The 288358-nt window shown below is 39.2% G+C and overlaps 3 protein-coding genes across 4 annotated transcripts; all 3 read right to left on the reverse strand.

Annotated features, from left to right (window-relative positions):
* Positions 1-7112: 7112 nt before the first annotated feature.
* On the reverse strand, positions 7113-119628 carry TPH2 (tryptophan hydroxylase 2). Of its 2 annotated transcripts, none has more exons than XM_087449173.1 (11): positions 119400-119628; positions 116792-116963; positions 114151-114334; positions 113940-114040; positions 109177-109244; positions 84092-84288; positions 79951-80086; positions 55345-55471; positions 18587-18682; positions 8153-8286; positions 7113-8026 (listed from the first exon to the last, which is right to left on the reverse strand). In XM_087449173.1, exons 1-11 carry the CDS (start codon positions 119501-119503, stop codon positions 7852-7854), a joined length of 1494 nt encoding a protein of 497 aa, XP_087305299.1. In that variant the 5' UTR covers positions 119504-119628; the 3' UTR covers positions 7113-7851. The 2 variants fall into 2 exon arrangements, with proteins under 2 accessions (XP_087305299.1, XP_014649610.1); XM_014794124.2 differs by having other exon boundaries at positions 116792-116940; positions 119395-119628.
* A 14944-nt stretch (positions 119629-134572) lies between these two features.
* TBC1D15 (TBC1 domain family member 15) lies at positions 134573-210577 on the reverse strand. The gene is made up of 17 exons (XM_004417868.3): positions 210502-210577; positions 189445-189543; positions 188941-189015; positions 177905-178043; positions 172309-172519; positions 164711-164813; positions 162088-162285; positions 160956-161084; positions 160337-160440; positions 159216-159310; positions 152309-152425; positions 146085-146185; positions 142233-142332; positions 141745-141842; positions 139599-139715; positions 138411-138497; positions 134573-137476 (listed from the first exon to the last, which is right to left on the reverse strand). The coding sequence occupies exons 1-17, from the start codon at positions 210529-210531 to the stop codon at positions 137255-137257; spliced, it is 2025 nt and encodes a 674-aa protein (XP_004417925.2). The 5' UTR covers positions 210532-210577; the 3' UTR covers positions 134573-137254.
* A 38455-nt stretch (positions 210578-249032) lies between these two features.
* RAB21 (RAB21, member RAS oncogene family) lies at positions 249033-276483 on the reverse strand. Its single transcript, XM_004417866.3, has 7 exons — positions 276161-276483; positions 265251-265310; positions 264372-264479; positions 261593-261656; positions 253794-253848; positions 253194-253282; positions 249033-250632 (listed from the first exon to the last, which is right to left on the reverse strand). Exons 1-7 carry the CDS (start codon positions 276302-276304, stop codon positions 250490-250492), a joined length of 663 nt encoding a protein of 220 aa, XP_004417923.1. The 5' UTR covers positions 276305-276483; the 3' UTR covers positions 249033-250489.
* Between the last annotated feature and the right edge of the window lie 11875 nt (positions 276484-288358).

Consider the following 288358-nt stretch of genomic DNA (forward strand, 5'->3'; position numbering starts at 1 on the left):
CTGGGCAAACAAAATGCATTCATATTCTGGACTTCATTTGTTCCCTCTGACCAGGACTTTATTTTCATCAGAGACAACCTTAAGCAATTGCTTGCTGAAACGGAGCCTTGGAAATGCAGTACCTCTGACATAGAGGGGATTGCTTAGGCCTGCCTTTTAGTAGATGGACTGGTGACTAGAACACACCTATCATACTGCCCTCTATTTCAGTTTTTCTAAGATGGAATGTCTCAGAGCCAGCTTGCCACAATTCAATGAACTATGAATAATAGTTGGATTTGCTTAGTGTCTTTTTTCCAAAAAGTTCCAATGCTTATATTGTTTCATTAATTGGAACAAGTTTTTATCTTTTTATTCCCATTTCATAGATATAAATTTTGATGTTCAGAGAGAAATGCAAAACATCTCTGAATTGGTATTAGTATCTATTGCCCTTGAATTCCCAGGTAGTGATTTAAGGCCATCATACAAATGACCACAAGCCTATAGATTCACATCTGAATGTGATTCAGTCAGTTCTACTAAAATCTGGTCAAATAAAAGTATGAAAAGTCACAGAAATAAAAACAATGACCCATAACCCTGGTATAGTACTTCTTCTGGCATAGTACTGGGCCATTAAGGTACAATTACTTTATCATCTAAAAGTGTGGGAAAAGCTGGAGATGTTTAAAGGGCTGAAAGTTTAAAAACAAGAAGAGGAGATTAACATTCATTCAGTAATTTTTATACTTAGACACACACACACATATATATATATATATATATATATATATATGGTATTTAATTTCCATGGTAATTCTCTAAATGAGGTATTCTCATTCCCATTTACAGAAAATGAAACTGATCTGTAGAGATCACCCAGCTAGTAAACAGAAAAATGAGAATTTGTACCTCTATTTACCTGATTCGAAAGCCCATGTTCTTACTATACTCCGGGAGAGAATTTTTCTTTACAGGTGACCAATCCTAATGAAAACCAGATCCTCTTAAGAGTTATAGAAAAAAAACAAAATTGAGACTGAAAAAGTCTTATCTAATTGTCACCAACTCAAGAAACTCAAGGGTGGGTTTGGAAGCAATTAACTGTTTTTCCAAGTTGTTTTTTCCTTTTGTATGTTAAGGAGATGTAACCACCAACCATCCTGAAACTGACCAAGCCTCATCACAACAGCTACGCCCACGACCTTTGCCTTATTTTTCATGCAAAGATCTCTCCAGGAGGAGCTTAGGCCTCATTATGTGGAAGCATGTTCTCCAACTGAGCCTGTGCAAACGAATAGCTGCCTCTTCCTTTTGAATATTCATTCCCCATCTGAAATAAAAGTTCCTGCTTCCCTTTGTTTGAGGATGCCATGACTGCTTCCCTTTGTTTGAGGACGCCATGACTTTGGAAACAATTCCTCATGGCCTCCTATTTGCTGCAAATACACTTTACTTTGTGAGACAACTTCCACTGGCGTAGAGTCTTATTTAACTTGCCAGGAGGCGAACCCACTTGGTTCGGTAACAATACCACTACCTTCTAATCTCATAAGAAAGCAGCATACCTCAATGGTTCCAAAAAAAAACCAGGGTTTAACCTTAATTGGCCCACTCGAGGGCATGGCCCACCCCTGCACCAATCTTTGTGGGCAGGGGATATAATATCTCATGGACCAAGCCTGGTCATAAGCCCACCCCTGGAACTGGGAGGTGGAGTCAGCCTCACCCAAGGTATGGACTAAATGTAGAAGGGTGTCCACAGAAGAAAAAGGAGAATGCTGTTACCGGACAGAGAGGGCATGGATGCTGGGCAAACAACTGCTGGCCAGTGTAAGCAGGGTGACAACCACCCTCAAAGGCATACTTCCAACACAGAAAAATCCCACCCTCCATGCTAGGTAGGCATCATGGGGATTTTTCCCTTTGATCCTGGGTAGAAGCTCAAGAGGCAGACTTAGTCTGGCAATTAGATGTCAGCTGATCACCAATTCAAATTGCTGGAGTGGGCCGTGCTGATGATCTGAACTTGCGGTGATCATTGGGCTGAGTGAATCAAATTATGCTTTCCAATGCCACTTCAAATCATGATTGCTATATCTGCACTCATTTTCAGCAGGAAGTATTACCCTGCAATTTATTTTCTTTGGTATTGACTATACGTGGGCAAGGGAGGGATTTAGGCTTCTTTTAAGTTCTGCTCAACAGAAAAGACCAAAAAGTTTTAGAGGTTTGTGAGGAGGCTAATTAGGATCCATTCTAACTTAATGGTTAGGCTTTCACACTGAAATGGATAGGGGAACATGTTCTGCCCTTGTAAGGTAGAAATTTTTCTTCCAAGTAACTATCTGATTTGGGAACCTCATTCTTTCATAATGCCATGTGCTGTGATCAATCAGATATAATGATCAAAAGGAAGTTTGCCTCAGTCAATCCCAATAAACAAATAACTGCTGTAGTGGCAAACTTAATGTGTTCTTCACTTCAAATTCACTTGCCAATAATTGGCCTCATTAACGTCTGTGAAGTTAGCTGTTCACTAAAATTGGGCAAGCTGTACATTAGATGTGTTTAGTGATTTGCAAACCTTTGGGAATAATAGACTTACTGAATCAGCATCTTGCTAGGTCCATGGAAATTAACAAGCTAAAAAGTAGGAGTGTGCAAGGATCTGGAGGGAGTGAAGGAGGGGCCAGGAAACTCCTACCACCTTCCTATAATTAATACTATCTTTCTCTACCTGTAAAATGAGGGGTAGCTTTGCATCTTTTTTAAAGATTTGATTTTGACAGAAAATGAACTTGATTTCTTCATGCCATCTAGCTTTCAAATTACCCTCCCCACATCTGTCAGATGTTTTTGTTGTTCAATTATTAAAACTGTATCCAGACTGGATTATGAGAATGCTGTCTGCAGGCACCATACCACAGATGCCCTTGGGTTGAACATCAGGCTCGCTACCATCTTCCCAAAGAAGGAAATATACTCCCAGCTGCTGCACCAGACCATTCTTCTTGGAGAGAAGAAGAAATCACAGCAAGTGAACCTTTCTGGGGTATCTGAAATATACATTTGGGGAGATAGGAGGCAGCGAGAAGAGTAGAAATAGACTGAACTAATTCACTTACATTTATATGGCCTATTCCTACAGAAACAGCCAGAGTGGTCAGTGAACACAACTGTTTAGTTTGCCTGGGGGTGAGGGAGCTTTTTCGTCCTGAATAACCCTATATGTTAGCACCACCAATATTCAGCAATAATGCCCCATTCTCTGCTTCATTTTTGCTTACAGAGTCAATATCTGTGAGTCACAAGGAAAAAAAATTGCATTTGCCTCTCAGTCTGGCTTTTTGTCCTTAAAAGCTGGCCTGGAAAGTTTAACATGATGCTGTTTTCTCAAAGGAAACTTTAGGTATTTGCGAAAGATGCAGGATATCATTGGATGTCTGCTTCTCCAGCCAAATGATAACCAATCCAGGTACTGGTCCTTCCAGTTTCCCCCAGTATTTCATCTGACAGTTCTGACCCACCCACTTAACTTTGTAACTTATTTAGTTACAACTATTTTTAATAATGTCCACCATGACCTAGCAAGATACTGACTTTGCAGATCCCCAATACTGCAGTGGGTCCTAATTGGTTTTACTGCTTCCGCTCTTGTCCCCACCCGCACCCTCCAACCCCACTACAATTCATGTCCCCAGAGCAGCTTGAGTAACCTCTTAAGAATATAGATCAGATCTTGCGTGTCTTGTTCACAGCCCTCTAGTGACTTTCCACTGCATTTAGAGTAGTCCTGGCCCCCTCTGGACCCCTGTTATTATCTCTTTCTCCCCTGCTGCCCTCTTATCCTTCCTCTCCAGCCCACTGACAATCTCTCTTCCTCAAACACATCAACCTCATGTCTGCCGTAGAGCCTTTGATCTTACTGTCCCCTCTTCCAGGAACACTCTCCATGGCCCTCTTCATACCTGGCTTCTTCTCATCCCAGGGTTCTTCATCAAATGCCACCTGCTCAGAAAGGCCCTCCTGCCACTCTACTCTCTCCCCCATTGCTCTTTATCACATCACCTTGATTATTTTCTTCATAAAATTTCCCATGATCTCAATCTAATATAATCTGTTTTTTTGCCTGCATCTCACTACTAGAATGTAAGTTGGAAGTGGGCATAAACTTCCTCTGTCTTAATCACCACTGTATCCTTAGTGTCTAGGACAGAGTCTGACATAGTCCTAGATATGGTCTAAACCACTGAATGAATGCTTTGAGACCCCAAGTCACATTATAAAGAATCAACATTTCATGTTCCAGAACTGGTTTATTTTAAACACATGCAAATCTAATATTAGAAGAAGCAGTATCCACTATTAATTCCCTTGACTCTTCCCAGAATATGGCAATCTGCATAAGAATCATTTCCCAGAATAAGCAAATGTGTTCGGAAAAAATTTAGACGCATTGGAAAACTCTGGACTGCTTTCTTTTTCATTGTAAGTACCACAAGGTTCATGAGAATAAGCATCAGTGCTTGATTCTTTAGAAGTTGAAAATTAGATCAAATGAATTGGAGGACAACTACGTCTTGTGGTAATGTTTTCCTCCTCGAATGAAGAAAGTGAGATGATGTGAGCCATGACTTCATTTGAAAATGAAACTCTGTGTTTCTATTTGCCGCCACATGAAAGCACACTGTGTTCATTTCAGATCTTTCTCTTCGTAAATGTTGCAATACTTTACATTCATTAGGCTCAGGCCCATTTACCACGTGCAAGCAAGACAAGCACAGATACCTCATCCCCACAAAGCATCACTTCTAAATTACACAGTAAATACATGAAACTAAGCCAGAAACCCAAGTTTCACAACACTTACCACTAAAGTAAAAAAAAAAAATTAAACCACCTTGGGTCAAAGTTCCCTACTCTTAAAAGATGCAACTTACGAACAATCTATTATGCTTTTATTATGCCAAATAAACTGATCATTCAAGAATACGTGGGATGCTTGATCCTAACTTATAACAGACAAAAATGCTTCAAGAAGAAAAGCGGACTAAGATTCTGACTGTCTTTTGCAAACTGTGATGCATGAGAAACCTGGTCTTGCTAGGAACTTTGGGTTGATTTCTGATGAGCTGACTAAAGAGGTCAGCAGCAAAGCCAAAATAAAGTAGCAGTTCACAGTGAGATGACAGCGAGCGAGCGTCTTTAAAGTTTCAATTGCCCTCAGATCTATTTAATTTAGCTTTATGTCCTCAGGCATAATTGAGATAGTGGTTACAGTGAGCAGATATCAGATATGACAAGAAGCTGGCTGTGATTATTTTGTTGTACTATTTCCAGTTGGGGACTTTTTCTGCCAACACTTTTCCTATGATGGCTGTTAAATGTTGCAGAATTTTGCCCATCGTTAGTTGTAATGTAGTTTGCATGTTAAATGCTCACAAGGAATGAAAACCATGATTCCATTGTTTCACACTGTGAACACCATGGTTACTGCTATTCCAAACGGAGGACAAATGTAAAAAGAATCAAGTAATTCCTCCTCCTTGTATGATACCTATATAAGCTCTGTGGGAAAGCCTATTTACTTTGCAACTCTTCTCTTCTTAAAACAACATAGATTTTTCACATGTAAGAAAACTGAAGTTGCCACGGTAAGCCAACCAGACGACAGCTCAAATGTCATGTTTGTTGAGAGAATTTTAATTTTACAATTAAATACAATTCTTCCTTCAGTACGTTTAACTAAGAGGCTCCCCTTTCATGGGATGAGAAGGGAAAAGCTTGATAGCTATGTATGGGTTTTTTTTAATGGTATCTAAAGCGACACCAACTTATGGAAACAACACAGAAGGCAGACGTGATGAGTTTCTTAGCCAATTTTTGCCTCTGAGAAAATTCAGCAACTAGTTCCAGAAATTTCTGGATTACTGTCCCTAGTCTCTTGTTATTGTTTATTGGCAATTTCTGGATTTATTGTTCTGGGTTATTAATTTGAATTAGTATTTATAAGTAAATAATTACCCAGGATCATCTAGATCTACAAAAGCAAGATATAAGAAACTATGTATTTATGGATCTATAAAACTATTGAAATATCCAACAACTTGGTCATTCTAGATCCTTTTAATTTGGTTCAGGTTGCTCATCATTTCTCTACCATCAATAACTTTTCAAGGCACTATATCTTTCACCTAGAATAGCATTTAAATTGCATATCTCTCACATTCCATCCCCCAAAGTTCTTCTCAAAAATTCAGTTGTCCTGGGAACCCTGCAGAAATGAAAGACTCTCAATAGTTAAGATAACCAATATTCAAACCTCTGATTTTTCATTTTAATTTTACCTCTCTCTGATGTATATTTTAACTCTTTCTCATATTCTTCCTAATATATTTAGTCCAAACATTTCTGACTCATAATAGGCCCATATAAGAGTATGAATTAGATTGAAATTGTATGTAATTTCCTATTAAAAGAATATCCTTGGAAATTGCTCAAGTAAATATTTAGAATTCTAACTTAAGATCATTTCATCATCTTTTTCTGTTCCTTCTCTCCTTCCCTTGCCCTGTCTCCTCTACCCAGTATTTTGCACTATCAAAGCAGAATTGGAAGAATGGTGGTTGTGTTTGCTGAGGGACTCAGAGAAGATGAAATCCATTCACTCATTCAACAGTTTTTTATTTATTCACTTAATCACCTGCTTGTAGCTCTTATAGCAAAGATGACCAGAGATTTGCGGCGTATCACTATTGTTTGCCCAAATTTGCCCAAACTTTGGGCAAGTGGACAGACTTTCAGAGATCTGGCTTGGTTTGGAACTATGAGAGGAAACATCTGTACCGTTGGCAACCCTTGATCCCAACCAAGTCCTAGCGAGTGATGAACACCAGTCTTGATAAACGTCAGTTTCCCTTCTCTGACTGCACATAAATACATGCATACACCAAGCTGAACTTCTTAGCAATCCAAAAGCAAGATGCAATGGGCTATAAATGTTGGTGTACCACTAACTGTGCTGCTTTGGGCAAACAACTTAACCTCTCTGAGAATCAATTTCCACATCTTTGAAATCAAAGTCCTGTGATTTTATTGTCTCAAGAGAAACGGGTTAAACACCTGTGCATGATAATTAACTTTATTCCAGCATAAAATTCATTGTCCCAAGATTGTTCCCCAGTATTTAGTCTTTCCTAATGTTCTTTCTGGAAGTATTTTCTCCCCAAATACTCTGGGAAGCATGCTATAACTCAGTTTCTATAAGGTCAATGCGACCTATATATTCCATTTGTAAAAAGTTTTCTTTTCTTACATTGCATAAATACTCAACCTAAAAATCATTCCACCTAGTGTGTTACCTCAACAATTTTTCAAACAGAATACTGAATCTTTTGTTAATATGATGGGAAGTTTCATACAATTCTGGGTTTATCTCAAATAATGCTGTGAAAACAGTGATGCCACAGAAAACAGAAACAGCTTCACTGCTATTTTCACTTTATCTACTGAACACAGAGGAAAAGTTCAGGTCTGAGAAAGAAAAGGTCGTAAGCTAGAATCATAAGAGAGCTATTTGTTACAAATATTAAATAGATGCAGTGTAGTTAGGGGCACTAAGCAGGAAGGTCAAATCTATTTAAGACACTTAAACACATGCCAGTCTTTCATACAATGAGTGGTTATCTGTCGCAGGGTTCTTTACGGTGTTCCACACATTAACACAGTAAGTTACAAATAGGGGAGATACACAGAATTGCATGCTTACTAGCCAAGCCATGACACAGAAAGTTATTGGTCATTGGACAAGGACATTGACTGCTAAGCCCCAAAACATCCCACTGGCAACAGCACTGGTCCCAGGCATCAAATCCCCAGATACTGGTTCATTTTGTTCAAGGCATCGCACACTGTGTTCAGATCGCTGCGGAGGTCCTGCACCACGTTTTCAATACTTCTGGTGTCTTTCAGAATCTCAATACTCTGTGTGTAGGGATTGAAGTACACTGAGAAGGGACGGGTAATTGACTTCGCAAAGTCCCTGCAAAATAAACAGAAATAGGATATGCAATCAACCCTCATTGGTACAAGAGATAGATAGAAGGAAGGAACAGAGCCAGAAAAATAAAAAGTTATTTTTCTCTAGATGGGAGAAAAACAACTTTACCTCATCTTTTCTTTGGCTTCTTCAAAACTTTCAGAAACAAAATAGGCTTCCTGGAAGGTGGTGATGAGGCACTCCTGTAAGCAGGTTGTCTTGGGGTCGAAGGCTTTCACACATGCCTTGTCAGAAAGAGCGTGCTGCAAAACACCACAGAAACCAGTCAAGTCCCTGAGGAAACGTCCACAGTGCACGACGCATGTTTCTACAACACGGCTCAGTCATTGTACAGAATTGCTCGGTCACTAGTCTGCCACGAAAGACGGACTCTCCCATATGCAGCGTAAATGGAGTGTTCGGGGTTTTTTAAGTCTGTTAGGCACCGAGAGAAAAAATGATATTATGGTATTATTTTATTTATCATCAGCCAAATTCATACTGAAGGACAGTTCAGAGCTGTATCTCAACAAAAACAGAATGTTAAATCTGTGCTGTGAACAGAAGCAGGAAGGGCACAAACATGGTCCTAAACTTATTGCTGTACGCAGTGTACTGGAATGTCACCTAAACGGCAGAAATAATAGCTACCTGTGTGCAGAGGTAACTGGGACTCTGCCTGAACTATTTGTGGACGCCTTAAGAGACATTTTGAGGCCAGGTACTGTGCATCTACAGTCTGGAGTGGCCTGTATATTTGAGGGTACCTGCAAAGCACTCATTTCCACCAAGTCAGCAGAGCAACACATAGCAGATCAATATGGCCAGGTGGGAAAAAAGAGGTGATGTTAATAGTTAGAGGACGCCCAGAGCAGGCATTAGGAAAACAGGAAAGCCGGTATAGCTACTCTCGGAGCCATTGTCAGCTCCGTTCAGCTCACTACAGAACTAAGAACAGCAAGGAACAATGAACCATTGTATTCTCAAGATAAATTCAGTGATGCTAAAGGTTAGTGGTCATTGCCTGCCACGTGCCACCTGCCTATTTATAGGCCCTAGATTGATGATTCTCAAATGTAATATGCATAAGAATTACTGGGAGCTTGTGAAAAATGCAAATACCCAGTCCTTGATTTTATTTGGTGGTCTGGATGAATCCCAGAAATCTGCATTTTAAAGGCATCCAAGGCAATTCAGACACAAGTGGCTGTGAACTATATTTTGAGAAACATTCCTCTAGATTCTGTCTCTTTCTTGATTTAAAGCATAAAGAAGGGGTACCAGAAACTGTCTTGAACTAAGAAAACTTGGGCTCTGGTCCAAGTGTTGGGGCTGTCTAACTGGTCACCTTGGCAAATTGTGTCACCTCTTGCACCTCCGTTTCCTCAGCTGTAAATGAGAGGTTTGGGCTGGGTGATTTCTGAAGATACTCTCTATTCCAGCCTCTGGATTATATCCATCCAAGGCACTTTTCTCCCTCTCAATCTCTAACTGCTAAGGTTTCCTGGAGAAAGACTGAAAAACTTTTCCTGTTCAATATTCTTGGTGCATTCTCCCAACAATTTCAAAATGTACGGGATGATTTGTACCTTCCATGAAGAAGACTGTGGCTCCTTAAGTTTGAAAATACAATTGCAAACCAAATGACTGGCATGCCAGAGAAAGGGCACATGGCCTCACCCTGCGTGTGATTTGCTTCCCAGCAAAAGTCCGTTGTCCAGATCGATGCATATATGAATCAGGGAACACACAGAGCCTCTCAGAGTGAACTCATTTTTTTGGCCCACAGAACAACTTCATTATAAGCAGAAGGTCACTACACATGCAAATGCATTTGTCCTAGATTTAATGTAGTGCAGTGAACGTCAGGGGATTTTGGTTCCACACGACTGATAATTCCACCCAACAAAATGTCCTACAAAAATCAGTTGCATTTCTATACACTAACAGTGAAGTAGCAGAAAGAGAAATTAAGAATACAATCCCATTTACAATTGCAACAAAAAGAAAATACTTAGGAATAAACTTAACCAAAGAGGTGAAGTGTCTGTACACCGAAAACTATAAAACATTGCTGAAAGAAATTGAAGAAGACACAAAGAAATGGAAAGATATTCCATGCTCTTGGATTGGAAGAATTAACACAGTTAAGATGTCCATACTTCCTAAAGCAATCTATAGATTCAATGCAATCCCTATCAAAGTTCCAACAACATTTTTCACAGAAATAGAACAAAGAATCCTAAAATTTATATGGAACAACAAAAGACCCCGAATAGCTAAAGGAATCCTGAGAAAAAAGAACAAAGCTGGAGGTATCACACTCCCTGATTTCAAAATATACTACAAAGCTATAGTAACCAAAACAGCATGGTACTGGCACAAAAACAGACACACAGATCAATGGAATAGAATCGAAAGCCCAGAAATAAACCCACGCATCTATGGACAGCTAATATTCGACAAAGGAGCCAAGAACATACAATGTAGAAAAGAAAGTCTCTTCAACAAATGGTGTTGGGGAAACTGGACAGCCACATGCAAAAAAATGAAAGTAGACCATTACCTCACACCATACACAAAAATTAACTCAAAATGGATTAAAGATTTGAATGTAAGTCCTGAAACTATGAAACTTCTAGTAGAAAACATAGGCAGTACGCTCTTCAACATTGGTCTTAGCAACATATTTTCAACCACCATGTCTGACTAGGCAAGAGAAACAATAGAAAAAATAAACAAATGGGACTACATCAAACTAAAAAGCTTCTGCACAGCAAAGGAAACCATCAACAAAACGAAAAGACAACCTAACAATTGGGAGAAGATATTTGCAAACCATACATCAGACAAGGGGTTAATCTCCAAAATATATAAAGAACTCATGCATCTCAACAACAAAAAAACTAATAACCCAATTAAAAAATGGGCAAAAGACCTGAACAGACATTTCTCCAAAGATATACAGATGGCCAACAGGCACATGAAAAGATGTTCAAAATCATTAACTATCAGGGAAATGCAAATCAAAACTACAATGAGATATCACCTCACGCCCCTCAGAATGGCTATAATTAACAAGACAGGAAACAACAAGTGTTGGAGAGGATGTGGAGAGAAGGGAACTCTCATACACTGCCGGTGGGAGTGCAAACTGGTGCAGCCACTATGGAAAACAGTATGGAGATTCCTCAAAAAATCAAGGATAGAACTACCATATGATCCAGCTATTCCACTGCTGGGTATTTATCCAAAGAACTTGAAAACACCAATGCATAAAGATACATGCACCCCTGTGTTCATTGCAGCGATATTCACAATAGCCAAGATTTGGAAGCAACCTAAGTGCCCATCAAGGGACGAATGGATAAAGAAGATGTGGTCTATATACACAATGGAATACTACTCAGCCATAAGAAACGATGAAATCCAGCCATTTGTGACAACATGGATGGACATTGAGGGTATTATGCAAAGCGAAATAAGTCAGAGGGAGAAGGTCAAATACCCTATGATCTCACTCGTTAAGTAGTAGACAATAACAACAACAAACAAACACATAGAGACAGAGATTGGATTGGTGGTTACCAGAGGGGAAGGGGGGAGGGTGGATGGCGAAAGGGATAATTAGGCACATGTGTGTGGTGATGGGTTGTAATTAGTATTTGGTGAACATGAGAACATGATGTAATCTATGCAGAAATAGAAGTATAATGATGTACACCTGAAATTTATACAATGTTATAAACCAATGTTACTGCAATAAACAAAAAATTTAAAAAAAAAAGGAAACAAAGTGTCCTTTTATGAGAGATGTTGCTCCTTTGCAAAGAAAAGGTCTCCTATTGGCTTGCCGGGGTTTTCAGCATTAGAAGTTGCTTTCCCGTACTCTGAGTGCATCTCATTTAGTATGTTGCTCTAATTTTCCATTCATCCATGAGTACAGATGAAAGGAAGGACAGGGACTGATTCAGTGTCCTTGATCTTTCTCCTCTCTCATCCTTGCACTCAGGCGGGCAGGGTGGTAGAGAACAGGCTAGAAGAACATTTAAGCCACGGTTCCCCTGGGGCATCCCTGCTGAGCCAAAGACTTCTCTGGGTCAAGGACAAGCATAAGAAACGGGTGAAACTCATCTGCTTGGGTCTGCAGTGCTCTGAGAGGACAACAGCACCTTAGCAATCGCTATGTGAAGAGGATGCCTCCAGAATGTGTGTATGCAATAACAGAGACCGAAATCAGAGTAGTTTTAGAAAAATTCATCAGGTGATGATTCCACTGAATACTCAGATGAGCTCATTTCGTCATTTTAACTGGTAAAGGGGATGAGAGTAGATCAAAAGGAAGCCAGAAGGGCAGGGTGTTCTGCCTCAGACTTCAAGAAAAGTCAGTGGATTCACGGCATATAATTTGAGGCAAAGACCATTAGGCAATATATATCACACTTGCATAATGTAATAATCAAACTGGAAGCTGATTGTTCTAAGCTCTCAACAATGCATTCTATCCTCAGGAGCCTGCTGTGGTCCAATATGCTGTTACTTGCTGGGAACCCTTCTGTCCACGGGGTATGGGACCAGTGCTGCTCCTTGGCTGTTATGAATATGGGGATGATAATGGTACCCAAGGATTAGCCTGGAGAAGGACAAGAGCCTGGAGTTGGGGGAGCAGCCTGTGAGTGAAGCCAACAAATGAGGCTGTGCTCACACCTATGAATGGTCTCATTGACCTGATGGGGAGCTCTCCTGTGTGATGACTGTCAGGAACATCCAGGCAGCACAGGAGGTCCCCTGTTTCTGAATACTTGAGTGTGGCTCCAGGGCTATAAAACAGCATCCATGTCTCCATGGAGTCCACTGCCCAGTGGAGTGAAGTCCCACTGAGTTCGCTTCTCAGCTCCTACCCAGGTCTCTCTCTAAGCCACCTGGTTCAGGTGAGCAGCTATGGTGCCTCTCCTCTACATCCAGAGTGGATTCTCAGTCAACATTGAGCCAAACTGCTTGACGTGCCCAGGGAACTCTGTGGTGAGTCCTTCCTGAAGTGTAACAGTCTGATACCCTGATGTCTGCTAGAATTAATCCGACTTCCTGCAGAGAGAGGCTCTGCACTGTGGAGAGAAGCTGGCTGACAGTCTTTTACTCTCCAGCTGTTTTAGCAGTGCGGGAATGCTTGAGGCTCACCTCTCATCCAAACGCTCTCTACAGGACTATTTGGATTAAGCCATAGTGCTAACGACAAGGGCACAGGACCGGGAGCCAGGGGACCTGGTTTTAACACAGCTGTCTCAGAGACTGGAGTGAAAGTTCCCCAGGTTGGGATGCAGTGTCATCTTTGATAAACTGAAAAGACTGACGCAAGTGAACTCTATAGCTCTTCTTGCAATACAAGGTTAACAGGCCTGCAAGTGCACAGCACTCACACCACTCCTACCCCAGCCAGCATAAATTGACCAAAGCAGCCTTTCCCAGAGGGCCCAGTACGACCTCCCACCCTTCCCAACCAACAGAGGTGGCCATTGCCAATTAATTGGCTTTAGTGCACAAATTAAGACTTACTTGCCATTCTGGACTTTTAAATAAAAAAAATCTCTTTCAACATCAAGAACTTCCCAGAACCCAATTGTTACCTAAAGTTCCTACATGAACTTTGGGCACTGTATTCCACTTCTGTAAGCCTATTCCAGTATTCCTCTGGAAAATGGGAATACTAATAGTATGTATAACCCAGTGGTGTGGTAAGAATTACATGAGGTCATGCATGCAAGTGCCGGGCACACGGGCAGTGCTCAGCATATTTAGTTATCACTGGTAACTCAGTCTCAAGATGGTGCTTGGCAGACATGTGCATTCACCACACCAGCCACCGTTGGTGCAGCTCCTCTCCCCCGCGGGTCTGGAGCCCACAGAGGAAGAAACATGGCCCTAGCCATGAGGCCTCCAGGGCCTGGATCACAACAGGGCCTGCCCTGAGTTCATCAGTTTAAAATCTTCCTTCCTCCCGGCTACCTGCCTTTGCAATGACACAGAGTTATTCTCTCAACTACTGTAGATGCAAACCCTGTGACTGTCACCCTCTATATTAGGATTGGTTAAAGTTGGGAAAAAACTCAAGTGAGAAGTCAGGTTTGTGGATAGTTTTGGCCCTGGATTCTGAATAAGAATTTGCAAACGCTCCTACACCCACGCTATAATCATCTTTTCTCATTTTTCCCCGTCAGAACAACAAATATATATATTTGTGTGTGTATATAAGGATGGATATATACATAATATTTTTTGAATTTTCCTCAAATGTTCCTCCTGCTAACCAAGCACAATGTGGCATCAACATCCCTATTGCCAAATTGGGTGATGATGGCATCACATCTTTTTTAATCAGTGATGTTGAAAGTTTCATCAGTTTGCATAAGCTGCAGGGTCAAGGGAACAAATCCCTCTTCCAGCCGTCTCTTCCTAAAGGCCAGAGAACCTTTTCCAGCTCCCAGTGCTCCTGCGTGTGCTTTGTCATTATAACGATACTAGTTTCAGTGAAGGGACCAGAGGCGAGGGAGGCGCGAGCCCTCTGAGCAGGGTGAAGGCATGGGAACTCAGCAGCGTGAGTCCTCACTCCAGCCACACAGCTGACGTAGCAGATGACCACAGAGAAGCCCAGGTCCTCCAGCCTTTCCTCTACAGCCTGGCAGGAATTCGGATCACCTCCCAGAATTGTTGCAAGTGATGGTAAATACAAATGATTGTAATAAATATACAGCTGTTCTGTGAATTCTGATTAATAGCTATAAGAAAGCAGTATGATAAATTCACTGTGCAAGGATATCCTAAAACTAAAGCCAAAAAATAATAATAATTTTTTTAAAACCATCAGCTTTGTCAAAACCTGAAAAGTAGAATAGATGTATTTATATGTAATATTCCAGCAACTACTATGAGGTAGGTGCTAAGGTCATTTACAAAAACATCTAAACTCTGCCCTAAGGAAATAAAGGAGCAGACCCTGACCCACGAAAAAGAAGGAGAAATTGCTTTTTGCTTTTGAGATAGATTAACTTTTTGAGGTAAGATTCAGCCAATTCATCAATTAGCAATCATTTCCTTACCACCTAATGTGAACTAACTGCAGTGTGGCTTCTCCAGGCAAATTGCATTCAACCAAGACCCGTATCAATCACTTTCCTAGAACTTCCCTCTTACAGACGCCAAGTCCACTGAAATCTTAGACCTTCAATTTGGGGTTTGTTGAATAAAATGAATGAGTGAATGGGCAAATAATAAATTTAAAAATGAGATACTTCTATGATTATGTCTACTCTGGGATAGAGAGTGTGAAAGGAAACACACGCCAGGCTGTGGGTGAACAGCAATTATCCTATTTTTAACCTTTTTGGTTTTTTTTGTGAGGAAGATCAGCCCTGAGCTAACATCCATGCCAATCCTCCTCTTTTTGCTGAGGAAGACCAGCCCTGAGCTAACATCTATTGCCAATCCTCCTCCTTTTTTTTTCCCTTTTTCTCCCCAAAGCCCCAGTAGATAGTTGTATGTCATAGTTGCACATCCTTCTAGTTGCTGTATGTGGGACGCAGCCTCAGCATGGCCAGAGAAGCGGTGTGTCGGTGTGCGCCCGGGATCCGAACCCGGGCCACCAGTAGCGGAGCGCGTGCACTTAACTGCTAAGCCAAAGGGCTGGCCCGTCAACCTTTTTTAAAGTCAGTTTTCCAGACGATTTAGCTCATTTTTAACTGCTCTCCACAGTGATGAAGGTATGGAAAAGCCCTACCAGACACACTTTTGGAATTCCTGAAAGTACATCACAGGACAGATAATTAGAACAAACGAAAGCAATCACTGCTGAGGTAAAAAAGAAAAAAATAGTCCTAATAGTTATCAGATTTATATTAGCTTTTGCAAGCTTTTCCACATTTATCTTGTTTCTGTTTTCTAAGATAAAAATAAGCATTGTCAAAAGAACAAGAGGGAAAAATGAAAGTTATCCCCCAAACTATAGATACACCACTTGGAAGTACTTGGCCAGCTGTCAAGAGCAGCATCTACCCCCAGGAAAATTTACCCTCCCAAAGCAGAAATTTTAAAAATGTGTTCTTTTCAACCAGAAAAGGAGAATTATGGATATTCATGTAAAAGTTATAAAGACTACATCAAAATCTCCAGCAACTTAGCTAGGACCCATGTTTGAGCCGCAGTTGATACAGCAAAAATATTTTATTACAAAAAAAATAATATTTTATCACAAAAGATAACTGCATTCAAAATTGTCAGCATGTTTACACAGGAATTCTTATAATGCTATTAATAAATTTGTCCCCACCTGGGTCCAAGACTGTCACTCATTCATTCAGATAACAGCTAGACAGGAGCGCTCAGAGCAGGGGCGGGGGTGAGGGAGGAGGCGCTCCGGGGAGCACCCCACATTGTGTGTTCTCGGTGAACAGTCAGAAGGTGTTTCCTGGAGGAAGAACTTCTGAGTTGTAAACACGGTCTAAAGTAGCAATCATAGGGAGGTCGGAGTGTTGGAAGTTGAGAATGGAAGGACGCTAACGACCGGAGGTGACGGACCAGAACAAGAAGGGCAGACAGCGCCCTGCAGTGTACATATTTCTGGCTGATTTCCATTTCCAGACAATTCTGTCCGCACCAATAGAAACAAAAGCAACAGATTCACCCCCGTGCTGCCTACACATGCCTCATTAACCAGACCAGAGGACCTGTGGAGAGTGGGGGCAATGAGAAGGATTTGTTTCTCTTGTTTCTGGTGTAATTTATAAACCTTCGAGGAGAATGTCAATAGAGATAGCCCGAGACCTGCCTCGTTTTCTGACTACCTCTTTTTTCAGGGAAATCAAGAGGCACTCTATGGAAGGTGTGGGTCTTACCAGGACGTGACCTCACGCTATTGCTGTGGGCTTTGGCCACTGCCCTGAGATGAACCTCAAATGGATTTTTCTGTTGAGAATTTAGTAAAAAACAATTTACCACATGACATCAGGCTTTTGTCCCACGAAATATCGCCATCTATCCCAGCCGCACCAAGCCCCAGGCGGTGCCTAAACGGGCCCGCTTGACTGGAGCACACGCTGCTGTCCGCCAACCACCTGTGCGTCTCATCCTCTCCTCATGCACCTGTCGGGTCCTCGAGAACCAGCCACGGCGGCAGGGTCCTCATCAGGAAGCCTTCCCAGGCATGGCCTCATCGGCGCCACGCACATTTGTCACGCCATTTGTGTTATCTCTTGCACTAGAAGGTAAGCTCCTTGATAACAGGGAGCCCAGGCAGTGCAGCCTAGTGGTTAAGGGCTCAGATCCTGGAGCCTAGATTGCCTGGATTTGGGCCCAGCTCCAACGACTGTTAGCTACGTGACCTTGGGCAAGTTCCTTAATGTCTCTATGCCTCAGTTTCCTCACCTGTGATAATAATACTGCTTATCTCATTGGGTTGTTATGAGAATTACGTGGTTTAATAGGTCTAAAGCACTTAAAATTAACCAAAGTTGAGGTAGTTGCTATTTTCTTCATATTCTTTTTCTTCATTATTATTATTTGTCTTTGTATCCCTGGTGCCTGGCCCAGGACCTGGCACATCATAGGTACTCAACCAAACGTCTGGGGAATGAATGAATGAATGAATGAAGTCATAAAGGGAGCAAACTCAATAAAACTACAGTTACATTGCATATTTCAAGCATACAAACAACCAGAAAGTTCTAATAATCACATATTTTACAATTACATTATGTAAGGACAATCGAGACTCAAAGTAAAAACCCTTGGTTAGTCCATGATCTTGATCTTAGTCCAACTAATCAAAGCAAGATTAAATTATTTCAGTACCATTTCCAGATTATATGTCACATTGCATTCTAAATTTATCAAAACTTGCTATCCTCTAGTGGTATAAATAGCAATTCTTAAGTGACCAGAATATTTAAATTATCAAAATGCCCTGGGCCCCAATATTTCTGGATAAATTATCATTTTACTGTATTTTAAGGCAAAAAAAAAATAGCATTTCTTAGGCATCACTACTCATATTAGATACTTCTCTGACCATATGTTTATTTAGGTTTTTTTTCAGATTGTATATGTCCACAAATGTTTTAATACACATTAATTTCGAAGAAGCTAAAATAATCTCAAATTCCCCCTTGGGAAGTAAATATTGGGGAGCCGTGGGGGTGATGGAAATGAGAGTAGACTAGCCACCCTTATAAAGGAATTTCAACCAACAGGATCACGGCTAGCTCACTGCCCACTTTTCAGCAGTCAGTTTAGGCCAGTCCTTTGTTACCCAACATGCGAGCACACATTTGTCACTCCTGTTGATCTGTGCACATGGCTGCTCATCTATCTGAGTCACACCACAGACACAGAAAGGCATGACCCATTTTCAGAAGTGCACAAAGGCAGGTCAGCACCCACATCGGAGGTGCCGAGGCCTCTGTATTAAATGTGTATGTGGCATCTGCAAGTAGAAACGCTCCGACAAACCAGTCACCATTTCCCATGACCTTGAGTCACATGCTCGAGCAGGTGTTTCCACTCGGAGCTTCATACCTGTAGCTCTCCGATGGAGGAGAGCAGTCCCGCGCCGTACGCCCGCAGCTGTCCTTCCTGCTTGCAAAGGCCAAACTCGATTGTGAAGAAATAGCACTGAAACAAAATGGAAACACATCCAGTGAACTGGTTAACAAGTTCTTCTATAGAATAAAATGGCACCCAAAGTAAAACAGGGCACTGTGCATAATTTCTTCAATACTGTCAATTTAAATATGTCTGAATCAAGAATATTTATTGAAATCTATTCTCTTGCTTAATAATCTCTCCCTGGGTTAAAGGTATATGAAAAGGGGATTAATTACCAAGAGTTTATGCTTTCTGGATTCAGAAACCCTATGAGTCAAATCATATTCCCTGTAATAATTTTAAAAATAAAAAACACAGGTTTAGAAATGAATGAATATGTCACAGTGATAACACCATAAGAATATGCTACTGTATTGACCAAGTTGTGTCTTAGTGACATAAATAAGTTCATGCAAATGTGGAAAAATAACTGGGAATTCAGTAATTCCAAACTGATTTTTGCAGTTTGTTTATACATTCAACAAACCTTTGTTGAGTACCTACTGGGTGCCAATGCTTGGTAAAGAAACAGAGACAAAGAAAACCAGCGTGTGCTACAAAACGACCATTGTTTAGTGAAATCTTAAATGTCTATCAATGTATGCACACACACATGCATATATGTACATGCATGTATGCACTCTGTGTATGTGTGTATCTATAGTTACATACATGTACATAATTACACACAGTAAACACCATCTCGTCAGCCCGAGTTCACCAGCATCAACTACTACAGCTCTCCCAAGATGTTAAACCTACAGTTGTTTCTGTTGAGTTTTGGAAATCAACCTAGACAGACAGACACCTCTGTACACCCAAAACCTCATGAGGCTCTTGAGAGAGGCTGAAATCACACCATGTTTGCTCTGTGAGAAAAGTGGGAAGCTGACAATGAGCAATAAAAATTGCATCAGATTAACACCGTCCTGCATTAGTGATGGTAGAGCACTGACGGTGCTGAGAAAGAGGAGAACTGAGACACTCCTGAAAAGGAGTGGAAAATAATCATTATTTCTGGCCCATAGCAGTTTGCTCTATTTTGGTTTGGAGGTTAAGATGTCCCTGGGTTCAGAGGGTTTTGTGTTTTGTTGTGTGTGTGAGGAAGATTAGCCCCGAGCTAACATCTGTTGCCAATCCTCCTGTTTTTGCTGAGGAAGGTTGGCCCTGGGCTAACATCCATGCCCATCTGCCACTACTTTGTATGTGGGATGCTGCCTCAGCATGGCCTGATGAGCAGTGTGTAGGTCCACGCCCGGGATGCGTACCTGCAAACCCTGGGCTGCCACAGCGGAGAGCGTGAACTTAACCCGCTACACCACCGGGCCGGCCCCAGGTTTTGTGTTTTTAAATGAGAGGCTGATCTCTGAGGCCGAGTGGGCCAACACTCTGCAGCACCAGCAGGACCCAAAGGACTGGTCCTTCCAGGTCATGGAGCTGAACCTCCAGAGGCAAAATTTTCTTTCCTGATTCCCTCCCAAAGAGGCTAAAACGACAGCCTTCCCTGCCTCTGTCACATCCACAGCACCTACCAACACGCCTCCTTTCTCTCCTCTGACCTTCCTTTCTTTCCCATCACAACACGTTTTTGACATGGTCTTTAATTTCTTTATGTATGACATGTACTGTCTGCCACCTGTCTCCCCGCCCTAGACTATAAACTCCAGGGGGCAGCTGTCTGTCTGTTCATCTAGAACAGGGTTCCCCACCCTCAGCACTGACGACGTCTCGGGTCGGGTAATTCTTTGTCGGGGGCTGTCCTGTACACTGCGGGACACTTAGCAGCATCCTTGGCCTCTACCCACTAGATGCCAGCAGCATCCCCACCCCAGTTGTGACAACCAAAAATGTCTCCAGAGACGGAAAATGTTCCCAGGGGAGCAGCACCTCTCCTGGGTGAGAACCATTGGGATAGAATGGTGTCGAGACATAACAGGAGCTCAGCAAACATTTGGTGAGTAGACAAACAAATCGTGAATGGAAGAATTCTCTCTAAATTAGGTTGTTATGTGACAGCACGACCTGGAGGAAAGAAACACACGAGGAGGCCTGAGTTCTAGTCTCGGCCCTGCTTCTAACGCACGGTGTAGCCATGACCTCTGTGGTGTGGAGTCTCCTAGCCCGTAGCATCCATGCACGCCTCACGTAATCCACACACACTCCTTGAGCACCTGTCATAAGCAGACTCTGCGCAGCTGCTGAGGATACATGAACAGGAGACAAGGGCCCTGGCACCCGAAACAGATGCGCTGCTGGGATGAGACGGGCAACTATTCCAACAACAACAGAAGTCAATGTACAGGATAACTTCAGGTGAGATATGCTACACAAATAATAAAACCATGTAACGTGTCAGATAGTAAGCAAAGGACGTGGTTATTTTAGATACAATGGTCAAGGAAGGCTCTCTGAGAGAGTAATATTTAAGCTGTGTAAGAAATGAAAAAGCCAGTTGTGCAAAGATCTAGAGGAAAGATTGTTCCCAGCAGAGGAAATAGCAAATGCAAAGGCCCTGAGGCAGGAATAGATTTATATTTCCAAGGGCAATGGGAAATCACTGGAGGGTTTCAGGCAGGAGAGACACATGTTCTGATTTCATTTTCAAAAGATCACACTGGTGCTGGGGGACAATTGTAGGGGGGGCAAGAGGGAATGCAGAGGGACAGTTAGAAGGCAGCCAAGAGACAGGGGTGGGGAATGACTCAGAATATGACTTGGGCTATGGGTAGCAGGGGATTGGAGAAGTCAGTATCACAGAGGCTGATGAGAAGAACCAAAATAAGAGATGTGACTATGTGTTAAAAAGTTAAAATGCAGCCCTCAAGTCTGTCCTCCAAACAATTTTGCACGGTCCTGGGCACAGTGAAGAGAAGTGACTATACAGTCGTAGAATGAGAGGCCTGGAAGTTCAGCCTCCTGTTTTACCTAAAGGAAAACTCAAGTTTAGAGATGAAGTGATTTACCCAGGACCAGTCTAGATGGGGACATTTAAGAGGTCTTAAGCTCAGTATTTTTAAGAGCTGGATATCTGTCACATTTTAAAGTTTCTAAGTAAAAGATTAATAGATGCATGATTTCCCCTTACAACCAAAAAATGGGGAAATAAAAGTCTAAAACAGGGTGCTGGCGCAGTGGCGTAGTGGTTAAGTTTGCGTGCTCTGCTTCAGCAGCCCAGGTTTCGCAGGTTCGGATCCTGAGGGCAGACCTACACACCACTCATCAAGCCATGTTGTGGCAGCATCCCATATAAAGTAGAGGAAGATGGGCATCGATATTAGCCCAGGGCCAATCTTCCTCTTTTTGTTGAGGAAGATTGGCAACAGAGGTTAGCTCAGGGCTGACTTTCCACAAAAAAAAAAAAAAAAAAAAAGTCTAAAACAGAGGGAAACTAGAATCTCATGGCATCTTCTTAAGTGTCCTTGGCTGATTTCCCTAATTTATTTTGTGTTTACAGCATATGACGTGCAATCCTTGGAGCCTTAACACAGAATACAGAAGAGTTTGTGAAGAAATGCGCTGTCATGTTTGAAAGTCTCCAAAATACACGTGTGGAAGCAGCGATAGGAGCGTTGAGGTCAGCCTATGAAGATCAGTTTAATTTTCCTTGTCTCCGTCAGTGCATACATAACGCATGGTCATGGTCATGGTCTAAATCAAAACAGCTGAGAGAGCCCCTGGGCAATCCGGTGTGCCCCATGCGGTCCTTGCACAGACTGGGCACCCTGTCCTAGGTTAAGGCAGAAACTAAAAGGTCTGCATCAGTTTGACTAAAGATTCAAAGCTAAATCTATCAGTGTGCCCTTGGTCCACGTGCTTCTAGAATCAGGGCGACCTCAGAGGAAAGAGCCCCTGTGCGGCCTCCTTCTCCTCACCCAGAATGCTCTCTGGCCACACACCTCATCTGGGAGTCTTTCCAGAAACCCCGACCTTACATGGCTCCATCTGCTCATTCCCTGTCTGCCTTTCCCTCCAGCTCCCTGCTGGCCTCAACCCAGGAGGGGGCCTAGATGCTGCTCCTACAGCCCACTCTCCCCAGAGAGTCAGACCTTCCCCCCTGAGGCCACGTTCCGCGTGCAGCCCCTCGTGTGGCTAACAGATAAAGAGAAACAGTAAAATGCACGCCAACCTCGGGTGTCGGCAAAATGTGAATTTCAGACTTGCTCAGGATAGTTTTTCTCTTTTTGTTTTTAATACTGATGGAGATCTCAAAATGCAGAGTGCCTGGTCATGACCACTAATGGGGATGGAGAGCAACTGCACAGTTCTTCTGTCTGGTTTTAAATGCAAAGCCTGCTCAGAGTTGGACTGGATGACACCTTGAAGACCCTTCAGAATTCAAGGATAACTAATTGCTTCTTGAAATTGTAAGAAAGTACAGTTTGTTTTCCTCATAGCGCTCTCCAGATGCGGATCTATAATATATTCCCTACAGATTTACCAAATAAATAGCCTACCTATTATCAAAAAAGCAAAAACAAAACCCTAAACCTCATAAGAACACCTGTAAAAGATATTGCAGATTCTTGGCCACTAACATCTTTTAAACAGAAAGGAGTAATAATACTAAGACTAGCACCTCCCAAATTGAAGGGTACCTCTCATCAGAGCTGACGTTTATGAATTCCAAATTTTACATACTGCTAATTATATGAAATTATTTATAAATATTTTATTTGAATATAATTACATATAATCTTCAACTGAAAATCAAAACAGGAATGATAGATCGGACCCCGTCCACAGAAGAAAAGCAGAGTCATTTACATACATATAATCATTAAGCAGAAGAAAGTCTGAGCGACGACCTGAAATCCACGCTGCAGAGGCTGCTGCGGAGCGCCAGCTGGACGATGTGCGGCGAGGGCGCGCGCTCAGGGAAGAGGGATAGGTCGCCCAATGCTGCCACCTTCAGATCACTGCTGGTACTACACCACTCTCGCCACGGTGCTCGCCTGACCAGAAGGGTGTCAGTAAAGGCTTGAGGGGACGAAGTCGGGGCCCACGTGATGATTTACAACAGCACGTGACGCAGCATCCTTCTTATGTCTGGCGTTAGGTTCCTGAAGCTCTTGCTACCTACTCCAATTAAATAGCTATACGACTTGTTCAAAGAGCTCTTGATGGAAAAGGAATTCACTACTCCAGTTTCCGCCTTAAAGGGTCATTTTGCCTTCCATTTCCCCTATTCCCTGTATCCCTTGAAATAATTATATAATCGCTTCCTGAGAGTCATTCCATATTCTTAAATTGGATTAAAACGGGACACACAAACCTCTAGGAGTAAGCTCAGGAATCTTATTTCCTTTCCTTTCTCCAGGACGGTGGCTCACACGTCGTTCAGTCAGTGCCTGAGTCAGTGGGTGATACATTTTCTCTACCACCCTCACTAACAATGTGAGCTCTGCATACCAGTAGGATATATTTTAAAATAATTGCATTCATCATTCGTATCTCGAATTCCATTATCCACATATCCAAGACAGACAGGAAACAAGAAGTTAGCAAAGAGAATGTGAAAAAGCTCTAACTAAGATATGCTAAACATAACCAGAAGTTATGTGCTAAGTTCGATTTACTTGACATATAAAAGAGCCCTTCAGGGGCCGGCCGGGTGGCTTAGCGGTTAAGTGTGTGCCTTCCACTTCTGGTGGCCTGGGTTCAGATCCCCGGCACGCACCGATGCACCGCTTGTCAGGCCATGCTGTGGTGGCGTCCCATATAAAGAGGAGGAAGATGGGCAGGGAAGTTAGCTCAGGGCCAGTCTTCCTCAGCAAAAAGAGGAGGATTGGCATGGATGTTAGCTCAGGGCTGATCTTTCTCACAAAAAAAAAGAAAAGAGTCCTTCAGCCTCACTCAGATCCTATTATCCTTATCTTGTACACAGTTCAAATGAAGTTTACGTATGTAGCTTCCAAACCCATAACTAACATAAGAGGAGAACAAAAAAAATATGCAAAAAGAAGGCCCAACAACTCAAAAAGCACAGAAATATAATATTTGGTATTATACCCTAAATACTTCCATACTTAAAGTTATCACCAAACAGCAGAATTCAACAATGACACTAAAACATCAAGAAAACAGGGAAACTTAGCCAGAAGACGTCCAGTTTAACAAGTGTTCATACATAGGCTATTTTACTAAAAGCTTTTTACCTTACTACTAACTTGAGATAAGACAGAGCACTTATTATTTCCATTTTATAGATAGGAAAACTGAGACTCAACGTTCAAGTGATTTGCCCCGATTCCACAACTTGTGGTTGGCAGAGCTGGGAATGAAGTTCCAACTTCCTAACTTCAAAGCCAGCCTTCCTTCCTCATCACAAGTGCACTTAGAGAGGCAGGGCCACTATCAGCCGGTCACACGAGCACAGCAGTTCCTGCTGCTGAAGTACTGAAATACTTCCAGACTGGGGATAGTAAATAGCTAGAACCCCACAGTCCCCAGTGCCCCGGCCACCCGTGCTGCCCCCCCACCCCCACCCTCCATCATCTAGCAAATGAAGGCCCAGTGCCTGCAACCTGGGGACTCCAGCAGCCTGCCCCACGCAAGTGTGACAAACATCTGTCCTGTTCAGAGCCCGACTTATGACAAAGGGATAAATTCCAGAAAGGAAGAATGCTCCTGGAAGACATTCTAGCATCAGGGGTCTGCGCGTCTGATGAGTGCAGATAAAAGCACATCGGTGGGCTCCGTGTCGCCGGCCTCACTGTCCCAACATTTTCTCTAACATCTCTCCATCTCAGCTCGAACAGCTAGCGTGTCAGAATATAAACTTGAAAAATTGTTGAAAAGGTGGAGAGCACTCAAGTCCCTCCCAGCACCCTCTACTGCCTCTCCCCAGCTACGACATCAGAATGTCAGTTTACAAGCAGCAGTATCTTCTCACCTTTCACCAAAATTCCCTTAATTTTGAATAAATTGCAAATGATAATAGGATTGGAACAAGAAAGAGGCTTGATGGCTAGGCAGGAAGCTGAGGGATAGAAATATTAAGGCAACATAAATCAACGTTGCGAAACAAAAGTGACAGCAGAGGCCGCATGCTCAGCCCTGCGGGCCTCAGTGCCCCTGAAACGCCCCCAGTCAGTCACTCAGACGTCAGAGGAAACTGCCCACTGGACGTCAATTTCTGCTGTTTCTTTGACCATTTAAACTGCAAGTACTCCCAGGAGCACACAGAAGGCCAGATCAGCCTTGGGTGCAATGGCTACCCCACGCTTTGCCTGCAGAGCAGGGGCTCCTGACGAGGAATGCCCTCGGGGAGCAGTTTCAAGAGATCAGAGAGGAGGAGTTCGCACACTGCGTTATCTTGCCCTGGGCTAGGCCTCCGTAAGACAGGAGTTTGAGAAATGCTAGAAACGGGAGCTGGAAGACTCTGGTCTTCTGCCGTCCTGGAGTGACAGCCACTCTGTGGCCACGGGCCCCTCGCAATCTTGAAGCCCCTGCTCTTGTGCTCACAGACTTGGGGGCCAGTCACAGTATAGACTCCAAGGCCACTGTCCAAATGCCTTGTGGATTGCAGCCACACATATATATCTACACTGTATTTTACCACGAACCTCTAAATGAAAACCACTGTGGCTCTGGCAGGTCACAACCTAATCCAAATACATTTTTAAAATTTATATTTATGAAATTCTTCTGTGCTAAGCTCTAGTGGAGATTACAAAAGTAGCTAAAGATACAGTCTCTGTGCTCAAGAAAGGTGTAGTATGGATGGGAGACCAGACTAATACAAAAGCAATAATAAAACCCTGCTGTTTTTAACCCCACCACAACCTCTCTCTGTCTGCACACTGCAGTGTGTTGATCTGTCTCAGAACAGGGAGACTCTCACGCTTGTGTCGGACTATGAGGATAAACAGGATCTTGCAAGGGCTTCGGAAAGTGGGGAAGTTACCGGAAAGAGTTACGTCGACGGGTTGGGGGAGGGTGAGTTATGGAAACCCCAAATGCACGTCATAGGAAGACACAGGGAAGTCAAACTGTGGGATGTTCCAGATCACAGGCTCCACTTGAACGAGCAGAGCGGCCTTATTTGCCAGTGGTTCTCCTCACACCAAGACAGACGAAAACAAGTAGAGAAAAAGAGGAGGGTTGGAATGTGAGTCACGTCCTGTCGGCTAGAAAATGATGACCCTGAATTGTGGAAGCAGCATAGATTGTCTTAGGTTAAGACAGCCATGGAATGAATTAAGAACTAAAAACCCAAGCTCTGAGGAAACATTATGGCAAAGCTTGTGGAAAATTGATCATCAAATGCAACAGGAACATCCGCAGAAAAAAAAACGCAACAGCAGAAAACAACCTGTATTGAAGACTACATTGACAGAGGTGATTTCCAGCAGCACTGTTTTAGTCTGGATTTTTCTGTGTGTCTTGACTACCATTTCCTAAAGAACAAATGGATGCATTTGTTTAAGTGCTCTCTGGCCATTTCCATTTTATTGCCTGTTCTTCGGCTTATCTGAAAGTATTTTCAACTTGAAAGAAGGCCACTTGACTTGTTATCATTTAACATTTACTAGTTTCCACAACAGGCTTTGATGGGGTTTTTTTTTTTTTTTTAATTAAAAAAAGAATAAGAGAAAGGAAACATCCTTCCTCCTCCTCCTCCTCCTCCTCGAAGACCCTCCGTCCCCGGGACTCAATGTTGGGTCACAAGGGCCCAATTACAAACCCTCGCTGTCCCCGCTGCCCTAGAGTACAGGTCCGTACTTCCTCACATGACAGAAAAGATGCTCCATGACCTACCCCCTGCCTCCTCCAGCCTCATCTCTCAACCCTCTTTCTCCCTATTGCCCACTCTTCGGGGACCGTTTGCAATCGTGCAGACTGAACGTGCTCTCTTCAGCTTCCCACACGGCCTTTCCTCTGCCTGGAATGCTCTGTCATCACCCCGCCCCGTTGCCTAATTCCTGCCTGTCTGCCAGGTTAGGCAGCTCTCTTCTCCCTCCCTATGTAGCACTATCCGTCCACACAGAAATTGCTAGTCTTCTTGCCTGTCCCCTCCGCCACACTCTGAGCTCCCTCAGGGAGGGTCTGACTTGTTTGTTTGTTGTTTGATGTCTGGTGTCCAGCACCGAGCCTGACACGCAGCAGGTGCTCGGCGAATACTGAAGGAAGGGAGGAGATGGTCCAGCAAGAAGAGTTTCCCAGTGGGCCAAGCCAACAGGGTCAGTGCCAATCTTCCAGATCGCTAACTACTACCCTCAGCAAATTTTTCAATATTTGAAAAGATGAAAACCCCTCTACTGTAGCCATCAAATCAGTTTTCACTTATAGCTTCAGAAACAGATCTGTCCCTTGACCTCTCTCTCTATGTCCCCTTCAACAACAGCCAATAGCCCTCCAAACCAGGGAGGAAGGGAGGTGACAGCCTCCCCGCAGGCCTTCAGGAGCGAGGATGAAGGGTGATTGGCAGGCATCTCCTGTGGAAGCTCAGCAGTCTTGTGGTTGAGTGGCTTCTAGTTTCCTTCATCACAAGCAGCAACTCTGAAAACCCACTGATTCCGGCATCTAGATCCTCATCCAAACACATCAGGAGGAGAGTTTTCCAGTTTGCCATTTCTGAAGGTTGTAGCCAACTGGAGACTAGCCAGGGAAAATGCTAACTGTGCTTGGTCGGGGTGTGGAGGAGTTTGACTGTAATGGATCTGGACCCTGCAGTGCCTCACAGCCCAGACTGCTCAGAATAGCAGCTATGAGGAATTTCTATCAGCATCACTGCCCAGACCTTCACTTAGCAGATGATGACACACAAGATCAGACAGATGCTATTTTCTCCTGGAGATGCATTTGTGAGATGCCATCCATCCAATCTTGTTTTCCACAAAATTCTGTGGTTCTTTAAAAAGGATATTATGAATACAAATAGGCTTCTTTTTAATGCTTCCTGGGCTTGCAGGTAGTTTGAGTTTCACAGACAAAAAGCTGGTTTTATATTCAGCAGTGTTACTCCTTGGACCTTCGCCGTAGTGCATGGGCCTCAATGCAACATCTCCATAACAAAGTGAATCACAGGGTCTGGCTCTTCTTTTAAAGCAATTCCATCTTTTTCCAAAGGTCTCTTTGGTGAATTTATTATATAACTAGCTACCTTGAAATAGCTAAACTTCACTCCGAGGAGAGACACACACACACACACTATCATTTTCATACCAGGTGCATGGATCAGCATCCCATTTAGATATGTGCTTAATCTACTTTACACAGAAGACCTACTTAAGCAAATGCTATAGGTTTGGAAATGCCCAAGAACTGACTTTTATAACCTAAGCAATTCTGAGCTCCTTGAAGGAGAGGAAAACTGATGAGAACATTCTCAGTCATTCATCCTTGGGCATGCCCTAAAATGTTCTGCATCAAATCACACGTTCTCCCCTGATGTGGTGACTTTAAATGTCAGCTGTCAAATGCTAGTATGAAAAATGAGGTTTTTACTGACTCCCAAGTAAGCTGTGGGTAGTCACCACTGCCTTTGGAGGGTCCTTTCATTTATCCCTGCATCACTAAAAGCAACACCTTCCTAGATATTAGAGCTAAAGAGTTTACACTTTCTCACCTATTTCTTTCCAGGCAAGACCTAGAATCCTGGAAGATGATTATATGTCTGAAAACTGAAGAGAAGTTTAGCAGGGAGAGCCATTCCCACCGCTCCATTGCACTGAGCAGACTTCTATTTTAAGTTTTGGTTAATGAAGTCATGTTTGTTTTCTAGTCACTAATCATCACCACTACCATCATCATCTCTCACACTAAGAGTCAACACTAGCTGTCCATACGTGTAAATGGGCCTGAAAAGATTTCCCTGTGAATTGGGGTCCCCGTCACAATGAGGGTCTATAGGTGATTGAACCTCTGGATAGCATTTCAGCTCAGTCAGCGCCCCAGTCTCTGATGACAGTCACTGCCAGTTCCTGGCACCGACACTCGAGCAGAGTACTATGCGCTTCTCACCATGCTCACAGCAGCCGGGAGGCAGGCGCTGGGAAGGTAGTTTAGTATGGTAGTTTGAGAGCACTGACTTTGGAGTGAGAGACCAAGGATCAAGGGCAGGCTCTGACATGTACTTGACCTTAGGAAAGTTATTTAGCCTTTCTGAGTCTTAGGGTCCTTGTCCAAAAAATGTAGAAAATGCAGTAGTCCCCCCTTATCTGTGGGGGATACATTCCAAGACCCCCAGTGGATGCCTGAAACTGCAGGTAGTACCGAATCTTCTCTATACTGTTTTTTCCTATCCACACATACCTATGATAAAGTTTAATTTATAAATTAAGCACAGTAAGAGATTAACAACCAATAATAAAATACAACAATTATAAAATATGCTATAATAAAAGTTACTGTAGATCTTAGCAATCTCAGCATACGATTTTTTTTTCTTTCCTTATTAAAGTGGAGAATTTTCACCTTTTCACTTCAAGAAAGCACTTTACAGCTTCTCTTTGGCATATCTGAATTGCCAGCATCACTACTCCTGTGATTTGGGGACATTATTAAGTAAAACAAGGGTGACTTGAACACAAGCACTGTAATACTGCAACAGTTGATCTGATAACCAAGACAGCTACTAACGGACAGGTAGTGTAGATCTGCTAGACAAAGGGAGGATTCAGGTCCCAGTGGGACAAAGCAGGACGATGTGAGATTTCATCATGCCACTCAGAATGGCGAACAATTTAAAACTTATGAATTACTTCTGGAATTTTCCGTTGAATATTTTCAGATTGTGGTTGACCAAAGGTAACTGAAGCTGCAGAAAATGAAACCGTGGATATGGGAGGACTACTGTAAAATGAATAGCTAACATTTATTGAATTCTCGCTATGTGCCAGTGCTAAATCCCCTATTTTACAGATGAGGAAACTGAGACTTAGGCAGAATAACTTGGGCAAGGTTAGGGGTGATAGACCTGGGTTGGAATCAGTGGCGCCTGACCCACAGTGCCCATGTTGTTTGTCCTACACCACACTGTTGGTCCTCGGTTCTCAGTAATTGAACACTGCAGGCCCCTAGAATTAATGTTTCCGCCACATTCTTGCTAGTTGAGTGCGGTGTGTGCCAGGAAAGATAGGGGTCTGTCCAGCTTGCCTGCAGGCATCCGCTTACAGATTGTGGTCAGGTAGGTGCCCTTGGATTAGCCACATAACACAGCGCAGGCCTTCAGGGGCCAGCGAGGAGCACACACTAGATAGCAGGCCTCAAAGGAAGCCATGGCTTCTGAGTCCTGTCAGTGGGAAACAGCACTGCAATTTGTCCAGCTCAGGAGAGCTGAGATCACAATACATGAGGCTAGGCTGGAATTAAAATACATAATGTTTATGTTAAAAAGTCATATTACAAAGTACAAAACTAAATATTACACAGTGTTGCTTTAAACTACAGAAACCCACTTACATTTGCCATAGATGCATTATTTGATGGCATAAAACAGATTTGGTAAAGGATAGTGAGAATTCATGAGACAGTGAAGAATGGTATGACCTGAAATATTTCTGGTGTCTCATGGCAAGCTTTTGCCAAACTTACTCTCTGGCTATGGCTACCAAGAGAACTGGTGTGCTTGCTGCTGCCTAGAACACCAAGGCCTCTGTTCTCTCTCCCTTCCCCTACTCGGTGGAGTCCCCTAATCAGTAAAGGGGGATGGGCAGGTGACTGAAGATGAAATTTCCCCTCCCGACTCAGGGTCGTGCACCCCATCCAGTAAGGACAGCAGTTCAGCTCTGGCCGGTCGTCTCCTTGGGTTGAGGCAGTCTGACCGCCAGAGAAGCCAGTCTCTTTAAGGAAAGCTGGGAATCTGGATGTTCTGTGATAGCCTCTGATGTGTAGATGTACATGTTTTTCCCACAGATGTTAGCCAGAACAAAGGAGACTCATTTGTCATCCCTTTAAAGGACAGCGTGCTTTAAGAGCCTGAATCCCGCTTCCGTAACAACTTGCTTCCAGGGCGTGGAGTGCAGGTCTCTGCTGCCTCACCTGGTCGCACCTTCCCTGACATCCTAAACTGCTGAGAAGTGACTTGGTGCACCCTACCAGGACTCAGAAAATCTAATAGCTCAGTCCCTGACATTATTTTACTCTGTGGTCTTGGGCAAGTCATTTCACTTATCTGAGCCTCCCTTTATTCATCTATAAAATGGGGATTCTTTTTCTCACCAAATTTTTATTGAGCACCCTATGGATAGATACGAGGGACTGTGTTAGGGGATAATAACATGAGTCCTGCCTATCTTGAAGTGCCACAGTGAGACTCGAATGATTAAGCACATGTCAAATGCTAACCAGTGTAAGAGCTGAAACTTAGGTGAGGTTTCCCTTCTCTGTGATGATTTAGACCATAGTTATCTTCACAGCTGACTCCTCCCATCTCAGGGCTCTGATTCCACAGAGAATCCCCTTCTGGGTAGACAATTGTGGGCTTAATTACAGGTCAACACTTCCTGAAACCCCATCTAAGGAGCTTTCCAATAGGAAGACAGCCCACTGAGATGCAGTTTCCTCAAGTATTAACATCTCTTCTATCAGTAAGCATATGTAACAGCAAATTAAAAAATTCCAATTTGACTGCTGAGAAAGCCTCTCCCAGGAAATCACCCTTGATCATCGTTTCCTCTCCCTGGACCTGACCAAGAGCCCTTCTTCCCCATCTTTGCATTTATCAAATTATACTTAAATCCCTGTTCATATATCTGTATCCCTCACTGGAGTGTAAGCCCTCAAGCAGCAGGACCATGTCCACCTGTTTCACAGTGGAAGTCCCAATGCCTGACACAGAGTTGACGTTCAGTGAACATTTATCAAATGAATAAATGGACGAGCCATAACCGGCTCTGTCAGAGCTGTAGAAAGTTCTTCAGTAGGAATCCAGCTGGGGTGCGCCTGTGTTAGAACACTTTCGTAAAGAAGCAGAATCCAATGCCTGTTTTCTCACTCATTATAGCCCTGACTTTTATCTCAGAAGAACTAAGTCTTCTTAGTTAGATTTGAGGGAGGAAAAGATGAATAGCCCAAAAAAAGGTTTTGTGAGAGCTAAACATTTAAATGTTTCTAAAGTATGCCATGTAGCCGTATCTCCCCTTGTTTTGTTAGAGAGAACTTTGAAACCTTGCTAGTCAGACACCAACATAGGAGCTCTGTGTACAACACGGAGACAGATCCAAAACGTAGCAAAACTAGAACAAGCATCTTTTGGAGCTCTTCCAATAGCTTCTTTGCACACTTTTATGTCAGTGCAGCCGCCTTATAGACAAACTGCAAACACCTGGCTTGAGTTCTCAAAAACTTGAACTCATAAGGAGGAGCAGCCAAGATCTGAAACCCCAAATTTATTGCTTTCTCTAGCTGTTAAGGGAGCGCTGCATGTGTCAATGAACAGCATCACTCCTCTGCTGGAAAGTTTAGTCGGGGATTCACACTTCGCGTGCTCTCACCGGCACAAACAACATTGATTCATTTGTTTCTGGAGCTGTTTCCTGTGACTGGCTTTCTCCCTGTTCACTGAGGGGAGGTGTGCTAGTAACTCAGGGGAGGCCTCCTCTGTCTCCAGGGAGAAGCTTCATATCTCTTAGGGGAGGCCTTCCCTTTATTGTGTAGGTTAAAACACCTTACATTGCAAAGTAGCATGCTGTCTCCATCTAAAAAATGCACAGTCTGCATTTCAGAAGGGAAAACCTGAGTTGTGGAAAGTTAGAGAGTGACCCAAGGTCACACAGAAGAGCAGGCAGTCTCTCCAGGGGCCTCTCCTGCCTCGAGTCTTGCTGCCCAGCTGGGTATCTAAGAGCACAGTCATGTCCAACACCCAGTACCCCAGCAGGTGCTTGTCGAACACTCAGCACCGTGCAAAGCAGCTGTAAACGCACCATCTCCTTGGTCCTCAACAGCTCGACAAGACTAGACAGTGTCATTATTCTCCTTTTAAAGATGAAGACACTAGGGCACAGAGAGGTTAATTAAGCTATCTAAGGTTACCCAGCCAGTAAGTGATAGAGCACAGATGTCAACCCGGGTAATCAGACCCTAAAGCCTGCTCTCTGACTTACCCACAACACCATGCTCCCTCGAGAGCAGGTCCCTAGGGTGCACAGGCTCCAGGAAAACCAGTGTCATACATATAGGGTTCTCTCTATTTGATCCCAGCTTTCCCTTTTACTCCCTACCAGTATGATCATCTGGATCAAGTGTGATGGGGAAGGATGTCTATGATCTTATTCAAAAAGAGAACAATGGTGGGGGGTGAATATTGATTAGATACAAGTAGCACTCACTAATGGGAACAAGACTAATGCAAAATTTGAAGATTAAAGATTAAAACATGTATGGGAACCAATTTTTTAATTAAAAAGTGATATCTACTAACTTTTTTATCAAAAAAAAGGAAAAGCAGGGGCCAGCCTGGCGGCATAGCAGTTAAATTCACGCATTCCACTTCAGTGGCCCGGGGTTCGCCAGTTCATATTCTGGGCGCAGACCTACTCACCGCTCATCAAACCATGCTGAGGCGGCGTCCCATATAGAAGAGCTACAACTCTGCAACTATGACACACAACTATGTACCGGGGCTTTGGCGAGAAAAACGAAAGAGGAAGATTGGCAACAGATGTTAGCGCAGGGCCACTCTTCCTAAAAAAAATTTTAAAATTTTAAAAATTTAAAAAAAAAGGAAAAGCAAACAAAACTCATTAGCTACATATGATGTTCACTAAAACACTTTACAAATTACCTGAGTGAAAGGTCATAAACCCCATATTTCTAGAGTACTTCCAATTTTTTCTTTTTTCTGTAGATGTAAAAGATGAAGTCTCTCCTGAGAGCACAAGTATCTGATACATGGATGAACATCTTGCTGCTCCTTTCTCCAAAGCCAGGACTCCTTTTCACTAAGTTCTTATTGATGTGGCAAAATGACTTTTCAGAAAAACTAAAAGGCTATATTCCAAAATGTTAACAGTGGTTATTGCTGCTGTTATGTTACAAATGATCTTTATATTCTTTTCCTTACTTATCCATTTTTTAAAATTTTCTACAATGAATATGTGTCACTTTTGTAATAAGGAAGAGAAACAAAGTTTTTCTAAAGACGTTTCAGTCTTTAGTCAGGCTAAAAGTCTTTAGAAGGCTAAGTCAGCCTGCATCAGCCTTCCCTTCATTGCTGAGGGAACGATTTTTTATGGACACTACAAAAAACAGACTTGCAGACCTTGAAAAGAACGATGAGGCCCCCCAGGCGATTTCCTCCTCCCGAACCTCCCAGCATTTCTTACTCACACCTACTCTGGATTTAAGCCCTCAAATGAGAGCATTTCCATTTTCTGGGAAATCTTTTCCCAGTATGAAATCCACCAATCCACCCAATATTCTAGAAATGCCCATCCTTACAGTGACAAGCATATAAAACTCCAAGCAAATTACAATATTTCTAAGAAGGGAGCAAAGAGATTTTTAATCACTGTGTGTTCACTCTCATGTCATGTTTCTTACTGTGCTTCCATTCATTGTGGTGGCTTATAACATACAGTAATACATTTTACATCCACTAAATGTGTTCTGGGTGCTTATATCTCAGTTCAGAAAAATAGCTTTGAAAATCTTTTTGACTTCTTTATTTGAAAACTACATTTGTGGAGTGGGCTAATTAAATTCCTATAGTTTGATATAACATTACCTCTGTTATTCTAGCTCATAAAAAAATCCCAACCATCTTCTCTCTGCTTTTGCTAGATATGGAATTACACCAGAGATATTTGTAATACAAGTCTAAAATCTTGAAAGCCTACTTTATTGTAGTTAAACCAGAAAACTCCTTCTTTTGTAAATCTTTATGGAAATGAAAATGAAATCTTCTGTACTTGGTGAATGCATTCTCGCTTACTTTGAGGAGAAAAAGCGAGAGGGCTCAATGTCAGGGCCTTTAAATCACAGGAAGAAGTTAGCTCTGGATGAACACACACAAACAGAGGGAGAAGTTAGGGTCTTGGAATGACCTTAAAATTGTTTTATCAACAATATAGCTCCTTGGTGCAGTTGGGATTTCTTGGGTAATGATGAGATCGAGTACTACCAGACCTGGGTATGAAGTGGATAATGGCATGGCATATGTCACACAAGTATTCCATCTCATTTACTCCTCATTCAGCATTGGTGAAAGGAGACTATCTCCACTTTAAAGAAGACATTTGAGGCACAAAGAGGTAATATAATTTGTCCCTGAGTACAAGGTTAGGAAGAAACAAAGCTGGCACTCATACCATCAAAAAGACAAGAGATTACAAATGTTGGTGAGGATGTGGAGAAAAGGGAACCCTTGTACACTGTTGGTAGGAATATAAACTGGTGTAGCCGCTATGTAAAACAGTATGGAAGTTCCTCAAAAAATTAAAAATAGAATTACCATATGATCCAGCAATCCCACTTCTGGGTATATACTAAAGGAAATGACAACAGAATCTCAAAGAGATATCTGCACTCCCATGTTTATTGCAGCATTATTCAAAATAGGCATGATATGGAAACAACCTAAGTCTATCAATGGCTAAATGGATAAAGATGCAGTACATATATTCAATGGAACATTATTCAGCCATGAGAAAGAAGGATATACTGCCATTTGTGAGAACACAGATGGAGCTGGAGGGCACTATGCTAAGTGAAATAAGTCAGACAGAGAAAGACAAATACTATATGAGATCACTTATATGTGGAATCTAAAAAAGCCAAACTCATAGAAATAGAGACTAAAATGGTGATTACCAGGGGCTTGGGTAGGGGGTGGTGGAATGAGGAGATATTGGTCAAAGGGTATAAACCTTCAGTTACAAGATGAATAAGTTCTGGGGTCTAATGTACAGCATGGTGATTATAGTTAATAATACTGTATTATATACTTGAAAGTTGCTGAGAGTAGTTTTTAAATGTTCTTACTACAAAAAAAGGTAATTCTGTGATATGACACAGGTGTTAGCTAACTAATAGTTTTGCAATATATGAGTGTATCAAATCAACACGTTGTATACCTTAAACTTCCACAATATTATATGTCAATTATATCTCAATACAGCTGGGGCGAAAACAAAGCTGGCACTCAAACCCCACTGGAATGACTTCAGGTTCAGCATCTTTCCACCACATCATACCATGCCACGTACTGCTCATCCGACATCCCCAGTAGCAGCTTCATCAGGGTGAGAGACCCCCCTCTGGTGACTTGTGGTGCTACCACGTGGACACCACAAAGCGGACACGGAGTTCACCCAGCGCATGAACAGAGAGCAAACAAGTACCGGAGCAGCTCCATTTCCATGAGTTTCCAAACATCTACAATAGGTCGCTGGTTCCATTTTGCTTTGTTTTCTCATCTGCAGTTATACATGGCTCTCTGAAGCTCGTAGGATACAGGCATAAACGACAATGAAAAGTTTGAGTTGCAAAAATGTACAACTATTCCGGATTGCAAATGAATTTGTTTCTAAAGGTAGTGGGCAATGTAGAGCTCACTTTTTAATTCCAAATAATGGCAGTGTCTTCATCGTAACGTAAACAGATGGCAAACACCTCCTAATGGCCTCGCTGAACATCATATGTGAGACACACACAAACAGATAGAGCAAAAGAGCCTCAGCTCCAATAGCAAAGTTCTCAGAAGAGAGCTGGAGTCACAAGGAGGTGTGGCCTGGGAGCACCAGGTGGAAGAAGGCTAAAGGAAGGCAGTGGTGAGAACAATGAGAAAGGACAGAAGTTACACTCCATGGAGCTAGTTAAAGAAATGTGGTGATCCTTGCAAGGTGATACTACTTTTCTATATGCACAGAAGACATAAAAGTGAAAGTAATGAGTTGGAATAGATATTATTAATTAAGTACTCTTAGAAACAACACACAAACTGATCAACCACTCAAACACCTCAATTAAAAATCTGTGCATCTCAACAACAAAAAAACTAACAACCCAATTAAAAAATGGGCAAAAGACCTGAACAGACATTTCTCCAAAGAAGATATACAGATGGCCAACAGACACATGAAAAGATGTTCAAAATCATTAACTATCCGGGAAATGCAAATCAAAACTACAATGAGATATCACCTCATGCCCGTCAGAATGGCTATAATTAACAAGACAGGAAACAACATGTGTTGGAGAGGATGTGGAGAGAAGGGAACTCTCATACACTGCCGGTGGGAGTGCAAACTGGTGCAGCCACTATGGAAAACAGTATGGAGATTCCTCAAAAAATCAAGGATAGAACTACCATATGATCCAGCTATTCCACTGTTGGGTATTTATCCAAAGAACTTGAAAACACCAATGCATAAAGATACATGCACCCCTGTGTTCATTGCAGCGATATTCACAATAGCCAAGATTTGGAAGCAACCTAAGTGCCCATCAAGGGACCAATGGATAAAGAAGATGTGGACGAATGGATAAAGAAGATGTGGTATATATACACGATTGAATACTACTCAGCCATAAGAAACGATGAAATCCAGCCATTTGTGACAACATGGATGGACATTGAGGGTATTATGCAAAATGAAATAAGTCACAGGGAGAAGGTCAAATACCGTATGATTTCCTTCATTAAGTAGTAGATAATAACAACAATAAACAAACACATAGAGACAGAGATTGGATTCGTCGTTACCAGAGGGGAAGGGGGGAGGGAGGAGGGCGAAAGGGATAATTCGGCACATGTGTGTGGTGATGGGTTGTAATTAGTATTTGGGTGGTGAACATGATGTAATCTATGCAGAAATAGAAGTATAATGATGTACACCTGAAATTTATACAATGTTATAAACCAGTGTTACTGCAATAAACAAACAAACAAACAAAAAAGAAATGAATTGAAGAATGAAGATTTATCTTCAGGAAAAAATATCAAGAGTTAGATAGAAATGGTTTATAATACACACTTCAAAACATAGAAGAGAAAAGAGCCCTCCCATCTAACGTATTTACTTGTAAATACTTAGTTTTTCACTAAAAATAATTAAATGGAGTTTAATGTCAAAAAAAAAAAAAAATCTGTAAAAGTGCATTCGTTCCAGGCTTTTGCCAGCTTTGTATCAAATGATCCAGTTGAACTAGTTCAAAGACTCTACATGGAATAAATAAGCCTGGGGCTTATTTCAAGCTTTCTGTAGAGATACTAAAATGGTCTTTTTTAATGTCATCTATCTTCAGAAAGAATTAGAGCTGGGCATAAGTCCTTTAAAAGCGTCTGAAAGTTCCCCAACCCCAGCCAGGTAGGTAGACATGAGCAGCCGGGAAACAAGCTAATGTCCTCAGCAGGCAGGAAAATATCAATTGGCCATTCATAAATTAAGTTTACCTTTACAATTACAGTTCTAATGTGAATTACAGTTGATGATTAGTTTAAGCCTGACTGTACATTTCCTTACCACTCTCAGTGTGAGGAAGTAGTGGCTATACCTAGAAATTCAAACATACTTGATTCATGGCCATCAAAAGCCCCAATCAATGCAAACTCTTTTACTTGGAGCAAGTAAATTATTTGTTTTGATAAAGTACAAACAGAACCCTATATTATTAATTTCCTGACAATTCTTTTCTGCAAAAAAATAAATTTAGCTGGTGCTCAGGTCTCTACTCACAATGAATTCCACTGTTTCAAAAAACTTTGTAGACTTGTATCTCCTAAACTGTGCTCCTTGGAATATTAATAGCTTGGGGTGCTAATACACATTCCACAGAAAGAGAATTCTGCAACCATATAGTGTATTTTCTTAATTCTCAAGTTCACTTTTTTCCCATTTTACTTTTTTTATTTATTTTGTGTGTGTGTGAGGAAGATCAGCCTTGAGCTAACATCTGCCAATCCTCCTCTTTTTGCTGAGGAAGACTGGCCCTGGGCTAACACCCATGCCCATCTTCCTCCACTTTATACGGGACGCCGCCACAGCATGGCCTGACAAGCGGCGCGTCGGTGTGCGCCCGGGATCTGAACCAGTGAACCCCGGGCCGCCGCAGCGGAGAGCGCGCACTTAACCACTTACGCCACTGGGCCAGCCCCACTTTTTTCCCATTTTAACATTTCCAAAATGGAGCTTCATCTTACAAACAATGTCAAAAAATTTTGCTAGCTGAATCTTTTTCCTCTAAACAAAAAACCCCGCTATGAGACTAAAGGTATGTTGTACAAGCAGTATATCTTAAAACGGAGGGAAAATGGTAAATTTGGAAAAATAAGTTTTATCACTTGTGGAGATTCACTCTGCACATTATCTTATTAAAGGCTCTGAAAAGTCCTACACTTTAAAAACAAAGCTGTTTACTTTATTTAACCCAATGTTTCCCAAATACCTTTGTCCGTGGAGCTCTCGTTATACGGAACTCATAGTAACATTTCATGAGACTAACATTTTGGGAACATGCTCTGGGAAAGACTGCTTGTTCCTTCATTACCCATGGCTGAGACTCTTCTCTCAACAGCATTATGAAGACCCAGCGACAGAATCCCTCCAACCAGACAGTGAAGGTAAACAGGTTTCAAGGTCCACAGAACTGAATGGATGACCTAAAACTCTCTGTAGAGGGAAAATTCCAAGTAGGCCAGAGGTGGATTCCTTCTGCTTGGGAAACATCTGCGGTGTATTCATACTGATTGCTTTCTCCTACAAATGATGCACAGCTTTGTCTGTTTCAAATGCCTTTATGATGTGAGAAATGAATAGACAGAATTGAAGCCATCTGCATCGTACGACGGGATGCACCGTTTGGTGAAAGGCGCCCCTTTACATTTCCCAACATTTGGGGGAAGAGAAATCAATGTTTTTCTAGGACTACTTCCTAAATTTACCTGATCAGCAAGCTTATGTTTGTACATTCCTGTAAAATTGAGTAATACAAGTCATATGGCAAAATAGCAGGCGACAGGAGAGTGTGAGAGCAGACACACCAAACAGACCCAGTGACATGGCAATCAGAGATGCAAGAGCACATTTTCAGGCCCAGAATAAGTCCTAAATAAACTCGTCTCACATCACACAATATTTATCTGAAGATATCCTATTAATCCAGTTTTTAGAAAAAGTATTAAAAATGTGGAAATAAAGCTAAAAGATTACCGTCTGTCTTTTGAAAGACATACTTGAGCGTCATGTAACAGGTCCAGCTGTCTGACAGGTCACCTGCTCCTCTTGGACCAGCAACATCTGCACCAGCAGTGTATGAGGATTCTCTTTTCTCCACATCCTCTCCAATACTTATTTCGGGTCTTATTAGTAATAGCCATTCTGATGGGCGCGAAGTGATATCTCATGGTAGTTTCGATTTGCATTTGCTAATAATTAGTGATGTTGAACATATTTTCATGTGCCTGTTGGCCATCTGTGTATCTTCTTTGGAAAAATGTGTGTTCAGATCATCTGCCCATTTATTAAATGGGTTGTTTGCTTTTTTGTTGTTGAGTTGTATGAGTTCTTTATATATTTTGGATATTAATGCCTTATCAGATATATGGCTTGCAAATATCTTCTCCCAATTGTTAGGTTGTCTTTTCGTCTTGCTGATGGTTTCCTTTGCTGTGCAGAAGCTTTTTAGGTTGATGTAGTCCCTTTTTTTTAATTTTTTTCTAATATTTCTCTTACCCAGTCAGACACTGTGCTTGAAAATATGCTGCTAAAACCAATGTCAAAGAGTGTACTGTCTATGTTTTCTTCTAGAACTTTCATGGTTTCAGGTCTTACACTCAAGTTTTTAATCCATTTTGAGTTAATTTTTGTGTGTGGTGTAAGATAATGGCCTACTTTCATTCTTTTGCATGTGGCTGTCCAGTTTTCCCAACACCATTTATTGAAGAGACTTTCCTTTCTCCATTGTATGTTCTTGGCTCCTTTATCAAAAATTAGCTGTCCATAGATGTGTCGGTTTATTTCTGGGCTCTCGATTCTGTTCCGTTGATCTGTGCATCTGTTTTTGTGCCAGTACCATGCTGTTTTGATTACTATAGCTTTGTAGTATATTTTGAAATCGGGGAGTGTGACACCTCCAGCTTTGTGCTTTTGTCTCAGGATTGCTTTGGATATCCTGAGCCTTTTGTTGTTCCATATAAATTTTAGGATTCTTTGTTCTATTTCTGTGAAAGGTGTTGTTGGGACTTGGACAGAGATTGCATTGAAGCTGTAGATTGTTTTAGGCAGTACAGACATTTTAACTGTGTTTATTCTTCCAGTCCCTGAGCACAGACTATCTTTCCATTTCTCTGTGTCTTCTTTGATTTCTTTCAACAGTGCTTTATATTTTTCAATGTATAGGTCTTTCACTTCTTTGGTTAAGTTTATTCCTAAATATTTTATCCTTTTTGCTATGATCGTAAGTAGGATTCTATTCTTAATTTCTCTTTCTGCTATTTTGTTGTTAGTGTATAGAGAGGCAACTGGTTTTTGTATGTTGATTTTGTGCCTTGCAAATTTACTGTGTTTATTATTTCTAATAGGTTTTTGGTGGGTTCTTTAGGGTTTTCTATATATAAAATCATGTCATTCACAAATAGTAACAGCTTTACTTCTTCCTTTCCGATTTTGATACCTTTTATTGTTTTTTCTTGTCTGATTGCTCTGGCTAGGACTTCCAATACTATATTCCATAAGAGCAGCAAAAATGGGCATGCTTGTCTTGTTCCCATTCTTATAAGCATAGCTTTGAGTTTTTCACCATTGAGTATGATGTTAGCAGTGGGTTTGTTATATATCACCTTTACTATTTTGAGGTGCTTTCCTTATATACCCATTTTATTGAGGTTTTTTATCATAAATGGATGCTGTATCTTGCCAAATGCTTTCTCTGCATCTATTGAGATGATCACGTGATTTTTATTCTTCATTTTGTTAATGTGGTGTATCACATTGATTGATTTGCAGCTGTTAAACCATCCCTGCATACCTGGACTAAATCCCACTTAATCATGGTGTATGATCGTTTTAATGTATTGTTTTATTCAATTTGCTAGTATTTTGTTGAGGATTTTTGCATCGATGTTCATCAGTGATATTGGCCTGTAATTTTCTTTTTTGTGTGTTGTCCTTGTCTGGTTTTGGTATTAGGGTAATGTTGGCTTCATAGAATGAGTTAGGAAGCATCCCCTCCTCTTCAATTTTTTGGAAGAGTTTGAGAAGGACAGGTATCAAATCTTCTTTAGACGTTTGGTAGAATTCACCAGGGAAGCCGTCTGGTCCTGGACTTTTGTTTTTTTAGGAGGTTTTTGATTACTGTTTTGATCTCCTTACCGGTGATTGGTCTATTCAAATTCTCTATATCTTCTTGATTCAGTTTTGGAAGGTTGTACAATTCAAAGAATTTATCTATTTCTTGTAGATTATCCAGTTTTTTGGTGTACAGCTTTTTGTAGTATTCTCTTATAATCTTTTGTATTTCTGTAGTGTCCGTTGTAATTTCTCCTCTTTTGTTTCTGACTTTATATATTTGAGCCTTCTCTCTTTTTTTCTTGGTGAATCTAGCTAAGGGTTTGTCAATTTTGTTTACTTTTTAAAGAACCAGCTCTTAGTTTCATTGATATTTTCTATTGTTTTTTTAGTCTCTATTCCATTTATTTATGCTGTGACTTTTATTATTTCCTTCCTTCTACTGATTTTGTGCTTCATTTGTTCTTCTTTTTCAAGTTCCTTTAGGTGCACTGTTAGATTGTTTACTTGAGATTTTTCTTATTTGTAGGCCTGTATTGCTATAAAATTCCCTCTTAGTACCACTTTTTCTGTATCCCATAGATTTTGGTATGTCATATTTTCATTTTCATTCATCCCTAGGCATTTTTTTGTTTCTCCTTTGATTTCTTCCTTGACCCAATAGTTGTTCAGTAGCATCTTGTTTAATCTCCATGTATTTCTGACTTTTCCAGTTCTCTTCTTGTAGTTGATTTCTAGTTTCATACTGTTGTGGTTGTAAAAAATGCTTGATATTATTTCAGACTTCTTAAATTTATTGAGACTTGTTTTGTGGCCTAATGTGTGATCTATCCTGGCAAATGTTCTATGTGCATTTGAAAAGAATGTGTATCCTGCAGTTTGGGGATGGAACATTCTGTATATATCTACTAAGTCCATCTAGTCTAAAGGGTCATTTAATGCTGATGTTTCCTTGTTGATCTTCTGTTTGGATGATCTATCCATTGGTGTATGTGGAGTGTTCAAGTCCCCTAGTATTATTGTGTTACTGTCAATTTCTCCTTTTATGTCTGTTAATATTTGCTTTATGTATCTAGGTGCTCCTATGTTGGGCATATAGATATTTACAAGTGTTATTAAGGCCTCTTGTTGGATTGTTCCCTTGATCGTTATGTAGTGCCCTTCTTTGTCTCTTGTTACAGTTTTTGTTTTAAACTCTACTTTGTCTGATATAAGTATTGCTATCCCAGCTCTCTTTTTGTTTTCATTGCTATGGAATATCTTTTTTCCATTCCTCACTTTCAGTTTGTGAGTGCCTTTAGGTCTGAAGTGTGTCTCTTGTATGCAGCATATAAATATATGGATCTTGATTTTTTTATCCTATGTCTTTTTTTTTTTTTTTTGTGAGGAAGATCAGCCCTGAGCTAACATCCATGCCAATCCTCCTCTTTTTGCTGAGGAAGACTGACCCTGAGCTAACATCCGTGCCCATCTTCCTCCACTTTATGTGAGCTGCTGCCACAGCACGGCTTGACAAGCCATGTATCGGTGTGCTCCCAGGATCTGAACCCGGGCTACCAGCAGCAGGGCACGTGCACTTAACTGCTACACCACGGGGCCAGCCTCCATCCTATGTCTTTTGATTGGAGCATTTAGTCCATTTACATTTGAAGTAAGTATTGATAAGTACATACTTATTGCCATTGTGTTACTTTTCTTCTGGATGTTTTTGTAGTTCTTCTCTGTTCCTTTTTTCTTCTCTTGCTCTCTTCCCTTGTGGTTTGATGGCTTTCAGGCTTGATGTGTTTGGGTTTCTTTCTCTTTATTTTTTGTGTATTTCTTATAGGCTTTTGGTTTGTGGTTACCACGAGGTTAATATATAATAACCTATGTAAATAGCAATCTATATTAAGTTGATGGTCTCTTAAGTTTGACCTCTTACTAAAAGCCCTACACTCTTACTTTCCCTCACCACGTTTTCTATTTTTGATATCATATTTTACCTCTTTTATTTTTGTGTATCTCTTAACCTCTTATCATAGATGTGGTTGATTTTAGTACATTTGTGTTTTAACCTTACACTAGCTTTATCGGTGGTTGATCCACTACCTTTCCTGTATATTTGCCTTTACCAGTGATATTTTTTCTTTGGTGATTTTCTTATTCCTATTTGTAGCCTTTTCTTTTCCACTTAAATAAGTCCCTTTAACGTTTCTTGTAAAGCCAGTTTAGTGGTGATGAACTCCTTTAATTTTTGCATGTCTGGAAAACTCTTCATCTCTCCTTCCATTCTGAATGATAATTCTTGGTAGAGAGTATTCTTGGTTATAGGGTTTTTCCTTTCAGTTTGAGTATATCATGCCATTCTCTTTAGCCTGTAAAGTTTCTGCTGAAAATTCAGCTGATAGGCTTGTGGGGTTTCTTTTGTATGTAACTTGTTGCTTTTCTCTTGCAGCTTTTAAAATATTCTCTATCTTTAATTCTGGATATTTTAATTATAATATGTCTTGTTGTGGGCCTCTTTGGGTTCATCTTGTTTGGTACTCTCTGTGCTTCCTGTACCTAGATGTCTGTTTCCTTCCCCAGGTTAGGGAAATTTTCAGCTATTATTTCTTCAGATAAGTTCTCTGCCCCTTTGCCTCTCTCTTCACCTTCTGGGACACCTATAATGCAGAAGTTAGTATGCTTTATGTTTTTCCAGAGGTCCCTTAGATTGTCCTCATTCTTTTAAATTCTTTTTTCTGTTCAGCTTGAGTGATTTCCTCTACTCTGTCATCCAGATTGCTGATCCATTCTTCTATGTCATCTACTCTGCTGTTGATTCCCTCTAGTGAATATTTCATTTCCATTATTATATTCTTCAGCTCTGACTGGTTCTTTTTTATATTTTCTAATTTTTTGTTGAAATTTTCACTGTGTTCATCTATTCTTCTCTCCAGATCAGTGAGTAGCCTTATGACCATTATTTTATACTCTTCATCAGGTAGATTGTTTATCTCCATTTCATTTAGTTCTTTTTCTGAGGATTTGTCCTTTTCTCTTATTTGGAACATATTCCTTTGTCTCCTCATTTTGGCTACTTCTCTGTGCTTATATCTATGTATTAAGTAGATCAGCTATGTCTCTTGATCATGGAGAGGTAGCTTTACATAAGAGATGCCTCATGGGGCCCAGCAATGTGATCCCCTCTCATCACCCATGCCAAATGCTCCGGGGGTGTCCCCCGTGTGGGCTATGTGTGCCCTTCTGTTGTGGCAGAGTTGCTATTGTTGTGGGTGCATGGGTAAGCTAGGCTGGCCCCTCGGGCTAGCTGGTTGTGAAGCTTGGCTGCATGTGGCTGCTACAGGCACTTTATTGGGTGGGGCAAGCCCCAGGCACAGCTGGCTGCAAGGTTGCTAGCATACAACTACTGCAGTTTTGCTGGTAAGCAAGTCAGGCCCCCAGCATGGCTGGTTGCTAGGCCCAGGGGGACACAATTGCTCCATGCCCCTGGTTCAGCTCCCTGCATGCTCAGCTGCCTCTATGTTGGTTGGTGGGGCAGGTTCAGGTGAGGCTAGCTGCCCAGGGTGGCTGTGGCTGTTGTCAGCTTGCTTTTGGGCAGGGCCGACCTGGCAAAAACTAGAGGGTGGGTGGGGCACACTCCAGGCAGGGCAGCACACAACCATTTCAGGCATTGGAAGGTGAGGCAGATCCCTGTGTGGCTGTTTGTAATGGCAAGCAGCACAAGTCTGCACAGGCCCACAATTCTGCCCCAGGCTCACTGATGGCAGTGCTAATCCCTGGTGTGGGCTACCTGTGCTGCCTGGCTGCACTTGATTGTCTCAGGTGCTCTAGGGGGCGGGGCAGACCCCTGCACTAACAGACTAGAGGGAGGATTCCAATGATGCCTGCCAGCCTCTGTGTCAGCACAACAGAACTAAGTCACAATAATGGCTGCCACCAGTGTCTCAGTCCCTGGGGGACAGGCCCAGCCATCTCCTGCCTCTCTGGGATGCCTTCTGAGCTTAATAAGTGAGTCTCTTTTACCAACGGTCTGTGCATTTTTCTATCTGGTGTTTTTGTGCTGGTTTCCAGATCAAGCGAGTCTGTGTGTTGGTCCCTTAAGAGAAGGTATCTCTTTCCCTGCAGTTCTGTAGTTTTCCTGGGTGCATTCCCCATTGGTTTGCAAAGCCAGCTATTATGGGGTCTTGTCTCTCCTGTGCTGGATCTAAGGGCTGGGATTCCTGATGTGGAGCTCAGATCCCCTGCTTCTCTGGGAAAAGCTCCACAGCTTTCAGATTGCTCCCGACCATAAAGCACCATAGCTAGGCGGTGGTTTTTTCCTCAGCAGGACTATACTTCTGCGTCTTCCACCTCTCTCAGTGTTGTCCATTTTGTGGGGATTTTTTTAATCCAGTTTCAGGATCTCTCTCAGAGGAAATTGTTCCACAAGTAGTTGTAGGTGTGTTGTGTCCATGGGAGGAAGCACATTCAGGATCCTCCTACACTGCCATCTTCCAAACTCTCCTAATCTAACTCTAGAGAAAAGGCTGGCAACTGAGAGCCTATAGCTCTGTTTCAGCTTACAGACATGGTTTGTAGCCAAAGAACATCTTGTTTTTGTTTTAATGTTTGACTTTGAAGGCCTTTAGCTGTAATGTGTATTCTCCCATCTCTACAGGCCCCCATACTCCTCATTATCTTATATCAGGCTGTTTCACACGTTTGCTACTTATCTGGCCCCTGAAGGCATTTAAGTTTACAACCCTTAAAGAAGATACTAATCTATTAAAACCACTTAAGCCAGCACTATAGTGGGAAATGTCTGGTCTCAAAATTACAGCATACTCTAAGCAGCCCTTACTGGGAATATTTTTGCATATCTATCATGCACAGACCCTGGACAGCTATGATGAGTATGAAAAGAGTACAGCTGCCAAAACTAGTAGCCTTATTCATTATCCACCAGAGGGCAAATTATTTACATGTATAACAATGCATTTGAAATATATTTACCAAGCATCATCATCAATTTCTTCAGATACATATGCCCTTAAATGGTTCTCAGGGCATAAAAACCATTGCTCACATAAAAAAGCGAAGATAGCTTCATTCTCAAAACTGAGCATTATTAAAATGTCAAAATAAATATCATACAGAAATATAGCAAGGAGAGGCAGTAGCTAATGGCAATAGTCTGGCCCCTGTGAAATCAGACCCAGCAGTTCAAAAGCAGCAAAACAGAGTTTGGCGGCACCAGTGAGTCCTCTTGGAGGGTGTGTTCTTCCTCAGACAGATCTGTTGACAGCTCATCACAGAAAGTTATTAAGTGTCTGCTTTCACTAGGTGTGACTCCCTTTTTCATAAGTGCTTAAATTCACTAAACAAGGAAAAGCAGACACTATATAAATAGAGTCATTAATAATATAAATCTTACCTACAGTGAAAGAATAATATGGCCTGTCTCATTGTTTTGCATAAATGTGATGTCCGTGGTTTTCCATTTGTCCTATCTACGGATTTTTCTCCTTCGGTCCATCTCATCTCTCATTTTACTCTGGTACTTCTTCAGGGGACTTAATGGGAACAACTTTGAGGAAATCAGCTAATAATACCTCCATTTCTCATATGGACAGCTAATAAGGCTCGCTAACCACCACTGTCCCCCACCATTGGACTTGTTACCCTCCCAGTGAGGCCTTAGCTCTTAATCCCTTAGTCTTTGCAACTGAGTCATTAAATTGTGCTTCTACCTTCAGTGTATGGCTTGAGGGTCATTAACATGCATGTTGTCTAATAGTTCATTTACTCCACGGTTCACTCTGGAATTGCCTGGCTAGAGTCTAATGGTGTTTTCTTTCAAGACCATCTTCCAGCAGTTTTCCATTCAGTTTTTTGTTTTTTTTTTTTTTGAGGAATATTACCCCTGAGCTAACATCTGTTGCCAATCCTCCTCTTTTTTGCTGAGGAACGCTGCCACAGCATGGTTTGATGAGCGGTGCATATGTCTATGCCAGGATCTGAACCTGCAAGCCCCATGCCGCTGAAACAGAGTGCGCACTTAACAACTATGCCACCAGGCCAGCCCCCACTTTGTTTTTAATGAAGGATGGGATGTGGTTCTAGAAGTCAATGACAGTTTTAGTATCGTTTCAGGAAGACTCTCCCTAGCTCCTCACACTGAGTCTATCCTCCTCCATACTCTCCATATCACACAGAAAAAGCTTTTCAAATTTCTCTTTGGTCTGCAAAATACTTTTCAAAGTAAATGGGTAGTCCATAAAATTGGAAATAATTGGAACTACAGGGCTTGTGAGAGACAGGAAATCAAAGAGAGCTGGGGTGGGGGTTCATGCGATGTCAGGAAAAGAGAAATGAGTAGATCATGCAAAACTATGGCGAGACACCACCCCCACAACTCTCCACTACATTTGGAAGAGCCTCAAAATATTTTATGTTAAAGTCTTTTACAAGTTTACACTCTCTTTGGTTTTTTTGTTTGTTTGTTTGTTTGCTTTTAACTGTCAAAGTCACTGCAAGATTCCAGGCAGGTTGGCTCCCCTGGGGCACACTTGACCCTCCTTAACCTGTCACCAGTTATTTCCTATATAGAGAAGAACCTCTCTGCTGGCTCCTGTCCCCATTCTGAATACCAGTCTCCAACACTGAACTCAGAGCTCACATACACTTGGAAGATTCACCTTAAATCTGCCTCTCCTACATATCTGCCCATGTATATGAGTAAAAGCCAACACTGACTCTGGGTTTCCTGTATCTTTGTGTACTAGATCACGAGTTCCTTGAAGCAAGTACTACGTCCTGTCTTTTTCCTATCCTTACCTCACAGTACCTAAAGTCTTAGCCACTTAAAGAATATCTGTTGACTTGAATTAGCTTTTGCAGAAAAGCAGGTATATTCCAGGGAAAGAACAATGAAAAAAGAGGGAGAAATAGAGAGACAGAAACATGATTAATGGCCTAATGATCTCTAAAAAGTAGGTGTATATTTGGCTGTTGGAGCTAGGGCAATCCATGGCCAAGGGTATTGGAATCATGCTAAGGAATCTAAGTTCCAAAAGAAAACTTACTCATTCCACAAATTTACTGGCCCTTGTAAAATGGGTTTCAAGTTTCAAGTATCAGTTTTTTCTTGCAAGTGTAAAAATAGAAACAAGGAATAATGGCCCACCAAAGATGTCCATGCTCTAATTCCCAGGACCTGTGAGTATGTTATCTTTGCAGATATGACTAAGGGTATGGACCTTGAGATGAGGCCATTACTGTAAATTATCCAGGTGGGCCCAATCTAATCTCAAAAAAGCAAAAGAACTTTCTCAGCTATAGTCAGTGAGAGAGAGATGTGACAAAGGAATAAAGGTCAGAGAGAAGCAACATTGCTGGCTTTGAAGATGGAGGAAGAGGCCATGAGCCAAGGAATGTGGGCAGCCTCTAGCACCTGGAAAAAGCAAGAAAATAGATTTTCCCCCTGAGCTTCCAAAGAAGAACACAGCCTTACTGACACCTTAATTTTAGCGCAGTGAGAACTGTATTAGACTTCTAACCTTATGAAACTGTAAGATAACAAATTTATGCTGTTTTAAGCCATGCATTTGTTCACAGTAGTCATAGATAACTACTTCCAAAGGCAACCCTTGGCTTCAGCATGGCCCTCTAAACCGATGAACAGGCCTTCCCTGCTGCCCCCCACCCCCAACAAGAGAGATTTCTTATCTGACTGAAACCATCCCTCTAACCCTCTTTCCCCTTAGCTGACTTTTTCTCATCTTTCAAAACTCAGCACAAACTTTATCTCCTGCAAAAAATCTTAGTTTTATCTATACAGGCTATAAATTCCCAAAAAGTGAGGACTAAGTCACATTCTTCATAAATGTTAGTTTGAATGATAGAATTAATCAATCATCATTTGATGGGGTGTGAAAATAAAGAACAATAAAACTGCTTTCTTATTACTACTTTTAAGAAAGGAATAAGATCACTCACTGGATCCACCTACATCACATCCATAAAGTCCTACCTTATTCTTTCTCCACCTTTCTTTGAACACAGACACACACATACACACACACACACACACACACACACACACATGGCCTGCTAGAGGTAAATTCCAGTTTGTGGCTGTTTAGAGTCAGACAAGTAAGCAATACATTCATCCCTGATCAAAAGTAGGAGCTGTAGGGGTCAAAGGCTGAAACCAGAAAATTCCAAGCAGAATTTGAAAAGCATGAAAAAGGTTTCAAATGTGGAGCTTAAAGCCAGAGCCAAGGTTTGAGAAGTAAATAACAGGACTCATGGCATGGTGGTTTTAAAAGATGTCGGCAAATACTTTGACACTCCTTTCTCCAAAATGTAGAGACTGATTCCCCTCCCCTTGAGTGTGGGCTGGAGTGAGTCCCTTCTAATGAATAGAATATGGCCCACATGAAGAGCATACAGTCAAGCCACAAAAGACATTACAACTTCCTCCCCTCAATCTCTCTCTCTTTCTCTCATCACTTGCTCTGGAGGAAGCCAGTTGCCAATAGCCAGGTGAGTGAGCCAACTTGGGAGAAGATTCCCAAATCTTCAGACAACTACAGGCCCAGCCCACGTCTTCACAGCAACTACAGGAGAGTCTCTGAGCAAGAATCACTCAGCTCAGCTGCTCCCGAATTCCCAAATACAGAAACGATGAGATAATACAGGCATACCTCATTTTATTGCACTTAACATTCACTGCATTTTTTACAAATTGAATGTTTGAGGCAACCCTGCATCCAACAAGTCTATCGGCACCATTTTTCCGACAGCATTTGCTCACTTCGTGTCTCTGTGTCACATCTTGGTAATTCTTGCTATATTTCAAACTTTTTCATTATTATTATATTTGTTATTGTCATCTGTGATAAGAGATCTTTGATGTTACTATTGTAATTGTTTTGGGGAGCCACGAACCATGACCATATAAGACAGCGAACTTAATTGATAAATGTTGTGTGTTCTGATTCCTCCACTGACTGGCCGTTCCCCTGTCTGTCTCCCTCCCCTCGGGCCTCCCTATTCCCTGAGACACAATAATATTGAAATTAGGCCAATTAATAACCCTACAATGGCCTCTAAGTGTTCAAGTGAAAGGAAGAGTCGCACATCTCTCACTTTAAATCAAAAGCTAGAAATGATTAAGCCTAGTGAGGAAGGCATGTCCAAAGCCCAGACAGGACAAAAGCTAGGCCTTTTGCACCAATTAACTAAGTTGTGAATGCAAAGGAAGAATTCTTGAAGGAAATGAAAAGTGCTACTCCAGTGAACACATGAACGAGAAGAAAGTAAAACAGCCTTATTGCTGATATGGAGAAAGTTCTAGTGGTCTGGTTAGAAGACCACTACAGCCACAACATTCCCTTAGGCTAAAGCCTAATCCTTTAGGCCTTAAGGCCTTAAGTCTCTTCAGTTCTATGAAGGCTGAGAGAGGTGAGGGAGCTGCAGAAGAAAAGTTTGGAGCTAGCAGAGGTTGGTTCCTGAGGTTTAAGGAAAGAAGCCATCTCCATAACATGAAAGTATAAGGTGAAGCAGCAAGTGCTGATGTAGAAGCTGCAGCAAATTATCCAGAAGATCTGGCTGAGATAATTAATGAAGGTGGCTACACTAAGCAACAGATTTTCAATGTAGACAAAACAGCCTTATATTGGAAGGAGATGCCGTCTAGGACTTTCACAGCTAGAGAGGAGAAGTCAGTGCCTGGCTTCAAAGCTTCAAGGGACAGGCTGACTCTCTTGTTAGGGGTAATGCAGCTGGGGACTTTCAGTTGAAGCCAATGCTCAATTACCATTCTGAAAATCCTAGTGCGCTTGAGAATTATGCTAAATCTACTCTGCCTGTGCTCTATAAATGTAGCAACAAAGCCTGGATGACGGCATAGCTGTTTACAACATAGTTTACTGAATAGTTTAAGCCAGTTGCTGAGACCTACTGCTCAGAAAAAAAGATTCTTCTCAAAATATTACTGCTCATTGACAATGCCCCTGGTCACCCAAGAGCTCTGGTGGAGATGTACAATGAGATGAATGTTGTTTTCATGCTTGCTAACACACATCCATTCTGCAGCCCATGGATCAAAGAGTAATTTTGACTTTCAAGTCTTATTACTTAAAAAATACATTTCATAAAGCCGTAGCTGCCATAGACAGTGATTGCTCTGATGGATCTGGCTCCACCAGAGGAAGGTAAATTGAAAACCTTCTGGAAAGCATTCACTATTCTAGATGCATTAAAAACATTCATGATTCTTGGGAAGAGGTCAAAATATCAACATTAACAAAAATTTGGAAGAAGCTGATTCCAACACTTATGGATGACTTTGAGGGGTTCAAGACTTCTGGGGGAAGTAACTGCAGATGTGGTGAAACAAGAGAACTAGAATCAGAAGTGGAGCCTGAAGATGTGACTGAATTACCGTAGTCTCATGATAAAACTTTAATGGATGAGGAGTTGCTTCTTATGGATGAGCAAAGAAAGTGGTTTCTTGATACGGAATCTAATCCTGATGAACAGGCTGTAAAGACGGTTGAAATGACAACAAAGAATTTAGAATATTACATAAACTTAGTTGATAAAACAGTTGCAAGTTTTGAGAGAAGTGACTCCAATTTTGAAAGAAGTTCTACTGAGGGTAAAATGCTATCAAACAGCATCGCACGTTACAGAGAAATCATTCATGAAAGGCAGAGTCAACAATGTGGTAAACTTCATTGTTGTCCTAATTTAAGAAATTGTCACAGCCACCCCGACCTTCAGCAACCACCACCCTGATCAGTCAGCGGCCGTCAATATTGAGGCAAGAGCCTCCACCAGCAAAAAGATTACACCTCACTGAAGGCTCAGATGATGGTTAGCATTTTTTAGCAATTAAGTATTTTTTAATTAAGGCATGCACACTTTTTTAACCATGATGCTATGTACACTTAATAGACTACAGTATGGTGTAAACATAACTTTTATATGCACTGGGAAACCAAAAAATTTGTGTCACTCTCTTTATTGCAATCTTTGCTTTATTGTGGTGGTCTGGAACCAAACTCTCAATATCCCCGAGGTCTGCCTGTAAATGTTCATTGTTTTAAGCCACTAAGTTTTGGGGCTATTCATTATGCAGTAGACAGCCAATATACATGAGATACAATCCCTAGGGCAGAGGTTACAAATTGGATGTCAAAATCCTGATTCAGTCTACAATATATTTTCCTCAGCTCATAATGGTAGATTTTTTTTTATGAGCCAAAATTTAAAAATCATTAAATTTCATTTAGAAATCTAGATTTCCAGTCTCTCTCAAAAATTTGGAGGTCTGGCACCGCAAAGGCCTGCACTCCCATCTGGCAGCCATAAGTGGGAACTGAGGACCAGCCTCCTGCTGTAGAAGAGGCATGTACTCCCAAGTTCACTGCAGTCCCCACTAACCTCTATTCACCCCCACACTGACATCAACAGCATGGCTTTTGCACTGGTATTTCTCTTTTAGTGGAAAAATATTTCTCAGTTCCTATTCAAAAGTAGGAAATTACTCTATCAAAAGTAGGAAACAAAAAGTATACTGAAAGGACGGTGTGTTTTAAGAAATCTAGAAGAAAACATTTCTTAGTGGGAGTGAAGAATATTCCTGCATGCCTAATGCGCCATCAGTGTGTATCTATGTCAAATACACACAACCTAGGATCCCATTTCTTCTTCCTCTGCTAGCTCATTTAGGCTCATTTTCTCATTTAGCTGAAGGGCCTGGCCCCTGTAGGTAAGTGAGTCTGCTAAACCAGCTCATTCTCCCCCTGGGCTCTTTAGAATGGCACTAAGGTAGGCACATGAGCTTGCTGGGTCTGGCTCTCCAGCGTCTTAAAGGTAGCTGCCAACATTATACCTTTCTTCTCATATTGCTTATTTTGAGAAGAACCTTGCTAAGACAATAGTATCTATTAAATCTTCTTCTGGTTTTGTACTTAGAATAATCATTTAGCCTGAGCTTCTCATTGCTGACTCAAATTGTGTCTGACCACACCCATATTGACTAATCAGAGATCATTCTAGGTACAACCCCTACTGTACCATAAATGCATACCTTTTACTACTACCAATGTTTCTAAGAATTAACATTGAACTAGAACAAGAGTCAGCAAATTTCAGCACACAGGCCAAATCTGGCCCACTCCCAGCTTTTATAAATAAAGTTTTACTGGAACAGAATCACACTTATTCATTTACGTATTGTCTGCGGCTGCTTTTGCACCATAGCGGCTGAGATGAGTAGTTGTAACAGAGACCGTATGACCTGCAAGCCTAAAATATTTACTATCTAGCCAATCCCTGAACAAGAAGGAAAAAATACAAATATTTTGATGATTAATAAGCCAACAACACATTGTGCTTCAAAGGAACACAACATGGGAAAAGGTAAAATCACCGTGCCTCCTCCAGAATGCTTGCCTTAAAATTCATAGTCAATAACTCTGAAACTTTCTTTACCTTACAAATGGACACAAATAGAACCATTTTCTAAGTTAAAAATGAACTCACTGTGGCTAGTTTCTGAACGTCTTCATCTGATGCTCCCAGAGATGCCAGGCCTATTTCTTGTGAAAATTGAGCAAACTTGGGGTCTGCAAGTAGTGGAACGTGTCCCAGGAGCTCATGACATGTGTCTCTGACAAGAAAAACATCACAAAGAAATGTTAGATGAGAAGATTTAATCTACCACTAGTAGAACAAGACTTAATTACTATAATTAATTACTGTTAGCACATTGCATCAACTCTAAGACTTTTTATCACATTTTAACATTTGTGATATCCAAATGTACTTACAATTAACGGCGTCTTAAATTATATGATACACAATATTTTTAATCAAATAACAGCGACTACTATTTTCAAGTGCTTACTATATGCTAAACACCTGGTGAGTGTTTTATTATACATATTATCTCTTTTGATCCTTAAGAGAAACTTAGAGAATTAAACTAACTTATTAGTGCATGATCCCATGGATCAGGGGTGGGCACACTACAGCCACAACAAAACATGGCCCACTGCCTGTTTTTGTAAATAGAGTTTTATTGGAACACAGCCACGCCCATTCATTTAGGTATTGTCTATGGCTCCTTTTGACTAAAACGGCAGAAGTGAGTAGTTGTGACTAAGACCATATGGGCCCCAAAGCCTAAAATATTTACTAGCTGGCCCTTTACAGAAAAAGTTTGCTAATTGTTACTATAGATAGTGATAGTGGAGCCAAAATTTGATACAGTTTGTCAAGATTTCTAAACTCTTACTCTTAACCCTTAAATTGCACTGCATCCCATGTTATACTTTGCCAGGCACTGGGAAACAGCAGAGGATGATACTGTCATCATCAAAGTGGCTCTTCTCATAGACAATTTATCTGCCTATAACACAAGCAGCTCTCTTGAGCTTGCACATTGGAAGATCCCGTCCTCTGCTCCTTTGGTTAGCCTGAACTAGATAAGCTATCTATCTATTATTTAATAGCTTATTATTAAATAGCTATTATTAAATAATTATTATTTATTTTCAGATACCATATTTCAAAAACCATAGCTCAGCTATTAGGTTTTTGGATTATACAGGCCTTCTGGTTCTCTTTCTCTTTTTCTTTTCTTTTTTCTGGTGCCTATTTCTGAGATGTATCATCCTTGTTAGTAATTCCACTTGGCAAGGGAGCGGAGAAAGGAGCCAAAACTTGATCCCATTCATTTCACCTCTTGCTAACAGCAATGGTAGAAGATTTATTATAGGAAGAGGTTGGAAGTATTGGCTGAAATGAAGTTCAGGGAATATTGAATTATTATTATTATTATATCATGAAATATTATTATTATTAAATAATAGCTTTTAAGCTATGAAGCTATTATTTAATAATAAAAGCTTAGAACCTCTGTCATTTGCCTGAGCTTCTATTTGGAGCCAGAGGACCAGGCAAAGGCAGGTATGTATCACAACGAAGCAAGGCAGATGTCTTCCTGAGTCATTGCCATGAATCACGAACTGTTCCCTGACATCAAGCTGTATTGGAATGAATTCCCCTATGACTTGCCGAGAATAGATCAAGAAGCAGCAATACTTTATTTTCTTGACAAAAACTAATGAGCTGGGTAATAATTGAAAGATGTTTCCTGATTTCACCTGGCCTCCTCCACCTTCAAATAGATGCTGTAACATAAATGCCAGCTGCTACCACCTTTACTACAAGTATAAAGTAGGTTGGATGGTCATGTGGTTGAAGCAAGTGAATGGTGGTCAAGGGCCCAAGATTGATGCCCACATAAAACAGACGGCATTACTCAATCTAAAAATCTTGTTCCCATGACTCAAACCACATCCCCACTCATGGCCAGGCACTTCATGGACACATCAGGTTGAAAGTGCAGCCAAGTGAGAATATGGGGACACAGCACTCAAAGAAACTCCAAGTTCATTTCCTGTCAAATGTGTGCCCATGGCTTCCTTTTTGCACATAAACTGAATTTGTGGAATACGTGGTGGTTACTCTCCAACCACATTGCTTAAGGCAGAGAATCAGATTCACTGGAGTTTAAAGCATAAGGGGAATTTAAGCATTATCCAAGCTCCTCATTTTACCTATGAAGAAATTAAAGACAGAAGAAGAAGAAGAAAAAAGAAAGCTAGCATACACTGAGCTCCTATACGTGCTGGGTACTGTACTAAATGTTTTCGTATCACACTAGTAATTTAACCTTCACTTACGAAGAAGTCATATTATTCCCACTTGACAAATGGGGAAACTAAAATTCAGTAAATTTTACTTTTCCAAGATCATGCTATTAATAAGAGACAGAGATAAGATTTGAAAGAAAATTCCTCTGCTCTGTCTGCTCTGCTGTTTTAACTTGCAGACGTGGAGGAAATGAGAAGGGGCCGGGGCACGGCTTAAGTTATGGGGAGAGAGTTTAACCAAGTCGCTTAGCACAAGTAAAAATGTAGTCAGTATGTCCTCCTAAGTCTCTTTTCCTGCCACTCAGTGGTCCTCAGGCCTCCAATTACTTGAGGAGCCTTTTTAAAAATACCAGTGACTGAGCCCTACCTAAGATTCTACCCAATTCAATCAGATTCTCTGGGATGGACCTGAGCATCTATATTTTTTTAAAAGCTCTCAGGGTGATAATAAGACCCAGCCAGGGTGGAGACCGCTGTCATAATGGATGATGCTAGGCGCTCTCCTAGCAGGCTTCAAGCAAGTAGTTCTTAAAACTAAAGCTGAATGTGATTATGTAATTTTGAGCTGCCCAAGTTTAATTCCACTAAAATTACATCATAATACAGGGAAGTGAGGAAAGGTGGTGAAAGAAAGGACTAGGAGGCTAATTACTCCTCCATGTACATTTGATTCAGTTAAAGGTCTAATATTTCTGTGTTGGGAGTGGACTCTGTAGACTCACTCCTGTGATCAGTTTTTTAAAAGGTCACGTAGTCTGCACCAAACTTGGAATTAGGATCAAGTGGCCCACCATGGATAAATCTGAATACCCGCATTGTAGCCTATGTTGTAAATACTAAAGCACCGCTACTGATCCAGGCAGAAAACATGACAATGAGAATTCCAAAATTAGACCAGATGTTAAACTGCAGGGAAATACTGCATATGGTGAGTATTAGCTCATGATATGAAAAAGCAAGGCAAGCAGAAACTAACACCACAGTTATTGTGGTGAACACATATTGAATGCTCACATGGGCCAGCACTGTGCCAAGGGCTTCATGATGTGAGGATAGGACAGGTCGTGGTAACATGGTGGTGGATTCTTGGTGCAATACTGGATTTACTTTTGAGCTTGTTAAATACTTGAAGAAGGCTGCTGCAGAAGACAGTCTTCTATCTACCTAGGTACTAGTGGGGTCCAAAAGCTTATAGGTAGAAGGGAAAGTGAAGAACGTTGGCAGTTAAAAAGGACAGAAGAAGGAAAATCCTAGAGATCCAGAGCCATTAAGGAGTCGATTTTCCATGGCAGAAAAGGTGCTGTCACCTGGATTTTAGGTTAAGGTGTCACTATCAGAAACCTGTAGCTCCTAGCCACTTAAGAACCTTTACTAGCGTTCCAGTGACAAGATAATCCAACCACACACAGAAGAGGAGAGAAGAAATTGTAAATTTGGAAGAGAACAATGGTACCATACAGCAGAATAAGTTATATTGTTTCATTAAGAAGGAAAGCCTGAAGCAAGATGGCTAACAGAATCGTTAGTGGAACGCTATGGACGCCCCTTGCCTTGTTATGAGTAGAAATGATGGCGCTGTGTTTCGCTAGTCTGTGCGGTCCCCAGCTCCGACTCCGCGCAGAGACCCTGAGAAAAAGCTGACGCCTGAGCAAGTGCAGGGGCGGCGTGGACAGGAACGCCACCTCTCACTGAGCCAAGGCTTTAAGACCCTGTATTTCAAGGCCAGAAACAAGGTTATTACCTTTTATGACTTTGGTGGAACATTCCCAGAAATAAACACAAGATTGTTCTCCATCCCAATGTCTTTGGCTAAGACACGTAGTGTAGACAAAGGAACTGAAATCCCTGGAAACTCTTCAACCAAACACCAAAGAAAGATTTTGAACGTTACTAACAGAAGCAATTAAGTAACTTTGAAAAGCTGACATTTAACTGTGACTCTTAGGGACTTAAAGAGGTTCCAGGCTGAGCCTTCTCTCCAGCCTTTGTATCACTCGAGTTCTGCCGGGCTGAAGTTATGCAACCGCACCCTGTTTTACAAAGTGCAATTGCTCTTACGTCCTTCATGTCAAGTAGTTCACGATTCCGGCAGCAGTTGCGCGTCCACAGCTTGACCCCTGAGTATCTAATTATGAACAGGCTTCCGATGTGAGTCCACAACCATCACCTTATCTCACCAGATCTCTCTTGAAAGATTCAATTATTTGGCTATAATGGCCCCTGCCAGCACAGGATGCCTCCGATCTCCACACTGGCAGCTTCTCTTTTTCTAACTCACATCCCTTCGATGCATTTTTGCCTGAACAATGCTTTTCTGAGCCCTTTTCACAAAAGTGCTCTGTTCACTGGAAATGTAGGACCTTTCAAAACTGTTAACACTGTAAAACATCATGTCTCCTTTGGAAAAAAAAAGAAAAAGAAAAACTAGAGCCAATATCAGACACTAAACTTTGGCTGCTCTAAATTGGCATCTTCTCTGATAAGCCCTGTTAGGAAGACTCTAAAGCCTGCCGTGATGGGCCGACACAGGGCCCGGGCTAACGGCCCCCCGAGAATTCTTAAATCATTCTAAGAAAGTTGCTATCATTTTGCTTTGGGGAAATAAGGGTTCTGGTTGTTAAGTTCAAATTCAAAATGAGTCTGGCATTTTTCTCCTCTTACCAGTTTTCAAAGCTGACTCCTTGTGCTCCTGTTAACTCCTTTTTATTTTTGCTGTAAATTAAAGCCTTTAAGAAGCAGCGAGTGAGCGTCCAACATTTGCTTCACATCCCAAATCAGCGCATCTGTCTTTTAAACCACATTTCTATAGGTTTTGTTTGTTCTAAATGACACAGAAGCCAGCACTTCAGCTAAACCATGAAGAGAAGGAAAGGAGGGTGAGTCAGAAGGGTGGAGAGTTTGCATTGATGAAAAGAAGCAGGAGGATGAGCTGGGAGCCCAAAGAGGGTATTTTTTTCAGCTTTCACACATTTGGTGGATAAGTACAAGTAATCAGGGATAACAAGCTGGGATGCATTGAAAAAGGGGTGACAATTTGTTTTCACTGCACTAAAAAGATGATAACGGGAATTAATTTGGTATTGAGGCAATTTTTTTTTCAGTGCTCACTTTGGAGCCATATACAGAGTTTCTTTACTTTAGATTTAAAATAGCATATGTAAAATACGGCCCAGATAAGATTTTAGGCAGCTCTTATGATCCCTCCCTCCCTCTTATACCCCTATGACAACGTAAATAAACACCTCTTTGGCCCTCTCCTGAGAGGCTGAGCACTGGGATGTTCCCTGGAGGAAATCTTCTTTACTTTCCCCCTGGGAATCACAGGGAAGCCCACTGATGTTACTCGTCTTCATTATGATTTTTCCGAGACCAGCCAAAAACAGTACAGTTATATTTTTCAAAATTTAGTTCAGGAAGCATTTATTGTGTGCTTATTATGGACCAGGACTATGTTAGGAACTGAGGCTTAAAAGAAAAGAAAGCATAATCCTAGAATAACTCTTAGCGAAAGTCACCCTATGGTTCCATAAAAGAACCATCAAACAGCAAGTACTAACTTTCTTGATCTAATGAGTTTCCTGTTCTTACAAGTACCACAAAAAGGCTGCAAGAGAAACACTGTCGATATGTCTCCTGTTCCCCACCATCCCAGACATTTCTTATTTCTTGAAGAAATAAGAGATTCTTAACTCTTTCCCTTTATCCCCTCCAATCTCACTAAATATTGTGGAGGCGATATAACATAGTGGTTAAAAGCATACATTCTGGATTCAGGCCTAAGTGCATTTCCCACATTCCTGTGTAGGCATTACTGAGAGCAGCACTGTGCAATTGAACTTTCCGTGATGATGGAAATAGTCTACATCCACATCGTCCAATAGGGTAGCCACTCGGCACAGGTGGCTATTGAACACTTGAAATGTGGCTACAGCTACTGAGGAACTAAACTATTATTCAATAAATTTAAATCAATAAATTTAAATAGCCACCAAATTTAAATCGCTACCATATTGGACAGCACAGACGTATTGTTTTCTCATCTGTAAAAGGGAGATTATATAGGTCTCTCTCTCATGGAGTTCTTAAACAATGTAGTAAGATACTGCATTGAAAACTTAAGTTCTCATACACTGCTGGTGGGAGTGCAAACTGGTGCAGCCACTATGGAAAACAAGATGGAGATTCCTCAAAAAGTCAAGGATAGAACTACCATATGATCCAGCTATTCCACTGTTGGGTATTTATCCAAAGAACTTGAAAACACAAATTTGTAAAGGTACATGCACCCCTGTGTTCATTGCAGTGTTATTCACAATAGCCAAGACTTGGAAGCAACCTAAGTGTCCATCAAGGGACAAATGGATAAAGAAGATGTGGTATATATACACAATGGAATACTACTCAGCCATAAGAAACGACGAAATCCAGCCATTTGTGACAACATGGATGGACATTGAGGGTATAATGCAAAGTGAAATAAGTCAGAGGGAGAAGGTCAAATACCGTATGATTTCCTTCATTAAGTAGTAGATAATAACAACAATAAACAAACACATAGGGACCGAGATTGGATTGGTGGTTACCAGAGGGGAAGAGGGGAGGGAGGAGGGTGAAAGGGATAATTCGGTACATGTGTGTGGTGATGGGTTGTAATTAGTATTTTGGTGGTGAACATGATGTAATCTATGCAGAAATAGAAGTACAATGATGTACACCTGAAATTTTTACAATGTTATAAACCAATGTTACTGCAATAAACAAAAAATTAAAAAAAAAAAGAAAACTTAAGTTCTCAACAAGTCATGTATTATTCATCATATTACATTGAACTATACTTACACCCAAGTCTATTGTACCTCAATAAGTTTTACCCTTTTGGAAGATATTTTATCCCTTAAACAAGAAGCAGGAAGCTTCTCCAGGACAGAGGTCATGCCATGTTCATCTTTAGGTTCCAGAGCTTAGGAAACCCGGCACGTGATGGGTGCTCAGTAACTTCTTTTTGAACTCAAGTGAATAGAGCAGTGATGATGGGCCCTATGGTTCCACACCTAGGTAAGGCCAACCAAATCCCGTTCTCCTAACTCCCAGTGTAGCACAGGGGCTTGGACTCGATCTTGGTTTACTATTTTCTGATTGTATGACTGTAGGAAAATTACCTGACATTTTTGAATCTTGGAATTGCCATCTGTAAAGTAGTGACAGTCCTGCCTACCTTATAGAGACGAGTGGAATGATGACAGACAGAACATGTGTGGGAAATGTCAGACCCCTTTTCCTTCTCTCTTGTGCTGGCTTCTGTGCCTGTCAATAGATGCAATTCTCTACACTGTAGTGAAGAGGTATGAACAGTGGTTTCCTCTTCCTTGCCTAAAATTCAATCATTGTGAATTTCTACTTCTGAATTTGCAAATTAAAAATGCAAATACTCCTGAGAAAATTTCTCCCAGGTCGTCTCAGTCTTCCACATCTGCAGGTACATAAATGAGCTTCTCCCTGACTACATGGCACTGAGGGGTATGCACAGGGATTCAGGCCCTGATTCCGGATGACAGGCTCCACACAAGGAAAGCAAATCTCGGGGGGGTGGGGCGGTGGGAAAAAAGGAATCCTGCTTCAAACCTGTTAAAATATATACATATATATACTTGAAAGCTTTATCCCAAGGCACTACAGATAACAGCCTAAAAGAACAAAAACAGAGCTCCAGCAGCCACTTAGGCACAAATTTGGTTTCCAAATGCACAGGTTTGAAATAATGTATAGGGTTGTGTTTGTTTGTTTTATAGAATGTCTATTGTTAGAGTACTTGGAGCTCTCAAGACAAAAGGTTCTGTAAAAGTTTTAGGAGTTATTTTTGCTTTTAGGCGCTTCACAAAACTAGACACAATATTATGATTGGAAACTTGGGAGTCTAGGTCTAAGAACGTGGTCCTGTAACTTAAGGACGCACTGGAATTCTATGCGGCACTTCAGCCTCCACACGAATTTAAGAGGTGCCAAGTAAGAGTGGACCTATTTGGTATTTATATAAAGCTTTTGTCTCTTCACAGATCAGAGCATTTATTTCATCATCCCTCACACAGGAAGGTTCGGCAGCTTGCCGATGTCACACTGACAGCAGACAGTGGGGCCTGCATTTCGGGCACGCAATCCACAGGCCCCAGCCGGAGCCTCCTGTCTACACACTGCGAGCTACTGTGGCGAGCACTACCCCTTCTTCTTCCCGGTGAACCAGGAGACGCCTCCTCTCAGTAAACAGGGTAGGCCTGTGGACATCCAAGGAGAGGGTGGGCTCCTAACAAGCCCGGTAGTCAGACCAAAGACTGGATGGGACAGCACAGCAATAGATCATCCAAGAGGCACCTACAGGAATTAGGGTTCTGGCAAGACAGGGCCACCAAATTAAGGTAAGAAATCTGACAATCTTGTACAAAATCTGTAATTAGAAAACCAAGAAAGAAGCTATTCAGCTTCAGCACACGTGAGCTTTGAGCTTTTCTGTGTAGTGTTACTGTTTAACACAGGACAGAGGTTAATCCCAGATTCTGGCACTACTCTGAGCTCAAATTCTGACCCCCCACTTACCAACTGTGTGAACTTGGGCAAGTTACGTAACCTTTCTGTGCCTCAGTCTCCCCTTCCATATACTCAGAATAATAATAGTAACAACTCAGATGGTTTTTGTATCAAACAAGTTCATCCACATACAGTCCTTAAAAAGTGCCTAGTGCATAATAGTCAACATATACGCCTTTGCTATTAACAGTAAAAAGTATTGTTGCATCTGCTGCTATTGTTGTTGAGATCATCAACGTTGGAGGATGGAAGGGGTGACAACATTTTCAGGTCTTAGGGCCTCTACATCTTCACTGACCCTGGGTGTCGCCTAAACCAAACTTCTCCTGAGGGAGACGATGGCTACTAAGCTGGGGTGTGAGCTCTGGGTTAAAATGCAGGAAAGGGAGGCCAGATGGAACCTGCTTTCTGAGAACATGCCGTTTTCTGGGAATCGCTGGTGATCATGCTGCTCTGCAATCCTGAACAGCAAAAACCATCCTAGCGCCATGGAAGAAGCCAGTTGGCTGGGCGGGAAGCTTGGCACCGCATTCGGGGGTCCTCTGGGGGAGAGCAGGTTTAAGCTCCACAGAGCTTATAGGAATGAAGGGTGACCTCTGAAAAGCTCTGGCTCATCTTCCCAGCTCTGCAGTACGACCTTGCCCAGACCCACCTTCCACAAGCCTCAATACTGAGGACACCCACTACGGCTGGGGCTTAAGGCAGACCGGTTCACAGGCCAGAATCTCTCCAAGGGCAGCACGGAGGGAACAAACGTTGGGAAGGAAAAATCCTATTTTCCTCTCATTACAGACCTAATGAGAGGCATCTGTTGGATCAAGAGAGGGGCAGCCAACCTGTCTTATAAACTGCAAAGCCTACATCTTTATCTGCTGATATCATTACTTAACAAATGAGGAGTAACGTCTGAGTCACAAGAAAAGGGCATCTTCTGCCAGTTTTAGAGAGGGTTCTGTTCTAATAAGCAAGGGCTAAGCGTGAAATTCATTTACTTTACTTAGAAAGAGATGTAAAACATTGTCAGAAATAATTCACTTTTATTTTTCTTGTAAAATTGAAACACAGCAGCAATTATAAGAAAAATCACCTGACTACAAAGCCTTTTTTAAACTTTAAAACAGTTGTATTTAAAAATAACATTAAAATGGCTGGCCCTGTGGCTTGGTGGTTAAGTGCGCGCGCTGCGATGCTGGCAGCCCGGGTTCGGATCCCGGGTGCGCATCGAGGCACCACTTCTCTGTCCATCCTGAGGCCGAGTCCCACATACAGCAACTAGAAGGGTGTGCAGCTGTGACATACAACTATCTACTGGGGCTTTGGGGGCAAAAAATAAATAAATAAAATCTTTAAAAAAAATAAAATAAATAAAATAAAATAAAAATAACATTAATTGAACATAAAATGTTTAACTGTGACAAGAAAGAATTTCTTTAATGCAAACGCATTTAGTTGTATCTTGGCAATAAAAGTCGCAAAATTAGTCAATGGTGTCGTGAATTATGTCTTAATGGGGAAAGTTTGCTCTTTGATTTGAAAAGTGACACACCAAGAGAGGACAGAAGAAGATATGCCCACATCAGTATGTGCGAATCATCCATGATCCCAGCTCAGCCCTGAATCTGGAACTCCCTGATTGGAGAAGCTTATACTATGTTGTGCCAAGTATATTTTTGTTACTAGTATGTTAAACACAACATCTGAAAAATAAAATGGAATAAATATTTTTAAATTTTTTCATTAAAACATTTTTTAAAGGGATTTCTGGTGCAAAATTGCATTTTTATCTTGGCAGTAGCTCTTCTGGAAAGACAGACATTGACCTGGCTTGACCTCAGAGAATTGATGTCAAAGAATGTGTGTTTATATTTAAAATTCCTGGACAAGGGGTAAGGGGCTGTGCTGTGGATGTGTATGTCAACACCACCCTGAGCAATGTTTTATGTTCCAAGAGCACCAGTACAGAACCACGAGACATCGGGCCACCTCTAGTCTCCATCCAGATGTCTAGATCAGATGGGTTTGGCCTTTATTGAAGAGAACGAGCCTGGATTGTCATTTACATATACAGGAGTAATACCTTAGAAAACAGGGTCTTCTTGCCCCAACCTCCTCCATTTCTGAGACTCAGTCAGTCCATACAGCTTCTGAAGGAAAGCACGAAATTTGGCCCCAGGGTAATACGGTTTTATTAAACAGTATTTCTTATTAAAGAGCTCTGCATTTCTAAGATACCACTGGCAACTGGGACTACAGACATAATTGCAAATCATATACACAAATACACGTGCATGTGCAAATTCAGCAAGAATTCAACATCTACTTTGCAGAAAACACATTCAAGAAGTCTGTAGGCACTAAGAAGAATGGAGACCACAGACCCCTGGAAGGAAGCGCCCAAGGAAGAAAAGCCAAACAAGCTAAGGCACAACTAGGGGGAGTGGGCTGCCTTCTGAAAGCCAAAAGCCTGGTGTCAGGGACCAGACCTGGCCAAACCAGAGCAGGGCATGAGGGAGATCCCTCCCTGCAACTCACTTCTCTTCCCTGTACGCCCAAGATTTTAAACTGAATCACCACCACCCCCTCCAGCAAGAAGTTCCAGAGAAAAATCCAGAGACGGTCCCACCTCTCTGATTCACCCTTCTCTCTGGGGGAGGAGGGGCCCCCCACGTCTGATGTGGACAACACATCCACCCATATGACAGTCCCTTTGTGACCTGTACCAATGCTTGGCAGAAGTTGCCAATCTCATAGAATTTCTTCTTCATGTAATATTTTAAACAGTTCAAATATAATTTAGAACACGTCACAGAGTGACATGACTTTTTAAGCTAGGGCAATGAGCTCTCTTGCCTTTTAGGTGAGACAGTATTTAGGGTTAGTTATCCAAAGGGGGAGAAAAATGTACATTTTTTAGCACATGTGAAGTGCAGTTGCGTCTCTCTCTTTTTCTTTCCTTCCCTCCCTCTCTCTTCTCTTTCTCTCATTTTAATATGGGAGAAGTGAGATAGCTTCACATCTCCTTTTGCTCCTTTTCATCAGTTCACAGTAAATAACCACTGTCTTCTGAAACTATTTCTATCCCCAAAGCAAAATACACAAGCAACATAGATTGGCCTTATTGGCTGTGATTTGAAGAGAAGGCTATCCTCGTAGATTTAATCGGTGTCTACAATTCCATGAACTATTAAAGGTTCACGATTTTGCCTGAAGACACTGAACATGTAAAAATATCTTATTCACAGAGGAGTGTCCAGTGTCAGCCCTTGGAGTCAGAGGAAAGCTATTGGGGTGTGCGGAGGACACCCCCAGGATAGAGGCACAACCCTCCAGAAGGAGGCCCTCCTACCACAGAGAACGTGTCTGGGCTTCCCGGTGCTCCTCCCTCCATGGATCTCAGACTGGGTCTAGGCCTCTGAGTAGCTCTCCTGGTGGCAGTGCTGGTCATGGCTTCAGCCCTCTTTGGACTTAGTTTTCACTTTATATGCTGGTTTGGGGATCCACTCCAACCTCAGTCTGGATTTTCTTGTTCCTGTATTGCCTTTGCCAACCGGCCTTGAGTTAATTATGGTCTTCCAAAGGAGACTGACACATGAACAGATAATTGCCATGCAGTGTTGTAAGTACTAAGTCAGGCCAAGGGCTGCAGGAACATCGCCCTCTGCCTGGAAAAGTCTGCACAGAGAAGGCTGCGACTGAACTTTAATCCAAGAGAATTAAAGGATTTGACCAGAGTCATTCCAGACAGAATGAACCACCCGTGAAAAGGGATGGAGGCATGCACTAGAGGCTCCTGGGGATGGTGAGAAGTCCAGTGCCACTGAAGCAGCAAGTTTTGGAGGGGCAGACAGAGAAGCAGAAGACGTGGTTCGATGTGGTCAGACTTTCTTCCTTGTATGTAACAGGGAACCAACAGCAGGTAAACAAGGGAATGCTACACTCATATCTATGTCTTAGAAAGGAAACAAAGTCTACAGATTGCTTTTAAGAGGAAGGAGCACAATAATTGGCAGACAGAGCAGCAATGTTAACATGACCTGTCAAATTTCTTCTCCTTGAACAGTGGTTCTCACTGGGGGTGATGTTGCCTTCCAAGGGATGTTTGACAAGGCCGAGAGACATCTTTGCTTGTCACATCTGGTAGTGATGGAAGGGTGCTCTTGACCTCTAGTGGATAGAGGCAGGGATGCTGCTAAACATCCTACAATCCACAGGACAGCCCCCACAGAAAAGAATGATCTGGCCCAAATATCAATAGTGCCAAGGTCAAGAAAGCCTGTTCTAAAAGAAGATGAGGTGGCCAGAGGATGCAGTATGACACAGTCCACAATGAACTTCCCAGAGAGACAAAGAGGAGACCAGGAGATTGTGGGGATTCTCAAACGTCTTTTCTGCCTCTGTCCACGTGCGGGCTGATGCTCACACACTCATGAACGTGGAACTCTTCATCTTTCCCCTCATTCCACTGAAGGAGAGAGATGCTATCATTGGAGTAACCTTGAATTTGACCCAACTAATTTTTTAAAGGAAATCATTTGCAAACTGTAATACTCAATTAGTGACAAAGTTGCTTGGAATCATATCTGAGAGAAGCATGCAGCTATGCAACAATGAAATGCAGAACCACTGCCTCGGGCGCTGCTCAAAGAAAGAGCAAGGATATCTGTAACTTATGGCAGAATCAGTGACCTTCCAGTCCAGGTAGAAGCACGTGGAAAAGCAACCCCTCCCAAGAAAGCTGGGACTCACTGATTCTCCAGGACTTTCTCTATCATCCTCCAGGCCAGAAAACTTTCCCCAGGGAACCAATCCAATCTGCCACCCTTTTTAAATTCAAGTCTTATTATCTGGCCAGGTTTACAGAACCCAGAGTCTTTAAAATGTAAAATCCGGGGCCCAGCCTGGTGGTGTAGCGGTTAAGTGCGCGGGCTCCACTGCAGCGACCGGGTTCGAATCCCCGGTGCACACCGATGCACCGCTTGTCAAGCGATGCTGTGGCGGCATCCCATATAAAGTAGAGGAAGATGGGCACAGATATCAGCCCAGGGCAAGTCTTCCTCAGCAAAAAGAGGAGGATTGGCATCAGATGTTAGCTCAGGGCTAATCTTCCTCACACACACAAAAATGTAAAATCCAAAAACAAGCCAAAAACAGAGAGAGAAGTCAAGATGGTGGCGTAGGCAGACTCTGAACTCACCTCCTCCCGCAGACACAGCCACTTTACAACTACCTGTGGAAAAATTACCCCTGAGACAGAACTGAAACCTGGATAAGAGGAACTCCTGCAACAAAGGACAATCCTAATTGAGGTGGAAGAGGCAGAAACTCCCTTCTGGAGAGGAAAAATGCCGCCTTCACAAGCCGCAGCACCTCACGGCCGCCGGGGAGCAGCCCACAGGTCCGCAGCCTCCCTGGAGGAGCAGGGCCCTGAGCCGGGGAGCGCCCCTGCTGTAGGCATTTTGTGGACCCAGCACAATCAAGATGAGTAGCATAATATCTGACTTTGCCTGCTACTAAAACATTGGGGAATACCCCCAGAAAACCTGGTTCACAAAGAAATTAAAACCGGCTCTTAAAGGGCCCACACGCAAACTCACCTGTTTCAGAAAGCAACCTAAATCACCAGAAAGAAAGGTGCACAGTGCTTTGGTGAAAAGAGACTCACCTGATATGCTCTGAATGCATTGTAGTGAGAGGTGAGACTTCTCCAGGGACTGGGACATTGGCGGCGGCCATTGTTGTGGCCTGGGGTGGGTGTGCTGACACAGACGCCATTGGAGTTCTTCCTGGGGCCTGCAAGCCCAGGTCTGCCCCACCCACTAGAGCACCGACTTAATCCAGCTCAGCTAGGGCAGGCAGCCCACCCTGGAGACTGGCCCCACCCAACAACAAGCCCTCAGGCAACTTGTGGGCCTGCATAGATTGGTGACTAGATTCTCTGCAGCCTGGCAACTGAGCCGACTTCAGTGGGGCAGGGCGTGCACAAGGAGCAGGTGGAGAGTGTGGGGCAGTGGTGGAGTGTGTGGGGCTCCCGCCATGGAGAGACTGGGTCCACTTCGGGAGGTCAGGGCACACACACGGGGCAGGACTTTGTTGACTGTGTGTGTGGACCTGTGGGCGGCAGGGCTTGTCAGCTGCAGAAGACTTGTGCTTCTCAAAGAACCACATGGGGGGTTTTCACCTTCCAAAGTCTGAAACAATTGGGTGCTCCTGTGCCTGAGGCCAGCCCCACCCAGCTGCAATCCTCAGAGACCTGACAAGAGACCTAAAGGCTGGAGGCTTACAGCAATTGTAAGGCCCTGAGCCTAACAACCTGCCACGCTGGCGGCCTACTCACTTAAAAGAAATACTGCAACACACATGTGGTGTCAGAACTTGCAGGCAACTGAGCTGGGGCTCCCCACACCTGATAAAGAGACTGAAGGGCCCACAACAACTACAAACAGCTGAGCATTACAACAGCTGACCAGGAACATAACTCGGCCTACCTGGGCACATACAGGGAGAGCAAACAGGCCACAACAGAAGGACACACGTAGCCCACATAGGGGTCACCCCTGGAACATTGAGAACTGAGGGAAGCACACTGCAGGACTCCTAAGGCATCACTTGTATAAGGTCACCTATCCAAGAGCAGGAGACATAGCTGACCTACCTAATACGTAGACACAAGCACACGGAAAGAGGCAAAATGAGGAGGCAAAGGAATACATTCCAAGTAAGGGAACAGGACAAAACCCCAGAAAAGGAACTAAGTGAAACAGAAATGAGCAACCTACCCAACAGGGAGTTCAAACTAAGAGTGTTAAGGATGCTCACTGATGTGGGGAGAAGAATAGATGAACTCAGTGAGAATGTCAACAAAGAAATGGAAGATATAGAAAAGAACAAATCAGAAATGAAGAATACAATACCGAAAATGAAAAATTCACTAGAGGGACTCAAAAGCAGAGTAGAGGATACAGAAGAACGGATCGGCGAGTTGGAAGAAAGACTAGAAGAAATTACCCAAGCTGAACAGGTAAAAGAGAAAAGAATTAAAAAGAGTGAGGACAGTCTAAGGGACCTCTGGGACACCATCAAGCACACTAACATCTGTGTTATAGGTGTCCCAGAAGGAGAAGAGTGAGACAAAGGGGCAGAGAATCTATTTCAAGAAATAATATATGAAAACTTCCCTAACCTAAGGAAGGAAACAGACATCCAGGTACAGGAAGCACAGAGAGCCCCAAACAAGATAAACCCAAAGAGGCCCACACCAAGACACATCATAATCAAAATATCTAGAATTAAAGATAAAGAGAGAATCCGAAAAGCTGTCAGAGAAAGACAAGTTACATACAAAGGAAACCCTATAAGGCTATCAGCTGACTTCTCAGCAGAAACCTTACAGGCTAGAAGAGAGTGGCAAGGTACATTTAAAGTGCTGAAAGGAAAAAACTTACAGCCAAGAATACTCTACACAGCAAAATTATCATTCAAAATGGAAGGAGAGATCAAAAATTTCCCAGACAAGCAAAAATTAAAGGAGTTTGTCACCAAGAAACCAGTGCTACAAGAAATGTTAAAGGGACTCATTTAAGGGGAAAAGAGAAGACCACAAATAGGAAAAATTATCTATTTCCATGATAAGAATGTAATGGACACAAATGCACAAAAAAGAGGTTAGATATGATATCAAAAACATAAAATGAGGGAGGAGGGGAGTTAAAGAGTAGAGCTTTCAGACAGAAGTCAAACTAAAGAGACCTTCAATTCTGTATAGAAGAAGGAAGGAGCAGAGAAGGACTACTAAAACACTGAGAAAAAAAAAGTTAAAAAATGGCAGTAAGTACATACTTATCAATAGCTACTTTAAACGTCAATGGACTAAATGCTCCAATTAAAAGGCATAGGGTGGCTGATTGGATAAAAAAACAAGACCCATATATATGCTGCATACAAGAGACACACTTCAGACCTAAAGACACTCACAAACTGAAAGTGAAGGGATGGAAAAATATACTCCATGCAAATGGCAATGAAAAGAAAGCTGGGGTAGCAGTACTCAGATAAAATAGACTATAAAACAAAAACTGTAAAAAGAGACAAAGAAGGGCATTACATAATGATCAAGGGAACAATCCAACAAGAGGATATAACACTTGTAAATATCTACGCACCCAATGTAGGTGTACCTAAATATATAAAGCAATTATTAATAGACGTAAAAACAGAAATAGACAGTAACACAATAATAGTAGGGGACTTTAACACTCCACTTACACCAACGGATAGATCATCCAAACAAGATCAATAAGGAAACATTGGCCTTAAATGAGACACTAGAACAGATGGACCTAGTAGATATATACAGAGCATTCCATCCAAAAACTGAAGAATACACGTTCTTTTCGAATGCACATGGAACATTCTCCAGGATTGATCACATATTAGGCCACAAAACAAGTCTCCATAAATTTAAGAAGATTGAAATAATACCAAGCATCTTTTCTGACCACCACTGTATGAAACTGGAAATCAACTATAGGAAGAAAACCAGAAAAGCCACAAACACATGGAGATTAAACAAAATGCTACTGAACAACGACTGGGTCAATGAAGAAATCAAAGAAGAAATCAAAGTAGAAATCAAAAAACACCTGGAGACAAATGAAAATGAAAATACGACATGCCAGAATTTATGGGATACAGCAAAAGCGGTTCTAAGAGGGAAGTTTATAGCAATACAGGCCTATCTCAACAAACAAGAAAAATCTCAAATAAACAATCTAACAATGCACCTAAAGGAACTGGAAAAAGAAGAACAAACAAAGCCCAAAATCAGTAGAAGAAGGGAAATAATAAAAATCAGAGCAGAAATAAATGAAATAGAGACCAAAAAAAAATAGAAAAATTTAATAAAACCAAGAGCTGGTTCTTTGAAAAGATCAACAAAATTGACAAACCTTTAGCTAGACTCACCAAGAAAAAAAGAGAGAAGGCACAAATAAGTAAAATCAGAAATGAAAGAGGAGAAATTACAACAGACACCTCAGAAATACAAAAGATTATAAGAGAATACTATGAAAAGCTATATGCCAAGGAATTCGACAATCTGGAAGAAATGGATAAATTCTTAGAATCATACAACCTTCCAAAACTGGATCAAGAAGAAGTAGAGAATTTGAATAGACCAATCACCAGTAAGGAGATCGAAACAGTAATCACAAACCTCCCCAAAAATAAAAGTCCAGGACCAGACGGCTTCCCTGGTGAATTCTACCAAACATTCAAAGAAGACTTAATACCTATCCTTCTCAAACGCTTCCAAAAAATTGAGGAGGGGGGGAAGCTCCCTAACTCATTCTACGAAGCCAGCATTACCCTGATACCAAAACCAGACAAGGACAACACAAAAAAAGAAAATTACAGGCCAATATCACTGATGAACATCGATGCAAAAATGCTCAACAAAATACTAGCAAATCGCATACAACAATATGTTAAAAAGATTATACACCATGATCAAGTGGGATTTATTCCAGGTATGCAGGGATGGTTCAACATTCGCAAATCAATCAACGTAATACACCACATTAATAAAATGAAGGATAAAAATCACATGATTATCTCAATAGATGCAGAGAAAGGATTTGACAAGATACAGCATCCACCTATGATAAAAACTCTGAATAAAATGGGGATAGAAGGAAAGTACCTCAACATAATAAAGGCCATAGATGAGAAACCCACAGCTAATATCATCCTCAATGGTGAAAAACTGAAAGCTATCCCTCTAAGGACAGGAACCAGACAAGGATGCCCACTGTCACCACTCCTATTTAACATAGTACTGGAAGTTCTAGCCTGAGCAATCAGGCAAGAGAAAGAAATAAAAGGGATGCAAATTGGAAAGGAAGAAGTGAAACTGTCACTATTTGCAGGTGACATGATGTTATATATAGAAAACCCTAAAGAATCCACCAGAAAACTTTTAGAAGTAATAAACGAATACGGTAAAGTTGCAGGATACAAACTCAACATACAAAAATCAGTTGCATTTCTATACACTAACAACGAAATAGTAGAAAGAGAAATTAAGAATACAATCCCATTTATAATTGCAACAAAAAGAATAAAATACCTAGGAATAAACTTACCCAAAGAGGTGAAAGATCTGTACACTGAAAACTATAAAACATTGCTGAAAGAAATTGAAGAAGACACAAAGAAATGGAAAGATATTCCGTGCTCTTGGATTGGAAGAATTAACATAGTTAAGATGTCCATACTTCCTAAAGCAATTTATAGATTCAATGCAATCCCTATCAAAGTTCCAACAATATTTTTCACAGAAATAGAACAAAGAATCCTAAAATTTATATGGAACAACAAAAGACCCCAAATAGCTAAAGGAATCCTGAGAAAAAAGAACAAAGCTGGAGGTATCACACTCCCTGATTTCAAAATATACTGCAAAGCTATAGTAACCAAAACAGCATGGTACTGGCACAAAAACAGACACACAGATCAATGGAATAGAATCAAAAGCTCAGAAATAAACCCACACATCTATGGACAGCTAATCTTTGACAAAGGAGCCAAGAACATACAATGTAGAAAAGAAAGTCTCTTCAACAAATGGTGTTGGGAAAACTGGATAGCCATATGCAAAAAAATGAAAGTAGACCCTTACCTTACACCATACAGAAAAATTAACTCCAAATGGATTAAAGACTTGAATGTAAGACCTGAAACTGTGAAACTTCTAGAAGAAAACATAGGCAGTACGCTCTTCGACATCGGTCTTAGCAACATCTTTTCAAGCACCACGTCTGACCGGGCAAGAGAAACAATAGAAAAAATAAACAAATGGGACTACATCAAACTAAAAAGCTTCTGCACAGCAAAGGAAACCATCAACAAAACGAAAAGACAACCTAACAATTGGGAGAAGATATTTGCAAACCATACATCTGATAAGGGCTTAATCTCCAAAATATATAAAGAACTCATGCATCTCAACAACAAAAAAACTACCAACCCAATTAAAACATGGGCAAAAGACCTGAACAGACATTTCTCCAAAGAAGATATACAGATGGCCAACAGACACATGAAAAGATGTTCAAAATCATTAACTATCTGGGAAATGCAAATCAAAACTACAATGAGATATCACCTCACGCCCGTCAGAATGGCTATAATTAACAAGACAGGAAACAACATGTGTTGGAGAGGATGTGGAGAGAAGGGAACTCTCATACACTGCAGGTGGGAGTGCAAACTGGTGCAGCCACTATGGAAAACAGTATGGAGATTCCTCAAAAAATCAAGGATAGAACTACCATATGATCCAGCTATTCCACTGTTGGGTATTTATCCAAAGAACTTGAAAACACCAATGCATAAAGATACATGCACCCCTGTGTTCATTGCAGCGATATTCACAATAGCCAAGACTTGGAAGCAACCTAAGTGCCCATCAAGGGACGAATGGATAAAGAAGATGTGGTCTATATACACAATGAAATACTACTCAGCCATAAGAAACGATGAAATCCAGCCATTTGTGACAACATGGATGGACATTGAGGGTATTATGCAAAGTGAAATAAGTCAGAGGGAGAAGGTCAAATACCGTATGATTTCCTTCATTAAGTAGTAGATAATAACAACAATAAACAAACACATAGAGACAGAGTTTGGATTGGTGGTTACCAGAGGGGAAGGGGGGAGGGAGGAGGGCGAAAGGGATAATTCAGCATATGTGTGTGGTGATGGGTTGTAATTAGTATTTGGGTGGTGAACATGATGTAATCTATGCAGGAATAGAAGTATAATGATGTACACCTGAAATTTATACAATGTTATAAACCAATGTTACTGCAATAAACAAAAAATTAAAAAAAAAAAAAAAAGCCAAAGACATGTTTAAAACCCAACGTGTGTTGAAAGCTTTGATATCGAAATACATTTTACCCAGACTGAAAAGGAAAATACAATTCTCTTTTCAGGTAGTGTCTTTTTGCTGCCTTCGCTCTCATCTCCAGCTGCGTCTGCAGGGCTCACCTCAGTCTCATTAGCACTGCCTCCACTACGACAGTTCAGCAATTGAAGGCAGTGATTTGGAAGCAGAGTACAAGCAACAAACACAGCAGCCAAGTGGAACTTCAGAAATTGGAGAATCTGCCTTCTTGTTGGTTTTCAACTGAGAAAATGGATTTCGTTACAGAGATGCCTGTGAAACACCACCCCCAGCACAGCGTCCCATAGATCCAAACGACGGCTGGGAAGGAACTTAGGACTTTGCAGAACTTAAGGGTGAAGGGGATCTTTACAGAGAATTTTGTCTGCATAGCGTATTTCTGGAAGCAGGCGATGGAAACTGGTGGCAGTGGTCACCTCTGGGGAGGAGGAAGTGGGTGTCAAGAGAGCAGAGGAGGGAAAGGAAATCACTGTTCACAGTGTACCCTTTCATACACTTTGAATTCTGAATCACGTACAAGCATCACTTGCTCATAAAATAATAATAATAATTAAAAAATGTTTTTATAATATAAAACCCACTCAAAAAGAAGAGCCTGCAAAAATAATCCCAAGTTAGTGAATCCCAGATTTCCATCCTGACAGTCTCCTCTTGTCTGTGTAGTCACAGGTGTCATGGAAGAAGAGAACACTCAGATCTGCAGCGGGAGATCTCAGTTCACTTCTGACTCCCAGCCCCTATTTCCAACTGCCAGGGGCTTCTCCCTCTGGAGGTCCCACCCATGGGGCCCTCAAAGACAACATGCCCCAAACCCAAATCCTCCTCTTCTCTCCCTCTTTCCTTCTCTCCTCCATCCAAGCTAGATCCTCCTCAATATTCTCAGTCATTGTTAGAAAAAACTACCTATTCAGCTTCCCAATCTAACAACCTTAGCATTACCTTAGAGACTCTCCCCTCTCCTCACCCCCATCACAGTCACCAAATATTGTTAACTCCACCTTAGTGATATTTTTCACATAGGTGCCCTCTTGTCCTATCCCATTGACCTTTTCTAGTTCAACACCTTGTAAACTATTCTCCTGCACTGGACTATGAGCTCCCAGCTGGTTTTCCAGCTAGTTCATTTTCCACACTTCCCCAGCCACCACTCCCATCATCTTTCTCAAATACAATTTATCTGAACGTGCTTAAGAACCTTGGATTGCTCCCTATTTATTGCCTACAGAATTAAGCCCAAAGATCCTGATTTGACAAAGGATCACTTACATTGCAGACTGAAAAAACATTTCATCCCTGACACATACCCTGTGTTTTGGCCACTCTGGCATTACAAGCCTTTCTCCTTTATGCCTCTTGTGTGCCTCCAGAACTTTGCACTTGCCGGTTCTCTGACTTGAAAGCATTCTCTCCCCTCCGCACCCTGCCTTGTCCAAAAAAGAAATTCCTATACCCCCTTCTAGATCCCCACTTGGTTTATACCTTCTCTGGAAAGCCTTTTGGGACTGTCCTCTGTCCTTCTCTAACACTTTGTACACACCCCCATTATAGCCCTAGCCACACCCTTTCATAATTATTTATGTTTCTCTCTCTCCTGCCAGAATGTGAGATGCTTTAAAAAACAGCCGCTATATTTTATTTATCTTTGAATCCACTGCACCTCCCTGCTAGCTTTGCACATAAATGTTTGCTGAATGAATTGGCTGAAAGTATTTTGGTAAAAATGTAACACATTATCCCCAAATTTTATAGACCTCTGTGGCTACAATCTCATTTCTTTGCCCTCTCTCTCTGCATACCTATTGGCACGCTATCACAGGTCTCAGGAGGGCCAGTTATTCAAAGGGAACTAACAAAGTGCCCGCTCTTTGTAAACAGGCCATTTGTAAGCCCTCTGGGCTAGATGCAGAGATTGCCTTTCTAGCTCTGACAATGCTCCTTTGAGCACTCGCTCCACTCTAAGAAGCATTTCTTTTTCAAATGTCTTGAGTCCTATAAGTAACCTTGTTTACTCTGAAAACACTCTGAGGGAAGCTGGAAGGATCTAAAAAACAATGTAGTGACCCTGGTCAGTGAGCCTCACGCCTGCCTGAGAGGATGAGGGGGCTTCCGTGGCTCAGCCCTAATCCCTGCTCACTTCCACCGCCATCAGCTGCTTAACTGCTGAACCTCCCAGGACTCTCTGCTCCCCAGTGAAGATCACAGCAGCCCATTAGTTACAAGATTATTCAAGCAAAACAGCATCATAAACAAAATGAAAACCCCAGTGGCTGAAGAACAGTGGGTAACAAACTAGGGTAGGACCAGGGGTAGGCACTCATTTGAACAGAACCCAAGGGGGCAGAGACCCAGTGACAGCTCCCAGCTTCAGGGTCTCTGCCTTTGCTCTTCTCCCTCCACCTGGAACATTCCACTGATAGATATTCGTATTCAAGTCTCTGCTCAAATGTCACCTCCCAGAGGCTGCCCTGATGACTCAACCCGAAAGAGCACTGTCCATCAGTCTTCACCTCTTTGCTCCACTCTGTCTTCACAGCACTTCCAGCACAGCCCAGCACTTGTATCTGCTACCATATTACCTATCGATCTGTCTGTGGGCTAACCCTCGTCCCCCGCACATCCAGCAGGGACCTCGTCTTGTTCCCAGACAATCCAAGCAAATGGTAGTCTCCCAATAAATGTTTACTCATTAAAAAAAAAAAAAGCATACAAAGAAATATTTAGGGCACTGATCTCAAGTAGTTCATAATTCCAGCAAAGATGTAAGACCCAAGTTTAAAATGTTAAAAGCTCGCATGGTTAAATACACATTACAGATGGACAATAAGAAGAGTAAACGGCAGGTTTTCTGAGGAAGGAGTGATTGTGCACAAGATGGCAAGAGAACGTTTCCTAGAGAAGAGAGAACTTGCATCTGTCTTGAAGGCAGTGGAGAATTCAGTAAGTTCAGGAAAAGGGGCCAGAGTGTTTCACACTGGGAGACTGTACAATCTCATGTGTGATCAGGCCAAATTATCAACACACATGGGTTCACAGCTACCCACTGCCCTCCGTCCAATCTTCTGTCCACACCCCTGGCCCACCCATTGTCCAGGAGAGAGGAGATAAAAGCCCCAAAGATGGATTCTCTCAAGGAAAGCTGACAGAACCCGAACCCAAGAAGAGTCACAACGCCCATGTGAATCTAGAGGTGGTGGGCAGGACTGGAGGAGTGTTCAGGAAATTCAGACAGCAGGGAGGGCACAGCACAGAGTCTGAGTCTGGGGGTGACGGAGAAGACTAAGGGAGAAGGGATTGGTAACAGAGTTGCTGTGGCATGTGGACGTCACCTCCTCAACGTGAGAGGAGCCTCCTCACGGAGAGACACGTGCTCTGGCAGTGTGTCAACGTTCACTTTACCCTCTGTGCCTGCGTCTCCTCATCAGTCAAAATGGAGAGAATAACAGTGTCTATACCACAGGGTTGCTGCGGGCACTAAATGAGTAGATTCAAGCAGCGCCCAGCATGAATTTCCGTGTGAGCCCAGCTTCTTTAAATGCAACATTGTCCTAAGGGCCTATATGGATCATGGCTTTACGAAAGTTACACACATTTCAGGGAGTAATGTCAGCAACAGGCTGGCCAAAGCAGAGGGTTCAGTGTGGGGATGAAGTGAGAGAGACAAGCTGGAGCAGGAACATTGGAGACCCCACATTCCCAGCTGAGGATCCGATGGTTCAATGAGCCCTCGCTCCTTCAGGTGAGTGCTGTGGCTCTCACTGGCTATAAAGACGAAATTACTGTGGAGGTAAAGGAGGGCCTGAGTCACTTTCAAATAAAGTGAGCACTGACCACATCACAGTGTGGTGGTCTAGTCTAGCCTAGGCTTCCAACGCGGGTACTCACGGTTCCGGGGTGTAGAGGGGGTCCGAGCCGTGCCGAACGTACTGGGTGCAGTGGAACACTCTGTAGGCCAGGCCTGCCAGAAAGTCTCGTGGACTCAGGTATCCAGCCACAGGCCTCACTGTGAAGCCAGACCTTTCTACAGAGGCAACAGAAAGAGCCAACTAAATATTAACCCAACAAGACTTGAGGGCCAAAACAAGGCATCCTGTTATTTGTAAGGATGTTCTAGAAACAAAGTAATCAAGATCCTAACACTATTGATAATTGAATGACATATATTGTTAACAGCTATCACTTTTGTGGTTTCTGATTACTAAAATACTCTCGTGAGGTTTCCAAGGGGAAAGACATTCATTAAAATGGAAAGAAAGGTGAAATGAAAATTTAAGAATTTAAATTCAGAAACCAAATGAGGATAAAAAAGCTCAAATACACAGGAGAAGATCACAGTCTAAAGTGGTGCTCACCACTTATTACCTGGTATCTTTCTAAGAGACACAACCAGGTAGGGATCCATTCTGCTGTGTGTGTTCGGTTAACACAGCTAATTCACCCCCTTCATTCGCATGGTGGAATCAGCTCACACTACAGCTTTCTATTGTCAATACAGCTAACACCTGCGTTCTATATTGCTGTTTTCTGTGATATAATGAAAACATTCATATTAATTATTGCAATTTGATCAAGTACACTAAAGCTCTACATGCCCCCTTGCTTTACGGCAAGAGGAAACACAATATGCAGATACAATAAAATCTGTGAACTCTCTCCATCCTGCTAACACAGTTAGACTGTGGGCCGTCAGTGCTCAGCTTAAGGGCTTCCTAATGCTTCCTTCTCATGAAGGCCCGGGAAATTTACAGCCGGACGGCGACTCTTACCTCGGACACCTGCGTTGTAAAGGCTCCCATTCTGAAAGCCTCAGCTCATCAGGAGAGCACCCCAAGATGGTTAGATGGTTTAAAAGGCAAGAACCAATTCTGCTTATTAAACAAGCCCATTCTGGGATTTCTGGTATCTACATGGAAATAACCCAGCTCTCAGGCCTCCTCAGACCCATAATCCTGACAGTATTACGTTCATTCCAAAAGCTTTCACTTTGGACTTTTCCCCACTGAATATCAGAAAGGTAAGTGTGTTTTCTTCTTTTTCTATTTTGTGTCAGTTAAGCCAACATTTCTCACATATAGGTCGTGAGTGGTGGTACACAGAGGAACATTCTTTGTTTTAATAGTTATGTATTTTATTTTTATATAATTTTTTTAAAATATGTAACTATCATGTAAGGAACTTTGAATTTCTGGATATCATTGCTTAAAAAGTTTCCTTTTTAAATAAATTAGGTATTTTACAAGTAAGCCAATTAAAAGAAATAAAAACACATGCATTTACATTGTGCTTGGTGTGTGCCAATGAATGATGCAAACTGAGCTTCCCAGTATCTGATTTACCACGGGTTGTGAAAAACAACAACAACAACAACAATAATAGTAATAATAACTAAGGCTCTGCTATCCTTAATGTGTGTCAAGTAATAATAAGGGCATATATGTGAGGCAGATAAAATTATTATCTCCATTTGCAGGGAGGAAACTGAGGCACAGAGACATTAAGGTAACTCTTCTAAGGTCACACAGCTAGGAACTGGTAAAGCAGAGACTCAGTCCCAGGTACTCTGCATCCAGAATCCGTGCTATACCATACCGCCTCTCATGAAAACATTAAGTTGAGAGACAGATATGGCAAAAATATGGAGATGGCATTCTAATTACTGGGGTTTGAGAAACAGTGCAGTAAAGAGCAATCCCCAAACAGGAGCAATCAAGCCCATGGTAAATATACAATGTGCACATAACTCCGTGGGAAACACAGAGGACACGCCAGAAGCAGGGCCATTAGGGATAACATAACCTAGCGAAACAGTAACGTTAAGGCATTCTGTAATTAGGCGCTAAGTGATACTGATCAGTGGTTCTCAATCCCTTTCCCTCAGTAAAAAAGATCGTGGATGGTGTCCACACGTGAGGCCCTCCCATCATGCTAGGTGTGCTTCTCAGGGTACCAGCTGTCAGACCATGCCAGTCTCTCTCCTGACACACACATGATCTAGAATAAAAGCAGAGAGGGGAGAGGGCATGATGGCTGTTATGATCAGGATTCAGAGAGGAGGCAGGACTTGCTCTGAGTCTGGAAGAGTAGGTAGAATTTGAGGGGCTGGAGAAGGGATGACTTTTCCAGCAAGGGACAGAGCCTGAGCAGAGGTGTGAGAGCCCACAGCAGGAAGGAGGGTTGTGCAGCACAGCCATAGTAGACAACCTTGGAAAGTGGGTCGGGGCTTTGAACTGAGATTGAAGTTCAGAACTTGATTGTGTGAACCAGAGATCAGCAAACTACGGCCTGTAGTTCAAATTCAGCTTGCCATCTGTTTTTGTACACCCCATGAGCTAAGAATAGTTTTTACATTTTTTAATGGTCACATTTAAATGGCTATACAAGTACCTACATAATAGCCTCAATTTTGCCTCTTGGCCCACAAAGCCTAAAATCTTTACTATCTGGCCTTTTACAGGAAAACACATTTGTCAACCTCAGTAAAAACAAAGGGGAGCCACTGATAGCTTCTGAGCAGAGATGCCAGGAAGGAAGAGATGCTTTGGGAAGCTTCATCTGGAAGCAGTAGGCAGGAGAGTAGAGGGGAGAAGACACAGATGTCAAGGTTGTAAAATGATGGGGCCTCAATCTGAGCGGTGGCAGTGGAATGTAAAGAAAAGGACAGGCTCACAAGGTCACAAAGCTAGAAGTGGCCACACATGGAGACTGTGGTAAGCTGAACAATGGCCCTCCAAAGACGTCTGCCTCCCAATCCCCTGCACCTGTGAATGTGTTCTCTTACGTGTCAAAACGGACTTTGCGGGTGTGATTAAGTTAAGGATCTTGAGATGGGGAGATGATCTTGGATTATTCTCTTGGGGCTGATATAATCACAAGGGCCCTTAAAAGAGGGAGGCAGGAGAGTCCGAGTCATAGAAAGAGATGTGACAATGGAAAGGAGAGGTTGGAGTGATGTAAGGAAGGGGCCATGAGCCAAGGAATGCAGGAAGACTCTGGAAGCTGAAGAAAGCAAGGAACAAGCCTCCAGAAGGAACACAGCCCTGCCAAGACCTTGATTTTAGACTCCTGACCTCCAGAACTGTGAGATAACACATTCCTGTTGTTTTAAGTCCCTAAGTTTGTGGTAATGTGTTATAGCAGCCACAGGAAACTAATACAAAGACTAAGAAAGGCAGGGTGGGGCAGGACTTCTGCGAGTCTAGAGAATAAAGCATCACTGACAAAACCCGGCACGACGGGAGGACAGGAGTTCCAGGAAGGGAGGCAGCAACGCGCTTTTGCTCTTAGAACTGCTGATCTTGAAACAGAAGAAGAAAGAGGCAAAAGCAGAGAACCCGAGGACTCAACCACAGCGAAGAGCAGAGGAGGAAGTGGAGACGCTGTGAAACTTGGCCTCCTCCCTCCACCCCCACAGGAGCCCTAAGTTTTCCCAACTGCTGTCCCAGTAGGGTCAGTGAGGAGAGTGACCACACAGAGAACGTGGACTTGAGGTGACTCTGTGCTCCGTCTTGTTCACTACTATAACATCAGCCACGAGTACAGTCCCTGGCACACAATTTATGCTTAAAAACGTTGATTTGATTAATGGACTGATTTCCCCCAGAAGAAAGTCACTGGTGTCCAACATTATCCACGATACTTCTTCGTCCAATACATAATTTTTAACAAAGTAGATAAAAAGTCACCTTTGAGGTCATTCCATATCGATGTAGCCCGAAAGAGTGGTTCCTGGGTCAGAGAAAGCCCAAAGCTGAACTTACGAATCTCCTTTGGGGGTTACCATATAAATGAGCCCAGCACAGAGAGACCTCACTGAGACCCCAGCTGTGTGAACAGCTGAGTCCATCTCCCTGCTCAGAGTCCCCACTCTGCTTCCTGCAGGTGGCCCTCGAGAATTGTTGTGTCAATGCTCCTCTTTTTAAATCCAAAGGAGTTTTTCTTTTTGGAAAAAGGTGTGTTGCTGCATTGTGTGTGCTTGGAAGGCAATCAAGGATGTTGACAGGAAAAGACAGCCTGCATGAAGCCTCACCTTTCAGAAACATGGAGACGTCTTCAAGCTGAGGCACGTTGTCCTCCCTGTAGCCACAGTATTTAGTCAGCAGAGGGAAGTTTTTCAGATACTCCTGGCAAGCGTGAGTGGGATAGAGTTTGGAGAGCTCCCGGAATACAATGCCCCAAGTTTTTGTCTCTTCCTCCGTGTACTCCACCCGGGGAATGGGCTGACCACTAGGCAGGAGAGAAAACAAGAGAACGAATCTACCTCTGGGTCACTCATTTAAGTGTATTCTCACCTTCACACCTATCGCAAGTCAGATTCTTATAAAGTGGGACATCTAAGTGTCTAAAAGGATCCCATTGAGTATCATTTTTAAAGTAAATGCTAACCTTCTAACTTTGTGTGTGTGTATTTGGACTTCCATACAAATGATTTGATTAAGTTACATCTTCACACATCCTTATGGAAATTTGATAAGATTTATTGATACCAGCTCAACACAAGGCTGACATAAGGGAAGCCACATTATAGAAAAGAAACCCTATTGTAACTTTGAATGACCTCTGACAAACTAACCCAGCTGGCTATGCACCCTCCAGGAGATTTAAGTGCTCTGTAGATTTTACAACTCCTGCTTGTGCATGTACCTCCCACCTGTGATAAGATGATAACTTTGTTCTTTTGAATTCCTTAGGAATGTGACAACCCACAAACAGAGAGTCTATGCTGAGAGGCATCATCAATGAAAACTGAAAGATCTGGTGTGGCACTCCCAGACTGTAACTCCCAGAAGGTCAACATTCCTCACCCCCTCCCCAATAACCCACTGGCCTATATAACTGCTGTAAGATTTTGTGCCTCCTTAAGATGGTTCTTTTGGACATTAGTCAGCCATCTTCCCTCTTGCTAGCAAGCTGTAATAAACTGCCCTTTCTCTGCCACCATCTTGCCTCTTGGCGACTGGCTTTTATCTCACAGTGAGCAGATCATGCCCTTTTGTGCAATAACATTATGTTCTTACACTGAGATCAGTAACAAGTAAGAGTTCTGGGTTGGAAGGAACTGGTTTGGGTACAAAGCTGTGCTCTGAGAGCCTTTTCTGCAATCACCTGACAACAAGTAATAAATTGATGTAGTCTCTTTAAAATAAAATTGCCTGTGGGTTCCCTTTGTCCCTTGTTGGAAACTCACCCCAATCTCCAAGCGTAATTTTGAGATTCTTTGTTCAGTGAGCAAATGTCTGGGAAATACTAAAAGACTATACTAAATTTAAAAGTGAGAGTTCTGCAAACTGCAAAATACAAGCCTTTATTGCACATCATGCTGAGAGGTACACATATTACAGCCTCTCGGGCTAGGAGAGGGGTCAGCAAACTTTTTCCGGAAAGGGCCAGAAAGTAAATATTTTAGGCTTGTGTGCCACATGGTCTGTCACAACTGTTCAGTTCTACCATTGTATCTTGAAGGCAGCCATGGGCAATATGTAAACAAATGAACCTAGCTATGTTCTAATAAAACTTTCTTTACAAAAACAGGCAGTGGGCTGGATTTGGCCCACAAGCAGTAGAGTGCTGATGCCTGATTTAGAATACTGAGAGGTGGCCTTAGACTGGAGTGGTCAGGGAGAGCTTCCTGGAGGAGGCACAACTTAAGCTGAGCCTTGTTGGCCAGGTATGATCTGCAAGTTCCCAGACAGAAAGAAAGGTGAGGACAAAATGCTGTTCTAACAGCAGCCAGCAGCCATGAGCAAAGAACATAGCTCCCGACGCAACCCAGGACGAGTAGATAAGGAGGAAGATGGACATGTGTTTTTGCACACTATTGCTTGATGGACCAGACTTTGAATTTAGCCTCTGATTAAAATACCTATTTTGAAATGAAATTAGGGTTTGAGAAACCCTCTCAGGACATGCTCAGCAGCCACCTGCAGCACTCCCCACTGCCCACCCTGGCCACGCGTCAGAAATTCAGTCAACAGATATAAACACGCAACACATGACATTCCAAATATATACACGTAAAACCAGGAGTGCTGCCCCAGCAGTCTACACAGGCAGTGCCTGCCCCCCCAGGCTGCTGCAGCTGCAGAGCACCTTCCACAAGCTGGGCCCTGCGGGAGCACCCCCGAGGCAACGAAAGAGGGAAGGAGGACACTAACAAGAGGAGGCCCCAGACAGACCCAGCGCCCCCAGCCTTCTACATCCTGCAGGGTGTTCCTGTCAAAATGCTTTCCATTTGAAGTTCAGGGCCAAAAGTGGTTCCCACTGCCCCAAATTATTTTTACTTAAAAGAAATTAACTGCAGCACATGAGGGATGAGGGAATAACACACACGAGCAAGAACCAGAAATGAACATATGCTTTCTCTGAGTACCAAGACTGGGGTTATACAAACCAAATTAGGACAGCATTAGTGTTGTTTAAATTTGGCTGTTGATAACAAAAAACTACAACCTAGCAAATATTTGCTGAGAATTTCAAGAGTGCTAAGACTTAGCATCTGTGATGAATTTAGAACGAAAGCTTGAAATGGAAAGATAAAAATGGAAAGGATGTAAGGAAATAAATATATAAATCGTCTGCCTCTGGTACCAGAAAATTCAACGAAATCAATCTGAGTCGGGTAAGCTAATAAAGCTAATAAGGGCTGTGCCCAATCAGAAGGGAGGAGAGCAATGAGGCTGAAACCATAAGTGAAATATTGAGAAGCCATTTGAAAGAATCGTGAGGTCAGACTTTTCCCTTTGATATTAATCTGCAGTATTTCAAAGGGGAGCTGCATGTGCCCGACAGGCAGCAGCACAAGGAAAACAGGTGTAAGCCAGGGTAGGAAGACAGAGTTATACAGGTTTGTCACTGCACAAATCTCCAGTGTCACAATCTCAGGAATATGGATGGTCACGTATATTCCATTTGTTTCTGCTTGTCTGTGCTTCCTGGGTAACTAACCCTCTGGCTCTTTGAGGTAATGGCTGGTGCCAGGTACCACTCTGATTGCAGGCAAGTCTGATTCTGATCACACCAAGAGATTCTCACACCCCTCCCACCCCTACCCCCCAGGCAACTCTTTAAGGTAAATGTTTAAAAATCAACTTCAGATGAGAGCAACGTCAGCATCATGGTGGAGTGAGCTTTCTCGTAAACTCTTCCCCCGATAAGATACAACAAAAGGAACAGTCACAGACCAACAACGGAATCCTAGACAGTGAAAAGCAAGATTGGAAAGATCCACACTGCCACACATCTGAGAGTGGAACGCACTGGGCCCCCAGAGGAAGTGGGGAGAGGTAAGGAGAACTACTCTCCCTCCCCATCGGATCAGCGATCCCAGTCCACATGGCTCCCGGAGGGGGGGGAGGCAACCCTCTGCGGGGAAACCGTAGCTCTTCGGGCTTTCTCAGCCAGTGGGCAACTCCCACACAGAGGACTCAGAACTGCTATGGGATACCATCAACATCTGAGCAGCCCAGTAGAGCAGACAATGAGGAGTGAGCGAGAAGCCCCTCACGCCAGGGACCCAGCCAGCAAAAGAGAGAGCCCCTGCCCTTCCCCGCAAGCTGGACCCTGCAGCTCAGCCGACCAGACCAGACCAAGTGACTGGCGGATTGCAATGAACAGCCAGGGCAGAGCGCAGGGGGCTCAGAATACACAGCCCTTTACCCCCACACAGTGGCAGTGGATGGAAATTGCAACCAGAGGTTTCCAGGTTGCAATTTCCTGGAAATTGGCTTTGCCAATACAGGAACCACAATGCAAAGATACATGAAATCACCAGACCAGAAGGAAAATGACAAGCACCCAGAAACCAACCCTGAAGACACAGAAATCCATAACCTAAACGACAGAGATTTCAAAATAGCTATCATAAAAACACTCAACGAAATACGAGACAACACAAACAATTCAATGAGATTAGGAGTTTCTTCACAAAAGAGATTGAAATCATAAAGAAAAACCAATCAGTGCTGATGGAGACGAACAACACAATGGAGGAGATAAAGGAGAATCTGGAATCTTTAAAGAACAAAGCTGACAATATGGAGGAAAGAATTAGCATTATAGAGGATAGGAATACAGATATGCTCCAGAAGGAGGAAGAGAGAGAACTAAGACTAAAAAGAAATGAAGAAAGTCTCCGAGAAATATCTGACTCTATTAGGAAATGTAACATAAGAATTATAGGTATTCCTGAGGGAGAAGAGAGGGAAAGAGGAACAGAGAGCCTATTCAAGGAAATAATAGCTGAGAACTTCCCAAATCTGGGGAAGGAGCAGGAAATACCAGTAAGCGAAGCCAACAGGTCACCTAAATATATTAACAGACAAAGGCCCTCTCCACGACACCTAGTGGTAAGGCTAGCCAGAGTCAATGACAAAGAAACAATATTAAGGGCAGCTAGACAAAAACAAAAAATAAAAAATAACGTACAAAGGAACTCCCATCAGGCTCTCAGCGGATTTCTCAACAGAAACTTTACAGGCTAGGAGAGACTGGAATGATATATTCAAAATACTGAACGACAGGAACTTTCAGCCAAGAATACTGTATCCAGCAAAAATATCCTTCAAATACGATGGAGAAATAGTGACTTTCCCAGATAAACAAAAGCTAAGGGAGTTCATGGCCACGAGACCCCCACTACAAGAAATACTCAAGAAGGCCCTCAGGCCTGATAAAAAGAAGAGAAAGGGAATACAAAGCTTGGAGCAAAGAGACAAATACGTAGACAAACTCAGAAAAATAGTAGATCTTTACCAGAATAGGTTAGCAACCACTTAAATACCAAAATCAAAGATCAAAGGAAGGAATTCACCAAAAATAAATTTAACCTCATCACTGTAAACACACACCCACGACACAAGATAGAAAAGGTATAACAAGAACGACTTAGAAGGGGAAGAGGAAAGCAACTGAATTGACTTAGTATAAGGAAATAAGAGACCATCAGATAATGGACTATCTCATACACAAGATTTTTTATACAAACCTCAAGGTAACCACTAAACAAATAATCAAAACAAAATCACATATGATAAACAAAGAGAAAACCAGAAGAGTCATAAGACAGAACAACCAAACTGAATTGGCAGTCCGAAACGAACGGGACAAGAAACAAAGGAAACACAAAAGAGCCAGAGAATAAGTGACAAAAGAGCAACATTAAGCCCTCATATATCAATAATTACCCTAAATGTAAATGGATTGAACTCTCCAATCAAAAGATACAGAGTGGCAGGATGGATTAAAAAGCAAGACCCAACAATATGCTGCCTCCAGGAAACACATCTCAGCTCTAAAGACAAGCACAGGCTCAGAGTGAAAGGATGGAAGACAATACTCCAAGCTAATGGCAAACAAAAGAAAGCAGGTGTTGCCATACTTATATCAGACAAAGTAGACCTCAAGATAAAACAGGTTAACAAAAACAAAGAAGGGAAATATATAATGATAAAAGGGACACTCCACCAAGAAGACATATCACTTATAATTATACATGCACCCAACATAGGAACACCAATGTACATAAAGCAACTATTAACAAACCTAAAAGGAGACATTAACAACAACACAATAATAGTAGGGGATCTTAATACCCCACTTACATCAATGGATAGATCATCCATACAGAAAGTCAATAAAGAAATAGTAGACTTCAATGAAAAACTGGACGAGATGGACCTAGGAGACATATACAGAGCACACCATCCAAAAACAGCTGACTACACATTCTTCTCAAGCGCACATGGAACATTCTCAAGGATAGACCATATGTTGGGAAACAAAGCAAACGTCAATAAATTTAAGAAGATTGAAATCATAACAAGCATCATTTCAGACCATAATGCTAGGAAACTGGAAATCAACCACAAAAAAAAAACTGGAAAAGTGACAAAAATGTGGAGATTAAACAACATGCTACTCAACAACCAATGGATCATTGATGAAATTAAAGGAGAAATCAAAAACTATCTGGAAACAAACGCAAATGAAAATATGCCATACCAAACCACATGGGATTCAGCAAAAGCGGTCCTGAGAGGGAAACTCATAGTGATACAAGCCCACCTTAACAAAGAAGAAAAAGCTCAAATAAGCAACCTCAAATTACACCTAACAGAACTAGAGAAAGAAGAATAAACAAAGCCCAAAGTCAGCAGAAGGAGAGAAATAATAAAAATCAGAGCAGAAATAAATGAAATTGAGACCAAACAACAGTAGAAAGGATTAATGAAACAAAGAGTTGGTTCTTTGAGAAGATAAACAAAATTGACAAACCCTTAGCCAGGCTTACTAAGAAAAAAAGAGAAAAGGCTCAAGTGAATAAAATTAGAAATGAAAGAGGAGAAATCACAATGGATACCATGGAAATACAGAGAATTATAAGAGAGTACTATGAGAAATTATATGCCAACAAATTGGACAATCTAGAAGAAATGGATAAATTCTTAGACTCATACAACCTCCCAAAACTGAACCAAGAAGAAATGGAGAATCTGAATAGACCAATCACAAGTAAAGAGATTGAAATAGTAATCAAAAACCTCCCAAAAAATAAAAGTCCAGGAGCAGATGGCTTCTCTGGTGAATTTTACCAAACATTCAAAGCAGATTTAATACCCATCCTTCTCAAACTATTCCAAAAAATAGAGGAAGATGGAACACTTCCTAAATCATTCTACGAGGCCAACATCACCTGATACCAAAGCCACACAAAGATAATACAAAGAAGGAAAATTACTGTCAAATATCACTGATGAACATAGATGCAAATATCCTCAACAAAATATTGGCAAACTGAATACAGCAATACATTAAAAAGATCATACACCATGATCAAGTGGGATTTATACCAGGGACGCAGAGATGGTTCAACATCTGCAAATCAATCAACATGATACACCACATCAACAAAACAAAGAATGAAAACCACATGGTCATCTCAATAGACGCCGAGAAGGTATCTGACAAGATACAACATCCATTTATGATAAAAACTCTCAACAAAATGGGAATAGAAGGAAAGTACCTCAACATAATAAAGGCTATTTATGACAAACCCACAGCCAACATCTTACTCAACGGGGAAAGACTGAAAGCCATTCCTCTGAGAACAGGAACGAGGCAGGGCTGCCCACTCTCACCACTCCTATTCAACATAGTACTGGAAGTTTTGGCCAGAGCAATTAGGCAAGAAAAAGGAATAAAAGGAATCCAAATAGGTAACGAAGAAGTGAAACTCTCACTATTTGCAGATGACATGATTCTATATATAGAAAACCCTAAAGAATCTGTTGGAAAACTATTAGAAATAATCAACAACTACAGCAAAGTCACAGAGTACAAAATCAATCTACAAAAATCAGTTGCATTTCTGTATGCTAATAATGAACTAACAGAAAGAGAGCTCAAAAAGATAATACCATTTGCAATTGCATCAAAAAGAATAAAATATCTAGGAATAAATCTTACCAAGGAGGTGAAAGACCTATACAATGAAAACTACAAGACATTATTGAAAGAAATCGATGATGACATAAAGAAATGGAAAGACATCCCATGCACATGGATTGGAAGAATAAACATAGTTAAAATGTCTATATTACCTAAAGCAATCTACAGATTCAATGCAATCCCAATCAGAATCCCAATGACATTCTTCACAGAAATAGAAAAAAGAATACTAAAATTCACATGGGACAACAAAAGACCCCGAATAGCTAAAGCAATCCTAAGAAAAAAGAACAAAGCAGGAGGCATCACAATCCCTGACTTCAAAACATACTACAAAGCAATAGTAATCAAAACAGCATGGTACTGGTACAAAAACAGACACACAGATCAATGGAACAGAATTAAAAGCCCAGAAACAAAACCACACATATACGGACAGCTAATTTTCGACAAAGGAGCTAAGAACATGCAATGGAGAAAGGAAAATCTCTTCAATAAATGGTGTTGGGAAAACTGGACAGCCACATGCAAAAGAATGAAAGTGGACCCTCTGCTATCGCCATTCACAAAAATTAACTCAAAATGGATCAACGACCTGAAACTATAAAACTCATAGAAGAAAATATAGGCAACACACTATTTGACATCAGTCATAAAGGAATCTTTTCGGATGACATGCCTACCCAGACTAGGGAAACTAAAGAAAAAATAAGCAAGTGAGACTTTATCAGATTAAAGAGCTTCTATAAGACTAATGAAACCAGAATCAAGATGAACAGACAACCTACCAGCTGGCAGAGAATATTTGCAAAACATACATCTGACAAGGGGGTGATCTCCATAATATATAAAGAACTCACACAACTGAACAACAAAAAAACAAACAATCCGACCAAAAAATGGATGGAGGAAATGGACACTTCTCCAAAGAAGATATACAGATGGCCAATAGGCAAATGAAAAGATGTTCAACATCACTAATCATCAGGGCAATGCAAATCAAAACAACACTAAGATATCACCTCACGCCCGTTAGAATGGCTATAATCACCAAGACAATAAACAACAAATGTTGGAGAGGATGTGGAGAAACAGGAACCCTCATACACAGCTGGTGGGAATGCAAACTGGTGCAGCCTCTATGGAAAACAGTATGGAGATTCCTCAAACAATTAAAAGTAGAGATGCCCTATGATCCAGCTATCTCACTACTGGGAAGCTATCCAACAAACCTGAAATCAACAATCCAAAGAGGCTTATGCATCCCTATGTTCATTGCAGCATTATTCACTATAGCCAAGAAGTGGAAGCAACCTAAGTGTCCCTCGACTGACGATTGGATCAAGAAAACGTGGTATATATATACAAATGGAATACTACTCAGCCATAAAAAAAGACAAAATCATCCCATTTGCAACAACATGGATGGGCCTGGAGGTTATTATGTTAAGTGAAGTAAGCCAGAAAGGGAAAGACAAACACTGTATGATCTCACTCATATGTGGAATATAAACCAACACATGGACAGAGAAAACTGTAATGTGGTTACCAGTGGCAATGGGGGGGATGGGCACAGGGGTGAAGGGAGACATATATATGGTGATGGACAGACAAAAATGTACAACCCAAAATTGCACAATGTTAAAAACTATTAAAACATCAATAAAAAATAAATTTAAAAAAAATCAACTTCATCACAAAGTAAAGGCTAGTTTTATCCATTTAATTTCTGTTAAAAATATCCAAAATACAGAAAAAATGAGAGATTACCCATTTTTCTATGTAGTGAATACAGGGATAGAATAATAGTTCATATTTGAGAGCTTACTGTGTGCCAGACACTTTTTTAAGGTTAAGTGTTTTTATATGAATTAACCCATTTGATTCTCACAACAACTCCATGAGGTAGACACTGTTATTATCTCCATTTTACAGATGAGGAATTGAGGCTCAGAAAGTCTAAGCTATTTGCCTAAAATCATGGAGCCAGGCTTAAAACCCAGTTAGTCTGGCTCAAGGCTGGCTATAGTCTTAATCTATTAGTATAACCAATGAAATAAAAAATGTATTCCAGACATCAATTTTTCATATACCAAACTAAAATAAGACTTAAAGGTGTGTGCATTTATATATAGAAACTCTCATATACAGTCACAGGTAACCGTGACACCAGCACGGATTTGTAGATCACATGAAGTACTCGCACATTTAGTCACCTATTTCACCAGCTCAGTAAGACTGGAGGTAGTGCTTGGGGTACCAGGAATGCAGGGGCACCCATATATTTTTTAAAATTTTTAACATTTGATATTTGGAAAAATAAAAATCGTAGTCATGGGGAGAATCAGAATGTGCTGCACTTCTTTGTATTTGTCCTAAATTAATGTTTTTTTGTGAATTGTATATGAGAAAGATGACAGAAGGGTGTCCTGGGATATATACTCATACGTCATTATGCATCTATCTAGGGGTACATTTATGTGTGTATATAATGGGTATCATAGTTCGGCATCCTAAAACTCTGCTCTGGCCCCAAACTAAAGTCACTTAAGTACTCCACATTCTAGAGAAAGCCCCCAGGCAGTTGAAGCCAGCCATCTCCTTGCAGGGCATGTTAAGAGGCAGCAGAAATGGCCCTACCACCAATAAAGTCCTCTCTACCCCACTCCCTCCTCCTCCAAAGCTCACCCATTGGTCTAACAGGGAAGAAGAGATGTGCGGGATTGTGAGGAGGCCAGGGTTGAGGGAAAGGGCAGGTTTCCCCTTCCCTGAAGGAGCAGGGCAGGCTGGGCCATGAGAATCGTTTATAGGGACTGTAGATGCCCAGAAGGCGTGGGGCCTGGTTGCTCTTTCCCAACTGGACCCTTGCTGAGCGGCAGGACACAGGCCTCCCTGGTGTGCCCCAGGGTGCAGCAGTGGAAAGGAAGGCCCTGGGACAGTGTCTGGGATCCCAGGAGTATGGCACACTGTGACAGAAAAGAGGGGACCCTTGATGTGTGTCCTCTGAGATCTGAGGTTCCCGTGAATGTGAAGACTGACGCCCAGTGATCTAGAGATTTCCAGAGGACCCAATGTGGTGTGCCTGGGAGGAAAATGGGGAAGCCTCACCCTGTCCAGTTCTGCTCTGTTCTCAGGAGGCAGAAGAATGCTCCAGTGGTTCCTATCACCCTGGAAAAGAAGCACTGAAGGGCATGTTTGTGAGGGGTGCCCAAGCTATAGTGTGCCCAACTTGGAGAAGGGGTGGGTGGTATGACCACTGACAAGGTCAAGGGGATGCAGGGTGCATATCTGTAGGGGTGCAGGTGGAGGGAATGGTTTTGCCCCAAGAAAACTACACACAACACTGTGCAGAGACCATTTCAACAGAGACCACCCCATCAGAATGAATCCGTCTGAACCAGGGTAAGTGTGGCCTGAGGCCTGCCCACCCCTGACATTCTAACAATCCTATAAAAAGCCCTTAGCCTCCTCCCTCCCTCATCTCAGACCCTGACTCCAGAGGAACTAGGTCCTAGAAGAGGGAAGGAAGGGTGCTCAGAACCAGGGCACCCCCCCCACCCCACACACACACATAGACGCTCACCACCAAATAATTGAAGGGGAGGGAGGATACACTTTGAATCAAGTTTGAGATTAATCTCTCTTCAAATGAACGAGATTAAGTCTTAAATACCCAAATGAGACTATACTAATAATTGAAAATGACAGGAAATTAGATATTGCTAATGGACTTGCTTCCCAGCAGGAAAGTAGGATTCAACATAGTATAGTTGAAAGCAGTGAGTGGGGAAAATAAAAACCCCAACAAGATGAGACTCCTCAACAAACTAATTACATGCAAATATTATAATTAGATCTCTAGAGAATCTTCTCCATTTATATATGGAGTTAGTTGGGATTCCGGAATTCTCGACAACCACCAAGATTATTATTCACAGATTCCTAATTCACTGGAGAAAAACAGTTGTGACTTTCAATAGTTTCCGTTCACTGCAGATTCTGCCCTCTTGGCAAAGAATAGCAAACTAAAGCTTTAAGAGCACGCTGGGGAACCAGTGCTCAGGGAAGACAGTACAAGGAAAAGGACTAAGTTGGCCAGCAGGGGATTTAGGCTTGACAACAGGATAAACTCCTTGGTACAGTATGTTACTCAGAGAACAGTAAGAACTTTCTTTGGAAATACTGACAACAGCTGTGGGAGGCATCTTTCTGCCTGTAAGGTTAAATCCCACTCTTCCTAGAGTCAGGGCGAAGATTCTGAAAAAGCTGCCTTGTCCCTGCAGTGAGCAGAGGGCGGAAAGTCCACAGACAAACCAAATGGGGGGCAGGCACAGCCACAGTCATTCTGTGTGAGTCTGAGCTCATCAGAGCAGAGCCGTTTAGCAAACACATGTTTGACACAGACATCCAGGACATGGACCCCACTGAGGCTGAGACTGTGGGAGTTCTTTCTACGGCCAGACGAATAAGCAACAGTGCTTTTGTTTTATTTAACTATTTGTTCTATCTTCTCCTCCAGCACGTCCAAAAGCAAGTGATTTTTCTTATACTTATTTTTTTTTAATTTGGGGGATTGGAAAATATTTCATTATGGTGGCATGTCCTGGATACCTCCTAGAGTCCTTGCTGCTAGAATTCCTAATACAAAATGCAGTTTCTCTGCTCATGTTATCCTGAAAGGAACCCCAGTGCTGGGAAGCAATTCACTTATTCAGTGGAGGAAGATGTGACAGGCTGCAATTGATAGTACTTACATCAACATGGCAAGACTGGCTGAAATGCCACACAGATTGTGTTTTTTGAAAACAGCTGGATTTCCTCAGTGGCAAGGACCAAACAGAGCAGAAGGTAAACAGAGAATTGGTTAAGAAGAAGAATGAATCTGAAAGAAACAGTTAGAAATGAACCCATTTTCTATTTTATTTCATTACGTGTTCCTTGGGGCAGGAGATGCCTCACTAATTCGAGAGCTGTTTATCTGCCGGAGTGGACTGTCCCTCTCATCTCTGCCTCATCTTTTTACTCTTTCCCCACCTTGGGCGTCTCTCTCTTGATTGACACTTCCACCTGGGGGTTGCAGAAGGGAAATGAGAAGAGGTGAAATGTAAAGATCCACCAACTTGGCACCTCATTAGCAATTAGCGGTTCCTCTAGGGGTTTGGACAAGGCCTCTGGAGAAAGACGACGGGAACGTGAAGGCAGGAGGTCTCTATCTTTCTTCCTTCTTGACTTACGAGATGCCTGTGCTGCGTTCCTCAACCAGCACACCCTGAATTCTGCGTAACTCCCAGGGAGCTATCTGTGATTCATCCTCTTTCCTTCTCATCCAAGAAAGCACACAAGAATATAGAAGAGTGCTATTGACATTATTCTAACATTATTACAAGAATAATCTTGATTTTGATCTAACATAATTTTTAAAAAATAAACATTCATCTTTTACAACATTTACTGCTAATTGTTACCAAGCATTTGTTACACTTCTCACGACTGAGGTGACACCAGTGAGCAGAAATTCCAGTCAGTACTGACGACCCTCACTATGGCCAGTGACCATAACATCACCTAGTTGTATGCTGGTTGTATCACCCTTATAAAACAGTGTCACCTGCAGCCAGGTGTCTCCAGAGTAAAGCCATATAGTTGAGGAGAGCTCAACAGGAAGAGGGCTTACACCTCTGAGACTGGAAAAAAATGTCACTACAAGTCAGGAAAAAAAAAATCCTAAGTGGAGTGTATGAATTCCATTCAAGTTTAACCAGAAAGCAAATGCTATTTTTTCTACTGATTTCAAAGAGTCTATGAGAAAAGTCTAAGGCTCTCAAATTTGATAAAATTATACTTCAGAATTCAGCCCATAAAGGATACTCAATAACTTTGTGATAAAATACTATCAGTAATACCCAGGGAAATAAAAATAAGAAGTAAAATATCTACAACTATTCTTCTGCTAAATCTCCCCTCATTACAACATGCGCACCCTGAGGGCGGGGGCGGGGGTTGCTTGCTTTGTCCTTTTATATCCTGCCACCCAGAGTGGAGCCTGGAGTATATAGGTGTCAATACATAATGTTTATTGAATAAGTAAATCAACCAATCAGGGTGAAACAAGATAAAGGTTGAGAAAAATTATAGTTGTAAATCAGAAAGTCTGGCAGATACGTACTCATCTCACTAGCTTCCAGCCCTACTTTACATGGAAGGGTTTCCTTTTCTAATTTTCTCAACTCAGGTTTCCTAGGCATTGTGACTCATCACACTTGTAGCCAAAATTTTCACCTGGAGAGAAATCAGCTTATATAAACCCAAAGGGACATAAAAGCCAAACTTAACTAAACAGGGAGATGTTTCCTTGGCTGGACATCCTAATAAACGAACTTTCAAAGATATTTTCAAAGCCACAGGGCGTGATGATTGTATGCTATTTTCCTAAAAGGAAACTTACAACTCAGTACAGTGACTTAACAACCTCTTGAGTTATAGCAAGATTTCCAACCATTCAAGTCATAGGACATGAAGTGGATCATGAGGGCTCATTTGGCGGGAGGACTGGGCGGCCTGAGGCTCTACACTGCTCCACAGAGTAGATGTAAGGCAAACACCCCTTCTCAGCTGGTCCCCAGGCCAGTTAGGTGAGAGCACTAGTGAGCACATGTTTTATTTGCTTTTGCAAATGAATTTTGCACACATGAATTTTCATAAATGAATCTATGGGCCCTAAGGAATTTTCAGATGGTAGAAAATGAAAATGTTAGTTTGTTTGTTCACATTGTTAATATTTGCGCTGCCTTTGTAAGAAGACATAATGAAAATAAACTACTGCACCTAGGGAGCCTCAGGGAGAGGGAAGATGTAATGCCTGGAAATTATGCGTTTTAATTTGTCCTGTGCATCCCAGAATAGGGCTTCCTCCCTTTTTCTCACCTTGAAGAAAGCCTTCTTCACATTCTAGAGGAGTGATTTTCTTCTGCCAAGACTACCATGAAATTAAACATCAACGGCAACAACAGAGGGTCTGATATCCATCAATATGTGCATGCTCAACACACACGAGGATGGGGACTCACAGAACACAATCCAGAAAAGAGCTAAATCCCACAGCAGCCAACAGTCTCAGGCCGCAGAGATGAAGAGACTCAGGCTGGGGTCTCCAAGAGCTCCAAATTCAATCCCACACATCTTGCAACCTGACCAACAGGGCCCGAGTGTTGCTAATGACCTCTTTCAGTGGTGGAGTTCACGGCCCTGATCATAGCATCTGTTCATTCATCCTTCCATCTAACTGTAGCAATACAATAACACTGTTATGACATGCTATCCTCATTTTATGGTTAAGGAAACGAAGCTTACAGACACAGGACTCTGTCCAAGGTCAAACAGCTGTGAGGGGTATAGTGAGGACTCTGATTCAGGAAGGCTGGCTCCAGAGACCCCACCCCTATTCAGGTCACCTCAGTGCAAGGTACTGAGTACTTGCTATGTATCCTGCATGGAGTTTGGCCTCTGTTTCCTCATTTGAAACTTATTTCCCTCATTTGAAACTGAGGGAAATAAGTCAACAGCACAACATTGAGATCAAATGACACGTCACTTGTAAAGCGCCTGCGCCAACGCCTACTGCCCAACAAGTACTTAATGTAGTTGGTTCCCTTCCTCCAGACCTACAGAAATGAATAAAATTTCATCACTTCCCTTCAGGGTCGAGAATAGGTCTGGAGATGACAAAACAGCACTCTTCTATATAAACCCATTCACCTCAGACAGGACTTGTGGAAGCAATTTTAATCCTTCATGTTCATGGAAATCATTTTAAAGTAAAAAATGCTCATACTTCAGGGCCGGCCTGGTGGCACAAGCAGTTGGGTGCGTGCGTTCCGCTGCGGTGGCCTGGGGATCACTAGTTCGGATCCCGGGCACGCACCAACGCACCGCGTGGCAAGCCACGCTGTGGTGGCGTCCCATATAAAGTGGAGGAAGATGGGCACGGATGTTAGCCCAGGGCCAGTCTTCCTCAGCAAAAAAAGAGGAAGATTGGCAGATGTTAGCACAGGGCTGATCTCCTCACAAAAATAAAAATAAAATAAAAAATACTCATACTTCATTTCTTGTGAAAGACGTTAGAATTTGGCGCAACTGCTGTCATTGTCAGCAGGTGATACCGGGCCATATTGTGTTGATGCTCTCCACAGCTGGGGGAGCCTCCCCGCTGAGGTGTTCATGCACAGCTAAACAACCCACCAAGCCCAAAACCTGAAAAGGAGAAAACTTTTCCAAATCAATTTTCCCTTTTGTCTTTCTTTGAAACTCTCAGGCTCCCTTCCTTCCAGCCACTGAGCTGAACTTCAGGTAGAGAGAAACACTTGGCATTCTTTTAAATACTTACAAGAACTGTATGTTTCAAATATGCTGAGGATTCTGTAAAGAGTTTAAAGATTTAAGAGTTTAAAGATTTTAAAAATCCAAGTCATTTAATTCTGTTGCCCTTGTTTTCAAGTGGTGTGTGATATCACCTGTGTCAAATGGAAGTTGCTATGCAGATTTAAAAAAAAAAAAAGGTGGCCTCTTGGGCAAAGAAAGATATTTAGATTCTACAAGAGAGGCATTCTTGAAACCCCTAATGTGACCTTCCTCAGATATTGTTCTAGTCATCTGGGAAATGACCCCAGTACTACAAATATTTGGTTTTGTTCTAGTTTTCAATTTACCGCTCCATTTCAGAGAAATTAAAGCATCTACAACTGGTGTTTATGCAGGAGTCACAAAGTACCCAAACAGCCACATATATCTCAGTTTCATTCAAAACCTGGGAAAGCAAATCAATGGAGGATAATGGAATGGGATAAAATTAGCTCAGTGGGGAAGAAAACATATTTGCCTTCTAAGGGGCCTCTTCTCAAAAACGCAGAGAAGGAAAAAAATTAAAGCTTGGTCCCACATCACAAGAGAGGCCACAATTCATCAAGGGGACCACCTGCCAATGGAACTGATGAGGAAAATGTCATGAAGGATAAAAACTTGCAACCCCTTAGTTAAGTTTTGTCCCCTGTCAAGAAAGCATTAACTTTTCCCTTTCATTCTTCCTCCACCTTCTATTTGTTATGTTTTCCATTAAGATTCGCCTCTCTAAAAACAGGGACTGTGGCACTCACGGCTCCTATTAGTAAGGTATTCCTTTAAGCTACATTCTGAAACCAAGCAGGATCCATAAGTCACACTTCTTCTCGCATGAAATGAGAAATGCTAAAGTCAACTGAAATTTCTGGAAAAGCGGAGAGGTAGAGCCACTCCAGTTATTTTTCTGCAAGTTGCAATAATTGCAAATGCCTCCTAGGAAAAACTCAGCATCGGGAACCCTCCAGCTCAAACACAAAGCTAAATCGTCACAGCCACCTGTGAGTAGGGAAACCCCAGTGTGCACTGTCCTGGGCACCGGGAAGTGAGAGGCAGAGCAGCAGCCAGCTCTACCCGACGTCTGCCAACAGTTCCTCTCAAGGTCTGCAGCCCATCCTGTTTGCCTCTGATGGTCCATCTCTTTCCTTCTCTTTGCAAACCTATGACTGACTCCTGCTGAGTCATCTAGTGAAAGAGGAAACTGAGCAGACCTGCTGAGAAGGGAGAGGCTGGCTTGGAAGCCCAATATGTTTATTCCAAGGCACATCCATTCCATAATTATGCATCTATTCAACACCTTAAAATGCATGGCACATTCCTCAATCTCAGTCCCAGCGCGCTTCATTTTGACATCGTGTGGTATTTGGGGCTGTGAGTGGGGGGACGCAGGGTGGCAAAAAATGCCCTTCTCTGCTTTGATGAGGAGAGGAGGTTAGAATCATTGTCAATTCATGTTGAATGAGAGAATTCTCTCGCGCGCACTCTCTCTTGATGGAGCTGAGTAGAATATTCACAAGCTCACCCAAATTGAATGTGCCTGCTGGGCTGGTGATTGCACTTTTCAAATATGTTTGTTCCCATGTGGGGCTGTTTTGTTTTAGAGTCTCTGTTTAGCTGTGTACTTACACTCAGAGCAAATGAATCACAAAGGGTGCAATTTTGTAAATCAAAAAATCAAGAAATAAATAGGCTAGCAACCAGAAAAAGCCAGAGAGGGACAAACACAGGCAATTGCTTTTCAAGCCTCAGCCCAGCTGTGTTTATTGCCATCTATCGTGTATCCCACGAGGGTCCGGCTTCGGGCGGGAGGAGAAGAGCATAAAAGCACTGCACAGGGCTAGGACGTGGTTCTGCCGTGCCGGAGCCAGGCAGACGTGCCAAGCATCCTGGGAGGTAGAGCGTACACTAGAAGTCAGACAGGGCTGCTTTGAGTCCTGGCTCCATCAAGTCTTAAGTGTATTAAATACGTACAAGAATTGTGCGTTTCGAATACACTGAGAATTCTGTAAAGAGAAGAATGACTTTTAAAAATGCCAAGTCACTTAGTGTTGTCACTATTTTCAGCGTGTGTATGGTGCCCCCTGTGTCGAGTGGAAGAGTGCTGCAGCCACTTCCAAACAAAAAGAAGACAAAGAAAGGATGTGGCTTCTTGAGCCAAGGAAGGCACTTAGATTCTATAAGAGGCACTCCTGAAACCTCCGAGAGTGCCTTTATTCAGCAACTACTCTGGACTGCAAACAGCTGCTCTCATTCTGCTCTTCAATTTACCGCTCCCTTTCGCACAAATTAAAGTGGCAACAACTGGTGTTTATGCAGGTGACACGATCAGCTGTGTCACCTTCAGTAAGTTTCTCAGTATATCTCTGAACCTCAGTTTCCTCATCTTCAAAATGAACACAATGACGGCACCTTCTTAAAGGCTCATTGTGAGGTTAAATGAGAGAGGGAAGTGATGTGTTTAGCACGGTGTGCCGTAGACAGCAGGAATTTCACTAAACAAAGCTAAAACTACCTGAATATGCCAGCTGAGAGGCCCACTTGTGGTGAACATATCTACCACCATCAGCCATTGAGGGATCAGTCCAACACAGCCCACCCCATCCTGGACCCTCGAACCTCGGCTGAGACTCACTGGCTTCAGAAGCCCTTGGGGAGGCTCAATTTTTCAGACTGAAACAGCAAGCTATGTGCAGCAGTCACAGGAAACTGAAAGGTGAAAGGTACACACACACACACACACACACATTTTTTGAAAAACTCCTTTAAACCAGCCCACCTTGAAGCCTGAAAACCCTTAATTCATCCACTCTGCAATTACAGTCCTTTATTCATTTTAAATGAGCTGAACAAATGATTATATGGAATCAAGGAACCATTAGCTACTCAACACGTGATGATAATAATCACATTATCATAGAGTCAACACCAGCTTGTGCCCATTGGCATCTGGGTCCTGTAATCACATGGGTTTTGCTAATCAGATGAGTTAAAATTGCTAATCCTCCCAACCACACAAGGTAGATATTGTGCCCATTTCAAGATGAGGGCACTGAGACTCAGAGAGACTAGGTCAGTGCTCATGGCCAAAGAGCTTATAAGTGGAGCAGGAATTCAAGCCCAGCTCTGTCTCACTCCAAAGCCTATACATTCTGCTAGGTGTTCTGCTACAGCACACTACTGCTGCTCTCACAAGGCTTAGTCCTACAGATAGTACATTACTACCAATAGTGGTGGAGGAGTTAGGGAGAGGCTTGAAGGAAGGAAATCGAACACAAGTTAGCTGTATGTGGTAGCCAACCTCCAAGACAGGCCCCAACGAACCCGCCTCCTGATCTTCATGCCTGTGTGTAGTTCCCTCCCACAGTGTATCAGGCAGGGCTGGGCTGTGAGACCAACAGAACACATCAGGAGTGATGGTATGTCATTTCTGAGGCTAGGTTATAAAAGACAATGTGGATTCTGCCTTGCTCACTTTTGGACCAATTGACTAGGGGGAAGCCAGCTACCATATCTTGAGGACACTCAGACAGCCCAGTAGAGAGGCCCATGTTGTAAAAAACTGTGGCCTCCTGCCAACAGCCATGTGAGTGGCCGTCTTGGGAGCAGATCTCACAGCCCCAGTTAAGCCTTCAGATGACGGCTTTCCTGGCCAGCACTTGGACACCAGCCTCAGGAGAGACCCTGACCCAGAACCACCCAGCTAAGGTGCTCCCTAATCCCTGACCCTCACAAACTGGATGAGATAATAAATTATGGTCGTTTTAAGCTGCTCGATTTTGTTATGCAGTAATGAATAACTAATACAAATGTAAATATCAGATGAAAGTCAGGGCTTAAAGAAAGTCTTAGCCAAGGGAAGTGGAGAAGGGTGGCAACCAAAGGATTATAAAAATGTCTGGAGTACGAGAGGAGACAAAAAGGAGAAATCAGTAGAAGTGAGAAAAGTAATATTAGTATTAGCAAATACTCATCTAGCACTTCCTATGTAGTGTTCTCCATGCTATTCACATATTAGCTCATTTAACCCTCATGACAATTCCATAAAGCATTAGTAGAACTATCCTCATTTTACAGATAAGGAAACTGAGGCACAGCAGACAAATAATTTGCTGGGGTCACTCAGTTGGTAAGCGGTAAGGCTGGAGTTCACCCCAGGCATCCTCCGGCTTCTGCTTTCTTAGCCACCCCACGCACTGCCTCTCAGCGCAAAGGGAGACGGGAAAGCTACCAAGGCCTCTGCGTGGGGCTGCAGTCTGAGTAAATCCCGGGCTCTTGGTCTAGATTCTTTGATTATTGTTTTGCTAAAGATAATAATAAAGCATATTGTATATTGATGCTGCATTGATTCCAAGTAATGCTCAGAATACTCCCAGGAAAGAGGCAGAAGAACTACTGTTGTCTCCATTGTACACAGGGCACAGCTGAGGCCGAGAGATGCCATGGAACCACTTGGACTCCTGAAGTTGAAATAAAATGAGTTTTCTCGGCAAATTGGGGAATTTTCCAACTTTAATTTAAGTAGCAAATTCTGACATGTGGAAACTTGCTTGTTTACGTTTCCCACTGATATTTGCATTTACCTATTTTCATTTCAGATTCCGTGGACTAAAAACCTAAGTCCAAGAGGAAGCAGCCCCATGAGAAGAACAAAAGGTCCAGGTACCACCTTAATTTCAACCAGAAGAAAGTACATTCGTAGCAAGACACAATCACAGTTATATTTAAAATCAGTTTGAGCAAACAAGAGTGGCATAACTGAAGTCAGAGCTTGCGGCCTCTTTCCAAGAGAAGTAAGATGGACTGAAATAACTATCACCACCCTCACCAAACACATAATCAAATTAAATATGCATGCATATTGTTGAGAAATAATCATTATATTAGCCCCCAGAGAAAAATTTATTTCTAGTCAATTGAAAAAAACACATTACTGATTTTTCTTCCCCAACAATATAGCAATTGTGAAACCCAGAGAAATGCAGCAAAGTTATTGGCCAAGGTTAGACTATAAAGGTGCCAGTGACAGGAGAGTGGGTAGTTTCAGACAAATCTAACAGTTAACAACATCCCAGTCATCATTTTCTCTTCCTCCACATGCCTTCTGCCCCCCACGCACTTCCATTTCCTCCGAACTGCGAGTCTACAGGCGCTTCACTGCATCTGATCACAGGGTGCTTCCTTTTCTGTTGATACTGGAATTTCTTGTATTTGGGTCGGGGAGACTGGGGTGTGATTCTCATGTTCTCTCACAGACGGTTTTAGAAACAGTGCCCTCTCAGTCCAGGGTGTGCGTTCTCAGGCCTGCTATGGAGAATGCTATTTGCACTAATGAACGCGCCCGCTGCTGTCTCGGGCGAGGCCGTCGGGCCTCCCGCCGCCAGCGCCGGCTCCGCGGCCCCCCGCGCGCCGCTCCCGCGCCTCTCCCAGCGCGCGGCAACAGACTCGCAGCCTGCTGTGTTTTCATCATAGAGTGGAATTTTTTCATTTTTCTCTGCTTTTCTTGATTCTTTCCCCCTGCTTTATCCTTGCAAGACTATCATAGAAAATATAGTATTCAACACAAATCTCCTAGAGGAATTCTTGGCCGTGGTTTCAATACATATTATTCTGTATTTCATTTCTTTTCATTCTCTTTACCTTTAGACACCTCCAACTACATGCCCCGGATCCCTATGACACCCACAACATCTGTATCCGTCTTCATCTACAGTTCTGACCAGACGTTTGACCTCTTTTCAGTGTCCCAAAAGCCTTAACAAATCATCAGCAGGAAATTGAATTGTTCTCCCTGTGTCAGAGTGGTCTCTAATTTTATCACCATACTACATTTGCAGGGACCTCACCTGCTGGGTTTTCAGGACCACCCCAATTTCAAATAATCTTCTTCAGACCAGTGGTTCCAAGCCTTGGTTTGGAAAATCGGATCATAGCATGCTGCCAGAAGCCACTCAAATGAGCTTATTTTAAGTAATTATTGTATTGACATCTTTTTCCTTTGCTCACTCAGGAAGCTATCAGCACTAGAAAAATACCTATTTCAATTAGAAATTGCATCTTTGTTTTTGTAAACCAAAAGGAAACCTTACTCAGGACAGGGCAAACTGGAGATGAGGGCCCAGGCCCACTTGGGGTCTGTCAGCAGCTGTGCCCCACCCCCACCAGTACGCGCACCCACACCAAGCTTGACCCCAGACCCAGCACGCTGCAGATGCACAAGTGTGCACATGCACGCATGGCCAGCCCTTATTCGTCCTTGGACTTGTACCCGGAGAAGCCACAGCAGTGCTGGCACGAGGGCATTAAGTAATGATCCTGTTCCCTCTACTTTCTGCAAGTCCTGGGTTCATGTTTTCCAGATTTAGCCACTCCTGGTAGGCACCTTCCTCACTCTGTCCAGTTACAAGAAGCACCCAAGGCAACTGGCAATCTGTTATCAGTATTTTGGCAGCTTCCTCCCCGCCCTGCACACACATATGAGAATATGATTGCTTTCTATGAACTCTCTCCATAAAGAAGGATGTTGGTCAGCGCAGAAAGCATTAGTCTATGCAGCAGTCTTTAAATTTGCAACTGAAGGAGTTTTCTTCCAAAGATTAGTTCTAGGGACATTGGAGCTCTGGTCTTTGCCAAGTGGCAGCATAAACTAGGATGTGAATGTAGCTAAAGAACTAAACAATCAGTCCGTCACCTGGAAACTGAAGACATCCTGTGGAGATGGGGAAGGGGGAGGATGTAATACTAATGACTGACACCTGTGGTCACAGATCCCATGCCGGGCACTGTGCTAAGCACAGCACACGTGTTCTCTTGTCATCACTACCACAGCCCTGTGAGATGGGTCCTATTGTCAGACGCACTTCCTGGATGAGGCAACTGAGGCACAGGGAGGTGGACCATCCAGGTAGGAAGCAGTGGAGTCAGGACTTGAACCCCCACATTGTCTGACTCCAATGCCCCAGTGTTTAATCACTTTGTTATTCTCTGTGTCAATCTTGACTCAGCACGGTCCAGGGGAGAGAGTGCTCATGCCGCTGAATTCCAAACTCTCTCAGCTGACCGCCCTTTGCTTTGGCTCTCTACCCACCAAATAAACTGTGTGTTATAATTTGGCCTTTCTGGTATCATGACAACAGGGAGAGTTTTGTGAGTTGTATGAGAGTAGTTTCTCCCTGTAAAATGATGAATTGGCAGTTTCCTCCCTACCTCAGCCTCCTAAACATTCAGTTTACCAAGAGTCCAGTCCCTCCAAACTGGGACCAGATCCTGGAATGCTCCAGCTCCATCCAGCCCTCCTTTGTATAGAATCTCCACCGTTTCCAACCTCCAATCTTTACTTGTGTTTTCCATAAACACTACACCTCAATTTCTCTCTTTAGCTGAGAGAAGATGGCAAATGCCAACTCTTATTAACACTTCGAGAGCCTCATCCTCCCTCACTTTGACTATGTGCCCTTTTCCTCTCCTATCCATATAAATATGTTTTCTTTAATACCAAAGGCTCCTCATTATCAATGCTCCTTGAAACTGGTTGACTCATATATACCAATTCTATCAGTATCACCACAATATCAGCTTGCCTTTGTCCAGTTTCTGGGCTCTATCAAGAGGAAATAAGTAACATTTAGGTAGTCCCTTGATCACTATGCTAACAAAATCCTTTATATAGACACATACATATGTTGTTCTTACATATATATATAATACATTACATATAGCATCTACACATAAAATACATTGTCATCTATCTGTTTTATCTAAAACTCTGCCAAGTACTGAGCTTTGACCATGTCCCGAACAGGTCATGCCCCAAAGGCCAGTCCTGTGCATACCCCTTCTGAGGACCCATGGATGCAGGCATGGCCTCATTCCATGGGGAGGGTCTCGGAGCAAAAGGAGCCGATCTTAACGCTCACAACCACTTACCAGCGCCTGATGGGAAAAAGTGAGCTCGGCCCATCAGAGCGCTCTCTTGCAATTTGGCTGGGAAACACTGGAAGACGGGGTTGTGACATGGTGCTGAGGGTCAAAGGGGGCATGAGGCTGGGCCTGGGCTGGGACAAGCCATGTGCGCACAGACACTGTGAGGGTAGATAGTCACAGTAGGCTAAAGAACATCAAGAGCTGCTTGGAACAGAGGAGACGAGAATGGAGGAGACACATGTGGAAAAGCATATGCCACGTAGTTCTGGTTTTCAGCATTATAAACATGGTGGGAAAAGAATGAAGGAGGGCTGGGGCTTGGGAGGAGGGAGAGAAGAGAACGACAGCATCAAGGAAGTTAAAAATGAGTAAATGACTGGCCCCACCAGAAGTGCAGTGTGGAATCCTCTCACTTTGCTTTAAGCATCTGTATGCCATATTCCTTTTTAAAAAAGCAGACACTGATACCCTCTATAACACATATAACTCCTAAATTCTTGCCAAGGACAAACTTGCCCGTAGGACAGTCAAGCTTCTCACCTAGTCTCAACTAGAGCCAGAAGCAGTCTTTCCTGTACCAGATATGGATCTACATTTTGTTCTGATGACAAGATTCATGTAGCTGATCACATACCAGACAAAGGGAAGACAGCGCGGAAATGGTCTGTCAGCTTTACTAGTGCGAGTAGAATGAACAGAGGCCTGACATCCACTCCATTTTTCTAGACATACTCATCAGTCACCACACTGTATTATGGCCGGTCAACAGCTCCTATCACCGCTCCTTGGCACCATGCACCACGCACAGTCCTAACCTCAGTTCTGAGGTTCTACAGGTTTATCCCAGCCCTGATCCAGGATAGATGTGAAACTTTTCCATAAACACTCCAATTTACAGGCAGTTTCCCTTTCCATGTAAAGCAAACACTTTTATTTTCTGTTATGGCTGCTCACATGAGCCTTTTCCCCATTCTTGCTGCATTCTCTACTTTCACTGGGGAAGCTGGACTTTGAAGGGATTACTAAAAAGATAAGTTAAAAGTAAGATTAAAACACATTTTTCGGGCCCTGCAGAGTGTACAAAAATGGCTCCTTGCCTTAGTAGAGCTGCGAACACAACAGTGAAAATGTAGCTCTTGGCAGGTGGCCCACGGGTCTCATTATTTTACAATTACACCCGGATGTCAAACATCAGTGTTGGCATTAAAGCTTACGGAGTTGGTGAGTGTTTAAAATGCTTCATGCCTGTCTTCTGCAAAAGCTAAAGCAAGGAGAAGACAGGTCTGTTGAACACAGCATGCATTTTTCCTAACTAGCCAGCCACAAGTCACAGGAAAGAGCTATACAGGTACTTACTATTTATAGCCCATGGCCACGTCCACAAAATACTTTCTTCTCTGTCGATAGACATTGTCCTTAAATCCCTTGAACAGAAAAAAGATTAAGTTATTTAACAGAGTGCCAAAAAATTAGTTGCAGAGGCCTAAAAGAAAATCACTGTGGTGTTTACTGTGTTCAATTCAAATGTAAATTTTCTCCTCCGATGACCATTTTGATGACACAGACAGAGGTGAATTGTGCTTACAGTAAAACCTCATTAAATTTGGGCTGCACTAATTTGGGATGTGTGGAAGTTCAGACTACAGTTTACCTTTCCACTAAGTAGGCAGAATGGCTTATTTAAGTAAATTGATATTGTGAACAATATCCTTTGGTTCTCAAGTATCGTTTATAAGTAATTGATCTTAATCACAAGTTAATCTTATCCTGTTCATTAAAACAGGTCCCCTTAATGAGGTTATTTCATAAGTTAACTTGAATGTAATTGCTTTGTGTAAATGACTAATACATGTACATTTATTTAAAATTCTATCATTCAAAATAATCATCAAGTCCCCAAATTAGTACAAATTAAAGAGGTTTTGTGTACAGCCACAAGAAGCAAAATTGACTTAAAGGGATTCCTGTGCAGGAGAACAGGTTAGCTCTGCCCCACTCTGAGTTCCTGTGATTCTGATCACCTTTAGCAACTTGAAGATTTCATCCGTCATCAAGCACTTGGGAAATTAAACGTCCTGTCTGTTGTTCCTCAGTCAACTTGAACCCTTCTGAGAGGATTTCTTGGTTTACTCAAGAATCTCACCTCTTGTCAACAGACTTTCCATTTTCCTTTCCTTTGGGTGCTTTTAGACAATCAATTCTTTATGGAGCTGTTTCTTCAAACTGCTGGAAGCCCAGACGGAATTGTTGCAATTTAACTTCTTACCTCTGCACGCAAAGGATAACCAGGAAGTAGTGGCCATTTTAAGAATGGAGTCCAGGCAAGAAGACAGGCCTTTGGGGTCCTGGGCTCAGAGGGAGAACTGGGACAGGCCCACAAAGGCCTCAGCTACCTCTGCTGCAGCTAAGCTCCTTCTGCATGGTGAGCTACTCAAGTGGAACCTCAAACTCATAGAAAATCGTTCCATTCTCTTTTCTGGTTGAAGAAGAACTGGACGTGAGGCCAGAAATCCTCACAGAAATGGAGACCTTCCATTACCAACAGCCTTCCTCTCAAGAGTGACAAGAGAGTTCTTGCTGGGGGAGGGATAGGGAGTGCCCTGAGGTCACCTAAACACCTTGCAGAAATGAAGCACCTGCCCCAGAAGCCAGCACTTCCTTTCTTCTGCTATGAACTGGGAGTTTTTAAACTGGGATCGTAGGCAGGCTCATGAAGCCTTAAAATGTGTATATACAGGATTTTGTGACCAGAGTTACCACTTTCGCAAATGAGTCTGTGACTTAAAAAAGAGTCTCCTGATTTAGAGGGTAGATATGGTCATGCCAGAGACTACGCATTTCAACACTCACTAGTGATGCTAGGCAAGCTGGGACGGTAAAACTGGAAAGTTCCAAGCACCTTTATTACTCAAAAAGAAAGCCGGAGGAAAGGAAAAGAGTTGTGTGCAAAGCGCAGCATCTGTCCCCAGTTCCTGCCAAAGCAAACACCATGGTAACAGCATAGTCATCCGCTGGGCTTCCCAAAGAATCTCAACTGGCTCTCCTCGGCAAACACCTGCACATTTTCCAGGCATGCAAGGCAGTGATTTACTCATGGTGCCTCATTAGCCTAGTGTGGCGGTGAGTATGCAAATGTGGTGGGCGATTCGGAGCTTCCAGGACTGAACCATGGACTGGCAAAATAAAACAGGGATGCTCGCTACACTAGTGGTTACAGACACAGCATCCCTTGGCCATCCATTCTGGACTGAAGCCAGGGATAAGTCACCAGATAAAATACAGGACACCCATGCAATATTTGGGGCATACTTATACTAAAAAATTATTCATTGTTTATCTGAAATTCAAGTTTAATTGAGCATCCTATATATTTATTTGCTAAATCTGGCAACCCTAGCACCCAGAGAATATCTGCTGCACACCCACCCTTCCTCTCTGTTTTAATCAAGGGGAGCTGAAGACCTAGCTAGCACCCTAAAGCGCTCAGCTAAATGTACATTGGCCCTCAAGTAGCTATCCCAAATAGGGCAACCCTGGTGGAATATTAGCATCACCTGGGGAGCTTTAAATACTACTCCAAACCTAAACACGTGCCCAGAGGTTCTGATTTAGGCTCTAAGGGGAGACCCTGGCTTCAGTATATTTTCAATGCCCCACAAATTGTTTGAATAGAAAGCTGGGGCTGAGAATCACTGCGCTAGGATATCACTTCTCAAACATTACAGCTCAGAATCTCCTGCAAATCCTTTTAAATGCAGAATCCAAGGTCCATCCCTGAGAGTTCTGACTCAGTAGGCTTTGAAAAAGCACCTCGGCGGTGGACCTTGAACCACACTTTGAAAGACTCTCCCAGTATAGATCCTTGCTACTCAAAGTGTGGTCCCCAGACCTCCAGGTAAGCCTCAAGCGGGAGCTCCTTAGAAATGCAGAACCTCAGGACCGCATCTGCATTTTGTAAAGATCCTCCAGGTGATTTGTCCATCCATCAAAGTTTGAGAGGCACTGACCTAGACAGATAGTGAACCATTTGTAGACAGACTCAGCAACCTGACTCTGATATTTCAAGCCCCTTCTGAGCCATCCTAGTACAACAGTCCCTGTCTCAGGACTGGGATAATTCCCAGGCAAAAAAAGTCCTTAGACAACGTCTTCCATCCTCATCAAATAATAACTTATAAAAAATACCAACTTACCACTATAAAACTTCACATAATGAACATTTGGTGTGCTTATAAAAGAAATATATATGGTAAAAAAAAAATGACAAGTGAGGTAGGAGATTGCTAAGTATTTGCAATTATTTCAAGTGGTTTCACAGAAAATAAGAGAAGGTATCATAAGGTGGGTGTAATTAGGAGTAATGGAACAAAATTAAGCACAGGAAAAATTACGCTAGATATCGGAATAAATTTTTTCACAGCAAGGTCAGTGGTTCCTATGGTTGTTCCACTAAAATGGCTGAGATCCTTTCTCCAGGTTGAGTAATTTTCAAACTAGACTAAGGGGAGCATTTGGAAATAGGAGGTTAGTGAGAAATCCTCTACTGGCCAGGCATTGATCTGGGTGATTTAATACAGCATTCCCATTCCTGGAGTTAAGTATTTCCTCTTGCCAAAATGCTTTCCACTTGTTTTATTAACTAGGCTTTTCAAATACCCCTTTGAGGTCAATAAGAATTTTATTTCCACTTTTTACATAAAGAATTTGAGGTGCAGAGATAGAGGCACTTGCCCAAGGTCATCCTGCAGGTCGACAGCCAGCATCTGGGTGGTCCTGCTACTGCTGATCTCTTAAATCAGCCTTCTGTGCTAACGCTGACCTTCTGGAGCGGGGGAGGGGAAGACGACACATGAATGATTATCAAAGGCACTTTCGAGTGTTTTTCTAATGTTCAGGAGCTTACATGTGAATTACTGTGAATTATTCTGAAATTTTAGGCTATGCTGGCAAATACAACACACTGTGTATTTGAGTGAATTCCAATTTTTGAAAATAATGCAATTAAATTAGGGCTGTTAGACCATTTGTTTGAATAGTATGTTATGAATTGGTTTGAATGGGTATATTATGCCAAAAGACTGATTTGACTGAAAATTTCCCTCTTGTTGAAGTTGTCAGAGTTTCCTTTAAAGCAGTGGTTCTCAAAGTTAAGTGTGGGCTTGTTAAGACCAGCTCCCAGGAAATGCTGATGCGGCCGTTCCTGAGACTACACTTAAAGAACCACTGCGTACAGTATAGTCCTACTCTCAGATTTCCAGATTTCTTCCATTTAAATAAAATAAATATCTCTAAACCAATACCCTCAGCCCACAAAGGCCTCTGTAAGCATGACCAATCTGCTTGGGTTTCACCCTTTTATCTGCCCATTTTTAGACAACAGGCACCAGGGAAAACAAGGCTTGTAACAAATAATTGTACATTGCTTTCTTCTCCCAGACTATGAACTGCACATCGTTCTGACCATAAAGAAGTTCCAGGTCTCTTGTGTTAAATAGAAACTGATGTAAAGGAGGAGGGAGGGAATAATGGAAAATGCTTACCTAAAGATGTTCATTTTTATTGGAGTATAGGAGAGATGGTGGTAAATAGATTCAGGGTAGATGTGGGAGGAGATGTGTCTTTCATCATGGCCTTATTCTAAAACCCTATGCCCTTCCATCAAGACTGAACTCCACCACATTACTCTCCTCCTAACTACCTCCAGTCAAGGAAAACAGCAAGGAGAATTTTATTCTCTCACTGAGCCCCATAATGCCTAGTCCTCCCTAGTTTCCAAAAGGGGTGATCAATTTCAGTTCATCGTTTTTCTAAGGGTCACCCTCTGCAAGTATATCTCAGGCTGTCTAATTCCACAGAAATATTCTCCAAGGTTTAGAATCTCCCCCTCTATCCAATCCTTTTAAAAATAACTGCTACATGGAAATGCCATCCCTCTTACCTGCTTCCAGCCAACGAATATGTACAGGAAAGCTTTACCATTTGCGAGTCTGTTCTCAGTTGCGGAGAATAAATACAAAATTGCACTGCAATACAGCATTCCAGCACAGGACATGCACACTGCCCGGCACGTGGGTGGGGGTGGAGGAGCACGTGTGGGACGGATTTTACTGGACACTTACTGGGTGATCAGCATCGAGCTCAGAACCATACATGAGAACTCGGTGAGAACACCTGTCTAACTCCGAGATCTTCCGGGGGAACCAGGGCACATCCTCGAGCGCTGTTGAAAACACAGTGCAGGTTCAAAAATATTAGCTCACAGATTGCGTTTTCCCCTTTGCCACATTTGTCAGATTGCAAAGTCCCCCAGCAAGCAAAAGCTGGCCTTGCCTTCTTCCTCTGTCCAAATATTCTCTGGCGGATTCAGCGTCACAATTGTGGTTTGAAATTTCAGCAACTGAATGAGCTCATTGAACTCTGTTTTGCCACACTCACAATCCACGAAGATTTCAACCTCTGAACTTCTTCGCCGGGATTTCCTGGACTCAATGTGAACCATGTTGACATGTTTTTCCTGTGGAAACATAAGCAACATCTCTAATCACCTTCAGGGCACAATAAAAGGGATGCCATGGGCTGTTCTTGTTCAACTCATAAGCAACAAGGTGCCAAGTGCCCACAAAAGAGGAAAAGACAATCCGCTTGCTCTTTGGTTGACTAAAACATGGAAATGTTTCAACCATTGTCTCTATTAATAATAATAGAGACTGCGTGTAGGTTTTCCTGTCTCCTTGAAAAAAAGAGGGGGGCATTAAGTTATATAAAGGGCCCCATAAAAGGTATTATGATTACAAACATCATCATGTCCCAGAGTGGTCCACATCCCACTGGTATTGTGCATGATTATTTGGGGAGGAAAATTAGTTTATCATATTGTCATATAATCCCCAGATTTATTTTTTTATTTTTATATGTTTCAAAAAAACATAAGTCAAACTCAAACTTCTGATTTTATAGTGGTATAAAGTTTCCTTTTGAAATAAGCTTAAAAATAAGATAATCTTTGAAAAAATAAGTAAATAGTACAAACAGCAGGCAAATGAGGCAAAATTGGGAACATGGTAGGAAAATGACTGAAATTTGGGAAACACTGGCCAAAGTGTGGCCCACATTGAAAAGGAAAAGAAAAGGGAGATAGAAGAGCAGCCTCCTGAAGGCGTCACCGCTGCCGGACTTCAGGGTGGAGTCTCCTTGCAGGAAGGTGTTTGAGGAGAGCAGCAGTTTAACACTTAAACCTCAGGTTTAAATTTCCCTGGTGATGTAGTCTTCTGTTCCCCCATGTTAACTGAAAACTTAAGTTCTCCTCTCCACTCTAACCCAGCCCCAAAGAAGCAGACACCTCCTCCTCCCTCCGGATGGTGTTCTCTGATCATCAGCACAATTCCTAACACAGCCCTGGATGGTCTCAGAATTTTCAGCACAGGAGGACAGGCAGTTTCTGACGCCAGAGTAAGTTCAAATCAAACAGCATCCTCCTCTGTATAAAGAAACTAGCCCTGTGACAAGGAAACTAAATGATCTATTTCCGTTTTTATTAATCTTTGCACTAATGCCATATTTTCTAAATTGGCAGATAATAAAGGTGAAACAACTAAGTTCAAGGTTCAAGCGTCTTCATACATATTGTGTCACTTTGGGCTTTTAATGTCTTTTGGTTGAAGCAGAGTACATATTTTTAGACAAGGAAACTGAGGTCCAGATGGGTTAAGCGGCTTAGCTAAGACCCCATGACTCACTGATGCCAAGTGAACACTCTAGACTGCTAGCTCCTTCTCCAGGGATCTTCCCACCACACTCAGCTGTCTGACTGAACTGGCCTGCTGTAGGGCACTGTGTGGAGGCAATGCTGGATGATATAATTATATGTAAAATATTTCCCTAGATTTCCATTACCATTGTTTATGGTGCCTGATACTTTCTTCAAGCTCAAGAGAGAACAAGGAAATATTTGCAAAATCAGGCTGCTAATTCTACCTATGGTCATCAAAAAAGCATCACAATAATGCTTCATATCTGTACATTTTACAAAGCACTTTCACTCATATTATTTCATTACAACAACCGTGTTAGGTGGGAATTATTATTGCTAGTTTACAAATAAGGAAATTGAACCAAGGAAGCAGCTAGTGATTAGCCAAGCCAGGAGAACACAGGTCTGAATCCTCTGACTGCAATTCCAACCATCTCTCCACTGTACCAGCAGCCCAGGGCACCACGCAGAGCGAGGCTCCCTATCTCACAGTGCTACTCAGCAGCCAGAGCCCCAGACAAAGTGCATTTGTAAGGGAGGGTGCTTGCTGAAGTGTAGGGAGCCATCCTGTATACCCTGGCAAGAAGGCAACAGTCTTTCCCGGCTTTTCTAACCTCACCCTCAATCAGGCTCTCTCTTGAGGGTTCACACCACCAATTTGGGCCTGGGAAAAGGCTACCACATTTCTATTAGGTGAAGAGAGAGCTAGCACTAGTTTATATATAAGGAGAGTGACTCATCTTTACAAAAGACACGTTAAGTCCGTGAGACAATGAGGTTTAGGAGAATACCAGGTGCCTATATTCATGTATCTCATTTTATGCAATAAATGTGCTCCTAGGACATGTGCCCTGTTCAAATGTTAACAAATCGCTTCAGGCTGCAGCCTCTTGATATTGAAGGATATCCTGCTTGGCTCCTTTCTGTTTGCCCTTCCAGGTGTGAGGCTCACATTTTTTAATTACTGATTTCCTAACCTGGCAACAGTCTGCAGAATTACTAATAGTCTAACTCTGAATTAATAAAACATAATTCACACGAATCTGCTTATTTCTTTGTGTGGCAGACAAATTCCCCTTGTAAAGCCTCGTGAAGTTTAGTTTCTTTGAACCTTTCAACACATTGCCCAGAAGTTGATTCAGGATGTTTCATACCAGATGACAGGTTTGTAACCAGGCACACAGTCCGTTTTAAGGTTGTGCAACGATGTCTGACACTCACCTGGAAGAGTTTCAGTGCCTTTACCAATCCACCCACTTCATTCCTCAGAGAGAACACCACCGCCATCTTGCCACTGTCAGGAGCATGTTCACTTCTACTGCTTCCCTTGTTGCCTTTTTTATCATCATTTTTCCCAGAGTTAGTTTTATCTACCTTCAAGAAGGTGGAAACACAATATATATATATATATATATATATATATATATATATACACACACATATATATAAAAGTTAGGATTCCAGAGTTCTCTACAACTAGATTTTTCTTCAGATATTCCATTTATATGCTGGAAGCCCCAGGAATCACACAAACTCAAGAAGAAGCTGCCATGTCACCCATAACTTTCAATCTTCAATATTGGTCTAATTTACTCTGGGACACTATTTTCCGGTGCACCATTTTCATGTAGTTGTTGAAATGAAAGGGGGGGGGTTTATTTGCTTCACTTTAATAGGAACAAAAGTCTGACCACCATAATGTATAAAGTCTCATATATGAGTAATTCCTGTCTTTCATTCTAGGTTTATTTTATGGCATGAAATTTGATCTGTTAGCCTAGTTAAATTGTATGGAAACTATATTAATTACTAAACATAGCAAAAATAAGACCAATCATATATTTTTCACAACAATAATTTTAGTTTCAATTAAATCTCAAAAAATATGTATTAATTTAATTCTGAAATATGTCAGGACATACACTGATATCAATAACCTTACTTTCTGCAATTAGATCCACATTGTCAATGTGAATCCATCTGCAGAAGTTCAGCGCAAACGAATGTATTCAGCTAAGGCCATCTGTGTCAGCAGGTGATATCTGAAAAGTAGCTGTTAAAATTCAGCCACAAATAAAAGAAAAGAAGGGAGGGAGAAAGGAAGGAAGGAAAATCTAACTAGCTAATCATTAGGAGCAAAGAGTAGCATCTGAGAGACTGAAAAAGACTAACACTTCAGTAGCCATTCAAGATACTGGAATACATGACTAAGTAACGACTATTAGTCCCATTGGTAAGGACAAAAATGTCAGATTCCAGAAACTTGGGTCACATTGTCAGAAACGCAGGATAAAAAAGCTGGAAAGTTTCATTTGACAGAAAAAGCAAAATTAGGGTGTACTTTTTTTGTGTTTTTTATATACAAATGAAGAATTAGGCAAACAGAGAACTCTCTCCCTGGCAAATAGTGACAGTACAGTCACACCAGTCTATCACTTCCTCATGAAACTGAGAAGCATAAGTTTGATACGGAGCCCAGTGATTAGTGATTTGCCATTACCTTCCTCTGACTTCTCTGCCAGCTCTCTCTTCACACGTTAATATCGCCTCACTCACTAGGTTTACATGTCATAGAAGTGGATGTTTTGGTGTTTACGACTAGAGGGAGAGAAGACGTTCACGTGCACGTTGGTGTTTGGCAGTATGTTCAGTCATGAAGAGCTCAAATGTCAGAGCAGTCTCGGCATCTGCCTCCTCCTCACGACACGGCACGCAGATCTTATATACTTAAGGAATATTCTTTATATGAAAGGGTCAGACATTAACTGTAACTCTGAGTTCTCTTTGTTTTCCTTCGAGCAGTTCATTATGACTTCACAATTCCTCAACGTAATATCTCATCCAAATATTCATAATATTTAAACGTTAGAAAATCTATTTAAGACTTTGGTCTCATTTTTGCAAATTGATTTAAATAGTTCTATAAAACTTGACCTGATTACTTTTCAACATTTTTAGCAGTATAATATGGCAGTACAAGATGACTCTCTGGCATGTATTTGGAGATTATTCTGTGATACAGACTGAATTGCAATTGGTTGATAAACTCTGATAGTACAGTAATGAAATATCATTTAATATTTTTAATGACTAGGAATCTGAATACATTTTTCTTTCACTGTCTTTGTTATTAAATCCTGTGACTAGTACCTCAAAGCAAGATCTAAAATCCTGCAAAATATTACTCTTTTATTCTGTTAATATTTAAATACAAAAAACTGCCTTAAACACTGAAGCAAGTGGTGTATTGTTTTCATTACTCCATCAATTAAAGTGAAAAAAAAAAAATGAAGTAATGACGAATGCAGAAAAACTTGTGAAAGGAACCCAATTTTCCTTTTATTCCAATACCAGCACCTATAGACAAGAATGGAAAAGATTACTTCTATGTTTAATGACCAGGCTTTGTAGATGGGTGTGTAGGAGACACAATAATTTTCCAGGAACCACAGAAATCTGTTTAATTTCTTCTCCCTATTTCTACTCATAATAAGTGGCCTTTCAAAATTCTACACACTGTTTTTGGTTGTGGATAAAAGACATTGGTTCAAACAACCTTTCGCTCTTGATGTTCAGAAACTTCTTTGCTTTCTACTTATAAACTTTGAGGAGAGGAAGTTTAGCACATAGCAGTCAGTACACCCACTTTACTTTATGGAGAGAGAAGGAAGACTGGAGGTAGACAGGAGGGAGGCAGGTACAGAGATGATGGAGGAAGGGTTGAGATGTGTGTGCTTACTCTACACCAGTTGTCTGTGTAAGGAAGGATAAGATGATCGCTACTCTAGAAAACAGTCCTCTAGAGAGAACCAGATACTCAGTACTCACTGTTAAGTTGCCAAGTAGCTGATGCTCTTCGGGCACCGCTGAATCCAGGGAAAACCCTCTCCTTGCCCAATATTTACTGGAAAACATCATCATTGCCGGCTGCATGGATCCCGATGTAGTTTTCTTTCACTGCAGCAGGGGGACTAGCCTGGCCGTAGAAGCTGGCGCCGGTGGAGACAGAGAGAGGAAGGGGCGCTGTCCAGAGCCCTGGTGCTGAAGAAAGAACAACGCGACTCCTCCCCTCCCCAGGCTCCTTTATATGAGTGACTGGGGACTGATGGAAGGCTGATTAGAAAGAAACTCATTTCTGGCTGCTGATGGCCACAGTCAGATTATAGCCCTGACGCCTGGGAGTTATCTGTGCTCGTGGTGCCATTTGTTTCATAGGTCGAGTAGCTGTGTAGGCGTGGATGGTGACGAACAATACATAACTGGGGTATTATTTGTAAAAGAAAACAACTGTCCCCCGACATTAGCTCTCATCTCTCAGATCTGCTGCTAGCAAGTTAATCTGAGCCTTTAGGTGACTATGAATTCAAATGTTTTGTGCTTTCTTTCCAAAAGGAGGAAAATAATTTAAGAAAGATCAGCACTGCTGACTCCCTAAGCCATTTTATGTTAATAAGCTTTTCCTGATCGAATGTGTCATGATTGTGTGCATGCATGCGTGTGTGTGATGGCTTTCATAAAAGGCACGGCTTCCCAATTGTGTGATGCCACTATGCGGTGATGTTCAGGCAATTTTATTGTAAAGGAAATGTGAGGCTTTGATTTAACCACATATAGATATAGTTGAGACACTAACCCTAGAATCTTTCCCACTAAGTGGGAAGGAAAAGGAAACGAAATGCCTATATATCAGACATTCCTTTGATGCTATTGATGGTTATTGAATTTTTCCTCTCCACTTGTAATTAGATCAAATCCAACAACTTGAAATACACAGATCAATTGATGTACTTACTAGTCATATGACTTACAAGTACATATGACTTACTAGTCATATGACTTTTAGCAGGTCATAAAATTCACCATGTCACAGGAAAATATTACCAACCTCCTGAAGGATGGAAGAGTCTTGACCAAATGTGCTTGTTTGACTGTAAAACTAAACAAAACCCAGGGCTGACACTGCTTGTCTATATAGAAAACAAGATGAAAACAGGAATGCATGAACTAATATTTACTGGATTTTAACTGTTTCTGGAGTCTTGAGGGGACATTATTATTATTTTATCTAATTTGGGAAACATTTGGCTTGCATTTCCTCTAAAAAATAAGCTATGACCAGCTAAGGAAAGTCAAAGAAAGTCAAGTTTAAATATGTTGATTGAAGTAATTATAATAATAATAGCTAATATTACTGAGTGCTTAGTATTTGCCAATTTCTATTCTAAGGCACTTTTTTAGGTAAAAATGTGATTCATCATCACAGCAACACTTACAAGGCATAACTATTATTTCCATTTTATATATGGAGAAAGTGAGGCAAAAAGAATTTAAGTAACTTGCCAAAGTTTCACACAATTAAAGAGTGGCTGAGGGGCCGGCCTGGTGGCGCAAGTGGTTAAGTGCATGCGCTCCCCTGCTGCGGCCTGGGGTTCGCCGGTTCAGATCCTGGGCGCGCACTGACGCACCGCTTGTTAAGCCATGCTGTGGCGGCGTCCCATATAAAGTAGAGGAAGATGGGCACAGATGTTAGCCCAGGGCCAGTCTTCCTCAGCAAAAAAAAAAAAAAAAAAAGAGGAGGATTGGCATCGGATGTTAGCTCAGGGCTGGTCTTCCTCACGAAAAAAAAAAAAAAAAGAGTGGCTGAGCCAGGAGATGATGACCTGGATTAAGGTGACAGCATTAAGGATGCAATGAAAATAACAAGAGATGTTAGGGGTAAAATTTATAGGACATCTCTATTTGGAAGTGGGAGCAGAGAAACAGGTGTCAGAATAATTCCCGAGTTTCTGACTTGGGGGACTGGGTAAATGATGGTGTCATTCATTGAACTGGACCACACATAAATGTGTGTCCACATTGTCTTTTTCATCTTGAAGTCCACTTTGTCTGATATAAGTATGGCAACACCTGCTTTCTTTTGTTTGTCATTTGCTTGGAGTATCGTCCTCCATCCCTTCACTCTGAGCCTGTGCTTGTCTTTAGAGCTGAGATGTGTTTCCTGGAGGCAGCATATTTTTGGGTCCTGTTTTCTAATCCATCCCGTCACTCTGTGTCTTTTGATTGGAGAGTTCAATCCACTTACATTTAGAGTGATTATTGGTATATGAGGGCTTCATGCTGCCGTTTCATCTCTTGTTTTCTGGTGGTTCTACATTTCCATTGTTTCCCTTCCTCTTATTTCTGACTGCCATTTCACTTTGGTGGTTTTCTGTGGAGGTTTTCTCTTTTTTTATGAATTGTGGCTCTGCTCTGATTTTTTGCTTAGTGGTTACTATGAGGTGTGTATAACAGATCTCGTAGTTGAGATAGTCCAATTTCTGATGGCCTCTTATCTCCATTAGCCTAAGCAGGTTCCATCCCTTTCCTCTTCCCTTCTGAGTCATTGTTGTCACAAATTTTTCTGTTTTGTGTTGTGAGTTTGTAAGTTGAAGTGTTGACATTTACATTTGCTGCTTTCCTTCCCTTTATCTTTTAAGTTATAATTAACATTTACTACCCTGCTCTGAAAGTGAGCTGCAGTTTTCTGATTTTGTCTGTCTATTTATCTCCTTGCTCAAAGATTTGTAAACCTTTGCCTTTTTGTTTCAGGTTTGAGGGCATCCTTAATCATTTCTTGTTTGGGAGGTCTAGCGGTGATGAACTCCCTCAGCTTTTGTTTATCTGGGAAAGGTTATTTTCTTCTGCCTTGCTGCCCTTAATATTTTTTCCTTGTCATTAACTTTTGGCAGTTTTATTATTCTATGCTTTGGAGAAGGTCTTTTTGCATTGATGTAATTAGGAGTTCTATCAGCTTCGTGTACTTGTAAGTCCCATTCTTTCCCGAGGTTTTGGAAGTTCTCAGCTATTACTTCTTTGAACAAGCTCTCTACTCCTTTCTCCTCCACTTTTCCCTCTGGAATGCCTATAATCCTTATGTTGCTTTTCCTAATTAAGTCAGAGATTTCTTGAAGAATTCTTTCATTTTTTAAAAATCTTAGTTCTCTCTCCTCCTCCACCTGAAGCATTTCTATATTTCTAGCCTCTACCTCACTAATTCTATCCTCCGTCACGCCAGTTCTATTTTTTAAGGATTCTGGATTATTTTTTACCTCATTAATTGTGTTCTTTATATCCAGAATTTCTGCTTGGTTTTTCTTTTTTATAGTTTCAATCTTTTTGGTGAAGTATTCCTTCTTTTCATTAAGTGTATTCCTGAGCTCATTGAACTGTCTTTCTGAGTTTGCTTGTAACTCGTTGAGTTTCTTTATGACAGCTATTTTGAATTCTCTGTCATTTAGATTGTAAATTTCTGTGACTTCAGAGTTGGTGTCTGGAGATTTGTCTTTCTCCTTCTGCTCTGAATTGTTGCTGTAGTTTCTTATGGTTTTTGATGAAGTAATCTTTTGCTGGCACATTTGTGGTAGTATCAGGTCACAGATTCCACCTGCTACCACTGGGGAGAAGCAGGAGCTGTGTTTCTGATCCTGCCCCCATCTGCTGGAACTTGTGTGGGTACAGTTGGTGCTCCCACTGGCTGGGAAAGCATTCACAGGTGGGCTCAGGGCTGCCGCCGCACCAAGGCATATTCCCACTTGTGGGGCCGCAATGGTACTATGGGTACTCATACTGGCTGGGAAAGTGTTCACACAGTGTATATATGCTGCTGCCTGTTCTTACAGTCATGCTGGATGCAGTGCTTGGTGGGCAGGGCTTCTTCTCGAGGTCAAGCCTGGGCCACTTGTTGGGACCACAGTGGCAGGGTGGACACTTGCACCAGCCAGGAAAGTATTCAGGCACATGCAGAGGGCTGCTGGGGAAGGATGGGGGAGTGCTCACCTACTCCCTGAATAGCAAGTCCAGTCCATCCACCTTCTCTACCACTCCCTGGGTAGCCAGTCCATCCACCTTCAGATGTACGGTTCTGTGGGTCTCTCAGGTGTCCTGTTGTGCTATGTGGGTATCCTCCATTGGTCAATGAATGTCCATTTAGTTGTAATTCAAAGGGAGAGAGATAAAGGGAACAGCTCACTCTGCCATGTTGCTGGCATCACCAAGAGGAAATATTTTGAAGTTAGATTTTTTACATATTGCATGTGAATGGTCAAGCAAAGATGTCTAGTAAGCATTTGGATATATGGGTTTAAAACTTGAAGTGAGACCTCGGCTGGCTATTGAGATTTAGGTATTGTCAAATAACTGAATCTATGTAAGTATAGTTTCACTCATGGAGAATATGTTCTTTGAGAAGAGAGCCAAGAACAGAACCCTGGGGAACACCAAATTTAAGAAGCAATTTAAAATAAAATTTAAAAAAAAAAAAAAAAAGGAAAAGAAAAAAAGTTCAGAGAGGTAGGAAAAGGAAGCCAAGGGAAAATAAGTTTCTAGAAGACAAATATAAAACTTGAAAGGTAGCATGAAGGACTGAGTATATGGAAATTTGAATGCTGGGATAAAAAATTTATATTTGAAGAGGAAGCATTTATTATTTTTGTATTAGGACTATAGCCTAATAAAAATCACACCTTAGTAAGATTTAGTCTAGGTAGGACAACCAGTTAGAGGGAAGAAAATTGAGAAAAGCTTGAACTAGGGTGGTGGCAGTTATGAACAGAAAACAGTATGTCAAAATAAGAACCAGCAAGTAGTTGGTGGCTCACGGAGTATGACTTCTGAAAAGGAAAGTGAAGTCAAATATAAGAAAAAGACTAAACTATCAAGGCTCCATGGCTGGAAATAGTGGTATTTCCACTATTTCCAATGAAGAAATAAGTTTTGGAAAAAAAGAGGAGTTTTAGGAACAGTGAATTTGAGTTGACCATAGTACTATCAAATGACTTTAAAAAGTATGTAATTATAAATGTGGAACTGGAATTTGGGAAATAGATTAGAACTGGGAATAAAAATTTGAGAGTAATTCAGTGACTCTAGCATTTATAGAGGGGAAACAAAGATTGGAACCCTTGCGAACTGTTGAGGGGGCATGTAAAATGGTATAGCCACTATGGAAAACAATATGGTTGTTCCTCAAAAAACTAAAAGCAGAATTACCATATGATCTAGCAATCCTACTTCTGGCTATACATATCCAAAAGAATTGAAAGCAGGCTCTCAAAGAGATATTTGTACACCCATGTTCATAGCAGCATTATTCACAATAGCCAAAAGGTTGAAGAAACCCAAGTGTCCATGATGGATGAATGAATAAACAAAATATAGTATATACATACAATAGAATATTATTCAGCCATAAAAAGGAAAAAAAATTCTGGCACATGCTACAACATGGATGAACCTTGAGGACATTATGCTAAGTGAAATAAGCCAGTCACAAAAAGACAAATACTGCATGATTCCACTTACATGGGGTATCTAGAGTAGTCAAACTCATAGAAACAGAAAATAGAATGGTCATTGCCAGGGGCTAGGGGGAGGAAAAAATGGGGTACAGAGTTTCAGTCTTACAAGATAAAAAGTTCTGGAGATTGGTTACACAACTATGTAAACGTACTTAACACTACTGAGTCATACACTTCGTGGTTAAGATGGTAAATTTTATGTTATGCATATTTTTCCACAATTAAAATAAAAAATTTTTTAATAAATAAATAACCAAGGGAACCCAGGAACTAAATCATGGAGGATACTCACAATTAAAGGTAGAATGAAGAAGAGAAGTCATGAGGTAATAAGATCATTAAAAGAGGTGAAACATGGGGGCCAGCCCGGTGGTGCAGTGGTTAAGTGTGTGAACTCTGCTGCAGTGGCCTGGGGTTCGCAGGTTCGGATCCCGGGCACGCACAAATGCACTGCTTGTCAAGCCATGCTGTGGCGGTGTCCCATATAAAGTAGAGGAAGATGGGCATGGAAGATGGGCACGGACATTAGCCCAGGGCCAGGCTTCCTCAGCAAAAAAGAGGAGGATTGGCATGGGATGTTAGCTCAGGGCTGATCTTCCTCACCAAAAAAAAAAAGAGTTGAAACATGAAAGCTTAGGAAAGAGATAAGAAAAGATTTGTCACAACAGTTTCAAATACTACAGACAAAAGGAAGGGAATAATGACTAGAGCAAGACCACTAGATTTGGCTATGAAACTGTCATTGGTGACCTTAATTAAAGAGTGCAGTTTTAGTGAAAGAGAGGAAATAAAACTCAGCAGTGGATATATGCATATGCCAACGCCTTCCTGGCCAGCGTGAGCGGCCATAGTACCACTGTGGCCCCACAAGTGGGAATGTGCCTCGGCATGGCAGCCCGGAACACACGTGTGAATGCTTTCCCGGCCGGTGGGAGCACCCATCATCCAGCACAACTTCCAGCAGACTGCGGTGGGATCAGAAACACAGCTCTATGGGTGCTGAAGTGTCGGCAACAGGTCTAGATCATTTACATAAGATATTAAAGACTCTTCCTAATTAAGAGTGTAGATTTAACTACTTTTGCTGTCTCCAAATATCCTACTAGGGCAACAGTAAAGGATTTCTTTTCCTTTCTAAGGCTCAAGAGAAAAGCATAAATTAGAGAAACTACAGCAACAAAAAAATTGAAAGCTTAGAAAGGAGATGAAAAAGTGACCAAAGACTTTGCAGACAGGAGAGAGCTGAACCTTAAGTGATTAATGAAGACTGAGAAGCAACCTAGTTAACACTGTAGAATCCCCTAAAGGCTCAGATACCTCTAGAAGTGGGAGTAATTGGAGAACACTGAAAAAGAGTAGTTCAAAGTCGGTTTAAGAAGTAGTTAATTTCAAAATTTAACAACAGTTACAGTAAACAAAACAGTGCGGTACTGCAAAAGGATAGACATAGATAAATGGAATGCAATTTAGAGTCCAGAAATAAACCCTTACATTGATGGTCAAGTGATTTTCGACAAAAGTGCCAAGATAATTCAATGGGGAAAGAATAATCTTTTTAACAAATGCTGAGACAACTTGGATATCCACATGAAAAGCAATAAAGTTGGACTTCTACCTTATATCATACACAAAAGTTAACTCAAAATGGATCATAGACCTAAATGTAAGAGCTAAAACTATAAAACTCTTAGAAGAAAACATAGATGTATATTTTCATGACCTTGGATTAGACAATTGTTTCTTAGATACAACTCCAAAAGCATAAGCAACCAAAACTTTTGTGTTCAAAGGACACCATCAATATAATGAAAAGACAACACACAGTATGGGAGAAAATATTTGTAAATCATGTATCTCATAGGAGACAGTATCTAGAATATATAAGGAACTCTTATAACTTAATAATGAAAAAACAAATAAACCAATTTTTAAAAGGGCAAAGGGTTTGAATAGACATTTCTCCAAAGAATACATGGCCAATAAGCACATGAAAAGGTGTTCAATATCATTAGTTATTAGAGAAATGCAAATAAAAAATACAATAAGATACCACTTCATAAACCCCTATGGTGGCTAAAATAAAAAAGGCAAGTGTTTGGAGGAAGTAGAAAAATTGGAATCCTCATATATTGTTCCTGGGATTGAAAAATGGTACAGCGACTTTGGAAAAGTTTGCTAGTTCTTCAAAATGTTAAACATAAAGTTACCATATAACCCAGCAATTTTACTCCTAGGTATATGTGAAATGGTATAGTCATTTTGGAAAAATGTTTGGCAGTTCCTCAAAAAGTTAAACCTAGAGTTACCATATGATTCAGCAATTCTGCTCTTAGGTGTACACCTAAGAAAAATGAAAACGTGTCCACACAAAACTTGTACATGAATGTTCATAGCAGCATTATTCATAATAGCCAAAATTGGAAACAACTCAAATATCAACTGATAAAAAGAAAAAACAAAACATAGTACGTCCATAAACAGCAATATAAAGAAACTAAGTACTGATATGTTTTACAATAATGAATGAACCTTGAAAACATTAGGCTAAGTGAAAGAAGCCAGTCACGAAAGACCACATACTGTATGATTCCATTTATATGAAATGTCTAGAAGAGGCAAAAAGAGACAAAAAAAAAGAGAGAGAGAGAAAGAGAAGAGACAGAAAGTAGATTAGTGGTTGCCAGGGGCTGGAGGGAGGAGGGAAGTAGAAATGACTACTAAGTACAGAGTTTCTTTTGATGGTGATGAAAATATTCTAAAATTACATATTGATAATAGCTGCACAACTCTGTGAATATACTAAAAACCACTAAAGCGTACACTCTAAGAATCTTCTTTTTTTGACACATGAATTTTATGACATATGAATTGTATCCTAATAAAGCTGTTATTAAAAAAAAAAAAAGCAGTTAAACTCCATATTTCCCTCCCCTGTTCTACATAGCTAAGCCACTTCCCTTCCTGCCCCAGGTAGATGAATGGAGCTTCTTCTCTGGAGAGGGTACGATAGAAGGCCTCTGGACTGAAGAGCACAAGACACAGGTGAGAATGGGGCATCATCCTGAAAGAGAGTGATTAAATGAACGTATGCACTGGATACTGAGACTCCCAAATCCCAGGAGGCTGAAAGCCAGGCATTTACCCTCCAGCCAGGTAAAGGAAAAGCCTGGAGAATCTGACCAGGCTAAAAGGAAAGACCTAAAGATACACCGAGAGCTCTGAACAAAATGGAGCAGTCAGATTACCCTACAGTAAAGCCCCAATTTAAACACTTGGTAGAGAGTGTAGGGTTGGATTAGTGACAATTATATACAAATTCAGTAAATAAAAGACCTTGATAAGAATTAACTCCCAAAGAAAAATGAAAGTTAGGACCAAAAGGGAACATGTCTCAGCTGAGAATTGCAGTGACACAACCAGTATTATGATATCAACTATATTGGAAGATGGAAAGACAAAGAAGAGTAGATGTGTATAGTGGGGCTGGGGGAGTGGACAGAGAGCTGGATTTACATCTGACGGGAAGTCAGTGGATAATGCCCAAAACTGAAAATTGAAGCAGTAGCAATACAAGCACATCACAGCATGGAGAGACGTGGAAGTGAGCACCAGCAGAATCAGCTGGGAGCTGAAAGTCTTGCCACTGGGGAGGAGGAATTGGAGGGTGGGGAGAAGGAAAAAGACAGTTTCTCATAACAAAAAATCTTGTGGAAATCATGTGCATCTGTGACATTGATTACAAAAATAAAAAATTTAAAAAATAAATTATACTGCATAGAAATAGGGCATTGGTTTTAGGCAAACTTGAGTTTAAATCTTAGCTTTGCCTTACCTGTGTTTGAGGACATGTTACTTCATGTTTCTCAGCTCTGCTTCTGTAATACAGGGTAATAATACCTATATCTTATAGGGCTGTTATCCCAATTGGATGTGTATAATGTGCTTATCACAGTGTTTGACAGATATTGGATACTCAAGTGTCAGTTATCTCCCTATCCCTCAGGGATTCTGAAGCCAGAGTGATATAAACTTGGGCATTGGTTTGGAATCTTTGGCAGAAATTAAAGAGATGTGGATATCTAGGCTTTGATGAGGCAAGTGTCCTTATAGTCCACGATAAGGAGGCAGCCAACAGTCATAAGCTGAGCCAACAGAATTGGTTTAGACCAAGCAGTTAAAGACCCCAAAAGTCAGAAAGTGGGAAATGCAGTGGGAAAGTATAAAATGAGATATTGTCAGATAAGGACACCTTCAAATGCAAGATCTTGTGATCTTACAGGTGAAGAGGGCCATGTAATCATAAACAGACATACTGGTAAACGGCTGAGAGATGAGACAGGGTCTACAAAATTAGGGATATTTTACGTTAAGGACATCAGTAAGTCCTCAACATAGGTAATTGTTCTCATTGATGACAGTTGTGAAAACAAGAGAGAAATAACATAAGCCAGTCCTTAAATCACCTGGAAAATAGAAGTGGATCCTGGGAGACTATAGACTCCCAGGACAAAGGTATGGAAAAGGTGATCTAAATAAACGAGGGAACCAAGGAGTATCCATAGTTCACAACTGGACCAGATCAACCTTCCCACTCCTGTGAATTCCCCCACCACACACACATGCTTCCATATTGTAGGCAAAAGATGAGAGACGCTGGACTTCTTACTCCTCCCTCCCCCACCACTCACTCCCATCACTCTGGCCAAATAAAAAGCCAACTGAGAATTCAATGTTATTCAGAGATGCAAAGAAATGTGTTTGGGGGAAAAGATAAAAGGAAATAAATAAACTGAAAGGAAGAAAGAATTTTCCTGGCCACTCCCCAAAGTGAATGGAGAAAACAGGTGTGAAGTTATTAAAGGACAGATATGGGACGTGTAAGTATGGAGACATTTGAAAGAGAATCAGTAATGATTATTTTGAGACTGTGAATCAACAAAGTCTGATCTCTTTCCCTTAAGTAAGTTGTCATTTTGATGTTAAGCCATCATTCCAGCCTATCAAGTTTGTGTCAAAGCAAATTTGATACGTATACTTTCTATGCTTAAACTCATGTTGAATAAAGCAAAAGACAAGACTGAACTTGACAGCACAAAACCAACCTAGCAGTCAGTTCTGTCAGATTCCATTCTACATTTGACTCCCAGAGCTTACAGGGTAAATTCCATGGCAGGAATTGTTCACTATTACCATCATCCACTTCTAATTCCTGCAACTTAGGCACATGAATACCATACCAAAACAAATTTATACCATGTCTAACGTATTTCCTTGATTTAGTAGTAATTTATCAATAAAAGGAAATGAAATAAGCCTGCCATGACTAACTTTCAGGAAACTCAAGCAGGCCCCTATACAACACCATTTTCGTTTCGAGGTATTCACAAATCAACGTCATGAACATGGTTAATAAAGTAGCCATTATCCTGGTACTTTAAATATTTACAAATGGATTTTTAAAATAATAAGGCAGCAGTATGGAAAAAAAAAAAAGTCAGAGGTTCATCTGAGACCTTATAAAATCCTACTCTAACTTGGAATGAAAAGTCTTCATAAAATTGATATTAGTCATGCGAGTCTATATGAGAAATACACTTGTGCTCACATGAAGAAAATTTTCAAACTCTACCATACCCAAGTGGCCTCCACTTCCACTCATATTACATCAGATCAATGTGTTTATGACACAATGGAAATGTACTTATTCCTGTTGAGTACCCCTAAATACTACAGAAACTATCATTTTGAGGGAAAAAAAGTATAAACAAAGATAAAGGAAGATTTAAACTTTGCAAGGAGGTTGTGTCAACCAGCCAGACTTCTAGACAATATAATCAGAAATTAAGTCACTAAGGATGATTTGGTATAAAAGTCTGACTGAACTGACCTAATGTTGAAAAATAACCAAAAACAGCTACCCACAACCTTAGGCATCAGTTTGTTCCCTGATAAAACGTTTGTTGATTGTCAAATAGACACTATAATTTACCATATTGCTAAAAATGCTTAATGCAGACATGTCATGTGTTTGTTTTAAATTTCTTTGATTATTTGTTATACTGACCAAGAGGGTTGACTTAAGAATGATCAGACTTCATTAATAAGCAAAATGTGAGACAGCTTACACTTGTGTTCTCATTATATTTTTACAACTTTCATAAAGAGAGCTTGATAAAAGGCAAGCAAATTTAAGCCCAATTTGAAGAGGACAGCACCGCAAGCACAAAGGGGACAGCGATTTACTTTGGGGTCAGTGAGGCAGTGGCTCAGGTGAAACCAGAATACACAGTTCAGATTCAAAATAAAAAAGGCCTCAGTCAACAGGAAACAAAACAAATGGTGCCCCAAGGCTGTTCCTGTAGGATAGTACATTTTGGGAGGAAAAATGAACCACAGAGCTGTAAGATTAAAAGAGGCGGCCTGTGCCAGTATCTATTTAGTGGCCATCAGATAATAATGAGAGCATTTATTAATGCTTAATCATGCCAGGCACCATATTAAACATTTTATATGTACTCCATTTACTCCTCACAACTGGGGTAGGTATTACCCCCACCTACAGGAGAGAAACCGAGGGCTCAGGGTTTGTGACCATTATGGTCACAAAACTAAAAGACAACCTTGCCAGGTCTCACGTCCATGACTGACTCTAAAACCTGTGCTTTTACTCAAATAGTTTAACCCTTCTGTTTCACATTCATAAGTACAGTGGACATTTTGTAGTATGAACAATTCAGTCTGACTGAATTTTTCTGACATCTGACTCCCAGAGCTTAAACTCCATGGCTGTGGCAAGAACATAGAGCACTTTATAAGGTGATCAAAGCATCCACACCCCAGCCAAGCCATCTTGAACTCCTTAAGGAAACAAACATCTCAAGCAAGTTGTGTTATTTATCCAGAAATACCCCCTATTAACACAACTCAGTATTTGTGTTTACATAGGTAAGAAACTCTAAATTGTAACCAAGAAACTTTAAGTCCGTGATAGCAGATAAATAAGAAGAAAAATAAGGCATGAAAAATTTCTATGGTTTTTAAAAGCTAGTTTAACAAAGATCATATAACATTTAAAAAAATCCATAGTGATGCTCTCAGACAATGTGCGAGTCCTTAAGAAAAACCTAGCAAACTTAGGAAAGAGATTAAAATAAGAGGGATCCCCTAGATGAAGGCCAGGCTTCTCATGGATTCACTCCACACTGTGAAGCTGTGAAATAAAATGCTCACAACTGTTTGCACCTTCTCACAGAATCAATTCCCACTCTTCTAAACTCACCTCTTTATGTCTACTTCTGAACTATACAGTTGAAGAGAGATATGGAAAACTCACCAACCTAGACATTTCAAAAACACTGCAAAATCAAATTTAGACAGTGACCAAAAAAAAAAAAAACCCGAGAATTTCTGTGGTAAAGGATCTTCCTACAGGTGCTTAAAAAAGAGGGAGGTGATGTGGATTCCCATGACTGGAATGATTCAGTTGTAGTCCTGTTAGGACCAAGGGAACAGATTAGGAAGGATTCGGCTGAGGCTGAGTGATGACTCCAGGATTCTGCCGTCTGAATTCAATCTGCTGGGCATCAGCTTATGCATTTTCAATCCTCGAATTCCTTCCCTAAGAAAAGCTGTGCCTCTGTCAAGGCTAACCCACCCAGCTTGTAAGCTGTAGTTTACGAAGCTAGGGTTTCTCTTGTCATTCTTCTTAGGTATGAAATGTCAATGAGAGGGATTCTTTCCCCCTCTATCCTCACCAATCCACACAACTCTGGGACAAGTCATACCATACAGAGTTATAAGGCTAGTTTGGAAAACACTGTTAACAGGATGTGAAGGAAGCTAGTGTGAACCTTAAGGTTGGGTTTCCCCTCCTTTGGGAAATCCATTAGCCTTTTATAGAATCCTTAAAAACTCTGTAAACCAAAAGAGAATAAATATTTGTCCCAAAGTTATTCAGAAATTGAATTTAAATTGAGCAATTCAACAAAATTCAAATTTTCGACTAACTTCTTTATATCCTGACATATGCAAGAGAATATATCTTGAGTTTTGTCCTTGTTTTGGGAGGAAGGGGGAGAGGAGAGTATAAGAGCATCTATGTGTTTATAATAGCATTACTTCTATTAAGAGTACAAAAAGTCAAAGAACTGGAACAATTTCACTTAGAAAACATATCAATTTAGTCTTTACATATCTATTTGGGTTAGAAGCTGTCAACTGCTAATGACTTCCTAGTCAGCAAATAGTCCATTTTTCTCATTTAACACGACTCAGTTAACAAAAAACATGTGGCCTAAATTTTCTTCGGGTGTATCCTGCACACTGTGCCACTGTGACAGTGATAGTGCCATGCATCGTAAACACTGAGCACTCAGAAGTACCTTGATGGCTTCTCCACCAGAAAGCAATTTGCTTTGCAAAGCAAGCCTGTGACACTCACGGAAGAGATTCTAGTCCCTTGTACCATCAGGCCATACAACACCTAAAGCAATCAAGACAGCCCTAGTTGTGTTTTTAATGCAGTCTACTAAGCCATTGGGTCTTGTGCCTCCAATCAGACTAGAGCAGTGTTGGGAACATCTATTATTAACTGCAAAAGCCCATCTCTGAGGTTAATAAGTCTTCTTAATTAAAAAAGCTGAACCAAAACCACATTCCTCATTGATCACAGCTAAGCTTACTGGAATTCGTTCTTTTCATTCTTCTTTTGCACACAGAGAGATATGTGAGGAGGAATATGTCATAGAGATATTTGAGAAGGAAAAGCATATTTAATAGCTGACCTATTATTCTACCATTCCAATTCTAACTTTAGGGATTGAACTACACTAGGCAAATATGATATTTCTGAATCTTGATAGTTCTTAGAAAAAGAGACTTTGATTGTAATCGGTTTTTCTTTACAGTGAGTTCATAAAGTGTAATTTCCCATGGGCTGAAAGAGTGCTTTCGATATCCAAAAAGAGCTACAGAACTAGGTCCCGTCCAACAGCCCCACCCCACCCCACCTTTGCAGTAAAGGGCAACACACCGCTTCCCCCACGTCAAGAAAGACAGCCTGAAAAACAGGAATCTACTTACAAAACAGTGAGAAAAATATTTGTAATTGGAACAATCCTCAAAAATCTACAACTTAAAATCACTGTATCATAAGGACCTAAAGGGAGAACAGACTAAATACACTGCATCATTCAAATGGCACTGTATTCACCCTAAAAGTACCAGTAAGTACAGATGTTTACTATCAGGTAATGACATTAGATACTGATGGAAATCTGTCAGATTCATTTCAAATTTAATCCTGTTTCGTGTTGACAAGTGACACTGAACATTTATCTTCAAAATGTAAGAAAGGAGGGGGAAATCTACATAAAATAGGCTAAGATAAATGTCATCCCTTTCTACTCAAAATGGTGACCAAAACTGGGGCAAATCCACCTTAGAAAATCAAGGAACTACTTTTTAAAAACTTAGGGACTTGTCTACCTGACCATAAGTAGAGGTGTTAACCTATGAAATACGATACATAACTGCAGTTCTCCAACTTCAGGGAGGCCCGGGAACCACCTAAATGCCTGTTAAAATGCAGATTCCGATTACATAGGTGTGAAGTAGAGCCTGGACATGTATTTTGATTGATAATAGAGACCAAGGATTTGGAAATGAGCACTTTGAAGATATTTTAATTGAGGTTCAGCACATAAACTTATTAGCATGAGTCCTAAACTATGTTATTCTTCTCAAGTTAAATAATTTATAACAATGGTTCTCAACTTCTGGGGAAAATCAGAGAAACTTTCGAGAAACCATGTGACCTCTTCCCCAAAATATGCATATATGCACACAAGACTTCAAATACAGTAAGAAGTTCACACATCTACTGAAAACCCCAAGTAAAGCAATTCACGCTAGAATGACATTACCTTGTTACATAGTTGCACACAAGTCAAATGACATTCTAGGTTCTTCAATAAACATTTTGGATTACTTTACACAAACTATCTTTAATAATGGCATAATCATATGCATTTTCCATAAGAATTAGTTGGCATCTATAAAAACCCTTGGAAATGTCAGGTTCAGCAAGAATCACTCACTTTCTATCCCCAAAAGGCTGTTTTCCTTACTCAACAAAGCTTTAGACATCACTGAGACTAAAATTCCTAACATATAAAGAGATGAAGAATCCTAGACACATTGAAACAATCAAAATAGAGATGTTCTTACATGCAAAAAGGTTTCCCATAGACTCATATCAGAATTGAAAATACTTTTTACAATTAAATTAGAAATTACTTGAATTTTAACAACTTTAAATATCACCTAATATAGCACATAATATTTTACATGTTATCAGGGTATGGACAGAGAGCATCTTGTGAAAACTGAAATAAATCTTTAAAAAGTTAGACTAATGCATTTACCTGATCTATCTATTTTAGCAATCTCAATAGCTCAAGTTTACATAGTATTTGTTAACTGGATTTTGTGGACTCAAAGATTTTATCTAGCACTATATTATTATCATTCCCATATCAAAAATGTGCTAGACAGAAATTCAATGTTTTAACAAGTAGTTTTAATAAAACTTGATAAAAGTTCAACTTACTAAATGTATTAAGACTTTTAAAACTCTGAAATAGATATCACATTATGTAGTACGAAAAAACTCCCCAAAACTCCCTGTCCAGGAAGAACAAGAAGGACATCAAGATATTCTAAGCAATTTCCTGAACAACAGGAAATGAAAGGCTAGAGATTCCGAGTTTTTGATCAGTTTACTTTTTTTTTCCTGAATAGGCTTACTTTTATTAACTGATGAAAGATAACATACATATGATATTAGAAACTAAAATCGATTGGTTCTACTGTCATGATTGTCAGTAATGCTCAAGGAGAAAAAATGTTCATTCGGTTCCCTAGTTTTCTAAGGGGAAAAAAAAATCTATCTACTAGACTGATTTAGAACTATGTAACTTTTATTTTACATTATTAGCATCAATTGTAGGCAGTTGCTTTACTGAGTCAGATAATTATATCCTCCAAGGCTACACAGCCCAATTTCATCCTGATGAAAATTTTTTTTCAGTTATAAAAGGGGTCATGTTTCTTCTCATTTTCACAACTCATTCAAATGATTGTTTCAATCACATAAAAATATGAGATGTATTGGGTCCATCTTGGATTTTTTTCTCCTTATGAAGAACTAGCAGAATATTTCTAAGTGTAATTTAACTGAAAACACTACTTTGACTTCAAATTTATTTTAATGATATGTACATGAGTTAAATTACAATGAAAACAGAATCAGTTATGTTAATTCCAAGTAACTTAAAATCATGCAACACTGCATAGTAAAAACAAGAGCTTTGTTCATATACAAAAAAGTATTATTTTGAGATTCATGATAGTACACTGAAATTTTTGACATAAGCTTTATGCAAAGAGTATTTTATAAAAATTTAAAGACCTGATTAATCAGTTAATGCATTATTAGGAAAGATAATAAACATTATCAGTAAAGTGAGGTTACAAGCAATTAATTTTAAAATTACACCAGGTATAGGGCTGAATGTGGTCTCATGAAATAAATGTTTGGTTAAGAAAATAGTTTTGAAAAAGATCTCATATTGAAGCTATGTATTAACTTTGTCAAATCTGGTTATAGAAATCAATAGTCAAGTTTATTCAGTAAAAGAAAATATGCTTACCCTTTCTTATACTCATAAATAGGTACTTACATAGTCTTTATATACAGGTGAAGAAAAGTTCAATGTAAAAAATATACTGCCAATCCACTTATTATGGTTGAAATAGTTCTTTATCTACACATTAAATTGCATTGATGAAAATGTCCAATTTAAATCACATTCAATAGCATAAATATTTAAGCTGAGTATTGTTGTAAACAATAGAGAAAAACAAAAGAATTTCGTCACTGGGTAACAATCTACTTCTCAGCTTAGAATGCTACAGAAAGCCTCAAACTTTAATCAAATCCAAAACCCACTAAACTTGGAGTAAATAAAGTGAATGTTCTTCAAAGTGCATAATTTCCATCTCATCCACTTGTAACATTTACCCAATTCCAGTTCATCAGCAAGAAAATAATATGTACTTGGCTATAAAAATACTAAGGAATGTTATTGGGGGAAAAAAGGCTATTTGGTAGAAGAACTACAAAAATAATTAGTTTAAATCTTTGTAAAGCTTTAATGCAAGAACATCAGTACACTTTCTTTCCATAAACCTTAAAGCATGATCAACACCAAGATTTTAAATTTCCACCTTTCAAGTACTTGAAAAAAAGTTGCAACAAAGTGTCTCTTCAAAAATTAAGCAAGAACGATCATGCAGGTGTTAATCTGCTGACATTTGGGGACACTGATACTTGTGTCGGGTTGTCATCTCTGGCTCCACTGGCAGCAAGTACAGGCAAGGAATCACTCTGAAATGCAGATGCAGGACGACTTGTTATGCCAACGTTTTCATCTTCACCAGTGTCTGAATCTGGGGTTGCAACTTCACTGTCCTGAAGCCCCAGGATCTCACAAACTGCTTGTGGCAATTCCTGAATATGCAAGATCAAACACAAAACCATCCTTCACTACAGAGCAAAAGTAATCACAAAGTAACACTTGTGCTCAAGAATGCACTGACTCCAGAATCCGAACGTTTGTTCTAACAGGGTCATTGTCATGTTCTCTCTCAAATCTTCCTTCTCCACTCCAAATGAAATCCTACAAACATACTGTTTCCTAATGTTTAGCATTTATTTCATCCTCCTTATTTACACAATCTTTCTCCCTCAGTACACAGAGGTTCCTTAAAGGTAAAAAGTATCTCACTGACATGGTTTGAACAAAACAGCTATCGAATGAATATTTGCAGAACTGAACCAAAATAAGTATTTGGAACCATGAACAAATGACACAAAGACCAAATAAAAATTCTCATTAAAATACAAAACCCAAAATACATCAGAAGCATAATGATTTGGTTTGAATTCAGATCATAATACAACAAATTTGCCTTGTTTTTAGAAATAATTAAGAGCTTGACTGATACGAATGTAATAATATAGACTAAATACTATCCATTTAATTATTTCCGATTAGCGTCTTTCCATAAACCTTTCCAAACCTTTATTTGAGGATACCACATATTTAATATGAGGTCCTGTTCTGCATTCACTATTCAACTGCATAATGCATCAGTGCTTAGTTCAATTCTACAGCCTCCTTAGTTGTTGCAGAAATGTTTGCATTACTTTTGCCATTTTGTCTTATTATTACATACTTCCTATCTAGCATAATTAATCAACTGTTTTCAATTAAGTGCTTTAAATCTATAATGGTAAACAAAGTGCCAGCCAATGCTTCGTCTGCCTTCAACTTCCTAAAAGTGCCATTTATTTTACTTCTAAGAAGAAAAATTTTCTTTACCTCAACCCACCAAAAACATACAAACAAAAAAATCTTACAATTATTTAAAACACTGTATACCTTGCACTTTACCATCTGTAGAGAAATTGCTTCTGCCTTGCATAGTACACCTTCCACATCAATTTTCATGGACAATTCATTGATATGCTAAAATGAATCAATAAAATAAAATGATAATCCAAACTGAAAGCATTATTATATTCTACCAATTTATTGTCAATTACATTTCACTGCAGATAAAATCCTTAAAATAGGGCCGGCTCCATGGCTTAGCAGTTAAGTGTACGCGCTCTGCTACTGGTGGTCCGGGTTCGGATCCCAGGCACGTGCCGACGCACTGCTTCTCCGGCCATGCTGAGGCCGCGTCCCACATACAGCAACTAGAAGGATGTGCAACTATGACATACAACTATCTACTGGGGCTTTGGGGGGGAAAAAAAAAAAAAGGAGGAGGATTGGCTATAGATGTTAGCTCAGAGCTGGTCTTCCTCAGCAAAAAAAGAGGAGGATTAGCATGGATGTTAGCTCAGGGCTGATCTTCCTCACAAAAAAAAAAAAAAAAATCCTTAAAATAAAAATATTCACATACTACAAACAGCAATTCTTTTTTTGGGGGTGAGGAAGATTAGCCCTGAGCTAACATCTGTTGCCAATCTTCCTCTTTTTGCTTGAGGAAGATTGTCACTGAGCTAACATCTGTGCCCATCTTCCTCTATTTTGTATGTGGGACACTACCATAGCATGGCTTGATGAGAGGTGTATAGGTCCGTGCCAGGGATCTGAACGTGAAAACCTGGGCTGCTGAAGCAGAGCGTGCGAACTTAACCACTATACCACCAGGCCAGCCCCCACATACTACAAATAAACAGGAAGTTCAATATATCTTTCTTTAGTTTATTTCAAGTTTTAAAGCTAAAAAATAGCTAATAAGCTTATGGAACATTAAATCCAGCAGCTACCCCAAGTCTACTATTTCAAAGTTATAAGCAAAAAACAATTATTCTTCTAGAAAACTAAACATAAAGGGGATTTGATTTTCCTTTTCTTCCTAATTAGCCATGTAAAAATAACTGGCCAATATGTATTTGTTGAGCTGCCATTCTCAGACAGTCCTAGTACTAAGGGTTATTGATACAATTTAAGTTATTCAAGGAATTCAATAAAGCTCCAAGAAAATGTTTTGTATATCAGTACCACCAAACAGAAGAAAGAGCCAAATATTAAAGTCTAAATTAAAGGAATAACTACCTTAAGAATTTCATTAAAGCCATAATGTTTTTCCATTATTTGCTGCTTTTCTGATTCCAGAATAGCACAACAGAGAAGAAGATGGAAATTTTTACATGGTAATTCAGTCCACATTACCTATAAAAAACAGAACAACTATTTAGTAAACTATGTCAATTCTAAAATATTATCCTCACAGATACAATGCTGAACTCTGAACGACTTCTACACAAAGCAGAAGTTGCCTAAATGGAGTAGTCCACTGTTTTCCTAGTTAGGAAATGAGGGGTGGGGAAAGGAAGTCTTACCTTCACCTACAAAGTAACTAACATCAAGTTTAACATTATGTGAATACCATGAATTCCAAATGTGGCTCTTTAGGTAACTACAACAAGCAAATCACTGAGCCTAACCAATATGATAAATGGTATTAATTAAAAAGCCACAGCCATGAGGTTAAGTTTAAGATGTAAGGGTTAGAGGCATTTTCAACATTTTTCTGAACCTTCAGTTTCTCACTTTAAATCATCTTCAGTCTCGGGGGGGGCGGGGGGGGACTAAATCCCGGAAATAAAAAAAAATTCAGTTATTTAGTACATGGACTCAAATACACCCAGAGATAGCTCTACATTCTAAACATCATATTATATAACTCAGAGTATCCTTGATAGTGAGAAAAACTAAATCAACCACCCAAAGTTCATAACCAAACGTACAAAACGTTCGATCAATAGCTGCACTTCTTCCTAAATATAGGTACTGCTCTCAAATTTAAGGCCTTGATTTCCCCCTGGTGAATGTACCTAATAATGTCTTTTCTGGAGAGATAAAAAGACCCACATAAACAATACTATTAAAGCATACCTGTGTTTGTATTTCTTTCACCAGGAGTAAATCAAGTTGAATAATTTTCAGACTAAATACTATTTCTGAAAGTTTAATTATAATGCAATTAACCTCAAAGGTTTCATTAAAAGTTCCAATTTATTTGATAAACACAGATCGAAGAGTTATTCTAGCTATGTGGTAACAATATTCTTAATTCATCCTCTAAAAAAGAAGGTGAGATATTAATTTGACAAAGTGGATCAACTTTAAAACATGATTCCAGGTCAAGAACATGTGAATTTTACCTCTAGTTTCAAAAAGAGGAAGTGATCCTCCACAAAGCAGTGGTCCTTCAATCAGAGCATCACCTTCTCTAACAGAATCATAGTCACCAAAAGTATAGGAATCAATTTTCAGGCGCAAACGCCTGAGATGGCACTGGGGTTCCACTGTATAAAAGTCTATTTATCATTCAAATGGATTATCTCCCCTATTCTTTCCTTGGGAGAATTTCTGTAATCCTTTATTTTTGTAAAGATAAACAGCAATCAGTCATTATACCCATACTCTATTTTTAAAGCACAACAATCTGTTAACAACTAACAGATATTTGAGAAGAAAATAATAATTTTCTGTTTTTCACCAAGAGTTGCCTGGGGTGTAAAGCAGAAAAAAAGGACACACACCAAAAACATGATCATGAATATCCTCTAGAGTGGGGGAGAAGGAATGGGACTTGGAGTGGTGATTAAAAAAGATGTCAGCTATATCTTTAAATATTTTTCCTTGAGAAAAAAATACAAGTAAATATGGCAAAATGTTCACATATGTTAAATATGAATGGTGGGATGTTTCTTATATTATTCTTAGTATTTTGCTCTAACTTAAATTTCTTTAAAAAAGCAAAAGACAAGCTGGCTCCCTCCCAATACGTCAGACTACAAATAATGTGCCATCTCAAGTGACTGTCTTGTGGAAACTTCCTTGAACTCTATATAAATCTGCATCAAAATGCAGCCAAGCCTCACAGAAAGTCAAGTCTCCCAAGGAGAGAACACAGGCAAAAACGGTCTAGACAACAGGTTCCGGGAAACAACCAATTGGCTCCAAATCTCAGTAGGATTATGATTTACAGAAAAAAAACTCCAAAGACCAGAAGACCAGATATTCAGTTAAAGAACACTAGTTTTTAAGGAGAGACCACAAAACCATCAGAATTTTGGAACATAATTGCTTTAGAAGCTTCAGTTAGGCTCTTACAATCCATTTATATTCTATAGAATAAATTTCTTTCTTTCCATAATAAAGATCACATTTGTATAATAATTTAAGAACTTACCTCCCATAATCGAAGAATATCTAGAAAACTAAATTCCCTTTTAAATCTGATTAAAAGCCATCTGAAGCAAAAATAAAGGTATCCAGAGTCCTGAGATTCTATACAGAAGAAAAAATGTATATATAGCTTACTCTTAGGCTAATTATCTCAGAATACAGTGAACTTACTTCAAACTCAAATTTTTTTTATGCATCTTAGGCTATTAAAAGTCTTATAAATTGAATTACCTTCTACTAATTCAATGAAACAATTCAAATTTTCAGGCTAACTTCTTTAAAAGAAAACCACCAAATAACAACAAATAATTCATTTCATGAATAAGCTGTTTTAAGGAAGAATCATACAAAGATAGTTTGGTCCCACTTTTATCCCTCAGAGGAACCCAGGCAACAGTGGTAGAATATATATGTCTTTAAAAGAGTTCTTTACATTTTTTCTGTGTATTACCCTACAATTTGCTGGGCGTAGTTTTGATTCACTCAACTTACCTAAGTAACTGCAAAATCCACTGTCCAACAATCGAAGCAAGGTACTTAGCTGAATTAGCTGGGTCTTCATGCCTTGCATTTGTTCTTCAAAATTTTGATGCTTTAAAAGGAAACAAATATTACCACATAAGTGATATTTAATATATATTTTATAGTACATGTTCACTGATAATTAAACCATGAGTCTAAGGACAAATGGTGGACTTATACACACTGGTTATATTAAAAAAAAAAAATCACAACTATAAGAAGCTAAAGCAACATTAAAAAGGAAAGAAAGCGAATCCGTGGTCTCAAACTAAGGATTATTTTTTCCCTCCACGCATTTGGTTTAGATAAAGAATGCAGCTGTAGACTGACTGATATACTTATTTCTTACATAGAATAAGAGACCTGGTGAAAGGAACACACACTTGGGAAATAAACTTTTATCAAATCACTTCCATTGTTAAATATTTCTTCAAATTATTAAATGAAATAGAATTAATTTTAGCTTTAATATGTATCTCATTTTAAAGAATTAACTAATTATTTCTTAGATTTGATGGCATTAGGGAATCTGTGAAGTCAAAACCATTCTCACAATAATACTAAAAGATTATACACATCTTGCACTTTAAATTCTCCCACGTGTAAAGGCTATATATATGATATGTGATTTCACAAGAGACTGAATACAGGAGCAGATGTGAAAATCCAGCTGTGTTCTATTAACCTAGACACTAAAAAAAATGGGAAACATAAAACAATCCCTCTTCTCAATAAATTTTGTTTTGGAAAAGTTACTTTTCATGAAAAAATGTTACGTATGTTAAGGTATAATAGATTTACTGTTATTTTTAAATGAATTAAATATTTATAAATTTATCACTATTAATTTCTCATATGATAAACATCAATAAATATAACCCACATAAACAAAAGCTCTTGGGGTCCTCAATAATATTTAAGAGTGTGAAAGGGTCCTGAGAACATAAAGTTTGAGAACTGCTGTGGTTTACATGCTTTAAATAACCTTCAAAGTTGACGAGATTCTCTACCAACACTTCAGTCAGGGGGGGTTGGGGGGGAGCGAAACCAAAATAAATGAAAGGTTTCTTAGATGATTCTGATCCCTTTAACTCAAATGTGTTCGAACCCCTCTATGGTGACCAACTGCCCTAACCCTTGTGAAAAGTCTAAGAAGATCCCCTCCTTCACACTTTTTGGTTTTAGAGATGACGAAGTGCTTCATTAGAAGTATCTATCAGATTGGAAGTCATTCATTCTTGGTAAAAAAAAAAAAAAAAAAAGAATGTTTAAAGGCTACTAATTCTCAATAAACCGGTTTCTCTTTAATGATTTAAAGAACTAGTTTAATAGACTAACATAAGCTTTTGGGATTTAGTTTCTTCACATTTACCACATGGACCTGTAGCGGAAAGGCAGAATTAATTCTTTTATTAACAGCATAACTTTTGTTGTGACACAGCCAAAGATCAGAGACGGTTTGGGCGTACCAACACAGCATAGCCACTGTTACCCACTCTGCTCTACAAAGAAGCACACCCAAAAGGACAGAAGCCAACTTTGGAGAAGTAGCTATTCCTGGAGAAGAGGACGTGAGATCAACAATGGCTATAGAAAGGCTTACACTGTATCTGTGAATAAACACATGTGTGTACACATACACATCTGTAAACTAAAGCGGTGGTGGGATAAGAAAGTTCATGAGATGACAGCAAATATTTCCATAATAGACCAAGTCTATGCCTAGACCCACATTAGATGAGAGTAAATATCAACAGGAGTAAATCTACAGACATTAGGTTCAGCCATCACAAAAGAAATAAAAACTTACATGAAATAAAGCTGTAAAACAAAAAGGAGTCCACCAACTGCAGCACAGACTTAAGGACACCAAAACAAAAGCAATATAGTGAAAAATAATTGTGCAGATTATTTTATTGCAACATATTGCCCTTGTGTTCAATATTATGGGAAAAAAGTTAGTAAACAATATATTAAGAGATCTTTTTAGAATAAAGACTAGAAAAATCCCCAGATCACCCTCAATGGAAAAGGTAAACACAGAGAACACTTACTGTGAAAGACAGAAAAAAGAACTTCAACTTCCACACAGAAAAATGACAAATAGACTGCAAAGTGTATATTACAGATGTTCAGAAAGTAGTCTTCACATTTAAGACCGAAATACATGCACATGTATGCACGTATGTATGTATTTGGCATCATAAACCAATATACTGGAACATGCCAGTATTGCCTCAGTTTTATAAAAACTTATTGTAAAAAACTAAATGCAGTATATTCATGTTAGTTCTTTTGGAATATCTACATAAAGGTTCAAACTAAGCACTGGGGAAATATTCATGTGTTTATTCCACAAAAATCTGTTGACCAAAAACCTCATGTCAGGCATTTGGAAAATTTTGGAAGCATACCAGAGAACTAGTTAAACAAAGACATGACCCCTTTATCAAAGACATACTAGCTCTAGTGAAAAGAGGATAAACAACAAAAACACAGGAAGGCAGACAACAGTTTTACACAATTAGTATGAGTTGTACAGACCTTTATAACAAATGCCTCAGGTTTCTAGAGCACTTGGGAGTAATTGGAACTAAGAAGGCAGGTAAAATCAATCAATCAAAAAGGTAAGGAAGACAAACTATGATATATTACCAGATTACTGCAATTAACAATCCTTCCAAATAATCCAAAAACATTAATTCATGGTAAAAGACTACATAACTTTAATATTTACTAATTTAATAGTAAAAGAACATTTTGAAACTATCAAATCTTATCAAATATACATTTGGAAAAGGACTAGAAGCGAGGATGAGCTGGAACCAGGGATAAGAGACTTGAGGAAACAGATAAAAGTGGGAAAAATTGGAAGGGGAAACAAAAATAGGCAAGCAAGAGGGGAAGAATAAAAGTAATGAAAAAAGAGAAGAGTACCACTTCCAAATTTCACATCTGTATCCCAGAAACTCTGAGTTAAACTCAGGTGGAAACATTTTATATGATTACACATTCAAAATCGTTATCCCCTTGCAAGCAAGCCATTTCAATATCCAACATCAAGTCCCAGCATCAAGTTTATTACTTTTATTTTGAAACAGTACAATGACCTATGTAGTCAGGTCTTTGGATTTCATATGCCTTTATCTACTCTTAGCCCCTCTGCTTTTTCTTTTCTTTCTAATAGATTACTTGAGAAGACTGTTCTACTTTAGTTCCCTGTTAATAGCCTCTCTCTTCAAGGTATATCAATGATAATAGATTAAATGCTCTTTGTAATAATAGGTACATATAGACATAGGTCAACTCTAATAACCACACGCTTCTGAGAAAATAACAGTGAAGTACTAAGAAAGTGTCGACATTACAAATAGTTTCAAACACATCTGGAGAAAAATCAGTTACTATAACAACAAAACCCAAAATGTTCACAAAAGGTAAGGATATTCTCGGCATGACTAAGCTTTATCTCTGAAACAGATGATATGAAAGTTCAACTACTTCACAAGAACTGAATTGATCTATTTCATCAACATTCTATAACGACTCATGGCTCTTCTGCAGAACATAAGAATTTACTGACATTAAATCCTGATTGTTCCTGTTCCACAGGCACTTACTATCTATTGTTTGTATTAAAAACAATGCCAGTATTGCCAAGCCTCTTGAAAAGACTATTTAGAAAAGAAACAAACGAACAACACGGAGCAAATTTTTTTTAAGTTCCATCTTAACTGGCTAAATATAAACATCAATCTATAAGATTATACAACTAAAATTTTCAAAATTAGTTTGATTAAAGGAAGGAACCTCTGTTCTTACCATTTGGTCCATGTAGGAGGCAAAGCACCAAAAGGCATCCACTTCGTTTTCCATCACATATAAAAGAGGGGAAAGTAAGTCACTCATTCCTTGCACATATCCTAAAAAGAACAGAAAAAATAATGTCGCTAAAAACTTAAGCTTTATGTATCCTTCTGTGTATACCACTACCATTTCACTTAAAATTTACGTCTTTTCTTTGGTTTCAGAAACTGGTCGATACTGATGTTCACCAAGAAGAGAAAATAAACAAGAAGGAGGAAGTCTAGCAATCAAGTGAGAAAGATGAGTTTAGATTGAGATTTAAGCAGATATATAGCTGCTAGTATGTGTTTTAATGTGGGTATCACTATCAAGAGTGGGTAATATCTTTAAAAATAATGTGCAAAAGCACTATGAGAAAGAAGAGACATGAAGAGAAAACCCAGAGGCACATCAAATTTAATAGTACATTCTTAAAGGAGATTTAAGAAGGAACAGTCAGAGAGGTAAGGAAAAAAAACTCAAAGGAACAAAGGGTGTTGCAGAAGACAAGGGAAGAAAGTTGCAAGGCCAGAGTAGTCAACAGCACCAAACTGCATGAATAAGCCAAGTAAAATAAGAACTAAAAAGGGTCCAAGGTCCTACTGCTTTAGCAACCAGATCAATGGCAATCTAAACAAAAAGAGTCACAACAAAATGATGCACCTCTTTTAAATCGTCATATCTAAGTGCTTCTTTCTTTTCTTTCCTGTTACTCTATACCCAACCAATCGTAGCAACTGGATTTAATCCAATCAGGATGTTGTACCTAAAACTATCACTTTAACCACCTTTCTCTTGATGCTTGTTACAATTTCTCAGTCATGACACTAATTACAGCCCTTGATTAAAAGAAAAATTGGCAAGTTCAAGAACTAGCCCCCTCACAAAAAGTCTTGGTTTTGCTTTTCACCTGAACACGTCAAGCTTCTTGTTTTTTAGTTCCATCTTATAAAACCTTCAATTTTCTTAACCACTTTACAATTAGATTTCAGACTTATGACTCAAATTCTTGAATCAAGAAAGGGACAAGAGCTCACATTAAGCCTTTTCACATACATATTATCATTTAACTTTGGTTACTTTTTTTTTTTTTGGTGAGGAAAATTAGCCCCGAGCTAACATTCGTTGCCAATGTTCCTCTTTTGGCTGAGGAAGACTGGCCCTGGGCTAACACCCGTGCCCATCTTCCTCTACTTTATATGTGGGATGCCTGCCACAGCATGGCTTGATAAGTGGCGCATATGTCCGTGCCTGGGATTCGAACCTGTGAATCCTGGGCAGCCGAAATGGAGCGCATGAACTTAACCACTACACCATCGGGCCGGCCCCTAACTTCAGTAACTTTTGCACATTTGCTAAAGTTACAGAGAGATTTTTTTCCAATGGTAGTTTGGGAAGTCTGTGGAAACCAGTCTTTCACTTGCAGTTCCAAAACTTTAAAAACGACCCCAGGAAACATGTGAGCCCAAGTCTCTTGAGAAAACTCAGATTAAATATATAACAGACAGAGGCACTCAGATCACCTTAGGGTCTCCCTCCAAATAAGTTTAGCTCTAGCTGCTCTGAGCCTCTGCACTACCATCTCCTGTTATGCCGAGTCCCTATCAACCTCACTATGTCTACACTATACCCTGTGGAAAGGAGGACTCTACTTACATTAGCACAAAGAACACTGGGGTTCCCATGGCGAGCAGCCAATTATTATAGAACCAATAAATGGAGTTACCAAGACATTTGGAAAACAGTGCCAGAGATAATGGCATGTGACATGATATCTAAATGTAAGCATTTCTACAAATTTACTGCAGGTGCTTTTTAAAATAATGCACACGTGATGATTAATTTTATATGTCAACTTGAGTGGGCCAAGGAATGCCCAGATGTCTGGTTAAACATTATTTCTAGGAGTGTCTGTGAAGGTGTTTCTAGAAGAGATTAGCATTTAAATTGGTGAACTGATTACAGCAGATGGCCCTCCCCAAAGTGGGTGGGCATTATCCAATTCACTGAGGGCCTGAACAGAATAAAAAGACAGAGGAAGGGTGAATTTGCTCTCTGCCTGGCTGCTCGAGCTGGGACACTGATCTTCTCCTGTCCTCTGTGCTCCTGGTTCTCATGCCTTCAGACTTGGACCAACATCTACACCATCAACTCTCCTGCTCTCAGGCCTTTGAACTCCACCACCAGCTTTCCTGCATCTCCACTCTGCAGACAGTAGACTGTGGGAGCTCTCTGTCTCCATAATCACGTGAGCCAATACCTTATCCTTTTCTTTCTCCCTCTCTCTCTCTCTTCCTCTCTTTCTTTGTGTGTTTGTGTGTGTGTGTAAATAAATAAATATATAATCGTTTTTTTAATAAAGATTTTATTTATTTATTTTCCCCCCAAAGCCCTAGTAGATAGTTGTACGTCATAGCTGCACATCCTTCTAGTTGCTGTATGTGGGACGTGGCCTCAGCATGGCTGGAGAAGTGGTGCGTCGGTGCGCGCCCGGGATCCGAACCCGGGCCACCAGTAGCAGAGCGCGCACTTAACCGCCAAGCCATGGGGGCGGCCCTAAATATATAATCTTAATGGTTCTGTTTCCCTGGAGAAACCTAACTAATACAACACTCTTAAGAAAAGAATAAATAGGTTGGAAGGAAGACTTAATTGTTATCAAAACTTTCCTACATGGCACTGACACGGTGAATGCAATGACAAATATAAAGGCTAAACCAACTAAAGCACGAAGGAAATTTGAAAGAGTACTACTTTACTGGGTCTGACTGCACATGGTCTATAATAGAAATATTTCAAAAGATTTACAAAGCACATTTCCTCTTGGGAAAAATGTGCTTTATTATAAAGGTATAATGAATAAAAATTTCTAAGAAGCTAACTTAATCCTTTAAGTCTTCAGCTTTCATATGGGATCACCACCATATTTCTTCGGTAAGTCTTAGCTGAAGCAAGTAGTCAAATTAATCTTCATATTCTGGTTGTTTTTAATCTATTTTATTTTATACATGATGTTCTTTGGGGTATGTCATGAGTTGCAGGGGTGGAATTAGTGTACAAATTCCTTTTAATTAAAGACAGAGGAAAGCTGTGTAAATGAGCACTCAATGACACTCAAGGCGGCACTAGTGCTGGCTGAGACACATCTTCCTCAGCACTACTAGAATTTCTGAAGCAGTTCCCCGAAACTATTTTCATAGCAAATTTGTTTCAGTGGGGAGACATGAGAACTGAACTCCTTATCATCCTACTGTATACTTTCTTACACTGAAAAAAAATTCATCTACATATAGGTCAATTTTCCAGGTTAACTGAAGCTTATCCCTTAGATTATCAAATAAAAAAAAAAAATCTTAGGAATTGGAAATCATTTTTTTTTAAATTAGACACTCTCCTGCCTTCTTATATGCAGTATTTTGAGTATAATTTAAACTCTCATTGGTTATTCAGGATCATCATTATGAACATACACTGTAAAAAAGGTACTTTCCATACAAACATCCTAGGTGTAGTGTCTTCACACTAAGTAAAAATTACTCTTCCTTGAGTTCTTCTGTCTGTTTTTGATCATTTCTGTCTCTTTCCTCACTATGAATGAGATTGTATTCAGCGCAAATACACCTGTACCTCATCTATGGGCTAAGACGCCAGACAACTCAATATGAGAGAATCACCTATAAATTTACAGCCCAGGTTACTTTGCTTTGAGTAAAAGTCAAGAAATTTGGTCCACTGCTTTATGAGAACTTCCTTGGCTTCTCATAAGGCCAGAGTTCTTAATGGGAATCTTGGCTATGCTTCAGATAAATTAGGTATTTGACTAGAAAGAATACAGGGTTAATACAGACAAATGAAGATTGCAATTTATCCAGTTAACTGGTCTGGGACTATGCCTAGAAAAAACGGAACACGGAGGAACTCCGAGAATATGCATGAACGCATATCTCAAGATTACCATCTACGAATTTGGGGCAATGTCTCTTGCTCCCTAGAACGATGGTCCTATTCCCGATAGTGATAACAGAAACTAAAATGGCAATGTGTCAGGGTGCTGAATGTGTAGAGGTAACAATGCCAGCATGAAATAAAGACCTGGGTCTCTACCTCAGTCCAACATTTTTTACTTGTGCAACCCTGAGTCACTCTCTGAACCTATATAACCTTACTCATAAAGCGGGGATTATTTCCCCGCTTCTCCAAAAGGCTTCTATTATAATCAAAATCAAAATCGAGTATGATAGCACTCTGTAACCTGAAAAGCACTCTATGAATATGTTTTCAATGATCCAATTTGAGGCTCACTACAGGTGTGATAGACAGGACTGGTTACATTTTACATTTTAAAGAGAAATCTGTGATTTTCAACTTACTGTCACCAAAGAGGCTGATGCCTCAAAATCCACAACAGAGTTTACATCTTCCCCTAACTTACATATAAGAAGCCAAGAGGAATTCACATAGATACAAAGAGAAGAAAACATACCCATAATTCAAGATTCACTTGAGTTTAATATGCTAAATATCCAATTACATTCTCCAAAAGACGTCTCAAGCTCTATTAAAGTAATCTGGAAAACATCTATTTCCACTAGTTTCTACCTAGGAGTCACTTACATGGCAGGTAACTCAGAAATTTTTCATTATTTATACTCATTTAAAGGTTGATGCTTAGGGAATTTGCTGGTTCTTTAAAGTATGGAAAGTAATAACAGAAATGTTAAGTAAACTGGATTCGGGAAGGCCTGTGGGGGAGCTCTCACACATCATCAATTACACCACCAGGAAGAGACAGACACTTGCATCTTGGACAGGAAGCACGACCACTTGACCACTGAGGGAAGACTTCTCTCCCCCCAGCAACGGCCCAGCCAATGAGAAGCTGTTGCGACCCTGAACTGTTACTTTCCCCCAATGGACTTTCGTTCAGCACAGCCCGTCCCTACTCCCCCTTTTTCTCTATAAAGGCAGTTCCCCTTCTTTATTGGATTTGCCCATGGTTTGCCATAGTATGCACATCCCGAATTGCAATTCTTTTGGCTAGTCCTGAATAAACTCATTTTGAGGCTTTTCAAGTCAACAAAAGAAACAGCTCAAGTTCTCTTGCCCCTTAAAATATTAGTTTCTTAGGTTTTCTACCCCTTAGGATCTCTTTCCCATGCAATCCTCCACTCCCACCTCCAGCCCCAGTCTTTCCAACCCATTCTTGGTAGGAATTGGACTTACCAAGAAAAGAGAGTCAAGTCTCACATGGCCTAGATAATTATCTGCACTGCTTGTCTAAGATATCAAATAAGTATTTTTCTTCACAAGGAAGAAAGCATATCAAACAAAGTTTCCCAAACGTTCTCACTTCACAGCATCCTTAATGACTCAGTAGTTTTCTCCAAGGCACCCTTGGGTTCATAAAAATAACTAACGTTTCCATTTATTAAGTAGTTAGATCCCAACAACTGAATAAGCATTTATGTCCTATGAACTTTGCCCCTGTTGGGCACAGCGCTACTTCTCAAACTCTGGAATCCAACTGGATACCACCATCCTCATTTCCTGTTCCTCATCTGTCTTTTACACAGTATTCGCTTATCATAGTAAGGCAAAAAACCCTGCTTTGCAAAGATACAACATCAACAGAAGGAACGTGGCAATCTAGTGTTAAAACCCTGAACTACTTCAGCTAATAGAACAGTGTCTTACAGACATCACTGTATTTCCCTCAAACCTTTAAAACATCCTACGTTGCCCCCATGAGTTTGCTGTGGCAACGCAGTGCTCCTCAGTGCACAATTTGGGAGCCACAGCCTTATAAGTTTCCAGTCTCCTGTGGAACAACCTCTATAAAAACTAGGCCATGGGGGCCAGCCCAGTGGCGGAGTGGTTGGGTTCGCATGCTCCGCTTCAGCTGTCCAGGGTTTGCGGGTTCAGATCCCGGGCGCAGACCTATGCATTGCTCATCAGGCCATGCTGTGGCAGTGTCCCATATGCAAAGTGGAGGAAGATAGGCACAGTTCTTAGCTCAGGGCTAATCTTCCTCAGCAAAAAAGAGGAAGACTGGCAACGGATATTAGCTTAGGGCCAATCTTCCTCACCATAAAAAAGAAAAAAACAAAAAACCAGGCCACAGAGATATTACATACATCTAACTGGGTCTAAATAAATACATACAAATCTTTTTTAAATTAAGATATTAGAGGAGAACTTACCTAAATCAAAATCATACATACAGTAGGTCATCAAAATGTCATGAAGCAAAATCAACCCTGGATTATCTTGGCCTTCATAAAACTTGTTTGTTCGATCTGTTCTGTTAACATCTTTTTCTGAGAAGGAAAATCACCACATATTTGAAAACCTTTTGAAAAACAGATTTTTATAAAGCTCACATCTTGCAAGCACAGAATTATTTTTCTTGCTATTAATTTTACTCTCTTGCCAAGCTTTTCCTTAATGAAAAAATACATCAAACTCCATTTCAGATATGCAGTAAAGTAACATTTTGGAATATTTTTCAAAAATCAGTCTACTTCCTCATGGGTATATTTTTAAATATTTTCCCATTTTTATCTAAACATAGAAATCTTTTCATTGAATAGTAGGAAACACTTTCAATTAATTAAAATCAGCACTAAGTAATAATTCACATTAGTTAGCAATAAAAATGCCAGTCATGAATGTATGTGGGCAGTATTATCCGAAAACAGTAGTGAAAAAAACTACTATGCAATCAAGCATAATCAAAGAGATTCGTTTCATTCAGATTTGCTTAATTCATTATGAGAAGTATTATCAACTTCTTTGTCATGTTCCATAATCATCAAGACAAATTATTTCCTTATTCTCATGTTTATGTATTAGTATAAGCAACTTATTTTAATTCCGAAAAAATGGAAATCCACATTTTGCTAGAATTCATTTCAAGACATTAAAAATAGATTTGAAAACATCACCATAAGTGTATCTCAAGTTGTACTTACAACTCAATTCACAAACACTGATACCTATTAAATGAATCTTGTTGTGAAGGACTTGACAACTAAAAAGGCATTCCCCAAACTTGAATCTCTCAGAAAATTAGGAATAATTTTTAAAAACTCAAAATGATTAATTTACTCTATAACCAATTCTATTTAAAAGTTATAACTGACTTCTCCCTTGATGACCCCATTAAACTGAATAATTTGAAAACATTCTCAATACTTATGAATAGACAGGGAAGTATTTTACAACAGAGTAGAATTTAACAATAGGAGATGACATGAGTTTAGATTCTGTTAGAGCATTTTAAAAAAGTATGGGAACAATATTCTAGCTTTTTGTTAAAATACACTACATTTGATTTAATAAAAAGCAAGCATATATCCACAGAACTGTGGATCCATTTTTCAAACAAATAAGGAAAAGCAATATCAAATGCTATAAATGTAAAATTTCATTTAAAAATGTCAAAACGTTTCATTCTCATATCATAGTTAATAAAGAGGTATATAATAAGTTATTTTTTTATTAACTCAAGCACAATTTACAGTCATAATGCCAATATGAACATCTGCCTTAGCAGGCATTTTAAACATGGTAAGAAGTTATTTGTACCCTCATGAATCAGTGTCTGTATTTCTTTCCTCTTGTATAGATATTTAGTAATGACATGCCGGGTAGAAAATGGAAAGGGATCAAAAATGATATATAAAAATGATATTTTATAAGGCAAGTATTTCTAGAAACTACCTCTAGAAAGAAAATGAGTAAGTAGCCTCCCCTCATTCACGGTTTCACTTTCCTTAGTTTCAGTTACCCGTGGTCAACTGCAGTCTGAATATATTAAATGGAAAATTCCAGAAGTAAACAATTCATAAGTTTTAAATCTCGCACTGTCCCACTCCATCCTGTTGGGACGTGAATCATCCCTTTGTCCAGCGGATCCACACTGTATACACTACCTGTCCATTAGTAGGTGCCTCAGTTATCAGATAGACTGTCAAGGTATCACAGTGCCTGTATTCAAGTAACCCTTATTTTACTTAATAATGGCCCCAAAACACAAGAGTAGTGATGCTGGCAATTCAGTATGCCAAAGAGAAGCCATAAAGTTCTTCCTTTAAGTGAAAAGGTGAAAGTTCTTGACTTAGTAAGAAAAAACAACACATGCTGAGGTTGCTAAGATCTACGGTAACAACGAATCTTCTATCCATAAAATTGTGAAGGAGGAAAAGAAATTCATGCTAGTTTTGCTGTTGCATCTCAAATATGTACAATATATAGGAAAAAACATTGTATATATAGGGTTTGGTACTATCTGTAGTTTCAGGCATCCATTGGGGGTCTTGGAACACATCTCCTGTGGATAAGGTGGGGTACTGTACTTAAGTTAAAAAAAAAAAAAAAAAACCCTCATTAAATCCAACTCTCTGTCTAACCTGACGTAGCTTAAATAGACTGACCCCATTTCACATTCATCACCACTAACCTAAGCGGGCCTTTGATACTAACTGGCAATCATGCTCTACTTCCCTCATCCATTCTCTCTCCCTATTCATATCGTATAGCTACTTTACATCTTCTCTCTCCTCAAGCCTCCAACATGTTATCTTCTCCCACACCCTACCTCTCAGATGAGGATCTTGCTTCCTATTTCTGAGAAAATGGAAGTTATCCAAAGAGAACTTCCACAGGTTCCATTTTAACAACAAAACTGCATTTGTATCCATACAGTCTCCTCTCATATCACTATAAATGAGCTGAGATCAACTCTTCCTCTTGTGCATGAAATCCATCCCCTACTGGCTACCCAAGGACACTGCTCTAGTAATTCTTCTCTCCATCTCTAGTTTCATGAGTTCTTCCTCTCTGCTGGACCACTACCACCCAGCATTCAACCACGCTATTGTTTCTCTCATCATAAAAACCTTTCTTAACCTTTTTTCCCTCTAACTGCTGCCCCATTTCCTCTCCATCTGTTTAGAGCAGATCTTCTTGAAAGAGCTGTATAAACTGTCTCCAAGTCCTCTCCTCCCATTCCCTCTTGAACTCACTCCAATCAGGATGTAACATCCACTCCACCAAAACTCCTCCTTAACCAAAATCTTCAGTGATTGCCTTACTACTCTGTGCAATGGTCAATCCAACTCTTCATCTTACCTGACATCCCAGTCACTCCTTCCTGAAATACTTTCTTCACTGACTTCTAGGACAAACTCTCAGGTTTTCTCTCTTTTTTCCTCTGGCTCTTTTCTCAGTCTCTTTTGCTGATTTCTCCTAAGTATTCCTACTTGTAAGTTAAAGTGCCTCAGGGCTCAGTTCTTGGAGCTCTTCTTTTCAAAATGCATTCATTCCCTTGACAATTTTATCTAGTCTCCTACCATCTATATGTTGATGATCTCTACATTTCTATCTCCAGCTCCTATCTCTCCCCTGAATTCCAGTCCTATATATCCACCTCCTACTCTATATATTAATTTATGGACAGCCAATAGGCACTGTCAAACTTAACATGTCCAAAACTAAGTTCCAAATGTTCCCTTCCAAACTTGCTTCTCTCATAGTTTTCTCTGTCTTAGTAAAAAACACTCCATTCCTCCAAGTTGCTCCTTAAAAATCTCAGAGTCATTCTTTTGTCTTTGCTTCTCTTGTCTGACACTGATATAGCTGTTAAAACTTCAAAATACACGTAGAAATCAACCTTGAGATCTAGCACCCATTCACCAGCCCCCAGCCCACCTCCTCCTCCACTCAAGCCACACTGCTCTCCTTGCTGTTCTCCAAACATGTGGAAAGGTCCTGAGGAAAAAACAAGTCTACACCGTGCTCTGCCCCTCTGCCCAGAAGCCCTTCACCCAGACAGTTGTATGGCATACACTCTCTGCTTCTTCAAGTTTCTATTCAAATCTCCCTCACTCAATTGCTAGCCCCTGGATCAAGCAACATCATCCCTCACCTGAATTATAGCAATAGCCTCAAACAGTCTTTCTACTTTCACCCTTGCCCCCCACAGCTATTCTCCAGACAGCAGCCAGAGTGATTTGTTAAAATAAAAGTCAGAACATGTCACTCTTCTGCTCAAAATCCTCCAGTGGCTTCCCATCTCACTCAGAGTAAAAGCTCAAGTCTTTACAACGAACTACAAGGCTCTATGCAATCTGCACCTATTCCTCCACCATTTCTTCTCTGACCTCATCAGTTTCTATACTCTACCCCAACTCACTCCAGCCACATTCACTTCATACATGCAGAGAGACCCTGGGGTAGAAATAAGTCTAACACATGTTGATCCTTTCTGCTTAGAATGCCCTTTACCTAGACATCTGCATAGCTTACTCATCCCCTTTTTTCAAGTTTCTACTTGAATATCACCTTCTCAGTAAAAGCCTTCTCTGGTCACCCAAGATAAGACTGCAACAGCACACATAAACCTCCTAACCATCTTCCCTGCCTTATTTTTCTGTTCAGCACATATCACTAACATACCATATATGTCACTTATCTTATTTACTGTCTGTTCTACCCCGTAGGAATGGAAACTCCTGAGGGCAAGAATTTTGTCTGTTTTGTTCACTGATGAATCCCCAATGCCTAGAGGAGAGCCTAGTACATAATAGCCACTAAACAAATATTTACTGAACGAACAAATGTATGAATGTTTAAAACAGTCAGTGTGATTTTCAAAAAGATCCTGGTGATTCAGCAAAAGTTAGGAACGACTGCTCTAAAGACTGGGATTCCTAGGCCTTCTTATCTGCCTCTCTTTTTCCCCTAGGTGACATCATCTATTCTCATACATATTTATACTGATAATACCCAAATTTATATCTCCTACCCAGACTACTCCAGATTATTCAACTAGCCACTTGACATTCCAACTGTATGTCTCACCTTAAAGTACATATATCTAGCATCTAATTCAATTTCACCATACCCCATTCTCCTCATCTCAGTAAGTGGCACCATCAACTACCTAAATTCCCAAGTCAAGAAACGCTCCATCCTTGACTTCTCTTTCCCCTTCATACCCTACATTTACTAGGTCAAGAAGTTTTATCTATTCTATCACCAAAATATAACTTGACTCCATTTACTTTCTACTTCTCTGCTACCATCATCTCTTGCTTGTAGTTGTTCCTAGTAATTGGTCTCCCTGTTCCTACTTTCACCTTCATTCAACCCATTTTCCACACAGCAGAAAACCATTTTAAAATATAAATACGATAGTCTTACTTAAAACGCTCCAATAGTTTTGATACTTAACATAAAACCCAACTTCTTGGCATGATTCACAAGGCCTACAGCTTACCTGTATTTTTTCAATAAAGTGAATGTATACCAAAAAACAAACAAAAGCTTTCAGTAATCTCTCTTAAAGAGTACTTTTGGGAAAAAGTATTATAGAAAAAAATGCTTTAAAACCAACTTATATATACTTCTTAACTGGTAGAAACCATGGTATAGTTGAAAGGCCACTTAATTAAGAATTAGATCTGATTACAAATGAGTCTGGGCTATGGAACTAACTAGACAGATGACTAAAGACAATCTACTAAACTTTTCTGGGCTTCAATTTTATTATCTGCTAAAAATGAGAAAACTGGACTAAAGTATGTCACAATTCAAATTATATTATGGGGATTTAAAACATCTAAATTTCTCCCCCAATCTCCTGGAAAGAGTGAGAACAGGACAGAAGAATGATTGAGAACATCAGAGCCATCACTGCATTGCTTGATAAAAAGGGAAGAGGATATGGCATGTGGAAAGAAAACACTTAAAATCTTAAAATACTGAATTAGTTGATCTCTAAGATCCCTTCCAGTTCAAATCTTTTATGCCCAAACAGGAAAAAACAGTTCATTATCATTTTCCCTACTGAAACTGAAACTAGCAGGAGCTTCAGCTGGAAATTTCAGGTAATCCCATGCCTCAAGATCCCCAACTTTCTGCCTGAACCAGAGGAAGGACACCGTTTATTCTGGTGTATTTTATTTTTCAGAAAAATAAAGTTCTTTTTCAATTAAAAGTATGACTGCCTACAAGATCTCAGCATTTGCCATTATTTCTACAAAAGCTACCAAATCAGTCTGTTATGTTGGGCTTTCGAACTGTAAGTTAGAGATCTTTTTCTTCCATGGGATGGTGGTGAGACTAGGGTGGTAAAACAACATCCCTCTACCTTTATTTATGAAGCTATAGATAAACAAATCCACATACGATATAAGAACTTATAAAATAAGTTCCACTACTATCCAAAGCTATCCTCAAATTATACAGAGGCTAAGTAACAAGATACTTCAGAGCATTAAAACTGGGCGTTATTAACCAAACCCTTATTAACCATGAGACCTTGGACAAGTCATTTGTGCTCTCAATGCTGCCATTTTCTTATCTGTAAAATAGAGATTATGAACTGAAACTTGTCAGGTAGGCACGTACAGCAGGAACTATGCATTCCTTCAATAACTTACACCAACCTGGTCTTTATCAGAAGAGCCAGACAACCCAGTACTCACTATTTGGAAATAAGTCTAATTCTTTTAATGTAAAAGTCTATCAAGCATCTCTTTTTTAGAGAATAATTATTCCCAGGTGAATAGTTATTCAATTCTCAAATACTGACAAGAATTTACTATCTATATGGAGTCATTTATTTAATTCAAAAAAAATGAAATATATGCATATTTAGAGAAGGTCTGAAGGGCTATAAACCAAAGCACATTCACCGTAGTTATCTATGGATGACAGAAACAAAACTAATTTTTATTTTCTTTTTGCTCATCTATGGTTCCTAATTTTTCTATAATAAACAAACTTTTCTTTATAATAAGCAAGACAATGTTTTTTAATGAAATTAATTCAACAAGCAAATAAAGTTAAACGCTCGTTTTTTAAAATTCACATTTGGGAATTAAAAATAAACTATATCAGTACTTATAAATATACTGACTGAATTCATATTCCTATTGGAAAAGGAACAACGAAGAACATTCAACACACATTCTAAGGTACTCGCCAATTCTAATTTCTCTTTTGAGCCCTAATTCTGTAGCATATATCTTCACTTCTTAAATCTTATCAAGACATCAACGTAAACCCCTCTCAAGCATTTCCAAAATTAAGAAAAATTACCGATAAGACTTCTATAATCTCTTAACCTTGAATTTCTCTTCTCTTGTTCCTCGCTGACAGATTTCCACTGTAACTTCATTCTGAAGTATTCATCACTATAGAAAGCAATTTTACATTTAAAAAAAAAAGCTATTTGAACACTTTATTTTAAAAAAAATTTGAGTTTTCTATACACAAGGTATCAAAGCAATTATGATGCAATGTTTCAAGTTATAATAAGTAAGTGAAAATAAAAGATAAATAAAATAACCTTACACATGTCATAAACTGTGTTTAAACTACTAGAATAATTTAAGTATGATTTTAAGGAAACATTATCTCAATCCTTAATATCATACCTAAAATTATTCCAGTCATTAAATATTTTAACTACTAATATTTCTGAATAATTACAAATAAAAATCTACAAGATTTTTTTTTTAAACGTGACATAAGAGTTCCATTTTCCAACCAGTTTATTGCAGAAACTGGTTAATGTGAAAATGTCTTAGAAGGACCAGCAAAGGTGTTGAAAAGAGAGAAGACTGTCCAAGAGTTTGAATATGCACATAATGATTAGAGTGAGCTTTAAATCAAAGGCTAGACTGACGAACTGGGAATAAGAAGTGTACCTGGAAAGTTGGTCTGTGTTTCTTCTTTTTGAGTCTGAGTAATTATTTAAAATAGAAACACTTTTCCAAAAAGAATGAAAGACCAATTTATGTTACAAGAGCAGGAGGAAAATAATTTAAAGGTAATTAACCTAAATAGCAAATACACTTCTTATGAGCCATTTTTATAATTTTGTAACAAATTGCTGAAATGAATCAAGATGAATGAAACATATTTAAAAATCTCTATCTAACTAGTTATTTTTCATGTATGCAAAACATTTGTATGAGGGGACTGGAAATTTTTTTTACCATTTTCTACATATTCACCAACATAATTGCAATGAGGTCCTTCTAATAAGTGTTTCTGATCTGAAATAACTACAGTGCTCATAATTTTTAAATTAAAAAGATGAAAATAAAGTTATTTTCCCATACCCTAGTCTATTCCAAATTGTTACCTAGGAACTCTATACTTATGGGTCAGTTATTTGCATTTCTTTGATGAACACACAAAAAACCAAAACTTACGTTTTTTGTTTCTGTAATTGAGTTCTTTCCTCCTTGGTACTGTCCCAAGGAAAATAACCCAGAAGAAATTTCCATGCTTGCTTTCTCAACACATGACTAAGTCCCTGAAGAAAACATGCATATTAAACACACTGGTAAAAAAGAATGCAATACTTTAAGTTCACAAAACTTGCATATAAATAAACAGGAAGACTAATATTTAAGAGTTTTATATATAAAGATAGCTCACTTCAGTGAATACTACCTTGTTTTTGACTTCTACATTCTGAAGATGTAAGCAGCTGCGGAAGCTTAAACAATGCAGAGTCTACAGTAGACTGCAGAGCAGACAGAGGGATCCTTACCGGGTAAGGCAATGACCACTGGGGTACAAACATGCTCCCTTCACATACCCCAGAACTTCAAGAAGGAAGAGTATCTTTCCCTAGGCTTAATGGTAGACCTCCAGCCAACCCCGAGGGACAGCACAAGCACCTCACTCTGTCCTACAGGGATTTTAAGGCATCATTCATCAAAAAGGAGTTCATTCTCCTACCCCCTACCAAAAAAAAAAAAGAGAGAAAGGAAAGAAAATGTGAATACTAGTAGTTCAAAATACAATCCATATTAAAGTATTTACCCCTCTAAATATCCTCTGCTTGATATTGTCTACATTTAAAATTCTTCCTTCAGCATCCATGTTCTTAGTCCATTCGTCCAGAGACACTGGCTCTCTCCTCTGAACAACAGGTCGTTCTCCCAAATCAATCTAAAACAAGAAGATAAGCAATAAGGAACGTAGCTGTAATCAGTGAAATGAAATCAAGGTATATAAAAACTAAAACTAAAATACTATTCCAACTCATTTCTGAATATCTTCCTTTATTTTCCAATATTTACTTTATGAACTATAATAGTCAGCATTCCATACGTTTTCCCTCCTATTAAACACAAACTGGGTGATAAATTCAGAGGTAGGAAAACATTTGTTATTTTGGGCTTCAATTACTTAAGTACAGAATACTCAACATGTAAATTCTGTAAGAGACCCTTCAAACTAAATGGTATGCTATATTATTAAAAAAGAGAGTATTATTCCATTAATCATATTCTAAAATTAGCTTTTCTTTCAAACTAAAATTTGTAGCTCTCAGAATTGATTCATGATCCATTAGCTCCACTTGGCATTTTCTACAGTTTTTTATTCAATTAACAGATGTTGGTAATTTAAAAACGCCATTTGAAAGATAAGCCTTTTAATTAAGGCCCACAATTTAGATATTTATAATGTTCTAACTATGTGCAGCCTAGAATTATAGCAAGTTCAAAATCTTGTTGAGATTTGCCACAATTCAGGGCCAAAATCCATCTTAGTTAGAGAAGGAAAGATCCACACAAGAATAAAAGCCCTAGAGTGGTGTCCTGTGCCTACTGAGAAAACACAGAAACCACGGACAGAAGCAGGGGCAACACGCAGGCTGAACTATGCACTCAGTGAAACAGCCTGTTCATTATTATCAACAGGTAATCAAAGAAAAGAGATCTAACACTAACGAACACAAAGTATAAGTAGTCATCAACGAAGAACAAACCAAGAATTTGGTGGCAGGACAAGCATTAGTTGTTAGATATATTATTTAGCAAAAAAAGAGAAAGGATTATGAGAAAGAGGCAGACAACCAAAATTAGGTTTCTATAGTATTTGGTACACATTTAAAACGCATTTCTCCTGTTAAAATATAAAAGCTATACTAATATAAATCTTCACTCACTCTTGTGATGACTTCAAATCCTGGTTCTTCTTGTTGATTTATCTTTAAACCTGGAATAGCATCACTAAGAAAATCTGCCATTTCTGAAGGTGGTCGTTGATGCGTAGAGGGATCGCTGCCTCTCAAACTATCAAAAATGTAGTTTGTGACTTTGGAAAATCCTACCATAGTTGCTGTATAAGGATCCTTTTTAATTTTCTATGTAGTAGGAAGAAAAATATTAGCATTATTAATCAAATAAAGAATAAAAATAACTCAGGATGGGCAAAGTTTTTTAAAGTGGGAGAAATCAGAACTAACATGGAGTGTTCTAAAATTATCTTAAAATTTTATTTTTTCCTGGGGAAAATATTTAAATTTTCTAAGCCAATCTTTTCCTTTGGTTAAAACAGTATATTAACTGGCAAGATAATGCTACTGATTGAATCGAAGATAAACAAACAATCTGCAGGCGTCACTCAATCTGCATACATCAGAAATATATGCAGTGCTTACTTTCCACTGGTGAATGGCCCACAACAGCTTTCTTCTGTCTAGCAGTCCTGCCTTCACACAAAAAAAAAATTTCTTGAAGTGTGCAGTACCACACTAGTCTCACACAAAATATCTGATAGCTAAGTTTAAAAGCTCACAATATTTAAATATTAGCTGCCATTTTAATCTAATTATATGACTAGTAAATTACGCCGACAAGAGTAATTTGTTCTGTACGGTGCTGTCCTGGAAAACAGCAAAAGGTTTTTCTATTGCTAGGGTTACTTCTAAAGCTCAAACTGATGCCGGCCCTGATATCAGTTCCCCTACATTAAACCCAGCATATATGGGATTAAACCAAAAAGCACTCATTCCCCCTTCCCTGTTTCTCTAAGTCACATTCACATGCAGATATTGGTTGTTTTATCCTTTGTGTCCCTGAATTCCACAAGGCCAAGTGGAGGTAATAAATTGTTAAAAGCCTAGGTGGCTACAAACTGAAACTCTGGCTAATTACCAGTTCTTGAGGTTTGTTACAGGGAGACTGCTATCTCAAAATTACCAAGAAGCTGAAGCTCCCCAACTCCCGGTTCCTGGCGCCAAATCCAGCATTTATCACAGGGACAGACAAAACAGAGGACACCTGCAGCTTCCCTAACTCAGCTAAACGCAGGCTGATGGGGGGACTCCGAACTGCAAAGCCACAGCTCCCCCTCCCCCACCTAAAACCTTGTAAACTGTAATTGTTACTTGGCAGCAGTTGCCCTCCACTCCCCAAGGCCAAATTTCAGGGGATTCGAGAAGATGGATTGATGGAGCCCTACATCTCCTGCTGGAGATAGAGATGACAGCTGGCCTGGCGCCAGAGGTCTGGAACCCCCACAGCATACTTCCCCAACAAATGGTTAGACAGTACATTCTTTCCCACAGACTTTCCTTTAAAAGCCCCAACTCCTAATGCCTCAGGAGGACTGTGGATTTTGGGGCACGAGCCCACCACAGCCTCATTGCAAAATTAAACCATTTTTCTTTTTCTCGATCCTTGGTCATTGTGTTCATTGATTCGGCTACGATGACAGATTCCCCGGTTTTTCCGGCTACAAAACTGCCTGCTTATTCACATTTAGCAAAAATATTTACTTCTTAAAGGTCTATCTTTAAAACGATTATTTTCACAATAAGAAAAACTGTTCCCTCACTTTTTATTTTAATCAGTGTTTAGCTCTCTTGTCCTCCTTCCTAAAAAGTTCCCTCTTTATCTTGTTTATCTTTAGAACCAAGAAGAGAGCACCTGGGACAGAGTAAGCACTCAAACATCAGCTGAAGGAATATGTGAATAAATGAACGAATAGACAATCATTTCATTAGTTTACATAGAAATCTGAGTGTAAAATAAATTAATTTTATTTCTACCTGTGTTAAGTGCACATGTTTAGCCAAATGCAAGAATATACTCAAATACTTTAAGGAGAATTAGATTATCATGACCCCAAATGAACCTACTTAAATGGAAAATAAAAATTCAGGCCGGCCCCATGGCTTGGTGGTTAAGCGCGTGCGCTGTGATGCTGGCGGCCCGGGTTCGGATCCCGGGCGCGCACCGACGCACTGCTTCTCTGGCCATGCTGAGGCTGCGTCCCACATACAGCAACTAGAAGAATGTGCAACTATGACATACAGCTATCTACTGGAGCTTTGGGGGAAAAATAAATAAATAAATAAAATTATAAAAAAAAAAGAAATAAAACTATACTAATATTTAAAAAAAAAAAAAATAAAAATAAATAAAAATTCAAACCAGATTTTTGCCTAAGTTTATCCTTAATGAATCCAAAGTCGCTTACACAGTGACCTTTCACCTACTCAATGAAAGCTATGATGATAAAAATCTACTGATGTCCAATTTCAGTATTGTGATAAAGGAAAAAACTGTCTTAAGAGTAACTAAGAACCAAGAAGCTTCTGAGTCTTACTAATAATAATGAAACACTATCTCCATAAAATTACAGAGACTAGATCCATAAAGTTTATACACACAGAGACACTTGCCTCATTCTGTATAATCTCTGAGAAAGTGAGAGGTACGAGGTACATAAAATAATGGAATCAAATTAACAGATTAATACAAGATAGAGGTTAAGAAACATACTTGTATTAAACCATATGCTGGTTCATCAAGAAGATTTTCAAAAGACTGCGAAAGACTCTTACTCTGACGATTCACAAGAAGTGTTCTTTTATCTTGTGGAGATCTGTAATTAAAAAAAGGGATTTGTAGAAAATACTAGCACACTCCACCAATCACTACCTGAATAATTACTAACAAGTAGTTACTTTTCCTTAACCACTACCACAACAAAAACCCTTAAAAGTCCAGTTCTAGAACTGTTTCCTATTCATACAAAATTAGCAAGTACTTAGTAACTATCTTAAATGAGTTCCAAAACTACATGAAACAGGAAACACTAAATTAACAAATATAAAGGGGTTGAAATATATTTTTATTCTAGGTAAAACCAAGAGGACTAAATTGTAATGAACCCAAATTATTGTTTAGAATTATAACAGAAAAACCTTATAAATATATCTGCCTTTATTATAAAAATTAAAGTCAAACCACACTTTAGAATTCATCAGGATATATAATATGTACACCACAGGAAAATATCCTGTTTTGAAATGGTTTCCAACAACATCATTCCACAGCTTGGTAGTACTGTAATATAAGATGTTAAAAAATACAAGATACAATAGATTATTTGTTAAAGATCATTAATTTTGCTAACCATAATTATAAACACACACGAACATATTTAACAAGGTTATAATGTACAGTTCAGGTAACAGTATGTTTTTAGTTCTTCCTTATTAAGCTCTGGAAGCGGTTTTTCTCCCCATTTCTTAATAACTATAAAATAAATAAAATGCTTTCCAAATAGCCATCTGTCTAATTCGAAGTAATCAGATGAATTATTCAGTCTTTTTTCTGTTCATTAAGTTTTATAACTTAGTAAGTCAGCCTTAAGAAATTCACAACTTTTCTGTGTTTAAAATAAAAATTAGATGTGTTATTTTGCTGCTATCTACTTCTAGTTTATTATAAATGTTTGAGATAAGAACTTTAATAATGGTTATCTCTTCTTAATTCTAACATTACAGGATGTAACGGCAATGCTAGGGAGGATATGAAATCCAAAATGGGATCCTACTCTCACGCAGTCAGAAATAGCACTCCATCTTCAGAGACAACGGAGGCTTAATAAGCCCCTTGGCTGTTTACAAGAAGCTGAGGTGGAGTCATCTGAACTAGGAAAAATATAATAACTTCTAAAATGTTCAATTTTCATTAAACACCATTTTTCTGAACACTTTTTGGGGTCATGCTTAATATGAAGACCTATCGGTTCTCACGGGGCATTTTTTAATGATAGGTCAACTTTTAAATGTAGTAGCAGAAAAAGAGAACTAACTAACATAGGAACATATTTTTTCCTAGCACAGTGCTGCTGGCACTGCGGTTATTATTTTGTTTCTAACAATCAACTAAGTCAAATTATTTCTTTAAAATCCAAATGAAAAAATGGTCATGAAACTCAAAATATTGGCTATGCATGTAGAAGCAGGACAAACATGCAGCTCCAGCTCTGAAACTGTAGTCACTGAACTGGAGATGGAAAGAAGAAAAAACTGTCCAACCAACAAGCAACCATAGACATTTTCTTAAAAAGGAAGAATTTCACTTTTTATTGCCAACGCTCTGTGATGAGTGGCTGGGGAAAGCTCTAAGAGCAGGAGAGATTAAAAAAAACGTAAGACTAGGTTGCCCCTAAAGAAATCAACAACACATTTTAAAACTACATCAGTCAAAGGATAAGCAGTACATTGCTAAGCAACTGCAGAGCTCACCACAAGGACGGCTGGCACTCCAGAATATCGTTATGTTTCCACCTGCCAGGTTACCACACTGATTTAATCTGGGAAGACTAAATATTATGTATTCATAAACATTATATTTATGTATTTTGGGAATATTATGGATTCTGAGAATTTGATCTCTCGTTGATACCGGCTCAAGACAAGGTTGACATAGGGGAAGCCATATTGTAGAAAAGAAAAACTCTATTGTAACTTTGACCGACCTCTGACAAACTAACCCAACTGCATATGCACCCTCCAAGAGATCTAACTGCTCTGTAGATTTCACAACCCCTGCTTATGCATGTACCTCCCAGCTGCGATAAGACAATAACTTTGGTTTTTTGAGTTCCTTAGGAATGTGATGACCCTCGAACAGAGAATCTATGTAATAAACATCATCAGCGAAAACTGAAAGATCTGGTGTGGCACTCCCAGTTTGTAACACCAGAAGGTCAACATTCCTAACCCCCTCCCCAATAACCCAATGGCCTATATAACTGCTGGAAGATTTCGTCCCCCCTTAAGATGGTTCTTTTGGACATTAGTCAGTCATCTTCCCTCTTGCTAGCAAGGTGTAATAAAAAAAGTCCTTTTTCTCCCACCACCTTGCCTCTTGACTATTGGCATGTCTTGCGGCGAGCAGAAGGCCCCACCTTGGGCGGTAACATCATGACAACAGTATTCAAGACTTTCAAACTCATTGTAGCAGTAAGATAGAACTTTTAACGATGCTAACATCAGCAATTCTATTAGAGCCTACTAAAGGGCTTAAAGAAAGCCACAGTTTTCTATAGAAAACTCCAGAAGCATATCTACTGAAAATTCCGAAGTACTTCCCAGGCTTTAGAGTGAGCTCTCCCAAAGATCTCAGGATAACTTCAGAAACTATAACAGTAGAAGAATGGTTATATGCTGAGATGTAGCAATAACTATTTTACATTGCTACTGAGAATGACCAACATGGAAAACTCAAAAAATAAATAAAAATATCATTGCTAAGAATATCAATAAAAAAAGGTTAATAAAAAATAAAAAGGTACAGAATATTTACAACAAAACTATATATATATATATATTATTCCCAGTTATATAATTTATATTTATACGACTGACACCTAGTAGAGTAAAAAACTGGAGCTATTTGGGAATTTTCATTTCTTTGGGCTTTAATGTATCGGGAATTTCATGTATTTGGATCATAACTGATGAACATAAAGATTCAATATCTCCCTAAGAATCTGATAATGGGAGATGGCTTATACAAATTTGGGACTTTTTTTATATTGGTGATTGTTTATTTGGAGTATCTACATTCTACTACTTGGACTCAACATATAATCTCCGGTGAGCTATATGACGTAACGTAATTGGGCATAATTTATAATGAGAAAGAGAATAAAGAGTGCTTATTTTCAGCCTAGGGTACAGGCGGGCCTTGGAGATAAAATATTTGACATACTATTCTTACACATTTCAGACCATTCAGGGGGCAAAGAATAAACTAGCCCCCAGTGTTGTCACTAACTAGGCACCTGAGAAACTCAAGGGTGGGTTTGGAAGCAATTAACTGTTTTCCCAAGTTGTTTTTTCCTTTTGTATGTTAAGGAGGTGTAACCACCAACCATCCTGAAACTGACCAAGCCTGACCACAAGAGCTACACCCACGACCTTTGCCTTACCTTTAATGAAAAGATCTCTCCAGGAGGAGATTAGGCCTCATTTTGTGGAAGCATGTTTTCCAACTGAGCCTGCGCAAGTGAAAACCCGCCTCTCCCTTCTGAATATTCATTCCCCATCCAAAATAAAAGTTCCTGCTTTCTTTTGTTCGAGGATGCCATGAATTTGGAAATGATTCCTCATGGCCTCCTATTTGCTACAAATACACTTTACTTTGTGAGACAACTTCCACGGCATAGAGTCTTATTTAACTCACCAGGAGGCAAGCCCACTTGGTTCACTAACAGTGTCACAGGAGAATACACAACAGAGAAGTGGCTAGTACTAGGGGTGTAGCTTTTGAAGGACTCACTTTTAGACAGCTATCTCTTCCCGGAAGAACAGGCACAAACTTGACCATAAACTTAATGATAAAAGCCCAATGGAAAGAGAGAAGAGAACAAAGTGTAGGGAAAGTCTCCTCCACCAGGTTTTTCTCTTTGACTGGGTCATTAAAGGTTGCAATTAATCACTTATGCTCATGTCCTGTCCCATTTTATCCTCCCCTTAGTTAATCTCATTCTCTCCCAGAGCTTCGATTACTACTGACACACAAAAAACTTACATATTACCCTATTATGTGCTCTCATAGTGCTATATCTTTTTCTTTTTTTTACAGTTTTATTTATTTTTTGTGAGGAAGATCAGCCCTGAGCTAACATCCATGCTAATCCTCCTCTTTTTGCTGAGGAAGACCAGCTCTGAGCTAACATCTATTGCCAATCCTCCTCTTTTTTTCCTTCCCCAAAGCCCCAGTAGATAGTTGTATGTCACAGTTGCACAGCCTTCTAGTTGCTGTATGTGGGACGCGGCCTCAGCATGGCTGGAGAAGCGGTGCGTCGGTACACACCTGGGATCCGAACCCGGGCTGCCAGTATCGGAGCACATGCACTTAACCGCTAAGCCATGGAGCCAGAGCACTTACTACAGCTGAAAATTTACATTTATTTATATAAGCAATGTGTGTCTCTCCCACAATAGTACAAACTCCTTTAAGGCAGGGGCCATATCTTTTTTGATTACTGCTCCCTTTCTAGCACTTAGTACCGAGTGTGGGACATAGCAGGTGCTCAAAAAAAAAAACAAAATGAAAAACTCGTGTTGAATGAGAAAATATAGATATATGGAGGAACACCATTCCCAAGGCTTCATGTTTCCAAAAGGAAATACGTACTTCTACTAAAGAAACTCTCTTTTTTCACAGGGACATATGTGATTGTTGAGATCAGGAAAGAGTAAGGTGCATACTTGGCATAACCCCTTCCAGGCTCTCTCTTTCTCTAGGATCTGCCTGCCAACAGAGAAGGTGGTTTCTAGTCTGCTCTCATTCACATCATAAGTGGTCTGTCCTCACTAGGGAGACCTGTGATTATCTAAAAGTGATAATTGGGTGAATTCAAAACTAATTTGGAGTGAATCATGATGCTGCATATCTAAGCTTCACCAATAATGATATTTTTATCACCATCTGTCTGATTCTTATATTTACTTCTCACTTGTTTACAAACATAGAACAGGAAACAAAGTTTCACTCACAACCCTCATTAAAACATCACCAACACACGTTCAAAGTACACATTCCCTTACAGACACCTAAGTGACTGTTGAGTCTATTCTAGAACCCATCCAGGATAGAAAACTCTCTACCTCTTGAGCTAAAACCTGTTTCCTTCTAATTTCTCTTTGGAATCATGCAAAACAAATGTACAATTTACTTCTTATAACAATCCTTTCAAAATTATTTGTAGAATTGATAAGTACCATGCCATTTATTCATTCAACTAAGATTTACTGCACAAATATGTGCCAGAACAGTGGCGAGGAACTTAGGAGGAAATGTAAACAAGACAGATGTAACCCCTGCCTTATGGGCTTATATTTTAGAGCAGAACATAAAAGAAGTCAACAGACAACATTAGTGGACTCTGTCAAGAGCCATGAAGGAAGCAAACAAGGGAACAAGACAGCGAAAAGGAATGGAGGTGGAAATCTACACTAAATGGGAGAGGGGGGGATCTAGAAAAGCCCCTCCAAGGAAGTGACATTAAACTGAGACCTCAGGGATCAGAAAGGGAGAAGAATATTCCAAGCCAAAGGAACAGCATACATATAGGACCCTAAGACAAGAAAGAGTTTAGGGCATTTCAGGACCTGAAAGAAAACCATGTGCCTCAAATATAGAAGAGAAAGGCATGAGATGAGGTTTAAGAGACAAACAGAGCTAAGACAGGGCAGGCCCTCACTGGCCACAGGGAGAAGTTTGGATTTTATTTAATGAAGTTTGGATTTTATTTAATGTTGCACCTAAACTCCTCTTCTTCAAGTTAAATCCCCACATCCTTCTAATGTTGTTCATGATACCATTTTTATCCCTCTCATTACACTAGTCATCTTTTCCATGTAGTATAGTTCGTCTCACACACTTAAAATGCAGTGCTTAAAATTAAGCCTAGTTCTCCAAAACATGATCTTACCAGTCAAGAGTAGAGGGGTAATACCACTTCATCCTGGATACTACGCTTTAATCAACAGTCTCAAACGAGTGCTTTCGCAACAGTTACATCACTGCACTGCTTGACACTGAACTTGCCGTGGCGCTAAAACTCCCATGTCTTTAACACCTGCTATTCAACAGCAAAACCTTCTGCCCCGATCATAACACTGCGCCTCCTGAAACCTACTTAACCTCCCGGGGGTGGTAGCCTATTCACAGATTCTCACTTCAAGATCCAAGACCCACATACTACCAACTAAGCCTGACTTTCTTATGGTTACTGGTACTGATCAGCATGCCTAGTGCCAGCTAGAGGTGGTCAACATGGTAGGGGGCAGAATTCCATGGCAGAAAACAAATAATCAAAATCCTTCAACTTCTGGATCACTCCTAGCTTTATATAATGAAATTTAGGCATGATGTTACTCTATTATAAAGTAAAGACTTTATTAATGAAGTTAACAATCATCCCGATAGTTCCCCAAGCTCAAAAATCTCAACTTCTCCCTTCTTCTCACCCACATAGCCAATCAATCACAAACTCTAACCCTAAATATTCCTCCAATACTTCTATCTTTGCTGTCACTCTCTTAGTTCATGCCACTAAAATCTCATCTAGATGAGTGGAACAACCTGCTAACGTGATTTACAAGATCCTTCATGCTCTGGCCCTTACTCACCTCTGTCCTCATCTTTAAATCTGGCACCCTCTCCTCTCCCACTATGCAGACCTGTGATAGTGAACTACTCTGTTCTGTGATTATACCATGTTTTGTATTCTTCCCTTTACTTAAAACATCTCTCCCTCTAAATTTCTCCTTCTGTTTCACACTAATGTTCACTCATTTGTCAGGTCTCAACTTAGATTTTACTTCCTCCAGAAAGTCATCCCTTACCCCTCCCCAACCCCAGTCTGAATGAGATATTCTTCTTCCCTTCCTGGGAGCTCCCAAAGCACCTTGTACTTTCTTCATCTTAGTTCTTGAGTTTTATTGCCATTTACTGGCCGGCATCCTTCACAAGACCATAAACTCTCAGGTACACAGCAACATGCCATTTTGTTCACGACTACATAGCAAGCATAGTGCCCAGAACGTAATACACATCCAAAACATATCTGCTGAGAGTGAAAGCAAGAAAAAACGTGTGTACCAATGCACACAGGTAAAGAAATGTAAGACATAAGATTTCTGGAAAATGAGAAAGCCCTATCTTCCACACTTAGAGTAATTTTATAAAGGGCTTAGGCCTGACTTAAATTTGCAACACTACAAATAAAACTCTATATTTAACAGAAACTACACAATAAAAGGTAAATTCAGTAAATATATAATCCATAAGTTGCTGATGCACCATTCATTTAAATGTGTATAAAAAATATCAGACCACTCTTTTCTTTAAAACAGTAATAAGGTGATAAGTTGCAGATCCAAATAACTAAAACGGCAAAATTTTATTCAGTCATTCATCCAAAGCAGTCAATATTCCAGAAAAAACATAGCTGCTTGTGCCCTGACATGCATATAGGTCACTGATACCCAATGACAAGTAAAAATAGTTTGCCTTGGGACCAATACAACAATCCAATTTCACGAAGTGGAAGACAATGTGATACTTACTCACACAAGACCACGTATTTTTCAAGAGCATCAATCAGCAGTTTGCTATCTCCTTGATGGAAGTGCAGCGCAGGGAGCACGACATCATCCTTCAGACGGAATACCAAATACGACCAGCCCATACCCTCTTTGTTTTGCTTGACTGATTTCAGGTCTGTCAAACTGAATAGGAATGACCATTTGCTTTTCCCATTTCTATGACTTGGAGCATCTTAAAAACAAGAAAGTGGGGCAAAATATTTTTGTTCACCTTTTTAAAAAGCACTGACTGCCTAACAGAAATTTGTTGAACCTAAGGAATGACTATAACATGCATATTACTATGGCTTCCACTTGTATCAGACATGGCAACACACATTTTCTTAAAAGAATAGTTTTTAAAATAATTATCCACTGCATACAAATTGAAAAATGTTATCCCTATTTAAAATACAAGCTTTGCCCCAAAATCACCACAGCTTTGGAAGCAGGCAGGCTGGATTTGAAGTGCAACACCATCATCTTACTAACTGAATGATCTGGGGGAAATAACTGAATTTCCCTGAGCCTCAGTTTCTTCATCTGTAAAACAGAGATAATTATACTTACCTCCCAATGTTATTCTAAGAATTAAAAGAGATAATACTAGCCAAGTAACTAGTATAGTACCAAGTATACACCAAATACTCAACAAATGTTAATCTTCTCCAAATACAAATGGCATGATGCTATTTAAAAGAGAGTTATTTTTAAAAAAAGGAGAAAAAGAAATGCTTTATTTCCTCACTTCCTTTTGCAATTAATTTTACTAGACTGCACTCAGTGAAGCTAAGTATACTAGTATAAAAAATAACATTGCAGTGAATATACAGACATTTTATTTGCAAAAACCCAAAGAATAGGGGGATACTGAGGATGAAAAGATTAAGTTGTGAATGCTTCAAAGAAAATGAATACATTCAATCTTTCTGCTAAATCTACCTTCTACTAAATTAAGACCTCAGTTCAAAACAAACTACAGTTATGTAAAATAAAGCATTTTCTGAGTCTGTGGGCTGTTTATAGAAGCTGAAAATCCTAGGTTTGTGAAGAACATCATAATTGATAAGAAGCAACTTAAAGATTGTCTATTTAAATAAAAATGTAAAGAATAAAGGAAAAATGTTATCTTTCTTCTAACACTTTAATTAATTTCTAATGTTAAAATGGCATTTTATTTTAACATTTTAACTCAGACATATGTATATCATGTCTCTTAAATTTTAAAAAACCTTTTCTCTAACGTTATTTCCTAAAAAGCGTCCTAGTATCCTGTTATTCGAGCTCTTCATTAATTCCACCCCACACTATCAATTCTGCAAAGATAAACTACATAGAAGATATCTGCTTACAAAACCTGATCAAAAGGTAGATCAGTCGGTGTTGACCTGCATGTACGTCACCTTCCTACATAGTCAGGAACACTGTAGCTCCATTACCTCCAACAAGATCTCTTAAACTGACACAGAGAGATCTACAACTTACAGAAACCTCTACCTGCAAGGAATGCCGGCACCATCATTATTTCATGGATGCTTTAACAAGTATCATTTCAAAGGAAGTTCAGAAAGGCTAAAGTAACTTATCTATACAGTGACCTGCCTAGCTTCCAGAACAGTTCAGATGGTAAACTCATATCTAAGGCTGGTACTGGATTAACTGCCATGTGCCCACTTGACTACTATACATCATGTTTCACTGAAATTTATATTATAGACCTCATAACACTACTACAAGCTAATATCAAAGTGAGAACAATTCTAGAATTCCAACATCTTCACGAATCATGTAAGTGTGAATGTACTTGGATTACCTAGAAAGGACACATACTACTAAATTATTTGCAAAGACCAAAAACATTTTCACAGCAAAACAGTAAAGAAAAACTAGATATAAAGATTTTTTAATTAAATTCTTCAATTATACAAACAGTATTTAATCCAAATTAATGCAATAAAATTATATGGAGAATATTAAATAATACATGTAGGCTATATGAATTATCCAGAGTTTGTGTATATTCAAAAGTAAAAATTTTCATTGACTTTCACTTGTTGACGGAAGAGACACACATTACATACTAAATACAAGAGGAAATGCCTCACGCATTTCCTCACTTAAGGCTCTGATAAACAATGAGAGAAATATCACAAGTCAATTCTAGAAGTCCCTTTACTAGAATATAAGCTTCATGACAAAAGGAACTTCATTTTGCTCAAAACTATATCCCCAGTGCCTAGAGAAGTGACCAGCACACAGCAGGTACTCAAAGAAGTGTGGAAGCAGTGAGTAACCTAGTACCAACTCAACATAAAAGTAATCTGCAATTCAGTCTACCATCAATAGCTAACCACAAATAGAAATGATTATAAACGAAAACTAACAGAATCCAAGAATCAACTCAAAATTTCCTTCTTTCTCCTTAAAGAAAGGCAATTAGTTCCGATGAACTTACTATATTACCAAATACATGTAAAAAATATCTCCAACACACTGACATGGGAAAACTGAACCCAACAGCAGAAGAGCAAAACAAAACAGTTCAATAAGTCTCCATATGTCGTTTAATAACATCACAGACTTGACACTTTATTTGGATAGGTTTCCAGAACATGATGGCAGTCTGTTGTTCTGGAAAGACACATTTTCAAAACATTTGCTCTGGTATATGAAAACAAAGACTTAGCAGGAGAAACTCGTAAGAAATATAAACTTATGCAAGTCTTTGATAGTCAATTTTTTTAAAGGTCTATCCCAAGTTTCCTTTGTGAATCACAAATAAAAGTAAAAAAGTAAAAAATGTGAAGGTTATAATAAACTAAATAAGTAAAAATTCTATTTGAAAAAAACGCTTTCTAAAAATATAAAAAATGTTTCATAATGGCATAATTTTGAATTCTGAAACATCAAGCTTAGAAAATGCCTCCTTTAGGAAGGAGTTTTGATGAAAAATAAGTGGATGAGATAGACAGTCTAGGATAAGATGGGATGGCATGGAACAGAATGTACTGCACTTCATAACTCCTTGTTCTGTTAAATATGTGCATGTGTATGCACACTGGGCCATACTGTTCAATGTATTTCTTACAGTTGTGCACAATCATAACATTTTTAAAATACTGAATGGAAAAAGAAAAGAAAAAAGAAAATGTCTCCTTAACTTTTAATAATTGCTAAATAAAGGCTCTTTACTTTATAAGTCACAGTGCATGGCCAAGCTACATAAGCAGTAATTACATCTGTCATTTTTTGCTAAGCTACACAGAGGTTCTCAACTCTGCACACTAAAATCACCAGAAGATGGGCCGGCCCCATGGCTTAGCGGTTGGGTGCGTGCACTTCGCTGCTGGCGGCCCGGGTTCGGATCCCGGGTGCACACCGACACACTGCTACTCTGGCCATGCTGAGGCCGCGTCCCACATACAGCAACTAGAAGGCTGTGCAACTATGACATACAACTATCTACTGGGGCTTTGGGGGGAAAAAAAAAAAAATCACCAGGAGAACTTTTGAAAACTACAAATGCCCAGGCTCCACCTCCAGAGTCTGATTTACTTTGCTGGATAAAACCAGGCATTGGTATTTTTTAAAAAAGCCTAACCTCCCCAGGTGATTTCAATGTGCAGCTAAAGTTAAAAATCACTAATCTAAAAAGATCTTTAATTCCTTAAAAAATTAAGGATAGAATTACCATACGATCCAGCTATTCCACTGCTGGGTATTTATCCAAAGAACTTGAAAACACCAATGCGTAAAGATACATGCACCCCTGTGTTCATTGCAGCGTTATTCACAATAGCCAAGACTTGGAAGCAACCTAAGTGCCTATCAAGGGATAAATGGATAAAAAAGATGTGGTATATATACACAATGGAATACTACTCAGCCACAAGAAACGATGAAATCCAGCCATTTGTGACAACATGGATGGACATTGAGGATATTATGCAAAGTGAAATAAGTCAGAGGGAGAAGGTCAAATACTGTATGATCTCACTCATTAAGTAGTAGATAATAACAGCAACAAACAAAAACATAGAGACAGATATTGGATTGGTGGTTACCAGAGGGGAAGAGGGAAAGGAGGAGGGCAAAAGGGATGATTAGGCACATGTGTCTGGTGATGGATCGTAATTAGTATTTGGGTGGTGAATGTGAGAACATGATGTAATCCATGCACAAATAGAAGTATAATGATGTACACCTGAAATTTATACAACATTATAAACCAATGTTACTGCAATCAACAAAAAATCTTAAAAAAAATCAAATAAATAAAAAAAATAAAAAGATCTTCATTGTCAGATTATGCTTTTCTCATATATATGTAATGCATCTTTCTTTTATGAAATTCTGAAAAGTCACTCATTGATTCACTTTTGCTCATTCCTGTGGCTTGTCTTCTTCATTTTCAAGGATTTAACAATATTAGGCAACAACAAACAAAAAACAGCAATTCACATAAAACAAATCCTGAAGATCTAGTCTAGAGAAGTTAAAAATCCCTCACATGCCAAATATACTAAAATCCTGTGGTTTTATCCTTCCTTAATACTTTGCATTGTTCTGCTAAGAAACTTCCCTTCAGTAGAAAGGGAATGCCAAAAAAAAGAGACACACATACATGCATGAGCTGATTGTTATTAAAAGCTTGTGAATTACTATTTACTTCTTAACAACTGTCAATGTTTCCAAGAATGATACAGTACAAAGCAAAACTACTGTATATGAGAATGATTCCCCAGGGCATACATGAAAACCAATTTTACTTAGTAACAATGCTATATAAATGTAGCAACACATATTCCAGTAAATTCTCACCAGCCTTTTTGAGTCTGGTAAATGTGGATAAATTCTAAATTCAGACCAAAATCATTAAGAGATAAAATATCCTTTTAATTATAAAACACAAAGGAATCAATTCACAAAAAACATTTTAACTTATGCAAGTGTTTAATATTTTTAAAAGAGATCACAACTAGGCTGGCCACCTCACAGACTGGCTAGCTAAATCATATTTGGCGTAGTATATGTATTCTATCAGGCCGTTAGCTTGGCTCTTTTTTGTTATCTACATGTAGATACTCACCACATAGCAAACATAGATTTAAACATATATATAAGATATATAAAAGAGAATAGTCACTAAACATACATAAAGGAGAGACTGCAATGAGCTATGAGGATCCAGGTAACTACTGAAATTACAACAGTATGGGTTAGTGGTATACTCTAACTCCCCCTAGTGCTTTAGGATGAAATAACATGATGTTTTTTACCCAACTAGTTTAAGAAAAATGTGCATGAGACAGCCAAAGCAATAGAAAATTTCTATTTTCTACTATTAATAACTACCAAACAGAACAAGTCTTTTTAAAGCCTTTTTTATGAAGTCACAACAAAACAAAGAAAAATGAAAATATACTAAAAAATATACATAACTAAAATGAGAATTACACATATTAATCAAAGCACCAAATCATCCTTCCTCTAAGGAACATTAAAGAATTTTCTTTGCGCTTTTGTTTATATTATATTGTAGCAAATCAGTTTAAGATTCCAAAGATTGAATTCATACCTCCATTGGTATGTAGTTTCTTTTTAAATGAAACTGTATTAACCATGTCCCACTCTGCTTCGTAACTGTTCAGATGTTCCAATCCTCGATGAACTCTTTCTTTTGGGGCCTGGGTCCATTCTACAACAGAACTGGAGTCCTAAAATAATCGTAACATATAAAACATTAAGGAACTAAAATTAGAATTTAATTTCAATCAATAACATCTCAGTTTCTACATAAATTAAGTTTGTGGGTTGTGGCAGACATCACTGGTGGGAAAACCAAACACTATTCCCTATCCTTTCCTTTTCTCCCTTGCTCATCTTTACCAAAAAGACAAGGAAAGCTTGCCCAGACTCCCTTACAGTTAGGGTTGCCAATGAAACACAAGCAGAAGTCAACTGCAGGGCTTCTGCAAATGCTTTTGCTTTCCTAATAAAAACCTCATCCCTTTTCCCCTTTTTCCTGCTTTGAATGCAGCTGTGTTGCTGAAAAGTATGGCAGTCACCTTATAACCACAAGAGAAAAAGCAAGAGAACCACTGCAAATAGCTCCCAACCCCCAGACTTTTGATTATTTGAGGAAAACAGCCAATGGTGGCTACTTATTTAAGCCACCACTAGTTGCATATTTTTCTTAATCGAAATTAGCTGAAAGCTACAAATAACAGATGGACATGATCTATAAAACAGATCCATAGAAGTTTCTATTTCAAAAGAGAATAAACCCAAAAGTCTAAAATGAATTAATAATTTGACTAAATCAAAAACTTTAACTTCTATGCAACAAAAGATACCACACGTAAGTTAAAGGTAAGCAAGACTGGGTGAAAATGTTTCCAAACTATATGGCAGGCGATAGAAAAACATGCAGAATACAAACACAGTTCCTACCAATTTATTTAGAAATCAACAAATATCAAAACAGAAAAATAAGCAAATGGTATGAACAAGCAAGTCAAAGAAAAAACATCAAGTGACAAACATATAGGAAGATGTCCCACTTCAGAAACAATCGAAGAATCAGAAACAAAGAAAAGCAAGTTGAAATGAATTTCAATTTTTTTGCCCCATTCAATTAAAAAATAAAAATATGAGTGTGAGGAAATGCTATTGATGATACTGTTGATGACAGTGCTAATTAGTACTGACTTTCCAAAAGGGCAATATAGCCATATTTACGAAAATTCAAAATATGCATGTGCTTCAGCACAGTAACTCTCTTTTTATCATCTACCCTCAAGAAATACTCACACACGTATACACAGAGGCACATACAAGAATTTTCACTGCGGCACTGTTTGCAAAAGTGAAAAACTGGAAATCTCCTAATAGTCATCAATGAAGGAATGAGTAAATAAATTAGGGGGTAGCCAACGAAATACTAGGCAGCAGTTTAAAGACCGATATATGTCAATATTTATACATGTTCAATACATAACAAGTAAAGCTGCAAAGCAAGGCGTGCAGTACAACCACACGGCAGCACACACAATCAGAAACACACAGAAAACTGGGTCTAGATACATAGATATGAAATGTGTACAGGTAAAAACCTGGGAAGATATACACTAAACAGGGACAGATGAAGAACAGGATTCTAGTCAAGTAGGACTTCGACTTTCTAGCATTTGAATTTTTACAACAAGAATGTACTCATGTATTGCTAGTGTAATTCTTTTACCAAAGAGTAAAAGGAAAACTTGTAGGAATAGAAAGAAATTATAAAGGCACAAGAAAAATTAAGAAATAAGAAACACAAACAGAGTGAAAAATAGGGAGAAAACAGAATGAATGAAATTATGAAGTGGAGTTGTTTTCTCTTCTGGGTCCTTCCTCAAATATCGTTTCTCAGGGAGCCCTCCCTGTTTGCCCAATTTAAAAAATGCAACCCTTACCATCATCACTATCCACTCTACCATCAATAGTGGGGAGAGCTAAGAAGCATCTACAGAACTGCACTCCAGGCACCCTGGTAGATCAGGTACTTCTGGAAATGAGAACAAGGTCAAGCTGAAAAGAGGGCTACTACCAAAAGTCCAGAGGCTGGAGGGTTACTCATTAAAGGAGGTGAAACAGACTACCTCTAATTTAGGGGAGACCAAGCACACTGAGCAAAGGATAATACACTGAAAACAGGAGAATTAACTGAAAGTCCATCTATACGATAAGTTGGCAAGACTCTCCGCTCTCTTCCTCCACTCAGTTTCCAGAACACTGGAATCCAGGCTTACCCTCTCCAGGCAGGAATCTGCAGATTCTTCTCTGGCAATGACTAGCCCAAGAGAAAAGACCCACATTTCAACATCAGGTATTCCCCAAGGAAACAACCTAGCCAGGTCACCCTGAGTCACTACTCTTACCAAGCCCACCCATACCTAGAGAGAGTATAACCGCTTTTTTGTGTCTGCTGTTAAATATGAGCATCACACTACAAAGACCACCAAACGTCAACAGCAAGTGTCTACACAAAAGACAAAGTCCAAATGGAATAAGAAAAGAAAAGTCAATTAGAAGAAGTGGGCTACAGAGAGATGAAAACATCTAAAAAACTATCATTAAGCACCTCGGAAATAAGGAAGGATATTACATCTACAAAGAACAGGATGCTATTTTTAAAAAGGAGGGAAGGGGGCACACCAACAAAATGTATTAGAAATTAAAAACATAGTAAAAATGAGGAGCAGGCCCGGTGGCATAGTGGTTAAGTTTGCATGCTCTGCTTCGGTGGCCCAGGGTTCACAGGTTTGGAACCCCGGGCACGGAGCTTCACACTGCTTATCAAGCCATGCTGAGGCAGCGTGCCACATACAAAATATAGAGGAAGATGAGCACAGGTACAATCTTTCTCAGCAAAAAGAGGAGGATTGGCAACAGATATTTGCTTAGGGCCAGTCTTCCTCACCAAAAGAATATATACAGTAAAGGGGGCCGGCCCGGTGGCGCAAGTGGTTAAGTGCGCGTGCTCTGCTGCGGTGGCCTGAGGTTCACCGGTTTGGATCCTGGGCACGCACCGATGCACTGCTTGGCAAGCCATGCTGTGGCGGCGTGCCATATAAAGTAGAGGAAGATGAGGCACAGATGTTAGTCCAGGGCCAGTGTTCCTCATACAAAAAAAAAAAAAAAAGAGGAGGATTGGCAGATGTTAGCACAGCGCTGATCTTCCTCACTAAAAAAAAAATATATATATATACACACACACAGTAAAAATGAAAAAGGCAATAGAAGAACTGGAACATAAAACTGAAGAGATTTCCTAGAAAACAGTACACACACACACACAATTAGAAAATAGGAAAGAAAGTATTTAAAAATTATAGGATCAGCCCAGAAGGTCCAGTGAGTTCCAGAAAGAAAGAAAAGAGAAATTAGAAAGGAAGAGGAAATCATCGCTAAAATAATTCAAGGAGTGACGTCAGCGTTATGGTGGAGAGAACTTTCCCGTAAACTCTTCCCCCGATAAGATACAACAAAAGGAACATTCACAGACCAACAACGGAATTCCAGACAGTGAAAAGCAAGATCAGAAAGATCCACACTGCTGCACATCTGAGAGTGGAACGAGCTGGGCTTCCGGGGGAAGTGAGGAGAGGTAAGGAGAACTCCTCTCCCTCCCCAAAAGGTCAGCGATCCCGGTCCGCGTGGCTCCCAGAGAGGGGGGAGGGGCGGCCCTCTGCGGGGAAACCGTAGCTCTTCAGACTCTCTCAGCCAGTGGGAAACTCTCACACAGAGGACTCAGAACCTGCTATGGGGTACCATCAACATCTGAGCACCCCAGAGAGTGGATAATGAGGGGCAAATGAAAAGCCCCCACGCCACGGACCAAGCAGGCAAAAGAGAGAGCCCCCCTCTCCCTGAAAACCGGACCCTGCAGCTCAGCCGACGAGACCAGACCAAGCGACCCAACCCACAGATGACAGCGAAAAACCGCCACAGAGCACAGGGGGCTCACATTACACAGCCCTTTACCCCCACACAGTGGCAGAGGGTGGAAATTGCAACCAGAGATTTCCAGGATGAGGAAAAACAAAGGCAATACAGGAACCACAATGCAAAGATACATGAAATCACCAGACCAGAAGGAAAATGACAAGCACCCAGAAACCAACCCTGAAGACACAGAAATCCATAACCTAAACGACAGAGATTTCAAAATAGCTATCATAAAAACACTCAACAAAATACAAGACAACACAGACAAACAATTCAATGATTAAGAGTTTCTTCACAAAAGAGATTGAAATCATAAAAATCAATCAGTGCTGATGGAGATGAAGAACACAATGGAAGAGATAAAGGAGAATCTGGAATCTTTAAAGAACAGAGCTGACAATATGGAGGAAAGAATTAGCATTTTAGAGGATAGGAATACAGATATGCTCCAGATGGAAGAGGAGAGAGAACTAAGACTAAAAAGAAATGAAGAAAGTCTCTGAGAAATATCTGACTCTATTAGGAAATGTAACATAAGAATTATAGGTATTCCTGAGGGAGAGGAGAGGGAAAGAGGAACAGAGAGCCTATTCAAGGAAATAATAGCTGAGAATTTCCCAATTCTGGGGAAGGAGCAGGAAATACCAGTAAGTGAAGCCAACAGGTCACCTAACTATATCAACAGGCAAAGGCCCTCTCCACAACACCTAGTGGTAAGGCTAGCCAAAGTCAATGACAAAGAAACAATATTAAGGGCAGCTAGACAAAAACAAAAATTAACGTACAAAGGAACTCCCATCAGGCTCTCAGTGGATTTTGCAACAGAAACTTTACAGGCTAGGAGAGACTGGAATGATATATTCAAAACACTGAAAGACAAAAACTTTCAGCCAAGAATACTGTATCCAGCAAAAATATCCTTCAAATATGATGGAGAAATAGTAACTCTCCCAGATAAACAAAAGCTAAGGGAGTTCATGGCCACGAGATCCCCACTACAAGAAATACTCAAGAAGGCCCTCAGGCCTGAAAACAAGAAGAGAAAGGGAACACAAAGCTTGGAGGAAGGAGAAAAATAGGTGGACAAACTCAGAAAAATAGTAGATCTTTACCGCAATAGGTTGGCAACCACTTAAATACCAAAATCAAGGACCAAAGGAAGGAATTCACCAGAAATAAATTTAACCTCATCACTATAAATACACACCCACAATACAAGATAGAATAAGGTATAACAAGAACAACTTAGAAGGGGAACAGGAAAGTGACTGAATTGACTTAGTATATGGAAATAAGAGACCATCAGATAATGGACTATCTCATACACAAGATTTTTTATACAAACCTCAAGGTAACCACTAAACAAATAATCAAAACAAAATCACATATGATAAACAAAGAGAAAACTAGAAGAGTCATAAGACAGAACAACCAAACTGAATTGGCAGTCCGAAACGAACGGGACAAGAAACAAAGGAAACACAAAAGAGCCAGAAAATAAGTGACAAAAGAGCAACATTAAGCCCTCATATATCAATAATTACCCTAAATGTAAATGGATTGAACTCTCCAATCAAAAGATACAGAGTGGCAGGATGGATTAAAAAGCAAGACCCAACAATATGCTGCCTCCAGGAAACACATCTCAACTCTAAAGACAAGCACAGGCTCAGAGTGAAAGGATGGAAGACAATACTCCAAGCTAATGGCAAACAAAAGTAAGCAGGTGTTGCCATACTCACATCAGACAAAGTAGACTTCAAGATAAAACAGGTGAAGAAAGACAAAGGGAAACATAAAAAGATAAAAGGGACACAGGGAAACATAAAAAGATAAAAGGGACACTCCACCAAGAAGACACATCACTTTTAAATATATATGCACCCAACATAGGAACACCAATGTACATAAAGCAACTATTAACAAACCTAAAAGGAGACATTAACAACAACACAATAATAGTAGGGGATCTTAATACCCCACTTACACCAATGAATAGATCATCCAGACAAAAAGTCAATAAAGAAATAGTAGACTTAAATGAAAAACTGGACAAGATGGACCTAGGAGACATATACAGAGCACTCCATCCAAAAACAGCTGACTACACATTCTTCTCAAGCACGCATGGAACATTCTCAAGGACAGACCATATGCTGGGAAACAAAGCAAGCCTCAATAAATTTAAAAAGATTGAAATAATAACAAGCATCTTTTCAGGCCATAATGCTATGAAACTGGAAATGAACTATGAAAAAAAAACTGGGAAACTGACAAAAATGTGGAGATTAAACAACATGCTACTGAACAACCAATGGATCATTGACGAAATTAAAGGAGAAATCAAAAACTATCTGGAAACAAACACAAATGAAAATATGCCATACCAAACCACATGGGATTCAGCAAAAGCGGTCCTGAGAGGGAAAATCATAGCGACACAAGCCCATCTTAACAAAGAAGAAAAAGCCCAAATAAGCAACCTCAAATTACACCTAACAGAACTAGAAAAAGAAGAACAAACAAAGCCCAAAGTCAGCAGAAGGAGAGAAATAATAAAAATCAGAGCAGAAATAAATGAAATTGAGACCAAAAAACAGCAGAAAGGATTAAAGAAACAAAGAGTTGGTTCTTTGAGAAGATAAACAAAATCGACAAACCCTTAGCCAGGCTTACTAAGAAAAAAAGAGAAAAGGCTCAAGTAAATAAAATTAGAAATGAAAGAGGAGAAATTACAACAGATACCACAGAAATACAGAGGATTATAAGAGAATACTATGAGAAATTATATGCCAATAAATTGGACAATCTAGAAGAAATGGATAAATTCTTAGACTCATACAACCTCCCAAAACTGAACCAAGAAGAAATGGAGAATCTGAATAGACCAATCACAAGTAAAGAGATTGAAATAGTAATCAAAAACCTCCCAAAAAATAAAAGTCCAGGACCAGATGGCTTCTCCGGCAAATTTTACCAAACACTCAAAGCAGATTTAATACTCATCCTTCTCAAACTATTCCAAAAAATAGAGGAAGATGGAATACTTCCTAAGTCATTCTACGAGGTCAACATCACCCTGATACCAAAGCCAGACAAAGACAATACAAAGAAAGAAAATTACAGGCCAATATCGCTGATGAACATTGATGCAAAAATCCTCAACAAAATATTGGCAAACCAAATACAGCAATACATTAAAAAGATCATACAGGCCCGGCCCCGTGGCTTAGCGGTTGAGTGCCCACGCTCCACTACTGGCGGCCCAGGGTTCGTTCGGATCCCAGGCGCACACCGACGCACCGCTTCTCCGGCCATGCTGAGGCCGCATCCCACATACAGCAACTAGAAGGATGTGCAACTATGACGTACAACTATCTACTGGGGCTCTGGGGGAAAAAAAGGAGGAGGATTGGCCAAAGATGTTAGCTCAGAGCCAGTCTTCCTCAGCAAAAAGAGGAGGATTAGCATGGATGTTAGCTCAGGGCTGATCTTCCTCACCAAAAAAAAAAAAGAAAAAAAAGATCATACACCATGATCAAGTGGGATTTATACCAGGGACGCAGGGATGGTTCAACATCTGCAAATCAATCAACGTGATACACCACATCAACCAAACAAAGAATAAAAACCACATGGTCATCTCAATAGACGCAGAGAAGGCATCTGACAAGATACAACATCCATTTATGACAAAAACTCTCAACAAAATGGGAATAGAAGGAAAGTACCTCAACATAATAAAGGCTATTTATGACAAACCCACAGCCAACATCATACTCAATGGGGAAAGAGTTCCTCTGAGAACAGGAACGAGGCAGGGCTGCCACTCTCACCACTCCTGTTCAACATAGTACTGGAGGGTTTGGCCAGAGCAATTAGGCAAGAAAAAGGAATAAAAGGAATCCAAATAGGTAACCAAGAAGTGAAACTCTCACTATTTGCAGATGACATGATTTTAAAAACCCTAAAGAATCTGTTGGAAAACTATTAGAAATAATCAACAACTACAGCAAAGTCACAGGGTACAAAATCAATCTACAAAAATCAGTTGCATTTCTGTATGCTAATAATGAACTAACAGAAAGAGAGCTCAAAAAGATAATACCATTTACAGTTGCATCAAAAAGGATAAAATACCTAGGAAGAAATCTTACCAAGGAGGTGAATGACCTATACAGTGAGAACTACAAGACATTATTGAAAGAAATCGATGATGACATAAAGAAATGGAAAGATATCCCATGCACGTGGGTGGAAGAATAAACATAGTTAAAATGCCTATATTACCTAAAGCAATCTACAGACTCAATGCAATCCCAATCAGAATCCCAATGACATTCTTCACGGAAACAGAAAAAAGAATACTAAAATTCATATGGGGCAACAAAAGACCCCGAAAAGCTAAAGCAATCCTAAGAAAAAAGAACAAAGCAGGAGGCATCACAATCCCTGACTTCAAAACATACTACAAAGCAACAGTAATCAAAACAGCATGGTACTGGTACAAAAACAGACACACAGATCAATGGGACAGAATTGAAAGCCCAGAAATAAAACCACACATATACGGACAGCTAATTTTCGACAAAGGAGCTAAGAACATACAAGGGAGAAAGGAAAGTCTCTTCAATAAATGGTGTTGGGAAAACTGGACAGCCACATGCAAAAGAATCAAAGTGGACCATCTGCTATCGCCATTCACAAAAATTAACTCAAAATGGATCAAAGACCCCAAGGTGAGACCTGAAACTATAAAACTCATAGAAGAAAATTTAGGCAACACACTATTTGACATTGGTCATAAAGGAATCTTTTCGGATGACATGCCTACCCAGACTAGGGAAACTAAAGAAAAAATAAACAAGTGGGACTTTATCAGATTAAAGAACTTCTACAAGACAAACGAATCCAGAATCAAGATGAACAGACAACCCACCAGCTGGGAGAGAATATTTGCAAAACATACATCTGACAAGGGGTTGATCTCCATAATATATAAAGAACTCACACAACTGAACAACAAAAGAACAAACAACCTGATCAAAAAATTGGCAGAGGAAATGAACAGACACTTCTCCAAAGATATACAGATGGCCAATAGGCACATGAAAAGATGTTCAACATCATTAATCATCAGGGCAATGCAAATCAAAACAACACTAAGATATCACCTCACGCCCGTTAGAATGGCTATTATCATCAAAACCAAAAACAACAAATGTTGGAGAGGATGTGGAGAAACAGGAACCCTCATACACAGCTGGTAGGAATGCAAACTGGTGCAGCCTCTATGGAAAACAGTATGGAGATTCCTCAAACAATTAAAAACACAGATGCCCTATGATCTAGCCATCCCACTACTGGGAATCTATCCAACGAACCTGAAATCAACAATCCAAAGAGGCTTATGCAACCCTATGTTCATTGCAGCACTATTCACCATAGCCAAGAAATGGAAGCAACCTAAGTGTCCCTCGACTGACGACTGGATCAAGAAAACGAGGTATGTAGATACAAATGGAATACTACTCAGCCATAAAAAAAAGACAAAATCGTCCCATTTGCAACAACATGGATGGGCCTGGAGAGTATTATGTTAAGTGAAGTAAGCCAGAAAGAGAAAGACAAACACTGTATGATCTCACTCATATGTGGAATATAAACCAACACATGGACAGAGAAAACTGTAATGTGGTTACCAGGGGCAATGAGGGTGGGGAGTGGGCACAAGGGGTGAAGGGAGACATATATATGGTGACAGACAAACAAAAATGTACAACCCAAAATTGCACAATGTTAAAAACTATTAAAACATCAATAAAAAAATAAATAATTCAAGAACATCTCTTAAGAACTAAAAGACAAATTTCCATATTAAAGAAGCCCATCAAATACCTGGCACACCGACAGAAAAGACCACAAAGGCACATTACCAGGACATCTGGAACACTAGAAACAAAGAGGCAGTTCGAAAACCTTCCAAAGAAGGAAAAAACACACAAAAGATCAGGAATTAGAATGCATGAGACTTAACATCAATAATGGAAACCAGACAAACCTGGGTTAATTTTTAAAAATACGTGGGAAAATTTATTTTCAAACTGTAATTCTATACCAGCCAAGCTATCAATTCAGAATAAGGATAGAAAGTCTAAAAAAAGAAATGTTTCTGCTCCCATATGTATCCTTTTTCTCAGGAGCCCTGGAGCTGTACCAAAACAAGGAACTAAACCAGAACAGAAGATAGCATGGGATACAGGAAACAGGGATTAAAATATGGGCAAGAGGCAAAAAGAATCCCCAGGATAACTGCTGCGCGGCAAACCAAAAGAGCAACCAGTTAAGAATGAGCTTGTAAGAAGGCTCTGGGAGACACGTCTCCACGAAGATGAAGTTAGAAGATCAGCTGGGTGCTTAAATACTTTGAGAAGAAATGTGGACAACTAAGCCAGTTTCAAGGTGAATCAGAGGTAAGATACAGCAAAATCTCTACCTTCCATAGAGAGAAGACAACACGATACAAATGTTAAACACAGTTATCATATAATCCAGGGTTTTCAAGAGAAACATATATGTCCACACAGAAATGTGTATATGAATGTTCATAGCAGCATTATTTATATCAACCTAAAAGTGAAAGCTATGCCAATATCCATCAACTGATTAATGAATAAACAAAAACGTGGTATAGCCATAAATGCAATATTATTCAGCAAAAAAAAAGAAAGTACCAATAGGTGCTATAACATGGATGAAACCTTGAAAGCATTAGGCTAAGTGAAAGCAGCCACTCATAAAAGACCACATATTGTATGATTCCGTTTAGATGCAACGTTCACAACAGGCAAATCCTCAGAGATAGAGAGTAGATTAGCAGTTGCAAGGGCTGGGGTTAAGTGGGAATGGGGGTGACTACTAAAAGGTATAGTTTCTTTTTTAGGAGTGATGAAGATGTTCTAAAATTAGATATTGGTGATGGTTGCACAACTCTGTAAACATACTAAAACCACTGAATCATACACTTTAAAAGAGTGAATTTTATGGTATATGAAATATATCTCAATAAAGCTGTTATTTTAAAAATGGCATTTCTTTAGTCGTACTTTTTTTCTTAAATACCTTTCCAGCATAAAGAATACTAGAAGAATCTAACGCATCATCCAACGGTCTCCAGTCCACTATTACTTCAGCATCCTAGAGAAAGAAATTATTAACCATATTTACTATTCAGCAGTATCTTACATTCTTAGTTACCTATTTTTAATACCCTGAACCCAAAAAGAAAATTTTAACTTCTTAAATATTAGCAGTTTACATACGCAATATCATATTTAACCACTACTCGACAACCAGTGTTATGTAGATTTTTCAAATTCTGCTTACTTTTCATTATAAAAAAGTTATATTACTGCAAATTTTACATAAATTTTAAAATATTCCATGCCATTTCACTGGCTTATCTCAAGTATTTTATTTCTAACATCATTTCCATGTTAAATTTACAACTATAGCTCAACTACATAATTTTATTTTACACACAAAATTCAAATTTGCTGTTAATGTCCCAAAGATGAACCACTACCATAAATAATTATTAAATAAAATCATTTACCAGAAACATACCTTTTCTAAAATACGCAATATTCCTGAAATCAAACTGTCTTGGTCATTGGTCTTTCCACAAGATGAGTGAATACAGACCCCTTCCTGTTCATATATAACCTGGAACAGCAAAAATAAGATTAATCACACCACTTTTATTCAGTACTACTTCAACATTTGTCAAAAAAAATTAAGAGATGTTTTCCTATAATGCCTGAACCAAGCTTCCAATTATTTCATATGTAAAGGTATTATATAAAAAACATCACTCAGACGTAAGAGCACTTCAAACAAAGATAAACTGGAAAGGAAGTTTACTTTGTCATGCATGCAAGTTCATCGGTTTAGGGATAACCACAATCTTGACCTTCTCCATAAACAAAGATATCAGGCTAAATGCTATGTGTCTCAATATGCAAATCTCACTTAAAATACATTTGTAATAAATGTTAAGCAAAATACTGGGTTCAAACTGAAAATATTCAAGAATAAGAACAGATGAAATACAATGAGGAATCAGTGCTTTCTAACTACTCTCATAATAGCACATTTTTTACTGTAAGATCATTTGGTTGTGTTTTTATAGAATGGTGGCATAGAAATTCAGGAAAAAATATGGGAATTTTAAAGAGTAATGATGAGGACTTTTAGAAATGACTTGTTTAAAATAGTTCAAGCACACAAATATTTATAAATATGAGTGCTTCTATAAGTAAAAGCATGTAAAAGGCTATAGATATATTAATATGATTAAGACATGACTAATGAACAATGTCCTATGGGAATATAGGGGAGACTTAAGTTAATTTCTAAGTAAACTGAAACATTTAAAGTTAAGCGTTATTTTCTATAAACATGTTATAAATTAAGAATCCATTCCTGGGAGCCATTTCAAACCATTCAAATATCTTTTCATTATGAAAATAAGTAAAAGAGAAATAAAAATAGTCATTTCTAGACCTACGTACTTTTGACATATGTAAGTTTGGAACAGAGTGTACTTTCTATTTATGTAGACCTTTTATTAATACAATCACATCACTATTCAGAAGAGCATGGGGACCAACAATACAGGACAAGCACCACCAGAGCCCATCATGATCACCCTCTAGTTGATGATTGCAAATGGGCATATATCGTCCTGTTTCTAGCTAACATTTATTGGAACACTTTTGCACCAGGAACTCCATGTTATAACCCTGGACCACAGGTTATATAACTATATCCTACTACATCATTAGGATGAGGAGCCTGCTTGTGTGAAGGAGGAAACTGAACGAGAGGTTAAATAACTCACCTAAGGTCGATGACACAAATAGTAAGGTGTGTTTAGGAGTGGCGTGGAGATTGAAACCCAGGCAGCGTGACATCATAAAACTGTGTTCTTAGCCACTACACTATAAAGCTCCCACATTACTTTTACTTCCTCTCCTGTGTTATGTTAATCACTTGTGATATGGACTTATACAATGTCTCATCTCTTACAGGAAAGAGTCTTTCCAGTAATCAAGATCACCAGAGAAGTTCTGATCTCAAAAACCCAAGATGGACTTCAACAAAATAGTTGTTAAGCAACAGACTAGCATGAAACAGAAGGCAAAGATGGTTGACAGTATGAGTTAGGGAGCAGTGGGAGACAATGCTATATTGTCTGTATAGAGATGAAAATTTTTCAAGCATGCAGATTTGTTGACACAGGAACACAAAGATATGCATACGAATATTCACAAGTATTATTTATAATATCAGAGGGGGTGAGGGAGGGAGGAAAGGAAAGGTATGAATCAAAATGTCGACAAAGAAAGAAATGATCAAATATATACTGGGATATTCATTCTACGGAGGATATTATTCAGGAGTTACGCAAGGATGAGGGAGATTAAACGGACAGAAAGACATGGAAAAAATTGCCAATTATATGCCGTATGATGACATACTTTTTAAAAGTTCTTCTTTATCTGTGTAAAATACACAGAACAAGTTCCGGAAGAACATACTTCAAGCTGTTAACAGAGGTTACTTTTAGATGAGAGAATGGGATGGGGAAAGGTTGAAAGAGGAATTGTTAACTTTTTATGTTAAAGCCTCTAACATTTCAATATTTCAAAGTTAAAATACAGTTACATATTGCTTCAGTAATAAAAAAATAATTTTAAGGAGTAAAGTGAAAAAAAAGAATTCCAGAAACATAAACTATAACCTTGCAGGACTTCAGTTTATCAATCTGTAAAACAGGAGGTTGAACTACATAATTATATCTGGGGCCATAAAATGGAAGTATGAAAAGGTTATAGAAAAGAAATCCCTTAAAATCTCAAGCTTTTGTGCAAATAGATCACAGACATATCCAGAAACTACACTTTAGCATATTTTCACCAAGACTCAGCTATTAGAAGAATCAAGAACTTCACAGTTCTCAGAGTAGAAAAAGGGACACTCACTTGCCAACAAAAGCTTGGTATCATTAACTATGCAATCTAAGATTCTGTGATACTATTAACACTAAAGAGATTCTGGAACTTTAATGAAGTTAAGTGAACCCCAAAGAATCAAATCAAACACTTTACCTACTGAAGCACTTTAGGCAACTCTTTCTTTCCCATACATATGTTGGTCAAGTGTTGCCTATTCTCTCTCTCATTTAAGAAAAGGTTGAGTTTCCTAAGTAATTTATTAGCTAAGTAATTTCCTAAGTAATTTAGTAATTTACTAAAAAGTATTAAAGTACCAGGCACCTTACAAAAAAGTCAAAGCTGCACTCACTCTGTGTTCCTTAACTCTGGAACTTTTTGAGTGAAAAATTACCTGTCCAAAAATTCATAATTCCAAACCCAGACTCCTACTGTCTTTAGAAAGCAGTCATGGTCAGCTTTCTAACTTGAAAAGTGTGATGTTAAGCAATACAAATTAATAATTCTGCCAGAAATGGTACACAGGATAAAACTAATAAATTTACCTTTATGTGCTACTAAACCTTACAAGGTCTTATAAGACTAAAAGGCTCAGAAAAAAAAATACTAGTTGCATCAGTACATAATTTACTTCAAATATAAAATAACTTAATGACAACAGTTTTAACCGAATAGCACTTGGTTTTCAAAGCACTCTGATCTCATTTAATCCTCACAACCAAACTGAGGCAGTCAGAACAGATCTTATCATCTCCATCTGCACTTCACAGAATGGACTAAGCTGTTCAGTGTTTGTTCAAGGCCACATGCAGACCAAAGGAAGGAGTGCGTTTCAGATCTCCTGACACCTTCATCTACTAACTCTCAACTATCACTACCTCAAGAAACTATCAGAAAAATTCCACATGGCTTCCCTAGAGGAAAGCAGTTTCTGAAACTGCTTAGACGTAGAAAATAATGCTGCTTCAGGACTAAAAACAATTTCAAATGTCTTTAACTTATAAATCAGTGTAGCAGCTAACCGCTGAACAATTTGGCCATTAAACAAAAACCCTTAATTTCCCTCCCATCTGAACTCCTAAGCATTCCACACAAGAAGCTTAGTCCCTTTTATAACGTTTTGGTTTGAATCATTCATTTTACTATTACAGCCCTTAACTGTATTTTTTTTAAGGGAATGGTTTTACTTATTTTTTTATTTACAGCATGTCTGCTCATCACCCCAGTTTCTGGGGACATGTGTATAATAAAATACAACTCTACAGGTATCAATTACTTAAAATAGTTCAAAGTACAAAAACAGGTCCAATTAAAAATTTGATCTTATACAACAGCATGAAGATATTTTGTTCTTCATTAGACTCTACAGTGAATTGATTCCTGAGGAGTATCATTCCGCCATAGGATATTCTGCTTCCTATGTTTACCAATGGTAATAATTAATATTTGAAAAGCTATCTCCAAGCTTGGTTGATATGAAAAATTATTTTGCTACAGGGAATAATTATGATATTAGAAATTTCATCTGAGATAATACTTTTAGTAAAACAGGCTTCTAACTTCTTTCTCTGGTTTTATTCACGATCTCTAATGTAAAGTAAAAAGAAAAGTTCAAATGTTATTATTGGCCATGTAATATGTCTACTATGCATTACTTTAACAAAGCATTTCTACATCATCACATTTGATCTTCACAACTCAATTAGATATGTGTTATCATTCCCACTTTGTAACTGAGAAAAAAGGCAAGGAAGTTAAGTGACTTCAGCAAGGTTCTTTCTGGGGTAGAGACTCAGAGGTCTGCTCTGACAAGCTTTATTTGTCCAAAAAATACGTAATGAAAAAGGCAATCAACTTAAGGCTCAGCACCCATGGACACTGACAAAATGGTTCCAGGATCCTATGTGCTAGTATTTCAACCTGAAGGAGTCACCAGTTACCAGTGAAGGAGTTACCAGTCACCAGCTATGAACATGAGGAGGTTCTCTATGCTACAGGAAGCAAAGAAAGGGCATCAGCAATGCCTCACCTTCTTTCTACTACCTAAGATTTGAGAGAAGATGAAAAGTTCATAGGCATAATAGGAAAAAAAATATATAAGCCAAGAAAAAGGACAAGAAAAAATTATATTCCATGGAGGTGAAGGGCAATGAAAACTAATGTCAGGAAGCTGTCAAACAGAAGCTAAAAGAAAAAGACTGAGACAAAAGTCTGCACTACTAAAGATGTACAACATGTTTGAGATTCTTGCCACAGAGAACCCAGACTCTAAGTTATCAGCACCAAGCATTCCAAATAGCAAGACAATGTGCAGGCAGTAAAGACTTTCCATGATTGCTACCTTAGGGATACAGAGGCACCAAATGTAAAAATAAAACAGCCTCATCATTTCCCTTGCACATATATTCGAGACAGTACTAAAAGTCTATGTCAGTTCTGCAAGCCCAGCAACTTAGTAATTTCTGATATTTTACAAGGGAATAAATTATATGATAAAAATATATCTGGAATACATGTCTAATGAAGATATAAATGGTGTTTTTATTTCATCTTCCAGTTCATTTGGCAGAGAAAGCTGAGTATGAAGACTATACAAACAGGATACATAGCTGTTGTCAAAATCAGGATTTGGGTGGTTTGGGATATTTTGTTTTGTTTTTTTTGGACCATCGTTCCTGTATGGTCCAATCTTTCAAAATCCAGAAGTAATGTGTTTGATAAGAAGAACTGAAATTGAAACGCAAAGAGAATGAACAAACTATCCAAAGAAAAATAAGATATCAAATACCATAAAAGACAAAAGGTGCAACTGATTGAGAAAAACAAAACTGGAAAAAGTACCCAGTAACACTAAGCAGAGAAAGAGAAGAAGGACTTAAAAAAAATGACACAACAGCAATGTTTAAAAAATACCAGTAATAATAAAAAAAAAAAATGCAAGAAAGTAAGTACCATACAAGTTAGGACAGTGGTTACTTAGGGAAGAAGGGTGCATGGAAGGCCTTCTGGAGTGGCTGCAAAGGTCTATTTCTTGAACACAGTGGTGGTTACAAGAATGTCTGCCTTACCACTCATTAAGTTATGTAAGTGTGATTTTCCATATATAAGTTTTGTTTTACAATCAAAATGCTAAAAATTACTGGTGATAAACACAAAATGTGAAATTTTAAATAGAATTTAAACCAAATCTCAAGAGTAGTGGAGATGGAAATCATGACATGAATTCAACAATGGAAGAATACACATTGAGAAAAAGAAAAGGAAGGAGGACAGATCAAGCAGATTTGAGGGAGCAGTCTCCCTACCACTAAGGAATACCTGCAAAAAAAAAAGGGGGGGGGGATGCTATTGTTGTGGACAGTATATATAAACTACTAATGAAATGGGGAAACACAATACTCTAAAATATATTACAAATTGGCATAAAGCCACCCTACAGATGTGATGACAACCTTCAGCTACCCAAATATCTATTGGCATTCTCTAAATACTTAGCATCTGACAACATTCTTGAATATCTTGCTGACAATGTCATCTCTCAGAAAGTACATGACAGAAGAGAATTAATATAGACCAACAGGAAAGAAATGGTTATTAACAAAAACTCTGGAAGAAAAACACCATCTCAGAGTTCATAACAACAAAGGAAACAAATTTGGAACATAAACATTCATCCTGGGCTTGAGGGGAAAAAAAGATATGTGGAAGACATAGGTATTAATCCCGCCAAAAACAGAGAGGAAAAAAATCCCTATAATGACTTATACTTCCAGCCAAGACGGAGTGAACAGCAACTGGATTTATCCTCCCACCAGGGAAAAAAAAAGCCATACGTATGAAAGAATGGTTTTCAAGAGGTAATGAAGGACAGCGACAGCTGAATGAAAGGCAACAAATGAAGCAAGTCATACAACTGCCCTAGCTCACTGTCTTGAGAGCGTTTCCAGCTGTGGTAATGTGAGAGAAAACCCAGAAAGTGCCCAGTGGTCTCTGTGAGTTGAGGACACAGAGCTGGGAACTGGGGGAGGTTAAGACAGAGTTCACAGGACACAGTACTGGAGAAGAGAGAAGAGCAGAGAGAGAGACCTCAAGAGATGGGCAGAGGTCCTCGAGTACTAGGCAGAGTTCCGATCACTGCACGTGTATCAGTAAACTACTTAAGGTGAGGGGGAAAAGCCACCTGAAATTACTGTAAGAGACCATCTGCAGGCCCACACAGAGCTGTCCCCACCAGAGTGGGGTACCTCATAAGTCACAGGGCATTGGGTAGTATTCAGAATAGTTTTGCCTCAGCAGTGGGGCAAAATTAGTTCACATTGAATGCTGTGCTGATACCATCTAACCAAGTTTAAAAGCAAGACCCAAAACTATCAAGTTGTTTCCGTATAACTTAAGTGCCTTCTAGGATAAAACTCAAGAATATTTTATAGGAATACAAAAATATCTAGCACCCAACAAGATAAAATTTACAATATCTGACTCTGATTAAAAAAAATTATCAGGCATGCTAACAGTCAGGAAAATATAACCCATAATGAGGAGGAAAATCAACAAGTTTAAATATGACCCCAAATGTCACAAATAATTCAATTAGTAGAGAAGGATATTAAAGCATTATAACTGAATTCCGTATGTTCGAGACACTGGAGAAAAGTTAGAACTCGGTAAGAGAAGACATCAAAAATATAAAAAAAAAACCTAACTGAACTTCTAGAGATGAAAACTACAACATCTGAGATGAAAAATACACTGAATGAGATAACAGCAGATTAGACATTGCAGAAGAATAATGAACTCAAAGTTAGAGCAACAGAAACTTTTCAAAACAAAACACGAAGAAAGGAAAAAAGACTGAGAAAAAAGTGAACAGAGCATCAATTAGCTACAGGAAAACTTCAAGTGGTCTAGTGTATGTATACTTGAAGTACCTGAAGGCGACAACGGAAGGGAGAAACAGAAAAAAAATCTTTTCTGAAAAAATCCTTGCAGAAAATTGTCCAAATTAGATGAAGACTATAAACCCAGAGATCTAAACAGCTCAATGAATTCCAAAATTCAAGAATCCCAAAGAAAACTATATAAAGGCACATCATAATCAAATTGTGCAAAATCAGTAATACAGAGAAAATCTTAAAATCAGCCAGAGGGAAAAACATTAAGTGTTGCCTAACGATGGGGACACATTCTGAGAAATGTACTGCTAGGCAATTTTGTCACTGTGAACATCACAGAGTGTACCTACACAAAGCTAGATGATATAGTCTATTACACACATTGCTGTGTGGCCCATGACTCTGTAACAATTACAGCAGATTTCTTTTTAGAAACAATGGAGACTAAAAGACAATGGAGTAACATCTTTTTTAAACCACTTTATTGAGGTATGATAGACATATAAGAAGCTAGACATATTTAATGTATACCACTTGATGAGTCTGGGGATAAGTGTACACTCGTGGAACCATCACCATCAGGCCATATACACATCCATCACACCTCTGTATACAGTCTCCTCCTGCCTCCTTGGAGCAACTTCTCTAAATACTGAAAGAAAAACACTGTTAACCTATAATTCTATACCCAGAGAAAGTATTTTTCAAAAAGAAGGTAAACTAAAGACTTTTTAAGACATATAAAAGCTAAAAAACTCATCACCATCAGACCTACACTACAAAAAATGTTAAAGGAAGTCTTTTGGGGAGAACAAATACACTATAGAAGGAAATCTGGATCCACACACAAAACTGAAAGTCATCCAAAATAGTAACTATGTGGATAAATATATTTTATTTCTTGTTAATCAAATCTATTTGTTTAAAGACTAAATAAATTATGTACATGGTTTCTTTTGTGGGGTTTGTAACATATGCAAAAGTAAAATGACAAAAAGTAGCACAAAGGCCAGGAGAAGAGAAATGGAAGTATATTGTTCTAGGTTCTTATACTTTATGTGAAGTAGTATAATAACTCTGAAAGATAAATGTGGTAAGCTAAAAATGTATATACCACAAGCCCTTAATCAATCACTAAAATAACAGAGTTATAGCTAATAAGTCAACAAAGGAAATAAACATGGAATAATGAAAACTACTTGATTAACCACAAAGAAGGCAGAAAAAGAAAATGGAACAAAGAAGAGACGGAACAAATTGAAAACAACCAGCAAGATGACAGACGCAAACTTAACCACATCAGTAACCACATTAAATGGAAATCATCTAAAGACTCCAACTAAAAAGAGATTGTCAGATTGGATAGAAAAGTTAAGACCAAACTCTATGCTACCCACAAGAAAAGCAATTTAAATATAAAGACACAAATAGGCTTAAAACAAAAAGATGAAAAGATATACTAAAACTAATCAAAAGAAAGCTAGAATGGCTATACCAATATTAGACAAAAGTAAATTTCAGAGCAAAAAAATATCAGGTACAAAGATAATGTCATAGTGATAAAATGGCCAACACATTAAGATGACCTAAGAATCCTAAATGTTTATGCACCTAATAACAGACCTTCAAAAAATATGAAGCATAAGCTGATAGAACCTTAAGAAGAAACAGACAAATCCACAATTAAGTTCGAGATTTCAGTACCCTTCTCCCAATAACTGATGAAAGAATAGACAGAAAATCAGGAACAATACAGAAGACTCGAAGAACACTATCAATTAACTTGACCTAATTAGTACTTATAAAACACTCCAACCAACAACAGCAGAATACACATTCTTTTCAAATGTACACAAAACATTTACCAAACAGATCATACTTTGGGCCATGAAATACACCTCAGTAAATTTAAAAGAATTCAAGTATGTTCTGTGACAACAATGGAATTAAACTACAAATTAGTAACAGAAATATCTTTGGAACATTCCACATATCTGAAAATTAATAACATACTTCTGTATAACCCAAGGGCTAAAGAAGAAATCAAAAGGGAAATCAGAAAGCATTTGAGCTGAATGAAAATGTAAACATACCATATCAAAATTTGTGCAGTGCCACTAAAGCAGTGCTGAGTGGGAAATATATAGCACTACATGCCTTGATTAGAAAAGAAAAAAGGCCTCAAATTAATGACCACAACTTCTACCTTAAAAGACTAGAAAAAGAAATGCAAATTAAACCCAAAGTAAGCAAAAAGAAATAAAGAGCAGAGTAGAAATTAATTAAATAGAAGAAAAATAGGGGAAAAAAATCAATGAAACCAAAAGCTAGTTTCTTGAGAAGAATAAAACTGGTAACTCTACTCACACTGATGAGGAAAACACAAGACAAGAAGAAACTAAGAAAATTTATGAATAATTTAGACTAATAAATTTGATGACTGAGACAAAATAGATAAATTCCTTAAGAGACAGAGCTACCAAAGCTCACTCAAGATGAAAAAGATAACTTGAGTAGCACAGGATTAAGAAAATTGATTTTGTAGTCTAAAACCTTCCGAAAAGGAAAATTCCAGGTCCAGATGGTTTTACTGGCGAGTTTTGCCAAACATTTAAGAAAGAAGTAAGACCAATCTACACAAACTCTTCCAGAAAACTGAAGAGGAAAAATATTTCCCAACTCATTCTGAGGACAGCATTACCCCAACACCAAAATCAGACAAAAACATTATAAGAAAATAAAACTGTAGATGAATCTCTCTCATAAACTTAGATGCAAAAATTTTAAACAAAGGTTTAGCAAACTGAATCCATCAACATGTAAAAAGGAAAATAATTCATGACCAAGTGGGGTTTACCCTACTAGGGGCTGCTTTAATATTCAAAAATAAATCACTGTAATTTACCATAGTGAAAATTTTTAAAGAGAAAAACCATATGATCATCTCAAAAGATGCAGAAAAAGCATTTAACAAAATCCAACATCCATTTCTCATCAAAACTCTTAGCAAATGAGGAACAGAAGGAAATCTCCTCAGTCTGATAAAGGGCATCTATGAAACACTTACTATAGCTGATATCACATACTTAAGAGACTGAATGCTTTCTCCTAAGATCAGGAACAAGATAAGGATGTCCACTCTTACCACTTCTATTCAATACTTTGCTTGAGGTTTTAGACACTGAAATAGAGAAAAAACAAATAGAAGGCATCTTGTTTGGAAAGGAAGAAGTACAACAACTTATCTGCAAATGACATGATTGTCTATGTAGAAAATCCAATGAAATCTACAAAAAGCTACTAAAACTAAGTGAATTTATTTAGTAAAGATCCAGATCAATATAAAAAATCATTTCTATATATATCAATGAACAATCAAAATAGAATTTTTAAATATAGCATTTCCAATAACATCAAAGAATATCAAATACTCAGGTATAAATCTGATAGAAAATGTGCGAGACTTCTAAACTGAAAATTATAAGACATTTCTAAGAGAAATAAAAGACCTAAATTAAATAAGAAATATACCATGTTCATGGCTCAGAAGAATCAATATTGTTAAGACGTCCATTCTCCCCAAACTGATCTCTAGATTGACTACAATGCCAATCAAAATCCCAGCAGGCTCTTTTGGAAATATTAACAAGCTGATTCCAAAATTTGTAAGGAAATTCAAATGACCTAGGTTAACCAAATCAGCCTTACAAAAGAGTCATGGTGGAGCACTAACATACTTGACGATGAGACTCAGTATAAATCTACAGTAATCAAGAAAGTGTTGGACTGACGTAAAGAAACAGATTGACAGTACAGATTAAATAGTTCAGAAACACAAATATACATAGATGATAAATTTATCTTTTACAAAGGTACAAAAGCAATTCAGCAAAGAAAGGATAGTCTTTCCAACAAATAGTGCTTGAACAACTGAATATCCGTGTGCAAAAAATAAACTTCAATCCATATGTCGCTCTACATATACAAACTAAATTAAAATGGGTCATAGATTTAAATGTAAAACCTAAAACTACAAAACTTTAAAAAGAAAACATAAGGGAAAATCTTTGTGTCCTTGGATTCAGCAAAAATATTTTAGAAATGACACTAAAAGCATAAAATTAAAAAACTGAGAAATCATCAAAATTGAAAACTTCTGCTCTTCAAGACACTGTTAAGCAAATGAAAAGCCAAGGGTCAGGAAAGGAAAATACATCTGCAAATCATATCACATGTCCACTAAACGAATTGTATTCAGAGCGTAAAAAGAACTCTCAAAACTCAGTAACAAGAAAATGAACAACACGGTTTAAAATGAAATGGGCAAAAGGTTTGAAAAGACACTTCACCAAAGAAGACACAGAGATGGCATATAATCACACGAAAAGATGCTCAATGTCACTAGGGAAAAGCAAACAAATCATAATGAAATACTACACATCAATTAAAATGGTTATAATTAAAAACACTAACATGCAAATAGAACTTTCATACGCTACCAGTGGGAATGTAAAATGGTACATCTACTTTGGAAAATAGTTTGACAGTGTCTTAAAATGCTAAACATGCTACTAACAGTATGATCCACCTATTCTACTCCTAGGTATTTGCCCAAGAAACTAGAAAGCATATTTTCACACAAAGATTTACCAGTGTTCACAGTAGATCTGTTAACAGCCCGAAGTGGAAAAACCCAAATGTCTATCAAAAGGTAAAGGGAAAAACAAATCGTGGTCTACCCATACAATGGGATATCACTTGGCAATAAAAAGGAACAAACTAATGATACATCCAACAACTAGAATGAATCTTGAAATAATTATGCTGAATGAAGAAAGACCAAAAATAGAGTGCATGCTATATAATACCACTTACATAAAATTCTAGAAAATGCAAACTAATCTATAGTGACAAAAAGCAGCTGAGTGGTTGCCCATGGACAGGGTGAAGGCAGTGATAGGTTACGAGTCAAGAGGAAGCTGAGTGGTAGAAACGTCATTATCTTGATTGTGTTGATAGGTTCATAGCAACTTACTGTCCCTCAATTATACCTCAATAAAGCTATAGAAACAATAACCTACAAGGAAAGTCTATTGTTTTAAACTGTAAAACCCTACATAAAAGTAAATACATAACTAGAGATATTTCAGTAAAAAAAAAAAAAAGGAAGAAAAATAAGTTGATTTGCCTCAAAAAAAAATTAAAAATCACACCCTATCTGTTCTTCATTGGGGATTAAGTGTCCAGAGGGAGCAACAAACTATAAAGGGCATTCAAAGACTTGTCACTTGGTAGTACTAACCTAATTATATCAACGATTCAACAAGCTTTTATTAAGCACTTATACACCAGACACCATTGAGAGCAGAAAAATAAACTATGTACCTGGTGGCGTTATTAAAAAAAGGTAAAATCTTTACGCAGGAACAACATGTAAAGGTGCCAAAGAAAGCAGAAAAGTTCTCTATTTGGAATAAGACTGTCGAAGGCTCTTGTTTATTCTTAAGTAAGGCTCTTGTTTATTCTTAAATATCTGCTGAGATGCCTAGGCAGGTAAGCATTATCTATAAAACTTCCAACGATGTCCTGCTGACAGCAACAGAAACCGCAGTTTTCCTTCAGCAAAGGAACTAAGTCAGGTAAAACTTATTACAAGAGCTCTGGGGACCACAGCAAATGTTTTAGAATAAACTTACTGACCTGTAATTCAGCAAAAGTTAGAATTAAAAGGCAAAAAAGAAGCAGGCAAACAGATAAATTCAATTTCTAGATAAAAAGAGATGTTCTTGGGACAATTCAACTCACCACACTACTTCCCGGCTGAAAAAGATGAGGAAGTTGTACAACATAGTAGCAAGTAATTTTTTATATTGTTCCTACACTCAAGTAGGACAGGATTTTTATTTGTATTACAATTATTATAATCTCTGTTTTCAAAAACTAAAGAGAAATGACAACAATCAACCCAAATGTTTTAAATTTACTACTAATGTACAACGTGTACCCTTGTTTGCAATGTATTAAATTTACTATTAAGCTTAGGGATAAAATTCTTGCCCTAAATCTCTGTCCAAACATGAAAATCCAATACCCACCATAAATAACACACACTTTTGAACTTTAGCAACTATGTGAATTTTATAACCTAACTTTAACAAAAAGTTACAAAAATTCCATTTCTTTAAAACCATTCAGCATATAGATAATTTAAACTTATGGTTAGAGAAGGTATCCCCAGGAAATGTCAGTGTGAGCCCAGAAGTTCTAATGAACTCCACACCCAAATACCTAAGTGCCTGCGTGATCTCTCCATTTGAAAAATCCACAGGCATCATAAACTTGGTATGTTTTTCCTAAATCTGCTCTTCTGATATTTCTAACTCAGTCCAAGACAACCTATCCACCCAGTTATTCTAAATGATTCTTTCACCATCCCCATCCTATCTCCTAATTCCTCAAATCTTCACCTCTGACACTGACCCCTCATCACTTCTAGCCTGGGTTAATAATAACATTTTGGTCCCTCTTCCCCCAATTTGGTCACCTTCCAATAATCTGTGTAACGTATGTAATGAGTAACCCCTGCCCAACCTGAACTTTATAAAATGTACATCTGACATGCCATGCCCGAGCTTAAAATCCTTCTGATGCACCCTCTTCCTCTCCAGCTACACAACATCTGACACTCCCCAATACATACAAACTTCCTGCTTGGGCCACTCTGAACTCACCTGTTCCCTCAAAGCCTTGTGCCTGTTTTTGTGTGCAATCTATTCCCGCTACCTGGAACACTCTTTTACACCTTCTCTCTGCAAATAACTTCTACTAAGTTCTTCAAAAAAGCACAAGCAAGAGCCTGCGAAACTCTTCCAACCACCCCCATTCCACCTAATCTGATTTAGAAGTTTCTTTACTCATACACTCAACACATTTATTGAGCACCAACTAGATGCTGGGAATAAAAGGTGCTGGTGGAAAAACACGCATCGAAAAAAGCGTCTGACTAAACTAATAATGTCATGTAAACCAGTAAATCAATGGTAAAGTGCATACTTTACGCACACAGCAGAGTGTGATGGAAGTACGCACAGGATCCTGAATGAGATGTTATTTTCAGTTATTTGTTCAATAAATACATGGTGAATGCCTACAATGTGCCAGGCACAGAGCAAGCTTCCAGGTATAAATAAGTAAGAGTCAGTCACTGCCCTCAATAGCACTTACAATATAATTGGGGATTAGGACAAAAAACAGATAATTACAACATATGATAGAAGTATGAATAGGCTGTCACAGCAGGCCCTAATAAACAATATCTAACCTAGACTTACGGGGCTCAAGGAGGATGAGACTTAACTAGAATGACTTATAAGTTAGGACCTGAAGAATGGCAATTTTAACTAGAAGAGGGTGTATATTTGTGGCAGAGGTTATACATTCTATACAGAGCAGTAGTTCAGTGCATGGCTGCAACCCAGATCAGACAGTAGAAGTTAAAGAGTTTTGAGACAAGAGTAGGGACCAGATCAGATCATAAAAGGGTTTTATAAGCCATGCTCAAGAATTTGGGAGTTTGGAATTTATCCTAAAGACAATCTTTGCCACTAAAAAGTCATTAGAAAGTCCTAGCAGGGGAATGCCATAGTCATACTTGACTTTTCTAAGCCAACACACTGGCTATAGAGCCAAGAATGAACAGCTACAATAATCCAGGGAAGGAGAGATTCATAGTGGCTTGAACTAAGGCAGTGGCAGTAGGAATAAGGAAAGGCAGATGGCTTAGAAAGATATGTAGAAGGTCAAATGGCGTGTACCTGGTAGTCATGACAGGACTTCATGACTGATCAGATGCTGGAGGTGAAGGGGAGAGGAGTCAAGAACAAAACTGAGTGGATGAAATTATTCAGGGAGACAGAGAATACAGAAGGAGGAAAGGAAACAACTTGTAACATATTACGCAGCAATGACCATGGAGCTCTTAAAGAAATGTATAACGTAGGTGGTTTTAAGGGTAACAAACCAAGATACTGAGATAGCAAGCATGGTACAATTCCTGATGAAGGGCAGCCAGCAGAACTATTATTGCCTCTTAAGGGGATTAGTGTGCCAAACAATGTCAGACAGGAGAGCAAGAATAATTTAGCAGTCTGGGGAGGTACAACAAGGACTAAATGAATGACTTCTCTTATACCACTATACCAACAACTACATATTATAGTATTGTACAATAAAAGACAGTAAATAAATTTCATAACCATTTTCTTCCACCAGAAAGTGAAAATAAAAAGGCTAGGTTACAATTTTTCATCTAGTCCCAGGAGCTATGTTACATCAAAGCAGACTTAACATTTAAATTCTTTTCCAAAAAAGCCACGTTTTTATTAACTCACAAATTGAAATAATTCGTTAAAATTGCAAACCACTGTACTGTGTCAAGAATACAGTCTGTGTTTAATCATTCTTGTGTCCAAAGAACTCAGCACACAGAAAGTACTCAAATGTTTGTTAACCTAAAGAATGCCAGAAAAATAAAGAAAGAAGACATACTCATATTGTATCCTACAACAGGAAGGTACTACCATGTTACAAGATCTAGTCCAGGAAAAGAAAAATTCTCCAGGAAAATCTACTAGATGTTAAGAATATTCTTTATCTTTCTTAAGGACGAGGGTTTTGCAGGACTACAGGCAAATCTAAAAGGAACTGGAAGGGGCCAAATTTAAGCTACAAAACAAATTCTTACTAAGAATGATATCAAAACAGACTCTAACAGGAAATAGCTGATTTCCCAATTGTTTCAAGTTATTGTCAACAGAGCCAAATTCTAATATAATCATAATAAAAACACAGACCTAGAGTGAAATGCAAGTGTACTAAAATAGGACTTTTTAACTCCAAAACAAGAGTGCTTTAATGAACCCCTCTCTCTCACTCTAGTCCCCCTCATTTTCTCTACCTTTTTGCTCATTCCTCTTCACTGAATATCAACTATGTGCCAGAACCTATGCTAGATGCAGGTGAAACATTTCAGGCCCTGACCTCACGATGATGAGTCAGTCTACAGGTCTTCAGAACACAATCACTAAAAATATCACCCACTTCAAGGACTTGAAACTCATATTGCATTTCTTATTCAGGCAAGGTAAAGGGTGATTGTTGGTGAATGTTTTCCTTCTGAAGAAATGAAGTCTACACACTTCAAGGTAAAGGGCTATTTAATGTATCCCCAATGCCTAATACAGCACCTGGAAAAAACTAGATGCCTAATAAATATTTGTTGAATAAATGAATGAAAATAAACTGTAACCATTATCAGGGGCACTGGGTATAAGGCTAAAACCTCCTCTCTCCCACCTTCTCTAATTGGTAAATTCAACTCATTCTATTAACTCAACTTTGTTCACCTGTTAGAGAAAAAGTAGAATGGCCTTTACAGGCAGTGTCCCTATTTCTCCCCCCAGTATTCACAAGATGATGTCACTCTTTCCCCTGTTTGATTGAGTATGAAAACATATGGTTCTACACATATATAGCAACAAAGAACAGCTGAACTCTAAGAACTAATTAAGGTTTATAATCAAACTCAAACTCACTTTCAAAAGCTCAGCTAAAAAAACAATATACATGCAAAACTGAGTCCATCACAAATGTCAACAAAAATCTACCCCCGAATTTAGTCAAAGCATCAGAGAACTGAATATATCAAATTGGTACCCCGTATTTACTGAACTACTGAACTACCCACTGGCATAAAACCATCAGCATACTAAGGGGCATTATAGGGTACTTTTTGTTTTTTATCAGAAGGATACAATATGCCACATAATCAGATTCACTATATTATACACTATAAAGAAACTACAGGACTTTACTCTTTGATGTAATCTTCAGAAACTAGTCTTTTGGGTTTCTGCTTTTGGTTTTACTTTCCTGTGGATCCTATAATTCTTATAATTGATCAAGTTCCCCTCTTTACTTTGGCTGCTAGAAAACTTAGAGCCAAACTGCAGCCCACTAAAGCATACAGTTTATTTAATAATTGTACTTCCAATTCCTTCTACCTTTCCTACCTTTATTTACTTTCCGTTTGCTTCCTTTTTCCCCCTAATTCATTTTACATGACTATACTGCTTTTATATTTGTGGGCAGCCTTAATCTCTTTGTGGAAAAAGGCAGCAAAAATAAACATTCAACTATTTCCAAACGAATCATAACCTTAAATCTTAAGACAGTCTGAAAGACCTTCCTCAACAACAGTAATAATAACAGCTAACATTTATTGAGCACTTACTTGACACAAGGCACTATTCTAAACTTTGCAAATATTAACTCATTTAATCCTTTCTACAACTCCATGATGGAAATATAATCATCATCCCCTATTTTACAAATGAGAAAATTGGAGCATGGGGACGTTAAGAAATCTGTCAGAAGTAACACAGTTATAAAGAAGCAGAGCTAGGGTTTGAACCTGGGCAATGAGGCTCCATCTCCTTAACCACTGCCCTATTGTGATGATTTTTCATTCATCAAAACTACATGACTTCTAGCCAGCTTGGTGGCCCCGGTTTGTTGCCCGGTCACAGAACCACACCACCCATCTGTCAGTTGCCATGCTGTAGCAGCGGCTCACACAGAAGACCTAGAAGGACTTACAACTAGGAAGACTGCCAACAGATGTTAGCTCAGGACAAATCTTTCCCTGCAAAAAAAAACAAACAACTGCATGACTTCTAAAACAAGGCATTTTTCAATTCTTAAAATAACAATGAGAATTAAAACTAGAAGCAACCTCAAAAATAAATTTCACACCCATACTAAAAACTGCATTCTAAATCTTGAAAATTCTGCCATACCCAACGAATGATTTGCATGGAATTTAAGATGATGAATAACACCTACACAGCATCTGTTATGTGCCAGGCTTTGTTCTAATATATTTACTTATTAATCCTCCCAACAATCCCATGAAGTAGGTATTATAATCATCCCCACATTACAGATAAGGAGACTGAAGCACAGATAGGTTAAGTAATTTGACTGAAGTCACTAGTAAGTGTGAAGTTAGTTTTTGAAACCAGTTTAGCTCCAGAGTCCAAGCTCTTAAATCTTTCTCTGCTTCTCCCTATGACAGAGATTAACTTCCTCCTTCCATCACTTCCTACACTCAGAGTTCAAAGTAAGCAAAGAAGACTTACTAGAAAAATTACCCTAAATCCTAGATCTTAACAGTGAGAAAGAGATTCTAATTCAACAGAGCTGGGTTGTGGCCCAGCATCAGTATTTTTTAAAAGTACCACATATGATCCTTGTGAGCCTTAGTTAACATCCACTGCCCTACATTTCTAAACTAGACAGGTCTTAGCTGAACCTTTAGGGGGGAAATAAATAAATACAGACACACTCTGAAATATATAGATTCTTCCCTGTTCCCCATTCCCAAAGAAATCAGACTGGGAAGCCGGGAAGCATAGGATAAAGCCAGAAAGGTAACATTTTTTTTTTTTTTTTTTTTAAGATTTTTTTTTTTTATTTATTTATTTTTCCCCTAAAGCCCCAGTACATAGTTGTCTGTCATAGCTGCACATCCTTCTAGTTGCTGCACGTGGGATGCGGCCTCAGCATGGCTGGAGGAGTGGTGCCTCGGTGCGCACCCGGGATCCGAACCCGGGCCGCCGGCAGCGGAGAGCACGCACTCAACCGCTAAGCCACGGGGCCGGCCCAACATGGTTTTTTATGTCATGTTAACCAGCCCCGAATATTATTTCCATGGTAAGAGTAATAATATAAAGATTTTTTGTTTGTTTTTTCAAAGCAAGAGACAATCAGATTTATGCATTAAAAAAATAACTAGTGGTGGTGTAGAGAGGACTGTGGGCAGAGACTGGAGACAAGGGGAAAAATCAGCCAAGAACTCAAGATTAGAGGCTGACTAAAGGCCTGAATAAACTAAGCATTAAAGAGGATGCTGCAAATTTAAGAAAACTCTTTAAGGTTAAACTGGTAGGACCTGGTTATTGATTAGATGTTATTATAGAAACGCACGTCTCTAAATTTGTTTTACATGCAACCAAATGAATGATGAAGCCATTAAACTAGATCTGAACTTACAGAGGGAAGAATAAGTAGGTTTTGGTGTTCATGATAGTATTGTCTGGAAGAAGGGCAGCTTTTGGCATGGAAAAATAGTTTACATGGAGTGATAGAAATGGTTGTGAATTTGCAATTAGTGAGAATAAATGAGGTGATGAAGCAGAGTTATGAAATAAAAGACTAATTTTAAGAAGTCAGATTATGAAAGGTAGTGGCTTGAAGCAAAAGGTGAAAGAAGTCTTACATTTCACAACTCTGTGTCATCACCTTAAGAGTTCTTTCAAAATCAACCCACATCTGAAAATGGGAAGTGTAGTTCAAATGGAAAGGATCCATTCTTGCAAAGACATGGATTGGATCAGTCAAGATGGAATATCAAACAGGATAACCTTCAAATATGTAGTGAGTCAAGCAATCAGCATCCATTCTGAACACCAAAACTGACAAGACAACCAAAGAGCGTGAATAACCCAAAAACGATGACCAACCTATTATTTCAAATACCGAGCATGTAGAAGTATGTAATCTTTTTTTAATGCTTTTATTATTTCATGTAATCGTAACAACTCCAATCCAAGACATAATGACTGGCATCTCCTCCATTCTGGAGATAAAGAATATGAAGGACAAAGAAGTCATGCTTCTCAATTTCCCAAGGTTACATGTCAGACTCACAGCAACACAAAGACCAACTGTTATTTTGCCGCCTAGTCTAGTGCTCTATACACCAAACCACAAAACGATGTCAAATAATTCAAAACGGGATAGGGAGAGCAGTATGGAGAAAATAAGTGCAACTCAAGGAATAGAGGGAGTACTACGACAAGGAAATAGTCCTTAGCGTTGAATGAGTCATTACCAGACGCAACTGTTTAGGAAATACTCCCGCAATGGGAAATGCTACCAGTGGCATGTCACGACAGTCCTAGACAACGGGCATTAAGATGTGCCCTCGGAAGGGTAACAGGCACTGTACAACGAAACCTCCTCCGCCCCTAATCCTAGTTCCTAGCGAACCGGAAGGGGGATCACTGCCCACTTCCGTAAAACAGCACCACAGACACTGCCGCAGGAACATCAGAGAAACATTTAGGAAATAAGTACCTTAACTAACGCTTCCTAGACACGCGTGGGATGGTGTAAATCTCCAACTCCCTGAGTGGAAACATGCCCTCCTGCAAACAACCACCAACCGACTCGGCAGTCTGGCCACATGGCTCCAACACACTCTTCTAAGCGCACAACTGCGGAGCACCTGTTTTCAGCCCTCATCAGAGGGAAGCAGAGGAAGGCAGGGCAAGTTAGATTACCCTCAAAGGAACAGGGAAAAGACGAGGGAGTCCGAAGAGCAGACAAAATAACTCGAGTCAGAAACGGTGAGCCAGAAAAAGAAAAGAGCTAAGCCACCACTCGCCCTCAGGAAAGGTCTCAGCACAGCAGCAGCCGCCGCCCCGCGCAGGGCGGCCAGGCCCGCGCCGAGGCCGGCTGGGGGCGCAGGAGCCGGCTCTCTACCCCCGGGCCGAGCCGGCGCCCCCGGGAGAACGGCTGACCCCACCAAGTCCTCTTCTCCCGCATCCGCCGCAGGCTGCTCCTGATACGGAAAGGCCCCCGCCGCGGCCTCCAAGCAGCAAAAGCACCCCTATCCCAGGGAAAAGCAGAGGTGGCCACGGGCCGTTACTCACCTTCCCGCTCACAACACCCGCTACCGCCATGTTTCCTGCGCGTGCCTGTGATGACGTAGCAGCGCCTCACGTGTCTCTTGGACTCACAACAACATCCGGTGAAACTGAGCTGACATCCGGGCGGGAACGGGGCAGGCAGTGGCGGGAAGGCGCCAGGGAAGGGGTGGGGCGGGAGGAGGGCCTGGCGCATGCGTGCTGAGTGGGCTCGGAGGCCTCTGGGGTAGAGGCTCTGACGCATACTGCGCATGTGCCAATTTATTTTTCCTAGGCGGGCCCCGCCTGAGTTGACGTGTTTTTGCCCTGGGGCTTGCCAGGGGGCGAGATTTGTCGTTGGCAGGCCGCTTCAGTTCAGCATGAGGGAAACACCGTATTAGGAGCTAGCAAACCTGGTCCTGGCTTTGCGGCCACAGGCAAATCACTTCCACCTTCAGCCTGGTTCTCCTCTGTAGAATTGGGATCGTGGGGCCGCGGTGAAGATTTAGGGAATCCCAGCCCTCCATCAGAGGCACAAACGCGCAGAGACCTTTCCCGTCTGTCACTCGCTGAGTGCCCCTCACACGTGACCCTCAGTGAGGTGTTTTGGCAGGAACTGATAATACCACGCCCTCGCTGCCTAGCTCATAGCTCCTGCAGTTACTTAATAACTGTGTGGCTGAAAACAAGTTTAAATTCACCCAAGCTTTCAGGACGTAAAATGAGAATTACCCATAGAGTGGTTGTAGTGATCTTATGGGACAATGATGTGAGGTTAGATGATTGTTGAGATATCAAGATATTACCTTGCTTTGTTCTCAGCGCTGTAAAAGAATGTCAGAGAATGGTTGGATACAACCCTAGCTCTGGCACAAGATCTGGGACTTTCCTTGCCCCAGGGCAGAATAAAAGTCCCTTTTGTACCCCAACACCTGTGCCCATTGAGGTACTTCTCTCATCACAGAGTGGAGAGAGATTAGAGGCTTTTGAGGTTGGTTAAGTGGCAACCAAAGAGAATAACAGAAAAAAAGGGTTGCATGTTCTGTGAATATTGGGAACCTCACGGGTGAGAGAGGTGGCAGGACCTTAGATGGGAATGAATGTGTAGCACCGTTAGGGAAGCTGCGCACTAGGCACAAGAGATCCCAACCATGGCCAAGACCGCAGGCCTGAACTTGACATTGAATCAGCAAAGCAGTTCACCTGCAAGGGATAAATGAGTTGGGAAATGACTGTATTAGTGGTAACCAGCATTGAGTGAAGACTTGAAGGTCTTCCCTAAATGGACTGGACTGAGCAAGACCCCTAGAACCTTCACACAATCCTGGGTGTGGTGTCTAAAGCCCTAATAACCCAGATTAAATTTTCCGCCAGCTCAGAGTAATGGGTTGTGGTTAGAGAAAATTTTTAGTGTGACATTTATTACACCTGTGTTCTGGAGAAAAGTTGAAGCCCTTACTACAGTGTCAGGAATAGACCACTCAATAAATGGTAACTAGTATTTGTATAAGTTTGGGAATTAAAGGCTTCTCATTGAAAATTTGGCATCCTACATTCATCAGCTACTTCCTGATCTTCTCAAGCCTCACCCTCCAACTGCCCCTTAAATGCTGGTGCTACCCATGGGCAATCCTTGGGCTTCTTTTACTTTTTTTCCAAACACGTTCCTGAGCCATTATCTTCATATTCTGGCATCACCACCTGCTGTGTGCTAATGACTCTCAAATAGCTCCAGGCTGAGTCTCTCTTTCTTTCCTAAACTCTAGAGCCTACACCTACTGCCTGCTGGACGGTGTTACTTGACCCACTCACAACTCAAAAAATCCTAAACCTTCACTACTCAAAATGTAGCCTGCAGACACGTAGCACCAGCATCACCTGGGAGTGTGTTAGAAATGCAGAATCTCGGGTCCCACCCCAAAACTACTGAACCAAAATCTGCACTGTAACAAGATCTCTAAGTGATTTGTGTGCACATTAAATTTTGAGAAGCACAACCTTAAATCAAACTTAAATTTTGCTTTTGTTCTCTGAAAATTACTGGCACTTGCTGAACTAGAAATGCAGTCAGAGCGCAATTTCTCCAGGAAATGGTTGCTATCATGTTACCCCTTTCTGATATGTCTTCTGGAGAGCTCATGGGAGATATCCCCACTATGTCTCTCCTCCATGTCCCCACTACCACTTCCGTGGTTCAGGTCTCTCATTACCTCTGGTTTGGACAACTACTGTGGCATTGTAATTCATTCCCTTGCTTTCTACTTCATCTACCTCCTAACCCATTTTTCATATCCCTACTGTATTGATCTTTCTAAAACATAAATGTGATCCTGTGAACTCCCTGCTTAAAATCCCTTAATGGCTCCCCATCTCTTGAAGAAAAAGTCCAAATTCTCCAGCATAGCATACAAGGTCCTTCATAAACTGTTCCTGCCTACCATTTTAGCTTTATCTCCCAACTTTCCCCACTCAGACCCAGTTCTCCAGCCATAGCCGAATATCTGCTGTTCCCTGAATGTGCCGTGCTGCATCCCAAGATTGCTTCTGACTGAAGCAGATTGACTTGGCCTGCATCATGGGACCAGTCCTGAGCCAATCCCGTGGCCCGAAGGATGTGATGTTCTGATTGGCCTGATTTGAATCATATGCCCACAGCTCCATTCAAAGTACGTGGAATGAGAGGAAGAGTATTTCCCAGAGAAAAATCCCAGAACCATTCCAGAAAAAAAGGGAGTAGCTGTTGAGCAAGCCAAAGCAGACATCAATTCCAGAGGCTCCATTTCTGCACGCCCATGGTATCATAGTGTAAAATACTTGGTGATTTACTGAACTGCTTTCAAGGCAGGGAGGGTGCTTTTCATTTCTGTGACCACCAAACCTAGCACAAATGCCTGATGCATAGTAGACACTAGATAAGGGTTTGTTTAACAAATTAATTTAAATCAACTCCACATTTAGAAATGGCACAGTTATACTTTACATTCAAGAGGAAAGAGACCATTTTCCTTCTTTAGTTATATTCTCTGTCTATATGCAAAGGAAGGAACTAGGTCAGGATTTCAACATAGTTTGTTTCATATTTTAGTTTTTTACTATATTAGAAAGAAAAAAAATCATAGTGCACTTACATATAACAAGGGGACAGGTTTTTTAAAGCCGTGTGCCTATAAATTTAATGTAAATAAAGTCATCAAGTTCTCTATAACTTAAATTACTGTTTTCATGAGAGTGGTTTTATAGTTTCTAAGTTCACTCCCATGAACTACATAGTTACTCACTAATTAGAACATCACTGAAAAAGTCATATGATGCAAAAGAATCTTAATAAGTACCTTAAAGAAACTTTAGACTCAGGCGGGACTTGAGAGATAGTCTCCCCAGGTTTTTCAGTTGAAGAAATTGAGTCTGTTAGACATTAATGATTTGCCAAAGTCATGAGCTGCTTTATGGCTAAATAGAGACTTCATTACAGATACGTGTCTTAGTCAGCTGTGCTACACTATCAGCTGAAAGTGATCACGCCCATCTCTAAACTACAGCGTTTAATTACCTGTTCAATCTGATTCTGTCCACCTCAGTTTCTGATTGACCTATTTGTCTTTCAAGATTTATGATGACGTCACACATCATCTATTAAGAGTCCCCCAACTTTACCACTATTCATTGATCTCTACCTTTCCTGACCTCTTGAACAGTCAGACTAAAAACTTTGTTTCAGTGCCTAACTATACAAAATAGTAGCATGAAGATAGCATGTGCTTTGCTGACAGCCAGGAGACTGCAGGATTTCTCTCTGGATAAATTGACAACAGAAATCAGACCTATAGGTACTGACAGTTGGGGATCTCCATTGAAATGACCCAACCACATCATCCTACAGTGAAGAACAGAAATCAATAAACTCCACCTATATCTCTAAAACTTCCAATCAGCTTTTGGTTCTGGTCTCTTAAATATGAAGAGCTAACCATGGGTCACTCCACATTTGAAGAAAACTTTCAAGCTGAAAGGCAAAGACCAAAAAGAACAAACTAACAAAAAAGCAATTGAAGACAAACAAACAATGCAGAGAACAGAATAAAACTTTTTAAGTCTAAAAAATACCTTTATAGAAATGAGAGAAGATTTTGCGTCCATAAAACAAGAAAAAAAGGCCATGTAAAGGAATATTCAGAAAGCCAAAATGAGGCCTAAGAAATTAAAAATATGATAACAAATGAAAAAAAATCCATAAATGGATTGGAAGATAAGCTGAGGAAATGTCCCAGAAATTAAAACAAAAAGACAAAACCATGGAAATAAGAGAGAAAAGTTAAGAAATTAGTGCATTAGAACAGGATATCGAATATCCAAATAAAGGAGAGAGAGCAGAGAATATTGAGGAAAGGAAATGATTAAACAAATAATTCCAAAAAATTTCCCAGAACTGTCAGCCATGCATTTTCAAATTGAATCAGCCCACCAAGTGCCCAGCAGAGTAGATGAAAAGGACCAGCAACAAGGGAAATAATTGTGAAATTTCAGAACAATGGAAATTGAAAGAAGGTTATAAAAATTTTCAGAGGAAAAAAACCAACATGTTATATGAAAAGGACAAGAATAAAGATCTCTTTGAACTTGACAGTAGAAACACTGGAAACTGTAAGACAATGTAGTAAAGCCTTTGAAAATATTTTTAACCTAGAATGTCATACCCAACCAAATACTCAATCAAGTGTGAAAGTAAAACAATTCATTTTCAGACACGCAAGTTCAAAAAAATTGTGATCTTTTATGCGCCCTTTCTCAGGAAGCAACTGGAGGCTGTGTGACACCAAAACGAGACAGTTAATTATGAGAGGGCAACATATTGAATCTAGAAAATGGGAAAAAAACACAGGGGATACAATGCAAAAGAGAATCTTGAGGGCATTCCTGGTGGGACTGTGAAATGGTGCAGCCACTGTGGAAAACAGTATGGCAATTCCTGAAAAAACTAAGCAGAATTACCATATGATCCAGCAATTTCACTTCTAGATATATATCCAAAAGAATTTAAAGCAGAGACAGATATTTGCACACCAATATTCACAGCAACATCATTCACAATAGCCAAAAGGTTAAAATAACCCAAAAATCCATCACAGCTGAGTGGATAAACAAAATACATACAATGGAGTATTATTCAGCCTTAAAAAGAAATGAAATTCTGATACATGCTACAACATGGATGAACCTTGAAAATATTATGCCAAGTGAAATAAGCCAGATACAAAATGGCAAATATTGTATGATTCTACTTATTGAGGCACCTAAAACAGTCAAATTCATAGAGACAGAGAGTAGAATAGTGGTCTAGGGTCATGGAGGGTGGTGGAGAATAGGAATCATTGTCTAAGTTTCAGTTTGGGATGATGAAAAAGTCTGGAAATGGGTAGTGGTGATGTTTGCACAAAAATGTGAATGTACTTAATGCCACTGAATTGTACACTTAAAAACGGCTGAAATAGGGGCCAGCCCAGTGGTGCAGCAGTTAAGTGCACATGCTCCACTTCGGCAGCACGGGCTTCCCAGGTTAGGATCCCAGGTGTGCACAGACACACTGCTTGTCAAGCCATGCTGTGGCAGCGTCCCATAGAAAGTAGAGGAAGATGGGCATGGATGTTAGCCCAGGGCCGATCTTCCTCAGCAAAAAAGAGGAGGATTGGCATCAGATGTTAGCTCAGGGCTGATCTTCCTCACCAAAAAAAAAAAAAAAAAAAAAGCTAAAATAGGGCCAGCCTGGTGGCATAGTGGTTAAGTTCGCATGCTCCGCTTCGGCAGCCTGAGGTTTGTGGGTTCAGATCCTGGGCGTGGACCTACACACCGCTCATCAAGCCATGCTGTGATGGTGTCTCATATACAAAGTAGAGGAGGATTGGTGCAGATGTTAGCTCAGAGGCAATCTTCCTCACCAAAAAACAAAAAATGGCTGAAATAGTAAAATTTATGTCATGTGTATTTTACAATTTTTTAAATAATTGCAAAAAAATAGAAGAAAATATTCAGGATCTAGGGTTAAGCAGAGTTCTTACACTTGACATCAAAACCATGATCATAAAGGAAAAGTTGATAAAATTGGGCTTTATCAAAATTAAAAACTTTTGCTTTCCAAAAGACTGTGAAAAGAATGAAAAAATCTACAGACTAGGGTAAAACGTTTGCAAACTGCATATTCAGCAAAGGACTAATACCTAGAATACAAAAGATCTCTCAAAACTCAACATTAAAGAAACAAATAATCGAATTAGAAAATGGGTTAAAAAAACCATTGCATTAATTCTCTATCACTTCCACAACAAATTACCACAAACTTAGTTGCTAAAAATAAAACAGATTTTTATTTTCTTACAGTCAAACACAGGTCTCACTGGCTGTTGTAAGAGGTTCGATGGATTCGATCGGAGACTTAAAAAGGAACTTTCCAACCCAAATGAATGGACTGAGTGCACTTTATTAATTTTTTTTTTAAGATTTTATTTATTTATTTATTTTTCCCCCAAAGCCCCAGTAGGTAGTTGTATGTCATGGCTGCACATCCTTCTAGTTGCTGTATGTGGGATGCTGCCTCAGCATGGCCGGAGAAGCGGTAAGTCAGTGCGCGCCCAGGATCCGAACCCAGGCCACCAGCAGCAGAGCTCGAGCATTTAACTGCTAAGCCATGGGGCCGGCCCCTGAGTGCACTTTATTATAGAGGGAAGAGTAAAGGCAAAAGTTAGCAAATAGATATGGAGAATACAGGAGGTACCTATATCCAAAGAAACATCAGACTGGGTACTTATAACATCCAAATACGTCAATAAAAAGAGGAAACAACATCAGATTGATCGAGAGAGAGAAACATCAGACTGGGTACTTACAACATCCGCGCCCTTACACTAGGGAGAGTCCCTTTAACTGGCACGGCTAGGTGGAAGTGCCGATTGAAAGAGGTCCTGGGCAAGGTGTCTCCCCTACAGGTGAGACTCTCACCAGGCCCCAATTTCCAGCAGCTTATATAGTATGAGTGATCTCCAGAGTAAGCATTTGGTGTTCGCATGTACAAATGGTTATCAGTTGTGTATGTGCATTGAGCTCCTTGGTTATCGCCCTAGCCTGGCACAGATGGCCAGTCCATCCCAGGCTATGAAGCCCAAAGGGTCTTGTAATCTTATAAATTGCAACTATCTCTGTGGGACAAGGGCCAGTTCCTACCACACAGAAAGCCGCTTTATATTTCTTTGTGTGCTGGTGGCTGTAGGTTCATGGACCGGCCAAACATGGCTGTACTCATGTCAAGACACTGGCCTAAGATCAAGGTGTCAGCAGGGCTGTAGTCCTTTCTGGAGGCTCTTTGAGGAGAGTCTGTTTCCTTGCCTTTCTAGCTTCTAGAGGTCATCTGCATGCCTTGGCATATGGCCCCCATCTCCATCTTCAAAGCTAGCAATATTCCATCTCTCTGCAATGACTGCATCTCTAATTTTTCTTCATTAGTCACAACTCCCCAAGAAAGATTCTCCACTTAAGGACTTATGGGATTAGACTGGGCCCACCTGAACAATTCACAACAATCTCCCCATCTCAAGGTCCATAATCTTAATCACATCAGCAAAGTACCTTTGCTTTGTAAGGTAACATATTCTGAAGTTCTGGGGATTATGGCATGATATCTTTGGGAAAGCATTGTTCTGCCTATAATAGACATTTTATTAAAGAAGATATAAAGATGGCAAACGAAGCACATAAAAGATGTTCAACTTTATTAGTCACTAGGGAAATGCAAATTAAAGCCACAGTGAGATATCACTACATACTTATTAGAATGGCTAACATAAAAAATAGCAGTGACACTAAATCCTTGAAAGGATGTGGAGAAACTGAATCACTAATACATTGTTGGTGGGAATATAAAATTGTACAGCCACTCTGGAGAATAGTTTGACAGTTTTTCATAAAACTAAAACTAAACTAAACTCACTATATGACCCAGCAATTGTAACGTTGGGCATTTATTCGAGGGAAATGAAAACAATGTACACACAAAAACCTATGCATCAATATTTATAGAAGTTTTATTTGTAACAGCCAAAGCTGAAAACACCCCAAATGTCCTTTAACAGATGAATGATTAAACAAACTGTGGTACATCCATACCATGGAATACTACAAAGCAATAAAAAAGAATGAACTATTGAAACATGCAACAACTTGGATGGATCTCAAGAGAACGATGCTGAGTGAAAAAAAACCCAATCCCAAATGGTTACATGCTGTATGATTCCACTTATATGACATTCTCGAAATGGCAAAATTATAGACATGAAGAACAGATTAGTGTTTCCAGGGCTTAGGGATTGGGGAGGAAGGAAAAAGGGGTTGGTGTGACTATAAAGGGATAGCACAAGGAAGCCCTGTGATAATGGAACAGTTCTGTATCTTGATGGTAGTGATGGTTATGTGAATCTACACATGTGGGATAAAATTGCATGTTATACACACTATCCACACACACATACAAATAAGTGCATTGTAAAGCTGGTGAAATCTGAGTAAATTCTGTGGACTTTATCAATGTCAATTTCTTGGTTTTGGTATTGTACTATAGTTATATAAGATATTGCCATTGGGGAAAACTAGGTGAAAGGTATGTGGGACCTCCCTGTACCATTTTTTTCTTTTGCAAATTTCCAAAGTTTATATATATATATTGGAATTTTTTAATTCAATTACATGTTTTCACATACATATCAGTTAGGAAGGCTTTGGCTGCAAGTATCAGACAATCTGAATAAATATATGTTAAATATGTGGATTTTGTTTTGTCTCACATAACAAAAATTCAAGAGATAGGGCAGTTTCAGGGTTAATTCACCACCTCAACATGGTCATCAAATACCTGCTTCTTATCATACTTCTGCTCTTTCTTTTCCAGATTGTTGGCTTTTGCCCTAAAACTGTCTACTTGGTCTCAAAATGGCTATATGTCTGCAACACCATATATATAGCTGGAATTGAAAAATTTGTTTAGCTCCTAATGCAATTGAAAAGCCATAGCTCTGTGGTATCTGTTATATCTAAGGCCACTGTCATCTCCCCATGAATGCCTGCAGCAACTTCCTCATACTCCTGCCTAAAATGTTGTTCCCTTCTAATCCCTTCTTCACGATGAAGAACACTGATCTTTTTACCTTTTCTTTTTCGTTCCTAAATCACCATGTCATTAACTCCCTAGAATCAATAGCTAATTTTTTGTCAGCATTGACAGCATGAAATCCAGGCTCCTTCAGCCTATTTTCCACTATTGCCTGAAGAACTTTATACTCTAATGACCCCAAACTGTTTATGGTTCTCTGAACTCTTTGCTTATGAGGTCCCCTCAGCCTGGCACCCCGTTGCTTTCCATTCCCAAACCTACCCGTTTCATCTAGGAAATGGCTCCTCATCCTTTAACAGTCAACCAGGACATCAAATCTTTCTCCTGGAAGGCTTCTCAATTCTTCATCGTAGTAATGATAAGCAAAAGAGTCTCTACTAATAGAACTGTAGGGATGAGCTGGAAAAGCAATGAAGAGCTGTTGAAAAACAGATAAACAGAAACTCAAACCTGGGGCATGGTTCTATGTAGGAAGTTTTTGAATTTCAATTGTTGGTATGTCAGTGACAGCCTGTACATACCACATTTTTTTCTCTCTGATGCTATGATGCTTTTGAAATGAAAGACCTGCTAGGCAAATAATAAAAAATAGCTTCCCAAACTGCTGATTATTCACGAAATGTTTCCATTTATCTCTGAATCATAATGTAGCTAACTATTGAGAAATGGAGCTATTGTTGAAGGCTGAGAGGCATTCTTGTTTTCTTCTATCAAGGCACACATTACCCAGTATCAAATGCTTCCTTCTCAGCCTAATTGCTTACTCACTTACATTTCTCTCTCCTTTAATATGTCATGAAGCTTTATGTTAAATGCTTTTTAAAAAAACTATTTATGAAATGAAGAAATAAAACAGGAAATTTATAAGCTATTTGGGAAGAAAAAGAAATATCAATGTAATAATCACTTAAAATTATATTGGCATGAATCTACAGCATTTCTCTTTCATACTCTGATGAAGCTAATGAAAAACAAAACTAGCAAATTCAAATATTTGCATAAGTTGAACCCTTAAAAAGAACAGTAGTTGCAGTCTAACTACTCCATCCAAAGTTTGAGCTTCTCTACAAAAGCTATGTAAGCATTCTCTGTGAACATTACCTACATAGCAGCATGTGTATACAAAATTAGTATACCTTCTCTACTTCATGCCCCCAACATTGAGTCAATATTAGACATTAAGAAAAGACATACAATATACATGGAACCTGATTCAATTAGCTGATAGATTCAGGAATCATGCCTTCTAATCCTATTATTGGAATTTAACAATGCTTTAAGCCAACTATTTAAGTGAACTATTTGATTTCCTTTCTGTTAAGGGCATAAAGAATAAAAGAGAAGAAATAAAAAGCCCTAAGAATCTACAGTGTAGATTCTACACCAAACACCAAACTTCTAGGAATGTTAGAAGAATTCCACCCTCGACTTTACACAAATTGTATTGTTTGAAATTTTAACAATCTGTCTATATAGTTTTTTCCCCGTTATTAGAAAGTTCTTGTATTATACTTAAATTGGATTCCCTGTTGGCAGTGGAGGGTGGTAAAGAGTTGGTATCTTGAGGCAATGTTGGGTAAATCTTTACAGCAACACGACCCTGGGAAAGTGATTTCATCTTCTGGAATTTGTTCCCTCAGCCTGTCAGTAGTTTAATCTTCAAATGTGACAGTATATAAGCTCCTGAACTTGTGTTATGAGTCAGAAGCCCGGCAACTTAACTGGGACAGAGTCACCAAATGCAAAACAAACCAGTAAGAAGTACAATCTAGAAATCTGGATGAATTGCTGGAGGTCAAGCATGGACCAACTCCAGAGTGTGAAGCCTCTGGAGGCTGTAGTCACGTGGGGGGCAGGGGGTTCCCACCTTTACACTGACTTTTCCTCTAGGAGCCCCACCAGGCTCCCATAACATTGGAGGATGGGGAAAATCCAGAGAAAGCCTCCCTCTCCATTATACTGGCTCTATATTACTTTAAAAATCATCAAATAATCAGAATATTTTACAGACATTTTGCCTGGTGATTCTGTCTGTATCTTCTTTTATGAGGAGAATCGAGGAATTCAATCTCCCAAACCCTCAGTCCATTTATTCTATATAAATAAATCTGAATATTTTACTTGAAGAGTGGGATATCAGAGTAAGAATTTCTAAATAATTGATTTAGTTGTCTCTGTTTAAAGTGTAGATATCCACTAATCCTACGTTTTCTTAGTGCCTACTATGTCAATACATGGTGCTAGGAACTATGAGAGTCAAGAACACCTAGGAGAAGCCCTGAAGAGGAACGTCTAGGAAAGGACTCAAGAGAACTGCTGCTACTGAACAGTTGTGTAACCTTTGACATAGCAACCAATCTCTAAATTAGGGCTTTCAGTAAAAAGCAAAGACTGAGTCAGATGATTTCTCGATCCCCGTGGTAGATTGCAAAAACAGCCACACTTATCCATCCCTTCCTGTATGTAGGGGACCTTACAGCTCTTGAATCAAGAGGTGGAATATATTTCCTTACTCCTTGAATCTGAGCTGTCTTTGTGACTTGCTTGGGCAAAGAGCAAAGAGCACTAGAAGTTTATTTTTATATAGAGAATTCCAGAAAAAGAAGAAATTTATTCTTTTGAATGCCCCAAAACATCAATAGACCTATTACTAAAGCAAAGCTATAACTAGAAGTGACTTCAGGAAGGGAGAACACTACCTGACAGAGTCTAGGCAGTGTGTCAGAGGGGGGTCAGAGATGAAATACTTACAGGGCTTTGGGTCCTGAGTTGAGTGGTTTAAGATGGGGCTCTCAAGGCAAGGAGCTGATTGGGATCAGGCAGATTTGTGACATAATTGTTTACGATTTGGTAGACAAAAAGAAGAGAGAATCTTGAAGTGACCCTTTTTGTTACAAGTGTGTACTGTAGATATCTGCAAGCTAATTGCAGAAATGAGCAGTCTACTGTCTCAGATAATTGATCTGTGAGAATTTTCTAAAGAGGTGAAATTATTCATTGTATTCATTCCAGGCAAAATTTCCTTGAACAAACAACTCAGTCAAGTTGACATAGGTAGTCTACAGGCTTATCTAAGTCATATTGTTGCAGATATTCTGAATTCTTAACCCATTTCAACTTTATGAGCATAAAATTATTGATAATATTTTTATCTTTTACATTTCTATTGTAACTATAATTATGTTTTCTTTCTCATTCATATTTTTTGCTTATATGTGATTTCCTTTTTCTTTGAAAAATTTTCCAGAAGTCATTTCTATTTTAAGATTTTCACAGAACCAGTATCTGAAATTATTTTTTCTCTTTTTATATCTTAGTTCTTTCATTGAATTCTGCTCTTATTTTTATTATCTCCTTCCTTCTAATTTCTTTAGGGTTTATTCTGTGGTTTCTTTTCTAATTTCTTGAGTTAAACATTTATCTTATTACTATTCAGACTTTCTTCTTTTATTTTTCTTTTTCTTTATTGTGGTAACATTGTTTTATAACATTACATAAATTTCGAGTATACATCATTATATTTCGATTTCTGTGTAGATTACATCATGTTCACCATGCAAAGAATAATTGCAATCCATCACCATACACATGTGCCTAATCACCCCTTTCACCCTCCTCCCTCCTCCCTTCCCCTCTGGTAACCACCAATCCAATCTCTGTACCTGTGCATTTGTTTGTTGTTGTTTTTATCTTCTATTTACGAGTGAGATCATACAGTATTTGATTTTCACCATCTTATTTATTTTGCTTAGCATAATACCCTCAAGGTCCATCCATGTTGTAACAAATAGCCAGATTTCATCCTTTTTTATGGCTGAGTAGTATTCCATTATGTATATATACCACATCTTCTTTATCCATTCATCCCTTCATGGGCACCTAGGTTACTTCCAAGTATTGGCTATCGTGACTAATGCTGCAGTGAACACAGGGGTGCATATATCTGTTTTTTTTGTGTGTGTGTGAGGAAGATCAGCCCTGAGCTAACATCCATGCTAATCCTCCTCTTTTTGCTGAGGAAGACTGGCCCTGAGCTAACATCTATTGCCAATCCTCCTCCTATTTTTTTTTCCCCCAAAGCCCCAGTAGATAGTTGTGTGTCATAGGTGCACATCCTTCTAGTTGCTGTGTGTGGGATGCTGCCTCAGCATGGCGGGACAAGCAGTACGTCGGTGCGTGCCTGGGATCCGAACCCGGGCCGCTGGTAGCAGAGCGCGTGCACCTAACTGCTAAGCCATGGGGCCGGCCCTAGGGGTGCATATATCTTTATGCATGCATGTTTTCATGTTCTTTGGATAAATACCCAGCAGTGGAATAGTTGGATTGTATGGTAGTTCTATTCTTAGATTTTGAGGAATCTCCATACTGTTTTCCATAGTGGCTGCACCACTTTGCACTCCCACCAGCAGTGTATGAGTTCTCTTTTCTCCACATCCTCTCCAACACTTATTATTTCCTGTCTTTTTAATTATAGACATTCTGACAGGAGTGAGGTGATATCTCATCGTAGTTTTGATTTGCATTTCCCTGATAACTAGTGATGTTGAACAGCTTTTCATGCGTCTGTTGGCCATCTGTATATCTTCTTTGGAGAAATGCCTGTTCAGGTCTTTTGCCTATTTTTTAATTGGATTATTTGGTTTTTGTTGTTGAGATGTATGAGTTCTTTATATATTTTGAAGATTAACCCCTTATCAGATGTATGGTTTGCAAATATCTTCTCCCAATTGTTAGGTTGTCTTTTCATTTTGTTGATGGTTTCCTTTGCTGTGCAGAAGCTTTTTAGTTTGATGTAGTCCCATTTGTTTATTTTTTCTAATATTTCCCTTGCCCAGTCAGACATGGTACTTGAAAATATGCTGCTAAAACCAATGTCAAAGAGTGTACTGCCTATGTTTTCTTCTAGAAGTTTCATGGTTTCAGGTCTTACATTCAAGTCTTTAATCCATTTTGAGTTAATTTTTGTGTATGGTGTAAGATAATGGTCTACTTTCATTCTTTTGCGTGTGGCTATCCAGTTTTCCCAACACCATTTATTGAAGATACTATCCTTTCTCCATTGTATGTTCTTGGCTCACTTGTCAAAAATTAGCTGTCCATAGATGTGTCGGTTTATTTCTGGGCTCTTGATTCTGTTTCATTGATCTGTGTGTCTCTTTTTGTGCCAGTACCATGCTATTTTGGTTACTATAACTTTGTAATATATTTTGAAATTGGGGAGTGTGATACCTCCAGCTTTGTTCTTTTTTCTCAGGATTTCTTTGGCTATTTGGGGTCTTTTGTTGTTCTACATTAATTTTAGGATTCTTTTTTATATTTCCATGAAAAATGTTATTGGCACTTTGATAGGGATTGCATTGAATCTGTAGATTGCTTCAGGAAGTATGGACATTTTAACTATATTTATTCTTCCAATCCAAGAGCATGGAATATCTTTCCATTTATTTGTGTCTTCTTCAATTTCTTTCATTGAAGTCTTGTAGAAGAACAAACTAAGCCCCAAGTTAGCAGATGGAAGAAAATAACAAATCAGAGCAGAAATAAATGAAATAGAAAATAGAAAAAAATCAGTAAAACTAGGAGCTAATGTTTTGAAAAGACCAACAAAATTGCCAAACTCTTAGCTAGACTAAGAAAAAAAGAAAGGAAACACAGAGAAATAAAATAAAAAATGAAAGAAAAGACATTACAACTGATGCCACAGAAATAAAAAGGGTCATCAGAGAAAATTATGAACAATTATATGCCAACAAATTGGATAACCTAGAAGAAATGGATAAGTTCCTAGAAACATATGATTTACAAAGATTAAATCATGAAGAAATTGAAAGCCTGAATAGACCTGTAACTAATAAGAAGATTAAATAAATAATCAAAAATCTTCCAACAAAGAAAAGCCCAGAACCATATGGCTTCACTGGTGACTTCTACCAATATTTAAAGAAGAATTAATATCAGTTCATTTCAAACAATTCCAAAAAATAGAGGAAGAGGGAGCACTTCTAAACTCATTTTATGAAGCCATCATTACCCTGACACCAAAGCCAGACAAAGATACCACAAAAAAAAAAAAACAAACAAACTACAAGCCAATATCTCTGATGAATATAAATGAAAAATCCCCAACAAAATACTATCCAACTAAACCCAAAATCACATTAAAAGGATCATACATCATTGTCAAGTGGGATTTATCCCTCAGGTGTAAGGATGGTTCAACATATGAAAAACAATTATTGTGAAACACCACAATAATAGAATAAAGGATAAAAATCACAAAATTGTCTCAATAGATGCAGAAAAAGCATTTAACAAAATTCAAAACCCTTTCATAATAAAAACTCTCAACAACCTAGGACTAGAAGGAAATTACGTCAACATAATAAAGGCCATATATGAAAAGCCCACAGCTAACATCATACTCAATGGTAAAAAACTTAAAGCTTTCCCTGTAAGATCAGGAACAAGGCAAGGATGCCCATTTTTATTTAATATACTACTGGAAGTCCTAGCCAGAGCAATTAGGGAAGAAAAAGAAATAAAAGGTATCCAAGTTGGAAAGGAAAAAGTAAAAATTTTCCTGTTTGCAGACAATATGATCTTATATGTAGAAAACCCTAAACACTCCATAAAAACACTTAGAACTATTAAATAAATTCAATAAAATTACAAGATACAAAATAAACACACAAAAATCAGTTGCATTTCTACACATTAACAACAAACTATCTGAAAAAGAAATTAAGAAGACAATCTCATTTACAATAGCATCAAAACAAATAAAATACTGAGGAATAAACTTAACTAAGGAGGTGAAAGACCTGTATACTGAAAACTACAAAACATTGATGAAAGAAATTAAGCAAGACACAAACAAATGGAAAGACATACGTGTTCATGGGGTGAAACACTTAATATTGTTAAAATGTCCATACTGCCCAAAGCCATCTATAGATTCAATGCAATCCTTATTAAAATCCCAATGGCATTTTTTTTACAGGAATAGAAACAAATTCTAAAATTTATATGGAACCACAAAAGACCACAAATAACCAAATCAATTTTGAGAAAGAAGAACAAAGATGGAAGCTTCACACTTCCTGATTTCAAAATATATTACGAAGCTGCAGTAATCAAAACAATACAGTATTGGCATAAAGATAGACATATAGACCAAGGGAACAGAATATAGAGCTCAGAAATAAATTCACACAAATAAAGTAAACTCATCTTCAACAAGGGTCCCAAGAATACACAGTGGGGAAAGCATAGTTTCTTAAACAAATGGCGATGGGAAAACTGGATATCCACATGCAAAAGAAAGAAATTGGACTCTTATCTTACACCATATACAAAAATCAACGTAAAATGGATTAAAGACTTAAGACATAAGATCTGAAACTGTAAAATTCCTAGAAGAACATAGGGGAAGAGCTTCATGAGATCGGTCTTGGCAATGCTTTCATAGACAACATCAAAAACACAGGCAACAAAAAAAAAAAGATAAACAAGTGGGACTACATCAAACTAAAAAGCCTCTGAACAGCAATGGAAATGATAGAGTGAAAAGGCAACTTATGGAATGGGAGAAAATATTTGCAAATTATATATCTGAAAAAGGGTTAATATCCAAAATATACAAGAAACTTCTAGAACTCAATAGTAAAAATACCAATAACCCTATTAGAAAATGGGCTAAGGACTTGAAAGACATTACTTCTAAGAAGACGCAGAAGAGGCCAACAGGTATATGAAAAAAATGCTCCTTGTTACTAATCATCAGGGAAATGCAAATCAAAACCACAATGAGATATCACCTCACACCTGTCAGGATGGCTGTTATCAAAAACAAAAAACAAAAAACAAAAGACAGCACATGTTGGTGAGGATATGGAAAAACTGGAACTCTTGCGCACTGTTGATGGAAATGCAAAATGGTGCAGCTACTATGGGAAAACTGTACAGAGAGTCCTCAGAAAATTAAAAATAGAGCTATCATGTGGTTTAGCAATCCCATTCTAGGTAGTTAGCCAAATAATTTCAATCAGGATCTTGAATAGATATTAGCACTCCTATGTTCATTGCAACACTATTCACAATAGCCAAGATGTGGAAACAACCTAATTTCCATTGACACATGAATGGATAAAGAAAATGTGGCATATACACGCAATGAATACTGTCCCGCCTTAAAAAGAAGGAAATCTGAAATATGTGACAACATAGATGAACCTTGAGGACATTATGCTAAGTGAAATGTCAGTCACAGAAAAATACTGCATGATTCCACTTGCATGAGGTATCTAAAATAGTCAAGTTCATAGAATCAAAGAGTGGAAAAGTGGTTGCTCAGGGCTGGAGAGGTAAATGAGGAGTTACTAATCAATGGGCATAAAGTTTCAGTCAAGTAAGATAAATCAGCTCTAGCAATCTGGCAGTAAAACATTGTACTTATGGTCGACAATAATGTATACCTAAAAACTTGTCAAGAGGGTAGATCTCATGTTGTGTTCTTACCACAGTAAAAATAAAAAGTAAAATAAAGGATGTGCATACTCTGCAACCCAGAAATCCCACTTCTAAGTATATTCTCTAGTGAATCTTCCACGTGTATGAAGAGTGATGTAGAAGAATATTCATTGCAGCATTATTCATAATAGTGAAAACTCACAAACAACAGGAATGATCACCAGAGAGAGAATGTTATATAAGCTGCGGAATACTATATGGCAACTCAAATACATAAACTAGAGCAATTTGTATTAGTATGGGTAGATTTTAAAAATAATGTTAATTTGAAAATTATTTTTGTAATATTTGACTTAAAAGTGTTTTCAAAAAAATCTATGGCTTATATATATTTATGCACTGTTAGAAAATAGAAGACTTTTTGTGTCTTTTTCATCCTTAAATGAATCCTTGTTATCATCTTACCATCTCCTTTTTTCATTTGTTAAGAAATAATTTTCTTGCTGTCATAATAGAAAGAACAATACTTGTTTCTTGGGTTGTTACAAGATTGTATTTCTATGCACAAATTTGTCATGTTATATTAAAACACAAATGAGGTAGCTATAATCAATGGCAGTGGAACTCTAAAATACGATCATGGTGCTTCACAATTTGACTGGAAATGACAAATTTTAATTTGGATTACAGCGTATTACCATTAATGTTAAATTGCCAACAGCGAATACATTTAAGCTCCTTCAAACTTGTAATCAGTCAAGCATGAGATAAAGCATGTCAGGGAACACAAATCATGCAAAATAAAAAGTACAGGCACTTGCAGAAGAAATAATGCAATATCCATTTCTGTTAAAGTCAACTTTTGTTTAATGCTTTTGTTTTAGAATTTAAAGGGCAATTTTTGTGGTAAACAATTTCATCAAATTTACTCACAAGAAATAGTTAATTTAAATGGAAAAAAACTTCCAATATATCTTATGAAAATAATGTCCTGTTTACCAAGAACTGGATTATAACATGTCCTTCTTTACATGGAGTTTTTCTGTTATTGAAATATATTTTCATAAAGAGAATAATAACAAAAACAAGGTACCTGTGACCAAACTTATGTAACCTTTGATTAACCCCACTTATCTGCTAATAAGTCAAATTCTAACTTGTTAGCATGCCTCAGGTAGTGCCAGTAGCATATATTTTTCTTGAGCCTATATCGAATCACGAATATTGGAAGCTTCCCTTAGGAATAATACTACTACACCATGAAACTCATACACTCTTTTTCTAAGATAACAAGTTTCATTTTTTGAATTTGAAGTTGCATTCCAAGAATGAAGTTTTCTCTGTATTGAATTGTGCCTGTTATAAAAGTTATCATCCCACCTGCAATTATCCAGAATTGCTCAATATGCAAGCTTGAAGTAAAGATTGAGTTAGCCTCTTTGTGGTGAAAAATGAACAACAGGGTACCATTTAATGGGAAAAATTAACCTATAGTAGTACCACAATCTCCTAATAGAATTCATGTTCCTCTTTCTAATTCACTCTCAGAAAGTAATGCAAGGATTGAAAGAACCGGTTGATAATCTTTTAGGAAGCTTCAAGGAAGAAGGATTTTTAATTTTTTTTTAGTTGCTATTAGTGTCCTATAAAGTAACCAGTGAGTACTTGGTCTTATTCTCATGCCCCCTCAAGTGTCTGGGTCCAATTACTACTCATAGCTACAAAAAGCCTGTCACAGGGGCTGTCTATGGCCCACTATTACTAAAGGGAAACTTAAGCAATCATTGGAGATATTTTGTCTCTCTCAACAGACTAACTTTCCTCTTCCCTCATAGCCTTCCCTTGTAATCAAGGATTACTTATTCCAGTGGTTTTCAACCCTAGCTGTACATTAGAATCTTCTGAATAATTAAAAAATATGTCTATGCTCAGTCCCTAGCCCTGACCAATATTTCTGGGAGTGGGGTCCAGGTGTCAATGTAGAAACACCCCAAGTGATTCAAATGTACACTCAGGGTTGAGAACTATCTCCTCTGTTATTTCTTTGTACTTCTTTCCTTTCTCTGTCTTTGGTTTAAACCTATCATTTTCAAACATTTTAGCAGCAGAACTATTTTCAAAGAATTTTAATAAGTAATACAAATTAAAGGGACAAGAGTGTGATGTTTAATTTTATGCATCCACCTGCATAGGCCACGAGGTGACCAGAGAAAACAATGTTTCTGTGTGTGTCTGTGAGAGTGTTTCTGGGTAAGATTGCGTTTGAATTGATGGACTCAGTAAAGTAGATTTCCCTCTCCAGCATGGTTGGGCATCATCCAATCTGTTAAAGGCCTGAGTAGAACAAATGGTGGAGGAAGAATTTGTCCCTTTGTCCAGCTTCATTGAGTGAAGTAGTACTTCTTGTCTCATCTTCTTCTACCCTGGGACTGGGATTTACATAATTGGCTCCCCTGGTTCTCAGGCCTTCAGACTCGGATTGAATTACAGTCATGCACCCCATAAAGACATTTTGGTCAATGAAGAACTGCATATATGACGATGGTCCCATAAGATTATAATGGAGCTGAACAATTACTATCGCCTAGTGACGTCATAGCCATCCTAACGTCGTAGCACAATGCGTTATTCGTGTTTGAGGTGATGCTGGTGTAAACAAACTTACTGTGCTGCCAGTCATACAAAAGTACAGCACATACAATTATGGACAGTACATAATACTTGATAATGATAATAAATGACTGTGTTACTGGTTTATGTATTTACTACTCTATACTTTTTATTGTTATTTTAGAGTGTACTCTTTCTACTTAAAGAAAGTTTACTGTAAAACAGTATGTCATGTTACATGAGGAGCAGCCTCATACATCTCGTGTTTACTGCATCTCTTGATTGCATCCTTTTCTCTTGTGCTTGATTTAATCTCATGTTGTTTTGTTTGTCATAGCCCCTAAGCATAAAAAATCCACTGCTAATGTTGTCAGTCAGAGACCTTGTCAAGTGATTGAACTGGAAAAAAAATTAAAAGTGATTAAGGACTATGAAGGTGGCAAATCATTGATGGTTATTGCTTGCTGGTCAGGCATGTCCCATTCTATAATAGCTATGATCTTGAAGAACAATAAAAAAGTGACAGAAGCTGTTAAAGGATTTGCTTCATTTAAGGTAACAAGACTAACAAAAATTCAACAAGTGCCTATATCAGACAGGGAGAGGCTTCTAATGACCTGGATTGAAGACCAGACACAGAAGCATCTCCTTCTCAGCATCATGATGCTCATGGCCAAAGCAAAAATGTTGTTTGCCGTGGTGAAATAAAAGGCTGGACCTGACTATGACATTGAATTTACTGCTAGTTCTTGGTGATTTAGATGATTCATTATTCATTACACAATGTGAAAGTGAGTGGTGAGTCAGTGAGTGCTGATATGAAGGCAGCTGGAGAATTTTTGGAAACTCTAGATAAGCTGACTGTGGAGGAAAATTACTTGCCAGAGCAAATATTCAATATGGATGAAACCTTCCTATTCTGAAAATGGACATCTAAAAAGACTTTCATCCATAAGGAGGCCAAGTCAATATCAGGTATAAGGCTTTTAAGGACAGCATAACAGTCTCACTTGGGGGCAGTGTTGCAGGCTACAAATTGAAACCCTTTGTGGTCTGGCACTGTGAGAACCCCAGGGTGTTCCAGCATATCAGTAAGCACACACTGCCAGTGTACTACAGGAGCAATAAGAAATCATGGATGACCCAGCTCCTCTTCCAAGATGCCCTCCTGAATTGCTATACCAGTGAAATGGAGAAATACTGTTTAGAGAACAACATACCTTTCAAGATTTGGTCATTGTTGATAATGCTCCCCAACATCCTCCTTTTATTGGTAATCTTTATCTCAATACCAAAGTGGTGTTTTTCCCTCCAAACACCACCTCTTTGATCCAACTAATGGATCAAGGAGTTATAGCAGCTTTTAAGACCTTCTACCTGAGGAAGACCTTTACCCAGGCTATTGCTGCAACTGAGGAAGACACTGATGCAATTCTGGAAGGACTACAACTTCTACGACTGCATCAAGAACCTTGTTCAGGCTTGGGGTGATGTCACCAAGGAGTGTAAGAATGGCATTTGGAAGAAGACAGTCAAGAGGTTCTTCCATGACTTCAAAGAATTTGCCAAGGATAAGGAGGTTGCAAAAATCCACAAGGCTGTGGTTGAGATGGCAAACAACTTTAACCTGGGTGTGGATGAGGATGACATTGAGGAGCTCCCAGAGGTGGTCCCTGAGGAATTCACTAATGAGAAGTTGTTGGAACTGGAATGGGAATACATAGCTGAAGAAGAGGCAAGAGAAAAGGAAATTGCAGGAGGAGATAAAGAAGATCCGTCCAGAAAATTCGCAGTGAAGGGTTTAGCAGAAGCTCTTACAGACCTCAACAAGCTCCTTAAAAAGTTTGAAAACATGGACCCCAACACCAAAGAGCTTTCATTAACTGAGAGGAATGTTCATGGTGTATTATCTGCTTACAAGCAAATCTATGATGGAAAAAAAGGAACCAAGCAAACCAACATGGACATACTTCTGAAAAGAGCAACACCTCCTCAAGAAGAGGCTCAGGCAGGTCCTTCAGGACGTGTTCCAGGAGAAGGCATTGTTATCCTAGGAGATGACAGCTCCATGTGTGTTATTGCCCCTGAAGACCTTCCAGTGGGACAGGATGCGGAGCTGGAAGATGGTGATATTGATGATCCTGATCCTCTGTACACCTATGCTAACGTGTGTTTATGTCTTCATTTTCAACAAAAAAGTTTAAAAAGTAAAAAAAAAATAAATTTTAAAAATAGAAAAAAGCTGGGGCCAGCCCAGTGGTGTAGTGGTTAAGTTCACACTCTCTGCTTTGGTGGCTTTGTTCACTGGTTCTGATCCTGGGCTCAGACTTACGCACCGTTCATCAAGCCATGCTGAGGTGGCATCCCATATGGAGCAACTAGAAGGATGTACAACTATAACATACAACTATCTTTGGGGAGAAAAAAGGAAAAAAAGAGGAAGATTGGCAACAGATGTTAGCTCAGGGCCAATCTTCCTAAAAATATATATATAGAGAGAGAGAAAATCTTATAGAATAAAGAAATAAAGAAAATATTTTTGTACAGCTGTGCAATATGTTTATGTTTTAAGCTACGTGTTATTAAAAAAGTGTCAAAAAGTTAAAAAAATTAAAAAGTTTACAAAGTAAAAAAGTTACAGTAAGCTAAAGTTAATTTATTATTGAAGAAAGAAAAACATTTTTTATCAATTTGGTGTATCCTATCTGAGCAGTGTTTATAAAGTCTACAGTGGTGTACAGTAACTAACAAGGCTAATAAAGAGATAAGAACAACTGTTCCAGTCTTCAAAGTAGCTCCTGGTCTAATGTAGAAGACAGGAAAACAGATAATCACAATTCTGGGTCATTCATTCAACACATAATTAGTGAGTTCCTATGATGTTCTGGCGTTATTCTAGGTGCTAGAGATGCAGCAGCAAACAAAGCAGACAAAATCCCTGTCGTCTCTGATTTTACATTCTAGTCAGGGAAAACAGACATAAACAAAGTAAGTAAGTGAAAATTATTCTATGTTAGAGGGGCTAGGAAGTGTTGAAAAAGTTATAATTTTAAAGTGTTTGAGAAGTCATGGTGTACAAGGGGAAAACAGAGGAAAGACATCCTGAAAATCATTGTACTTGACCTTGGTAAAAGCAATTTTGTGGAGTGATTCCATCAGGTGGAAAATTGCAGTAGGTTGAGAAATGAAGGGAAAATACGAAAACATGGAGGTACCAGTCTGGGCTTTCAATAAATTTGGTTATAAAACAGGAAAGAAGAAGAGATGCTCACAATTAAGGATGGATTTTGTTTTAAGTGGGAGGTTCTTGTCAAGTTTATAATTCTAGGAAAAGGGCCAGTAGAGAGAATGTTGTTCAATATGGTGTGGGAAAAATGAGGTCATCTATAAAAAGACCACCACGTGGGAGAAGGGGGGATACAATTGGTGGGAAGTGCTATCCTTGGGTGAAATGACACAAGCAAGATCTTCTGCTAATAGTAATAATTACTAGTATTTATTAAAAACTTACCATGTGTCAGGGTGTTCTAAGCACTTTATATGTAATAACTCATTTAATATTCTCAGCAACTTATGAGCTGTATACAATTTATATCTCCATCTTATAAATGAGGAAGCTGGGGCACAGAAAGTTAAATAGCCCAAGTCACACAGGGAAACGCAGAGTAAAATTTCAAACCCAGGCATCTGGCTTCAGAGTCTTCAGTCTCAGTCTGTATCATACACTGACAAGAAGTATGAAAGGAGAGGAGTGGAGGTCAAGAGGTTTGAGTCACCACTTGATTTTTTGTTGTTTTTGAGGAAGATTTGCCCCAAGTTAAGTTAACATCTGTACTAATCTTCCTTTATTTTGTATGTGGGTCGCCACCACAGCATGGCCGCCCATGAGTGGTGTAGGTCCATGCCCAGGAACCCAACCCGGGCCACTGAAGCAGAGCACACCAAACTTAACCAGTAGGCCATGGAGCTGGCCCCATGGCTTGAATTTTTATGGAGATGGAGGTGTCTAAGGATGGTCAAAGGGTTAGGGGTTTTTAAAGAGTGTCAGATTGAATATGTAGCCAGAATTTTGAAACAAAAGGGAACATGGAGGTTGCTCATTTTGTCGAGGCCCAGAGGTGATCACTAGACTATAAGCTCTATCAGAATAGGAATCACATCCATTTGGTTCATGGCTGGACACCCATATAACATCCAGCACTGGACCTGGTGAATAGCAGGCCCTCATTCAAAAGATCTGTTAGCTGAGTTAAGATAATGAAGGTAAATATGTGCCTTGAGTTGGGTTGGTATTGGGTTGAACCATATGAAATTGCCATTCATGTTAGTCTTAATTCTTCTGCAAAGCACTCCCCCATCTTACCTTTCCTTCTTATTTCTCTTACCAGGCCCAAAGCCCCAGTCAAGTTAATTTGCTGGCTAAAATTTGCCATTTCCCATTTTCATGCCTTTGCGTATATCTTCCTCTTAAAATGTCTCCTTCACTCTCAACTCATGTCTCCCTTCTTTCAAAGTCTACTGCAAATATTACCTATTCCCAAGTATTCTTGAATGATTAAATCTACTTTTGTTAATTTTTGACTTTGTGATTTCTTATGTCTCATTCTTATTGTTTCTTTGCAAAAATATTATTTTTTAGCAAATGCTCTGTTTATAAACCACCTAAGTTTTCTTTCTTAAGTTTTATTTATTAGCTTTCCGGAATAGGCCATATATTTGCATGGCTCCTACTTAAAGAAAATACAAAAACATATCCAGTGGAAACTTCGCTTTTCACTCCTTCCCCCATTCAACCCAATTTCTCTCCTTAGAGGCAACTAATATTATCAGTTTCTTATGTATCTTTTTGGAGATATTCTAGGTCTATAGAGGCAAATATGTACATACAGTTACTCTTTTTTTCTTTTTCAACAACAAGAAAGATCATTAACAAGACAAAGATATCAATTCTGACAACTTCTATTCAACATTGTACTGGAGACTATAGCTAGTGCAGGAAGGTAAGAAAAAGAAGGAAAACACATCCAAATTAGAAAGAAAGAAACCTCATTGTTTTTATTCACTGATGACATAATATCTATGTAAAAATATTTATGTAATCTACAAAGAAGTTATTAGAACTAATAACTGCTGAACTAATGAGTTTAGCAGAGTTGTAGAATGCAAGATCAAAAATCATTTGTGTTTCTATATGTTAGCAATGAACCATTAGAAATTGAAATAAAAAATATCATTTACAATAACATCAAAACCATGAAATACTTGGAAATACATCTGACAAAACACCTGTACACTAAAAACTACAAAATGTTGGGGCCGGCCTGGTGGCATAGTGGTTAAGTTTATGCACTCTGCATCAGCGGCCTGGGGTTGGCTGGTTTGGATCCTGGGTGCAGACCTACGCACCACTCATCAAGCCATGCTGAGGTGGCATCCCACATAAAGCAACCAGAAGGATGTACAACCATGACATACAACTAGCTACTGGGGCTTTGGGGAGAAAAAAAGGAAAAAAGGAGGAAGATTGGCAACAGATGTTAGCTCAGGGCCAATCTTCCTCAAAACAAAACAAAAAAAACTACAAAACATTGCCAAAAGAGCTTAAAGAAGACCTAAGTAAATAGAGTGCTATATTATTTTTATGGGTCGAAAGACAAAATAATTATTGGATGTCAACTCTTCCCAAATTAATCTATAGATTCAATACAATCCCAATCAGAGTTCTAGCAGAGTTTTTAAAAACTACTTTTATAGAAATTAACAAGCTGATTCTTAAATTTAAATGTAAATGAAGCTAGAATAGCCAAAAACAATTCTGGCAAAGAACAAAGTTGGAAGACTAACACTACTCAATCTCAAAACCAACTATAAAACTACAGTAATCAGGACAGTATGGTATTGGCATCAAGATAGACAAATAAATCAATGGAATAAAATAGTGTTCAGAAATAGAACGACTCATCTGGGGACAAGTGATTTCCAACAAAGGTGGAAAGGCAATTCAGTGGGGAAAGAAGAGTCTTTTCAACATATGGTGCTGCAGCAAAAAAGACTTAACTTCTATGCATACCTTGTACCATATACAAAAAACAATTCCAAATGAATCATAGACCTAAATGTAAAACCTAAAACTATAAAACTTTTAGAAGAATACATACAAGAAAATCTTTGCGACCATGAGCCAAGCAAAGAGTTCTTAGAAACAACAGCAAAGTACAATCTATAAAGGAAAAGATTGCTGGACTTTATCAGAGTTTAAGACTTCTGCTCTTTGAGACACTAAGAGAACGAAAAGATAAGCCAAAGTAGGAGGAAATGTTTACAAATCATGTCTCTGATAAAGGGCTTGTATCCAAAATATATAAAGAACTCCCAAAACTAAATAATAATTTTTAAAAAACAATAAAATACGAGCAAAAGATTTGAACAGATGTCACCAAGAAGATATACCGAAGTTAAATACACACATGAAAAAAATGTTCAATGTCATTTGTCATTAGGGAAATGCAAATTGAAACCTTGATAATATACACACCTATTAGAATGGTTATAATTAGAAAGACTGGCCATATCAAGTGTTGGTGAGGACATGGAGGAACAGAAGCTCATACTGCTGGTGGGAATGTAAAATGGTACAACTATGGAAAATACTTGGGCAATTTCTTGAAAAGTTAAACATACTCTTACCAAATATTCCAGCCATTTTACTCCTGGTAGTTACCCAAGAGAAAGAAAGCACCTGCTTTACAAAGACTTGTACATAAATGTTAACAGAAGCTTTATTTGTAATAGCCACAAATGAAAAACAACCCAAATGTCCATCCATAAGTGAACGAATAAACAAAAAGTAGTATATCCATATAAAGGGATATTACTTAGCAATAAAAAGAAATGAGCTATCAGTAAACACAACAACATGGATGAGTCTTAACATAATTATGTAGAGTGAAAGAAGCCAGATTCAAAAGTATACACATTGTGTAATTCCATTTATATAAGATTCTAGGAAATTCAAACTAATCTATTGTAAAGGAAAGCAAGAATGGGGGACGGGATTACAAAGGAGCATAAGGGTACTTTTGGGGGTGATGGATATGTTCCTTATCTTGACTGTGATGATGATTCCATGGGTCGAACTTGTCAAAGTGCACACTTTATATGTGTACTTTATTATACTTCAACAAAGCTTATGAAAACTTTTAAAACAAGCAATATACACAGTTCTGTCCCCTGGCTTTTTTTTTTTTTAAACTTAATATGCCTTGTTGATTGTTTCTTTTAAATACACCAAGCTTTCTCATTCTTTTTTATAGTTACCTAGGATTCCACTATATACATGCACTCTAATTGATTTTACAATTCACCTACTAATGTCAATTTATAAACAATGCATTGAAAAACTTTGTACAAACTCAGTTCCTTCATATACAAGCATATCTATAGGATATATTCCTAGAAGTAAAATTGCTATGTCAAAAGGAAATATATTTACAATTTTCATTGCTATTGCCAAATCGATCAGTCAGTTTTCAACACAGGAAACACATACCATTCTAGATAGTTTAAACAGGAAGGCACTTGTTACAGGGAATTTGGTACTTACAAAGTCATTGGAAGGGCTGAAGGAGTAGGTATATGAATTGAGGTTGAGCCTCCCAGAATGAATCCTACTGTGATACAGAACTAATTCATTAAGAGAGCTGCTACCTCTGGGGTCATCATGGAGCCATGCTGGAAGCCAGAGGCCACCACCACAACCTCTCACTCCTGGGAAGATGGAGAAAGAAGATTGGGTACCACAATCCAGGGATTAAAATGTAGATTAAGAAGTTGCTGCCTCCGCCACTACTTCTCCATATCCAGGAAGGTGGAGGATGGACACTTGATCACTGCTGTATAGAAACATGTTTCCCACAACCTTGCAACATTCAAGAACCTCAAGAAGAGGGCTTTTGCTTCACTTCTTTTTTCAAATCATGTGGAGAACATATAATTGGGAAAACCTAATTAGCTTCCAGAACCCTAGCTGCACAAAATCTGGGAAATGTATTTATTTTCCAACCTCTCTGACTAGGAAGGTAAATTGCTGGTTGAGTGAGTAAATCCATACTTGTAAATCCAAAAATACTTGTTCCCCAATTCTTACCAATAATATCTAGGATATAACAGTGTTTTACAAATTTTTAAAAAATCTTTCTTGATCAAATAGATTAAAAAACTAGTATTTCAGTATAGTTTTATTTTGTACTTCTCTTAATAGTGAAGTTGAATTTTTTTTTCAGTTTAAGTCATTTGTATCCTTTTCTGTGAAAACTCTGTTTATAGTTTGGGATCTTTCTCCTTTTGGACTGTTGAACTTTTCTTATTGAATTTTAGGAGGTTTTTATATACCAAGAAATGCATGATATGACTTGCAAATATTTTTTCCAAATTTGTCATTTTTCTTTACTTTGCTTATGATGGTTTTTGCCATGAAGAATTTATTTTATATAGTGATATGATTTATCATTATAAATTTATAGTGAAAATCTATCTTTTTTATTGTTTCTGGATTTTATATCAAATTTAGAAAACTCTTCACCACACTAAAATCTTTTAAGATTCTCTCATGATTTCTTCAATCCTTTAAAGATTTACAATCTCACATTTAAAACTGGATTCTTGGGCCGGCCCAGTGGCTTAGCGGTTAAGTGTGCGCGCTCCGCTGTTGGCGGCCCGGGTTCGGATCCCGGGCGCGCACCAACATACTGCTTCTCCGGCCATGCTGAGGCCGCATCCCGCATACAGCAACTAGAAGGATGTGCAACTATGACATACAACTATCTACTGGGGCTTTGGGGGAAAAAATAAATAAAATTATAAAAAAAAATAAATAAATAAAACTGGATTCTATTTTGGTATAATATGAAATACGAATCCAACTTTATTTTTTTCTGCAAATAGCTACTCAGGTGTCCTAACACCTATTAATGAGGAAACCATGTTTTCCCCCTGAATTGAAACATTGTCTGTATCCTGTATGCAATTCCCATACCTCGGTCCTTGACTTTTCTATTGCGTTCTAATGATCTGTCTAGTCATATGCCAGTACCACACTCTTAATTATTGGAGTTTTCTATTTTAATATTTTGTAAGACTAGCCTGTCCTCATTGTTTTTTCAGAGCTTTTCTGGCTAGTCTTGCTTCTTTTTCCATAGGAACTTTGGAATCAGCCTTCTAGTTGTAGAAAATCCTGTATTTTATTGGGATTGCATTACATATATAGATTAAATTACAAAGAGCTGGAATGCATATGATGTAAGTCTTCCTATCCAAGAATACGATATACTTTTCCATATGTTTGAGCTTTCTTTTCAGGAGAAATATAAAGTTTTCTTTTAATTGTCTTGCATATTGTTTCTTCCTAGGAATTTTCTCTCCTTTGTTCTTACTTCAAAAGGGGCCTTTTCTTCCCTTATATCTTCTAACCCGCTGTTGTTTATACAAATGAAAGCTTTTACTTTCTGTGACTAATTTTATACCCAATGACTTTATTACTTTTTAGGATACTTTGACTCTCTTTAAGCTTTGCACTATTGTCTACAACTACTAATTTTATCTCCTCCATTTTCAATGTTTCTAAATTCTCTCACATCTGTTAGATAATTCTTCCCTAAGTTTTTAAGTTCCTTGAGGACATGAATTACAGTAGTACATTTTGTGTACCTCTCAGAGCACCAGCAAAATGCTCTGTGTAGCATGGTTTATGACTAACCCCTATTATAAAAACAGAAACACAAAGGGCCTGATAATTCTGAATCTGCCTGATTCATATATTCACACCACTGTTGTCACGTCCCATTCACAAATGAAACCAAAATTGATTTTCTTCTAAAAAGAGATTAATAAATTCTGTCCATTCATAGCATCTAATTCTTTTCTCCTCTTACAATAAAACCTTTTAAAGTGCCACATATATATTTTGCAACAAAGAAGGCCTTTTAGCTTATAAGTTTTTTCCTTGGATTTACATAAGAAATTGCGGGCAAAGACTAAAATTTTTAGTCTCAGGTTTGCTTAAACATTCTTGGTGATATTCATACATTGTCCATAGCAGTGTTCCTAACAGTATGTATGATTTAAAAACTACACATATTAGGTGTGGGAGTGGGGAAATGGACATTGAAGCTTAAAATCAAATAGATCCAAACCAAACGTTTACATGCATGAAACAGAAGATTAAATTCTATAAACCATACAAGAAAATCAGTCTTCTTACTTTATTTCTAGGGATCTTATGTTAAAACATTTCTAAAGTACACCAGTTACCTAAACAGGAAGAATGAATCAGTCATGTGTCTATCTTAAGAATAACATCAAATCAGAAGTTCTACTTGAGAAAGCATGTTTCTTTCCCAGGCCATTTTCAAAAGTGGTAAAAATTTTAACTTCTAAATTAAAATTTCATAAGGTGAAGTAAAGCTAGCAACAGTGTGATTCAGTGAAGTAAGATGAAAATTCAGGAAAGTACAGACAGAAAGTAGCTCTTAAAACTGCCCAACAAAATGGGTACTTGCAGATTTTCCTCACAGAGCCATGAGACATTATCTCCCAGCCTAACCCTAAAGCTCCTCTCAAACCTCATGATGAGGTTCTTTCACTACAAAAACTAATTTTTCCTTGTACCTTATATCCCTTGAATCTTATACTGACTGTGCATACCACACCCCCAACTCTCAAAAAAAAAAGAGGCATACATTTTCTAATGTGCTATTATTTTAAGATTACCATCAAAGACCATCAGAGGCAGATAACAGATTTGGAGGTCTAACCAATGAGTTCATAATAACAGCAGGATGTGAATCTTGACAATACTCAGATGAAATAAGTGCAATTAGTTTCAAGTATTCCTTATTTGGATAAATAGATAAATGTCCATCTACAAGGCTAATCAGTGTAAGTGACAACCTAAGATGACGACTCAAGGTTATTTTACTCTTTGCCTCTTTTCCTGTCCATTCATTGCTTACTTCTCAGTTGGGGTGCCCCATCAGAACTTGCAGGTGTTCTCTTTAGCATTGCTTGGTGAGTTTGTACATTAACATTCATTTGAGTTAATATGGTAAGTATAAGGATTTTCTTCGAATATCCTATTAAATGTATTAAATTGATTACAAGTAACTGGCATGTGCAATTTTTAATTGCAAAGCAACCAGAAAACAAAACAGATGAATTATTTTGAAAAACCAAAGAAGATAAAAACTTAATATTCACTTTTTAAAAATTTCTATCAGAGATTAAGAATTTTGGGACATTAACTTTTACCCACTTTTCAACATTAGCACAAAAATGGTGCTGAACAGCTCAAGCTCTCTAGTTCGAGGGTTTCCAAAAGATAACAGGCAGTGCCCTAATCAGCTTCAAAAAAAAGAGAGCAAAGACGGTAAGGAAATTTAAGGACAGCATTAGCAAAAATTGTGGCATTAAGAAAAGTTTGAGGAGCCAGCCCGGTGGCATAGTGGTTAAGTGTATGCACTCCGCTGCGGCGGCCCAGGTTCGGATCCTGGGCGTGCACCGACGCAGCGCTTGTCAAGCCATGCTGTGGCGGTGTCCCATATAAAGTGGAGGAAGATGGGCATGGATGTTAGCCCAGGGCCAGTCTTCCTCACACACACACAAAAAGTTTAGAATCCATCATACAAATGCCAAGTAGCTGGAAGCTTCTGTGTACTTGACTGATCACAGAGAAAGGCAGCATTTTGGAGGGGGAGGGGGTCTGACTTTGAAAAAGATATTAGTTAACCATATTAACTAAAGGTCATAGAATCTATCTCCATCTTCCCTAACGTTAAAACTGACTTTAAATAATGTCAGCCTCAGTCATTACCAGGCTAGGGACATCCCCAAACTTCCCCCTCCATTATCATTAAACAAACGCTGTTTTCTTTTTTAAAGCAGTGCTTGGCTTAGAGCTGCTTTTTTTTTTTTTTAAAAAGCACCTCTACAAATGCTGTAATCCTTTGGCAATATATTTTTAAATGGCTATTTTTGGATTCTTGGCATTTAATATTCTGGGTCATAAATCTTGGCAATTTTTATTTCTCTAATTAAACCCACCCATATACCTAGAAGTCACTATCAACAGAAAAGGACAAACGAAAGTCACTTACCAGATTGAATGAAGCTTTCAATCAACACCACACCCTTAAGCTTTAGCTCTTAGTTCTGCATTTAAGTAAATTCCCCTAATTTTTTAGAATCCACAGATGAGAATTGCTTATACATGGTGATTACTTTGCAAATAATTCTATATGCAGTTAATAACTTTTAAAATTTTTGATTACAAGAGGCAGCAGCACAGCTACAGTTCTGGCAAAGCAATGAACCAAATGCTGAAGGATAAGGACTGTCAAATGTCAACCTCAAGGCAACATGCCAAAGGTAAGGACTCAGTAAGCTAGCAATGTCTTATCTGACCATCTTCAATAAAATTCACCCAAAATTATGTTCTTCATAAACAAATTTCTTGTGCCACTACTGTTGGCTTTAAAATCTTTGAGGGGTAGGAACTACTCATGCCACTTCTTCAGTTAGACAATATTTTCAGATTTAAAAATATCATATGGGATTCAACATGGGGGGAGGGAGCTTACATTGTATAGCTTTTGGACAAAAATAGTAATCTTGTTACCCAGGGGACAGCCAAAAGTCCTCAGAATATCTTGTTATTGCTACAGGGCTTTTACATTTTGAAAAACTGTCACTAGAACATTAAAATTACTCACCTGTTGTAAATTAGTGCAGATGAATTACTGCAGATGAAAAGAAGTTACTTCTTGATAACTGGCTCACGAATAGTTTTTTTAAAAACCGATGACTTCACTCTATTTTCTCTCCAAAAGGGACAAGTAGGGACCTTGATAATTTGAGCTAACTTGAATAATATACTGTAACCTCAAAAATATCCTTAAAAGGCACTGGAAAGATTATTAGAAAATTCACAAGACTCATTAAGCTACTTTTCTGGCCTATGTTTTCAATTCCAGGTAGCAAAAAGGAAACCTGTACTTTCAAATTGGAAAGTCCATTTAGAAATACACAAATCATACTGTGTTACAATCTCCAAATGGGCCTATTATGTCTCAGGAGTGGATTGTCTCCTGGGTTACTGTCTGGCTACAAGGCAACATATGTCAAAGGCAAAGAAAACAATATGATTGCTTTTTTTTTTTTGCTGAGGAAGATTTGCCCTAGCATCTTTTTTTTTTTTTTTGCTTGAGGAAGATTAGCCCTGAGCTAACATCCGTGTCAATCTTTCTTCACTTTGTATGTGGGTTGCCTCCACAGCACCACAGATGAGTGGTGTAGGTCTGCACTGGGGATCCAAACCCGAGAACCTGGGCTGCCAAAGTGGAGGGCACCAAACTTAACCACTTCGCCATGGGGCCAGCCCCATGACTACTTTTTAAAATGCATTTTTTCTAAGTTAAAATAAACCAAACAGCTGTCTAAATAAGCAAAAGCCATGTGTTTCTTCACTTATAAAAAATTTGGAAAAGCAATTTGGGCTTGAGAGCCACTTACTTGCTCCTTGAAACTAGAAAACGAGAGTTATTCTATTTTAATTGGGCTTGAAAACGTATTATTTGCAAGATTCAAAATCATTCTGTCTAGCTTTACCTCAAATTCACTATCAACTTCAACTACTGTCATTCTAATTACCTCACCCCAAAAGTTTGACTGGTACATATCTGATCAAATACAGAATGATCATGTGCGCTTACTTAACGTCACATGCACAGATAAACTACTTAAATCCTAGACTGTGGGCAATGGTTATCGGTTCCCCATCTCTAAGCTCTAACTATAAAGGGAGGCTGGTTCCCCTACCGTATGTGCACTGGGCACAGAACAGGCACTCAATAAATGAGTGAAACTGATAGGACAGTCATAATGAACAGAACATATTTTAAATTTAAAAGCCCCTCCAGAAACAATTAGTAACAAAATCACGTACACTTGTGCTTAACTTGCTCTCTGAATTATTTCCATTAAAAGTTGAATATGAATGAATCTGTTCTTCTTGGGCATACACATTTAACTTTGTGTCACAGCACTCGGGTACTAAGCTATAGCCTTGATGGTGCAGAGAAGTACCTATAAAGTAATTGTTGAGGACACCGCAATGCCCCCAAGTAGGAAAATATACCAAGAGAATGAGCCCAGCCCAGAATTACACGGGTATTAAGGAGCTTGGACTTGCACACTCCTCTTTCCCAATCCTATTTCCACAGGGGACAGAAACCAATGATTTGATTTGATGTCCCCAGAATGCTACAGTTACTCTTTAACCTTAATTTATGATAAACACAAAATATCTTAAGAGTCAGGTAGTTAACTTCTAGTTCCAGACCTGTCACTACTGGATTTAACTTTCTTTAAAGGAGTTATGATTCAGGTTTGTTTTTGGTAAATTGGTCAGTTGACTGAGGATGGAATTTGACTCAGGGTAGAAGTTGCTTCTAGGGAACTGAAAATTTATAAAGGCCAAATATAAATTAAGACATTTATATAAAATAGAGATACAGACACCAAATTGTTAACAATGGTTACCTCTAAAGAGGGATGTGGAATGGTGGAGGAAGGGAGATCTGAAAAGGGACCTTCATTTTTTACTCTTTTAAGGCACTGATCAAACAAGTTTTAATTTTTGGTAGCATGAAGTGCTGTGTTATGTAACTACTTGGAGTGGTATAAACACTTGCATCACTGGACTCTGTACTCCTTCCCTGTCAACCTACACCTTCTTCCCTCAAACAAAAACCTATTCTAGATTATCTAATCTGCTCAAGTGAATTCCTGAACTTTATATATTAATCAGTCAACAGCAGGCCCAAAGTAATGTACTTCAAAGAAATTGTAAGCAGATGCCTTTCTAATTTCACATGCTTCACATGCTTAAGGGAGACCCTGATTCTGTCTAAAGTAAGCACTGGTTTGCATTTAAACTCTGATTCTAATGAAATCCACCTAATAGACCAGATTCCTTTTGGGAAGGTTTCACGGAGAGTCAGAGGTTATTTAAAAAGGCAAAGTACACCCAAAGAGAGGTGGGAGAAAATAAAATGCAAGTCTGTTTACACTGACATAAGAGCTAAACATGTTGGGAGGAGAAAAATGCAAGTTGCAAAACACATGCATACTAAGACACAATTTGTCAAAATTTAAAACCCACAAAACTACGTGTCTCTAAAGGTAAACATATATGTATATAAATGCATAGCAAAAGGTAATTGCAGAGTATATGCTTCAGAGCAATAGTTACCATTTGGGACAGGGTGCCCGAGGGGCACTTTCACAATGTCTATATTTTTTATTCTTTTTCCTAGAATATATTCTTACTTAGATAAATACAAAATGAGAAACTTTCACACTTCTAGGAAGTACTACATATGACGGTTTCCTTAAAATAGCTTGCTACCGAAGATAACAGTTTAGCAAATACCACTTATTTTTTGACATTATCATATTTATCCCTGCTATCCCTCACCTTTCTCTCATTGCTTTACACAAGCTCAAATTTAAAGAAACCATATTAGCTTTATCTTGAGTATTTGATAATGAAGAGATGATACAGTTACCAGGAAGTATCAAAATCAAGGTGACAACCAATACAGTGGGAATAAAGGAATAAAGTAGGCAGGCCCATCTTCTGGCTTTAATGTGATGCATCTGAAAGCATGTGCTGGCTTCTGAAGAGGACAAGATGCTTTAAGAAGAAGCTTCTTGCTGGGTATGCCATGTAACATTAACTTGCCATGTTCACTATCTACTGCAGAGAAAATGCTGCAGGAGAGAGGTTAACAAAAAGCACACGCCGCTTCTCAGAAATGAGATGACATATAAATCTCAGAGAGCACAAGCAGTGCTAAAGGTCTATCAAATTAAAGTGATATTTGTTTAGAAGCGAAGCACTTTTGCTTAAAATTGGAAACTCCTAAGAGTATTTCTAAATTTTTTCATTACATATGATTAATACTAAAATACTTACACTTAGGAAAACTTGCTTATAATTGTGATTAACTTGCTTTCTTGAAAAGGACAAAGCCGTCAAGGTCAGACATACGTGTAGCATGAATTTGGTCCACAACACCAAACGTATTACCGTTTTAGCTGATTAAAAATTACAGAACAGCTACATACCAGAATCAATGCTTATTATGAAATCAAGTAAACGTGTATGTTTAATGAATCCTAGCTTTTAATTATTAAAATCCAGGTAATGCATTTTGTAATTTAGAGAGGAACATTTAAGGATCTACTCAACCTATACCATCTTTAGACATTATTGTAAGGCTCCTGCTTGTCACTACTATTTACACCCTTTTCTAGAAGATCTCAGCATCTTAAACAGTCACAAATTAAGTATTTCCTTTTCGTCACACTATATCTATAAAGAAAACTGTGAAAACCACAATGGCAAACAGACACCAAAAGATAAATTTCAAAAGTTAAAGGCACAGATCAAACCACTTCTACAGATAATGCAAGTGGTAATTATAAGGGTAACTTATATCATCTGGAGATAATATAAGATCAATGATCTAGACTACTGGTAGCATTTATAATATAGAAAATTGCAAATTATGTATTAAAAATTAAATAGTATCACAATTCATTTTTTTAAATATTTGGCACAATGCATAACTTGCCTTATTTAGAAACTGTCAGCTTGTAGAGTTCCATATCTACCTGACTTCCATTCTACTCCTTACTACCCTCCTTCCCTATTTTCCATATTTTCCCTTTTCTTATTGAAAATCTAAAAATAAAATATGATTCATCTTTCTTTAACGCCAAATAAAAAGTAATCACTAATAATATATGGCTAATATTTAAAAAAAAATTCAGTTTAGCAGTAACAGCCACAGCTTTAGGTGTATTTTCAGGAGATATCCCCAGAACAAAACAAATTCAAACACTCATATTTCCTACAATAATGTGATGCTTTTTTCTTTTCAGATTACTGTTTACCCCAAAATTGTTGCAATATACATTTTTGAAAACAATAATCTTCCTCTATAATCACAAAGCAAAACAAGCAGAATACCCATTACAGAAACAATGATTGTATACTTTTAACATAATATTCAGATTTTTTTATGACTATCTTAAATCAATTTTTAATTATATTTACTAAGTGTATACAACTACTAGCTGAAAAATACATTGGTCCTACCTACCTACTACTTTTAATACACAACATGATAACTTGTGTCTTCTTCCTAACAGCACAATTATAAGGGCAAGAACACAAAAGATATTAGAAAGGTGAAGAAATTTATCAGAAAAATTCCCTCGGTCTTGGTTTATCATCTCTGCATCTTCCCTTTGTATACACACTGCAAGTGATTGGTCCTCTGTCATCACCCTTTAACTCTATTTCTACCTCAAGACCTTTTGGGCTTAGAGCAAGGACAGGCATGCCATATTACCTATTCTTGCTATTGAATTAGCTTAAATTACAGGTTAAAAAAAGAAGAATGAAATGCTTGAGGTTAAGAAAGATACTCAGAAACCAAGGGACCGTAAAGGAAAAAAATACAGAGAGCAGTTATACCCCACCAATAATTATCTGGCTACTTGAGCAGAGGTTCCTATCTGGACTTGATATCATTAATACAGGGTCCAACATTGAAAGTACAACTCGCCAATTATCAGGCTTTATGACTTTACTTTTTGGAATAAAGCTCCATTTCATCTCTAATTAGTTTAAAAAACATATTTCACTCCAATGGACAAGAGCTATTTTCCATCTACATCTACAACAGTAGAAATGGCAAGGCTTTCTTTACTATCTCTGAAAGAACCAGGAGGGCAAAACCAGATTTTCTGTATCTGTATCTGTATCTGTACTCAAGATTCCCTCTGCCTCCTCCCACCTCCTGTATAAACACTAACTTCACAGGAAACCGAGAGACTGCACAGAATACAGTCATCCCGTAAGAAAAGACAATATTAGCTTATCTCCTTGACTCCTCCCACCCACCCTCCCCAAACACACACAACCCAGAGGTCAATGTGCTGAGTTTGGCGAGGGCAATAACTAAAGAAGATAAAGTGAGGGTTCACAGTACACTTGACAGTTAAGTTAAAATTCTAACATCATAACATCAAGGTGTCAATTCATTCAACTTTTACTCCATTTGGGAAAGTATAAGCTATTAACTTAAAAATACAGTAGTACTGCTTTAGTGACTATATCCTATATGTCCTCTTAATTGCTCATGCTAACAACTTTACTGCATACTAATGCTTCTTAAAAGAAGTAAATCCAAGGGCCATTCCATTTTATCTTAGACAAACATTTACTAGTTTTCCAAGCATGACAGAAATGGAAAAATATATATAACAACTTAATTTCCACAATTTGTGTTCCTTCTGTGAGCAGTGCCTGATTCTATTAAAATTAACAAATTTAAGCTCAGTCTTATGCTTAAGAAAAAAAAAACCTAAGGAGAGACTAATTTACAAAGTATACAAGAATATAATTTTATAATAAATCTTTCCAGTGTTCACTATTACTGCATTACATGAAATGTTTCCCTTCACACAAACTCAGAAGGATAGCTCTTATAAAATGAAACAAAATTTTCTGTGTTCATCTCTGGCAAGCAATGAACAAATACAACTTGCCCACAAAGGATCTACAAGTGCTGCTTCAGGAGCACAAACTACCACTAACATGCCCTATAAACGAGTCTTCGTCAGTGGCTACTCGCTGGGATCTCTTCCTCTCTTCTCACACTAGTGAGCCCATCTCACATAAATAAAGCCTAAGAAAAAACTAAAGCCATTGCAGAAGTGAAACTCAGCGTGCTCCACTCAAACATTTCTAACTTAATCATTCTAAGCAAAATTGGCAGAAGTTGCCTCTTTTATCCAAACAAAAAACAAAAACAAAAATAACTCACAAACCAAAAGGCAAATGCTATTGTTCAATCATCAGATGGACGTCTAGAGGCAAAAAATGAAAAAATGTAACAGCAATAATTCAAGTAAAGTATACGAGAAAACTTAAACATACCACTTTCAGGTTAAGACAAACGCAGTGAGGGAGAGCTATGATCTTTATATCAGTCAAAAAGCTTAGGCATTATCGCCAAATGCTAATTCACTTGACAGTCATCAATGAGACTATTGTATATATGCTTGCACCTTGCGTTTGTAAAAGCAGATAAAATATTTAATACGTAATTTACAATGTATTTTACCAGCTCAGCATACAGATGTATACAGATTATATCAAAGTAGTAGACAGTTAGGGGCCTGTGCAAACCCTGCAAAAATAGTACTTCAGGTATCTGCTAATTAAAAAAAACAAAAACAAAAACAGTTTGCCGTTTAGAAGTGATACAGTTCAAACCACCACAAAATACAAAGGGGCGCAAAAATGTATACCATTCCGACAACATATATAAGTTATTAAATAAAGATGTGATTTAAAAGAATATAAATGAAGGCTTTAAGTAGGTCTTTTCTACATGCACATTATTCCTTATTAAAGAAAAAAATATGTAAAAAGGCCATTGGTAATTGCTTTGTTAACATTTGTAGAAAATGCCAATTCTCTGGTCACAAACTCCACTAAGTTTAGCACTTAAGGTCTCTGCAGTGTTATAAACGTAATTTAAAATACTGTTAATTCTACAATTCCACTGGTAAAATAACGTGACTTGGAATATGGCAGTCTTCATGTTGAGGCAATGATCCACAGTTTGTTCTAAGTTTCTTAGGTGTGGACAGTTATCCAGAAGAACAGCACCCGCCACCACCGCTCTGGGCTGGGGGCTCGTCGTCGATGATCTGCACCCCTCGCCTTGCAGCTCCTGGCTGACTGGAGCCGTTGCCTTTTGCCCTTTCATCCACTTGTGCTGTTTCTATCATCCCTAAGAGAGGGAGAAAGCAGGAAGTATTGAGGACCACATCTTTGAGTTTTCTCTTCCTATAATTTCAGTATACCACCATGATAGCCATTTCTGACTTTCAACCGAGAGAAACTAAATAAACATTTTGTCAGCTCACTAAATAGCTTTTCCTGCAAGTTTAAAAAAATTAATAGCAAGTGTTATTTGTCCTGTTGTATAATGGCCACAGCGACATCAATAGGGAAAAAAAGTTTCTGCTCTGAACAAATGACTATACAAGGATAATCCTTAACATTTTCCAAATATACTTAGGAATATGTTACAGAAGTTCAACTTGTTCCAAGTACAAGTGATATTTAGGGTACAAGAGTTATTTTTCAACTAGTAATATAATACTTTTTAAGCAATGATATTTGAAAGAATCAAAGAGTTTAAGATGATGGAGGCAGAACAAAGCTGGAGGACTCATGTTATCTGATTTAAAGATATAGTAGAAAATTATGCTAATAAAGACAGTGAGATATTGGTGAAAGGAGAAATATAGGGATCAATGGAACAGAGTCCAGAAATAGACTCCCATATATATAGTCACTTGATTTTTCACATATATGCCAAGATTATTCAATGAAGAAAGAATGATCTTTTCAAGAAACAGTATTGGAGCTGGACATTTACATGTAAAAAAGAAACCTTGATCTACACCTCTCGCTACATGCGATAATTAACAAAAAAATGAATTACAGACCTAAATGTAAAACATAAAATTTCTAGAAGAAAACAGAGGAGAAAAATCTCTGTAGGAGAAAATCTTTGTGATTTTAAGTTAGGCAAAGATTTCTCATATAAGACACAAAAAACAAATCACAAAGAAAAATTGATAAACCAGACCTTATTAAAATTTGTAACTTCTGCTCTTTGAGAGACACAGTTAAGAAAAGTGAAAATACAAGACACAGACTAGGAGTAAATATTTGCAAAATACATATCTGAAAAGATGAGGAAAGGAAAGAGGAAGTCCTTAAAACAGAACAAGGATTCTTAAACTTGGGTCCAGAGATTGCTCTTAAACAATGGTTTCCAAATTGAAGTTGGCAGGACAATACACTGAGATAAAATTAGAAAACATCACAAATTTTAATTTCTACTTATCTTTCCTCAATCTTTCAAAATTTCTATTTTTTATATGTTTTATAAAGTACAATATTAGTACTTGCATACGTTCTATAATTTTTAAATAAACATGAGGGATACTCAAAATTCTTTTTATAAAGATGTGAGATTTATAAGCCACTGATCTAGAACCTTGGTACTCAAAGTATGTCTGAGGACCAGCATCATGACCACTTGGGTGCCTATTAGAAATGAGCAGCTCATATCCGCTATATCAAAATACACATTTTAACAAGATCCCCAGGTGATCAACATATGTACAGCAGTGGTTCTCAAATTTTAGTTTGCATCAGAATCATACGGAGGAATTCTTAAAACACAGATTTTGGGCACCATCTCCAGAGATTTTAATTTAGCAGGTTTAGGGTAGGGCCCAAGAATTTGCATTTCTAACACAGTCAAGTGATGCTGATCAGCGGACCTCACTTAGAGAATTACTGCTCTAGGAGAATTGTGAATGACCTCCAGGTTTTCATAAAACTGAAATTTACTCCAAAGTTTATGTATATATACATTTTTCCAGAGACAAAAATCATAGTTTCATCAAATTCTCAAAAGAGTCTGAGGTCTATGAATTCAAGGAATATATTTGACAAATCATTTCAATTACTCTGTAGACCAGGCTTTTCCTAAGTATGGTATGCATTCTATTGGTGATATGAGAAATGACTTCCAAGCAGTAAATAAAACATTTTCCTTTCTCTCTTTTTAAAAACTTTTTAATATAAAAAATTTCAAATATATCTAAAAGTAGAAAGAATAGCATAACGAAAACCCATACATCCATCACATAATTTCATCCATACTCAGCAAACATCCCTACCATTATTTTGAATCAAATCCCAGACACATAATTTTATCCATAAATTATCTTAATATGATATCTAAAAGAACTTTTTTTAAAAATAAGAACTCTTTTTAAAAGCGTAGTGACATCACCATAATCATACCTAAAAAGCATTTACAATGATTTCTTAGTATCATCAGATATCCAACGAATGTTCATATAGTCCCAACTGTTTCACAAATGTTCTTTTTCATGAGTTTGTCAAATCAAGATCTAAAAAAGGTCCATCCACTGCAACAGGTTGTTACAGCTCTTAAATGTGTTTTAATCTGTATTATTTCCCCTCCATTTTTACTTTTAATAGTTATGCATTTATTTTAATATCTATTTTAGCATGTACCACACATATGATTTCACAGCCATTAATTACTGCTTAAAATAGGGCTAAAGTACGTATTCAAGCTTTAAAAAATAAGTTAAAGTAAAAATATTAAATAATAGTACTGGTAGATGTGACAAATCATCAATGTGGTCATTAATGGAGGCTGTAAAACATCACTTTAGAAACATTACCAATATTTTAAAAAGAGCCATTTCTAAACATACCAAATCTGAATATACCTACTTTTACAAAGGTCAAGAAAGAGTTCCTCAATTCCTTTGTTCTGTTTGGCTGAAGTATGATAATGTTTTGCTCCCACAGAATCTGCATACCTTAAAAAATAAAAAAGTAACATCAGTGATTGATGCAAAAAAATTTTCATGTTTTTGTCATGACTGCTATTTGAATTTTTTTTACAGTGGCAATTTTAGTGACTTATTACTAATTAACTCAGGTTTAATAAAATTAAGACTATATAGCCATTTAACATCTCTATACACTGAACCAAATTTTAAATAAGAACACAAGTATAACGAGATGACATTTTTGTAAGTCAATTTGGAACCCAAATATTTCAGAAGTTTTTGTGACTCATTGACTATTCAATCATGATACTTTTCTTTTTGCATCACTCATATTTTTTACTGAAATCAAAAAGAGAAGTGAGAGTGGAATATCTTTAAATGTCGCCAAAGTCCAGAAATGACCAATGTGAACAGGTGTCACAGAATCCCACAGCTCAATCTATATCAAGAGGCTGGAGTAACACCAGATGGGAGAGCACATGGTGCAGAGGACAGCTTCCACCAGGGGGTGACTGGGCCTCAAGGGGATAACACTTACGATTCTGCTTCTTGGATGGAAACATGTCTCTCCTTTTCCAAATCTATTTTATTACCTAATTTGAAAAAGTAAATACCAATCTTTAATATTGATTCATTTTTATAATAAAATTAAGCCGATTCTAAATATCTAATTGCCATTTTAATCACCTGGAAAAATAATACAAATCCCCATCAGGGGATTGTACTAAACATCCTAAAACTATAAACTTAACCCCTATGATATGAGGATTGATAGGACTGTCAAAGTGTATGCCTCAACCTCCCTCAAACAGCTCAATGCACATCCCTCCTGAAGCTGCAGCCTCCGTCAGAGAAAATGACTTTTCCAAAGAGATGGGCACTATTCTTTACTTTAGGGTATAACAGGGACTAAGATTCACTAGGGAACCTAGGGATAAACCTATGATTCTTAGCCAACTGTAAATGGTCCCCAATCAACTTAGAGCCAGTCAATAATTAAGCAATGCTACCTTACTGTTCACAAAAATATAAAAAATAGCCTCTAGGATCCTAAGAGTATTTTGGTTTCCTGGATGATATGAACTGGTTAAAGAAAGCATTAAAATGTATGGCTTTTAAAGCACTTCACCACTACACAGGAGAAAACTGTACTGTTTTAAAAACATGAAAGAACTTAATGTACGCACATCATGCAGATTTAAAATTACTGAAAATAAGTTTAGCTCTCCTTAAACAATGGAACCAAACTGAGATTATGCTAAAAAGCCACCAGAAAAAAAATGAAGACGCTGCGAAATGCAGATTCCTTATGAAATCAGGGTAGAGGTTAAGGTGAGTTGGCTGGACACACAGAGTGCTAAAGGTAATGGAAATAACAGACAGGAAAGGGGAAAAATACCCTAAGGACACTTCAAACAAATATTTTCATTTCTTCCATTATGACCTATGGGGGAAAAAAGGAAATCTTGTAAATAAGGTCATTTTTTCTTGAGACCTTAGTCTAGAAGACAATTTCAGATAAAGCATTGAAGTAACACCCAGTGAAAGATGCAATGCTTAAAACTGAAAAATACAAGCCCAGAAGTTTTCTATAGGGAGGACCTAAAAAATTCTGAGCATCTAACTATAAGCGGCTGCAAGCAACTATACAACACCATAGCCTAAGGATGAGGAGGAGGGAAGTAGACTATACTAAAGCTCAGCAGGGACCAACAAATTCAGTACCAACTCTTCCTTCTTCCAACAGTTATCTGTCCACCTCAGCAAGAAGACACATATTAGTTCTGAGTTCCTACATTATTCTTGGCCAATAAAATTTTTGCTTTGCTAAATATTACAGCCAATGTATCCGACAGTCACCAGAGGAAAAACAAGCTGTTTTGTGAAAAATGCAAAAAGCCCCACCTAGTGGCCAGTGGCTCCCACAGAGGTACAAAATTCTGCCACTCTAAAAAGGTACAACAGGAATCTCCTACAGATAGCAAGGAGTTTTGTTCCAACTAGCCAAAACCCTACGGAGTTGTTTTTCCAGATCTTTAATGCCTCTTTTTCAAATTCCACCAGAATTATCAACATCTATTTTAAAAAAAATGAGGATAGGGAAAGCAGACAATCACTTTACTGCCTGAAATGAATATTTGGGGGAAATTATTCAGACACTGCTTTACTATTTAATAACATTTTTAACTTAACTAACTTTAATAAATCCAGTTATTATTAAAATAGCTAACTATTCCAATAACCTATTTTAAATTAAAAAAACCTTAATCCCTCTACTACTATTTCTTTGAACAATCAGTGTTCATAATAGATTGACAGCATAGACTAAGTCACCGAAAACAGCCTGTAACTGACATTTTTCCAAAGCTCAAAATCTTTTTAGTTCCTATATTCTTTTAAAAGCAAAACAGCTAAACGATTAAGGCTCTGAGGCTCATACCTGTATCAATACTACCGTGCAGCTACACAGGGAACTTTCTAATAGGCTTAAAACCTCAGAAAACAAGGATAACCATCAAAGTAAGCACTTCCTTGAAAGTACCGTACTATAAAGGTTAGAAAAAATAAAAATTGGCTGAGGCTGGAAAGAGAGGAAAAATCCACCCTGCTAAGAACAGTAAAAACTTTATCTTCTTTAAAATACATATCTGATGGGCCGGCCCCGTGGCTTAGCGGTTAAGTGCGTGCGCTCCGCTGCTGGCGGCCCAGGTTCGGATCCCGGGCGTGCACCAACGCACCGCTTCTCTGGCCATGCTGAGGCCGCGTCCCACATACAGCAACTAGAGGGATGTGCACCTATGACATACAACTATCTACTGGGGCTTTGGGGGAAAAAATAAAATAAATAAATAAAATTATAAAAAAAATAAATAAAATAAAATACATATTTGAATTAGGAACATGAAAGGAACATACATTGCTAAGGGCAGATGGCCTAAGAGCAATAAAGAGCTAGAACCATGTCTTGCTCAGACTGGATGGTGTGTGGCCTAGTGAAAAGAAGTTTTCAAAAGGCTTTTAGATCTGATAAAACTTGTTTTTAAGTCCTGGCTCACTTAATAACATTTTGGGCAAATTATTTAACCTCTCTTAGTCTCACTTTGTACAAATGTAGCTAACAAACTTTGCAGGGTCAGTGTGAAAATATGATATATGTAAAAGGCCTAGCATCTAGTACCTGCTCAATACAGAGCAGTTATTAATATCAGCCATATTCATCAGTGAATGATCAAATGGAAAAATCAATAATGGTATGAGAGAACTGAAGTCCATGATATGTAACACAATTTTCTACCACCATCCTCCTGGCTTCATCCAGCTAACTTAGTTAATCTGACACTCTAGGAAATCTTCCCTTCCCCCTAAGACCCCCAAGTTTAGTTAGGTTTGCTTTTGTGCTATCACAGTGCTCTGTACTTCCCTCTTCATAGCATTTATCATAATATATAATAATAGCTTGCTTTTCTCTCTTTCCCTACCACAATGAGCTCTGGGAAGACAAGGACCATATCTATTTTGTTAACTTATTCACTAGACTATACCCAAAGCCTGGAACATAGTAAGCAATATATAGTGTTGGTTAAGAATATGGGTTTGAAGTAGCAGACAGACCTGAGTTAAAATCCCAGGTCTATCTCTAACTAGCTATGTACTTTGGGAACTACCAAGCTCTCTAAGCCCATTTTCTCATGTGTAAAATGGAAATGGCAATAATACCTTCTTGCAGTGTTGTCAGGAGGCTTAAATAAAATAATCAACGTGTAGTTCTTAGAACAGCACCTGGCACTCAATAAATGGTAACTATTATTATTATTTTTGGTAAGGAAGATTGGCCCTGAGCTAACATCTGTGCCAATCTTCCTCTATTTCATATGTGGGTCACCGCAAGAGCATGGCTTGATGAACAGCGTGTAGGTCTGCACCCGGGACCCGAACCCACAAACATGAGGTCACTAAAGCGGAGCACGCAATCTTAACCACTACACCACCGGGCCAGCCCCCTATGGTAACTATTATTATTAATAAATATTTGTTTAACAAACATACAAATGTTAAGGAGAGACTAGAAGCAAAATACTATCAAGTAGAGCAATCACAGCCAAGAGCCAGTCACCAATGGATTAACTAAATGTTGAGAGAAAAGTCCTTGCTAGTGAAGTATGGGGTTCTCTACTACTGGTTAACACATTATCAGTGGCTTAGATAAGGACCTAGAAGATTCAGCATCTAATTTACACATAAAAAAGTTAGCAGATTATATCAAACATAAAGATTCAAAGACATATGACAAGTTGAAATTCCTACATATAGGTTTAAATAACTTAATTATATAAGAACAAGATGGGAAAAGCCTGACAGAAGAGCAGTACTTATAAAAAGTACTACGTAAAGGAGACAGCGAGTTGACATGGCTGCTAAAGTGTATGCAATCTTAGACAATGTTGGTAGAACAGTGTGAAGATTTAAAAAAAAGACAGCCATGTTAAACATACACTGGCTCAACAATGTTTGGATTCTAGTGTTCATTTCAAGTGCAGGGGACACAAGGATACACTGAAATAAACCGAGGGAAAAATAATCAGGATGATGAGAATGTCTAGAAGTTAGGCCAAATGAAAAACAGCTGAATAAACAAGTAGGCCTTGATCAGATTAAAGAGCTTCTACAAGGCAAATGAAACCAGGATCAAAATGAATAGACAACCCACCAGCTGGGAGAGAATATCTGCAAATCATATATCTGACAAGGGGTTAATCTCCATAATATATAAAGAACTCACACAACTGAACAACAAAAAAACAAACAATCCGATCAAAAAATGGGCAGAGGAAAAGAACAGACACTTCTCCAAAGAAGATATACAGATGGCCAACAGGCATATGAAAAGATGTTCATCACTAATCATCAGGGAAATGCAAATCAAACCTACATTAAGATATCACCTTACACCCATTAGAATGGCTATAATCACCAAGACAAAAAACAACAAATGCTGGAGAGCATGTGGTGAAAAGGGAACCCTAATTCACTGCTGGTAGGAATGCAAACTGGTGCAGCCTCTATGGGAAACAGTACGGAGATTCCTCAAAAAATTAAAAATAGAAATAACCTATGAGCCAGCTATCCCACTACTGGGAATCTACCCAACGAACTTGAAACCAACAATCCAGGGGGCTGGCCCTGTGGCTTAGCGGTTAAGTGCGCGTGCTCTGCTACTGGTGGCCCAGGTTCAGAACCCGAGTGCGCACTGACGCACTGCTTGTCCGGCCATGCTGAGGCCGCGTCCGACATACAGCAACTAGCAGGATGTGCAACTATGACATACAACTATCTACTGGGGCTTTGGGGAGAAAAAGGGGGAAAAAAAAAAGGAGGAGGATTGGCAATAGATGTTAGCTCAGGGCCAGTCTTCCTCAGCAAAAAGAAAAGGATTGGCATGGATGTTAGCTCAGGGCTGATCTTCCTGACACACACAAAAAAATCCAAAGAGGCTTATGCACCCATATGTTCACTGCCCCATTATTCACTATAGCCAAGAAGTGGAAGCAACCGAAGTGTCCCTCGACTGATGACTGGATAAAGAAGATGTGGCATATATACACACTATATATATATACTCAGCCATAAAAAAAGACAAAATCATCCCAACATCGCAACAACATGGATGGACCCGGAAGGTATTATGTTAAGTGAAATAAGCCAGAGAGAGAATCACAAACATCGCATGATTTCACTCATAAGTGGAATATAAACCAAAACACGGACAGAGAGAACTGCATGGTGGTCACCAGGGGCAAGGGGGGTGGGCACAAGGGGTGAAGGGAGGCATTTATATGGCGACTGACAAACAATAACATACGACCAAAATTTCACAATGTTATAAACTATTAGGATATCAATTAAAAAATTAAGAAAAAAAACCAGTTGAAGATCTAGAGAATATGATTTTAGGTGAACCATCGAAGTAGGCTTCAAATGTTTGAAGAGTTGTCTTATGTAAAGGGAAAGGAACAAATATTTGTCAAATGCCTTCTCTATGCCAAGTGCTTTCCCAAATCATTATTTAATCTTCACCACAATCCTGTGAGGTAGTATTATTATTTTGAAGTTAGTAATAAAACAGAAGAGAGAATAAACACTGAACTACCATAGAAAATAGGATGAAAACAATAGGTGGAAAAAACAACGCAGGGCCGGCCCTGTGGCTTGGTGGTTAAGAGCGCGCACTGCGATGCTGGTGGCCTGGGTTCGGATCCCGGGTGTGCATTGAGGCACCACTTCTCTGTCCATCCTGAGGCCGAGTCCCACATACAGCAACTAGAGGGATGTGCAGCTATGACATACAACTATCTACTGGGGCTTTGGGGGGAAAAAATAAAATAAATAAAATCTTTAAAAAAAAAACAAAATACAATGCAAATGTCCATCAACAGCAAAAGGATAAACTGTGAATATTCACAAAATAAACTATTAGACAGCAAGAGAATAAAATGAACTACAACTATATACAAGAACATAGAGGGATCTTGCAAACATAAAGTAAAGCCAAAAAAGCCAGACACAAGAGTTCGTACTGTATGATTCTATTTATATAAAATTCAAAACAAAACTAGTCCATGCAGTAAAAAGTGAAGAGAGTGTTTGGGGTGGGGCATGGTGAGGGAAAGTCAGTTGGGGTACTGCTGGGATGAGAAAGAAGCACAGGTGGGGCTTCCAAGGCACCGGTTACACAGATATGTTAACTTTGTGCCATTTTTCTTTTGTGGTAAATGGGCTCTCAAAATTCTTCCAACTCTAAATTACAACTAAAATTCCACGTCACACTTGCCAACAGAAAGAAAAAGAGAGAGAGAGCTTTTTATAGTTTATACTAATCATTAATAAACATTATTTAACATTAAGTGAGGAATATCTGACTCTACTTGGGGCAGTAAGCTACCAGATCCAATATTCCTAAAGCTTCTTATAAATGAACATGAAGAAAATAGTTTAATTATTCATAAGCTTATTTACCCGGCTAATTTTAAAAAAATGTTATTTGTAACCTTGGTCAAGTAACAAGCTCTTGAGGCTTCTTTGACTTTCTTAAGTATATGTTAGTCATTTCTTGTTCTCTTCTGAGAGAGAACCGGAATCCCAAATAATCCAATCTGCAGTCATTCACTGCCTGTGGCCACCTGCACTCCCACTAAGTCCCATATACTAGACAAAACCAGGTCAAACTCACTATCGATTAGCTGCAGCTTTGGCCCCAAACTCCTACGTGGTCTACCACCCCAGTGTTCTGGTCTGAAATATTCCAGCCATCTAGCCTAACATCTAGCATCTACACTAAAAAGCAGGCCAGATCATCTTGACCGCTTCCCCCAGACTTGCACTCTGATCTGGAACTGTGAAGTTTACCAATCTAATGGTGACAAAATGCAAGAAATGTAAACTCAAGTTAAAGGAAAAAAAAAAAATTCTTAAGGCTAACAGCAGAATTTGCCATGCTGACCATTCTATTGCACGTCCTCCACTAAAACTACTCTGGTTTCTCCCAGGCCATTTTCACTCTATTGGTCACGTAGAAAAGTAGAGAGAAAATAGCATGAGGCTATATTCATCATATGGATTAAGAACATAAGCATAGAAGTCAGAATGACTTCAATTTCAATCTGATCTCTGATGGCTGCCTGATATTGGACAAGTTATTAAATATCTCCAGGGCCCAGCTTTCATAAAGCACTCATGAGGTTATGAGGATAATATCTACTGAGTACACAGCACAGTGTCTGCCATTATATTGCTCAATAATTAGTTATCACAGAAATAATAACCTAAAGAAAAAGGAAACCAAAGAGAAATTCCAGAAGTCCAAAAGTGAGTTCTAGAGCTCCTTTATTTTACTCATTAAGAATATTTCTCCACCCTGGTATCATGATCTACTTATATCCTTATTGTCAAATCTGTCCCCAACTCAAAAATGTGTATAGTCAAGCGTATAGAACAAGAACATCAGCTTAAGTCATTGGTTTTAACTCTTATTTTAAAATAGTTCCCGAACTCTTTTTTTCCTAAACAAAATCTTAACGGTGAAATACTAAAGGTCAAATTGAAGCCAGGCTGGAGGACTTGAAGTCCTACGTGTTTAGCTTCCTACTTGCTCCCCAAAGCAGTCCTTGAAGTACAGAAGCTTGAGTCTCCTGAAAGATCACTTCCAAATCCTAAATTATAAAATATTAAAATGTCATTCTTCTTCTCTCATATAACTTTAAAATGAGAATTATTTGTTTACTGTTCTTTAATAAAGCCTTAAAGAAACAAAGAACATTTTTAAAAAGTAACGATGCTTACCAACTATACATAAACAGATTTCATTTCCCAACATTTTCCGTAATTCTTTGACCCAGTTTTTCACCTGTGTATACAAAAGAGTAAATATTAAAACAAATCCTGTTACAATGACACCACCCTAAAACTCAATGTTGTCAAAATACCTCAGAATTTTGTCTAACAGCCCATACACTTAGTTGTTACTAGGAATGATGCACTGTAGGATCATTTATTGCCAGATTACATTGCAAACCACACACACACAAACATTCAATGGAACGATTTCTCTCTATATCTACATATAGGTATAAACAGAAGCACCTCTAATTGCAAGTGTTCATAAATCTTCCATAGATCCAAGCAAAGCTATTCATCACAGCAAAAGCATGACAACTCCAGCCTCTGATTATTATTATATACGTATACAGAATCACTTTGGACTGAAGAACACACGAGCTTAAAAGGCTTTTGTACCCCAACTGGTTCCGAAATAGAGGGCACAGGAGCATCTGTGTCACACAATTAAAAGAAAAAAAAAATGTTTATGGGCACCAAAAAGAGTGGCAAAATATATTTTCATCCTTAGGTGTATGAAAGGTTTTTTCAACCTCCTCACTACTAATATTTGGGCTCAGATAATTCTTTGTTGTGCGAGACTGTCCTGTGCAATGTATGATGTTTACCAGCATCCCTGGCCTCCTACCCACTAGATACCAGTACCACTCTGCAGTTGTGACAACCAAAGATGTCTCCAGACACTACCACCCCCTGGTGGAGAAACACTGGTGTACAATGACTCCAGTAACAAAATGATTCCTCAGTATGGACGAACCATAGCAGTAGGCTCAGCTGGGAGTAAAGTGGAATTAAGTAAACTAATATTTTGAACTCATGATTTTAAATATGTTGATTACAATAGAATAGGATAAAGAACAAACTTGGATAACCTTTCAGTTTTTGTAATAGAATTTAATCTGTATGTAATCAAATCACACAGAACTTATACGCCTTCCTAAAAAAAATACACACATCTATAAATTACAAAAATTACGTTAGATATGTGGTAAGCACTTACTCTGCCTCTGGTCCTATGGCACAAATGTAACAGTTCCACACTCCTATGCTCTGCAAGAATGCAGAGGAACTGTCTTTAGTAAACCCCAAATCTTTATAAAAGCAGAGGTAATCAATATCACCACCGTATCTTTATAATAGTACTAAACCAGTTTTCTCAGTATAGCCCCATCTTTTCGTTTCATTCATATATATGTACAAAGTTCTCAGAGAAACATTTAACTTCCACCCCTAGTTGATTTTACATAAAAAAAAGTTGACAGTACTAGTATAAAACGTACATCCTGATCACTTCAAAGGAAACATACCAGAATCCAATTACCTATTACTCTACTCCCTGTACATATATAGTACAACCTACTAAGTCTAACCAGATTCCCCTCCGCAGGCATTCTATTCACTACCCCCATACATTCTGTAGTGAGTTAAAGATGGTCACAAATTCTTTGGCAATCTTCCTATCAAGAGGCAGAGTCTACTTCCCCTCCCTTGGAATCTGGGCTAGCCTCATAACTTGCTTTGACCAAGAGAATGCGGCAGAAGTAACGCTATGCCAGCTCCAGACCTAAGCCTTAAGAAGGCCTGGCAGATATACTCTTGGGATGTAGATGTCATATAAGAAGCTTAGGATAGAATATGGAATACTAATGAGAGACCATGTGGCGCGAGTATCAGGGGATAAGATAACAGATGGAGTGAGAGGCCATATGGAGACTCAAACCTTCTCTTAACCTGTAAAATACTTAAGCCATTTCCTTTTATGCCAAAAGGCAGGAGGGTATAACAAATAGCACCAAATAGCAGCCCCAAAATAACTTTTGAAAATATCATTAAATCTGCCAGCTATCTATTGTTTTATTTTTCTACTCCTTGGATTAAGTTTTTCCATATGTCATTAATAACCCAAGGGCTAACTTGTATATCTGTTTCATCAGTTAAATACCAGGAAATAAATGAAAAGAAAAGAAAAGAAAAATCAAAAAAGCAAGCAATTTCAACAAGAACAAACCTGTAACTCAAGGCAAACAAAGTTTCTGCCTTGGAAATTACCCCCTTTAGTTACACACCCTTGACCAATTTATTCCAAGAGGAAAGGTCAAATCGGTAATCAGTCACCATCCTGACTGTGGTAAGAATTCAGATGTAAGTTTAACAGTAACTCATTTTTGGTCCCCAACAACTTTAAAAATCCTACATTTGTGGTGTATGTTTAAAGAGGGGTGAAAAAAAAAAGAAAGAGCTTTAAAATAACCACCAGCTAGATTGTCCTTTTATAATTTATATTATATCCTCTAAGATATTTAGTTAGGAGAAAGAGCTTAAACTTCATTTAGTTCTTCTTTTTCCTCTTCACAATTAGGGAGCCTGTGCAGCCATACCAAGTTTTCAGATGCCCGGTGTGTACGGAATCAAAAAAAATGTATTTGATTTTTCTTTAACAGGGAGAAAAAAAGCGCCCAGATTTTTCTGAAGCTTATTTCAGATTATTTCCCTTTCCTAATATCTGAGAAAGCCATGTAATAAACTATTAAAAACTGTGATATTCATATTGTTAACATGAATGAAATACTCCATTAAAAAATACGAGTGGTCACCATTTATGCAAATTATACTTTATCTTTAAAACCAAGACTAATCGCATTAGTAAACAAGGGCATGTTAACGGCAACTTGAGAAATCAGTGCTGCTCTTCTGTAAGTCATCTACCCATAAGAAGACAGAATACCTTCTGAAAAGAGTCTTCATCTGTTATATCATAAACTAAAATAGCTCCATTTGAATCTCTGTAGTAAATTGGACCCAATGCGTGGAATCTCTCTTGACCTGCTGTATCCTAAATAAAGCAACAAATGCTTATTAGATCAGGAAAAAAAAAATACATGCGCTATTGCAACTGCAGCGAACTTCTTGACTAACCGAGAAGTGGGGCATGAAGTTACAGAAACCCCTAAAACACTGTCAAAAGAAACAAAACAGGTTATGAAAAGTTTTTAAAAAGTCAAACAAATATTTAATGTTTTACTGTTATACAAAGGTTAGTTCTCCCCTCCGAACTCTCCTCAGTAACTTTCCCATCCCCCGTTTAAAAACCAATTCAGTTGCCAGAGGATCAGAATGACCAAGATGGCATTATAAGCCAGGAACAGGCCTTGCCCTAAATTTAGGTTCCCCACAGAGGGAGGAGACAAGGAAAGAGAACACGTACTGGGACCACCTGCCAACAGGTACCCTACTGCATTACCCATGCCCTACTCTCCGTCAGCCACCCTTGGAAGGCTGGAACATGGAGACACAGAGGTAAAAAAGGCCAGGCAGGCTGTCCCCCCAGCCTGTTCTTTCCCTGTGTGGAATCTCTTTGCGCTGACCCTTTCAGCGCTGAAAAGTTACGACAGCAACATTCACGTACACCATTGTATTCAAGATAAAATTCTTAGCCAGATTTTAGAAAAAATGTTTATTAAAAAAGTTTTGGCTAACTTTCAGTTAACTAAAAAAAACAAACAAACCCCAGAAATTCAAATTCCTATTCCTTGAACCAATTAGTTATTCGAGTACCAAGAACAGGTAAAGGCCTTTACTCACACAGCTGAAAAGATTAACTTACCCATATAGCAAGGTTTACTCTTTTGCCACCAATATTTAACTTCTTTGTTAAGAATGATGCCTAAGAAAAGAGAGATATACATTAAACAATGTTTCATATAAAACAATGTTTCTTATCCTAATAAGTACAGATGAATAAATCATCTCAATATGAAATTCAGGTTACTTGGGACAAAAAGTAATCACCCAGTATTTATTAATGACCAAACATTACTTTCACTGAAGACAAAACATTATTTATATTCTAATCTAAGAAAAAGATATTTTGTTTTATAAACACAAGTTATAAAAAATACAAAGAAAAGCTGGTAATTAAATACTTTTTCTCAGTTTTTTCCCCATAAAATTTTTTCTTAAGAGCATTTAATTTGATACTACCTTACCTACTCATTATAGAAAGAATCTAAGAGATTTCTAAGAAGAAATAAAAGAAATGTTTACTGGTAGTTTACTTAACTGTATGAATACCAGTATTATTTAAAATGTTCCTGCCAATTATTTTATAATTCAATTATTTAACCTCTATCTAACAACTGACCTAGGTATATATCACAAAAATGAAAGCAAATGGTTCCACCAAACAAAAATGTAAAGAGAATTATAACACTATGCAATAATTGTTAAAATAGAAGGTCTTGCCAAGTATACTATAAGGAGAGGGCTGAGAAAGGAAGTGTAAAGCCTGCCTGGATGAGTCAAAGAAGGCTTCAGAGAGAGGGTGATGATCTCCCCTTTAGGAGTAGCAGGGGTTTTCCCTGACAGACTGGCGAAGCTACTGAGGCCTGAAACACGTAAACCCCCTGGCCCATGGGGAACACCTAGTTGGTATGATCAGTGCCAGAGAGGAGACTACACAGATAGGCAAAAGCTGAATGAATAAAAAAAAAAGTCCTAGAATTCCATGTCTAGATGTATGGACTCTACCTCATGGGTCTTAATAAAACCTGTTCCAAGACACTAGACATGTATTTAAAGCAAAAATGTATACAACAGTCAGGAATATTTGGGAAATGCTGCATACTGCTCTGTATCTTCTTTGTACATTCCCAGTGCACATTAGACTAAGATTAGGACAGAAGGAAGGATGACTAACTGCATTTATACAAACATTTCCCAAACTCATTTGACCTCTTTTTCCCTAGAGAAATAGCTAATTCATCCTAAGTGTTAAGAAATAAAACTGTTGACAAAGGAGAATCACAGAAGGATCTTTAAGCATTGGGGAAGCATAAGATCTATATTTTAAGAGAATGACTCTGGGACAGGAGGGGAGGTTGGACTGGAAAGGATAAGCCTAGACCTGGGAGACAGGAGGCTATTACAAAGTTGGAGAGAAAAACAAAAAGAGCCTGAACAAGTCCATGAAGATAGAAAAGAGAACAGAATCAAGAGGAACTGAAGAGGAAATATAATCCAAATCCAGAGTCAGTTGACCTGTTTAAAAAAGGAAAAGAGAGCCAAGTTCACAGCTATGCAGAGACAGTCACATTTAGGTGTATCTACATAGAAGAAAGTGAACAAAAAGAAAGTAACACAGATACAAAGCTAGGATAGTGAATTATTACTGAAGGAGAAGGAACCTAGAATTCAGGAAGGACTTTCTGCTATATGCACACCAAGGAAAATTAGAATTAAGAAAAATCCACACACAGATTCAAATGGCAGAGCTGAGATCAAATCCAGAACGTCTGCCTTCGAGGCTCAAGCTATACTACTCAAGATACTTTATTAAATGAAATAAATCAAGATTATACAGAAAAGGGTATAAAATAAATTAAGTGGCAAAATAACAAAAGAAATAACTTGGAAAATGAGAAACACATGTTATGACAACAAATGTGAATGAAGAACCTCTCCCGCTTACTACAGCACACGGGCTAAGAATATGACGTTTGGATTTGAATCTCAGCTTTGCCACTTATTAGTTGTGTAATTTATTCACAACTCAACCATTTTCATGGTTTTAATATCAAAGCTACACAAAGAAACTCAAAATCTGAATTCTATCCAAAATTTGACAGGTTAACTTGAATGCCTCTCTTCTTATCAAACGTATTTAAAATTAAACTGATCTTCCCCCCAAGATGTGCTTTCCATTCCAACTTAAGTATTTTGATCACATTCTTTAAGTCACTGAGGTTTAAATCTTAGGAATATTATCATTGAATATTCTTCCTCCCCTGTCATTCCCTATTTCCAAAAAACCTACCAAGCCTTGTCTTCACATTTCCTCTGGAGTTCTATGACCACCAGTCTCATAACATGTCACAATACAAATACCTTTCGTCTCACCTCACACTCTAGTCTACATGCCAAATTATCTTCCCAAAGCCTCCATGACTTAAAAAAAAAAAAAAATCCTATAACTCCTAGAAGGGTTCTCTAATAAGTTATCATTTTTAGTAAGTATGCTTGGAGTACGGCCCTGCTGGCAGGTAATACCATGATAACCTTTTTGTCATGAGTTTTGTGGGGATTGCTCAGCAGAGGGGAGTGAATTAGAGCTGGTAAAGCTCGATTACTTCCTTTCTACCACTCCTTCTGAAACTTACCACTACCCTCCCATAGTGAGTTTAAGGAACAGTGTTAAGTCTCTCCTAAGGAACCATGGATGTACAAAACAATTTTATGGAAAGAGTGCTCACCACAGCATTGATTATAAGAACAACAACAAAAAAACATGAAATACCTTAAGTGTCCACCAACAGGCAATTTAAAAAAATATACAAATATAGCCCATCCACACAGCCCAACACTACACAGTCATTTCCAGTACTAGTGCTAACACTAGCTCACAGTTATTGAACGTTTACCTTCCGCCAAGTATTGTGCTAAGCACCTTTTACAAAATCATAAGCTTCTCCCTTATAAAAGTTAGGGAGCCCTAACCTACAAACAAAACTCTCAAAGCCTATCTTTGTGTCCAAGGACTGCCACAACCTGTCCACATCTATCTTCCTGAGACAGCTTCTGGTATTTCTCTACTTACTCTCCAACTTCTATGGTCTATAGACATCCCCTCCAATTCTGTTTGTTCTTAAAATCTCCCTCTAATTTGGGTCTCTTCTTTGTTCTCTATTTTGTATCCTATCTACACAAGTCCAGCTAATGACCTATACTCTTCTTCCTTGAATTTTTAAGCTTTCTCACAGCATCCATACAACCCACACTGAACTTCTCTATCCTGAGGAATTTTAGGGAACCTAATCTTGTAATATACAGTGTATACTGCCTTGTATGTAAGTCATCTTTCCAAGGATATGTGTTCTGTTAACTAGATTACATATTTCTATTTATTTAACACTTTCACAGTGCTTACAACAAAATCAGCAGTTTTCTAAGAGTTTTTCAATATTAACTCATAATTATTATCTAAATATTACAGATGTGAAAACTGAGACACAGGAAGGGTAAGTATCTTGCCCAAGGTCACACAGTAAGTGACAGTGAAATCTGAAATCCAGCTGGCTCTGGACATGACTCAGAACCACTCTGCAATGGAACCTCCCAGACTGAGATGGGAGCTAACACTTCTTTAGTGGGGGGTAGGGAGAGCCACAGTGCTGCCCTCAGCAGACCTGCAAATACTGTCACTGTAGACAAACACATCTACAACGTGCCTGGGTAAATCAATGCAGGTATAACTCAATGTATGTGAGACATGTGCTCCTAAAAGTTTCCTTATAAACCAAATTATTTTAATTCAAATATCTGATGTACCAGTGAAGCACATTATCAAAGGGTCCCCACTAAATCTTTTCTATTTTCTTCCTTCATAATGAAAAACTTAAGTCCCACTCTACAAAAATTCGTTCTGTAATATAAATTGTCTCATTTTATATACATCCTAGGTTTTTAATATTTTATAGATACTTTCTTAAAGAGCAAACATCTTCTGTCTTAAAAACAAATACAATTATATTTGAAAATAAAGCTGAAAGATTTCATGTAACATCAAGATAGCAGCAAACAATCAAAAGGTTGAAATTTGTCTTATCTTTTTAAACCGCCCCAATGAGGCAGACTTAATTTGGCCAGACTACTGAGATACCATTTGTAGTTATAATACTTACTGTGGGGCAGTGGTTCTTAATTCTGTTACATGGTAGTGAGAGTAGGAGGGGGGGTGATCATGGACTTTGAGAATCTGATGAAAACTGTGAACCCACTCACTCCCAAGAAAATTGCTCGTATACACATACCAAAAACAATTTTCACACACTTTCCCAGGGGATTTATAAAACCCTGGCAACAGCTCAGTGAAGAATCCCCAGTCTAGAAAGGGGTGGGGAAAGTGGCATTAAACAGCATCAATTCAAAAGGCTCTAGGAATACAGGAAGAAAAAAATAGTACATACTATGTGCCAAGCACTGCGATTGGGCTTTCTCATTTAATGTTTATAACAACTCTGTGAAGTAGGTAATTAGCCCTGTTTTATAGTTGTGAACCTGAGAGTTAAAGAAATCCAGTGATTCACCCAAGGTCAGGCGACTCAGTTGGGTGCTACAGTGGGTGGCAGCGAGTCTGACTCCACAGTGCTTTTTCCTTTGCACAAAGCTGCCTAGTCCAGAACACACGCACATTCTTAACCTGGCACTCCTCCACTTGGACAGTAAATGTTCCTGGACACCAACTCATCTCCCAGAAACATTCTCTGGGTAAGCACAAAGTAATGAGGATCAAACTAATGGTACTGTTCCCATCCTACTCCTCCAAACCCTGAGTTACAGCACCACTACTTCTTCTACTTCCAATGACTTCATCCTCCAAACTTTAGGGGTATTAACAAAATTAACAATCTCAGCTCAAGCTGACATCTGTCATTTGTACCTGATGCTTATTTACCCAACATCTTATCTGAAATCAAAGTGGATAATTTTTTTTAAATCTCTATTTAAAAAAATAAAATAGGATTATAAGAGAGAAATAATAGGAACAAATTCTATCTGCCAAATGAAAGTCTTTTCATAACTTGCCTATTCAATTTTTTTTGTTGTTAGCCAGATCACTTGCTGTGCTTGCTAACCAATGGCAAAACAAAATACCTAAGGCAGAACAGTAACTGAATTGTGAACAAATACTTTCCTGGCTTTATCTATCTTTTAAGTTCAAAAGACTTTCATTAATAACTATGTGTGTGCACAACTAAATAGTTACATTATTTTTGCTAGTCACTAACATTCTTTCAGGCTTAAGTATTTAATGTAGCTATTACTACTTTTAGACTTAAAACATGAAAGGATTCAGGCAGCTAATTTATAAAATTAGTCCTCTGTAGCAAGGTAATAAAAATTAGCTACCAGAAAACTAAGCGGGATTGCTACAACGGCAATCATATTACAATATATAAATTTAACAAATTAACATGCTGAACATCTTAAACTTACACAATGGTATATGTCAAATATATTTCAATAAAAAAAGAAAGAAAGAAAATTAAGCTGGGTGTTTGAATACCTCAATATTTTTTGTCCTTAGTTTCTAAAAAGAGGGATTATAAGCAGTTTAGAGTCCAAATAAATAGTGTGAAAAGGAGAGTCAAAGGAGGAGCAGCTCACAACCAAAGCAGAACATGGCTCTCAGATGTGGAGCACTTACACATTAGCAAGCCAAAGCCACAGTGCAGAAAACCTCTCGTCTTAAAAAAAAATCACCCACGCTTCTACAGCCCACATGTATCTAGTAAAATAGTGAAGTGAGAAACTACTTCAACTATTGTATTTTATAAAAATATTGTAAATAAATTGGCTGAATCAACACTGACGTGGCTTCCAGAACCACTTGGAAGATATGTCAGACAGTCAAAACATTAATGCTACAAACAGGGAAACCAAGATTCCTAGACCAGAGCCTAGGATACCAAGTGTAAAACCAACCGCTAGAACCTGAATGCCAAGTGTTGCTCAGGAGGTTAAGGTGTATGAAAAAAAAAAAAAGTAGTAGATTTAGCTTAAGAGAAAAATGGTACACCATTACTAATTGTAGGACCTTGGAAATTTAATCCAAGTCTTACTTTCCTCATTTGCCAAACTGTCAGGATACTATCTGCCCAGCCAACTTACAGCACCACTTTGCTCATCAAATGACAGACACCTACCCTAGATTTTAGGAGGCAGAGAGGTGGAAATCCAGTTAGAATTCTAAAACGGAAGAAGACTGGCAGTTCTGATACCAAACAATGTTACTTTTTATACAGGAGACTAGTTGAAAGAGTTAGAAGGCACTTATTAGAGTACATAATCTTAAAACACCTTCAGTAAGGGAAAAAAAGGGGTACAACTAAAGCAAGAAAGTGATCACCCAAGAGCACAGATATAAAGAAACATACCAAAGTCAGGAAGTGGTTAACATCAAAATGGCACAAACACCTAAGAATAAAGTCAGGAAAGCTAACTGACGGTTAAAGTACCTTATTCATCCTTATATTCCCCAGCTAGCACAACCTGACATACAACAAATATGAAAAAAACAATTCTTGAATTTAATTGCTTAGGTTCAGCAGTACTGCCCTAATAAATTCAAGAGAAAAAGCAGTAATTCCCTCACTCCAACTGCCTTTCTTGTCTCTGTCAAGTTTATGAAAGCCCCAAATCAGCGAAGAAATTACATAAGCGAGCTTGGGGACTCTATACGAGATCAAGTTCCCTGGGACAGGTAAAGGATGTTGAGTTCTCTCAGAAAGCTTACCTACAAGATTACTTCATAACTATCAGTAACCTTGGAGGAGCTCTGCTAAAAGGGAGCAGTACTAAAACACCAAACCATGGCAAATGTCACAATTTTCAAAAAAGAAGTGAATTTCCAGAAATGTCAATCCCAACCAAAACTCTGACTGGATAATAAACAAATATATATGTATGTGTGTTTGTATATACACATACAATATAGATTTATATATATTATATACAAAATCTATAAGCAACTTTTAAAATGTAGTGATCCTTCAGAGACAGCATGGGTTCTCAAAATAATTAATGCCAAATTAATCCCATTACCTTTTTGACTGAGTTACCATGAAAGAAACCAACATAAATTAAGCACTATTCATCCAACAGCTAACATTTATTAAAAAAACACATGCCAGGTACTGTGCTAGGAGGTTTACATGTGATGGCTCTCTATTTAATCCACATAAAAATCCTATGAGTGAGATTCTCCCATTTTACAGATGAAAAGCCAGCTTACGAACATTAGAATGACCTGTCAAGAGCATGATGGCTATGAAGTAGGAGCGAAAATTCAAACTCGTGTCTAACTTCAAAGTCCTGTCCCTCTTTACCACATCAGATGGCCTCCTACTGCAGAAACAAAGTGTATCTTGTTTTCTGCAAGCATTTGACAAAGCATTATCCCCTGGGGGCAAGACCAATGTAGCCAGGGCAAAAAAGTTACATCTGTAATGCTGGAATAACTATTTTCAGTAAAAGCTGTGTGTCCACTAGGTACTAGCCCATAGCATCAGTCTTAAGCTGTTTTCTGATTCCATTATGATTAATATGTACAACACCCCATTAATAACTGTTTCTCATTCAAGGGGAAAGAGGACTGTTGCCCAGGCATAGTCTGAAAAAGCTCCACCCTAATATTCTGCATGTCTAAAGAAAAATTCAGCTCCAGTCACATATCGAAGAACTATAGCGAGACCTGCCACAGACCTCTGTACTCGGCCCCCCTCCCCGCCTTTCTTTCAAAGTCTTTACCAAATCATCAGGTGACAAAGTTAAAATCAGTGGCTAAGCCAGAAAGTAGGGACCATGCCTTATTCTTCTTTGCATGGTCAGGACCCAACCAAGTGCCTGACCCACAGAAGCTCAATCAATGTTTCCTGAATTATAGAATCAAAATTTAAAAGGAGGTTTTAATCACTGGAGCAAATCTATCAAAGCCAACTTTAATGGATCAAACACATTAGAAAAAAAAAAACTACAAAATCAAAGAAAAAAGAATTTGAGGATGTAATATTTTTTTTGAAGCAAATAAGACTAAGACAGCAAGCCCAATATTAATCAATGTGACACCTGCCCAAAAAGCTAACAGAATCTTTTCTACTTCAGCGTCAGAAAAGCATTGGCAATAGGAGAGGTGACAGTCTGCACTTCTTTGCTCAGTTCAAACCACACTTGGAATCATCTCCACAGCTCAAGATATCACATTTTAAGGAAAGAGGACAATGATTAAATGGTGAGTGTCTAGAAAGAGATGTCAAAATAGTGCAATGATTTAGAACAATACCAAAGGAGACCCAGTTAAAGGAACCAGAACTGTTCACCCAAGAGAAGACGAGACTCAAAGGGATGTGACAGCCATCGTCAAATATCAAAAGGGATGTCACATGTGACCAGGACTCAGAGGGCAGAACTAGAACTGGAAACTACAGGGAAAGAGATTTTGGCTTTATGTACAGAAAAATTTATTGGATATTAGATCTGTCCAAAAATAAAACGGGCCACCTCAGGACATAGTGAGTTTTTCGCTTTCTATATCAGTTCATCTCACCTCCAAGATTTCAGACAAAAGCAGCCAATCACTTGAATGAAATATTAAACAAAAGACCAAATCACTGAACCATAAACTATCTTAGGTTCCTCTCAGTCTTATAATTCTTTGAAATATGAATGCATGAGAGTGTACTTTACAAAACACAAAGTATTTTGATAGTAGGTAGTTTTGCCAACACGAAAAAAAGGGAATTCTTCCTCTCATATCTTCTGATGCATGATCTCCTCTCCATTTGGAAATTAAAAGCATACAAAGTTGTGTTTTATGGGTCACACTGAAGTCAAATTTCTCTGAAAAAATTAAGAAAGATGAGATGAACTGATATCTACAAGAAAGAGATTAGATATAATGCTGTTTCCATACACTGGTATATATCAAAATCCTCAATTCTGTAATATAATCCAGATACTGTTTGTGATGAGAGTTATATAAATATTAAAACCAGGACTGCTATGCTTTTGATACTGGTGATCTACCATAACTTCATTTTCTCCTGTGTAGACTGCAATAGTTTCTTTCAGGTATATATAAAAATCTTTAGCCTGCTTTTAGCTTCAAGGATGTTTTGGAATATATAATGTATAATTTTTAGGTTGAAGGGCTAAATTATCTTAAAAAAAAATTAAGAGCTCAAGTGCAATGGTTTTCTCTTTAATCTTAGATCTGTAGCACAAAGAAAACCACTAACAGGTGGTTTACCAATATCCAGAGGCAGTGTGACTTAATTGCTCAAAATCTGAAGTCAGACCTGGGTTCAAATTTCAGCGTGGGCACGACATGCAGTGATATGACCACCAGCAAATTACTTTCAACTTAACCAAGCCTGTTTCCTCACCTGTAAAATGAGGCTAATAAAACTATCCACCTCATAGGCTGATATAAAAATTAAAAGACAGAAGAAAAGTACTCAGCATCATAGGAACTCACTCAATGGTAGCTATTATTACTACTTTACCTCAATGGATTTCTAAACTTCCAAATGATCACAATTATTTACCCTACGAACGTCCTTGATCTCACAAGTAACACTCAACAACTCACTATTAAAATTGTGTAAGTGCTCTTGTACAAGGATGTAAGGACAAAACGCAGTTTCCTGACACGCACTTTCTCAGATATTATGCTTTACAGAGGAGGAGTGAACACAGAGGAGCAAAAATAGAACCAGAAATGGAATCAGAACCACAGTCTTTGTAAATTCTAGACTCAGTAGGTTAATAACAGCATCAACCATCAAATGTCACAATAATTAGAAGACTGAGCATTCAATAAGTGTCCATGTTCTTATACACCACACAATCACTAATTAAGATGTATTGTGCAATTCAGGGCAGTAATAATAAAGATGGAGAGCTTACACTGGACCAGGCCCTAAGTGCTTTTATGTATATTTGTCCTGACAAGCCTATGAGCTAGATATTATTATGGCCATTTTAACAGACAAATCAACTTAGGCCCAGACGGGTTAATGAACTTACACAAGATCACACAGCTAGTTAAATGGATGGAGGTGGGATATGAACCTAGACAATCAGGCTCAAAAGTCCACTAGAATTTACTGCTTTTGACTAAATTGATCAAGTCAGACTAGTTGGTTGTGTTTCTTCTAACATGTGCAAAGGGATTTCTTCGGGCAAGCGGGGAGACTACAACGGCCTCAAAGGCCTGGCTTCACTTGCAATCAACGATTACATTTTAACACTTTTGCGACTAACCGTACTGTAAGTGCAGATGAAAGCCGACCCAATACCACAAGCAAAGAAAATAAACCGCAGCAGCAGTTAAGCTGTTAGTTTGGGAACCAATTTCTAGCCAATATTCACATGACTTTTCCATGTGAATGTGGGTTGACCGACCTCGCAGAATGAGTGACCCACAAGTTAGACCCACGCAGGCAGCAAAGAAACTGGGTAACCCACGCCAGCAAGCAGTCACTTCAAAAACCCTACAGAGATTTTTGCCAATCATCAGGTTACTCGAAGACAGAACAAAATGGAACTTGCATAAACACTTAGTCATCAGTAAGCGCTGAAGTTACAAATCACCTAGCTCGCAAAATCAAATCCGCAGCTAAGTTCCTACTTCCGAAAGAAAGAAAAAGGGCTGAGACGGTGACCGCCGAGCGAAGACACCTAGGGCCCAAGCGGAAGCGCACCAAAAGAGAACAACCAGCGTGGGGGGGGGGGGACGACGACGACGACGGACGACTCCCCGTGCGCGGCCACCTGGGGACCCCTGGGACTTCTCAGGGCCCTTCCCCTCACTCCCCACAGGCCGTCCTCTGGCGACAGGCCACCCCGAGCCCGCGCGTCCCCAGGGCGAGCTCGGACAGGGCTGGGGTCCGCGAGCCCAGCTCGAGGCCGCGGCCGCCCGTCCTCCGCCGCGGGCAGGCTGGGCCCGCCCGGCCGCACCTGCAGCGTGGTGATGTGCTTGTCGTTGAACTTGTTCTCGCAGTAGCGCAGCACCAGCGACGTCTTCCCCACGCAGCCCTCGCCCAGCAGCACCACCTTGAACGAGTAGGCTCGGCCCGCCGCCGCCCCGCCGCCCGCAGCCATCGCGCCGCCGCCCGGCCGCCCGCGCCCCAGCGCCGCGCCGAGCTCCCGCGGCAGGCCCTCCGCCCCGGCCCCCCGACGCCGGCGCCGGCTCCACTCCCGCTCCGGGGAGGCCTGCAAGGGCCGAAGGCACGGCGCAGCGAACGCAGAGACGCAGGCTGAGCACGGCCCCTGCGCCGCCTCTAATGGCGTCTCCTTCCTCCGACGTCACACTCCGCTCACGTGACCGCCGCCCGGCGCCCCGACTCCGCCCCGGGGCGTGCCGACGTGGGCGGGGCTCCGGGCCGCTTCCGGCGGGGTGGCGCGCGCAGCCAGCGCCTGCGGCGCCGGGGAGGGGGGGCTGTGTCGGGCTCCGCTGGGCCCAGCCTGCGGGAGTAAGGCGAGCCCAGGTCGGCTGGGACGCGTAAGTGCAGAACGTTGCCGTCCTTGCCCAGGGGATGTTCACAAGGCTAATGACGGCTTACACCCAGGGGCGCTGTAAGCCGAATCTGCCAAAGTGCCCTTCAGTATCTTGGCAGTGTTTCTCCGGTTTATTGAACTTCCTTTAGTTCCCCAGACCGCCAGGTCTCCTCCTCATCTTTCAGATCTCAGCCTGAACGGGAAAGGCTTCCCTGACCATCCGACCTTCTCGCTCTGTCCTTCCATCCCTCTCCTCCCCGCCCCCCGCCCCCCGGAGTTAGGTATTTCGTAACGCCGGTATTCATTCCTTAGCAGCGCTTACCGAACTTCACGGAAATTTGCTGAGTATTTGTCTCTCCGTGTTAGGCTGTAGATTTGTTAAGGATAAGAACTGTGTAAGACTTGCCCACCTTTGAATTTCCGACTCCAAGTGCAGGCACGTAATAGGCATTCTGTAAATATTTGGGAATGAATGAATGAACGACACATCTTAAGCCATTATGCCTTGGCTCCCCAGCTTTTCTTTCTTTCTTCCATGAAGCTTCTGACATTCCCGATTGACTCCACCTTGATAGACCTGGCTTGTTTGATGATTGCTTATTTTTCCTCATCGACTTCCGCTTTCTTTCATGAAATACACTCTTCCAAGAAACCATAGTGATGTTTCTGAAAATTTGCAACTAGAAATCTGGTGTCAGTTAGGCAAACATTCTTTTTGCCAAACTCCTTTTCCACTATAAACCAGATAGTCCTTTCATTCATTCAACAAATATTTGAAGGTGCCCATCATATGCCAGGCACTGTGCTGAACAAGCTACAATGTCTTTCTCATCAATAGCTTACATTTTACGGGGAGACAGACACAGTCAATTATACGATGCATGCTTTCATCTGCATAAAGGATTTTGCGAACTTCTGTGGAAACCCAACTGGTTTAGCATGCTAGAGAAGCCTTCCAGGAGAATGTTACCTCTGGGTAGGAGTAATCTGTACCAGAAGCGAGGAGAGCTTTGCAAGCAGAGAGTACAACATGTCCAACGGCCTTGAGGTAGGAAGGAGCATCTCACGTTGAGCGATGGAAAGTGTGATAAGAATGCAGAGAGGAAAAGAGCTCCGGATGAGACTGGCAAGGAAGCCAGGGGTCAATACTGAAAGTGGAGGGTTTTATTCAAGAGGGCTGTCATAATCAGATTTTACTTTTAAAAGATCACTCTGGCTATCATTTGAAAAATGCATTGGAGGAGGATAATATTACTTAGATTTGTTTAGAATCAGCCATTCAAGAGATCTTATGTTTTTATAAAATATCCTCATGATTATATCTGAGGATGTATTCTGTACTTCTCTTCTTTGTATTCCTTCTCTCAGGGCATCTGCATATTCATGAATAATTCCAGAACTAGGAAGAGACTTCACTTTGAGGGAGCCCCTTCCATTGTCCATTCTGAATTATTCTTCATATTGGATTGAAATCTGCCTCTCTCTGCCTGCAATTAATTGTTTTTGATTCAACCTACATGGCATGCATTTAATCTCTGTTCTCTGTGAAACATCTTCATACATTTGAAGAAAACTATATGATCTTCCTCTAAGCCTTCTCTTTTCCTCTCTTCCCTTTTCGATACAGCCAATCCTTTCAACCAGTGTTCAAATGATATGGATTCCAGATCTTTTAATAGCTTGTTTGTCTTGCAGTACTTATTTGTCTTGCATGCAGTACTTTGCATTTATCACTGAATCAAAACAATTTAAAAAACTTTTACTGTAAAATAAAATAATTTTTAAAGTTAAAATAATTTTCCAGGTTTAGCTTACATTAGGATTTAAGGAAAGTATTACAAATGATCATGGATTGCAATAACTCAGTTTGGCATAATTTTGAGCACAGAGTAGGTAAATATAGATGTAAATTGTGGCAAGTTGGTAATAGTTCCTCAAAGATATCAGATCCTAATACCTGGCATCTGTAAATATTACCTTACTTGGAAAAAGGGTCTTTTCAGATGTGATTACGGATCTTGAGATGGAGAAATTATCTTGAATTATCTGGGTAGGCCCTAAATGCAATCACAAATATCCTCATAAGAAGGAAGCAGAAGGAGATGATACATACACAAAAGAGAAGGTAATGGGGGGCCTGGTGGTGTAGTGGTTAAGTTCAGCGTGCTCTGCTTCGGTGGCTTGTGGTTCATGGGTTCAGATCCTGGGTGCCGACATACACCACTCGTCAGCCATGCTGTGGCAGTGACCCACATATAAAATAGAGGAAGATTGGCGCAGATCTTAGCTCAGGGCCAATCTTCCTCAAGGAAAAAAAAAAAAGAGAGAGAGAGAAGGTAATGTGAGCATGGAGTCAGAGATTGGAGTGATGCAGCCATAAACCAAGAAATGCTGACAGCACCTGTAAGCTGGAAGAGGCGAGGAATAAATTTCCCCCTGGAGTCTCCAGAGGGGTTGCACCCTGCCAACACATTAATTTCAACCTAGTGAAACTAATTTTGGACTCTCGACCTCCAGAATTGGAGGAGTTTGTGATAATATGTTACAGAAGCCATAGGAAACTAACACCTAAGTATATTGGGAGAAAACAAGTAGCTTACCTTAGTCCAAGCATTGAAAGAAATTCAGACTAATTCTGGGATAGATTCTGTGCTCCTAAAAACTTAGGTCAGTCTTGGAGTCAACTATGATTGGTCTGTATAAACTTGATAGGGGATGCCACAAAAAACTGGAACTCCAGTTCCTCCTTAGAAAAGAGCTGCAAGAATGTGAGGACTCCTCAGTGAGTAGATAACTCAAAATAGATTCCTGATTGGTGAGGGTTGAGACACGATAGAGTGCAGATTCCAATGTATATAGCTCCTTTGCACCAAGAATGAGCCCCCACTCCCCCCTTATCAGAAAAAAACCCCAAGCATAATTATACAGGTGAAATCAAGTAAACCATAAACATGTAATACAATATCAAATAAGAAAAGTTGCCACAGAAAGGTAATGCATAGCTCTAATAGCTTCTGTAAGAGGGGAAGAATAATCCCACCAGTTTTGTGGTGGTTATAAGGTTGAGTTTGTGGACTATTTTTAATGTATCTAAATCCTAATTTTTTGAATGACCCCTCCTTTCTCTCCCTGTTCTTATACCCCTTTTGTGAATTAAGACCCATGGTCTTCAGTGTGACCATCTGGGGCCCTCAATTGTTGAATTTTGATAAATTATCCAGCACTGAGGAGTCAGGTAATGCTTATTTGTTCATTTGGGAGGGAGGGTGATTGTCAGTGGCCTTTTTTACATCTTTTGGTTCATTCATTTATTCATCATTGAAGAAATATTTGTTCAGCATTTTCTATATGCCAGGCATTGTGCTACAAATGTAGTCCAATTAGACATGACTTCTGCCCTCATGGAGTTTACAGTCTGATGGGAGCCACAGATAATTAAAACAGTTACAATAAAGTATGGTAAAGGATCCATGGGACAGGTATGTGGAACTATGGAACCACATAGGAATAGCTACTAACCCAGATGTTCCAGAAGAAGGTAAGTCTGATCAAATGGACACAGTCCTTTATCTTAGATTTTCTTAATATTTCATCAGATTTGACTCACCTGACCACTCCTTTCATGGCACATGTTTCTCCCTTGGCTTCCAGGGAGGCTTCCATCACAATCTTCTACTTTTCTCCTTCATTGGTTGCTTCATTTCCATCTCTTTGCTGGTTTCTCCACCTGTTCCCAATTTCTAAATGTTAATGGGCTTTCAGATTCAGTTCTCTCCAATAAAACTCTCTCTCTAGGTGCTGTTATCCAGTCCTATAGCTAGAAATATCCTCTGCATGTTAGTGACTCCTACATTTACATCTTTCACTCCTGATCTCTCCCTTAAGCACCAGATATATATATAGGCAACTCCCATTTAACGTTTTCACTCAATTGTCAAATAGATATTTCAAACACAATATGTTTAAAATGGATCCTCAATTTCTCTCCAAAAGCTGTTCCTCCCCTGGTTTTTCCCATCTCTATAAATAGTTCTATTATATATGTACTTGCTGAAGCTAAAACCTAGCCACTATCATTTTGTTTTCTCTTACTCCCCATATCCAATCCACTACCATGTCCAGTCAACTGTATACCCAAAATAGCTCTTGAATCTATTAACTATGCATCTCCACAACCCTGATACAACCCACCATCAACGTTTTCCTAGGCTGCTACAATAGTCTTCTAACCTGTTTCCCTGCTCTATTTTTGCCCCACCACCCACTGCAATCTATTCTTCAAACAGCAGTCAGAGTGATTTTAAAAAACAAACAAACTCAATGAATTTACCATGACTTATAAAGTCCCCACATGATCACAATGTTGCCTGACTGTCTACCTTCATCTCATAGCATCCTCCCTTTCCAGTACTATGCTCTAGCCGTATATGCCTCCATTCTGATCCTCTTATATGCCTGGTCCTTACCTGCCTCTAGGCTCTTGAGAGTGGTTTCTTCTATCTGGAATGTTCTACCTTCAGCATTGCTTATGGCTAGCTCAATCTCATCCTCCAAATATTACCTTGAATATCACCTCCTCAGGGAGGCTACCCTCACCCTACTTTCTAAAGTAACCTTGGTTTCTCCATGCTTTTTATTATGCTCCTAACATTTATTTGTTTCCATGTTTATAAGCTCTATGCAAACAGATACCTTGATGTCTAGCATACTATTAAGTCTCCAGGGCCTAGCACTATGCCCAGAACATAATGGTCACTCAATAAACATTTGTTGCATGAATTGAGGTAGGATAATATTTTTATATTTTAGCCTATGGGTATTTTCTCCTAGTATCTTTATGGGCCACGAGGCATCCTATGTGTCAAGGAAGGAGAGTGACAGCAGAACATAGTACAAAAAAGATGTTAGCATTTGAATTTTGCTTTTCAGAAGCCCAAACCACCAGTATTTAAAGCATTTTTTAGTAGAATACATAAGCAATCAGAATCACTGCTTGACTAATAAGTATTAGTCAAGGAGAATTAGAGGAAAAGCAAGAGAGTTAGACATTGGTGCGTATTCCCATGGCAGCTGCTGTATGTTGCTCAAAGATTCCAACCTCTTCTGCCTTACCTTCCTCTACTATAGAGATAAAAAGAGAAATACTTGAATTCATAGTCTTGGAGTTATAACAATCATAATGCAATTATGAGGATCAAAACCATGTACTAAAAGTGGCAGAGCAGGAAGTTAGAAGTAGTTTTGAATAGACATCCTAATCCTGGATTGCCTATCTCTGGAGTTCTTATTGGTGAAGACAAATACTTATATAATACACTGTAGTATCGTTGTCTATTGTTTGAAGCTGAATATATTCATAATGATACCATCCCAGATAGTTTTGAGGAATCCAAAGGAAACAAATTTCTCCCTTCTTCAATAAAGCCCAAGAAAATAAAAAGCTGTTGACCTTATGACCTTAAACAAATACACAGCCAGTTATTTCTCCAGAAAAAATGGGTTTATTCAGGATCAGCAAAGAATTGCAATTCAGGGTCTGCAACCATGGGGAGCTACATGCGAGTCCCCGACAACAATGGGAGGAGAAACTCTTTTATAGAGGGAAAGAGGAAGTTGGGAGGGCTAATGTAAGCAGAGAGTTTGAGGTGTAGTCATGTTTCATTGGCTAAGTTGTGACAGTGTCTCATTGGCAGAGCTTTCTTGCTGGTCAAGAAGAGGAAGTCTTTCTTATTCCTGTTGGGCTCTGCTATCCAGGGAGGATGTGAGAGCTCCCCCTTTTGGCCTCTTGACTCTAATTTAATGAGGTTTCTGTTTATTAATTTCCACATTTTCCCCTTTTGATTGAGATTTTTCTCTGAAAGCATCACTGATCAAGAGGTTTTTTTGGTTTCAGCAGCCTTTTGTCCTTCAATGCCTAGAAGGACCTTTCCTGGATGTCGTGTCCCACATCAAAGGGAAAATGCACACAGTGGAAACCTATTGTGGCCACATTTGAGTAATAAGCAAGGGTAGAAGGGAGAATTCTCAGGCATTTTTCTTTTCTAAAGTCCATATGGTATCAAGATCATAGACATTGGAGAACATCTGAGCTGTTATATCATCATCAAAGGTTTGGCAAACAAACTTCCAACAGGCTTAGTCTGGACACCTTGGGAAACCTAGCTCATCAGATTTCATCTGCTTCAATTCCAGGAAATCTTTACTTTCAGGTCACCAGATGATATGCTGGTCTAGGCAGGGTTTGGTGCTTTCTTTAGGCGTGTCATGTGAATCCAAGAGTCTATTCCTTGGAATTTTTTAGTGCAAGGGTTAGTTAGCAGTACCTGACAGAGACCTTTCCAGTGAAGTTGAAGGGAGTCCTTCTGGAGATGTCTTTTGCAATAGACAAAATCTCCAGGTTGCAAGACATGATGCTTAAAGCCTTCACCTTCCGTGGAGTGCACTGTGAAAAGATTGCTCCACCAAAATATGGTTATTTTTAATAGAAGCAATTAGGCCTTTGCAATATTGGAGCATATTTCCTTTTATTAGCTGCAGATGAAAAGAGGCCAGGGCCAAGAGCATTGGGGCTCCTGTGATTATTTCAAAGAGTGAAAGTTTATGAGTTCAAAAGGGGGTGGATCTGAGATTTAGAAGGACCAACAGCAATGCTTTTGGCCAAGGTATTTGAAGAGTCTCTACACATTTTGCTAATTGAGTCTTGATAATGCCATTGATGTGTTTGACTAAACCAGAGGATTGAGGGTGGTAAGCACAATGAAAGTATTGTAAAAGTGGCAAAACAGCACAGACTTGTCAAAGTACCTCATCAGTAAAACGGGTTCCTCAATCACTAGGAAGTTTGAGAGGGGTTCTCCAGGTAGGGATAATCTTTTCCAAAAGGACGTTAGCCACAGAATAGGCAGTAGCCTGTCTGTAAGGGAAGGCTTCAGTCTAGTGAGAAAACATACAAACCATGATTAGCACATATTTAAATTCATGAGATAAGGGAAGTTGTATGAAATCCATTTGCCAAACCTTGAATGATCCATTAGGCAGTTTAAAATGTCTGAGGGCAGTACAAACAGGCTTCCCTGGATTGTATTTGGGACAAGTGGGACAAGTGAGGTAAGCATTTTTTATGGCCTTTTTAATATTTCCTCACCAATATTGATTCATGAATGCCATCGTTTTGTCAGTAGACTAGCAATTTAATACAGTGGTTATGAGTGGGAATTTTAGAGTTTCCAGTAGGACTGGCTTGTTAATTTGGTCCAAATCAGACCTTTCTCTTTTTATCAAACCAACAAATGTTGAATTTCCACATTTGTGTTTCCTTTTATGAGGTGAATTGTTTGGCTTCTCTAGCCAGTTTTTCTAAGTTATCATTTGGGGAGTCAGGAACTTGGTGGAGTGAGCTGTTCCCTTTGTCTCTCTTCCTTCAAACTACAACTAAATGGACATTCATTGATCAGCAGAGGATACCCACACAGCACAACAAGTCGCCTGAGAGACCCACAGAGCTATGTATCTGAGGGTGGATGGACTACCCCTCAGGGAGGTGGTGGGGATAGGTGAGCACTCCATGGCCCCCAGAGCCCAGAGCACACATGTGACTGCTCTTCTGGCTGGAGCACTCATAGCACCACTGTGGCTCTGAGGGTGGGAGCATGCCTCAGCGCGACTGCAGAAACAGGGGACAGCAGCCCTGAGCCCCAGTGTGATCACTCTCTCATCTGGTGGGAGAGTCCACAGTCCCAGGGAGTGGCTCTGACTTGGAGCCAGTGGGGAGGCCCTGCCCACCAAGCACAGCTGCTGGTGCAACTTAGGAGCAGATGGTGGCTTCTGCAAGTCCAGGAGAACGGAACAAGCTCCTGGCTGCTGTGAATGCACATTGTACTGTTGTGGCCCTGAAGGGGGAAGCATGTCTCAGAGGGATTATTGGAGCAGGCAGCAGCAGCCCTGAGCCCCCACATGACTACTTTCCCATTCAGTAGGAGATCCCCACAGGGACACTATGATCCAAAAGAGTGGTCCAGGCTTGGACAGGCATGGCTGACAGGGATCTCGGTGGCAGGCTCAGATTGCACAGGCTCTGCCCCCCACCCAGTGGCAGCTAGTGGAACATGCTACCAGATACTATCACTATGCACTGGTGCAAATCCACTCCATTAAATGGTATAAAGAAATATATTAATACTCTAGACCAGAAGGAAAAAGACAAATACCCAGATATCAACCCTGAGGCACAGAAATCTACAATCTAAATGACAGAGAATTCAAAACAGCCATCATAAAAAAACTCAATGAGTTACAAGAGAATTCAGAAAGACAGTTCAATGAAATCAGGAACCAAATTAGTGAACAGAGGGAATTCTTCACAAAAGAGATTGAAACTATAAAGAAAAACCAATCAGAAATGTTGGAGATGAAAAACACAATGGATGAGATAAAGAAAAATCTAGAGTCCTTAAATAACAAGGCTGACAGAGGATAGAATTAGCAATCTAGAGGATAGCAATACAGAAATGTTTCAGATGGAGGAGAGAGAGAACTAAGACTAAAATGAAGAAATACTCTGAGAAATATCCGACTCAATTAGGAAATGCAATATAAAGATTATAGGTATTCCAGAGGGACAAGAGAGGGAGAAAGGAGCAGAGAGCTTGTTCAAAGAAATAATAGCTGAGAACTTCCTAAACCTGGAGAAGGAGCTGGAATTATATGTAAATGAAGCCAATAGAACTCCTAACTACATCAATGTAAAAAGATCTTCTCCAAGGCATATATTAGTAAAGCTGGCAAATGTCAATGACAAAGAAAAAATATTAAGTGCAGCAAGACAGAAGAAAATAAACTACAAAGGAACACCTATCAGGCTTTCAGCAGATTTCTCAACAGAAATCTTATAGGCTAGGAGAGAATGGAATGACATACTCAAAATTCTGAAAGACAAGCACTTTCAGCCAAGAATACTCTATCTAGCTAAACTATCCTTCAAATATGATGGAGAAATAAAAACTTTCCCAGATAAACAAAAGTTGAGGGAGTTCATTGCCACAAGACCCCCCCCACACACACAAGATTTGATCAAGAAGGCCATCATACCTAAAAAAAAAGAAGAAGAAGAAGAAACGGTTTACAAAGCCTTGAGCAAGGAGGTAAATAGGCAGACAAATTCAGAAAATTGCAACTCTCTATCAGAACAGATTAGCAAAAACTTAATGATAACTCTAAAGATAAAGGGAAGGAAAACATTAAAAATAAATATAATCACTTCATTTTAACCACAAATTCACAAAACATAATGGAATAAGTTGTGACAACAACACCTTAGAAGGGGAAAAGGAAAGGGATGAAGCTTGCTTAGAGGGGGTAAGAGGGAATAAGAGGCTATCAGAGAATGGACTATCTCATCTACAAGATCTTTTATAGAAACATCACAGTAACCACTAAACAAAAAATCAAAACAGAGGCACAAATGATAAATATAGAGAAAATTGAGAAAACCATCATAGAGAGCCACCAAACTGAATTGGCAATCCAAAGTACACGGGACGAGAAACGAGGAAAATACATAACTGAAAAACAAGTGATAAAATGGCAGCATTGAGCTTTCATATATCAATAATCATTCTAAATGTAAATGGACTGAATTCCCCAATCAAAAGACACAGAGTGTCTGGGTGGATTAAAAAACAAGACCCAACAATTTGCTGCAAACACAGGCTCAGAGTGAAGGGATGGAAGACAATACTCCAAGCTAATGACAAACAAAAGAAAGCAGGTGTTGCTATACTTATAGCAGACAAAGTAGACTTCAACATAAGAAAGACAATGAGAGATGAAGAGGAGCACTATATAATGATAAAAGGGACACTCCACCAAGAATGCATAACACTTATAAATATATATGCACCCAACACTGGAGCACCAAAGTACATAAAGCAACTATTAATAGACCTAAAGGGAGTCATTTGGGGAAATATCCCTTTAGACCATGACAGAGGTTTGGCTGTTGGTTCCTTTTAGGGCTGCATTTCTTGTGGAAGTGTCAACAGGGTAATTTCCTTTAGCTTCCAGAGAGTCAAGTTTAGAATGCCCCAGGATCTTAATAGTAGCTAAAGCAGAAGGTAAAAATATAGCACCCAATAATTCCTGAACACAGGAGTCATTTTTAATTTTATTTCCACTGGAAGTAAGGAAGCTGCATTGTTTCTGCAACACTTCAAAATAATGAGCTACTTCAAAAATATACCTACTATGAGTATAAATATTGGCAGTTTTACCATTGGCTAAAGTACAAGCCCATTTAGGAGCATGTAATTCAGCCTATTGGGCCAAAATAGCCATAGGTAAATGTGCTGCTTCTATGACATCAAAAGTAGTGGCAATAGAGTACCAAGCACAATATTTGCCATTGTCACCTTTTAAATAAGAACCATCAGTGAACCATGAGAAGTCACGTTACCCAAAGGAATTTCCTGCAGGTCATTGTGAGGAATTTGAAGGTGATCCATCCGTGTTAAGCAGTTCATGAAGGACTTCTTTGGTAACAGAGGGGAGAAAAGTAGTAGACGATAAGTAAATGGCAAGCAATAGGATATATTGGAGCATAGGAGGAAGCCATTTGGTGTAAAACTAATTCAGCCTGAGCTTGTTTTTCCAAAATGCCTGTGGCATTTGAACATACATTGTATATTTGCTTTAAGCAATTAACATGTCCCAAAGACAAGAACAAATGCCCTTAAGATAAGGACGCAACTTCCCCCACACTGGCATTTGCTTAAGGATAAGCATTTCTCCCTAGGCTAGGATTTGATTGCTACACTCATCCTGTGACCACCCAACTTGAGACAACAGACCTGCTACCTGTCATGCCCATTGAGACAGCAGACCTGCTACCTGCTGTGTCCATCAATCACTATGCTGACAGGGCAAATCTGACAGGCAATCTTGTGACTATTGTAAGAGGGACATTGCAATTATATGTGATGTATGCTCTTTGATGGTATATAACCACTCTGTACACCCCACTTCTTTGGTGCGCTTCTTTCCTTGGGGAAGGAAGGTCCTAGGCTCTATGGTCCTCAAATTTGGATCATAATAAACTCATCCCAATTTTGATTTATAGATTGATTATGGATTATTTGCATTGACATAGGGTTAAGGTTATTACAATGTAAAAGAGTTATATGATAAGCAGTTAACAAAAGGATTTCATAGGAGGTGGGAAGGCTGACTGGAAAATGTTGAGTGTGTTGAGAATTCAGGATGACTTCCACAACATGAGGTACAAAAATCATTCAAAGGGATCTCACAGTGATTTTGTCAGTGACCCTAACCAAAAGGGCAGTGGCAGTAATGGCTCTAAGGCCAGTGGGGTATCCTCGTGCCACAGGGTCCAGTTGCTGAGTATAATACCCTATGGGTAAATGGTAGTTTTTGAGTGAGTATTCCAAGGACATTTCCTTTCTTTTCATTTACAAAAAAAAAAAAAAAAAAAAAGAAAATGAGGAGCTGATAATTGGGATGTCCAAGAGCAGGTGGGTTCATCAAATTCTTTAAGGCTTTAAAGGCTATGTTGTTCAGTTCTTCCCGTAAAATTGGGTTGAGGTTGTTGTTCTGCAGTAAAACATACAGAGGTTTGGCCATAAGAGAGAAATTTGGAATCCAACT

Source organism: Ceratotherium simum, chromosome 25, assembly GCF_057802395.1.
Source record: "Ceratotherium simum simum isolate JZ-2026a chromosome 25, ASM5780239v1, whole genome shotgun sequence".
Lineage (NCBI taxonomy): Eukaryota > Metazoa > Chordata > Mammalia > Perissodactyla > Rhinocerotidae > Ceratotherium > Ceratotherium simum.

Bases quoted from the DNA above. Each gene is read 5' to 3' on its own strand.
- TPH2 (XM_087449173.1), bottom strand. From the start codon at position 119,503: ATGCAGCCGGCAATGATGATGTTTTCCAGTAAATATTGGGCAAGGAGA. The intron at 114,335-116,791 runs GTGAGTGTCAGA...ATGTTTCCACAG, and splicing joins AGGCACTGAAACTCTTCCAG to GAAAAACATGTCAACATGGT. The intron at 8,287-18,586 runs GTATGAAGCTCC...GGTGTTTTGCAG, and splicing joins CCTCCATCGGAGAGCTACAG to CACGCTCTTTCTGACAAGGC.
- TBC1D15 (XM_004417868.3), bottom strand. From the start codon at position 210,531: ATGGCGGTAGCGGGTGTTGTGAGCGGGAAG. The intron at 160,441-160,955 runs GTAAATACTTTA...TGTTTTCTTCAG, and splicing joins AGCAGAGGATATTTAGAGGG to GGACTTAGTCATGTGTTGAG. The intron at 138,498-139,598 runs GTAGTTATTCCT...GATTCATTTTAG, and splicing joins GCTTTAATGAAATTCTTAAG to CATATCAATGAATTGTCCAT.
- RAB21 (XM_004417866.3), bottom strand. From the start codon at position 276,304: ATGGCTGCGGGCGGCGGGGCGGCGGCGGGCCGAGCCTACTCGTTCAAG. The intron at 264,480-265,250 runs GTAAGTTAATCT...TGCTTTATTTAG, and splicing joins GAGTAAACCTTGCTATATGG to GATACAGCAGGTCAAGAGAG. The intron at 253,849-261,592 runs GTAAGCATCGTT...TTTTCAAATTAG, and splicing joins AATCTGTTTATGTATAGTTG to GTAATAAAATAGATTTGGAA.